General features: G+C 45.5%; 3 protein-coding genes, 1 long non-coding RNA gene and 1 other non-coding gene across 6 annotated transcripts; 2 read left to right on the forward strand and 3 right to left on the reverse strand.

Annotated features, from left to right (window-relative positions):
- Positions 1-24,954: 24,954 nt before the first annotated feature.
- On the forward strand, positions 24,955-200,447 carry Wwc2 (WW and C2 domain containing 2). The gene is made up of 23 exons (XM_085680296.2): positions 24,955-25,395; positions 99,057-99,166; positions 120,975-121,178; positions 122,299-122,375; positions 132,963-133,042; positions 137,335-137,464; positions 141,247-141,393; positions 142,553-142,626; positions 145,702-145,944; positions 150,616-150,705; positions 151,737-152,353; positions 156,161-156,290; positions 156,731-156,811; positions 156,889-156,975; positions 161,771-161,963; positions 164,241-164,405; positions 172,173-172,297; positions 174,519-174,711; positions 179,660-179,824; positions 180,914-181,006; positions 184,048-184,290; positions 193,048-193,175; positions 197,584-200,447. The coding sequence occupies exons 1-23, from the start codon at positions 25,265-25,267 to the stop codon at positions 197,648-197,650; spliced, it is 3,573 nt and encodes a 1,190-aa protein (XP_085536422.2). The 5' UTR covers positions 24,955-25,264; the 3' UTR covers positions 197,651-200,447.
- On the reverse strand, positions 29,245-29,373 carry LOC125414039 (small nucleolar RNA SNORA61). The gene has a single exon (XR_007236126.2). It is a non-coding gene; the product is annotated as a small nucleolar RNA SNORA61 (small nucleolar RNA).
- A 722-nt stretch (positions 200,448-201,169) lies between the features above and the next one.
- Cldn22 (claudin 22) lies at positions 201,170-202,147 on the reverse strand. Its single transcript, XM_085680297.2, has one exon. The coding sequence runs from the start codon at positions 201,999-202,001 to the stop codon at positions 201,339-201,341; it is 663 nt and encodes a 220-aa protein (XP_085536423.1). The 5' UTR covers positions 202,002-202,147; the 3' UTR covers positions 201,170-201,338.
- Positions 202,148-202,564: 417 nt separating this feature from the next.
- Positions 202,565-204,430, reverse strand: LOC148118319 (claudin-22-like). Its single transcript, XM_087901124.1, has one exon. It carries the CDS (start codon positions 204,259-204,261, stop codon positions 203,599-203,601), a length of 663 nt encoding a protein of 220 aa, XP_087757250.1. The 5' UTR covers positions 204,262-204,430; the 3' UTR covers positions 202,565-203,598.
- Positions 204,431-237,248: 32,818 nt separating this feature from the next.
- Positions 237,249-261,054, forward strand: LOC125414026 (uncharacterized). Of its 2 annotated transcripts, XR_014998513.2 has the most exons (6): positions 237,249-237,914; positions 238,243-238,366; positions 238,469-239,331; positions 259,275-259,438; positions 260,324-260,357; positions 260,651-261,054. It is a non-coding gene; the product is annotated as an uncharacterized LOC125414026 (long non-coding RNA). The 2 variants fall into 2 exon arrangements; XR_007236119.3 differs by having other exon boundaries at positions 238,243-239,331.
- Positions 261,055-288,358: the final 27,304 nt, after the last annotated feature.

Genomic DNA, 288,358 nt, shown 5'->3' on the forward strand with positions numbered 1-288,358 from the left:
TCCATGATGGTGCACACTTTGAGTCCCGGCACCCAGGAGGCAGATGTGGGTGGATCTCTGTGAGTTCAAAGTCAGACTAGTCTACAGGGAATTCAGGACTTTGAGGGCTACATAGAGAGACCCTGTCCAAAACTAAAAAAGAAAAAAAAAAGAAAAAGAAAAGGAGCAAGGCATGGTAGCACATGCCCTTAATCCCAGCACGTGGAAGGCAAAGGCAGGCAGAACTCTGTGAGTTCGAGGCCAGCCTGGTCTACAGAGAGAGTTCCAGAACAGCTAGGGCTGTTACAATCTGTCTCGGAAAAAAAAAAAATGAGGGGAGGGAGAGAAAAGAAGAAAAAAGAAAAGGAAGATAGCTAACCTATTCTCTATAAAGGAAAATTTGAGTGTCCATCAAAATCACAACTATCTGCACCCTTTGATTTAGCAATCCTATCGAAAACCCTAGACATTTCTTGGAAGATACTGTATCCCAGCTTTGTTTCTTGACTATTTTATTTTATTATATTTTTTACTTGCAAGTAAGGATGTTTTCTATGATTGCATCCTTGGAGGAAACGGTTCTGAAACGGTGTAGTTCCTCAGAATTCTCTGAGTGTTCATTGGCTGTGCTGGTGGCGTCTTTGGGGCTTCATGGAAAGCCACTGCTTGGAAATGCTTCACGCTCGAATCCCAGTTTAAAATGCATTGGGGGGAAAAAAACCACATTATTTAGAGTGCATGATAAATTACTCTTGGAAGTGGCAAATATTTTCCTATTATAAACAAAATAGCCACTGATTTATCTGTTTTTCGGTTTCAGAAAATGGCCTCGGTGAAGTAGACTACATTTCCAAAGCTTTTAAGCTATTTGTTCAAATTCAGAATAAATTCTTCCCCCCAACAGTTTTATTACTAATGATTATTTTCGCAAACACCCTTAAGAAGGCTGATTCAATCCACAGTGAGTTGAAATGATTTGAATGTTTATGATAAAAATAGTGAAAAGCAACATTTATTATCTTTAGAAAATTGAAAATGGAAGAGACGAGTCGATCTTTTTCCTTCTGTGTCAGTGCCTCGTAAAAAGTGTGTGAAAGAGACGCAAACAGCACAGTAAGTTGCAAAGGCGAAAAGAGATTTCTGGAGACTTCTAGAGCCTTCTGAGGTATTTACAAGTTAGTGGGGGGAAAATCACAAAGTTTAGAATTATCATGTTTAACAGCGTAACCCTTGTGATTTAAAGTTGTGGGTAGTGTCACTTATGTCACAAAAAAAGAAAAAAGAAAAAAAAGAAATGTCAGAAAGGAGACGAAGACGACAAACTGGAGAGCCAAGCGGGAATTGAGAAGGACGTGCGATGAGAGGGTTAGAGTGTGAGTCCCAAGAGCGAAAGTGTGTGGGGAAAAATAAACTTGATTGCAAATAGTAAAACAAAGAAAATGTGGAGACATATCTGTTCCCCGACTGTCACATTGCCCTCCTAGAAGTTAGTTCAGTAAGAGTTCTTTAAACAGAGCAGAACCTGCTGAATTCCAAGTAGGATGCTCCTGAGTGGTGTGGGGGGCAGATGTTAGTTACCCATACCGACCACCAGGTGGCAGCAGCAACGCATGGCCCCTCGGCTGTCCCAGATAAAACCCGGGCAAGCAGAAGTCAGCCTACAAATGGCTCTTAACTTAGGAAGGCTTCGTTCGGTTTTTCTCTCATGGGGCAAAGTACAGCTAAAGTAACCTTATTAGTAGAATTTTGTTCCCAATGCAGTCTCCACATACTCCCCCTCCAAATATACCTGCATCTTTAATTATTAATGTCAAGCCAAACACACAGGGATTCAGCCGATGAGATGGCTCAGTGGCAAAGGTGCTTGCCATCTAACCTGGTGACCTGAATTTTATCCCCAGACCTACATGATGCTACATGATGGAAGGAACCAATTCCAGAAAGCTTCCTGTCCTCCACAGGTGGTCTGTGGTACATGGACACACACACACACACACACACACACACACACACACACAGAGATATATTAAAAATTGTAATTAAAAAGCACATGAAATGGGGGAGATGCCAACAACTTTGATGGTGACTGTTCAGAAAAAAACTGTTGCTACACCATGATGCCTTTTAATTGCAGCCATGAATTGACCTATTTCCCCCAAATACAATTACTCGATGTTTTATTATTTGAGGCTTAGTCACATATGAATATTCCTCTGGGTATTACTAAAATAAAAATCTAGCAAATAAGATTAAAAGCTATATTTACTAGCCCCCAAAGGAGCCCTTTAGAAAAAAAAAAAAAAAACTTTCTCCCAGTCCAGACTGAAGGATGACACCAAAGTAGTTTGAAAGTTGAAGCAAGTAAAACAAATTAGAAAGCAAAATAAATCACCCCTAAGGCGTGTTGGCGGAGATTGACAAAAAGCATTGGGAAAACAAGACGCACAACCTAAGAAATATGTTGCGGTTTTTCTCTTTGTGTTGTGTTGGGGATCAAACAGCCTGGGTCATTTCTCCACCACTGAACCGCACCGGAGCCCTGTGCGTGTGGCTTTTGTCTCTGATTTAGCTTGGTGTTAGCTGCTGTGAGCCTTGTTCTGTGTGGTCACAATCACTTTCTGCTTTCCCCTTGCTCGATGTTCCAAGACTCCCTCTTTGCTCTCCATGGCCAGCCGAACCCCCATCAGCAGGGTTCCTTCTACGTCTTGAACATGCCGATCTCTGAGTGTGCAGCCCAAACCGATCTCTCCTTTGCCAGCCCAGACCTCTGTCTGCCGAACATTGGTGGTGGCAAATACATGAACCCCAGGGCTCCTAAATCTTTCAGAGTGAGATTCCATCCTACATTCATGAGGCTAGGGATGCCACACGAGAGTGCTAACGATTCAGACACTGGTTATTCCCCTCACCGTCCATGCATATGGTCGCAATAGATTAGTTCTTGTGCTTCTGACCATTTCACGGGCGGCCCTTGGCATGGACCATTGGAAAGAGTGAAGAGCGGGCCTGGCAGCCTCGAAGTTCTAAGCCAAGGAGCGTAAGGATTGAAGACACACAAGCCACTGTCGTCAACAGTCATTAAGTAAAAGTGATTGGAATGAGTGGAGGCAAAAGCAGGGTCTCTGCTCAAGCCATGGTGATACGTGCTTTTAATCCCAGCACTCGGGAGACAGAAGCAGGCAGACCTCTGTGAGCTTAAGACCATCCTGGTCTGTATAGGCATGTCCAGGTTATCCTGGGCTACAAAGGGAGACCTTGCCTCAAAAAAAAAAAAAAAACTATCTTAGGGTTTTATTGCTGCGATGAGACACCATGACCACAGCAACTCTTATGAAGGAATGCATTTAATTGGGGGCTGGCTTACAGTTCAGAGGTTTAGTCCATTATCACCAAGGCAAAAAATATGGCAGCCTGCAGGCAGACATGTTGCTGGGGAGGTAGCTGAGAGTTCTACATCTGGATTAGCAGGCAGCAGGAAGAAAGAGTGAGCCACTGGGCCTGGCTTGAGCTTCTGGAACTTCAAAGTCCACCCTCAAAGATATACTTCCTCCTATAAGACCATAGCTACTCCAACAAGGTCGCATATCTTAATCTTTTCAAATAATGCCACTCCCTATGAGCCTATGGAGGGCATTTTCATTCAAGCCACCACAAGAGCATTTGTGTAGAAACTCAGAATCTATTTTACTTACCATATGGATATAGTTTGGAGGGACATCTTGTCATTTGCAAAAACAAGGACAATAAATACAGTCATGGAAAAAATGATGGCTGTTTGCAGAGTCAGCCACCCCACTGGTTTCCGAAAGTCTTTCATGGAAGCAACATAAAGTACCTGGGTGATTACATAAAACCAGAGTGGTTTTGGTTGTTTTTAGTGAGTGTGTGTGTGTTTATGTAAATGTGTGTTTTGCCTGTATGCGTGTATGATGCTCTTGGAGCCTGTAAGAGGGCATCAGAACCCCTAAAGTTGGTTGTCAGCCATCATGTAGGTCCTGGGAACTGAACCCAAGTCCTCTGCTAGAGCAGCAAATGCTCCTAAAAGCTGAGCCATCTCTTCAGGCCCATTGTTTTACTGTTTTGTTTTGATTTGTTTTTTAACGGCCTGTGAAGCTGGAAAGGAAGGACATTTAACAGATCATAGGAAACCATAAATGCCAATGGAAGTAATTCCAGCCCTTGCTTGCTAAATTAGGCAAGGAACTAGACCAAAGTTCAGAGAACAAAATAATATAATTTGTGCTTTAGGGGACCATTTCTGAAGGGTGTAGATTTGACACCAAAGAGAAAACAGAACATAATTACAAGAATATTGGCCAAGAGGTGCTGAGTGTTAGATTCTTGTAGTAACTGGAAACGGGGGAAAGCTGGAAATCGAGAACTAAAAAACTGAGTTATATATAGTATTTAGGAACAAGAGCTGATGAGGGAGGAGGGGGGTATTATTCTTTTTTAAAGATATAAGTGGGGGAGGAAGGCCGGTCCCACAAGGGGTAGTGGCGGGTGACCTAAGGCCTTGGTGGGTGGGAGATCACGGAGGGTGAGAGACAGACAGATACATCACGCAGAGAGGAGAGTTTATTTAGTGGGCTATGGAGGGGAAAGGGAAAGGGGGAGAAGGGGAAAGAAGAGAGAGAGAGACTGAAAGGGGAGGGGGAGAGGGAGAGACCGTAGTTACCTCTTCAGAACAGAGACTAAAGGAAAAAGAGAGCATAGGCTGGATCTGGCTTCTATAGGCGGAAGGGGAGGTGTTGGGAGAGGGCGGGGCTTGTCTCTTAAAGGGACAGTGCATCCAGACCAGGCCAGCAGTTCATGACAGCAGGGGCTTGAATGATGATTGAATTTCATAACTTGGGTCACTAAGAAAATAATAGTCATTAAAAGAGTAGGGAAGACAGCACATATGAGAAACAACAACCAATTGGGCGCTGTGTTGACTGTAGACTCCCAGGGAAGACAGCACGTATGAGAAACAACAACCAATTGGGCGCTGTGTTGACTGTAGACTCCCAGCTCTGGTGTTGAACTCAGGCCCTCAGACATCAGCATTATAGGAAGCTATGGGGAGGTTTGAAAAAGCCTCATGCTGCTGCAAGGTCTACATGCAGACTTTAAGGTAACCAATACCAGAGCTACAGATCTGAGATTCTTTGGCGTAGAGATGTCAATGAAAAATAGAAGGGTACAGGGAAGGAGGGAGGGAGGGAGGGAGGGAGGGGGAGGGAGGGAGGGAGGGAGGGGGAGGGAGGGAGGGAGGGGGAGGGAGGGAGGGAGGGAGGGGGAGGGAGGGAGGGAGGGGGAGGGAGGGAGGGAGGGAGGGGGAGGGAGGGAGGGAGGGAGGGGGAGGGAGGGAGGGAAGGAGGGAGGGAGGGAGGGATGAAGGGAGAGAGGGAGGGTAGGAGGGCCAAGAGAAAGCTTAGGGGACCCATGGCCCTCCCACCCTGACTTCACCTAACCTCATCTGACCTCTGATATTCAACAGGGCAGGTCCTGGTTAGTATTTAGACAGGCCGAGCCTAGAATACATGGAATCTGGTCAGAAAGTTGCAAATGGGCCAGAGAGATATAGCCTGAGAAAAATCCAGAGAGGTAGGAGAATCAAGCGTCCAAGGACAAGGAACCTAAGGACAAAACTTGTGGTTGCCAAGGTATGATTATGTCTTAGATCCCTCTTCCTAGAAAGGTGCATAAACCTGGCTGGTCTTGTCCACTGGTAAGTAAGAGTCTTCTACAGACTGATGAAAGCCCAGGGTGCTCAACTTCACTACAAACAGGTGGGTGTGGCTGCAACCTTCCTCCCCTCGGCCACTGATCACCATGGGGAGCATTGATTGGCTGAATCCCGTTCAGTCTCACATCCCAAGCTAATTTCACATTCCTCCCTGCTGAATTCCTTCTCTATTTCCTCCCTTTCTCAAGACTCCAAGGTAGTCTTATCCCAAGCTTAGGAACCAGGAAAACAGCTTAACTATTGGGAGAAAAAATTATGTTCATTATAATTTTCATCACTTGACCAGAGAGGTCGAAGATGCCTGGAGGCGAGCAGGGCCAGTGGGATCCACTAAGCAGGGACCATGGGGACTCACAAAGACTGAAGGGGCAATCATGGAGCCTGCACGGGTCTGCCCTAGGTCCTCTGTGTATATGTATGGATATTAGCTTGGTGTTTGGGAGAGACTCCCAGCAGCGAGAGTGGGGGTGTCTCTGACTCTTTTGCCTGCTCCTGGGACCATTTTCCTCCTTCTGGGTTGCTTCACCCAGGCCTTGATGTGAGGGTGCGTACCTGGTCTTATTATCTTGTTGTACCGTGTTCCCTTGATGTCCCCGGAAGGCTAGCTCTTTGGGATGCAGCTGAGGAGGCATGTGGATCTGGGGCAACCAGGAGGTGGGGGGAGGGAGGCTGAGAGGTGTGGAGGGAAGAGAAGCCACATTCCGGAAGTATTGTATGGGAGAGGAATAAATAAAAAATTTAAAGAAAAAATGTTGAGAATTTCTCTGACATGAGATTTCTGAATTTAAAAAAAAATTAAAATAATTTTTTTTTTAAATGTCGCCGTGGATAAAAGTGCCTGCCCTGAAAGCTTGGTGATCTGGGTTCATCCCCCCAGAACCCAGGTAAGGTTGGAAGGAGAGAACTGACCCCACAGTCACCAGCGGGTCTCACCTCCACATGTGCGCAAGCGCATGGTGGCACGCCCGCCCCCACACACATCCTGCACACAGAGTAACAAATGGGATTTTAAAACATGCTTTCCTCCTTAAGTGGTTATAAATTTCATGTTGGGATAAGGAAATAAACAGAGATGTGGCAAAGAGAGACAAGGCTGTCAGTGAGTGGAAGATGAGGGGGAAGGAAGATGGAGGGAGCGAATCAATTCCAAATGGCGCCTTCCATCAGATGCACCCAGACACGTAATCCCAACACCTCCACAAATCCCAGGTAGGTGGTAAATGAAAAACTGCAAAGTAAGGTGACTGTCCCGCTAGTCTAGTGCAACCAGGAGCTAAACAAAGATCTCTGTGACCCTAGACTCCAGGATATTCCCTAAGCACCAACCCCAGGGGGCTCTGGCAGTGTGTCACATCATCGAAGCTAAGGAGTATGTTGGAATTGTGGGCAATTTAGCAGCATTTAAGCAAAAACCGTGTAACAAAGCTGGGACGTTTTTTTAGCAGGGCTTGCCCACGTTGCACAGTGTGACTTCACAGGAGCCTTGATTCTGGACTGCCATGGGAAAAGTGCACTGCGCATGAGTCAATAGAATTGCCACGAACCGCTGCATGAAACGGTTCAGCTCAAATTGAACTGTCGAATGTCATTGGCTGCAGTGTCTTACTGTGCATGGGAAGTGTTTTGTTTATAGGGCGAACATAAATGATCTGATTACAGACAACAACGTCGTTCCTCCCTACATCACTTCTTTGCATGTAACAAGCTAGGGTATTTGGGGATTGCATTGTGTTAATACAAGGTTCTATTTTAAAACTTGGTCTTGGAGTTGCTAATTTGAGTTTCATCTTAAAAATTATGAAATAAATTTTCTCTTGAGACTAGGACGAAATTTCCAGCAATTTCTAAATGGTTCTAAACATCCTCTTGGGGCTTTGTGCTATGAATTTATGCAAAGTGGCACACGCAGCATTGCCAACTATAGCATCAGACTGTAAGACAACCATGGGAAATACTGGTGGTTCTCTGCCCTGCAGAATCAAATGCTCAGCTGAAGCTTAGCTTTTGCTTTAAAGCTAAATTAACATCTCATTAGTGTACAGATTCCCCTCAATCATGAACAAATGGTAAAATTATACATATGCCAACAAATTCTTGAAAAATAAATTTTGCATGAGTTATTATCACTGTTTAATGTGTGTACCTACAGACCGAGGATTATATAAAAATTCCTCAGCTACAAAGGGGTAATCAATATCTCCTTTGAAAAAAATTGTTGGGCACATGTGCAGAGAAAGAAGTACAACCAGGAAAAGAATAGAAAGGGAGAATACACAAATATGCATTCCTATGTATTCCAAATGTATGTGTGTGCATTTGTCACCTTTGTGCCATTAATAGAAAAAGAGGAAAGGAAGGGACTTGGCAGGTTTTGAAATAATGTTCAGGCTCTCCAACTGGTCTCAGAGCGGGACTTTGAGAATCCGGATGTCAGCCCTTCCTGTGGCTGGTCAACTTCACACAGCTCTCAGCAGCATGCCCGCGGGTGGGAGGTGGTGGAGCTGCCCACCAACAGAGACTCACAGGCGAGGTGTGAAGCCCGAGTGGCAAGGTGTGAAGTCGGAGTGGCAAGGGGCTTCACCACTCAGGAACAATAGGGTCGAAGATGGGGTTTAACTGATAGGTAGGAGGTTGTCTCTTCCCTCTGTGGTGAGAGTGTCTAGCTTGCACCCTGGACTTTTCAAAGGAGGCCAAGAACTCTTCCTGCCAAGAAGGAAAATAATATTGTGCCTCCCATATCTCTTGTCGATTCTTTACTCCCCCCCCCCCCGAGTGACCAAAACAAAACACAGCGATGAATATTGTAGCCATCTTATTCCAACACTCAATCGGGTTGTCAAGAAACTGACAGTGATTGGAGACTCTCTCTGTGTGTACACAGATGCTCGTGGCCGTTCAGAAACACACACGTACATGGATTTGGAGGCCAGAGGACAATCTCAGGCACTGTTCCTCAGAACCTCACTGAATCCTCTCCACAGTCCTGGATAGCTAAGGTTGGTTTTTAACTGCACATTTGCAAACGTTCTTATGCATCGTCTTATATAAACTGGTAGGTTTTGCTATGGGCACCCATTCTACAGCTAAGTGCAAATTAGCCCTAGTGCTACAGCATGTGTGTCTGCCTTCTCTCGGTTAGCTAGAAACCCAAGAAGCACGGCTGATAGGTGGCTCTAGTGGACCAGTTTAATCACAAACATCCCAGTCCTAGGCTACTCTGGGCATTGAGCCCAAATCAGTTCTGCGCTGCTCAACCTCTTGTGTCTGTTTTATTGGATGCTTTATAAATTCCTATTATATTGCCCATGATACTTCAATAAATCAAACTACAAGAATGGGCCAGCATGGTGGCACTTATCTGTAATCTTGGCATATGGGAGGCTGAGGCAGGAGGATAGGGAGTTCAAGGTTATCTTTGGTTATTTGGTGATTTTGAGGCTGTCCTGGTCTGCATGAGATGCTGTCTCAAACAAAACAAAATGTATTTTTTTTTCATTATATGTGTGTGTATGTCATAAGACTATACATTATATTTCTATCTATCTATCTATCTATCTATTATCTATCTAAAGTATAAAATTATACAGTTTACAACCACAATAGTAGAAGAAATAACTTTTTATTAGTTACAATATAAGAGCCAAAATAGAGAGGAGAATTTTCTGGCCTTTATGGCAGGTCAACGACCATCTGTTTCCTCTGTATTTAGCTGTCTGAACAGTTGGACTTTATTTCCTCTGCATAATGCTTGACTTTTAAGACCAAAAAGTTCTGTCTAAGGATGGCACACAGATGTGTTGCATTGCAAATTTAAATAGGCATTTGTATGCGCCTCAGTTTTATATCTGAGATAGCTGTTGGAATTTGGTCTAGAATTATATTTTTGGATCACTTAACCCATGATTGTCCACAGCTTGATGAATATATTGCATAATATTGCACAAAAGAGGCGTTTAAGAACACTGGATTTTTAAAAGACAGCGTCAGCTCACACAAACTGTTAAAGCAAACAAAGTTATTAAGACTTCGTACTGTTAGAATTTTTTTCTGAGCCAGGCTGTGGCGGCGCACACCTTTAATCCCAGCTTTAGAGAGGCAGAGGCAGGCAGATCTTTATGAGTTCGAGATCAGCTTGGTCCTCAGAGTGAGTTATTCCAGGACAGACTTGAAAGATACACAGAGAAATTTCATCTCAAAAAAAAAAGAATTTGCTTTCTGGACGTGGGATGTGCTCCAGCATCAGAACCCTAACCGAGTATGGTCTTGAAGCTGACTCTCAGCACACTACAAATAAATAAATAAAAAAAATAAAAATAAATAAAAAACCATTGTCTATGCGTATTCTGAAACCCTAATAACTATTGTTTTACCAAAAAAAATGTTATTTCATGAGATCTGTATACAAGACAATAAAGGTTATTGTTGCAGACTAACTAAAATAAATAAAATAAATGCTGCTTCAAATAGCCTGTGAGCCCTGTATTTCTTGGCATTCATCTGTGGTGGTTGAAATGAGAACACCCCCCACACCCAGGCTCCTATGTCTGAATGCTCGGGTCCCAGTTAGTGAACTGTTTAGGAAGGACTAGGAGTTGTGGTCTTCCTGGAAGGGGTGGGCTTTGAGGTTTCAAAAGCCTAGTCTGCGTTTCTCTGCCTGCTTCTCGTGGATAAGATGTGAGCTGTCAGTTCCTGCCCCAGTGTCTGCCTGCCTGCCTGCCTGCTGCCTGCCTGCCTGCCTGCCTGCTGCCTGCCTGCCTGCCTGCCTGCCTGCCTGCTACCGTGTTGCCCGTCATGAGGGTCATGGACTCACCCTTTGGAACTGTCAAGCCCCCAATTAAATGCTTCCTTTTGTAAGATGCCTCAGTCAAGGTGTCTCCTTGCAGAAACAGAAAAGTAACTACAGACATTACCAGAGTTGTCCAAATTGAGCTAAATTGAATGCCTATCAAAGTGGAATCACAGGCCTTGAAGCTACAAAGGCCAACTTCATCACGGGAAAAGAATTACACTTCTCCTGAAAAAAAAAAAAGGATTATTTATCTTCATACACTTAGAGCTGCCTTTCAACAAAGAGAGCTCACTGCACCTTTCTTAGGCTGGTTTGATGTTTGCTCTTTTGAAGAAGCTGTCTTTGTGCTCCTGAGTTGTTTTCTTCCAATGAAGCCTGTATTCAGAATAATTTTGCATCTGTGGTTTATGGTGTGGAATGCTCACACATAAGCTGCACCCAGTCCCCCATAATGCTAAAAGCCTTCAAAACTGTTCGTCCCAGGGGCTGGCGAGATGGCTCAGTGGTTAAGAGCATTGCCTGCTCTTCCAAAGGTCCTGAGTTCAATTCCCAGCAACCACATGGTGGCTCACAACCATCTGTAATGAGGTCTGGTGCCCTCTTCTGGCCTGCAGGCATATATACATACATACAGACAGAATGTTGTATACATAATAATAAAATAAATAAATATTTAAAAAAGAAAACTGTTCGTCCCAGGAAGAAGGCCAGTGCTTTGCCTTCCGCTGACTTCCGGTCCAGGGAGCATTTTGTCATCACGCCACTGGGTCTGCTCCAGCCTCGTGGACTCCCCAGTCTTCTCTGTTCTCCTGACTTGTAGACTGTGTCTCAGTCTGGTCTTAACTGAAGTTGTCCCATGGCTAGATGGAGTTAGGGGCTCAGGGGGAAAAACACTCTATGGGGCAGACTTCCCTTCTTACCACCGTACATCAGGGAACCACACTAGTCACATGACCTATTGCTAATCATAGTAACCTTGATTGTGTAGTTTAGGTAGTATTTGCCACTGTGAAGTTACTCCATTTTAACCATGGCGTCACTCCCTCCAGGTCATACTCGAAGAGTGAAAGATTAAGACTCTTTCTCTCCTACTCATTCATTCATGCAGTCATTCAATCAACCAAAGTATCAATTTATTTGTATTTTGTATTTGTACTCATGTAGAATTTTATTTTGTGTTATAATCAAATACAATTGGGTTTTTTGTTTTCTTTTGTTTGCTCAGACAGGGTTTCATGCGGTAGTCTGAGACAGCCTTGAGCTCCATATGTCATCAAGGATGACCTTACAATCTTGCTTCTCCTGTCTCCTCCTCTTAAGTACTGGGACTATAGCATCACACCTGGGTTTATAATCCAGTTCCATGTTACTTATTCTGCTGGTCAAACTATTCCAATAGTGAGATGGGCTAGTGAGCAAAGTGCTTGATGTAAAGGTGTGAGGTGAATCGGGAGCCCTGGATCCCATGTAAAATCCAGGTATGGAAATATATACATCTTCAAACCCAGTACTGGCCGGTGGAAATAGCCGGGTCTCCAGAGCTCACTGGCTAGCCAGGGTAGCAGAAATGGCATGCTCCGGGTTCAGTGAGAGACCTGCCTCACTAAGTAAAGAAATAATACAGTAAAGAGTGATAGATAAGGACAGCCAATATAACTGCTGGCCTGCACACGTGTGCACACAGGTGCATATACCTGGACCCACATGTGCACACACACGCGCACACACACAATCATGAGCTTCATTATGGCATTTTCGCGCCTGTGCCCAACATGCTTCTAGCATATGTGATTCCATTACTGTGAAGCCCTGCAACAAACACTTGCTGCTGTCTTCCTCCCTACCGCTCGGCAGCAGTGGAGCTCGGACACAGACATCGGGGCCAGTGCCCTGGCTTGAGTCCTGGCTTTGTTACTTGCCAGCTGAATTGTTTGGCTCAACAAGTTCAACCACCTGTGCTTCAGCGTCTTTGCTTTTCGATGCAGGTTATACTCAGGAAGCCGAGGCAGGTGGATAGCTCCAGGTACAAGACTGGGTTATACAGTGAGTTCCAGAGCAGTCTGGACTGGAGAATGAGATGCTCTTGTCTCAAGAAAAGAAAAGAAAAGAAAAGAAAAGAAAAGAAAAGAAAAGAAAAAAGAAAAGAATTAAAAAGCAAAGAGACTGAACCTAGCATGGACTAAATGAGTTTACACAGGTAAAACGCGTACGGTAGTGCCCTGCTGGTAGGAAAGTGTAAATAATTAACGTTTTAGAAAGGCTCAGTAAAATTTATTTGACAAATTAGTCAATAGCCAACAGGAGTCTGGTGACTGAGTTTTAAAAGTGTTTGTAAACATTCAAAAATCATTGTACCACGTAAAGGAAAATCATCCCAGTATGGAAAAAAATTTATTCATTTAATATTTCTTCTCCGAGGGTCAGTGTGTGCCCCTGGGGGAAGCCTTTTAACCGCAGCTTCTCCACACTGCACCCCTGTCCTCCACGCGTAGGGGCCCCTTCTGCTTCCTCTTGCTGTTACTACTGTCTTCTGCTGCACCCATCTCCTTTATGCTCGAAACCTGAATTTTTTTTATGTCAAATCAGATCTTCCTTCGGGTGTGAAGTTTTTATTTCACTGTGAAGCCTTCCGTCATTTTAATATCCCCAGTGAGAAAGCAGGGCAGCAGGGTAGGTATGCAGCTTTGGCATCTTAGGAATATTTGAAATCTTTGAAGTGACACTTCCTTTAAAAATGGAAAAATATCTGAAATATTTCGGCTTGACAAAGACACCAGCGATGTGTTCTGAACCCATAATTTATACTTATCTCTTCGGGACAACACATTGGCGAGCTCTGTATGCAGCCTGTGCTAGTTCCTTTGAAATGTATGCCTATCGATCCACTATTAAATGAGGTCCTACATGGTCAGGAAAAACTAAAATATTACAGATCCGAAGAGAACATTTAGAAGATCCTCATCATCAAGGAAAGAATGTAGAATGTCTTGATTTTCATTGTTTCTATTGCTGTGATAAAACTCCATGATCAAAATCAACCTGGGGAGGGAAAGGTTTGTTCAGCTTACAGTTTATAGTCTATCTTGAATGGAAGTTGGGGCAGGACCTTAAGGCATAAACCTGGAGGCAGGAACAAAAGCAGAGACCCTGGTGGGTGCGGGGGGAGGGGGTGTGTGTGTGAGGGGGAAGCATGCTGCTTGCTGGCTTGCCCTCCATGGCTCATTCAGCCTGCTTATGCCACCCAGCAATGCCGGCTCACGGGTGCCACTGCCCACAGTGGTTTGGGCCTTCCCACATCAATTATCCAATAAGAAAAAGCCCCCACAGACCTCCTTACTGGGCAGTCTTACGGAGACATTTCCTCAAGTGAGGTTCCCTCTTTTAAGATGACTCTCTCTGCCTTGTGTTAAGCTGACAAAACAACCACCCAGCGCGTGGCTCTAATTCTAGAAAAGCTAAAGGTCGTGCCTAACCGTACGGATTCTGATTCTCTTTCCCCAGATTGTCCAATGCAATAACATAAGTCTCTGAGGAGGCATTTTAAACGGTGATTCCACCTGACTTCTCACCAGGCCAACGTGGACGAAGACCTGATTCCATATGAGGAAACTAAAGCCCAGGGGGAAGATGGTCTACCCAGCCCACGTGCATTGAGCACCTACCTTTCTAGAGCACTGGGGAAGCACAATAAGAATATAACAGAGAAACTGGGGTGATGCGCTGCTGTGCATTGCTGGAGGGATTATGATTGGTGCAGCTGTTCTGGCAGATAGTTAGGCAAGGCATGTCATAATACTAAATGTGCTTATCATTGATTCAGTAACTTAAGATGGAAAGGTATTTATTCTTTAAACACCTTTTTAACATTTGTGTGTGTGTGTGTGTGTGTGTGTGTGAGAGAGAGAGAGAGAGAGAGAGAGAGAGAGAGAGAGAAAGAGAGAGAGAGAGAGAGCATGCAAGTTCAGAGACCCATGCCTATGGAGGTCAGAGAACAACTCAACGGAATTGCTTCTCTCATTGTACCATCAAACTCAAGTCATCAAGCCTGCCACTAAGTGTCTGTACCTGGCAAGACATCTGTCCAGCCCACAAAAGATACTTCTCCAATGGTCACATGCATCAGAAGCACCCGGGGATGCTGTGAAGGGTGCTGACCTCGAGGCCCCATTCAGATCAACAGGACCAGACTCTCTGGGCATGGGAGTTGGCATTGTGTGTTTGTAGAAGTTTGCTGTGAAATTTCGATGTTCACTAAGGATTAGAAAATGCTGTCCTACTAGGAGAGCTGAACCTCCAGAGATCAGAAGGGCAAGAACATAGAGGGGCACCCTGGGGTGGCTATCAGAGACCAGGGGGCACAAAAAAAGTCCACTTGTGTGGAGAATGAGATAAACAGGGTAAAGATGGGTTTCCTGGAGAAAGGCTTTGGGTACAATATCAGAGCCCAAGAAGATGAACAAATGAAGGAACAGGATGCCCTGGTGTGGGAAGCTGGAGCTTGAGGAGTGAAGGGGACCCCTGTGCAGGTGTAAGGAAGGTTTTGATAAGGGAATTGGCCAGTCATGAGGTATGGAGGCTTGAGTAAGGAGGTCATCTGGGTGAATGAAGGGAAGAGACAGTCCTGGGATATGGTTCTACCCAGAGGCCCAGAGATGTTGATGCAATGTATCTTTGTGTTAGGGTGAGGAGGGTCGGGTTTCCCACTGTTGGAGATGGATGCTCCAAACATGGCGAGGAAGCAGAAGTGCCCTGGTGCTGACGATAGGGCTTAAAGTAAAGAACGGTGTGATTTAGACAGATAGGCTTGCAAACACGTCTAAACACAGCACCAATGAGACCACCTAGCTGCCCAGCTCTACTATCTAAATACTTTTTCCCCTCTCAGAGGAACCAGGGTCCTTAGAGAAACAGGCGGTGCCAGCTTTGGGATGGCGAACTTAAGAGGAGTGAGTTTGTCATTTTTCTAGTTGCTGTGACCCAGTGTCAGGAAGGTGGCAGGGGTGGGGCGTGCTCTGACTTACAGTTTGAGGGGAATTAGACCATCTTGGGAGATGACAAGCTAGCAGGAGTCTGAGGTGGAAGGTCGTGATGCATCACAGTCAGGAAGTAGAGAGGAAACGGAAAGTGCCACCCCACCCCTCACCCCTACCCTACCCCCACAAGCCCTACTTTTTCCAGTAAGGCTCTACTTGCTACATAGTCTAAAATCTTTTGAAATAGTTCCCTAAGTCTGTAGGGGATATTTCACATTCAAACTACGAGGAGCCTGAACCCCTTCTCACTATTTGGAGCAGGAAGGTTCTTACTCCCAAATGTGAGTGATACCTTCTGGTAGAAGCCCAGATAGATGGACATGGAAGGAGGGAACTTTCTTTGGCTTGCTTGTCTCCACTCTCACTGGCAAACTCATCTTTCATCTATCCTATTTCTGAAGCATTCCTTCTCTTATATTAGAACCTACTTCCAGATACTTTCCAGTGTGGTGGTGCACGCCTTTAATCTCAGCATCAGGAGGCAGAGGCAGGAGGATCTCTCTGAGTTTGAGGCCAGCCTGGTCTACATATAGAGTTCCAGACCAGCCAGGGCTGCACAGCATAGTGAGATCTGAGACCTTGGAAGGAGAGAGGGGAGAGAGAGAGAGAGACAGAGGAGACAGAGACAGAGAGAGAGATCTTAAGATTTTATTGTAGACTGAAGACCAACAAACCATACTTCAGGAATCCTCCAGGCTGAGACTGTGGCTGTTGAATCACCCAGGCTCGTGGACTGAACAGCAACAGGATTCCTGGCCTCTCTTCCGTGTGAGACAGGCACTGTGGGACTACCCAGACTGCACCCTGTCAACCAATCTAATTAATCTCCTTTTCAATGTGGGGCCCGCACATCTGTGTATGTATACATGTGTTATATGAGGCTGCTTGTTTGTTTCCCGACCGTCCAGCAGCTCAGACCCCAAATAACCACACAGAAACTGTATTATTTGCAGTGCTGCTTGGTCAATAGCTTAAGCGTATTTCTAGCTAACTCATATATCCTAAACTAACCCATCTCCATTACTGTGTATCGCCACGTGGCTGTGGCCCACTGGCAAGGTTCTGGCGTGTTTGTCTCTGGCAGTGACTCTATGGCTTCTCTCTCGACATCGCCTTCTTCCTCCCAGTATTCAGCTTAGTTCCTCCACGCCCCCTCCCCCTGCCAGCTCTACTCTGCCCTATTAGGTCAAGCCAGTTTCTTTATTAACCAGTGGTATTCACAGCATACAGAGGGGAATCCCACATCATTTGTGTGTGTGTGCACGCGTTTGTGTCTGTCTGTCTGTCTGACACGTTTGGATGTCTTGTGTGGACGCTTATAAGTGGAAGCAGGGGAAGGTGTCAGATATTCTTCTCTACTGCTCTCTTAGGTCTCTGCTTCCCTCGGTGCTGCTCAGTGTTGGGGTTAAAGACGTGCGACCACACCTAGCTTCTTTACACAATGGCTAGGAATCGAAGTTGCCAGCACTGCAGGATGCCTATGGGACTGTTCAGGCCATTTGTAAACTAAGGTTATTTAGTAATCAGATAAAGTTCATGTGTTTATTTATTTATTTTCGGTGATCCTAAGATTTAGGAGTCTTGAGAAAAAGGATCGCTGTGAGTTCAAAGTCAGACTAGGCAACACGGTGAGTTCCAGGATAGCCGGGGCTACAGAGTGAGACCCTGTAGCTCTGGCACGGGCTAATGGTTTGGAGAGACAGAGCTTTAAGGGGATCTTATTTGTCTACATACACCTATCAGCTAGCAAGAGAACTGCTGAATTCTTTTCAGAAGAAAAATCTTGAACGAAGCATTCGCCTCTACACTAAATGGACTCATGGCTGGCGCATTGTCACTCAGGAAAATATGCTTCCCAGTGTTGCGTTAGGTGTTGAGCAATCTTCACACTTGAAGACAATTCTGTAGCGTTTGTGTGGGTGGGGAGGGGTGCACCTTAAGGCGGGAGCCTGGACTCAAGAACTGTGGAGGAACACTGCTTGCTCTCTGGTTCCCTAGCTTCTTAGCTAGCATCTTTATAGAGCCCAGGCCCATCTGCAAAGGGGTGGTGCACCCACGGTGCGCTGGGCCCTCCTTTATTGGCACCAATTACCAAACAAGAAAATGCCCCAGTCATGGCCACAGACCAATCTGATCCAGGCACTTCCTCAGGGGAGGTTTTCCTCTCAGATGGTCCCAGCCTCAAACTGACAGCTAATGATGGATATTTTCCTTCCTATTTAATTTGACTATCTCTCAATCAAAATAAATTTGGGAGATTATACTATAGATAGGATTCTTTTAGTCCTGTTATTGTTGGTTTTTTTTTTCTATGTGGTGATGGTGTAGACAGTGGGTTTTTTGTTGTTGTTGTTTTGTTTTTTTTTTGTTTTTTTGTTTTTTGTTTTGTTTTGTTTTGTTTTTGCTCAGGCTGGCCTTGAACTTGTTCTGTACAGGAGGATAAATCTCCTACTCTCTCCCAAGAGTCTGGATCAAGGGTGTGTGTGATGTTTTTTGAGAACAGTATCTCTTCATCTTAGGTTGGCTTCAAATATCAGTTGTTTTTTTTTTTTTCTTTTACCTCCCACTACCTCCTTGCTGGGTTTACAGACCTAGGCCACACTCTTCCTAGAGATAGGTTCACACTATTAAATCAACATTACAAGACAAGAACTGAGGGAGAGGGAGGTGTGTGTGTGGGGGGGGGTCCTCTTTGCCGTTCCCAGTATCACATTTGTAAAGAGTTACTCAAAGGGTTTTGTGTAGCTGTACTTCAATTGTTTACTGCTGCATTGTATCCCCTTGACAGAAAGACAAACTTAAACAGAGTAGAGGTATTTATTATTACATTGATTTAGTTACCGTGTGTAGGGGTTGGGGAGTGAGGGGTGTCAGAAGATAGTGAGCTAGAATCTGGAACCTTCTCTCCTTTCACCAGGTGTAGTGAGGAGCTGCGGGCAGGCCTGCTTTTTGTCCTGCCCGGCTCCCGCACAGCTAGCTTAACCCTGGAAATAACAACACACAAATTGTACTCATTTAAACACTGCCTGGCCCATTATCTGTAGAGAGTTAGTTACTGGCTAGCTCTCACATCTTGATTAACCCATTTCTAATAATCTGTGTAGCACCACGAGTTCGTGGCTTACCAGGAGAGATTCAGCATGTCTGACCTGGCGGCTGGTTCCATGGCGTCTGCCTCATTGCCCTCTTCCCAGCATTCTGTTCTGTTTACTCCGCCTACCTAATTTTCTGTCCTATCAGAGGGCCAAGGCAGTCTCTTTATTAACCAATGAAAATAACATAACAGAAAGCCCACTTACATCAATTAGTTCTTAGGAATCTAACCTTAAGGCTTGGTAGCAAGCTTGACATGCTGAGTTAGCTCACTGGCTCCAAGATAAACATTTTAATGAAAAATTCAGAGGGAGGAGGAAGAACAGACATAGTTTTAAAAGACTGAGATGAGGACACACAATCAGAGAGGAGAGAGAGAGCGAGAGAGAGACAGAGAGAGAGAGAAAGAGAGAGAGAGAGAGAGAGAGAGAGAGAGAGCGCACCACAGTGCCCACAGGGAGGCCGGAGGACTTCTGGTGTGGACACCTGCCTTCCATCTTGTCTCTGGCTGGGCATGATAGCTCATGCCTTTAATCCCAGAATCTCTGTGATTTCAAGGCTAGCCTGGTCTACATAGAGAACTCCAGGATGGCAAGGGCTACAAGGAGAAACCCTGTCTCAAAAAGAAAGGACAGGACATGAGATAGTCTGTTTGTTGTTCATGGCTGCATAGGTTAGGATGGCTGACCTGTGAGCTCCAGGGCAGTCTCCTGCCTCTGCCCCCCACCTGCCAGGAAGACTGTGTGTGAGTACAGATAGGTGCTACAATGCCTAGCTTTGTGTAGGATCTGGAGATTCAAACTTACCCAGTGAGCCATCTCTGTAGCTTCTGCAATCGCCTTTTTTTTTTTTTTAAAGAGGTTGTTTTTCCATACAGCGCAAAGTTGGGATGGAAGAAAAGCTGCAAATTAAACGTGGCAAAAATGAAAAGAAAATGCTGTTATTATGTCCATCCTGGAGTGTGCCAGTGGGTCTTCTAACAGCCTTATGCAAGCTCAAAACAGCTGAGCATCTTTTCTTTGTAAGATGAGTCAGTTTTGGCTTTTGATAGGGGTGAGGGACCAAACCTAGCATCCTCTGGGTGCTAGGCCACTGAACCACAGTCTTCACCTGAGATGGGCATTCTTGGCAGTGTTCACTATCTTCTTGCTAATCACACACTCTGCTCACTGGGGTCTCCTAGGTAAAGCCCTATGTGGCTGGTGTCGTTTACGATTGAGTCTAAATGACTGTTTTGGCCTAAGGTGTTGGTACAATAATTAACTGAACAGACATGGTTATGGTAATGAGAGATTCCAGTTTGGCCCAGCACTGGGGACTTTTAAAGATCAGCATACTTAGCTTCTGAAAAACTTTTTAGATGGTAAAGCTTAGGAAATGTGGACTAGGTTACCTATTTATAATAACTAAACACACTATTTAACTAGTTTGGTTGCATAAGAGCCCCCCCCAAAAAAACCCAAAAACCAACAACTCTTAAGTTTGATTCAGAAAAAAACATAAAAAGGAAGAACGTGTCCTCTTTACTTAATTATTTCCATTTATATAATCCTTGATCTCCTTGAGTAAACAAGGAATATTAAAATATTGAAACCAGTTCATCTTGCCTTACACAGAATCAGTTCACGGGCAGAACAGTAAAGGCTGTGGACAAGGGTTCATTCGAAGTCAGCTTCTGCGCTGGCGACTAATTCTTACACACCTCACTGGAAGCGGAGGCCATAAAGACATAAACAAAATGGCATCATATTACCGAAGAGGTGCGGGCCAAGAATAGGATTATAGACAGGCTACTTAATTCCGTTCCACTTGCCTTACCTCCCCATCAAGACTCAATCCTGTGGCTTCAGCAATCTACAGACTTCCAGCAGGTATTCGGAAGTCCTGGCCTTTTCAGTGAGCTGCACCTCTTTGCCAAGTATCTCTAATTTCTACACTCAAATAAATCCTATATCAGATTCCCCCGTGGACTTCCTCATCTCCCCTCATACCCCCCCTCCCCCAGTTCTGAGTTTCTAACTGCCTAAAAACTTGGACACAGCCCAGATTCCTCCTTCTGGTCTATTCATCTCTCCCTTCTTAATCTAATCAGTTGCAAATTCCTGCCAGGTCTTTCCTTTTCAGCCCCCACAGCCTGACTTCTAATCCTTGCTCTTGTCTATCTCAAAGGCACACTATCACGGTGACCTCCTTAACTGGACGGCTCCAGCCCATCTTGGTTTCCTTCCCTACAGATGCAGTTTTGAACTTGACTTGTTCATTTCTTTCTACAAACATGTCCCTGTCCATTCTGGTATCACATCTGGGCCCTCACCCTTCTTTTGATCATTTATCTCCTGTCTAGTTCTTTGATGGGATTTCCCTGGCAGCTCCTCTCTTATAACAGCCTCCCTCCCTTTACGGGCTGTGCTCTTCTTTTGACATGGAACTAGTTTAGGGAAGCTGTGTGGGTCTTTACATTTTCTGTTCCCTCCCCCCAAACTGCATTATAATACCCCTGAAGTTACCTAGCAAGTGTCTTTTTGCTTCTTGAGTTTTCTCTGCTTAATATAACTGGGTCCCCTTTCCTTTTAGATAAGAACATACGGTGTGCTTACCTGATGCTTTAAAAATATTTTCTGTATATAGATAGCTAAACTTTCCTTTATTTTATTTTATATTTTGGTGTTTTGGAGACAGGGTTTCTCTGTAGCTTTGGAGCCTGTCCTGGAACTCACTCTGTAGATTAGGTGTGCCTCGAACTCACAGAGATCCTCCTGTCTCTGCCTCCCCAGTGCTAGGATTAAAGGCATAGGCCACCACCGCCCAGCCTACAGTTTCATTTAATCAAGCCTTATTAATAGCCCCCAGTGGACTTTTCTGGTTTTATTAGTGTCAAATCATTTTCAGTACACATCCTTGCACATCTTTGGGAACTTTAGACTCCGTAAGTATCACTCACTAGGATTGCTGGGTTCAAATTATGTCTGTTTCAAATTCAGATGTAATGGCAATTTTTGAAGTATTAAGATATTTATTTATGTGTTTTCTTATTTGTGTGTGTGTATATATGTGTGTTTACACACACATAAATATCTGTGTATGTACATACATACATACATGCACACACACACATATATATATATACATACATACATACATACACATTCCTGTGTGTGAAAATGGGCACGTGTGTGGAGGTCAGAGGACAACCTCGGGTGTAGGTCTCTGTCTGTCACCTTATTTGAGACAGTTTTTATGCTGTTTTTCCTTCTAGGTAGGCCAGGCTAACTGATCCTCCACTCTCCTCTTAGGAGTGCTGGGATTACAGATGTTCCACCCAGCTCAGCATTTGGCCTTTAAGAAGATTCCGAGTATTCAAACTCTTTTCACATTCGTGCGGAACTTTTACCGACGGAACCATCTCCCCAGCCCTCTTTTAAAGAGTGTGTCATCACATCGGATTTTATACCATGCTGGAGACTGAGCAGAGGGCTTGCTGGCTTAGCACTTTACCACCGGGGCTATATCCCTTTGTGTCTGTGGTTTTTTTATTTGTTTGTTTTTTGTTTTGTTTTGGAGATAGTCTGCTGTAGTCCAAGGTAGTCTTGACTTACTAGGTAGCCAAAGCTGGCCTTCAGCTCCTGGTCCTTCTGTCTCTGCCTCCTAGCTGCTGAAGTTACAGGTATACATTGCCCCTTTCTAGTTTGTGTATTGTACTGCATCTCAACAGACTATCAGCGCTGGTGGATATATAAAACCAGGAGAAAAAGCACGTTTGAGGGCCAGTGAATAGATTCCTTGGTGGTCAGTCGCGGTAATCTGGCATCCCCAATGCTTTCTGCCCACCTTTCCTGGTCCGAGGATCATCTGAAGCTCACAGCAAGTTGAAGTGTGCCGTCGCTAGAAGCGGAGGATCTGTACATTTCGCAGATATGAATGTAAATGAAGTTTCATTGCTTAACCCTTAGGGAGTCTCCAAAGGGATTACATGAACTCAGAACTTGATCCAAAAAAAAGGCCCACGAGCCGCAACCCTCCTTTCTGCCATTCGAGCTGTTTTTGCCCAACGCTTCCTGCACCAATCATCAGAAGTGAGCCTGTTTCTTCTTGCTTCGAAGTTTTGTCTATTTAGCGGTTCTTTTTGAAGTCTGATGATTAATGGGACAATAAATGCCACTGAACGCTGTGAGCCACTTGGCGTCCTCACTGACTCTTTAGAAACTGAGTAATATTTAGCCGAGAGCTTCCCTAACTTAGTTATACGGAGGACTCCTGCGTGGAATTCACCCCAGCAAGCAGACTCAACAACTGTCACCCCAATAGGAACTACTTTACCTTGGAGTTCTAAAGTGTTGACATGCTAGGCCAATAAATATTTCCAAATTCTTTAGGGGAAGGGAGAAACTCACTAAGCAAGACTCAAAGTAGGATGGCTGGTTTTAGTTGCTGATTACAGTTCGGCCGTGTGAACGGGCCAGTCAGTGTAGACCCTCACACACCACTAGGGTAAGAGGTTGATTTTAGCACCCTTGCTACCCACCAGGATGCGTCAGGCCTCTGAGGACTAGAACTGTGACTGGCCATCTCCGGATTAATGGGCTGAGGCAGAACACAGGTTAGGGAGTGGATACTTCCCTCAAAACACAAAGTCCAGCTTCCAGAGGCCTTGGCCTTAGGGGAAGACCTAGAAAGATGAAGTGAGCGGTTTCTCTTGGGGACCTCTGTTTCTTTCTGGTTGTCCTTCCCCCTAGTACTCCTGGCTTTCTTGTTTCTGGGGGATTTCAGATTTCTTCTGGTGCACAAACTGCTTCTTTCTGATTCCTAAGATTTCCCCCATCCCAAGTCTAGGCCCTTACTGTCTAGATCTATGCTCAACTTCTTCAGCAAATGCCGCGACACAGAAAATGTCCTGGCTGATGCAAGGTCTTGACAGAATGAGATGTTACATTAGCAGGTTATTACATTGTTGTTATATTAGCAGGTAGGGTTAAGGGAATTCACACTAAGATAGGAATGACTGAGCTCCGGGGCCTTTCTTCCTAAGGTGCTGCCTTAGGAAGATTTCAAAAGAATCTGCTCAGAGACCCGGCAGAATAATAACAAGGGTGGCAGGACACAGCAGGCTTTAAAGGTTTGGGGGCAGAAAGTCTCCCTCCCAGACTGAAGGACAAGGGACATTGCGAGCTCAGTGTCTTGACTTTGCCAGGGCTTTGTCTCCTTAGGAGTCTGATGTCCGGCTCCCACTCAGTGAGGAACAGCACTTAGTAGCTAAATAAATAAATGCTTGTGAGAGAATATCTACATCTCATACCAGATAGACCCTTAATGAAGGCAACTGTGGCCTCTGAACCCTGCCTAGGGATTCCTGCGGGGTGATCGTCAACACCTCCTGGGCCACATCTGGGATTGAGGGGGGGACTTCCCGGGACATACAGCTGGAAGAAGAGACTAGAATATTGGACGCGGCCATGTCCCTTGGACTTAGAGCCAGCTGAGAACGCCAGATGCAGAAGGCCCTGACCCTGCTGGTGCAGCGCCCCGACGCGGCGGGGAGGCGCGCGTGATTCGGATCCCCAGGGCCCGCGTGTGGCGAGTGGCTGCGACAGCGGCCGGGGTGGCCCTGTCGCTCCTTAGGATCAGGCCGGAGTTTCCCCGTGGGCCATTAAGGAGGACGTGTCGCGGCGCTCACGGATCAGGGACCCGCCTTTACTTTGCTCCCCGAGGCCCGCGAGGTCCCTGGTGAGGTCATCGAAGGCCAGACTCCCAGCAGAGGGCTCGGTGGGCGCCGCGGCCCCGGACACGCCCCGGACACACTCCCAGGGCTTTTTGCACACTTCCCCACCGCCGGGAACCGCCAAGGCACGGGTGGGGGAGTTTCTGTGCCCTCGCTGTTTGTTGGGATTTCTTCCCAGGACAGCATTCCCCACCCTTTCCTCTCGAAAGTCTTGCGGTTTCCCTAGAAGACGGAAGGAGGTCGAGAAGCTTGCAGACTTTTCTTTTGCCATCTTTCTCGTCCCGAAACTCGAAATCCCCAAAGGGTCTGGCCGAAAGGAGAGATAACTCGGGGTGGAGAGCAGGGAGAGAGCTGTGCATTCCTTCGCCCTCCCGCCTCCCACCTGGTCTCGCCGCTCCCCTCCCCTCCCCTCCCCCAAGCGCCCTGCAGCCCCGCGACCCGCCGCGGCCACCCCGGCAGCTGCAGGGTTAAGCTCAGGAATGTGGCGGCGAGGAATGTGCATGCAGATGAGGCGAGCGCGGGGCGGGCCGGAGGCGGGGCGTATGCTAATCGCACGCAAATGAGGAGGCCAGTCGCCGCCGGGCCGTTGCACCGCGGAGCTTCCCGGATCCGAGCCCAGACGGCGTCGGCCGGGGCAGCCTGGGCGCCGCGACCCTCGGCGGCCACAGGGGGACGGGGAGGAGGAGGAAGAGGCGGAGGCAGCGGCGGCAAGAAGGAGGAGGAGGAGGGCTCGCTCGCCTGTTCCGAAGCAGACATGGTGGACTGATCCCCGGCAGAGCTGAGAGCAGGGATTCCCGAGGCTTCCCCGCGCGTGGCCCGCTGCGCGTCCCGCGCCTCGCACGCCCTTCGCCGGTGCCCGCCTTCCCGCCGCGCCCAGCGCCCGGTCCCTATGGAGGCGCCGCTCGCCGGCGAGGCCGCCGACCATGCCTAGGAGGGCCGGGAGCGGGCAGCTGCCGCTACCCCGGGGCTGGGAGGAGGCCAGGGACTACGACGGCAAGGTCTTCTACATCGATCACAACACCAGGAGGACCAGCTGGATCGACCCCCGGGACAGGTGGGAAGCCGGGCCCCGGCCGGGCGCGGGGACCCGCCTCGGAAGTGCGGCGGCGGCTGTTGTCTGGGAGACCTGGCGGGCGCGGGGGGCGTGGGGCGTCGCCGGCCCTGCACCCCTGAGGTCCCTGGGGTAGGCGCGGGACCGCCGGCCTAAGCGTGGCTGTGTCTATCTGCCCGCCAGGCGCCCCTTCTTGGGCTCCATTGCCCACTGCCTTCCCCACGCCCCTCCGGGACTTGTAGACACTCCCTGCCCCCAAGGGAAGGGCTGGATTGGTGCTGTGGGCTGACACCCGAAGTCCAGTTAACCGGCTCAGGGTGGGGGATTCTTGAGTCTTCTTAAGACCTCCCGTGCGCTTTAAAGTTGATCAGATGGGGAGGCAGAGGGCACCTTTCGACCTCTGCAAGGCACTCTGGGCTCGGGGCCTCCCGCAGGCCTAAGTGCGCGCTGAGCAACTAGCATCTGGGCCACCTGTGGCATCTCTCCAGCCATCCTTGGCTCCTGAGCTTTGACCGCAAACTTTTGCGAGGGCGCACCCCCATCCATGCCCTAGGTCCGGAACATGAAGAGGGGCCCCACTCCTGGCTAGACCTTCGTAGCTTTGCCCCTCGGATTTTAAGAACATTGTTTGGGAGTTTTGCTTTTTACTGTTATTCCTCACCCCATAGCTTGGTCAGATTTCCTTGTTGAAGTGGAATGAACACTGACTGGGACAGAACCTTGGCTAAGGGGAGCCCAGACTTGAGCTTAGCTTGATTGTGCACAGGTCTCTCAATTTGCAAGCGTTTTGTTCCTACCTGGAGATCTGAAGCAGACAGACTTGAAGTTTTGTGGAACCTCCCAAAATGTTATGCCCCAACTTGTATTTTATTTTGAGGAGCGTTTCTTAGAATTAAAGGTGTTAGAAGGCCATTAGGAGGGCGCAGTATGGTGTCACACATCTGTATAAACTCAGCACGTGTGAGGTAGGAGGAGGAGGATCCTGAGTTCAAGATCAGTCTGAGTTATGGGAGACCCTGTCTCAGAGAAAGAAAATTACTAAGGAACACTATTACTTGTAAATTTGAAAACTCTATTCCTTTTTGATTTATTTTATATTTCCAGACCCTCATACTGTATGTAGCTCAGGCTGGCTGACTTGGAACTCATTATGTTACAGACTGCTTCCAAACTCACAGCAATCCCCCTGCCTCAGCCTCCTCGATGCCGGAATTACAGGCGCCGGCCACCATGCCAGGTTAGTTCCTCGTTGTAAATTTAATATAGCCTCAGGGATGCCCCTGTCATTTGAAGTTTTATCATTTCTGAAAAGTCTTACTGGCTTTTTATGCAGTGTGGTCCAAGGGCGGGGGTTGTAAAGCCTTTTCAGGTGCTTTTCTGTTAAACAGCCCTCCCGGCTTAGTTTGAACCGGAAATGCTTTTCTACTTGATGCTCCCAATCGCTCTTTTCCTAGGACCATTGTATTTAAAAGCTATTAAAGAGCCGTTATAAGAAAGTCCCGGACAGCATAAATTTATGGAACAATCCTTGTTAAATTATCCATGAAGATGTGGGTTTAGATTTCCCTCCTGCTGGGAAAGACACCTGTGCCCAGACCCCATCTCCCCATAGCCCCACGGGCCTTTGCTGGCCTGATGAAATCCGTCACTCCCCGCATAGAAGTTGCCGTAAACCTCAGACCCCAAGCCTGTTACTTCTGCTGTTGCACTTTGAAACTACTTAACAGATAGTAAACGTCGGTGCCGATGCTGTGCACACAGCAGCGGTTTGGGAGGCAGCTGTATAAATATTTGACTTTTACAGTTGTGCGTGCGGCCGCTCTCTCCGCTCTCGGATACTCGGAGTTTCAGGTTAACTGCAGCCGACGCTGCAGCACGTGCTTGTACTTTCTAGGCATTTTACACCCGCTGCTGCCTCAGCTCACAGATGTCTCGTTACTGCCCCTCGTCTTCTAAAGAGGATTCTAAGAATGTGCAGCGGCTGGGTGAAGAGAGTGGAAAGCGAAGTTTTATGGCTGGGCTTCTCCATATCACGGCTTCTTCCGCAGGCCAGACGCGCTTACGTTCAGCTGGAATGGATTGTCACTCTCTGGGAATGCTGTTTTTAGGAAAGGGGGACCCAAGTACTATGCTGGCCATGAACAGTTGTGACTAAGTTGACTTCTCTTTTCCCGTTTTTCTCGCAGCTGTTAGGCCTTTAATTACTTGGAGATACACATTTGAATTACTTGGAGTATTTCTAGATTTTGGTATGAGAACTTTACAAGATGTTCTGTGACATGAGCCGCGGTGACATGTTCTCTTTTCGTGTAACTAAACAGTAGGAAGCAGCGAGTCTTCCTACTTAGTGTTAGAACTGATTAGAGTAGATACTTGGAGTCATCACTGACCCTTGTTAATTTTGCTATACAGCAAACATGGAAAGAGAGATGTCACCCAGGCCAGTAGGGAATTCGTGGATTCTTCTGCATGATCAGATTACAAATCCTGAAAGGAAAAAGAAAAATGACTTGAGATACCATGGATTCTTGGTGGTTCGGGATCTTTCAAGTCACGTAATTAAAGTGGTTGCACTGATTTTTGTCATCAGTTATTGTTATTTTTATTCCGTTAATCGTGAGGATTTTGCTCTTGATAGTTCATCAGAATTCATTTAGTATTTCTGGTTGGATGGAGATTTGTGCTGAGTGAATGGGAGGAGGCTGGGGGATTTCACAGCAACTTAGATTCATTCAAGGAGTACTGGAGCTAAAACATGGGACCCTGTCTTGGGGTACTTTAAGGCTTTGGAGCTTGGTCACATGATACAGACATGCATCCCACATGATCTTGGGATGGACTAGACCTCTTACCACTCTGTCATGTACTAAGTTGATCTGAGGTTCTGCGTGGACTCTAAAATGGGAATATCACATCCTCATAGGGATGTTTTCTGGCTCATGATTAGAATCTAGCCAAATAGTATTAGTGTCTGTCCCATGAGTGTGTAGTACCCTTGGAAGCCAGAAGAGGGCACTGGGGTCTCCTGGGGTTGGAGCTGCAGATGCTTGAGAGCTGCTATGTGGGTGCTGGGCATTGAACCCTGCCTAGGCTCTCTCGAAGAGCAGCCAGTGCACCTAACTGTTAGCCATCTCTCCAGCCCTCTGCTAACACCTTAACTCAGGGAAACCCTGATAACAGTAGAGACCACATCACATTTACGAGGCTCTGTGGAGGTGATGTCATTTTATTCTCCACATCATCACATCTCTGAGGTAGGGTTTTCTTACCTCACAGTGATGAATGAGGAACCGGAATCAGAGAAACTACTGGTCAAGTGTGGAGTCAGGGTCTGGTACTAGACAATGTCACGCTCTAGAGCAGGGGTTCTCAACCTTCCTAATGCTGTGATCCTTTAATACAGGTTCTCCCAACCATAAAATGATTTTCATTGCTTTTCATAACTTTAAATTTTCTTTTCTCTTCTTCTTCTTCTTCTTCTTCTTCTTCTTCTTCTTCTTCTTCTTCTTCTTCTTCTTCTTCTTCTGTTTTACTTTTCAAAAGTCCTTATTGAACCAATTACACGTTAAATCCCAAAGCATTTTATGTCTTTTGGTTTTTCAAGACAGGGTCTCTCTTTGTAGCCTTTACTGTCTCAGTGTGCGCCATCACTGCTGGCTAAATCAGAAAGTTTTAGTAAAAGCTTCCTCTTGCTTCCGGGGAAGTCCTCTTGTTTGGAGATCACAAATGATGGCCCCTTCACTGATTACATGGCTCTAAAAACAATAAATCATTAGAGAAACCCAAGCACAGTGCTCCAACTGCCCAGAGGCTTATGTAATTCTCAGGCTAGCCCATTTTACAAGAGCCAAGGCATGTATGAATCTGACCCAGTGCTCTATAGCGGACTACGATGCCATGAGGCCAGCTTCGGTCTGCTCTTCCTCCTTTACGACCACCAAGACCAGAACCAAGATCCAATGGGAAAAGGAACCGGAGGGTAAACTTTACATTTTCTACTCTTACGAATTGTAATGTAAATACTTGTATTTTCAGATGGTCTTAGGTGAACCCCTGTGAAAGGGGTCAAGACCCACAGGTTAAGAACCACTGCTCTCAAGCTTGTACCCAGTTACTTGGCTTCCTGGAGGCTTTGCTTCCTAAGAATGTTGTTTTGTGGGTTCTCTCTCGTGGTCCCCTCTTATTTGCTCACCATGAACAGTCTTTGACCACACCAGTTGGTATTTATGGTCGACCATCGATCACGGCCAAATGGGCCGGTGTTTTAAAGCACTGCCTTCAACACAGGAGAAGCAATGGGAAGGACTCGTGGCCTCTTGAGTAGAGGGCCGAGTGAGCAGGCATTAGGAGTTTGCCTTCTCATCCTCGTGCTGGACACTAGCCAGAAATACAATAATTTTGTCCAGCGAAGCTTACAGGTTGCCACACAAAGCAATTTTAATGTTAAGACCGATGGACCCTACCCTGTAACTTTTGCCTAGGGTTAGATTTAGAGCGACTTGTAGTTTCGAAGTGAAGAGAGGCTTGCATGGTGGTGCGTGAATGGAGGAGGAAGGAGCGCTCTGAGCGTGTTGCTGACATCAGAGCAGCCTGTGTCTTTCCAGTCTCAGGTGGCACATGCTTAGGATCCCAGAACTCTTTGAATCTCCGTTCCTTTCGAATCAGAGCAAGTAAATGGACTGACCCACTGCTAACTTGTAAATTTCTCCAGTTTTAATTCCTCATTACTGCCTTGTGTGTCCTTTGTGTGTGGTAGATGTGAACTGGATGTTGCTCAGGTCAGTTAACTGAAGGCTAAGATCAATGAATGTAATTCGAGCCTCTCTCCTATTTTGGTTTCTTATCAGGCTTTCAAAAAAATTATACCCTGAGCTACCAACAACCAGAGACAATCAATTTTCCAGTTGGATTAGAAATAACGAGAGAAGTGAGCTGCTGCATTTCGAAGAATAATATAAAGATGTGAATTACTTACAAGAGCAGAAAACCCACCGTCAGCTCCAGTGCTCTTAATCGTGCTGGGTCTTGTCCCTTCCCAGCAGGCTCAGCGCCTGGATGCCAAGTGATGCTGAGAGTTAGCTGAGTGATTATGATGTTTGAAGTTGTGGCGGGGTTGTGAAAAGCTTTTGGTTTTTAATCACTTGAGGAAGTGTTAAACCAAACTATGATGTCTCCTACGATTGCCCACAGAAGTGTTTCTAGGTCTCAGCAGTTTGCTAATGTGCTTGCCAGAGTGAGCAGTAGTTGCTTGGCATATTTGAATGACTAAGGTTTCTTCTGTGACTTTAATGGTCTGCAGTTTACAGTTTAATTCTGCTGTAAGATTCAGGACAATAGTTGGTTTTTCAAAAAAGACTGGTATTTATAAACACGTTATTTGTTTTGAGCTGCAGATTGCTAAGCTGTCAGCTCCAGCCAGCCACGGTGACATGTGGTATTTAAAGTTAATGAGAGGAGGCCTGGTACACTGGAAAGGGTGGAAGCTGCCTGCAGGCCTTGCTCTGCCTTGTAAGTGCCGCTTTCTTCCTTTTCTTGGTAAAATCCTATAGAAAACGAGGCTTTCTGCATAGGGGTGTGACCACTTCATCTTGCTGATGTGGGAGTTGGTGATCCTGTGCATCAGTCACCTCATATGTTGGCTTGAAACCAACAGTTGTCCTGGGAGGGTGAAGTAGAGATTATTTTTATGGTATTCAGGTAGCTCAGCCAAGGTTTAGTTTGGTAAGTTACCAAATACTAGACACCTATCAGATATATTTTATTATTATTACCACTGCTATTAATGTGTTTATTTTGGAGACAGTCTCCAGTCTAGGTTGACATTCAGCTTTCTGTGTAGTTGAGGATGATCTTAAACCTCTGAGGGTCCTGCTTCCATTTCCAAGTCAGAAGAAGAAGATGATGATGATTGTGTGTATGTGTGTGTGTGTGTGTGTGTGGTGTGCATGTATGTATGTGTTTAGTTGTGAGTGAACTTGTACGTTTATCTGCATGCGTGTGAAGAACTAGAGTTGATGTTGAATATCTACCTCCCTTGCTTTTTGTTTTACATGTTGAGGTAGGGTCTCACTGAACCCAGAATTTAGCAACTTCAGGTAGCCTAGCTAGCAACTCAACCCTTGGGAATCCTGAAGAAGTAGGCTCTAATGCCAGTGAAGGAATGAACTTGCCAGGAAGAATGAGGGCAAGCAGGTCAAGAATGGGCATGTCTGTCTTCCCTGTCCTTTATATAGGCTGCCATCAAAAGGTGTGGGTCTAGATTTAAGGGGAACTTTCCACTTGAAAAGATTTGGGTTTAGGGTGGGACTTCTCATCTCAAATGATTCGATCAAGAAAAAAAAAATCCTTCACTGGTGTACCCGGCTGTGTTGGGTTTTAGTTAATTCCAGATGTAATCAAGTGGACAACCGAGAATAGCCACCATACCCTGTTTCTGCTTCCCCGAGTCCTCGGATTCTGGGTGGTCTCCATGTCTACCTGCTTTCATGTGGGCTCTGGAAATCCAGCCTCTGGTCCACACACATCTACACGACAAGTGCTTTTCACCCTCTGAACTATCTCCCAAGCCCCTTTTATTTTCAGAGAGACTTTGAATTGTAATCTGTAACACACCACACACATGCACACACACTTACACACATGTGTGCACACACACACTCATGCACACGCACACACAGTCTTAGATACCCCTGTCCTAGTGTGGAAGTTGGAGGACAATGTTTGTAAGTTGGTTCTCTTCTTTCATTGTAGGAATGTACAATGATTATCAGGCTTGATTCTGTAGCATCTCATTGGATTTTATTTCTGAGACAGAACTCCTGTTGCTCATGGCTGCTTAGACCTCTGGGTTTTGCTGCTTCTCCTTCCCTAGTGCTGATAGTGCAGGTCCACACCACATTTCCTGGCCTTAGAAAACTTGTAAAAAGAATTGTGCGTAGGAATATGGGGGGAAAATGTAGGGCGAATTCTAATTGGTCTTAATAATAAAAACCTGGAACCAGGTATGGGGTAAATGCTGAAAGATCAGAGAGACAAAGGAACAAGCTATAGCCAACTCTTATGTTGGTTACTTCTCAGCCATAAAGGGGCCAAGTCCAAAAGGTTGTACCTGATTCTCTTTCTATTCTAACTTACATTACCAAAACTATCTTTTAATGTCTCTCAACCTTATATACCACACACCTCTTTAGTGACTTTCTTTTCTGAATCTGGTAACAAGGAAAACTATAACTCTAACTCCATCAGAGACCCGAGAAGGAAATAATACTACCTGAGTAAGCAGGGAGTGCAAGGAAGCAACTTCCAGAAAGTGTGAGATATGACAGAAGCAACTGGCTGCCTGAACAGTCACCCAAGGTTCCTCTGCAATGTTGGAGCATCCGTCTTTGGCCCACAGGCCTAGCATGTCTGACAGTCTTTTCTGTGAATCTGGATGTTCTGAAGGACCGTCCTACCTTGTCTTGACAAAATTTGGCAGTCACTTTCTTTTGTGCCCTGCTTGTCCAATTTGGACAAGCATACTGTCAGCAGTTGAAGAAAGGGCACTTTTTGCCACAATGAAAGTAAATTCCCTATGGAATTTCTTCGATGCCCATCATCTTCTCTGAAGTGGATTGGTGCTGCCAGGAGCAGATATGTCTCATTGTCATAAAAAAATAAAAGAACCTATTTTATTAAAGCGTCTTAAATGCCATCTTCTATAGATCTCTGAAGTGTTTGAAGACAATCTAAAATATGTCTGTTTGACCTCAAAATCATACGAATATGACTACCAGTTTGATTGTAATGGCTAACTACTAACTTGCATTTCTTTATATTCTAATTAGTTGATGATAGTAACTTTCAAGGACTAGAAATGTGCATTGCATTGTTAGATGAGCTGTATAGGTACAATACTTTGAACAAGATTAGAAATGTATGTACAGTATGGTAACAAAATTAATCTCAAATTTGTATCAATATACAAAGATTCATATCAATGTGAAATATTTAAAACAGTTGCTTTTTAAAAGTAGATAGAATAATCTATACTTTATAATCCTACTATATCTATATTCTCCTTTTTTCTTTTCAAAACAAGAACTCTGAATTGAATCTCCTTTGCTCAACCTTTTTTCCTGACCATTACAACAACTTATAACCAACCACTCTAAACAATGACACATATTCATAACCCATTGAATGACCAAAAACCACTCACCCCACCTCTTGGTAATGTGAGGATTGTGTAGTTAAATTTATTTTCTGCTATCTGGGGTGATGACATCTTTGGGGGATCCTGAAAAGAAAAATTTGGGTTAATTGTCAAGTCGTGGGAGAGTTAGCTGTATCATTTGTTGTCCAGGTTCTGTGTAATGGGAAAGTGCAGGGCTTGTCTCAGGTCCTGGCTAGAGTAGTCTGTGAGGCAGGGGCATTTCAACTAGCCTCCTCAAGATTGTCCTGAGTAGTTTTTACTCCAAAGCCCATCTTTAGATGATATTTGTCAACTTTGTGGTGTTATCATAGTCCTGGTGGAATTGTAGTTGTGGGGACCCATCCTCCTTCTGGAGACAGCAAAGGTCACTGTTAGGCATAGTCTTGGTTCACTGCAGAAAACTTAAACATTCTAAATGTCATATGTAACAGATCTCAAGAGGTTAAAAAAAATACACGGTTGTGTAATGCAGAGTAACAAAAACTCAATTCTTAGATACATGATAGAGACTTAAACCTGAAGTCATGTACAGGAAGATAGATGAAGCCTTTTTCTAGAATTAGTTAGTACTCTATGTGACTATTAATATAACAAAAATTTAATATATATTATTACATATTATTAATATATTAATCTTATAAATTTTGAGATGATGCTTATACCTTAAGAAAAGCTGTTAAAAAATCAAAATAAAAACAAAAAATTATGAGATTAGTGGCAATAAAATAGTCCCTTAATTTTGGTTTTTCTCCTATCCCATATCAGGTGGCTCTTCTGACATCAAACGGAAATTTTGGATTTTACTTTAACAAATATGCTTAGATTTAGAGACAGAGAGAGCCACACTCCAACTCCAACAGCAACTTTAAGTTTTAATTGAATTGGGACTACAAAAGACCATTTGCATTATATGTCTGTAGAGAAAAGTAGAAATAAACATTTGGGAAGATTTATGCAGTTTTATCCTGTTGAGACATGATACACTTGTAGGTCAATTTACTTTTCCTTGGGGCATTTTTTTCTGGATAGTTTATCCTTTTTCTTCAGATGCCTTATTTGTCCAGATTCTTTAGCTGGATGCCTTTATTCTCCTGAATAAGACAAAAAGAAAACCCCCACCCCAACCTTAATTTTGGGGAGGTTCCCTTTGGGAAGTTATATCTGATCAAATGAGAAGCTTTTGAGACAGGGTTTCTCTGTAACTTTGGAGCCTGTCCTGGAACTAGCTCTTGTAGACCAAGCTGGCCTCGAATTCACGAAGATCTGCCTGCCTCTGCCTCCCAAGTGCTGGGATTAAAGACGTGCGCTACCAACGCCCAGCTAGAGAAGCATTTGATAATCGTATAAGTTAGTTCAGATTGAATGGTCACACTGGACTTGTTCAAATCTAACCGTTATCAGTTTCAATGGTTTCTCCTGAAATTTTTGTTTTATTTTGTATAGCTGTTCTATCATCCAGAACAGTGTGATTTCTTACAGTAGACATTGGGTTCTTTAATTGCTCTGGGAAAGAGTTTCCTACAGAATGTCAGGAAAAAACTGTACTGAATTTGGTGGTAGGGGGGGCTATGAGAGGCCCTTCAAGGTATTCCCCCTCACATGGCAAAGGGTCACCTTGACTATCCGTTGTTGATCTATATTCATTAGTCCAATGCCTGCTTTTGCCATATATAATCCAGAAGGGAGGGGTGTTCTGTTTGGATTATGCTTAGAAAAAGCGTTGTTTCTAAGAATGCACTGTTTACAGTCCTTATTTAGGTGACCTTGTTTACAGCAATTGAAACACTTGACCTTTTTTTTTTTAGATTTATTTATTTATTGTACAGTATACTGTCTGCATGTATGCCTGCAGGCCAGAAGAGGGCACCAGATTTTATTACAGATGGTTGTGAGTCACCATGTGGTTGCTGGGAATTGAACTCAGGACTTCTGGAAGAACAATCAGTGCTCTTAACCTCTGAGCCATCTCTCCAGCCCCAACACTTGACCTTTTGATTTTCCTTCAAACCCCTGGAAATCACCTCTCCTATCCAAGCATCAATCATGGTTATGAGAGTTGGTATTGAGTATCTCAGATCCAAGGGTGCTTATCTTGTCTTTAATAGCCTAATTACCTTTTTGCATTGTGCATTAGAATTTTCAAAAGTGAGAGATTCAGTTACTATTGTCTAACTTCTGGATTTGGTATCATTCTATTTACTGCTGAAGTCAATCTTTGTAAGAAATCAGTGAAGGTTTCCTTTGGTCCCTCTATAACTTTAGTAAATGACTCAATTTTCTTTCCTACTTTTTCAGTTCTGTCTCAAGCATTCAAAGCTGCTATACAGCATAAAGTCAGGGTGTGTTCATCATATAGAGATTGCATTTGCATATTAGCATACTCTCCCTCTCTAAGAAGTTGTTCTTGGGAGATTTTCATACTTCTAGCCCTACTTTATTGTTCAATGTCTTAGTCTTTCTCTCTCTCTCTCTCTCTCTCTCTCTCTCTCTCTCTCTCTCTCTCATCTTTCTGCCAGGTCTTCCATTGTAATTGAGGACCAGACTCCAAGACTCCTGTAACTAAGTCTATTCAGTTTGAAGGACAATTCTATTACAAGTTGACCATGAATTTAACATCTGCTTTGTAAAAGGTGAATGCATGCCTTATGAGACTATCACTTCCTTGAATCTCCTTAAATCTTAACATTTCCACAGGAGTCCATTCAGTTCTTGTGTAGCCTTGGGATATTTATAATATGGCAATTCCTATGAGGTTACTGGATAAATTAAAGTTGGTTGTTTGAAAACCTTAGACTGATTCACTCTAACCTTATACTGCAAGACTGAGATTGGTTCCACTTTAAATTCCTCTGTCTGGTTCTGAATATCTCTAGGATCTGTTTTAATAAGTTTCTCTAAGCCCTGTACCTTGACACTCTTATCAGCCAGCTTTTTAAACGATAAACCAAGAGTTATCAAGCCAACAATAAAGATTGTCAAAATAATAATTAATGTTATGTCAATCCCAGTTAAGTTGATTATCCCTCCATTTAATTAGTTCCAAATTTAAACTATGCATTGTGTAATCATACAGAGACCTAAGTCTCTTCATTACAATAGTGTTTCCCATTTTTTAACATGGGAAAAAGACTCTCTCTTTTAACTAATTTCTCCCTTTAAGAATTCCGAATTTTCTCACAAAATCTGCCGACAATGATGGTGAAATGTGAGGCTGTAGTGTGTCTGAGCAGTGAACACAGGCAATAAACAGCCTGGCTGAAACTCTAGCTATTAGCATGTAGCTGTGAGCTGAGTGTGTGGTAGTTACAATAACAGCAGAAGCCTGAGTGGGTGTCAGGGCGGCTGCTCTTGTGACTGCAGCTGCCTCATGTGGCGACAGTTTGAGGAGGCGTTTTTGGGGGATGCCCACAACCCTAGGGGAGAGGGAGCTGTCTGTCTGTGCAGAAGAAGCAGGTGTAGTGGGAGTGTGTGGCCGGAGCTGCCTGAAGTCAGAGCCAGCAGTATGGGCGGGTAAGTCTGGCTGTTGCATTTGGAACCCAGGTACCTCTGGAGTTTGGGGCCTGTGGAGTCTGCTGCAAAGAGGCTGTAAGAAAAAAAAAATCGCAAACTCTCAGAGGCTTAGGGAAAAAGAGAGAAAAACCTAGCTAGCAAGGTGGTGACTCCAGCAGGAGCTCCCCCCCCCCCCCCCCCCCCCCCCCCCCCCGTGTGAGACTTCAGCGTGAGCCAGTGACTGCAAAGCTGCAGGGCAAGTGGCTTTTTTGTGAATTCATGCCCTAAAGTTGGGCGCCAAGTGTAGTGCAAATTCTAAATGGTCTTAATAACAAAAACCTGGAACTAGATATCAGGGTAATCAATGTGAGCACCCGTGGTAAATGCTGAGCTACAGAGAGTCGAGCTGTGGATTCCTGGTTGAAATTCTGCCTAGCTAATAGACCATAAAATGTGGTTTTTGTTTGTTTGTTTTTGCATTTTATTGATGTTTCTATGTTCTTTAAGAAGGCTGTTTTATTAAGTGGCAGTGACCCTCAATAAAATTTAAAACACGGTAGGCAACTTTTACTGCAGATTTGAAGGGCACACAGTTTCATTTAGTGTAAAGCTTTAACCCTGTGGTTTCCTCTGCGCATGGATAAAAGTTTGTTTTTTTTTGAACTTGTGAGGAGAATGGTTGTGCGGACTCCGTTGTCCCCCTCCTGCCCCAGGTGAGGTTTTGGGTGGTCAATAATCCTGGCCCAATTGCATGTTTTCCTTTGTCCTGATTATCAGGGAATTTGAATTTGGTTGAATCAGATCTTATGGTTACTTTCCTTTTCGCTCCCCTCATTTCTGCTGAGTGGTGGAATTTCTGATATTTCTCTTAAGACAGTAAAAATGTGAACTGGAGTTTGACTTGGCAGAATGTTTAGTGCCCGGGTTTGCTATGGATACCCAGAGCCAGTGTGGGTGTCTGCCTCCGGCCTTGTCTGCGCTCTGATGGGATGCCTGTAGAATGCGCGTAGATGCATTCTTGATGGGTTTCCTCGTGTCTCGTATGTAACGAGCACACCTGCATGTCTGCATCACTAATGATTTCGTAAAATTCATTCGTGCCCATGAAGACAGAGACCTGTTTTGTGTGTGTTCTCCCCCCCCCCCCCCCCCCCCCCCCCCCCCCGCTGCGATGAGCTGTCCCCAGGGTACAGCGCTGCGGAGCTCTGCACCCGTAACAGTGAGACACAGCATTTCACAGCGCTGCGGAGCTCTGCACCCGTAACAGTGAGACACAAGCATTTCACAGCGCTGCGGAGCTCTGCACCCGTAACAGTGAGACATAAGCATTTCACAGCGCTGCGGAGCTCTGCACCATAACAGTGAGACACAAGCATTTCACAGCGCTGCGGAGCTCTGCACCCATAACAGTGAGACACAAGCATTTCACAGCGCTGCGGAGCTCTGCACCCATAACAGTGAGACACAAGCATTTCACAGCGCTGCGGAGCTCTGCACCCATAACAGTGAGACACAAGCATTTCACAGCGCTGCGGAGCTCTGCACCATAACAGTGAGACACAAGCATTTCACAGCGCTGCGGAGCTCTGCACCCATAACAGTGAGACACAAGCATTTCACAGCGCTGCGGAGCTCTGCACCCATAACAGTGAGACACAAGCATTTCACAGCGCTGCGGAGCTCTGCACCATAACAGTGAGACACAAGCATTTCACAGCGCTGCGGAGCTCTGCACCATAACAGTGAGACACAAGCATTTCACAGCGCTGCGGAGCTCTGCACCCATAACAGTGAGACACAAGCATTTCACAGCGCTGCGGAGCTCTGCACCCATAACAGTGAGACACAAGCATTTCACAGCGCTGCGGAGCTCTGCACCCATAACAGTGAGACACAAGCATTTCACAGCGCTGCGGAGCTCTGCACCATAACAGTGAGACACAAGCATTTCACAGCGCTGCGGAGCTCTGCACCCATAACAGTGAGACACAAGCATTTCACAGCGCTGCGGAGCTCTGCACCCATAACAGTGAGACACAAGCATTTCACAGCGCTGCGGAGCTCTGCACCATAACAGTGAGACACAAGCATTTCACAGCGCTGCGGAGCTCTGCACCATAACAGTGAGACACAAGCATTTCACAGCGCTGCGGAGCTCTGCACCCATAACAGTGAGACACAAGCATTTCACAGCGCTGCGGAGCTCTGCACCATAACAGTGAGACACAAGCATTTCACAGCGCTGCGGAGCTCTGCACCATAACAGTGAGACACAAGCATTTCAAGGCCTTTCCTAGAGTTTTTCAAGGTGCGACCATTTGTCCCTCGTTAGTAAGCTGGCCTGACCCCGCGGTCAGTCGCGCACATGAACTCATCAAACGTATTGAAAGCGCTATGCAGGTACATCGGTCATGAGGACACAGCACTGAACAAAATAAATAAGGTCCTATTTTCATAGATTTTTTATATTCTAGTTTGGGGAGGGCAGAGAAATTAATTTTCTTCATTCTTCACCTTTATTGTTCTTTAAAAAGAATATGATGATGGGATGCCCCGGGCGGCTCGCAGAGCAGCCGCTAGTCCGACAAGGATGGCTGTGGGTCCCTGCGAGATCTCCAGGGTGGCAGCGCCATGCGGCCGGGGGAGTCAGGCGGGCGGTCACGGCAGATAAAAGGCTCACAGGGCATAGTATTATTTAAAGAAGAGGGAGACATTTATTGCTTAAAGAAGAGGAAAACAGAGAGACATAAGAAAAACATAGAGAGAAACAAAGACACATGTACACAGAACAGGAGACAAACATAAGAGAGAGAAAGATGGCGATGGAGGGGGGAGGTCAGAAGTGGCTGGGGAGTGGGTGTGGCTAGCTCTTAAAGTGATCACAAAGGAATAACAACCTTGACCATGGTGAAGTGACAGCAGAGTCATTAGACGCTGCGTTGAGTTGGGAAGTCCTTCGTGTTTTGAGAATCTACATTTAATTAAGATCTTCCATCCACTTGGAGATCTTGGGAGACACTAAATCGTGAAGGCCTAAGAAAAGGCCAGGGAGCTCCAGGCCAGGGCTTGAGGGTATGAGAGCCTCTAGGTGAGTGTGGCTGTTTACCTCGGAACTCAGGAAATGAAACTGGACAGTTGATGTTGGGGTTTCCCTAGCCACAGTTTAAGTGTGCAATAGCCCTGTGTGCAGATCGAGAACGTTTCTTCTGGTGTAGGAGGCCCTACTACACTGCTGCCTTCTCTCAAACAGATGTAGCAGTTGATGTATTAGAGGAGCTGGAGGCCTGAGGCATGTTCTAGTGTCTTTGTGTTTTGAAACTGTTCTAGGCAAGATGGCTTAATTTTTTTCATTGTCGCCCATCTTATCCTCACTGACAGCTGCTGTGCTTTAGATGACAGTGATGTACTGAACTTTCCACATGCTATCCCATGCTGTGTGAGGGCAGCGCTCTGTCTTGTTCGTGTTGATTTTAGTGTCCTCCTGCAAACAAACTCGTCCTTTACTGGACACATGAAACCTTTGCTAGGCCCATTATCACCCTCTTCTGTGGTTTAAATGAGCTTTGAATTTGTCCTCTATAGATGCAGGGGATGTCTTAGGTCTTTGGGGGCTTATCTGCAGAAAGGATCAGAGTTCTCTTATGAGGGAACCAGCTTGTCCACACTCCTGCTGTGTGGCTTCCTGCACTGTGATACCACCCACCACAAGGTCTTCACCAGAGCTGAGTACAAGTTGCCTTGACCTTAAACCTCAAGACCTTTTTAAAATAAGGTTAGAGCCAGTTTTGAGTATTTTCATATTAATAAAAGTGAGTTAAGGCCCTGGCGGTGGTGATGCACGCCTTTAATTCCAGCACTTGGGAGGCAGAGGCAGGTAGATCTCTTTGAGTCTGAGGGCAACTTGGTCTACAAAATGAGTTCCAGGACAGCTAGGATACAGAGACGCCATGTCTGGAAAAAGATTTTTTTTTTTTTAAAGCAAGTTAATACACCCCCGGTTTAGGAACTCAACGTTTACAAGATTAAGTGCTTGTCCTGAGGACACAAAGCTTCGAAAGGGTGGCAGAACTAGGTTTGTGTGTTTGACTTCAGGGCCCTGCTTTAGCCACATGCTGTCTACGGAGTTACTCCTTGTATGGCCTTTGTCCTCCTGTCTGGGACTTGGGTGTCGTAGCTACTTTTGAGGACTTAATCTAAATTTCATCGTGCAACACGTCTCCCAGCGTAGCTGTCCATTATCTCGCAGGACTTTAATTGTTCCACTTGATTCTAGCTTCCGTAATGTGTGCCGTGTTTGCCTCCTCCAGCTAAACCACTGCCGTCTCTGAGTTTGTTCTGTAATCTTCCCAGGTGAGTGGATAGGTACCACTTAGTGAAATCCTGCACAGCGTCATCTATTTATACCCCTCAGGACCCATAGCAAGAGACCCTGCGCGGACTAGTTGCCCAAAAGCAGCTTAATTTGGGTCTGTCGCTTCTGCCTGTTCCAGTGTTTTAGCTTCTTGCAGAGGCTGAGATCTGACGAGCCCTAAATCCTCTTTATCCCTGTCACCTGCTTCTAAAGCCCCTTTGCCCTTGGATGGTGGCCTCCTCCTGCCTGGGCTCAGTAACCACTTTCCACCACCCACACCCTCCAAGCCGTGCCCTCCCTGCTGTGAGGGAGCCGACCTTTCTCTGATAAAGCCAAGGCTGCCTCCAGGTCCTTCCTTCCTGTGCAGCTCTTTTCATCAGTGGCAAACCTGATGTGATCCACTGTGTGAGCGAGCCTGGGTCCCACTCCAGATGGATGAATTACAGACCTTGATTGGAATTCCTCTCCACCCTGACCCTTGTAATTGGTCCTAAATCTTGGGTGGGGTGAGGTAGGTCATGCCAGTATATTGTTAATGTCAGCCATATTAGTGTATGCTTTAATTGTCTTAGATTTGGCTCCACAGTCAAGAGCCAGTATAGATTACAGATGGCAGAAGCTCAGGGTGTCCCCTGTTCTACTTATTTGCCTCACCTGGCAAGGACCCCCTTAGAAGGGTGACTGAAGAGAGAGCGCTCAGTTTGTGCACTTCTTCCTGCTACAAATCGTGTCTGTACTTCCTCGGTGTCTGTGGTAACTGAGCAGCATCCCACGTGTCTGCTTCTCTTGGGCGTCCAGCATTCCTCGCGCTTCTACCATCTCCTTCCTCAGAGAGTCAAGTTTGTGAACTCTTAATGAAACGCTTTGATTATGCATGCAAAAATCTTTTGTCCCTGTGTTGCTATGAACAACAGTTGGAAAAGTTAACCTTCCATCTCAAAGGAGTTGGAGACAAATATATGAATTTGAGCAGGTTCTTCAGATAGTCCTCATCCAGAGTAGTGTGTGTTCCCTATGACATCAACTACCACTTGACCATAATTATGGTGAAGTCAACGCAAACAGTCCGGGACACAGCGCTGGAACATTCCTAAAATACTATTCAAATGAGACGAGGCTTGCTGGCTTCTGTCAGGGTAGCGGAGCATTGAGTATTTTAGCCACTGGTCTGACTGGATTTGCTGTTGTGATCCAAAAGAAGCCTTTTTTGCCTGGAGAAGCCACAGCTTACCTGAAATTCCCTGACTTATTAAATAGTCTTTTTCTTTCTTTCCCGTACAATGCTACCTCCTCTCTGGTTTTCAGTTCTTCTACCGTCTGGTCCAAAGTTGACCACACTCCTTCCTGATGACCGCTCAGGATTGTTATTTGATTCTGTTGTATGGTTTTTTGGATTATATTTCTTTGTGCTTTTTGCACTAGCAGTGTTTACCGACTTTAGTGGTGGTAGCCAAGACCACAGATGGGCCCATTTGGATGAAAGTCCAGACTCTTGCCTTAAGCCCTGCCTCTGGATACGAATAGGTGTGCCTGTGCTGTTTCCCCAGAAGCACTGGGAAGTAGGCTGGACTGATGAAGCCAGGTTCACAGTAGTGAGGAGTGGCTTACTTCTCCCTCCAAGGATCCAGCTTTGTCCTCTCCCTGCAGCTCTCCTCTGCCCTAGCTCTGTTGAGAGCAAACCCTGAGGTGATAGTGTGATGTAATTCGTGAGGGATTCTGGAAGGGCCGGCAGAGTGTCCACCTTCAGGAGGAGCGTGCGCACATAATGTTGATCAATGGAGCTGTAGATTTTGCCCGTGTATTACAGTGATTTTAAAAAAGTCTTATTTTTAAGGTCAAATATTTAAATTACACTTTGTATATCTTAATAAGATGGTAGGCTCCTCCCCTCCCCCCTTTTTTGTTGTTGTTGGGTTTTTTGTTGTTGTTGTTGTTGTTGTTTTGTTTTGAGACGGGGATTTCTCTGTGTCGCCCCGGCGGTCCTGAAACTCACTTCGTAGGCCAGGCTGGCCTTGAACTCACAGAAATCTGCCTGCCTCTGCCTCCCTCCGGAGTGTTGGGCTTAAAGGTATGTACCACCACACCCGGCCAAGATGGTAGTTTTTAAACTCTAAGGATAATCTTAGTTGTCAGTTGTAAGAGGCTCTGGATTATGCTTAACTGAGAACTAAGCAATCCATCCGCTGGCTGTGCTGCCGGCTTTGAAGGGAAGATGCCTGCAGTGAAAAGGGAGACATCCGAGGTCATCTCTTCAGCTGTGGGAGAAACACCGTTTTCACAAGTAAAGAGAGGAAGTTTCGTGACCTTGTGATTAAACTAACCAGTAATTTGGAGATTAAAAAACAGGAAAACTGGTTTTCCTTTTCTGGTCTTAGGACAATGAGGAATCAGTTGGAAAACCAGTTATCTTGAGAAGTTTAGGGTCAGCTACCCAAAAGGGTGTTTATTTATGCATTTTATTGAAAAGCTCCTGTATTTGTGTTCATAAAATCATGGCATAAAGAATGACATGTGAATTGATAATGAAAAAGATATTTAATTCTGAGATATAGAGAGCTCCACCGTAGTTTCATCTGAGTTGAAACAAATGCATCCAGCCTTACCCTCTGACGTCTGTAAATACTCCTTTTGAACAAGGACTCTTTATTAGTGGCCCTTCTGGGAGGAAGCAGAAGCAGATTGTGGGAAGTTGAAGTTTATGCAATAGTTTTGGAGGCCACTTGAAATGATTCTATACATAAATTCATGAAACTTTGCCTTTACAAGAAAGAAAAAGTTCAAATATTTCAAGTTTGTAATCGAGTACAAAAATATTAAAATTATTTAACTTTACTGTGCCTTTATCCTTATATAACAGTTGCCTAAGCTCCTCTGGTACAAGACAGACCTGAATATATAAAATACATTGGCATTGTTTCTTATAGCATTGGAGATTGAGCCAGGGCCACATGCGGCAGGCAAGCATTTTGTCTTGAACTGCCCCACAGTTCCCAAAACACGATTTAAAAAATGACATTGCAAGAGAACGGGATGAAGTCCCCGATGTGTTAATCTCTTGTGATGATTGTGGCCCCAGTGTGGAGGTGCAAAGTTGCCTGTGGGTGCAGTACTGCCAATGGAGAGAATGTCTCTAGTTTCTGTTTTTTCTGTTTTGCTGGGTTAAAATAGCACCGCTTGGTTCCCTGATTGAGTTAAACATTAGTCCAGGTTAAAAAGTTGAATGTTCCTGCAGTTGAAGATCATCTAAACTGAAAATACCTTGCTTCTTTTTTCCCCCAGTGACTTGAAAATGCTATAAAGTTCAAATTTGAGTGTTCATAAGTGAGGTTTTATCGTAACAAAGCCTGTTCACTCACTACGGCTTGCCTGTTTTCCTACTCTGATGTCAGGGCTGACGAGGGACAGAGAAAGCTTGGCCCACAAAGGCTAAATGAGTCGTCTGGCTCTTTTAAAAGTTTATGGAAGCAGCCTAAAGAAGGAGGGCTCATGGTTTGCGGGGGGTCATCATGATGGGGAAGCAGGGTAGAGTTCATGGCTCTGTGTGTGTGTGTGTGTGTCCCCGTCCTCACATGTGTGAGTGTGTGTCCCCGTCCTCACATGTGTGTGTGTGTCCCCGTCCTCACATGTGTGTGTGTGTCCCTGTCCTCACATGTGTGTGTGTCCCCGTCCTCACATGTGTGTGTGTGTGTGTGTGTGTGTGTGTGGCCCCGTCCTCGCATGTGTGTGTGTGTGGCCCCGTCCTCACATGTGTGTGTGTGGCCCCGTCCTCACATGTGTGTGTGTGTCCCCGTCCTCACATGTGTGTGAGTGTGTGTCCCCGTCCTCACATGTGTGTGAGTGTGTGTCCCCGTCCTCACATGTGTGTGAGTGTGTGTCCCCGTCCTCACATGTGTGTGAGTGTGTGTCCCCGTCCTCACATGTGTGTGTGTGTGTCCCCATCCTCACATGTGTGAGTGTGTGGCCCCGTCCTCGCATGTGTGTGTGTGTGTCCCCGTCCTCACATGTGTGTGAGTGTGTGTCCCCGTCCTCACATGTGTGTGTGTGTCCCCGTCCTCACATGTGTGTGAGTGTGTGTCCCCGTCCTCACATGTGTGAGTGTGTGTCCCCGTCCTCACATGTGTGAGTGTGTGTCCCCGTCCTCACATGTGTGTGTGTGTGTCCCCGTCATCACATGTGTGTGTGTGTCCCCGTCCTCACATGTGTGTGAGTGTGTGTTCCCGTCCTCACATGTGTGTGTGTGTTCCCGTCCTCACATGTGTGTGTGTGTGTGTTCCCGTCCTCACATGTGTGTGAGTGTGTGTTCCCGTCCTCACATCCCTCCCAACTAGGAAGCAGAGAGAGAGCTAGAGGGAACCAGAGGCGGACTCTAACCCCCAAAGGCCACCTCAGTAGCTTGTACCACAGCGAAGTCTCAGCATCTCTGAGACCGGTGTTCAAACACAGTGGAGGGTATTTCAGAGCCGAGCTATTGCAGTGAAATCCTTTTGAGGAACTGCTTCTCCTAATCACCTGGCCCGCCTCCAAGAAGAGCATCCCATCGTGTGGCCTTGGAGGCTTTTTCTAGGCCCCTGTCTGTTCTGCCCTGTTGGTCAGTATGTCTGACTTCATGTATTAGCAGGTTCTCAGACGAGCATCGTCCCTGTCAATGGGAAAGCAGGTTTGTTTGGGCTAAGGGCAGTGTATGAATGTTTTCTGTGTCTACTGGCTAAGTTATAACTTAAGCAAAAATGTGGATGAATTTCTTTCTGTTTTTCTAGAGCTGTCACTTAAGGGGCGACTAGGAGTTGGTATACATTATGAGTGTAACCTATATCGTCCAACATTTTCAATAGCTTATAATTCATAGAAATGTAAACTATCTGTCTTATCCTTAGTATTTTTGTAAGCCATGCTTACTTTAAACTTTCACATACATTTTTTCATATAATTCTTTTAAATTAATATTTTTATTTTGTGTGTACGTGTGTGTGTTCCACAGGTTCACTCCAGTTGTCTTCTTCATTGGCTCTCCACCTTAGCTTTGGAGACAGAACTTTTCACTGAACCTGGAGTTCACTGATTTGGTTAGACTGGCGGGCCAGTGGGCCCCAGAGATTCTTCTGCCTCTGCAGTGCCGGGTCTACAGGCGTGTATTACGGCAACTAAATTTTTATGTGGGTGCTGGGAATTCGAACTCAGAACCTCATGCTTGTGTGGCTAGCCCTTGACTCGCTGAGCCACCTTCCCGCCTTCTCTCACTTCATTCTTACCACATCTGGAGGTGGATGTGTTCAGTGGCCCTAGGGTTAGACTCCTAATTTCATTTGCTGATGTACTCATTTAAAAAAAAAATCTGTTGCTCTATTCCTTCCACTGACTCTGCTGAGCTCTGAAGCTGTCTTCTTACCATGGTACTGTCTTCAGGGCACAGGGAAATGTGCCTTTTCTCACCCCCTCTGGAGTGGAAGATGCTCTATTATTCTGGTGAGGACTGGTTCTCCCAGCCACCCTCTTCCCTTTGAATGAGTTTAAATTTATTTCTTCTGCAAGGCTGACAGCTGTGCAGGTGACACAGTTCAGGTGAACAAGGGAGTACTGCTGTGACTTGGCCCTGGCCTTAGTGAGTCTCCCCAGGGTTCAGCACTGTGGCCTTGGTCCCCAGTGTGGCTGTGCTCTGGGGTAGTGGGGCTGTTCAAAGGTTCGAGTCCTGGGAGGTACTTAGGTCAGGGGATGCTGCCATCTGAAGGGAATAATGTAGTTCTTTTAGGACCTAGTAATTCTTGCCAGAGCGAGTGGCTACAGAGGCTGGCACTCACATCCATCTCTCGGTGGGTTTCTGTCTGGCCCTCCTCTCTCACAGGCTCCTGCCCTTGTGATTTTGTTCCCATGAGCTGCTCACCAGGATCCAGCTGGTGATAATGGCCTGGAACTTCCAGAACCCCAAAGTGTCTAAACCACTTTTTTCTATAAAGTCTTCCAGGCTCGGATATTTTATTAAAGTAATAAGAATTGCCCTAATAGATATAGTTAATGAAAAGAAATCTTCCAGTACTCCTGGAACCCCATTTCTCTTCCCAAAGGAGCCCCCTGTGTGGTGGCTTTCTTGTTGTGTTCTTCCAGAGGTAATTTCTTCATATACAGATTACATGTATCTATGTACGCGCATGCTTCTACAAGCAACTTAGCTGTAAAAGATTTTTTTTAACACAATTGTAACATTATTTTACACTGACTTTCTTTCTCCTGGTAGGTCTTAGAGATTATGTGATTCCCTCCGTATATAGGTTTGCCTATAGTGCCCTCGTTTTATGAGTACTGAGCTTTTGAAAGAATACTCTCTCATTTATGAACATGTCCTCTTTTTTGCACTTGTTTATTTGTTCTGCAGCCCTGGGGATTAACTCAGGCCTTTATACACGCTAGGCAAGTGCAAGGCGCATCCCCCTGACCTAAGGACCTCCCAGGACTCGAACCTTTGGACAGCCCCACCACCCCAGAGCACAGCCACACTGGGGACCACGGCCACAGTGTTGAACCCTAGGAGACTCTGAAGCCAGGGCCAAGACACAGCAGTACGCCCTTGTTCATCTGAACTGTGTCACCTGCACAGCTCTTACCCTTGCAGAAAGAACAGAGAAACTGAGACTGTCTCCAGCCCTCCAGTTTTTATTTCTTCCGTTCTAAAAAGCGTGTTGTTGACTCTGCTATGTGCCTCTGAACTGCAGCCGTTTCTAGGCTTGGAAAGGCTGTCGAAGATGCATACATTTTAAATTTTGATGCATTACTTGCTTGCAGTTGCTTTTCCTGGAGGTTGTATCAATTTATAGTCCTAGTAACCTGTGAATTACCTTGTTTCTCACACTTTCTCCCAGCACCGTGTTTGGAAGGATTTGATGGTTGTAACTGCTATGAGGAATGCCGCTAATAGCACAGTGAGATAGCATTTTCATATCGTGTTAAAAACGAGGGAGGTCGAGCTATCCCCCCACTTGTTAAAAAGCCATTGATTGAGAAACAGAGGAGGCAGAAACTTGAGGTCATGAAGCAGCTGGGTGGGTACCCAGGGTGGGTCACCGCCATCCACTGTTAGTGCAGGACCCAGACTCTGCCGAAGGGGGGCGGGGGTGGGACACCTCCAGTGTGAAGCTGGGGAGAAAGGCAGCTGGAGACAGGCTCAGGGTGAGGTGGTCTCCTTGAACTGTAGGATCCATCTGGTTAAAGAGGAGCTGGACTCTTCCGGTTCACCGTGCCCTGTCCGGGAAAGCTGGAAGAAATGGGAAAAGCTACCACCACCCGTGAGAGAGTTACGAAGGTCATTGAAAACTTGGTTCTAAAAGATGCGGGATGAAGCTCCAGGGAGCTGAATTCTGAGAAACTGAGCTCAGTGCAGAAAAGGTGACTTGAAAGTTGGTAGTTAGGATTGTTGAAGGAGACTTGGAATCCATGGGGAGGGTAAGGTAAGCTGGCAGTTCTGCCGTGGCGAGCTCGGTGAACAGATCACACTGATGGGCAGAACCCTCTGGGCACTGTGGAGAAGAGGAAGAGTTAAAGGTTCATACTGAGGCAGAGACCCCTGCGGAGCTGGCTGAGGCAGTGGCAGCCAAACTGGAAAAGATAACCGATGACTTGGAAGATAAACTCTGAAGAGGATAAATTCTGCTGGACCAGGCTCTGCTTCTTCTCCATCCGACCAGCATCCCTGAGGCCAGACTGCTGGGAACTGACTTTGGAACTGAGTTAATCTCATTCAGGAAGGATGCTGGACCAAGCTCTGCTTCTCCGTCTGACCAGGGTCCCTGAGTTGATCTTTAACTTTGCTTTCTCCTTTACCTCTCTGCCCTCCACCCTCTTGTCTTTCTGACCAGCCTCTCTCTGCCTCTTTTTAAAGAACCCACTGGGCTGGAGGCTGAGCACATTTGGGAACAAACTTAAGAGACTGCGGGCAGCTTGTCAAGTGTCTGTAAAGCATGTACACGACTTGTAATTTCTCTTTGTTGCTGTTGTATCAGCCGTCTGCAGGAGACTCCAAGTAATTGTATGACTCTTGGAAGCAGCAGTTTACTTCCTTTCTGCTTCGGGAAGGTAGCGTTTTAGCCTAGTGCCAAGTGCTTTCTGCGTAGTGGAGGAAAACTCAGGTGATGGCGCTGCCTTGCTGAGTTCCAGATAGAGCCCAGGCAGAGACTTTACCAAGGGAAACCTCTTTAAACTGTACCCACGTACCAGTCAAGCCTGAAGAGGAGTTTAGGAGGAGTTAACCTCCCTCAGAGTAGTAATAAAATAGTACTGTGAAAAAAAGTTTTCAGCTGTAGGTATCTTTAAATGACTTTAATTGTTTGATTGATTGATTGATTGATTGATTGGGGAGGAACGTGCAAAAAGTGCATTGTCTAAAAAGGTCTCTATAATTTTTCATGTTTCCAAATCTAAAAGTAAAAGTAGATTTTGGTATCATAGACACAGATTTTCGTTTGTCTTTACTTTTAAATAAATACTAAGTGTGTGCTTTGACTATTTCTGCATGCTTCTCCCTATGTAGAGATAGTTTGTGATTTAAGGAATCACTATGATAAATTTTACTAGATTTTACTAGATTATAATAGATTTCTTAAATGTGAATTTTGATCCAAAATATATATGACTACATTCTGTTGATTCTAGTGCTAATATTTTATGATACCCCCACCCTACCCCACCCCAGTACTGAGGACCAAATGTAGGGCCTTGTGCTTGCGAGACCTGTGCTTCACCAGCAGGCCAAGTCCTCAGGCACGTATGGTGTTGGTAATCCTGCCACGCCTCCCTGTGCTCTCCAGCTCGTGGTTGTGATTTTATAATTTGGATATTTCCATCCTTTGCTTGTTCTGGATTACTTCAGCTTCCTAGAGTTAGGTGTTTCTTGAAGAGGGTTGTTCCTTGCAGTGGGGTGTTCTTGCAGCGGGGTGTTGCAGTTGGTGTCCAGAGTGTGTTTGGTCTTGAACTTATTTAGGGTTGGGGGTTATTCTTGCCCTTTTTCTACATGGGCAGTTTTCCTGTTCTCATTTAAATGCGGTTCATCACTGGCTTTTCCTTTCTCCTTTGCCTTACTTAGGTTACTTAATTGGTTATTTGTGTTATCTTTTCTTAAAGTAGCTGCCTTTCCTCAGGTATTAATAGCTTAATTTTTTTTTTATCCCAGAGTCAATGCTTTTTACTTTTTACCTTTATTTATTCCTTCTTTCGGCTTTTATTTTTAATTTTAATTTTTTTGAGACAGGGTTTCTCTGTGTAGCACTGATGGTTCTGGAACTTGCTCTGTAGAACAGGCTGACCTAGAACTCACAGACATCCACTTACTTCTGCCTCCCAAGTGCTGGGATTAAAGCCGTGCACCACTACCACCCGGCCTTCTACATTGACTTTCAGTTTTTGAAAACTTAATTAATGGTAATTTGAGATTTTGTTTTTGTTGTTATGTTTTATTTATTTTAATTTTAATTAATAAGGATGATTTACTTGTTTAATATGAGAGAAGATAATTTTATTGTACTTGAAGAAAAGCTTTATTTGTTATTATTATTTCATGTGTATGCGTGTTTTGCCTGCTTGTATGTCTGTGCAACATGTGTGTGGCTGGTTCTGGCAGAGGCTAGAGACAGTTGTCGATTCCCTGGAACTGGATGTCTGTGAGCTGCCATCTAGGTACTGGGAATGGAGCTCAGGTTTTCTGGAAGGACAGCCAGTGCTCTTAACCAGTGAGCCATCTATCTCTTCAGCTCCTAAATGTACCTTTTAAAAGAGTTTTTTTTTTTTTAATTTTCAGTTGTGTATATCTGTAAACCAAAGAGCTCTAGTTGACTGGCACGTTGTTTAGTACTCAGTGTAAACCTGTATGTCAGGTTTCAGTGCTTCCTCTGTGCCCTCAGACAGCATCACGTCTGCTGAAATACCCGACGCTCATCTTAGCATGCCATTTTGGGAATTGTTTTAATTTCAAAATAGTGACCTGTGCTGTCTTTGTAGGTGTTTTATGTATCTTCAGTGTCCCAGGAGAATTCACTCTTATTCTCCTGGTCCTTCGGCTACGTTGGGGAAGGAGTATACCGCCCCCTGTTCCTAAGGGCGCAGCATGGGAGTGCACACTGCTGGTGAGATAGAAATGCCGGCCTTCCCAAGGCTGGTCTAGAGACCATACACCACATAAGCCCCTCCTGCAGAGACAAGGTCAGCACTGCCTGGCTCTTAGAATGGGGTTCCCTATAATTTTGGTAGTTCAGGGTCCAGGTTTACCTGATGCAAGCCAACCTCGGGTGTGGTTCCTCAGGAGCCTCATTCCTTGTCTTTTGAGATAGGGGTCTTCCTCTGGGACCCGGGGCTCCCAGGTTAAGCTGGGGTGGCTGCCGTGATCCCCAAGTTTCTGCCTGCCTGTCTTCCCAGAACCATGACTATAAGCACGGGGCACTGCTCCATTTTTTAAGTGGTTTGTAGGGATTGAACTCGGGCCCATAGGTGCTTTACCATCGAGCCATCTCTTCAGCCCCTTGGCTCATTTGGCATTAGGTCCAGGACTGCATGGATATGTATGTGTGTGTGGCATGTCTGCTGTTGATTGCTACATGACAGATAGCCTTACACTGTGGCTTCTGTCACAGCTTCTTTACAGTGTGGCCATATTCACTTCAGGTTGGAGGTTCTTCAGAACGCTCTGCCACATGTGTCTAGTCAGAGTGGCGTTCGCCGTGTCTGTGGGACCAGCACCCTCCTTCCGCGCTTTGAGGCTCTCCACTCTCCCCACCTGCAGCCCACCCCCTCCTGTGGCTCCATCCAGATGACCCTCTTCTCCACTTTCTCTTACCTCAACTTAGTTTCCCTCCCTGGGACGCACATCATCCGCCTCTGTCTTTCGTGATGCTTACTGACAATTCTGACAAGCTGGATTAGCATGTTCCTCAATTTGGGTTTGTCTGATGCCACCGTATGGTTTGATTTTTGGTCATGTGTCTCAGCACAGCACTACATAAAGTAAATTATGTCCTCATGCGCCACCTCTAGGGGCATGCCACATTCCTCTGTTCTTTCCTGGATGATGTGTTTTCTGATTGTTCCTGAAAGATGTTTCCTTGTTTTGCACTGTATAGTTATTATTTTTGAGTCTTATAACCAAAATCCAATGCCGGGGGCAGTCAGATAGTGCAGTAGTACACGCCTAAGTCCTATCCCCGGAACTCACGTGGAAGATAGGTGGTACACGGCTGCAGTCCTAGGAGAGCATCCATAAAGACCCCACCTCAACAACGTGGAAGGAGACCCGACTGCCAGTTGTTGTCCGTGACTTCTGCGTGTGTGTGCCACAGCATGCGTGTGCTCATACACACACCATCCACAGTACACATACACAATAATAAAATATAGAAAAACAGCTCAGTATCAGGGGTATTTGATAAATTGCATTTATCGAACGAATTAGTGAATAAATTAGTAAGTGTATTTTCAGTTCCATTCAGTCCTTTCAGTTACGTTCAGGATATTCTGTATTGGCATACAGTTGTCATCTTCAAACAGCATGTTGCAAAATAATCTCATGCAGTTCACAAAATTTGAACATCTTCAGCATCTTTGTCAGCCATACTATTGATTGACCTAATTGTCTAAGTGTATGAATGGAAGCGGAAGTGCAAGGAAAAAGATTGTAGAGTTTGGATTATAACTCGGACTCCACCTGGGCAAAGATGTGACGTGGTTTCTGCTTAGGTAACCTTCTATGACTAGAGGAATACATTCTGCATTGTCTTGTGACCCTAAACTTGGAAGATCACTTTTATGTTAGGGACCCCAGTTGATTGGAACTCATTCAGAGCAAGGACTTAGAGGGTTGGTGTGAGGCAGAGAAATCTGTAGCAGGAGGCGTGGCTGGTGAGCGTTTGATGCAGAGAAGACTGTTTAAAGGGAGGGTGAGGTGTCTTGTAACTAGATGATCACATATGTATTTCTTCTTGCTTTCGAGACAGGGTTTCTCTGAGTAACCCTGGTTGTCCCGGAACTCACTCTGTAGACCAGGCTGGCCTCAAACTTGGAGATCCGCCTGCCTCTGCCTCCTGCGTGCTGGGATTAAAGGCGTGCATCACCACCGTCTGGCGATGATTTTATATTTCACCATCTGACCCTTTAGGAGTCCCGGATAAAGCCATGTTGACAATTATGTTGAGATCGTGTGCATAGACTAGCATTAGCCTAGGTTGTTGGAAGTCTGTCATGTGAACAAAATGCTAGATTTCATTTGTGGGAGAAGCAGGACTGGAGGATACTGAGAAGGAGCATGCACTTCCTTATAGTCTTCCAGTTGTTGAAGATGGAGTGATCGGCCTGACAGGGTGAATTTACTTCCCATCCTTGTGGCTGCCGAGACCTTGCATAGCCCCCAAGGCTTGGTACTGAGCAGGGTGGGTGAGCTGACCTGCCCCGGTCCGTCAGACTTCATGTACTTAGTCTTTCCACGTGTTATGTAGAGGTCTACTTTCTGGCTGTGTATAGCCCTGGCCTTCTCCTAGCGAAGGTTAGCATTCACTTCTTTGATGGCTTTTATGAAAGGCCTATCTCTCAGTCATCTGATCTCTGTACCAGCGGCAGCATCTGTCCATTCTGTATTATGCATAAGCCCTCCCTCCTCATTCACTTAAGTGCAGAGCTGGCTTTTTTTTTAACCCTTTCAGCACCTTTGTGCTCTGTTCTCGTCTGGGACACTTGTAAATGCAGACATTACACCTTCTGCTGCTGTGTGGTTTGTTCACAGTCCCCCTCTTATCATTCTCTGTTGCTTTTATTTTAGTGTGTGTCGCTTCTCCTACGAAACAAAAGATGTTTTACTTTTCATGACGGTATGATCTTTTATATCAGAAGGGATACAAACTTTGGGTCCGTTCACTTGTTGCTGTAGGTACCATGGCTATTTCCTTGGCTTTTTCCAGGCACCAATGATCTATTTGATTCTTGGGTACTTTGCTTAGGTCTTTGCAGAACTCCAAGAGACAGCTATAACTGTTTCCATTTAATGAGGAGGTGTAAGAAGGTTAAATGATCTGTCTGAGGTGACCCAGTCAGTAGGTGTCGAAGCTGGCTTTAAGCCCAGGTCTCTCTTTGTGTGTGCGTTCATTCAGCTGATGTCTGGATGCTGGCAGCCGGCCAGACATTGTGCCACTTCCTGTCTGCTTCTCCAGATCATGAGACATTACCTTCACCTTTCCCCACAAATATGTACTCCAGTCATTGCAGGCAGTTTTCTGTTCTCACTGTTGCTGTGAGACACTGACTGAGCTACTCCCCTAGTGGAGTCGGGAGTCTAGTTGGACAAGAAAACACAGCCTAGTAGTTCTGCCCTAAGCTTCATGAGTATTGAAAGGTATCTCAATTAATAAGTACATATCTAAAGGTCTCTAAATAAAACATCTAATGACAATGTGTTAGGTGACCCTTGAATTACACTAGAGTCAGAGAAGCCCTCCTGGGGTTCAACAAGTACCATTTACAGGGTGTGGAGAGATGGCTCAGTTGTTAAAAGTATACTGTCCTAGTAAAAGACCCATGTTTCGTTTCCAGCACCCATATCAGGAGGCTCACAGCCACCTATAATTCCAACTTCAGGAGATCTGGCATCATCTTCTGGGGCACTGCACTCATGTGTAACACACACACACACACACACACACACACACACACACACCCCTTAAAAACAAACATTAGGTCCTAAGAATAAAAATGAACTGTTCACGTGGAAACCTGCGGATGGTAGGAGGGAGCTAAAAGTGGTTTGGACAGCCAGTTTTCAGGACCAGAGGGAATGAGCCCTGCAAAGTCTGAACAGGGAAAACTTCAGGTCCTGAAAGTTAAGAAAGGGGTGGAGGCAGGCAGGCAGCTGAGCTTGATCTTAGATTGAACACATGGGCAAATTAGCTCATTGTCTTCATGGTTTATCATTGCAGCAAGATATATGTTTCTTTGCTTTTGATTTTGTTTATTTTTAACTAGTTTCTAATTTCATTCTGTTGCTGTGATACAACATGAACCAAAAGCAACTTGGGGAAAGAAAGGGTTTATTTCAGCTTACAGCTTTAGGTCATCGTTCGTCATTGAGGTAAGCCAGGGCAGTTTCAGAGGTTCAGTCCATTATCATGTCAGGGAGCATAGTGACATGCAGGCAGATGTGATGCTGGTTACATCTTGGTTTATAGGCAACAGGAAGTCAACTGACACACTGGGTGGTATCCTGAGAATAGGAAACTTCAAAGCCCGCCCCCTCCGTGACACATTTCCTTCAACAAGGCCATACCCACTCCAACAAAGCCACACCTCCTAATAGTGCCACTCCCTATGAGATTATGGGAGCCAGTTACTTTCAAACTACCCCAGAGACCTTCCATATCACAGTTAGTGGTTGTACAACAACGTGCATCCACCCATTATACCTCAGAAGTGTGTCTGTGTTGGCTAATCTTGGTTATTGACTTAACATTCCTGGGAGCGAGGAACCTCATTTGAGGAACTGCCTCTCTTAGATTGGCCTGTGAGCATGTCTGTGGGCATTGCCTTAATTGGTGATTGATGTGGGAGGGCCCAACCCCCTGTGGGTGGGGACACCCCTGATCTTGGGTGGTCTGAGACAGGTAGCTGAATGTGAGCTTGGGAGCAAGGAGGAAGCAGCGTTCCTTCATGATTTCTGCATCAGTTCCTGCCTCTAGGTTTCTTCCTTGAGTTCACGCCCTGACCTCCCTCAGTGGTGGACTGTAACCCATAAGTCAGATAAACACTTCTAAGCTCCTTTCGTCAAGGTGTTTATCACAGCAGCAGAAACAGAACCAGGACAATAAACCTTGTGATGTTTCATTATACCCAAATAAGCCTGACTTTCCCGCAGATAGTTTCCTAAATCTAGAAGGATGGCTATGGAGACCACAAACCATAGCATGACGGTAATCAGCTTGACTCAAAATCTGCTCAGTTAAATGTTGACACATTAGGATCTGATGATATAAAGTCTGCATGTATTACATGTCAACTAGCGAAACCTTAATGTTGTCGTCTGGCAGGGTATGAGACCTGAGGAGCAATGAGGTAGTGTGGATGGGGATTATCCCGGAAGTTCAGGGGTCCCAATGGCACTGCCCCCTAGAACAGGCTAATCTACATCAGCCAAGACTGGAAGTCCTGTGTTTTCCTTGGACTTGACTAACAGCAGCTTGGGACTGAATCTGTAGAGAGAGGCCGAACACTGGAGAGCTGCCTTTGTCTCTCTGGGTTTGATGTCTTGTGTCATTCCAAGTTTTATGTCAACATTGCATCCTTGTGGCTAAGGCTGACTGCAGCCTCTAACTGAAGCGTGTCATCTTGTGTGGAGAGCAGTCTGGAGAAACAGGTTGGGAGAAATACAGGTTCTGCTTCTAGAATTGCTGTCTCAAGTGTTTAAAAGGTAAATGTTGCCTAGAAGTGGCGTTCCTTTCCTTTTAAAAATTCTTTTTCTTTTCTTTTTTCCTTCCTTCCTTCCTTCCTTCCTTCCTTCCTTCCTTCCTTTCTTTCTTGTTTTCTTGCTTTTTTGTTTGCTTGGGTTTTTTGTTTGTTTGGTTTTGGTTTCTAGAGACAGGGTTTCTTTGGAGCTTGTCCTGGAACTAGCTCTTGTATACCAGGATGACCTTGAACTCACAGAGATCTGCCTGCCCCTGCCTCCCAAGTTCTGGGATTAAAGGTTTACGCCACTACTGCCAGACCTAAAAGTTACTATGTGGCTTCTGATTCTGGGCCGAAATGCTGCGTTTCTGCTCCATAAGTAACAAAGCAGCTCCTGTACCTCAGAATCATGAGGAGGCCAGGATGGCTGCGACCACAGGCATCTGGTCAGTCCCTGGGATGATGCTTACAGTATGCTTTGGGGGGATTCGAGAGCATATTCTAGGCACAGAGGGAACAAATGGAACTATTCAAGTGTATGTCAGGCCTAACTAGACTAAGGACACGCAACTGGCTCCCTTCTTCGTCACCTACCACCCTGGACACAGTCGGTGCTGACTGGCATTTGGATGAGGGTCCTGTCTGTCGGCTTCCCCTCTTGAAAACTGCCTCTTCCTTTTCACTTTCTGTGCCACTCAAGGGCTCTCCTTCCACCTGGGCGGAGGAAGGGCATTGAATCAAAGCAGACAAGGGAAAGGGAGAACTGTAAGCGCTTCGGAAGCTGAAATCCCACAGAATAAGTTTAAATATGCACAGATGCTGTGTTTTGAAAACGCCAAAATGCTAATCAAAACAAAACAAGGAAAATGTGAAAATGTGAAGAAGCGTGATGGGGTCTTGGTGCTAGGGATGCAGTCAAGTGGTAGACTTCTTGTCTAGCACGTGCAAAGCCCTGGGCTTCATCCCCAGTACCGTGTAAAGCAGGCATGGGAGCATACTTGGGCTGTCTCACCACTCGAAAGATCAGCAGTTCAGAGTCATTCTCAGCTACATAGCAAGTGTGAGGCCAGAACGGGATACCAGGGAGATAGGTAGACAGACATGCAGACATACAGAGAGAGAGGGAAAGAGAGTCAGGAGCTAGGATGATAAGCATGTGAAGAACATCATATTGAGTGAGGTAATCCAGATCCAGGAAGACAAATATCATATGTACTCACTCATAAGTGGCTTTAGACATAAAACAAAGAAAACCAGCCTATAATTCACAATCCCAGAGAACCTAGACAACAAAGAGAACCCTAAGAGAGACATGCATGGGTCTAATCTACTTGGGAAATAGAAAAAGATACGATCCCCTGAGTACATTGGGAGCATGGGGACCATGGGAGGAGGTAGAAAGGGAAGGGAGGGGAACAGAGACCTTATATAGCTCAGTAAAAATAATTAAAAAGAATGTTACTTCTTAACTTGTTCCTCCTTGGCTGTCTGAAGGCAGGATGGGTCACCAGGAGATCTACTGGATCACCATCCAAACTCGGCTAGGATTCGTGCTGTGAACTGCATGGTGTGCTGGCGAGTACGGGCTGAACATGGGCCAGCCGTGTTGCCGCAGGTACCAAAGGGCATGAGCATCATTATGTTGGACTGAGCAACTTCTCTTGAATGGGTTATTTAGATTATCAATCTAATGAAAAACATCTTGCTAGTCTTTGTACATAATAATAAAGAATTCCTTCCAAAAATATCATTTTTTTTTTCTCAAAGTGATTTACTTCAACTCCGATAAAAATGTCAACACAGCTCTGAGGGTGAAGCCCGTGGAGGGTGCTTTCCAGGCTTCGGAGAGGCCTGGGTTTACCCCCAGCACTCCAAAAACTAAAGACAGTAGAGAAGATCGTGAAGGAAGGGCGAAGCTGGCAGGGTTGTACTCTCATTCCAGAAACTGCCGCAACCAGGCTTCTCCAGGAAAGCACCATGCTCATACAAGCAGAAAACGGACGTGTGCGTTAATGAATTTGGACCACACAACTGTGGAGTCTGCCGTGTGCAGATTGACAGTTAAACAGTCGGGACAATTGAACGGAGGCATCTGAAAACATGTTCACATCGTGCCCAGAAATTAAAGCAAGATGACTCCTAGCCCAAAAGACAAAATTATTTAAAAAAAAGTACTGAGAGAAAGTATTTATGGCCTCCTATTGTGAAAAGAGTTCTCAGATAAAGGCTACCAAATGCCTGGCTCACTTAAAACACAGATTTCGGCCAACGCATGTTCTTTCAGAGGGATTCTGTGGAGAGAAGGAGGCTGAACCCACTGTTTGTAGCCACTGGTTTTCTTTTGCAATTCCTGGTTGATTATTATTTGTTCTTCCAATTATTGGCCAGACTTTTATTGATTCTTAGAAGTTCTTATATAGTTGAGATAATTTCCTGTGGGTTTTTTGTTCTCCAGGTACCCACCTAGTTTCAGGCCCCCCTTTCTCTTCCCTCCCTCCTTCCCTCCCCCCAGTTTTCCTCCCTCCCTCCCTGCCCCCAATTTTCCTCCCTCCCTTCCTCCTCTCTGCCTTCCATCTTTATGGAGCTCCCTTTTAGTCTTTAGAATTATTTATTTGATGTGTGTGAGTGTTTTGCCTGCATTATGTCTGTGTACCGTGTGTGTGCCTGGTGCCCACAGAGGTTAGAAGAGGGGGTTGGATCCCCTAAAACTAAGGTTAGGAAAGGTTTTGATTCCCCCTGTGGGTGCCAGGAACTGAACTGGGGTCCTGGAGAGCAGCGAATGCTCTATAAAGTCCTGAGCCATCCCTCCAGCCCTGAGGTGATTTTGTTTTGTTTTGAAATCCTTCGCGGTTCTTAATACAGTTGGATTTCTCAAACCTCTAATTTGTGATTGTGCTTTCTTTTTCCTTGCTCAAGAATCCTATGTTTTGTATCTCTGCAAAGTTTTGAAGATTTATCTTTCACATTTGGGTCACTGGCTCTTGAGGTTTTGAGTGTTATCTTCGGGACACAGTGGCTTTTTTTCCCTGCTCTGTGGCTCTTGTTGCAGTACCGTGTACTGAAATGCCCAGCCTTATCACTAGGCGAAATGGTGCCATTCAGCACCAGTTCTTGCAAGTGTTCATGTTTGTGTGTGTTTTGTTGTTATAACTTCCATTAGTCTATTGAACTCAGTCTTTTACTAATGTCATGTTTTCTTCAGTATTTCAATATTATTAGAAAATCTTGACATTTGGTAGAGAAGGGTCTCAGATTATTTATGTGACGACAATAATACCATTTTAAGAACAATGACTCTTTGTTGTTCCTTGCTTTCCCTTAATCCTTTTATTCCTTTTTGTTACCATACAGTTCTAGCTCAGAGTTGGAGTACAGGGTTGAACTGAACCAGTAATAATGGTCGTCTTTGTTTGGTCCAAATCCCACAGGGAAGACTATCAGCCTACACAGGTATTTTGTAGACACCGTTATCAGGCCAGGGAAGTTTGCTTCTGGATGCTGGGATGATCTAGCTGTGACAGCTGTCACCCTTTTTACTGGCAGGGTTGATTAAGCTGATGCATCATTGGCACATGTGTACGTCCCAAGCCTTCCTTGGGAGAGGAAGGGCACCCCTGCCCCAGCTTCAAGCAAGCTGTCATGACTGCAATTCCCTTCTGTTTGCAGTGCACCATGGATATTTTTTAAATAAAATAAATGGTTGCTGAATCTTATATTGAGGTTTTTCTATTTCTCTTGATATACTCACATGGTATGTATATGTATGTGGAGGGAGGGAGGGAGACCCAAGTCATATCATATTCCCATGTTCCAATGTTAAGCTGGCCTTGCATTCTTTGGACAAAGTTGAGTTGGTCTTGAATCGCCAGTTTTTGTTGTATTTGCTAGGTTTCAGTTTACTAGTGACTTATTTTTCCACACTTAAAATGCCACTGAAGTGAGGTATATCCACATTTCAGGGACACACACACTTTAAAGTGGCTAATTACAGGGTGTCACAGGTTATTAAGATGAATTCTGTTTTCAGAGGTGATAAAACACATGTATGTCTTAATGCCAATCAGGAGTTTTATTGTTTTGCATTTTTAATGAACATTTGCTTCTTGTCAGGTTTTGTCATTTATTTATTTGTATGTGTCTGTGTGTCTTTGTGTATATGTGAATGTGGTGGTTTGAAAAAAATGGTTCTCAAAGGGAGTGGCTCTGATGGGAGTTGTAACCCTGTTGGAGGAAGTGTGTCACTGCAGAGGTCTCCTATGCTCAAGCTACACCCATGAGACAGTTCACTTCCTGTTGCCTTTGGATCAAAATGTAAGGACTCTCAGCTCCAGCACCATGTATGCCTACATGCTGATTTGCTTCCCATGTACAATAATGGACTCAACCCCTAATGAAATGTTTTCCTTTTAAGAGTTGCTGTGGTCATGGTGTCTCTTCACAGCAAAGGAAACCCTGACTAAGACAGTGTTCTGAATGCTGTGTGTGGAGATGAGGAATCAACCTTGGGATTCTTCAGGAGCTCCACCCCTCACCCCCACCAAGTGTCACTGGGACCAGGGGCACGCTAACTAGGCTATGCTGGATGGCCTGACTCCACCTTTTCAGTTCTGCCATTACAGGCGTGTACCACTATGCCTAGCCTTTTACATGTATGCTGGGATTGAACTCGGGTCCTCAGGCTTGCAAGGCAAATACTTTATCGGGTGAGTTAACTCCTCACCCCCTATTAACGAATCAATCCCACACCAGTTATGTTTTAAGGGGTTATTTATTTGGCGGGGGGTAAAACTTACATACACCATAAACCGTCAGGAAGGGAGCCTAGTCGCTGGAGCAGGAGCCGGGAGCAGCAGCTGAGACCGAGCACCGGAACCAAGAGCCGGAACCAAGAGGGCCTATTCCGGATATGTTTCTCTTTTTAAAAGAGAAATATACCACGCCCCAGTGGGCTGGTATTTTAGCAGCTATTGGCTGACGGAGCGGAAGTCGCTCCCCGCTGCACTGTGGGCTCGTATTTCAGCGACTATTGATTGAGGCAGCGGAAGTTACTCCCACAACAACCCCCTAACCTCCAACTCTTTGATCCTCCTGCCTCATCCTTCTGAATGTTTGGGTTAGAAGTGTATCCCACTGTGCTAGGCTCTGCCGTTTGTCTTCAATGAGACATTGTACATTTTAATCTTATGAGGCTCTCTCAGGAAAGATTTCTGGAATCAAATTCTGTAGTTATGGGTTTCGTCATCATTGTTGTTGGTTTTTTTGCCACTATAGAAAATAATACCAAGTATAAAACTTGTCTGAAAACTGTATTGTACTAATTATCGGGGGGTAAACCCTGCAACATGGTACTCGAGTTTGGGATAGTCTATTCCTTGACTGTCTAGGTAGGGTCGCTGTCATCTGGATTCCTGACTAAGAGTGGGCTTTCTGTGCCTGGACCAAGACCCACAAACCAAGACTTCTAAATGTAGCGTTGGAAATCTTCTTTTCAAGCAGTTATTGCAGGGTCTGTCTGTCTGTCTGTCTGTCTGTCTCGTTCTCTAAGAGCCTGAGTAGGAGAGGGGTTCTCGGCTGCAGACTGAGAGAGATGCGCAGGGCAGAGTTCCTTCTTACTTGAAGGAAGATACAGACTCCCGCAGAAGGCGTAAAGTATTGTGGTAGGCTGCTTCTGTGGCTGGAACAACATCCAGGAGGGCCTGTGAGCCCTGCTGTACCCAGTCCTGCTCAGCCAGGGACCCCTGTCGACGGCCTCCTTTAAGAACCTGCTTGTAAACAGAGTCCCATTGAGAGTTACAGCTTCCAGAATACACAGTGCAGGCCAAAACATCCTGCTGCCGCCTGGGCCAGCGGGGCCAGCAAAGCATAATAAAGTATAGGAGGTTCTTCAGGGTCTCTAGTTAGTTCAACTTACTGATCTAGTCTAGTTATTGATTTATTTCAAGCTTTAAATATTTATTGATTTGTGTGTGTGTCTGTGTGTCTGTGTGCATGTATGTACCACATTGCACATATGGAAGTCAGTTCTCTCCTACCTGAGTGTCCTGGGAATTGACAACTCAGTTTGTCAGGCTCGGTGGCAAGAACCTTGGCCGGCTGAGCCATCTCACCAGCTCAGAGTAAAGGTTTTTTTTTTCTTATACATAAAATTTGTCACTAAGAGTAAGGTTCACATTTGTATTGATCTTGTTTTAAGGTTCTTGGTTCTTCTACACGTGGCAGTATACTCTGGAGTACACCTTTCTGTGGACTGTGAGGTGTTTATCGTGGAGGGGTACAGTTTTGATATCGTTATGAATTATACATAATGTCCTTATGTTGGACCTTTCTAAAGAAATAGAGAACACGAAGCAGTCGTTCCTTTACCAGGTCTTATTTATCCTACTAAGTGCCAGGCATTGCCAGTAGACCGTAGACTGTACTCCATCAGAGGGAGCCCTGGCCTCCTAGACTGTGAACTACAGTGGAGGGGTGCCCGCTTAGCCCAGGCTGTGCTGTGAAGAGGACTACAGAAAAGACAGGATGGCGGAGGGTCTGCTAGGTGTGGTGGAAGGTGCTGATGCAGAGACATGGTCAGTAAGTGTGGGTCTGAATCAGAGGGACCCTGGACGGCTGAACCTCCTGCGGGATGTTCTTGGTAAGGAGCATAGAGTGGCCCTTACTGTTGGAAGTGCTCAATAAACATTTGATGTTACGCTTATGCAGTTGAATAAGCAGCACAGATTTAGTTACCATAAGTAAAATTATGTGCCCCACATACACTCTTTGTTGTTGGGCATCCGCTCCTCATGTTCTTGTCTTACTCTGCCTGTGAATGGGTTAATGTTGTCATTTTACCAAGTTTTCATGTGTGTGTGTGTGTGTGTGTGTGTGTGTGTGTTCAGGTCCTTTCAGATAAATAAACTTTTTCATACTCTGTCTTCCTGCTGTTCCAAAGATTTGTTCCAGTTTTGTCTTCCTTTCAGTAACACATGTGTGCATTTTGTGATACCAAAATGATGTTTAGGTGGTGACTTGGGAAGTAAGCCCTGCTGTTCTGTGGATGCAGCCCTTGCCCTGGACACACTCCCAGTCTGCCTCAGTACGAGGAGCCCTGGAATAGAGCCATGTGGCATGCGTTCTGGCTCAACATTCGGCAGCAGGCTGATGTTACCCAAGGGGACTAGGGTGTGGGCTGGGTGGTTTCACTGTTCAGTATCCTGTGAGGCGAACACAGAAATGTTCAATTTCCTTCCATAAATTATACGTGAAGTCAAAACCAAGAAAATGCCATTTTTTTCCCCAGAATGAGCAATATCAAGAGTAGCATAAGAAAGTCCAGTGTCCAGGCCAGAATGAGCAGTGAAATCCGTCCTGTCATCATCAGAGGAAAAGGATCAGCTGGGAAGTATAACAATAATCATTTCTTCAAGTCACACTTGTGTTTCAATTTGAAATTCTTTAACAGGCTGATTTTTGTTGTCAACTGTGTCTCATTGGATTAACATTTCATCAACCTGACAGCCTCCGATTTCCATTAAGAATTCATTAATAGTGAGTGGGTAACTTGGGCAAGGCATCTGGGATCAGAAGAGAGTCATCCTCGCCACATCTAGCAGAGTGCCCTGCGTGGATGGCAGAGATCTGCAGCCCGTGCCTCTGCTCTTCACTTGCCGTCTGTCGCGTCTGTCTGCCCGGCAGGATCCTGCCCAGCAGTTCTCTAAGAAGCCATTATTAATTGATTAGAGTTGCCTGGAGATGGAGCGTGTTTGGTAACCCCAGCCTGCTAAGCAGAGATGCACTTCATTTGGATAATTGGGAACTGTCTGTAGAGTAGTGAGTTCTAGCCTTCTTGGAGGTTTATGTATTTTTAATAATATACAAACATTTTTAGGCAAGTGTTATGCCACTTTCTTTCTAGATTATTAAATGAAATACATCTCAAGTTTTTACTAAAATCAAAAGTGATGTATATTTTGAGTTAAGTGACGATTTTACACCATTTGGTGTTCCTAGCTTGAACTATTTTTAACAGCAATTCCAGGCAACAAGGGAACAGGTATGCGATCAAGACTGGCCCTGGAGAAAGGAAGAAGAAAACTCTAGTGGGCTCTCTTCCGCACCTTCAGGCGTGGCAACAGTTAGCAGGCCACTGACATCCTCAGAGCTAACCCCAGTGCTTGCTCCTCTGTTTAAATGACCTCACATCCGAAAGGGGGCAAAGATGAATTCCTTTTAGACAGTAGGTGAGTTGGTTCACTAGTATCCCATTAGGCTGAATCAGTTTCCTCTGCTGTTCACACAGACACGGAAAGGAAGTGGCTGTAGCAGCAACGTGAGGTGGGAATTTGGGGAACCGTGGCTTTGAGTGGGATCTTTGGAGATCGCTTACGAGGAAACCTCACTGTTGTGTCTTGAGTTCTGTTTTGGAATTTCAGCTGCCAATTGGAAAGAAGTTACAAAACTGAGAGCATCTTGACGAAGATTGACACTAAGATGTACATGCTAGGGTCAAGAAACCTGCTTGACATTAATTTCAAATCTTGGAGCGTTCAGTCATTCATTTGAAGGATAAAATTAATAACTGAAAGCAATAATTAAGTCCATGACTGCCAGGATTAATTGGAGAGAGAAAATGTGTGATCCCAGATGTCATTACTTATTCCTGATATGTCTTACTAATAAGAGGTTCTGGTTTCTGTTGTTTCCATACTAATTGTTTGTAACAGGACAAGATCTGTTTAATGAAGCTCATTGTACATGGAGCGCTATTCATTGTAACAACCAAACAAACATGATTATCTTTAGCAATCAGAAACAAGGCTTGTCTCAATAACATCATTTTGAAGCCACTGTTTTTTCCCTTTCTTTTTCAATACTGGCTAGATTTGGTTTTGCTTAAGTGACAAGATCTACCAAGAGTAAAACCCAAGGACATATGACAACAAGAGATGCATGCCCCTCCAGTTTCCCAGTGGTTTAGGGCTCTGCAGATGAAGATAAGGGTTAGTTGGTTCAGACATGCAGTAGCATGATGTAGTGGTCCAGGGCAGGGTTTTAAGCTCGGCAGTCTGTATTACCACTGTGCAGCCCTGTGGCAAGGTGTCTGCCTTGTTCTCCCTCAGTTGTACATATTTGAAAAGCATTTAAAATCGTAACTGCCTCATAGTGAGAAACTGTAAATGGCTTGTAAAAATTCTTACCAATATTGATTTTCAAGTTATTTGTAAATAAATCAGACAGGCTTTTGTTTTGTTTTGTTTTTTTCTGGTAAAATATGTGTGTGTGTGTGTGTGTGTGTGTGTGTGTGTGTGTGTATGTGTATGCATGTGTGTGTGTGCAATCTGTACAAGTGTGAGTACAGGTTTTACAGTATATGTATGAAAGTTAAAGAACCACTTTGGGAGCCAGTTCTTGCCTTCCACAGTGTTGAAGCAGGGTCTGGCTTGTTTCTGCTGTGCTGTGTACTCCAGGCTACCTGGCTGGTGAGCTTCTGTACAGTTCTTATATCTTCATAAATACAGGCCAAAGCATCTGGCTTCTTCACATGGATTCCCGGATCAAACTCAGGTCTTTAGACTTGAGTGACAAGTGCTTTTACCCGCTCAGCCATTTTGCAGGTCCCAGAGTTTTTAAGAAAAATTGTTATTAAAAACAAAATCAGTAATATTAAAGAAATTTAAAAGTAATTATAATACCTAAAATAATATTTCTGTATACCTTCTGATTATAATTTATGCACATGCATATTTTATGTAATTAGAATCATAGCATATATAGCATTCGCTATGGGCAGCTGAATACGATTTGTCAGTCTTGGCCAGATGCTGGGTAGGCAGTGGGTTGGACATAATGGTCCCAGTCCCAGCCATGTGGGAGAAGGTTTTCCTACAAGAGAGTTGGATGTGTCCGTAAGCCCTTAGGCAACAGAAAACTTCACCATAGTGAAGGCTGGGATTTCTCATGGAGTAAAATGTATCTGTTGGGTAGGCAGAGGAACTGGCCAGTAGGGGTTCAGTATTGCAAAGGACTGTTCTTTTCAGGAAGTTGACCTAATTCGCTAGGAACTTGGTAAAACAAAACAAAAACAAACAAACAAAAACCCTTAACAAGCAAAACGAATAATGGAGTCAAGCTGGAAAGGAGAAGTGGAGAACTAATTAAAGGTGCACATCGACCTGTTTTCTTTTTTCTGGATCTAGAAGTCCCCACACTTGACTGCTGTTAGGAAATCCCCAAGACGGTTTGCTGGGGTCATCTTCAGTACTTCCAACCCGCTCAGTTGTTCAGGGACCATGGCACAGCTTTCCATTTGCCGCCGGCCCAAAGCTGATGCCAGTCCTGCTGGGCCTGGCATTGGTGGGGGTACACTGGACCCCGACACTTTCCCTACCCAGGCCGTCTTAACGTTACTGGAAAGCAAACAGGTGGGACACTGTGATCCTAGGGACACCGCTGGCTTCTCAGGAGTGGCTAAACTAGAGTGTTCCTGCCAGGCTGTTGAGATTCAGACAGGCCTCCGAGCTTCAAGGCTGTTACAGCTGACTTTGTTTATTTGTTTGTTTGTTTGTTTGTTGAGTTAATGGCTGATCTGTTGGTGTGATTCTTCCTTTGTCTTCACAGCAGGGTGATGCTTCTGGTAGCAGAGGGCCCTTCACACAGTTAGACCGGATAATTCATTACTCAGTGCTACTATAGACTTAAATGTATCTCGAATCTGGAGCCCGGCACCTGAGTGCAGAATTTTGCCCATCTCCCACGCTCTCTTGCCCCAGTCCTTTCTTAGCTTTTGCGCACTGTTAGCTGGAGAATGCTACTTCAGAGACTCCTGAATCCCGCAGTACAGCCCCACGGAGCGGAGGGCACTTCTGAGGGTTACAGTTGCTAAAAGCATTTTACTTCCTTCAAGTCTATGAAACTAATGAAATTGAACATGTTTGGGATCATGAGACATGGGGCAGAAGTTTCTGTCGTATTTCACTTAGGATTTCAGTTTAAATTTTGTCTTGAGAGATTTTTTCGCGCTAGAGGGTTTTGACACTATTTTGAGCTCAGTGTATTCAGATGTAAGACACCATGGAAGTGTCTCCAGGAGAATGGGAAAGCGATCATAAGACATACTTTTTCTTGTACGATACTCATGGCACATGACTACATATGTCATTCTCATTGTTCATCATGAACGGGAACAGCAGTTACAAAATACACAGTAGTTGCATCGGCACTACAGCAGGCTGTAAGCCATGCTAGGGCTCTGTGAAACTTTAGCTCCGCAGTAGACGATCTTACCGAAATCACCCTTAACTGTGATTTACCTCCCCAAGCACAAACATGGGTGTCCCGTGTGAGACTGCCTCTCTCCCACGCAGCTTGAGGGGCGCACCTTTCAACTGCATCTATAAATGCCTGTTTTAGTGCTATTACCAAATAGTGGGTTTTTGGAAGATAAACTATGTTTAAGAGTTACCCAAGGATTAATCTGGTAGTATTACCGCACTTTAATATTGCTCCCAATGAATCTTGAATTTTAATAAACAGAGTAAGAAACATGTTTAATGTCCTTAAATTAAGTCAGATCTTAGTTGTGACTGAATGCATTGTTTCCCATTTAATATTATAGAAGACACTGACTGCATAAAGAATTTTGAGGTCCATCTCTGATTCCCTTGGTTAAGCTGGCTGAGTGTTCACTGGACTCTGTATGTATGGTATGTTTCTGCATGTACCAAAGGTGGTTGTTTTTCCTTCCTTCCTTCCTTCCTTCCTTCCTTCCTTCCTTCCTTCCTTCCTTCCTTCCTTCCTTCCTTCCTTCCTTCCTTCCTTCCCTCCTTCCTTTTTTTCAGGGGTGGGGTGGGGTTCGAAATAGGGTTTCTCTGTAGTTTTGGAGCCTTTTCTGAAACTAACTCTTGTAGACCAGGCTGGTCTCGAACTCACAGCGATCTGCCTTCCTCTGCCTCCCAAGTGCTGGGATTAAAGGCATGCACCTGGCTTGTTTTTCTTTTTGAGATTAGTTCTTGGATGGTATGTAGCCCAGACCGCCCTGGTCATCCACCTCTGCCCTGCTGGAATAACAAGTGTGTGCTGATATGCCCAACTTGGTTTTGTTCCTTGCTTAAGTTGCTTCTGGCTTTCAGAAGATGGATACACTTGCTTCTTTAGAAACATCTTTGCTGTCTCCCTTAGCAATAAAGTGATTATCCATATTCACGCACAACTTCTGCTCCCAGTTTGTACCTCTGCACTGAGTGTGGCAGTGCGGTCCTAGCACTCAGGAGGCTGAGGCTGCAGGCTTAACCGTGTGAGGGCTAGCCTAGCCTACAGAGTGAGTGCCAAGGTAGCCTGAGCTACATGGTGAGACTATATCAGTTTTCTTTGTTGCTGTGCGAAAAGACCATAACTAAAATGACTTCTAGCTCCCCTGGAGTTGGAGTTACAGACGGTTGTGAGCTGCCTGGCCCATCTGAACTGAACTCTGGTCCTTCGGAAGAGCTGCAGGTTCCCTTAACTGTGAGCCAGTTCTCTAGCTCCTGGCCCTCGCCTTCTGCCGTGTGGGTTATGATTGCACTCAGGTCGTCAAACTTGGCAGCACACACTTTTACTCTCAGCGCCATCTCTGGCGTTGGAATCTGTGTGGTCAGAGTGAATTAGTAAGTACATAACCAGAAGAGTTGTTCAGTTCCCTTTAAATTAGACTACACCCCCAAATTAATCTGGATCTATGTAATTAAAATACTTTATTTGGGGATTTTTTTAAGAGTTCCTAATTTATTTGTCCTTTTTATGAATACGTTTGTTGTGTGTAGTGCATTGTGGTATGGACTGTAACAAACTCCTGCCGTGGAGCTCCAGGCTGGCCTTTCTCATACAGAAGGGGCACCTCATGCAAAGGCTTATTCAGGTTCACTGATTTGATACCCACTCAAAATACAATAGCAACTGCTGGCTGCATTGAATTGGGAAAATTGTATTTAGTTCTTTGCCATTCTTGAGAATTATGGCTCCTAGGGAATGTCTTGAAATGACGGAAGCTTTTGGATGGAATTAGGGAGGAAGGAAGAACTGGGCACAACCTCCAGATCCCCTGCAGGTTTTCAGTGTTCATGATGTGCTCTTTTTTATAATGACTGTGTCTTCCAGAAAGGTTCTTCTTCTTTCGGACTTTGGATCTATCCAACCATCATCTTATTCATTCATTCATTCATTCATTCATTCATTTATTGCTTTTCAAGACAGGGTTTCGCTGTAACTTTGGAACCTGTCCTGGAACTAGCTCTTGTAGACCATGCTGGCCTCAAACTCACAAGAGATCCACCTGCCTCTGCCTCCTGAGTGCTGGGATTAAAGGTGTGTGCCACCACTGCCTGGTTCCAATGATCATTTTTAAATAAATTGTATTATTTGGATTAGGACGGAGCTCAGTCTTTGTCTGTGGTGGTGCTATCTGTTCATCACTTGTCTTTCCCAGCCCACCTCTTCTACTTAGAGACTCAAGAAAAACAATAGCTATTTTGTCGATGGCAGTATGTCAGAAGCACAGCCCTGACGTGGGCAATGCACCCAGTATTGCTCTGGTTCCTTGGTCTCTCGTGCACACTGTAGTCACCAGGCTTCCAGGTACTGGTGTTGCTTTTACAACTTTCCCCAAACTTTCCTTTCTTTGACACCTCTTTCCTCACAACTGCTGTACCCCATTGCATTGTCATAAGCATCTGCATAGATGCCTGCATAACATGGTAATAAAAAGAATGAAAGGACAGAGGAAAGTAAATGACTAGAAGATGTCATATGTGTAATGTTATGTTAACGACACAGTAAACTGATACTCAGAAAGGGAAATATTAGGACTTAGTGGGACAGCCATTCTGTCCATCTACCCATCCATCTATCCACCCACCCACCCACCAATCCATTCATCCATCCACCGATCCATCCACCCGCCCATCCACCCTCCCACCCATCCATCTACCCGCCCACCCATCTACCCTCCCACCCATCCATCTACCTACCCATTTTCCCATTTATCCACCCATCCACCCATCCATCCACCCACCCGTCTTGTCTGTCTGTCTGTCTGTCTCATCTAACTACCATGGATCAAGAAATACTTGAGCAAGTGAGAACAGGCTTCGTGAGTCAGTGAATCCCTAACTGGACTTTGGGGTCATTAGGGAAGAGCTGTGGTGGGCATAGTCATGGTAGCTAGATATAGCATAAGTGAGATCTGAGAACCAGTAGAGGATCTTGGATATTGTAGGAAGGTGTCTGATCCTAATTTTTTTGTGTTATAAACACCTTTAAAATGTTCTTGATGAAGGTATGGGAGCATGAAAGAAAGATTACAAGGAAGGTTGGCTGGAGGGAAGCAGACCAGCTTGGACAGTAGTAGTGTGACCCACGGTGGTGACAGCGACTGTGTAGAATGCTGTTGTCCACATAGAACTGTCTGGAAGAGTTCCTACAATATGTTTTCCTGTCAGCAGTGTGTCCTTGAGAGTAACAAGATGGACTTTAAAAATGATGTGTACTGTCACCTCTTCCCTTGGTGCTTCTTGGGGTGCTGGGGACCTGTTTGCAGTCACTGGCATAAGCATGTCTTGTGAGGGTGAGCCAAAATAGCCTTTCCTTCAGCTAGCTGGCAGAGTTGGCGATATAAATCACCAGTGTTCAACCTACACTCTGGAGCCAAATTCCTTATATGTTTGCCACTCCTGTCTGGGTCCAGATTTAAAATGGTGTAGTAATGTTATTTATGAGCATACAGTTCTCCATGTCATCTGTTACTGAGAGTCTCTTCAAATCTTAAACTGACAAATACAGTTTTATTAATCCAGCCAGTGATCCAAGAAGTTATTTCAGCTTTTAAAGCTTCTTGTCTCAGTGGCCTTTCAGACAGGTGATTGAAAACGTGCATTTCTGTGGCTGAGCTTTGGAAGAAATACAACATTTTTCATACATTAGAAAATATTCAGGCATCCTAGTGGGAAGAAACTATGTGATATACGCAGTGTGGCAGAAACTTTGGCCATGCAAGCTGTTCAAGTAACCCTGCCAGATTTGAGACGAGCGTCTCCAGAATTGGAGAAGCCCTGACTATAGGAGCGCTATGTCGTCACCGGTCCAGACTCAAAGCCGCAAGAACTTAAGGAAGGCAAACTTTTCAGCATAAAACAGCGTCTCAGAGGCAGTGAGACAACTGAATAAGATTCTTTAAACAGGCACCTTGGACCTGAGTTCAGCCCTGAAAGCACCCGGATGGAGCTGTCAGCATCCAGTCCAGACTAAAAGGGAGGGCTGTGACTCCCCAGGGGTGGGATGTGGTGGGGAGGAGGTGCTCCTGCCCTCGCCTACAACAGGACGAAGCAAACCTGCCTTCGCTTGTCCTTAAAGGCGGAAACACTATTTCTCAATGCTTCCAATGTTTTAAGCTGTAATGTGCCATGTTGATACCTTGCTGGGTTTTTTCTTGCTTAATAAATTTATAGAGAGCTTTGAATGCTTTGTTGAAGATTCCCAAGGGTCACTGAAGAGTTTTAGTGTCTTCTCATTAATTATTAAGATCGCTCTGGATAGCCTGGCTTGCACATTCATCTGTGCAGTGCTCCCACGTAAGACAAGGCTTGCCGTTACTGCCACCACTGTCCTCTGGCAGTCCTTAGCCACTGCTCTGTGGTCTCTGTGTGGCTGCTCCTGGACCTTCAGTGCCGGGATCGCACCGACACCCATATGTCCTGTGCAGGTCTCTCTGAGTTGTGCTGCCGGCCGGACTCCAGCATCTGCTGACAGCTGTGCCTGACTCCTGCGCTTGCAGGATTTAGCGCCTTCCCCAGGTGTCCTCTCTGGCATGGCCTCTGTTTCCTCAGGTGTGGTTCCACGTGGCAAAGCTGACAACTGGTTTAGTTTGCAGGAGTTTAAGTTGTCAGGGTGCAAAGCGAGAACACAGTCTAACCTGTGCCCCCCCCCCCCGTGCCCCGACTTCCACTCCACACAGGCCTCTACTCTTCCTAAGCATCATGAACTGTAACCCCCCGCTCCCCGCCCCCCATACACAGACAATTACCATAGGTTGGTGCTAGATTTCTGGAGCCTGTGCATTGCATCTTCTCTGTAAATCCAGGGTCCGATCAAAAGTCGTCTCTTCAAATGTAATCATCTGTCTCTTGTGTCCCAAGAAACTGGGTTCGACTTTTTTTTTTTTTTTTGAATTGCTGTTCTAGAGTGCTCCAGTGGGTTGGGATGGGCTCAAAGGAGCGAGCTCTTTGTGCCAGTTTCCCAGTCCTAACTCTCAAGCACCATGGTGGTTGTGTGGGCACAGAAAGCGGGGCGAGCGCAGCGTGGCTGGAGGCTGTTTCCTCGGTGGTTCCTTCCAGGAGAACCTCGCAGAGGAGGTGCGCAGAGTGAGCAGGAGAGCAGCAGGCAGACCCGAGGGAAGGTCGGGAAATCAGTGCCCGCTGTGAGCAGAGGGTGCTGGTGACTGCTGGCTGGGCGCTCCTTCTCCTACAGCAGCTCTTGATTCCCTGGGCCTGCTCCTGTCTGAACCACAAGGCTTCCCACCCTTCTGTGCCCTGGAAGGGGGCGGGGAGCGGCCTGGAGCGACAGCTACAGGAACTAGCTGCGGTGTAGTCCTTGCGGTGTAGTCCTTGCGACAGTCAAAGCCAAACTAAGCATACCTTGTGACAGGGAAGACACAGGGCTGTCTCTGTGGTTTGGCTTGGGGCCAATCTAGCAAAGAAGCTGCAGGCTAAGTTAGTGTTTTGGGAGCACAGCTATGTCAGTTAGGGGATGTCTGCTTTTCCTTTAGTTTTTTATTTTGATTGTTTGACTTAACCCAAGGAGGAGCCATTGCTACATTACTTTGGAAGTACCCCTTGTCTTACGTTATTCAATGTGGATGGTACTCAAAGTTATTAAAATCAATTTAGATGTTATCCATTTTATGAAGAGATGGTCTTTTCTAGGTCATAATACAAAAGTGGTTTGTGATCTCACTTTTGGGTGCCTTATAATTTTATAGCTTAATTATAAATAGAATTGAATTATCAAATAAGTTGGCAGGTGGGAGTGGCTTACTTTAATGTTCCAGGATGTATTAATTTTAGATAAAATGAAATTAGTATTCCTATGGACAATTGAACGAAGTTTCTGAATTACTCTATTCAGTTGGGATTGACTCAATTTAACAAAACAGTACTTTTAGAGTTTTTGCAGCTAATGAGAAAATGGAACTGAAATTAAAATTCTCTCATAGTGTGGGCAAAATGATGTCTGTGAGCTGCAATTAAGAAGGTCCATGGCAGAGGCACGTAGTGCTCTAATTTTATTTTGTCAGATTGCATGGTTTTTAATCCTCCTCTCTCTTTATTTGGGAATATATGACTTTGTAAAGTCAGGTGTTCTGCAGTACATGATTTTATATTATTTTTTTAAAAAGTGATTAAAAAGTTCAAAAGACAGAAAATAAAGTCAGTGATTTCTCTCATTTTTTAAGTTTATTTTTTATATTTTTAATTTTTCAAGATATGGTTTCTTTGATAGCCTTGGTTATCCTAGAACTTGCTCTGTAGACCAGGCTGGCCTCGAACTTGCAGAGATTCACTTGCCTCTGCCTCCCAAGCGCTGGAATTAAAGGGGTACACCACCACCGCCAGGTTGTTGTTCTTGTTTGTTTTGTTTTGTTTTGAATCAAGAACAACTTGAGAATACTTTCAAACCAAGTCTACACTGGACGAGAAACCTTGTGATATACCTATCTTTGGAACCAGCAGAGACATAGCCCTTTTGGTGGGCGAGGGTCTCAGAATGGGTCATAGGCCAGCTTGACTCACTGTTTTGAAAAGACTCTTTATGGACATGGATTGGCTTCTGCAAGCATGAGCACATGTTTCCAAACGCAGAGGCTGATTTCCACTGTGTGTGTCAGTTCTGTGTGACAGCCTCCAGTTGATGTAACCGTGGCACGGTGGCCATAGGAGGGTTTTGTGGCCATAGAATTCTGTAGAAAAGGCATTTTGTGGCATTTAATAGAGAAAGACCCTGCCATCTGTTCCTAGTGCTGGAACTAATAATCAAGAGGTGCTTAGCTCCTGTAGTATTGTCCGGTCCTCACCTCTGACACACTTCGGACATTTCTGGGCCTGAACTCTGTACATTCCGTTTGTTTCAGTCTTATATTGACGGGGCAAATGCCTATGGGAGTTCAAACTATGGCTGGACAAAGTTGATTTGGGAGTAGGTCAGAGAGTGGGGGGGTGGGGTGGTGGAAAGGGGTGAAAGGGCCTCTTATGACTCGAGTGTTCCCCAACATTCACGTCAGACGCTGGAAGGGCCCCTTGATCAGGGTTTGGTATGTGGAGAATGGGAAGCTGAGCTGGTGAGCTTTCTTCTTTCCTCCTAAATTCCACCGTGATAACCCCAGAAGAGCTTATTTGACCTGCGTGGCTTTAAGCTATTTGAGCACTGAGGGTGAGATGCTAGGCCCGAGAAGCTGCCTGAGCCTTAAATACAGCTGCGGTGCTGATGCGGTCTCTAACGTAACTGAGGAATAGGTACGCTGGTTTTTACCAGTAACTGAAGTTTGCTGTTGGAAGCACACAGCAGGCCTTTTGAGGGCAGTTTGAGGCCTGGGTGTGGAAGGGGGTGTGGGGGAAGGAAATCTCAGCAGAATGCGTTTAGATATTTCCTGTTATATAAATGCCACATACTTCTCGTGCCTTCAGACTTCTCGCAAATGGGAACAGAGCCCACTGAGGCTTAAATTTAATTACTGTTACAAAGAACATAGAAACCTACAGGTAGTAAAGGGACCTTAAAAACTGGCCTGGAATGTAAGTTTTTATTTTTCCCTACATCTTTGTATTTGAATATAGTCTAATGGAGCATACCTGGGTCCAAAATAAGCCTTTGAGTTTTGAATTATGCTTTTATTGAGTTCACAACTTTTAGTAAAAGCCATGTTTGACACATTCTAGACGTTAATGTGCCTCGGTGATAGTGTCTCAAATACCTTGATCGTTGCAGCATTTTAATATGCCAGCTTTTTTATTATTATTAAATGTTGCACACGTAATAATAAGGAAGAGTCACCCTGTCACATAGCTCTTTTAGGATCTGCGTTGAATCTAGTAAGTAGATTCTGTGTTAGAATCTTTCTACTTCTAACTTCCCAGGATGCTAAACTCTGCCCCTCCTGCCCTGAAGAACAGTGACTCAGGAAGGTTTTCTTTTAGATTTCCCTCAGCTTCATTAAAGTAATAGAAGTTGGGAATACATTTGGTACATTTATTGTAAGTATTTTCTTTTCTTTCCCTTTTTTTTTTTCTTTAGGGGGAGAGTGGTGGTTTTGAGACAGGGTTTTTCTGTGCAGTCCTGGCTGTTGGAAATCACTATGTAGACCAGGCTGGTGTCGAACTCAGAGATCCACCTACTTCTGCCTCCCAAGCCCTGGGATTAAAGGCTTGCACCACTACTGCCCAGTGTAAATTTTTTCTTTAGATAAATGCCACACCTGGATTGCTGGGTGGGGTCAAGACTGAGCTGGCTGGTGGGCAGAATGTTTGGGTTTCAGAACTGACTGCCCCTTAATAACTCACTATGGACAGTGATTTCCGTTTCTGTGGCCTGTAGCGTTCTGTAAAATGGAAACTCATTATCTCTAGCTCATAGAGTTTTGCATATTGAGGAGATGAAGTAAATAATGAAGCTGGGGCAAGGTGGCATCTATTCAAGTGTGCTTTAGCTTGACCAGCGGAACTCTCAGTGTAGTCAAGGCCCAAGCTCACAACATTTGCTTACTGATTTCAAAATTAACTCTGAATATTCATCTGCTATTTCTGGTTTTGTTTTTCTGTATGCTCTGCAGGATACACATATCAATGCAGACAGATCTGGATCCCCAAGTGTTGTCTCAAGTACATAACGAAAAGTGATCAATAGCTTATAAAGAATACAGATTTAATACCTTGGGATCCAGGGTAGTCAAAACTGTGTCAGAAAAGCAATCCCTGGCCTTCTGTCCAGAGAGCTAGTGTTCTGCTAAGATAGAGCAATGATTTTCATGACATATCTCATGGAAGCCCAGAGTCCAGTTTTTCTTGTATCAGAACTTAATGTATTGTCATCACAGTTCCAAGGGGTTGGGTGATACCTTTGTGTGCTAATGTAACATCATCATATGTACGCTTGTTGGGGACACCAAAGAAGTGTGTCAGTACAGTGAACAGAGGACATCACCAAAGGGAGACAGGTCCTTGATGCAGCCAAGAAATATGGTTTTTTTTTCTTTCCTTGTATCCGTGTGTATATGGTCATATACATACATGTACACATGTGTCGGTGCATGTGTGTGCAGATGCCTGTGGAGGCTGGAGGTGGATGTCAGAAGTCTTCCTCTGTTCCTCTTCCACCTCATTCACTGAAGCAGGATCTCCCCCATTAAACCCCGAGGTAGCCATTAATCTAGTTTCCCTAGCCAGCTTGCTCTGGGTTGTAATCTCAAGTGGGCCACCTCGCTCACCTGACAGCCGTGGGTTCCGGAGATCCGAACTCCAGCTTTTGTTCTTGTGCAGGAAGCGCTTTAACCTCCAGACCTCCTGGTTCCTGTCTGTGAGAACTATGTTGGTTCCTGTCTGTGAGAACCATTTTGGTTCCTGTCTGTGAGAACTATGTTGGTTCCTGTCTGTGAGAACTATGTTGGTTCCTGTCTGTGAGAACCATGTTGGTTCCTGTCTGTGAGAACCATGTTGGTTCCTGTCTGTGAGAACCATGTTGGTTCCTGTCTGTGAGAACTATGTTGGTTCCTGTCTGTGAGAACTATGTTGGTTTCCAGAAGGCAAGTCTCAACCTTCTGAAGTTAGGCACACTTAGGAAATCATCCCACCTACTATGCACTGAGCATTGAGAGGAGTGCAATGTTGAATCATGGCGTGACTCAGACTGGGTTAGGCAGAAAGAACTTTTATGCACATAGATCAACTATGTGGCAGGAATAATAATAATAAGTAAAACAAAATACAAATGTAACAGAAGGTCAGATGAATGAGAGTTTTCTTTTTTCTTTTTTTCTATGAAGTGTGAATTTGATGGGTTTTCTGGGAACTATTGCGTTCCCACTCTGGCAGCTCACTTCTGTTCTTATCTCATCCCATAGACATTCCCTCTCAGGGTCAGAATGGTGCCAGTTTGGATGATAAATTATGCGATCTCCTAAGAGTTAGGAGGACTTGAAGAGTTAGTGTAGATGGAACAGTCTAGCTAAGGATAAGACTGTGGCTCCAGGAGCAGTAAAGGGATCACCGGAGACACAGGAAGGCGAGCTGAGGCCAGGCTGTTAGTGTCCTGAAGACCCGATACCTAACATTTTATCTAGTTGGCCATGAGCAGTGATATTTTTTTTAAAGTATTTTAAAAGATACATGCATTTCCTGCCAGATAATGCTAAAGGGTTCATTTGGGGCACAGAGGTTTAAAACAAAATTGTCGGAGCCTCCCGTCAACTAAGAGTCATTTAGACTTCTGTTTGAGTCAGTGAGAAAACACAACATGATTTACTACAACCTGAAGTGAACCCAAGAAATCATTAAGTCTTCAAGCATGAATTAACTCTGGGCATTTGAATCCAGTTCTATTGTTTCACAGATGAAAACACTGACAACCAGGCATTGTTAAATGGCAGAACCTCTGGAAGCTGCAGAGAGACGGGGTCGGACCTTGACTTCCCTGCAAAGCTGTATTTTGGGAGCTCTAGGATTCACTTTGGTTCTCCAAATCTTGGCTTTGCTGTGGTGAAGGCATCTGTTCTACTTAAAGGATGATGAAGCTTAGAAATTCTGAGAACAGCAGACATGAAGGGAGTCTGTTATGTGGTGTGGGAAAATTGTCTGTATTCTGTCAATCATATTTTAATAAAATGCTGATTGGCCAGGCAGGCAGTATAGGCGGGAAAGCCAGACAGGAAGTAGGGGTGGTGCAAAGAGACTGGGAGTATTCTGGGAAGCAGGAAGCTCCCTCCGCCATTCCTGCGCAGACCACCAAAGAGGCAACATGTGAGCTGTCACGCTGAGAAAGGTACTGAGCCGTGTGGCTAACATAAATAATGATAATGGATTAATATAAGTTACAAGGACTAATAAGAAGCCTGACCTAATGGGTCAATCAACTTTATAACTTAGAGAGATCTCTGTGTGATTGATTTTCTCTGGGACTTGCCGGCTGTGGGTTAACCGGGTGGGAACAGATACCCCAACAAGCCAGCCCTCATGTTACAGTTATGCAAGACTCCTCTTGTGTGCCCTTGAGTGCCCCAGTGCATGCTGGGGAGGAAGACGCCATTAAAGAGAAGAATGGGAAACAAAGGCAATAGATATTATTCTTCCACATGGGGAAGGATTTTACATTGTGGCATGTGTTAAACAGTTTCAAGATGAAGACTATCTTTAAGTATGAAATCATATTTTATGACATGAAAAAGAAAGTCTATTAAAAATGGAAATAATGACTGTAACAAAATGATTAAGCTTATAAATTAGCATGAGGAATTTATTTTACTCTGCTTATTGAAATATGTGTTACTATAAAAGTACTAAGGTTTGAGGAAGACCCCATACATATAATTTATATGTTTTTATACTTTTATGGATAATACTTTACCATTTTTAAAAAGGTGGCCATTGGAGAGACTTAGCATGGCCATGGAGCGCCCATGGGTGGGATGAAAACATTACACATACAACTTGTTTCCATGACACGTGTGTGTGCAAAGGAAGTAGGTAATATTGGGGATTCAGGACAGTATGATGAAGTGTCACGCAGAGTGTCAGCCTTCCCCGTCTTAAACCAGCCAATTATTGTCTTTATTGACTGTATTTAAAAGAAACAAAAAACAATGTTTAAGAGAATTTGTCCTGTCCCAGCAGCATTTTTAAAAGCCCAATCCCGTGTTACTTAATGTAACAGAGAGGGAGACATTCACCTAAGGTGACAAGTTCCTGTATATCAACACTTTCTTCTGGACACAAATTTGTGCTTCAAACCAGGGTAATTATTTAGAGAATAGTAGGTTTGTTGGGCCAATTGAACATAAAGCTGCTGCAGAAATAACGCCAAGAGGATTAGCGTTCCAAATGCTCATTAACCTAAAAGGACAGAAACGGTAGATGAACAGTTGCTTACCCTTGGTCGGATTCCTTCTAGAAAAGACCCAGATTCCTTCTAGAAAAGACCCATGATCTGTCGAATGGCTTAAAACAGCTTTAGGAGCTGAGGCCTGACAACTCAACAGGGGACCACCTCCCAGGCCAGGCCAGCCTCAGCCGACTCAGCAGAAGGAGTGCTCAGTCCACCCCCTGTGATGGGCAAGACTGGAGAGGAGGGCGGGCCGGTTTGGGGCTTTGTGGGTTGCTGTAGGCCTGACAGAAGGAGGGTGCTAGAGGGAGGCCTGAGGGCGGAGCCGGCACACCCTTGCTCTCCTATTGCCGCTTTCCGTTTACCCAGAACAGGCCTGGGAACTGCACAGAGAAGTGCTCTCCATGGACGGTCACAGAACAGCATTTCGAAGGACTGATTGGCTTAAATTACTGTGTTTTTGCTGCTTTCTAAAATAAGGAGACGTGGCTGAAAGTTTCCTGGGCCAGCCATTTCAAGTACAGTCACAAGGACACCAGTCACCCCCATTTCTCCTCTGCTGCCTTCAAGGTGCCGAGCACCCATGCTTGTTTTACAAACAGTTTGGGTTATGCTTTATCTTCCCAGGGGGCTGTAGCCTCCTTGAGGGTGGAGGGCATGGGTCTTTTAATCAGACACTGAATGGAAAAAGGCGTCTAAATAAAAGGCCAAACAGCTGAGGTGATGATACATGTCTGAGTATACATGATACATGTTCATGAGTTTGGGGTCAGATTGGGGACACATAGTGTCCTGCTGCAAAATAAAAACCTAAACAAATAAACAAACAAATAAAGCCTGGACAGGGAGATAGCATGGGGATAGGCGTACCTGAGGGCCTGTGCTCCAGTGTCCAACACTCTTGTAAAGGTGGGAATGGCCACATATACCTGGAACCCCAGAGAGAAAAGATCACTGAGGCTCCCCGGCCACCCAACCAGTAGAAAACCACAACTCCAGGTTCAGTGAGAGACCCTGTCTCGAGGGAGTATCGCAGAGACATAGAATAAGAGGGGGGTAGTAACTCGGGGATGGAGACCCGTGTTCTCTTTTGCGCCCGCCCACATGCATACAGCACACATACAAGGACAAAAACACAGAAGAGCAGCAAAACTATTCACCTACACTCGCTAGAACGGGCTGTATCCCCAAAGGCTGTTGTGTAGCTGACATCCTGATGTTTCATGTTTCTGTATTATTTTAGAGTACTGGAAACTGTATTTACATCTAGGAAATTTTTAACTTTCAAACTTTATATGAGATTTCTTTAGGGATGAGTTTGCAACCAATGAATAGAGACAGCAGGAAGTTTTATAGCTTTGAAGATGAAAGTTGGGAAATTATTTTAAAAGATTTTACAGCTTCCTGTTAGTTGTGTCTGTACGTGATAAATGAGCACATAGTAGGTTCCCACCGCAAGGCCCTGCCCTACTATTCGCCCCCCAGTCCTTCTCCACTGCGCACAGAACATACATAAGTTTCTCTTGGTGTTTATCTTTGTTTTACAGTAATATCTATAGATTGTCTTCCCAGTGTTAGGGGTTTTAAAAACATTTTACTTTTTCCTACTTGCATGTGTGTTGGGGGGGGTAGTGTATGAGTGTGTACAGAGGTCAGAGATGTGGGGGTGGGGTGTGCTTGAGTGTGTGTGGAGGTCAGAGGTGTGGGGGAGAGTGCATGGGTGTGCATGGAGGTCAGAGGTGTGTGTGTGGGGGGTGCATGGGTGTGCATGGAGGTCAGAGGTGTGTGTGGGGAGTGCATGGGTGTGCATAGAGGTCAGAGGTGTGTGTGGGGAGTGCATGGGTGTGCATAGAGGTCAGAGGTGTGGGGGGAGTGCATGGGTGTGCATGGAGGTCAGAGGTGTGTGTGGGGAGTGCATGGGTGTGCATGGAGGTCAGAGGTGTGTGGGGGGAGTGCATGGGTGTGCATAGAGGTCAGAGGTGTGTGTGGGGAGTGCATGGGTGTGCATAGAGGTCAGAGGTGTGGGGGGAGTGCATGGGTGTGCATGGAGGTCAGAGGTGTGTGTGGGGAGTGCATGGGTGTGCATGGAGGTCAGAGGTGTGTGGGGGGAGTGCATGGGTGTGCATGGAGGTCAGAGGTGTGTGTGGGGAGTGCATGGGTGTGCATGGAGGTCAGAGGTGTGTGGGGGGAGTGCATGGGTGTGCATGGAGGTCAGAGGTGTGTGTGGGGAGTGCATGGGTGTGCATAGAGGTCAGAGGTGTGTGTGGGGAGTGCATGGGTGTGCATAGAGGTCAGAGGTGTGGGGGGAGTGCATGGGTGTGCATGGAGGTCAGAGGTGTGTGTGGGGAGTGCATGGGTGTGCATGGAGGTCAGAGGTGTGTGGGGGGAGTGCATGGGTGTGCATGGAGGTCAGAGGTGTGTGGGGGGAGTGCATGGGTGTGCATGGAGGTCAGAGGTGGGGGGGTGCTTGAGTGTGTGTGGAGGTCAGAGGTGTGGGGGGAGTGCATGGGTGTGCATAGAGGTCAGAGGTGTGGGGGGAGTGCATGGGTGTGCATGGAGGTCAGAGGTGTGTGGGGGGAGTGCATGGGTGTGCATGGAGGTCAGAGGTGTGTGGGGGGAGTGCATGGGTGTGCATGGAGGTCAGAGGTGGGGGGGTGCTTGAGTGTGTGTGGAGGTCAGAGGTCTGATGCATTCTTGTAGAGAACATATTATCACACAGACAGAAACTTAAAAATGGCCCTATAGTATCGTCCGACACCCGTGTGCAAACCAGTTGAGTCTTGAAAAACTTTTATTGTCACATTTTATTTCCCTTAAGTTTTTTTTTCCTTCATCGTTGAATTAAAGGATATGGTTTATCCATATAAACACTTTTCATCCCAGAGGCAGAGCTAGGTGGACCTCTGCGTTTGAGGCCAGCTTGGTCCCTACAGAACAAAGTCCAGGACAGCCAAGGCTCTCTCTACACAGAGAGACCCTGGCTCGGGGAAAAGAAGAGTTCAGTTGAGATAAACACACCTCAGTTGACATTCGCTTTTTGAATAGAGCAAATTCTTCAATCTCCTATTTTATTTTGTTTTGATTTTGATTCTATTTAATCTTAAATGCACTTGCACCTATAGAATCGGCTAAATTACTAGAGATGGGACCCTGATCAGGAGGAGTTGGTGAAAGCGTGTGGGGGCAGAACACGTTTTCTTGTACAGCAGTCATAGTGGTTTTTTTTCTAACCCCTGCACTACTTAGCTGACGCTCAGTGAAGCTCTGGCCTGTGTGGCTCGCTAACTTTTAGAATAAAGAAACAGTGTTTATGTTAGCAGTGATGGAGACTTACATTTAGAGCTTCCCCGGCCTAGCCCTGTCACCTTGTCCCCTTTGCCAGCGTTCAGCCTCATGACTTTGGTTTGCCTCAAATTGAATCTGAGGCTAAGCTCAAAGGGCATGCATTTCTGTGTGTGACTAGGGCTGATCTCCGAAGTTATCAGACATTCCTCGCATTCCATATGTCTAATTTTTAGTGCTTGACGGATCTGGTGCTCTGCCAGAAGAAAACAGGCTAGAGAGGAGGAGACACCACCAAAGAAAGTCTCCACAGAAATAGAGAAACCCAGCCATGTGTATAAGGAGCAGAGCAGGCTCGTGGTATGGAATTGATTTGTAGCATGTTAATGCCATTCCTGAGTCTGCTTAGACGCATTGCTCAGTTTTCTGATATTTGATTCTTGAAATTCCAATCTAGGAACTTTAGAGAATCTGTGATTCTTTCCATCTGTATGTGTGTTGTACGCAGGGCCAGCACACGGCGCTTTAGTAACTTGCAAAAGCTAGCAAGTATTGTGGGAGCGACTTAGTGTGACCGATGGGAGCCATCAGCAGAGAGCGGTGTGGTCAGAGTCGGATGTGTTGGGCATGGGGAGGGTACCAGCCGCTGTTTGTCTTCCCAGGACTTCAGGAGTCACAGGATGTACGGGGAGGAAGATGGTGTCAGTCAGGCATGAAGGGGTCTGTGGCAGACAGCACACTCGTATTGGTCTGCTCTGCTAAGGAAGCAAGCAACTTGTAAACTCCAGCGACCCCTCACCCATCCAGCAAGTCCTTTGGCGATTCATATAGGAAGTAAACCATGAGTGTCAGGACTGGGATCAGACATGGTCGATCAGTCACGAAAATGTGTGTTCAAAACTTAAATCTGTCTTGGTCAAATATTTCATCCTCTATAAAGACATCAAATTAGATTTTCATGTTGATAACATACAGATTTTGTAAGTTTAATAGGAAATAATTTCAGACGCAGACATTGTAGGATCCCAGCCAGAAACTTTAGATGCCTGTTATCTCCTTTGGTGTCCATCAGGATTCAGGAAATGTAAATAAGGGGAATATCCCCGCATCTTAAGTGAAGCATCCTATATAAAATATACAGACATTCTGTGATGTATGCAGATGTATACATCTGTCTGGATGTGCTTTTTGTCCAGTGTGAGAGCGGCAGATGTACAGAAGTTATCATTTACCTTCTCAAAACTTTCTTTGGAAGATTCGGGCTTGATCTGATTGGCTAGGAATCTGGTTCGATGCCGTGGTGGCCTTCAGTACTGGAGTGCCTGTACATAGCTGAGCGGTCTCTACTTCAGGGCCCAGGAAGACCTCTGACCTATTAGACAAAGCTCGGGCTTTGCTCTCCGCTGCTCCCGCCCTGGAAGTGTATTCATAAGTCTGACAGGCATGTGCTGCTGTTGTGGCCAGACCAATAGGTTCATTTATGCCAGCAAGGTTGACGGAGTTGAGATTTGCAAAAACTTTAGCTTTACGTCGTGGACAGTGAATTGCAATTCACTATGAGATTCTTTTGTGTTGTCTCTGAATGTACCAATCGCTGTGAGAATATGTAAATAAAAAAGCCAGAGTGGAATTGAAAGCTCAGACGGAAGCCCAGGGGCATCAGGTCTTAACTCTTCTGGAGCTTCCTATGCCTTTAGGCTAGAGGCCCTGACTAACTAACTAGACCTCTGTGATGTAGTTGAGCACTCCTTTCAAAAAGAGAGGCTCTGGGGCTGTGGCAACCCAGAACCTCCCCAAGTCTAGCACCTTGTTCCAGTCACTGGCCCCCATACTTTGTGTGTGTGTGTGTGTGTGTGTGTGTGTGCGCGCATTGGACGACATGCTAGTCAGTATCTAACCTAGAGTCTATCCAAGGATACGTGATATGGTGTTGTTTGGGTACAACTGAAATCCCAACAACACCAGATTGTGCTGGAACTACCAAAGCGACTGCCGTCTCAACAGTGAAGGAGTTAGCTACCGATATGAGACGTAAACCCAGGCATATTATTGCTCTAAAAAGCATGACTTCTATTTTTCTAGCTCCTTGTAAAGACCAGAGAGATGGGTACTGGTTGTAGACGGTACTTTCTAGGAGAAGAACGGGGACCTGGGTATTCGCTCAACACTGCAGTGATCTGCAGAGATGTATTCTTTAGATTTCCTTCTCTTAGTTTGAGTTTTGTTTGTTTGTTTTTGGAGATAGTATTTCGCTCTGTTGCTCTGGTTGCTCTGGAACTCACTCAGTAGACCAGGCTGGCTTCTTGAACTCACAGAGATCCGCCTACTTCTGCTTCCCAAGTGCTGGGAGTAAGGGTCATGCGCTGCTCCTCCCAACATTTTTCATGACTCGATTTTAAAAGTTATTCTCAAAAGACCGCAGCTGCTGCGTGGAGAAGCGAGCGCAGAGAGCGGCTGCGCTGAGCTTGGGTGGCAGTCCCCGCGGCACACGCTAGTAGCTTTGATTAGAGAGGTGGTGACGGAGAGCTGAGTCTGTGTTCTGGGGGTCAGCCTGTAGGACTTGGTGAACTCAGTAAAGGGATGCTGGGCGAGGAAGCGCCTGGAAGCCTCCAGGGTGTGACTTCAGCATTCCTGCCATCTTCTAAGACTGGATCGTTTGGAGGGAGAGAGAAGGTTGAGGGGTGCACTTCAGGGGGAGAAATCAAGCACTGTACTTTATCCGAGTTACATTTGCTGTGCTCCCAGACAGCAGTCCCGTGGGGTGGGCAGGTAGAAACAGCTGGCTGGAAACCACGCACTCATTGTTTTTCCTGAAGGTATGTCTGTCGCTTGGCATACAAAGATGAAAAACCAGTAGGCCTTCTGTGGGCTGCACAAACCAAGAAATGCAAACACTATGAAAATATCAGAATAGGAAAGTGTTTTTCAAAGTTTCTAAAATGTCACTAATTAGTGTCATCCTAGAGATGGCAACAGCTTCCTCAGCAAGGTATTTGAATTAATTTTAAAAATACTGAATCTTCAAAGACAAGCGTTGTGAGAAAGGGGTGATAGCTGACGGAGGGAGAGCGGAAGCGGGTGCTGGTGTGGGGCCTCCTTTGTGGAGTGTGCTTTCGCTGCCCGTGTCTCCAGTTCACCAGGTTTGCTCGGCCTCTTCTGGGCTCCTGATTGGTAGACTTTTCAGTAGTTGGTGTCACTGGGCTCTGCTTTGTGGTTCCTGGAATCTTTCTGCTCTTTATATCGTATCTCATGCTTTTCAGCTGTTAATGAAGGTATCTCATTGGAACTAAAGTTTTTTGTTTCTTTCCTGATGTTAGGTATTTGTAAAACACTATGTCAATATTTTTTGGCCACCATATTAAATGCAGTGTTAGAATTATTAAATTATACCATGACTAGCAATGGGCCAGACCAGGAGACTTTCTTGTCAGCAGAGCAGTCAGGTAGACTTTATGTGTGGAAGGTGCCTGGGTTTGTGGACTCGGGCAGGTCGATTTCCTTACTTCTGAAGGTCACTCCTTTAATAACTATGGAGTCTTCATAAGAGAAAAGTCAGTGATTTATCTCTTAAATCTCGTTCTGTTTTCAAAGGAACGCAGGTTTGTAGCTCACTGTCCTCGGAAGTTTCAGCACATGGCTCGCGGGCTGTTAGCCTTAGGATGGTGGTAATGCAGAAATAGCTGGGTGAACAGTCTGGTACACATCAGGGCTCACTTCATGGCAGCCGGGGAGTAGAGAGAAGGTAAAATGCTTGGTTTGTTTAGGACTCTAACACACTGCGCCCTTGTTATGAGGATTGTGTTGTGTTCAACTGAATTCTCCACCTTCTCCACTCTCCCCATCACTGCCTCATGGGCATTACTTGAAGAATTTTCTGGCATTGTGATAACAAAATGCAACAAAACATAATTTGTTTCCCAAGTAAGCGCGTAGGTGCCACTGTGAACCACTGTCCACCAGGAGATGGTAACCACCGGAGGCCGCCGTTGAGTACAGGACAAACTGCCAGAAGGTAGAACCGAACTCTATGTCTAACATGGCAGAGGGAGCTTGCTTTCAGCTTCTCTAAGGGAGTAGCACACTCCTTGCAGAGAGCATCATTGCCAAAGGACTCAGAATTGTGTGGAGAGCTTGTTAAGGAGCGCGGACTTTCTGGGAGAGGAGCTGAATAGTTTGCATTGCTAAAAAGTCCAACACAGAGAGCACTTGAAAGAAAGAAAGAAAGAAAGAAAGAAAGAAAGAAAGAAAGAAAGAAAGAAAGAAAGAAAGAAAGAGGGAGGGACGAAGGAAGGATGGAAGGAAGGAAAAAAAGAAAGGGAAAGAAAATCAAATCAAATGTTTGTTCTTGGTCAAGTAAGTTTTATTTACCCTCCCAACCATCTGTAAATTTTGTTTGGGGAGGGGTCTTAAAATTGTATTTATCTGTTTAGTGTGTGTGTGTGTGTGTGTGTGTGTGTGTGTGTGCGCGCGCGCGCGCGCGCGCGCGCGTGTGCATGCATATGTGGAGGTCAGAGCACAGCTTGCAGTAGTCACTTCTATCCTTCTATGTAAACCCTGGGAACAGAACTCATATCCTAGGGCATGGTGTCAAGTGCCTTTATCATTTGTGCTATCTCACCAGCTCTGTAGTCTTCTAGTGGGCTAAGACCTTGTTCAGAGCATGGGTATAGCAAAACAAAGTTGCAATATAAAATAACTCTTTTCCCTATATTTCTTTTTTGTATCCCTTTTGGTAAGCCAAGGAGAAAATATGTTCAGCCCGCAAGCCTCTTTCTAATACTCAGTAGGCAGCAGCAAAGAGAACGATGCTGTAAGCTCAAGGCCCTGCAGAATTCTACCATATGGTTTTGTCTACCAGGGGTTTACCTTCTGTGGAACGTGCTATTAAAGGACCATAGAGGAAACACCAAGTAAAGGGCCAGATCCAGAGTCTTTCAAGGGCCCTCACACAGACTTTCTCCTTGTAGGTTCGCACACTTGCCTTTTTTCTTCTAGTCACCTTCATTTTCCACATATAACTTGGCTTATCTGAAATTAATTCTGGTGTAAGGAAGTGCTAGGGTTTAACTTTTATCACCACTAACTGGCTAATTAGCCTTCCCAGCATTTTAAAATAACCATCCCAGCTGGGCGGCAGTTGCACACACCTTTAATCCCAGCACTCTGGATGCAGAGACAGGCAGATGTCTATGAGTTCAAGGCCAGTCTGATCTACAGAGCAAGTTCTAGGACAGCCAGGGCTACATAGAGAAACCCTGTCTCGAAAAACTACTAAATAAGTAAGCATGTAGATAAATAAATAAAACATCCCTTCACTTATCAACAAAGTTAAGAGGTAAGTAGTATCTTCATAAAATACTTGTGATGTCAAGAGATTAATAGATGTAGAGAGCTGCTGTAGATCACAAAGTCCAACTGATGCAACTTTAAGAAGAAAATCAAGCATCCGAGGATCTGGCTGATGGCAGAAGTTACGAAATAATCCCACACTAGTTCAGAATTATGTATAATAAAGGATTATTTATTTAGGGGAGACTTACAGATCTCTGTCCTAGATCATAGTCCTCTGCACAAACGGGGAAAGAAGCAGAGTCTAGCAGCCAGAAGTGAGAGCTGGAAGCAAGAGAGCGAGCACAAACTTTACAGCTGCATTTATAGTATGAGAGACCACGCCCAAGAGGGTTGGTATCTTAAAGGCTATTGACTGAAGGAGACAAATGTGCTCCCACAGCACCTCCCCCTTTTGTTTAAATAAGAGAGTTCCAAACCCAATACAAAACTATATACACTAGAAACATATATCAAGTATAAGATTAGAATTACAATCAGCATAAACAATATTAAACAAGGAACATATGCTAAATGTTTTTAATAAACATTCTATCCTAAGAAGTCTAAGTCTTGTATTGGAAATGGCTTGGCCAGATCATAAGAGGATGGTAACTATGACTATCTAATCTTCAACCCCATCAAAGGCCTATGAAGAGAGATAATATTACTTGAGTAGGCAGGAAGTACAATTGAACAGCTTCCAAAATGTGAAGTAGATGACAGAGACAACTGACTCGCTGAGCAATCACCCAAAGTCTCATTTGCAATGTTGAAGCAACCAACTTTGGCTAAGGCCTAGTGTAACTGACAGACCATTTTCAGAGACAGGATATTTTTTTTAAAACCATCTTACCCTATCTTGGAAAGATTTGACAGTCTTTTTTCTTGTATCCTGCTTGTCTAGTCTGGACATCATGCACTTTATCAGTGGTCAAGGCATGGGCAGTTTCTTGGCCAAAGGCCAGTGTGCCAAGAAGACAAACTCGAAGTGGAGTGTCTTTGGTGCTCAACACTCTCTCGGGAATAGATCAGTGCTGCCAGGAGCAATTGTGTCTCACATCAACAGAATCCTAAGTCATTTAAATGCCATATTCTACAGATCTTTGAAGTGGTTGAAGGTTACCTATCTATGCAGAATACAATCTCTATGTATCTAAAGAACCTAATTAGTCTGACTAAAAGTATAACAAACATGAATGACTATTGACCTATAATACTTAATACCTATAATACTTATAATATTGACCTATAATACTTAATACCTATATAAATTAAGGATTAAGATTTCATGTCAGAATATTAAACAATCTTTAAACAACTATGCAGTAATTGAGGACAATGACATCAAAACGTAAACAATATATAAATATCTTAATCAGAGGTAGAAATATATAATGCAATATGACAGATATATCCTAAAATTGTGTCAGTATACAAAATGTCTTAAATAGAGGTGGAAACATGCATGCGTACATTATGACAAAATAACTTTGCATAGGTGTACAAATATTGTAAACACAATAACAAAAGAAACTATACCAATGTAAATTGTCCATAAATAATAGCTCACAAGTATTCACTCAATTACTCACTATTATTATTATTATTATTATTAGTGTGAATACATTCACACTAAATTACCTATTATGCCATTCAATCTTCCTTTTTTTTTTCTTTTGAGATCTTTAGGCCTACATAATTCCCACTCCAACCCTATGTAATAATCAATCCCTAAATGGTATCTCTAATCGTGAGGACAAACTTTGTTGGGAGAGGAGACATTGCTTTCTAGAATTGCTTCCTGCTGTCACCTCTGTAACATGAGGGCCGGTTTGTTGGGGTATCTGTCTCACCCGGTACCCCACAACTGGCAAGTCCCAAAGAAAATCACAGAGTCTACATTAGGTTATAAACTGATTGGCCCATTAGGTCAGGCTACTTATTAGCTCTTATAACTTAAGTTACCCCATTATCCTTATCTACATTAGCCACATGGGCTCAGTACCTTTCTCAGTGTGACAGCTTACATGTTGCCTCTTCGGTGGTCTGCGCAGGAATGGCGAGGGAACCTCCCTGCTTCCCAGAATTCTCCTATTCTCATTGCATCACCTTACTTCCTGTCTGGTTTTCCCCCCTATACTGCCTGCCTGGCCAATCAGCGTTTTATTAAAATATAATTGACAGAATACAGACAATTCTCCCGCATCATACCTCCCCACAGGTGGTACACCCACAGTTCAAGTCGGACCTTGCTGCAAAATCCCGCAGCTCCAAAATGCTGCAGAATCCAAACCCTGGTGAGCTTGGGACATAGCACCACAAGTGAAAAATTCCACACCGTGAAATCTTATTTCATGCACAAAAGTATTAAAATTATTGTATAAAATTACCTTTAGGCTATGTGTGTAAATCACATATGAAGCATAAGTGAATTTCATGTTTAGACTCAGGTCCCATATCCAGACTATCTCATGTACTTTCAATATTAAAAATAAAAAATAAAACACCCCCCACACCAGAAAAAGTTCTAGCCTGAAGTGTTTCAGATAAGGTATTCTCTGTGAGTAGTAATTAGATTACCCCAACCCTAGATCGTCTCCGAGTTAGTGGGATGTGGGTACACATAAATTCTCTTTCTATTCCAAGAGCGAGTAGCAGGTTAGATGAGCAAAGCCCATGCAACAGAACATCTGTGAGAATTATGTTTTTATTTTGTTCTTTAATGTATGTGTCAGTATGTGTGTGAGTGTTTTTTTCCATGTGTGTTTGTAGGTGCACATGTATGTGCTTACCCGTGTTGTTCAGAGGATGATCTCAGGTACCATCCCGAGTTCCTTTGAGATGAGTCTCTTGTTGGCCTGGAGCCTGGCAACTAGGCTGGGCTGACTGAGAAGCCTTGGGAACCTCCTTCCTTCAACTCCCCAGTGCCTGGATTCTAAATGCAAACCACCGACTATTCGCAGCAGCTGCCTTTTTTTTTCTTTGAAAGGTAGGTTCTTGGAATTGAACACAGGTCACCGTGCTCACCAGGCAAGCACTTCCCTACTCAGCTATCCCTCAGCCTAAGGAGTACAGTGTCTTACTACCGATACATCTTTAAAAGCATGTCTAACACCCGTTGGGGTTATGCAACTTAAATTTTTTGACATTTCGTAACTTGAAAAATGTGCATATTCTCTGTCCAACTACTAGGAATTTAATAGTAAATTCCAAAGTAAAAATTCAGGCAAGCTATAATTATTTGTGAGTATGTTCACTGAAACAAAGATTTTTCTAGAAGAAAATTGATATTAGAAACAGGCTGCAGCCACACAGTGGGTGCAGATAGCAATGGGCTGAGGGGAACTTGTACTGGACAACTTTTACCTAGAAACAATGTGGATAGTGGCCTCATTTTGATTTTCTAAAAGCATATGAATTAATGAACTGGGAAAGTACCAAGCTATTACAATAGCTGCCGCTCTGTGCTTTAATAATAGCATATGCTATTGGTTTATGGTATCGTCAGACTGAGAATATAAAGGAGGCATTCTTTTTTTTTTTTCTCTTTGTAAAAATGTGTACGAGTATTTTGCCTGCATGTGTGTCTTTGCATCTCGTGCATGCGTGGTGTCCTCAGAAGCTAGTAGACACTGTCTGATCCCTTGGAACTGGAATTACAGACAATTATGAGTCACCATGTGGGCTCTGGGAATTGAACCTGGGTCGTCTGGAAGAGCCATCTTCACCATGTAGCTGTAACATGAAGGCCTGCTTGTTGGGGTTTCTGTCCCGCCTGGGTACCCCACAGCCGACAAGCCCCAAAGAAAATCACACGGAATCTACATTAGGTTATAAACTGATTGGCCCATTAGCTCAGGTTTCTTGTTAACTCTTATAGCTTATATTAACCCATTATTCTCATCTATGTTAGCCATGTGGCTCAGTACCTTTTCCAGCTGTCAGCTCACATGTTGCTTCTTCGGTGGTCTGGGCAGGAGTGGTGGAGGGAGCTTCCTGCTTCCCAGAATTCTCCTGTTCTCATTGCATCACCTCTACTTCCTGTCTGGTTTTCCCGCCTATACTTCCTGCCTGGCCAATCAGCATTTATTTAAAATATGATTGACAGATTATAGACAATTCTCCCGCCATCTCTCCAGCCCCTGAAGGGTGCATTTGTACAGTTGAGGTTCACAACTATGCTGTATGTGTAGTTTATTTAGTATGATCTCAACTTTGTAAAACCTATGTATTTTTAATATTTGTCCACATGTATGTGATTATTTATTGAACAAACACAGCCTGAGGAAATTTCATCTTGTTAACTGAGATTATTACTCTATATTAAGAATAAAGGGATTTTTAAAAATCCTCCTAGCTCAGCCATTTTGATAAAAGGCATACAAGTCCGTCTCGGTCATTTCTCAGTCTCTCTAAAGGAGGCACAGCAGGACGTCTCCGGATGGACAGTGGTTTGTGCTGTCCCTACAGATCCCCTGCACAAGCGCTCAGGCTTCTCCACTCTTCCTCCCTGAGCTGTCCTTGCCTGGATCAGCTCCATCCTGTGGTGTTGAACTCCAGGTCGGGGGAGGAAGCCGTCTTGTGCACTCCTGTTTGTTTGGAGAATAACTTAAGAAGTCCCCTTTTCCTTGCCGACATTCCTGCCTTCTTGGCTGGCACGGCCACTTGCATTCTCAAACCATCTTTCAAAACCAAATAATCTGACAAGCAAATATTCTTGGCTCTTAGCAGAGAGAAGAGGTCAGGTTAAAGTGTTTGCTTGACCAGTCTGCTCTCTTCCTTCTGTGCGGTAAAGGTACTAAAGGAGAAGAGAAACACTTGCCAAAGTGCTGGAACCCCAAGATACACATTGTTACATCTTCGTTTTCTGTCTGCTTTTCATTCTGGTTCATAATGCAGCTATAATATATAAAATAAATCACAAATTTTGATGCGGTACTGGGAGACTTCCTCTCTTCTGTCCCGATTCAGGCAGTAGGTCAAGTGTCACCTTGACTCCAGCCTTCATATGGTTATTTGCTCAAACACTTACTATTAATGTAATCAGATGGACCATTTTTAAAAACAAGCAAAAAGGAGAGAGAGAGAGAGAGAGAGAGAGAGAGAGAGAGAGAGAGAGAGAAAGGGAGAGAGAGTGTGTGTGCATCTAAGAAGCTCATGTGGAGATATGGAGGACTGAGCTCAACCTTTGGGAGTCGGTTCTCTCTCCTTCCACCGTGGTCTTCTGGAACTGAACTAAGTCATGGACCTGCTAAGCTGCCTCACTGACCAACATTCTTTTATTTGTTATTTTTGTTTGTTTGTTTTTAATACTGCCAAATTGTTTCATAAGAGTCCTTGAATGAAGGTAACTGATTTCTTCCCCATGTTATCACCAGAGCTGAGTTTCCTCGTGCAGACAAAGCAAAAACCAAGCTAAACCTTGATAGCTTAATAGGCTTAAAATGCAGCCTCAGTAGTGTTGCCCTTGGCATTTCTTTTTATTATTAGGGATGTTGAACGTTTCCTGGTTTTTAATTATTTATTGTCTCCTGTGAAAGGACTTTTATTCACTAGGAGTCTTGGCTTTGTTGCATACTTGTTACTACCCTTTAAAACAGCTTCTGAGGCAGCATTTATGTAACGTGGATTAACAGTTATTATGTGAACAATACAATGACATTCAATGCAGCCGCAGCTCTGGGCAACCCCAGACCTGTGTTCAGTTTGAAAGATTCCCACTTCCCCATGGAGCCCATAAGGAGTCTGTCTGTTCCATGTTCTCCCGTCTTCTGTAACCAAGTAGTCCGCCTTCTGCTCTTAGGGATTTACGGACTGCACACTAACTGCATGCGATGGAATCACGCTTTCCTTTCGCTTAACCTAGTGGATTTTTTTTCTTTTTCCTTTTTCAGACATAGACTATTGTAAGCACTGAAGCTATTGTCAGGAGTAGTATGTCTGGTCCCCAAACAACAGCATAAATGATGTGCTGGTTCGAAAACCAATCGCTTGCAAGTGTTGGTTTTGCAGAGCCTGCTCATGAGGTAACTACAGAGCCAGGTGCCAAGGGCGACTGAACTCTCCAGGTTATCATTTCCAGACTGCGATCAGCGAGCGTTGCGACAATCTGAAGTAGGGGGCGGGGTTGGGGAGAGACTTCCTTAGGATGGGGGCCGAGTGTGTTCCTGGGCCACGGGAAAGAAGTTCCTCTTCTATCAGAGTGGTCTTCCATTGTCAGGAGAGCAGCATAGCAGTCGGCTTGATTTTGTGTGTTGGTGCCCGGGGATAGTCTTTAAACTTGGACGTCTATAATCTATGCTTAGTGGCTTTCCGTATAGATGGAGTACTCAGAAATTACGCTGTCCAGATGCAGAGAATAAAGCATGAAGTCTAATTTTGAAGGAACTCTGTAAAGAAGACTTTGCGTTAGCGTTTTCATGAATGAGAACTTCTGAGGAACTGGTTCCCTGAGCTCCCAGTCAAATTTCTACCTGCCAAATGCAATCTGCTCTTCCAACAGTGACAGGCCAGTGAGTGCTCACTAACCAGGTCAGAGGGACAATGCAGAACTGTTCGCAAATAGTAACAAGGCCATCACACCTTGTGATCATTGCACACAGCCCGAAGCTTTTGAATTTTTTCTGGTAGTGACTATGTGAGCCACACTCAGATTTCCGTGTGTCGATTTGGCAGCTTTCAGGTATACGGCCTTTCTCGTCATCTAACCTTGCCCTTCCGTCTCCTCACTCCCCTTTCTTCAGGCTGTATGCCATTTGACAGCCTTCATCAGATGGTGGGGAAACGAGAGTCCTCAAATCGAGTTGGGCAACACACACAGGTGCTTCTGGACAGGAGGTCAAGAGGCATTCCTTGGCTGGTGGAGGTAGACAAGGTCACTTTATTTGACATGAGAACTTTTGATATGGCATATAATTCCTTTATCAAAAGAAAAATGTTATTTTCCTGGGTAGCTTATGACATAGGTAGATTTTGAGTACAATTCTAACAGCATGATTTTTTTAAAACTCAAATTGAGGCATACTCCATGATTGCTCAGCAGACTGGGCAAATCGTTGCGTTTGAGCACACCGCTTTTCACAGCTTCAGGTTCAGTTAACTCTTCCAGCACATTTTGAAGTTTCCTCTTCACCAGGCCCTACCCTGTCTAGCTGTCTTAGTTAGTGTGCTGTCGCTGTAAAATTAGAAACACCAAGAGCAAAAAATAAATAAATAAATAAATAAATAAAGCTGGGGAGGAAAGGGTTTATTTCAGCTTCACGGAGGATCACTGTCCTCCATGAAGGGAAGCCAGGGCCGGAACCCGGAACAAGAGCTGATCCAGAGGCCGTGGGGGTGTGTCACTTAATGGCTTCCTTCTCATGGCTGGCTCAGTTTGCCGCCTTCCAGCTCCCAGGGTCCCCAGCCCAGACGTGGGCTGGGCCTTCCCATATTAATCATCAATTAATAAAATTTTCAAAAGACTTCCTACAAACCCTGTACATTTTCTCAACTGAGGCTACTTCTTCCCAAATGACTCCAGCTTGTGTCAAGTTGGCATAAAACTAACTAACCGTGATTTGAATCCTCTCCCCCCACCCCCAACTGTCCTTTATCATGGACTGGGACTCTTGCAGTGAATAACTTACCCTAGGTAGTATAGTGAGTATGTTTCAGGACAAGGCTTTGGACCTAGATCTCTTTGATGCCATATTTTAAGCTCTTAAACTTCTAAGTTAGAGGCTCTTGAGCCTTCTCGTGCAGTAGAAATACCTGGAGAGAAATACCTAGAAAGTTGCTAGGACCCAGAGTTTGTAGATCTACCCTGGAATCCAAGATGTGTGCTTCTGTTGATAGTGTGGATCTTGAGGGGATCTTGAGGGGCTCTGTTCAATAGCACAATGATATGGAACAGGCTTCAATGCCGCTTGGGAGCCAACGGGAGAATTCATGCCAGGTTGTGTCGATACCCACTTACAATAGCATAGAAACCATCCCTGTATAATCCCTTTCTGTCCTGATATGAGTCTTAGGTAGTTATGTTGCAGGAAGGGCATGTGGAGACAGGGTGATTGCCACCTTTAGAGGGAAATCAAGGAGAGAGAGATGCCCAGTTAGCAAAACTCACATCCTGGCTGTGTTAGAACTGCTTGCCCTCATTATGGATTTTGTGGGCTTCAGAGACCAGTGCTCTCAAAGCCATTTCCAGACTATGAAGGGTAACCGAAAGCGGTGTCAGGGTTTTGTGTCCTTGAGGGGCCAGTGGAAATTCTCATGCCATTTCCCCAGCGTTCTGAGGCATAGGCAAAGTTCTTCGCTATTCTGATAGATGAAGTGATTTGGAAAGTAATCTGTATGAGACATTTGCTTTGCCTCAGCACTGGCAGAAGGGACGCTGGGTGATTGCATATGGAAGAGCCAGGCCAGTGCTGTGAAGTCAGAGTCAATCAGAAGACATGCTGATGGCGGCTTCCCTTGTGACAGGGCATTCCCAGCCTGCTACAACAACCTGCCATGACTGCTTCAGCAGCCGAGGGACATCCCTGAACCTAAAGGAGGCATGGGAAGGGAAAGGTGAATCTGGAATTATGTCTAGACCGTATTCTGCTGAAAGAAGACTGCGTAGTCCCCCACCCACATCAGCTTTAAAGAGAGAGGTGGTAAAGTGGAGTTAGTCTTTTTTTACAAAAAAAACCCCAACTTTTTATTGATTTTTGCTGAGCTCTACAGTTTTCTCTGCTCCCCTCCCTGCCTCTCCTCTCCCTGCCTCTCCCCTCCCCGCCTCTCCCCTCCCCGCCTCTTCCCTCCCTGCCTCTCCCCTCCTCTTCAATCCTCTCCCAAGGTCCCCTTGCTCCCAATTTACTCAGGAGATCTTGTCTTTTTTTAATTCCTATGTAGAGTAGATCTATTATGTCTCTCTTAGGTTCCCCATTGTTGTCTAGGTTCTCTGGGATTGTGAATTGTAGGCTGGTTTTCTTTGCTTTGTATTTAAAAACCACCTATGAGTGAGTACATGTGATAATTGTCTTTTCTGTGTCTGGGTCACCTCACTCAAAATGATGTTTTCTAGCTCCATCCATTTGCCTGCAAAATTCAAGATGTTGTTATTTTTTTCTGCTGTGTAGTACTCCATTGTGTAAATGTACCACATTTTCCTTATCCATTCTTCGGTCAAGGGCCTTTTAGGTTGTTTCCAGGTTCTGGCTGTGACAAACAAAGCTGCTATGAACATAGTTGAGCACATGTCCTTGTGGTATGATTGAGCATCCTTTGGATATATACCCAAAAATGGTATTGCTGGGTCTTGAGGAAGGTTGTTTCCTAATTTTCTGAGAAATCGCCACACTGACATCCAAAGGGTCTGTACCAGTTTCCACTCCCACCAGCAATGCAGAAGTGTTCCCTTTACCCCACAATGCAGAGTTAATCTTAAAGAGAATATGTCTGAGAAAGTTCTCCTAAGAGAAAAAGCCTAAGGCAGCTTTGAAAGGTGAGACTATGTTGATCTGTGTACAAATACTGGATGTGTATGGTTCCATCAGATGCGTGTCCTTCCTCTCAGGGAGACCTTAGAGCAGGTGCCATAGTTAGACTTTTAAGTCAGCCAGACCACCCACAGCTGAAACCGGAATAGCCTAAGATATATGTATAAAGAGAGTTGTCACCACACACACACACTGTGGTATAAGTGCGTGTTTCCATGCTCGGATGTGTGTGAGGTGTGCTTGTGCTTAAGTGCACATGTGTGTAGAGGCCAGAGGTCTTTCTTGTTTTTCACTTAATTTACTGAGTGAGGTCTCTCGTTTAGTCTTGAGTTTGTCTCTTCTATTGGTCCAGCTAGCCAGCTCTCCTGGGGAGTCCCTCTCTCCTACTTGCTGGATCCAGGTGGACTTTAGTTCCACTCAGTTCTATGTGGGGGCTTGGGGTCTGAACCCCACAAGTGCTTTGTCAGCGGAGCCCCCCCCCCAGCCTCTTGATACGTATTTTTGTCTCAGAAGTGCTGATAAGAGTTCTAGATGATGGAGTTTGAATCCTGGGGCGGCTTTACTCCTACTGGGACATCTGTGTTGCTCCTCTGTCCCAGCTGGGTCCCAGCTCTCCTCACTGTCAGTCTGGGGTTCTGTGACTGAAGATGGCCTGCTTCATTTGTAGAGTTTTACCTTCTGGTTTTAGGAGTGAGCTCTTCTACATGTTTAGATATTCGCTTCTGTTGTTTTGTCCTTGAAAAGAAACAGGCAGCTCTGAGGTTCAGAGCACTTGCAGCTCTTCCAGAGAACCGGAGTTTGGTTCCCAGCACCCGTGCCGTTTGGTTCACAACTGTCTGTAACTCAGGGCATCTTTCCTCCACACTCCCTTGAGTGCTCATGCGCTTGTACACACACATACACAAATAAGATTTAAAAATAAATCTCACGTGCAATAATGGAAATTCTAGGAACAGTTGAGAACGAGAAGAAAACGTAACCTGGGTGCTTAATTCACAGTTAGACTTAACCTGCGCTTTGGCACGTCTGATTTGATGACACGTGACGGTGTGTTTCTTCTGGTTTCTTGTAGGTTAACGAAGCCCTTGTCCTTCGCTGACTGTGTCGGGGATGAGCTGCCGTGGGGATGGGAAGCAGGGTTTGACCCTCAGATTGGTGCCTACTACATCGACCACATCAACAGTAAGTGTTCTTTTTGGTGAAGTAGAGTATATCAGAAATCGAACCTCCAAAAACCTGCAGTCACTCATATGAAAAGATGGACATTTTATAAGGAAGTTGCCTTATTTTAAATTCTTGGGTTTTTAAAATTTAATTCACGTTTTTAAAATTTATTTTATATGCTGACCACAGTTCCATGTTAGTGACCGCCCCCCCATCTACCCTCCTCCCTCCACTCCTCCTCCATCTCTATTCAGAAAGGGGCAAGCCTCCCATGGGAGTCAACAAAGCTTAGCACAAGTTGAGGGAGAGCCAAGCTCCTCCCTCTGTATCAAGGCTGGGCGAGGTAATCCAGCATGGGAGCAGGATCCCAAAAGCCAGTTAAGCACCAGGACAGGTCCTCTCACTGGTAGGAGCCTTACAAACAGACAAGCTACATAACTGTCACACACATGCAGAGAGTCTAGAGGGATGGCTCAGCCATTAAAGGCTAGCTCACAACCAAAAATTCTTGGTTTCTTTTAATGACTAGTATTCAACTTGAGTGCCCACTTAAGTACTTGGGGCGTCTACGGCCATACCACCCTGAATGCGCCCGATCTCGTCTGATCTCGGAAGTTAAGTACTTGGGGCATATATAAAGGAGCTATTCTTCTGGAGACAGAGGGTGAGGATATCTGGACTGTCTGTGGGGCAGGCAGTGAGTTGATAATCTAGTATAGGTCAAGGGGGCTGTGGTCTCCAGCCACTGGGTGCCTCTCCCTGTGACACCACTCCTGACTGGAGTTCTGTATTCTTGTCCCAGAAAGAGTAGAGCAAAGTCCAAGCTGGTGTGGCCTGGTGGCTGGGCAGGGGTGGACATTGTCAGTGGTTCTGGAAGTCAGCAGAGCTGTTGGCGGCCATGCAGTCACAACTCCCAGAGAACACGGCCTGTGTGTGCCCTTCTTCCACTGTTCCCATCGTGTCACAGAGTCCCCTCTTGCTGATGCCATCTGAGAGGCCACAAGATGGCGGCAGCTAAGCACCACTGTGATCTGGACCTCTTTGATTTGTCACCATGGATCATTCCTTTCTCCTGACTCCTGGGTTGCGTGGGGTCTTTCCCCTAGAGGTCCTTTTCCGATACTGACCACACCCTTCTAGACTTGGTCTGTCCAGATGCCTCTGCTCCCAAGAGGCTTCCTGCTGCCCTCTCCACTCTTCTCTTCCCACAGATTAGGTGCCTTAGTCCCTGCTTTTCTCTAATACTTGGAACGCAGGACAATGTAAAAGTGTTGTCATCTTGCACTTGTATCTGTTTGCATTTCTTGATTCCTCACCAGCTCATGAGACTCTTGGAGGCAGTGACCGCATCGAATGTATTTATCCTTGGGCTCCTAATGGTAAACTCACAGAGGGAGAGCTGTGCTGTGGAACTCAGAGTAAAAGCTGGGTTTTCAAAGGCTTTTAGTGCATTTCAAGCATATGTTATGCTTTAAAAAGCAACATTCTGAATATATAAAACCTTAACTATCAAAACATTAATTTTTAAGCCCACCACTTTGCTTTATTTATTTAATTTATTTATTTATTAAGTGTGCCCTAGTGGCCTGATGCATTCACTATGCCCTGAAGGACCCGAGTTAGCAACAAGTAGTCTCCTTACCGAGAAGGAGCTGCCTGCTAACTCATTAATCTTTGAGACATTCCTGCAAAGTAGTTTATCGGGAGCAAATGGTATTATCTCTTCTTAGCAGCTGCCCCACACAGATGTTATGTCTTGACATTGTATAGTTTCAGCATTATTTCCTCTTTATTGAGATAAAAAAAAATGCAACAAAGAATGTTTGGTTGCTCATTAGTGTTGCAGCAAAACACCCTGAAACAGCAGTGCCGAAGGATTTGACCTTGACAGTGAAAGTAGCCTCAGGCCACGTTTCCTGTTTGCTTGCTACCTTCACGGTGTGTGTGTGTACGTGTGTGTGTGTGTGTGTGTGTGTGTGTGTGTGTGTGTGTGTGTGTGTACGTACAGGACAGGGCAGGCTGTTTGTGCCCACCTACAAGGTACTGTCACTATAACCAGCAGGAGTCGCTCTCAAAAGACTTATTTGCGTGTGTATGTGTGAGCCTGCACAAGTTTACCTGCAGCATGAATGTGCAGGAGCCAGGGGAGTCAAGAAGAGGGCATGGGATCCCCTGGAACTGGGGTTGCAGGAGGCTTGAGCTGCTGTGTGGGTGCTGGGACAATCACGGGTCCTCTGCAAGCGCAGAGTTAGCACCACTCCCTGGGCCGGCTCCCCCTCAGCCGCAGGACAGCAGCCTTTTGAAAGCTGAGCACTGCCATGGTTTTTCCTTTAGTGATGGGAGTGTTGACTCACAGCTGTACAGACACTGCACGGTGTCTCAGTGCACTCCGGCCTGCATGTAGCCCTTACTCCTTTATAACTCTCCCCCATCAAGACTCCGGCTATTTCTACTGTCAGCCCTTCCTCGCCGCTGCTGTGTTGTTCAGATTTCCATCTCCGTAGCTTAAATTTGCCTTTTGTAGAGCTCACTGTAAAAGATTTAGGAGGAGAGCCTTTTCTTTTTCTTTATTTCTTTATTCATTCATTCATTCATTCATTCATTCATTATGTATGCAATGTTCTGCCTGCGTGTGTCCCCGCAGGCAGAAGATGGGACCAGATCTTATTACAGGTATTTGTGAGCCATCATGTGATTGCTGGGAATTGAACTCAGGACTGAAAAGTCTCTGTACCCCAATAAGCTTTTCTGCCAATGAAATAGTCAAAATCAGACCAAATCAAACCGAACTAGGAAAAGCCCAGGTTTGATAGATACCATGTTCCCGGATGGCTTTCCAACCCACCCCACCCCACCCCCCAAAAAAGAGGAGATAGGAAAGGAAGACCGAAAAACCATGTGTTTGTTTTCTGGGGGGCAGTTTAAATACCCTGTGGGAGTGATCTTGAGCATCCTGGGGAGGGGGTCATCATTTGGCATGCTTTCTCAGAGACAGAGTCTGGATTGAGGCAGCGCCAGAGGAGGGGTATTGGTATGGAACCTCCATCCGAATATCCCAGTCTTTGCATTTATGGATGCAAGGGCCAGAATGACGCTGCCACCCAAACAAGAACCTTTGAAAGAACAGTCAGCCCTCCTGAGCGCTGAGCCATCTCTCCAACCCACCTTTTTTTATTTTTTTATTTTTATTTTATTTTATTTATTTTTTTAAGAAACAAAGAAAGGAAAAATAGAGTACTTGCTCTTTTAGAGGACCAGGTTCGATTCTGAGCAGCCACAAGGGAGGCTCACAACCTTGCAATTCCAGTTTCAGAAGACCCAACACCCTCTTCTGGCCCCCCATGACACATGTATGCACTCAGGCATGTATACACCAAGTCAAATAAAATAATCAAACAATGGCATGGTAGAGTATGCTTTATAAGTATATTCGACAAGGAACTTACAGTCAAAACCTGCGAACATTTTGCCAATAGTGAATGTTAATGAGAAGAACTAATTTCAAAACAGACAACACACCTAGACACTTCATGGACATAACAGTGGCCTCCTTCATTTCTTCTATGATGTCACTATATTATAATATATTTCTTTTAATTGCTTACTAGTATTCCGTTTAAGAATCTTATTTTGAAATCAAAATTGTTCCTGATGGGGCTGTCATGAAACAGGCTGTTGTGAGCATTGTTATAGAAAGCCTTTTTTTTAAACAAAAAATGTAAAACTTTTTATCTTAAGCTGTATGATCGAGTGCAAGGGCATGCCGGGATGTATGTAACTGAATCCCAACCCCGGCAGCCAGGCGAAGTGTTCTACCACTGAGCTACGTCGCAGTTGATCAACAGTTTTTAAGTGGACAGTACGCTAGTGTTAACTCTACACACTGCTGTACGAGCAGTAGATTTCTAGAAGACTCCTGGGAACCAATTGATGGCGTCTCCTCCGCCATCAGTTGCTCATGGCAGCCATCATTCTCAGTTGGTGCGGGAGAATTATCTGTATTCTGTCAATCATATTTTAATAAAACGCTGATTGGCCAGGCAGGCAGTATAGGCGGGAAAGCCAGACAGGAAGTAGGGGCCTTTCCTGTACAGACCACCGAAGAGGCAGCATGTAACTTGCCCAGCAGAGAAAGGTACGGAGCCATTATGGCTAACATAGATGAGAATAATGGGTTAATATAAGTTATAAGAGTTAACAAGAAGCCTGACCTAATGAGCCAATCAGTTTATAACCTTATGGAGTCTTGTGTGTGATTTTCTTTGTTGCTTGCCGGCTGTTGGGGTACTGGGAGGGACAGAAACCCCAACAAGCCAGCCCTCACAACATATGGCGCCCAACCAGGAGCAAGCACCGGAACCAAGAGCCGGAACCAAGAGGGCCTGATCCGGATATGCTTCTCTTTTTAAAAGAGAAATATACCACGCCCCAGTGGGCTGGTATTTCAGCAGCTATTGGCTGATGGAGCGGAAGTCGCTCCCCGCTGCACTGTGGGCTCGTATTTCAGCGACTATTGGTTGAGGCAGCGGAAGTTACTCCCACAACACTCAGTGATGTAAGCGCTCACTCCTTTAGAGGCCTCATCTATCTGTCGAAGTAAGAGTGTGTGATGAAATTTCCCATGCGTCATCTGGAGCACAGGGCAGGATGCCCTTATTCTGCAAGCTTGGTCATAGTCCAGGGTCGGTTTACATTGCATTTGTATTGCTCATGTGTCAGGGGATGGGCATTTAGGTTGCTTCCAGCTTTGAGTTACTGTGAATTATGTTGCAGGCAACATGGGTGTGAAAAAAATCTTTTGAGGTCCTATTTTGGATAAATACCCAGAAGCAGGATGGCTGGGTCACAGCTCTGGCTTTAACTGGGGAATTTCACCCCCTTTCCCCCTCCTGCTCCCAGCCGTGCACAAGGAGTCTTGTTCTCAGCGCTCTTGAACATCTGCCTCCTGGTGATGCGACTTTACTGGTGGTGGATCCTGAGGGGGCCTGAGAGATAGCGTCGCTTTCATTTGCCTTTGCTGGAATATCAGTGATGTCAAACATCCTTTCCTATGTTTATTGGTCACTCGAATATTTAATTTGAGGAAATGCCTAGTTGAGGCCATGCCTATTTTTTAACTGGGATCTTTTTAGTTGTAGGAATAATTATAGGCGTATTCGGTACATGAGTCCCTTATCAAATACATGCATTGCTAGTGTTTGTTTTCACGTCTTGGATGTACTTACTTTGAGAAGTAGAATTTTGATTTCCTTTTTAAATGTTAAAAATGTATCTGTTTATTTTCATTTTCTGAAGAAAGTCTTATCTGTAGCCAGACTGGCCTTGGATTCCTGCCCATCCTTCCGGGTGAGCTTCCGGAGTGCCGGCCATAGACTGGGGCATCTGCACTCACACTGTACGCCAGCTCCAAGGGTTAGGACACTGGTGGTCTCTGCAGACACCCACACTCACCCACACAGACACCCACCACACACAGTTTAATAATGGTAACTACAAACCTTCACCCTTAAAAGATTATTTATTTATTTATTTTTGATGAAACTCATTACACCACCATTTTTCTCCTTTATGGTTAGTGGTTTGTGTTCTGTCTGAAAAATCACCACAGGTGGTGAGGGCTCCCTTGACTGCTTCTAGGCTTGCAGGGTTTTGTTTGGTTGGTTGGTGATTTTTCTATTTGTTTGTTTGTTTGTTTGTTTTCTCCGAAATGGGATTTCTCCACGCAACAGCTCTGTCTGTCCTGGAACTCACTTGTAGACCAGGCTGGCCTTGAACTCCCAATTCTCCTTGCCTCTGCCCCTGAGTGCTGCGATTACAGGCGTGCACCACCACCGCCTGGCTCTAGATTTAAGTTTTTATGGTTCACTATTCACGTGTGATCCGTCTTTATTTTCCTCACTGAATTGATTTAGAGCCTAGGTCAGAAGTGGTCCCTCTCAGTGTGACTCTACTTATTCCATCCAGCTGTGTGTTTCTCTGTACTCCAAGTTCTGTTGAGTGTTTGATGAATCGTGACGTAAGAGGCCTCCAGCTCCTGCACTTTCCAGTTTATATTGGTGATTTTAGATCATATAGATAGGTGTATCTGCTTTCGAATCAGTTAGTTCTCCCAAAGGAGCCTGTTGGAAGCTTGGTACCATCTATAGGTAATTTGAAAAGTGATTATTATAATGATACCATGAACATGATTTAACTTGCCATTTATTTAAACTTTTCAAATTCTTGGGGTTTTTAGGATGGAAGTTTTTGTTTGTTGCTATCGCATTTCCAGTGAATTCATGTAGTTTTTATTTTCTAGATACAATTGCAGTAGTCAGAAAATCAGCTTTTTATTTATACATAATTTACATACAAAATGTGTACCTTTTTAGTCATGGGGGCGGTCTGTCTCTGTTCTTGGCAATCAGCCTTTGCACAATACAATGGGAACTGAACTTTGTCCCCAAAGATGAGTGTTATCTTTTTCTAAAACTCCTAAGAATGGCGCTTTAGATCCATTCACACCGCTGTGTATAGGGGTTTGGCTCTTTTCCTTGGCAGTATATGGCTGTGTGGATACATCTGTGAATGGGTGTCCAGAGTTGCTTTTTGTGAACAAACCAGTGAACTGCCCTTTGTGGACAGACAGCACCATGTGTAGTATGAAGACCCAAGATGTGTGAGGCTTTAATTTTGTCACTCTTAGTCTTGGAAAGCTCTCGCCGTTGTCTGTTCTTGTTCTGTGGTCATCCTAAACTTCAGCTACTTCGGGTGTGTGTGAAATTTTCCCTTGTGTGGTTGTGATATGCATCCTTCTGCTGGCCAAGGATGATGAATATCTCTAAATGTATTCATCACTGTTGCTGTGTGAATGTATGTGTATACTTTCCTGTGTATGAGGAGGATTCGTTCATATGTTTTGTCCATGTTTTTAGTCATTCAAGAATGAGTTGCTAGAACTCTGTGTTTTCTACATTAAAGTCTTAAGAACTTTTTTCTTCCATTCCATGGCTTCTCTTTTTGTTTTCCTTACAGCGGTTTTGAGGAACTGAAGATTTTTAAGGTCCAATTAATTTTTAAAGATGCATCCTGCCTTTTGAGTTCTAAGAAATCTTTTTTTCCTTTGTGAAATTGTTAAATGTTCTGCTTTTCATTGTAGATTTTTATGAAGCATTTATAGTTTAGAATGCTGCTCCACACCAAATTATTTTCTTAATTTTGTGTGAAGGAAAATTGAGGTCTTTTTCTCCTCTGTAGATATTCTGTCATTCCTGGACCATCCTTTCCTTTCTCTAGTGTGCATGTCTGGTTGCAGGCCTCTATGTGCACGTGTAGTGCATGCATCTTTGCATGCACGTTAGAGGCCAGGGGTTGGTGTCAGGTGTCTTTTTTGTTGCTGTTCATGTTATTTTTTAAAACAGGCTTGTGAAACCTGGAGCTCGCTGATTGACTGCCCTGAGGTGAGCCCCTGGGATCTGCCTTGCTCCCTAGCACTGGGACTTTAGAAGCACACGGTTCCCGACCTCTTGTGTTGGTGCTGAGGATCGAACTCATGCTTTCCCAGCAAGCTCTTTACCCGCTGGGCCGTTGTCCCAGTCCCTCCAGAACCAGTTCTTGTGTGGATATTCTTCACCTACCGGTCTCAGTCACTGCTCTTGTTCTGTGAAGAGACACCGAGACCAAGGCAACCTATAAAAAGAAGCCTTTAATTGGAGGCTTATTTGTTGCTTCAGGCCTACTTATAGTCCGTGACCATCATGACAGAGGTTGTGGCAGCAAGCAGGCGTGATGCTGGAGCAGTAACTGAGAGATTACACTTATCAAGCAAGTCAGGGGCAGAGGAGCCAGACAGAGTCTGGGGTGGGCTTTAGTTTCAAAAGTCCAGTGGTACACCTCCTCCAGTGGTACACCTCCTCCAAGGCCATACCTCCTAACCCTCTATAAATAGTCCATCCATGGAGAACTAAGCATTCATATATATGGAGGCATTCTTATTCAAACCACAGTGTATATCTGACTGTTTCTGAACTTTCCATTCTGTTCTGTTGATCTGTGCATTGTCTTTCTGCTCTTAGCATGCAATCTTAATCACAAGGCTGAGCGTGGGTCCCCAGGAAGAGCAGAAGCACTAAGTCTCGGCAGCCCATGAATTCAGTTCCGCTCAGATGAAGACTTGGCTCTGTTCTTCATGTAGTTCTTCTATCATTTAAATTCTTATATGGAAAAAAACTTACCTGTTTTTATACTTTTCTGTTTTGCTTTCTATTTATTTTGTTTGTTTTTGTTTTTCAATACAGGGTTTCTCTGACTGTCCTGGAACTAGCTCTTGTAGACTAGGCTGGCCTCACAGAGATTCACCTTCCTCTGCCTCCCGAGTGCTGGGATTAAAGGTGTGTGTTACCACTGCCTGACCGGCTTTTTATTCATTTTGTAGCATTTGTGGTTTTCCTTGTGGACTGTGCTTATGACACACTCTCTAAAGCCTTGGATTATCCCAAAATCTGTTCATCTCAGAATTGGCCTGTTTTAATGGTTTTTGCCCTTGAAGAGTAGGTAGTCTTCTTTTTTAAAAAAATTATTTATTATGTATATAATATTCTGTCTGTGTGTATGCCTGCAGGCCAGAAGAGGGCAGCAGACCTCATTACAGATGGTTGTGAGCCACCATGTGGTTGGTGGGAATTGAATTCAGGACCTTTGGAAGAACAGTCAATGCTCTTAACTGCTGAGCCATCTCTTCAGCCCTGGTAGTTTTCTTTTTTAAAAAAAATTATGTGCTTATTTATGGATGTGTGTGCCTGAGTTTGTTTGTACTCAGGCCTGCATTACCTATAGAGGCCAGAAGAGGGCATCAGATCCCTTGGAACAGGAGTTCGAAGGACTGGCCAGCAAACATGTGGGTGCTAGAACTGAACCTGGGTCCTCTGGAGGAGCAGCAAGTGTGGTTACTGCTGAGCCATCCTGCGGGCTCCTCTGTCGGCTCCCTTGGCTCTGTGTATGCTGTGTAACTTTATATAGTATCGTGGCCCCTTAGTATTGCTAGACTGTGCACTGGAAACCTCTGGAGACTGTTGTTTCATTAAGTGATGGATCTGACTGTGTGGCAAGTTCCCTCCTGTCTTCTGTGACGAGCCTCACTGCTGTTCGGGTCTGCCTTGCACACACATCACCCAGAAGTGACCAGAGCTGGTGGCTGTCCACTCTGCCAGTTCTCACGTTCCTCGCAGTGTTTCAGTGGATTTAGTGGTGAGCTCGTCCACTGCTCTAAGATACCCCTTCCTGAGGTCCGTCCTCTCGTCCTCGTATCTCTGCTCTGGGAACTGAAGCTTCAGCCTTGCTACGTTATTTGGCACTTCCCATGAGTGGGTGTATGTCAGGGCAAAGTGGGAAAAAAATGAACCGGAGGTGGCCTCGTGCTTAGCTTTAGTTATCAGCTTGACGCTCCTGGAAAGAGGAATTGCCTCCATCAGACTGGCCTGTGGCATGTCTGTGCGGGAAGATTCTTTATTGCTCACAGACGGTAGGGCCAGCCAACTGTGACCAGTTCTGTCCTTGGGAAGGTGGCCTGGCCTGCAGGGGAAAGGTTTCCGATGGGTGCTTAGGAGCCAGCCAGGAAGTAGGCTTCCTCCGTGTTCTCTGCTTCTGTTCTTGTCTCTGCGTCCCTGTCTGGGCTTCTCTCCATGATGGAGTGTGTGTGACCTTAAGTCAAATAAATCCCTTCCTTCCCCAGGTTGCATTAGTCCCTGTTTTGCCATAGCAAGAGGAACCAGGCTAGAATCAGTGGGTTTCTATTGCCCGAGGCTTTTCGCTGTGTATCTAGGATGCCTTCCCCTCCCCCAAACTCAAGAGCTTTGTCTGGCAACAGCCCCCTCCGCACACCCCTGACAAGAAGTGGGCTTCTGTTTTGGAGTTTTTCTCTCCAGTCCATTTATAATCTTGTGAGATCTAGGAAGTAGCAAGAACTATTAGAGGCATAAAACAACAAACGACAAAGCCAGAAGTTACTGTCAAACGGCTTTTATTGTCTTCCCGGTCCTTCCTCTTGCTTTCTAGAGTCTTTTTGGTTGGCTAGGGGATTCTGTGCTCTGGCTTTAGCTGTAATCTCTGGGAGTGATGGATGGTGTGTGCTTACTCCATGTTACTCTAAAACAGCCTCCCAGGGAACACATGTTTTGTTGCGATGTGAAGAAAAGTTCTGGCGTTAGTGTTGTATTATTTCGTTAGTTAACAGTTAGTTAGTTAGTTAACTAGTTAGTTAGTTAGTTAATTAACTGTTGTTAATGTTAGTATTATTTTCTCTCCATAGAGTCCGTTATTCTCAAGGCTTTCTGTGGCCCTCTGTCTGCACCCACCAAGCCCCCTAGACAGACAGGTGGTGTTTAGGGGAAGAAAGCATAGAGACAGATTGATAGTTTTCTTGATACTTACCATGGTCATGTAAAACCTCTTCTGGACACTTCTAGAGCCGTTAGGTCCTTTAAATCACCGCAGTGCTGGTAATATTTTCTTTTAGGCTTTATTGTGGTTAATTTCCTCTAAGCTCTTGGGCACCTGAGATAATTTGATTCTCTAACTGAGATAGTTAGAAAATTCCCTGATGTGCTAACCGCATTTGGTGGGGGGCGGGGGGGCGACGACCACCAGCCAACAGCTGGCCAGGCTGCCTTGGATGCTTAGAACTCCAAGACTGCCTTGAGGAAGTTGTGCCGTGACTACAGCGGCTTGCTGCTGAGGCACACTGTTGGCTCCAGATGCTGTTATTCTAGCCATGACTCTTGGGAACAGTGTGCGCTAGATTTTTTCTTTCTTTTTTTCCTATCACAAGCCTCAGTGAACTCCATGAAGCATTTTCCCCTGGCCAACCAGAGGCCAATTCCCAGGGTGATCCAGTAAAAGAAATATAATTAATGCAAATACTATCCTTCAGTTAGCATAAAGGACTGCTCTGGTTGGTGCAAACACAACCCTTCATTTGCATGAAGGTGTCATGCCTGATCTAAACATTCTTGTCCCATCCCACTGTGGCCATAGGAGGCTGCTGAGCTCCCTTTTCTAGCCTGCCTAGATACATGGCCTGCTTGGCCTTTTGTCAGCTTGACACAAGCTATCTGGGAAGTGGAGCCTCAATTAAGAAAATGTCTCTATCAGTTTACATGTAGGGAAGTCTGTGGGGCATTTGCTTTATTAATGATTGGTGTGGGAGGGCCTAGCTTACTGTGTTGGTGCCACTTCTTTGGCAGGTGGCAGGTGGTCCTGGGCTGAGCCACGGAGAGCAGGTCAATAAGGATCACTTGTCCGTGACTTCTGTTTTAGTTCCTGCCTCCAGGTTCATGCTTTGAGTTCTGTCCTGACTTCCCTAAGTGATGAAGTATGACTGGAGAATTTTAAGAAGTAATAATTTTTTTTTCAAAGAAACCCTCTTTTCTCTGGAAATGTGTTTGGTAATGGTGTGTTGTCACAGCAGTGGGAACCTAAGGCAAACACCCTCCTCTGCCCCCCGCCTTGTTGGCAATATTAGGCTCCTTATAAGAATTCTTGTGAGTGGACTTTTTAAGATGGCCATGTGTTTATTAGATCTTTGAGAACTTTGTACATATATACCATGTATTTTGATCATATTCATACCCCTCTCTCCCTAAATTTTCTCAGATCCCCCACAATTTCATGCTTCTTTTTTTAAAATCTTATCAAGTCCAATTCGTGCTGACTGTGTATTAAGGGATTTTCCTCTAGATCGTCGTTCGTCTACCAGGGGCCACACCTTTTTGGTTGTTTTTTTTTTAAGTTTCTTGAGACAATTTCTCTGTATAACAGTCCCGACTATCATGGAGCTCACTGTAGAGGAGGCTGGCCTTGAACTCTATCTCTGGGGTTAAAGGTGTGCTCCACCTGCTTCTGTGCACGCTCTTAAAGCAAACCGACTCTCCCACCCCTAACAGGCATCCACTTGTCAGTAACTCCTTAGCTAGCGCTGTGAACTCATAAGTGCCCCCACCCCTGTGCTGCAGTGTTGACTGACTTGGTCCTGTGCAGGTCTGGTTCAGACAACCACAGCTGCTGCCCCGTCGTGTCCAGAAGACACTGTTTTGCCCAGGCTCTCCCTGACCTCTGGCACCGACAGTCCTTTTGCTTCCCCTTCCATGATGGTGAAAACAGACACTAAAAAGAAATCCCACACTGGCTCAGAATTGAGTATAATAAAGGGTTATTTATTTAGGGGTAGACTCACAGATCACAGTCCTCTCCTCAAAGGGGGAGCAGCAACTGATCTCGCAGCCAGAAGAGAGGTCGGACTCATTGTTTACATGGGCATTTATCGTGTAAGAGGCAGGTAACTTAAGGCTACTGGCAGTAGGAATTCCTACAGCACCTCCCCCTTTTGTTTACGTAAGAAAGTTTCTAAGCCTAATACAAAATTATATACAATAAGAACAAATACCAGGTATAAAAATTAGAATTACAGCCAGCATTAACAATATCAAGCAAGAAACATGTGACAAATGTTTCAATAATTTATCCTATAAGGAGTTTAAGTTGTGTATTATAAATAATTTGGCCAAGTTATGGGAGGAAAGTAACTACAACTATCTAGTCTTCAACCCCATCGAAGACCCAAGAAGGGAAATAATATTACTTGAGTAAACAGAAAATGCAATCAAGCAACTTCCAAAATGTGCAACAAATGACAGAGACAACTGGCTACATTTTGGGCAGTCACCCAAAGTCTCATTTGCAATGTTGGACAACAAATTTTGGCTAAGGTCTAGAGTAACTGACGGACCATTTTCAGAGGTAGGAAAATTTTCAAAACCATCTTACCCTGTCTTTGCAAGATTTGACAGTCTTTTTTTTCTTGTATCCTGCTTGTCCTGTCTGGACATGGTGCATTTTGTCAGTGGTCCATGTATGGGCAGTTCCTTGCCCTAAGGCCATTTTTCCAAGAAGAAAACAAGCTCCAAGTGGAGTGTTTTCAGTGCTCAACATTCTCTCAGGAATAGAATGGTGCTGCCAGGAGCAATCCTGTCTCACATCAACAGAACCCTAATTTATTTAAATACCATATTCTACAGCTCTTTGAAGTCATTGAAGATTATCTATGTAAAATACAATCTCTATGTTTTAGATAAAGATCTAAAAATATCTCTATCTTTTAGATAAAGAACCTGATTAGTCTAACTATAAGTATGCGAAACATGGATGACTATTGACTTATATTTCTTAATACCTATATTACTTAAAGACTAAGACTTCATTTTAGAATATTAAACATCTCTTTATAATCTCCTTAGCTTGTTGCCATGTAATAGAAAACTCTTTCTTTAAGTCTTTGCTATTGACATGATGTTTCTTGTGAAATTCTAAGTACTTCAACACACTTCCAATCAGTAATCAATCAATTTCTGCATTACCTAGTGCTAGAGGACCTGGCAGACCCATATGGGATTGGATGTGTGTTGTGCATATGGGACAGAGCCTATTCCTGATTACATCTTTTTTATTTTTATTTTTATTATTTTTATTTTTCATATATTTTTATTTTCCCATTCAAAAATTTCCACTTCCTCCCCTCCTCTCATACCCTTCCCGCTCCCCCACTCACTCTCCTCCCTCCCCCTCCAGTCTTAAGAGATGGCAAGGTACCCTGCCCTGTGGGAAGTCCAAGGCCCTCCCCCCTACATCCAGGCCTAGGAAGGTGTGCATCCAAATAGACTAGGGTCCCAAAAAGCCAGTACATGCAGTAGAAACAAGTCCTGGTGCCCTTCTCAATGGCTTCTCGGTCAGCCACCATTGTCAGCCACATTCAGAGAGTCCGGTTTGAGAGAGTCCGGTTTGATCACATGCTTGTTCAGTCTGAGTCCAGCTGGATTTGGTGAGCTCCCATTAGATCAGGCACACTGCCTCAGTTAGTGGACCAACCTCTCGCAGTCCTGATTTCCTTGTTCATCTTCTCCCTCCTTCTGCTCTTCAACTGGACCTTGGGAGCTCAGTCCAATGCTCTGAAGTGGATCTCTGTCTCTATCTCCATCCATTGTCAGACGAAGGTTCTATGGTTTCTGATTATATCTTTAAGCTGTATGAATAATGAAGTCAATTCTGTATCATCTGGTATAAATTCAGCAGTTTCAATATGCAATACAACTCTTTCTGCATATTGTGAATCAGTAACTATATTAAAAAGGTTCTTTAAAACCCCTAGTATTATGAGAATAGCATATAATTCTGCTTTTTGGACAGAATTATAAGAGCTTTGTTCCACCGTACTTGAATCTTCTGATTTGTAACCTGCCTTTTCTGATTTATTTGTATCAGTATAGAATGTATGGGGTCCAATTATTGGTGTGTTCCGTACAATGCATGAAAGGATACAAGAAGTTCTCTTTATGAGGTTAATTCTATCACTTTTGGGATAATTGCTATTAATCTCTCCTAAAAAAATTAGCACAAGCTCTTTGCCAAGGTTCATTGTCTTCCCATAGTTTTTTTAATTTCATCAGTAGTAAAGGGCACTATAATCTCTGCTGGGTTTATACCTGCTAGTTGACAAAGTCTCAATTTTCCTTTTATAATTAATTCAGAGACTTTTTCCACAAAAGTTTTTATTTTACTTCGTTTATGTGGTAAAAAAAGATCCATTCTAAGATATCTTCCCTTTGCATTAAAATTCCTGTGAAAATTCTACAAGGCAATATGACTAGAATGCAATTAAGATTTAGGTTCACCCTATCCACATGTGTCTCCTATAATTTTTTTTTTAAACGACAGTCAGTTCCTTTTCCGCTTCTGCTATTAATTCTCTGGGACTATTTAAGTCTTTGTCACCATCTAAGCTTTTGTTTAAATGAACTATTTGATCAGGTGTTATCCCAATAGCTGATCATAGACTGGAAATGTCTCCTAACAATCTTTGAAAGTCATTAAAAACTAGTAGTCAGTCTCTCCTAATTTGTGCTTTTTTTGTGTTCTAATTTTCTGTAAACCTAGTTTATAACCTAGGTAATTGACACAGTCTCCTCTCTGTGTTTTTTTCAGGAGCAATTTATAATCCCCATTTTGGCAACACTTTATTTCTTCAAATATTCATTCTAAAATATCTGTGTTTGAATCAGATAGCAAAATGTCATCCATGTAATGGTAAATTATAGATTTAGGAAATTTTTTACGTATTGTTTCCAATGATGACTGGCACAGGGTGGGGCTATTGAGCATTCCCTGTGGAAGGATGATCCACTGGCATCTCCTAGTAGGTTGAGAATTATTAAAGTAGGCACTGTGAAGGCAAATATTTCTCTGTCCTTTTCTTGTAAAGGTATAGTGAAGAAACAATTTATTATTTATAATAAACAATTTATTATTTAAATTAAATAAGAGGGCATTAAATACATAGGCATTTATAGATAAGAGGCCATGCCCAATTGGGCGGAAAACTTAAAGGCAATAGGAATTCCTACAGCACCATGGTCCCTGAACCTCAAGGAGGGGAATGATATGGATGTCTCATTGATGGTTGAGCTCTTCCAGACTTGTATTCTCTGTACTTTGATCATCGTGAGTTCTGCATTAACTGCTATGCACTGTAGAATATATGAAGATAAAGCTCGAGTTAGAGAACAGTTCGATACTTTGTGCATTCAGCAGAGTAATAGTTGTAGTAGGTTAGGCCCCTGAGCTCCCCAGTCTTGGGTTCTTGGCCAGATCTACAACAGTACCAGGCACGGTCCCTCTAGTCAAGGCCTTGAATCCTACCAGAGAGTGTTTGGTTACTTTCATAACCCGAGTGGCCGTTTTGATTGCTTTTGCTCATTATTAATGTTACTGAACTGGCAACGTGAAGGCAAGGGGGTGGAAGCTGCAGAGGCAGCAGTGGCAGTGGCGGCAGAGTGGCGAGAGGGCAGGCAGCTCGTGAAGCAAACATTGGAGAGATGACAGAAGCTGTCACTGAAGACAGAAATCAGTATGTAGGCTCTGGGCGGTGGGAAAGCTCCAGGAATTGTAAAACTGAAGGTTCAAGGGCTCTTCATAGCAGAGCACCCAGAGATGTAATTGCTAGCCTTTGTGTGAGCTGAAGGTCCTAATACCCAAGACCCATTCAGCAAATGGACCTGCTGCTGGGCACCGAGATAGCTTCTAAGTACAGGGATGTTAGTGGTTCAAACCTAAAGCCCTGAGCCTACCACTCAGTACCTAGAGCCTTTAGTCTCTGCTTCTGAAGCCTGGGACACTTGGCCCCCAGCTCTCCAGGCACGGAAGCTGTCAGCTTCTGGTTCTGCTGGTACACCCTAGTATTAGTTACTTTTCTACTGCTGTGATAAAACACCACGGCAAAGTCACCTTATGGAAGAGTTTTTTTGGGCTTACAGCTCTAGGGGTTTGAGAGTCCACGAGGATAGAGAAGAGGCAGCAGGTACAGACACGTGACTAGACGGAAGCTGAGTGCTGAGGTGTCACATCTCAAGCTGCAAACAGAAAGAGACCTACCTGGGGAGTGTTGTGGCTTTGAAACCTCAGAGCCTGCCCTTAGTGACACACTTCCTCCTGCAAGGCCATACTTCCTAAACCTCTCCAAGCATCAGCAGCAGCTGGTGACCAAGTATTCAAATACCCGAAACTCATGGGGGACACTTCATTCCAAAAGAGCCCAGGTCCTGACTGCTCTGGGGTCCAGCAGTTGAAAATGCCCCTCACTCACTCGTGGCTCAGGTTCAGGTATAGCAGACAGACCCAATGGCTGACTGGGAGTGTGGAAGGAGATGCTAAGTTGAAAATATGATAACTTATACATTCCACATTTTTCTCCCACCAAGATGTAGATTTGACATAGATTCTTCCCCTTCTGAACTTTAAGGTTTTTCTTCAATTTTTTTTTATTTTTCTCTCCGCATTTCTTTGACATATATACCATTTGAAGATTCATAAACTGTCCTTCCCAAAGTTGTGACCTCCTCCCCTTTCCCCTTATTGTGTCCCGTTTTGCCTGTCATAATGGTTTTCTTTGCAATTACTGTCAAACGTCCCTCTTGTCTGTTTCCTCCTGATTGTCTTCTTTGGTTAGACTTTACCTGTGAGAAACTTCTAACCAGTGTTGGCTTCAAGGTCTTTTAAAAATTTTTTTTTTATCCTCTTGTATTATCATCTCACACACATTTGGGCCCTTATGAAAACTAAATAGAAAATAATTGAGAATCCTCTCGTCTGTCTTCATGATGCTTTTTCTCACTCTCGCCTTTGCTTTTTTCCTTCTCTGTTTTCCCAACTCAGCCGTGGCAGCCTTGTTATAGATTCTGTAAAAGTAATAGTGCAGAAAAATAGAAAATGGGGATAAAGGAAAGCCACATGTTCAAAAGACCTAAGGCTAACTAGGTCCGATTTTCTGACTCTCAGATGTGCATCTTTTCAGTCCTTTTCCTATTGAGGCAAAACATGTTCATACATGGGGTTTTAAAATATGCTTTGCTTTTAAGTACAATTATAGTGTTTTCTAAATGTCTTTTCTTTTTTTTTTTGTTTTTTTGTTTTTTGTTTTTCGAGACAAGATTTCTCTGCAACAGCCTTAGCTGTCCTGGCACTAAGTCTTGTAGATCAGGCTGGCCTTGAACTCCATAAAGATCCGCTTGCCTCTGCCTCAGGAGTACTGAGATTAAAGACATGCGCCACCACTTCCCAGCACATTTTCTAAATTTCTTTCTTTCATGTAATATGAAAATTTCACTACAAAAGATTTCGATGCTGTCATATCAAAAGGGTTGCCCTTTGGCAGTAGAACCTCACATTTCTGTCAAGTGGTCTGAAATATAGTTAAGATCCTTGCATGAGTTTGCATAGATTCTTCTGTGGCTCACTGTGGCTTAGGAGGTGTGAGGAGAAGGAAGGGTGGAGGTTGCCCTGAGAGCAGGGGTCAGGTGGAAGTCCCTCCTTTCTGAAGTGTCCCTGTGCCACCTGCAGAAAGCTCTAGCTCATCCTCAAGGGTTGGTTGTGTCAACGGGAAAAAGATAGCCTCTGGTGGAGTTTAGGTAGGGAATGGAAGGAGAAAGAAGAAGCTAGAGCCAAAGGCTTCAGCAAGCTGGAGATCACAGGGCTTGGTGAGATAATGAAGGAACTGTCTGGGCCATTGTCATTACTGGAGAAGAGCTCAGGGGCTAAGTAGATGGCTGGAATTTCTTGGTCTCTTATTTAATTATAGCTGGATTCCCTGGCATCAGACTTTCAATCAGAAGCCTGAATGCTCTAATTGCTATATTCCCAACCATCCTTCTTTTAAGACAGTTATTCTAGTCTAAATTTGTGGGGTTTTGTTGACTTTGTGCACTATGATTTCCTCCAACATCTTATTCTGTCTAATGCATTCAGTAGGTACTTAATAATTGTATGTGGAAGAAATGGGCAACAAGAAAATTGTGCAGATACTGTATAAAAAGGCCAGAGAAAAGTTGTTCATATTTATTTCATTCATTCTTCTGAGCACAGCAGGAAGAATAGAAATCTGCATTATAGGCAGAAACGCGATTCTCTGAAGTGCAATGTCGTCTTCCATGATAAGCTTTTTTGTTCCCTGTCTGTAAAGTCCCACGTCGATGAAACTGATGGGATGTGAATTCTCTTGAGATATGTAATGTTTAAAGTGTGTAATAGATTACTTCTTTAATATAGCAGACAGCATGCAAATTATATCGCGTTATGATATAGTGGTCTCCCAAGGCCAGAAGGTCTTAATAAAAAAGGAAAATACCACATTTGTAAAACACTCTTCTTGTGTGTTTACATTTAATAAATATTCTTTTCAAATCTACTCAGCAAATATAACAGATGGAGATGAGCCTAGCCCTGCTTTATGAAACCTTCAAAGATGCCTTTGGGAGTTCTCTTTGTGGTTCATGTTTGAATTGTGCAATATTTCGGAAATATAAATGTTTCCTGCTTCTGTTGTAACAAATCCCAGTCAGTCTTCTTGAGTGTTTCTTCAGCCTCATCCAAAATACAGTTATTATCTTCATCTAAGTGTTGTTTTAATTCATTAATTTGAGTGTTAATGCTGTGGCAGATTTTGCCTTTTAGATATTGACAAATATGTATCTAAGTGTGCCAGTTCCCAAACATGAGGACGCATATGACTGACTGGACCTGAGAGCTGCCTGCTTGCATTTCTAAGTAAAAACATCCAAGTCTTTGCATCTCTTCACTTAATTAGTTTAATGGTTACTTAACTCATCGTGACAAATTACTAATATTTGTTATTGTACAGTTTCTGTGGATCTTGAAGCAGGTAAGTCTTAGCTGTCCTGGTTACAGCTTTTATAAACTCGTAGCCATGGTGTCAGGCTGCACTTATCCCGGGCTCTGCTGGAGAAGACTGCTCGAAATTCAGGCTGTGGGTATTGGCAGTATTCCTTTCTGCTGCCCTTTCAGACTGAGCTGCTCACTGGGCACCCACGTCATGGCAGCTGACTCCCTTGTGGTGGAAGGGGTGGGGTGGAGAAAGAAAGAGAGCCCAGTGCTGTCCCCTCTCCAGCCTAATGGAAACATTAGGACCGTAAATTCCTATTTGTCACGTGATGCTTTCTGTACTCCGAGGCAGAGTACAATCCTATGTGTGCGAATACTGGAAATTAATCTAAACACCATTAGGATATTAGAGGCCGTGCTACAGCCAATGTATAAATATCCAGCTGACACGGTAGGCTCTGCTTTGGTGATCTCTGTGCATCTGCCGTTTTCCCAGACGGCTGCTCCACGTTGTTCTTGAAGATTCTGATGTGGAGGGTCTGCCCGTTCAGGGCATCTGTCGAGACAGTGGCTGTAGCATGTATTTACTCCCAATAATTACATGAGATGTTCTCCTTTTGTGTATTAAAATATTCATAGTTTTGAAATGAGTATTTCAGACATCGTGCCTTGGAGAAAGCTTGGCTTTTATAAACCAGCGACTATGAAGCCAGAACTGTAGGTGTGAGGCAGTGGTTACAGTGTCCTACCAAACTAGACACTTTTGTGAGTCATCCAGGGCCTTGCCAAGCCCCAAGAGGACCCAGCCTTCCCTGCACATGTGTGTGTGTCTGTGCACGTGCACCACATATGTATATGTCTGTGTACATGAATCGCGTGTGCATATGTCTGTGCACGTGCACCACGTGTGTATATGTCTGTGTGTGTATACCACGTGCGTGCCTGGTACCCAGATCAAAAGAGGGTGTCAGATCCACAGAACTGGAGTTACAGATGGTTGTGAGCTACCATGTGGGTGCTGGAAATTGAACCCAGGTCCTTTGCAAATGCAACAAGTGTTGTAAACCACTGGGCCATTTTTCTAGCCCCTCATCTCCGTAATGTGCTAGTCATTCATCTGAATTCTTAAAAGTATATGCAATCAACTTTAAATTTTGATTTGTTTAAGGTAGCTTTTTCTTTTGCACTACTGGGGGAGGAGGGATTGTGTGTGTGTGTGTGTGTGTGTGTGTGTGTGTGTGTGTGTGTGTGTGTTAGGCACTCTACCAGTGAGCTACATTCCAAACTCCTTAGACCCACTCTATGCAGGTGTACCATACAATGAGCTGCATCCATTTTAAGTTCATGAGTTTTGACGGATATATACCACATAACCTTTGTAATAACCAAGATATGGAGTGTTTCTGTCCCCTCAGAAAGGACATTTGGCCTCCACTGTAGCAAGAACTTCTCAGGTAGTCATTGATCCCTTTTCTGTCATTGGATTTGATTTGCCTTTGACCAGGATTTCGTATAAGTGGGTTATGCAATAACTGTTGCCTGGGATCTGATACAAACATACATATTGTCTGCATCTCTTTTTATTTCCAGTAGTGTTTATTGTACAGATAAACCACAATTTAAATACTGCAGTGAGTGTAGCCTTTGTGGACCGTGAATAAAGCCGCTAATGAGTATCTGTGGGCAGGTATTCCCGAGTAAGTAAATACTGCGCTCTGGCTGAAAGTGTGCTTTCTTTTGTGACTTCGCACAGGTGTCTCTTAGCCAACTGCACTAGCGTCCTTGCAGAGTCACAGACCCTACACTTTGCCTTGTAACCGTTTACCCCAAGTAAGACACTAGTGTGTGGCAAGTGCATTTATTATAAAATAAAATGGTTAGGTGAGCCATCCCAGGGCCCATGTTCTTCACTGGCAGAGGTTGTCATCGGTGTGGAGACTTTTCACAGTCCCTAAGGGACTTTTTCCTTAAAGCAGGAGCAAGGTGGCTTTGGTTTTTAATTGTTTTAAACTTGCTAATCTACCACAGAGTGATTGATATTTTTGATAAAATAAGAATGAATTCATAGAAAAAATAAAATGCCCATAAAGAAATATAAGCTCCAATATTTATAGATTCAACAGATGTATAATAACTGAATAAAATGGTTATTAAGACTTCAATGTTCTCTTGATTTTCATGGGTATAAAAATAAATTTGAGAGACAGTGATGGTCCATGGACCAGGCCAGGGGTAGCGCTGATGTACTGGGTGAGAGGGCAGGAGTTCAGTGTTAGGTCAGTGGAAGTCTGGTCCTTCAAAAGTCCATTTAGCTCACAGTATCCAAGGCCTTGGATGCTGATGATAATTTAGCTCTTGTTATTGGGCAGCCAGAGAATTCTCAAAAGGATGATTGATGGATGCCATCTGTGTGAAGGGCGTATAGTTAGGATGCATTTCTGTCAAGGAGTGCAGTTGGAGGACCAAGGGATGGTTTGGGGTTAATAGAAGAAAACAACCCCATATCCAAGTTTTAGACACTTTATAGAAGTGTCTGGTAGACACTTTAGAGAATATCGGAATTTAAACTAGCTAGTTCCTCGATGAACATAATTAAATCTCAACACAGACTCCACCTACTGTCTTCCAGAAACCACACAGATTGAAGATCCGAGAAAGCAGTGGCGGGGCGAGCAGGAGAGGATGCTCAAGGACTATCTCTCCGTGGCCCAGGATGCACTCAGGACGCAGAAGGAGCTGTACCACGTGAAGGAACAGAGGCTGGCGCTGGCCCTCGACGAGTACGTCCGCTTAAATGACGCCTACAAGGAAAAGTCAAGTTCTCGCACAAGCCGTGAGTACTGTGTGGCTGGTCCCACTCCAGAACTGAAGATGGGATTGTAGAGAAATGAAGGCCACTCACCCTTCTCTGGAGATGAATTCTGAGCCCCTTTCCCTCCTCGGCAAGAATCCTCCAGGCCATGAGAGATGACGGTTCCCAACAGATTGCTCAGGGAAATACCCATCCCCACTTGAGGTACAAATCTCCCCGTTTAGGCATCGGCTTTTGCCGGGTTGCCTTTTGTTTGTGTAAATTTCTCTGTCAGAACAAGGAAAGGAGGCCAGAGACATCTGATCCCCTAGAACCAGAGTCAGAGAGTTGCAAGCTACCCAACGTGGGTGCTCGGAACTGAACTTAGGTCCTCTGGAGGAGCAGCAGGCGCTCTTTGCAGCCCAAATTTGAGTCTTTCAAAGGTGACATTTGCCCCTAGAGAGGAACTGGGACTTACAGCTCAGTCCCCTCCCTCCCCTGTGTTCACCTGTCAGTCATCTGGACAGGCCTGAATTAAAGGGGCAGCTAGGCTGGGCTCAGAACTGTTATGTCATAGAGCTTCCCCTCTTCCCCCAAGAAGCTGCACTACAGATCTCTTGAAGGACCCAGGACAAGTTCCTTTCAGTATTTTTGTATTCCGAGGCTTTGTTTTGGTTTGTTTTTTTAATATGACAAAGGCTTGAAGAGCCAGGCCTGGTGGCTCATGCCTTTAATTCTTGTACTTGGAAGGCTGAGGCAGGAGAATCACTACAACTTTGAGGCTGGCCTGAGCTACATAGTAAGACCCTATTTCAAAAAAAGAAAATAGGCTTGAAAAAAGTGTGAGAACCTGTCTCCTACAGGGACCAGAAAAGGGCTCGTGCATCCTAAGTGTGTGCTGAACCACTCCCTGAGCAATGTCTGCAAGCCTCTTTTGACTTTGAGATAGGCTCTCACTACGTTGTGTAAGCTGTCCTTGAACTTGCCCTTTAGCCCGGGAACACTTGCTTTTCCCATCTTTCTGCTATAGCCTCCTATCTAAGGGATACAAGGCTAGCTTGGAATACCAGGTCTCGTCCATAAACCTTACTTTTAAAATCAGTAAATTTCAAGCTTTCAATTATTGCAATTAATAAATGATATTTTTTTCCTCTCTTAAAAGTTTTCTCAGGGTCTTCATCCAGCACTAAATATGATCCTGATATTTTAAAAGCTGAGATCTCCACCACGCGATTAAGGGTAAGATTGTTCTCATTGTGGTTCTTGATTGAACAAGTGCTTAGAAGCTCAGGCCATGGCGAAATCATGAGAAATCACCTCCCATCTTTGCCTGTGAAGGAAACATCTCCATTCTGCCCTGTTGGGTGGTCTTTCTCCTTTGTTTGAAGGATGGCTGGGATGACTTTTCTCTACCATCCAAATACTAACCAGGCCTGACCCTGCTTAGCTTCAGAAATCAAATGAGATCGGGTACCTTCAGGTCGTGTGGCCATAGCCTGGGGTTCTTTTGTTTCCATTGCTGGCTTTTCTTTTTAGCAGTTAGTATATGCAAGGGAAACCTGCATCCTGCTAATTTACTTTCCCTCGCTGTCTTCCGAGATGTTTTGCTCTTTCATCAGGTGCCCTGGCATTTAAAAAGGTGTCTGCAACTTCCACCAACTACCTTGTCAGTCTGTCATTCCTTCTCTGAAAGGATTATTTCCTGATCATTGCTCTAATTATTTTGATCAAACTGCTAAATATCGATCTTGTTTATCATTGATTGGGGGATCACATGGGCTATTCATGAGCAAGATGCATCATATGTAATAATTACATGGTCCTGCAGCAGATTATCAGCACAACACAGACGCCTCCATCGCTCCCTTGCACATTATCTCAGTGTGTTCTCAGCTAGAAGCGCTGCTCGCCTTGCTCACACTGAGTCTGATGCTTTCATTAACATTGTAAAAACCAGAATGCCTCCCATGTATGTGGTTCCGTGGCATTTGTTTTTCCAGCATTATTTCAGGATTCAGCCACATTCACTTTTAAAGCAAAATAGCTGCTTCTTTGGCAGACATGTTTCTCTGTTCTACCACTAACGTGTGTCTGTTTACTCCAGCTCCTGATCATTAATAACTTCCTTATGTATACATCGTACATACTTTTGGTGCATACATTATTTTTTGTTTGTTTGTTTTTCAAGACAAGGTTGTTTCTCTGTGTAACAACCCTGGCTATTCTGGAACTCACTATGTAGAACAGACTGGCCTCAGATTCACAGAGATCTGCCTGCCTCTCCCTCCTGAGTGCTGAGATTAAAGGTGTGCGCCACCTCTGCCTGGCTGCATGTACACTTCTTTTGATACAGTAGTGCAATTAGTATGTCAAGAATGAACACATCTTTTAGTAGGGCTCGCTTAGTTGGCCAAGTGCTTGCCAAGCAAGTGGCTCAAAACAAACAAACCCACCTACTGTTTTTCAGTGGGTATTGCCAGAGTTTTAACATTTCTGGCTTCCAGATATTTGCATTAAGACTCAAAGTCACTTAAAACCCATGACTTTTGCTTACATTCCATAACTTTGGAATTTTGAATTTTTATTATCATGTGCTCCAAATCATTTCCTGCCTCTCTGAGAGCTAGAGTACATTTTCAAGCACCTGAAGAGTTTTATCATTATCACTTATTTCAGCCAATTCTACTTATGATTTCAATGGTTTTACTTATTTATTTGGTTTCTAGTTCCTTGCCCATATTCTGCACAATTATATATATATATATATATACATATATATATATATATATATATATGTATATATATATATATATATCCAAAATAGCTGTAGAACTTTCATTTCCATGCCTTGATTAATCCAGGGCCTGGATCTCCTGTCTTCTGGGTCCTTGGGTCTATTCTGCTGTTCTTTTGGCTTTTGGTCAGTTCTTGATCCTTATAGATGCTTACTTCTTAAGAGCCATATACTACGTGTGCAGTCATACAAAGATAATTTTAAGCTTTGGACAATCTTTCATTTTCAGAGCACTCACTTTTTGAGAAGCACTTTGCTTCTTGTGGCCTTTCAGTTGGGAGCAGATGGTTTAAATCCAGCCAGAAGTGGAAATGACCGAAATCCGGTCTTCAATCCCTTTCTTAGTGTGGGTCTATGTCCAGTTTATCCTGTCTCTTAGGGCAACGCTCTCAGAGCTGCCCATGAGCTCATGGACACCCGTTTCCCCCCAAACCCATCAGCTTCATTGAGACCTGTTGACTGTGGTTTTCTGTACTGCCCCGTTCCCACAGTCGTTAGGTCCCAAAGAATCACACAGAGGTCTATATGAATGATAAACTGGTTGGCCCATTAGTTCAGGCTTCTTATCAACTCTAATATCTTATATTAACCCATTATTCTTATCTATGTTAGCCACATGGCTCAGTACCTTTTTCAGTGGAGCAATCACATCTTCCTTCTTTGGTGAATGAGACAGGACTGGGGAGGAATGGGCTTCCTCATTCCCAGAATTCTCCTGTTCTCATTGACCCGCCTCCACTTCCTGTCTGGTTGTCCTACCTATACTTCCTGCCTGGCTACTGGCCAATCAACATTTATTCAAAACATAATTGACAGACTATAGGCAATTGTCCTGCACCAGAGACTGAACTCCCAACCTCTCCCCTGAGCTGTGTGGGCTTGACTGCCCATCATTCTCTGTTTCCGGAACCTGACTGCGTATTCTTCCAGCTGTTCTGCTCATTGTACAGCCGGGTCCCCAGGAAAGAACTCCATGTGTGGGTCACTGCTGCGCTCCCATTACCGTGGGGCCTTTAGCATAGTTCTGTGGGCTTCGTGGCTCTCCAGGATCTTCAGGTGGCTGGTCTGGCTTGGTTTTCACTACAGTTTACTCGGTGATTCTCAGAAAAAGAGCATGAAGAAAGTTCACATGTGGTTTGGCGTATAGGCTGAGGATGTGGCCCAGCAGAAGAGCAAGGACCTTAAGTTCAGGATCCAGGACAAAACAGAAGCAACATCCCCAAAGCACAAACTCAGATTCCATTTAATTTATAAAATCATGTGTAGAAGTGATCTGTGTCACCTTGTAGTAAGTAGTCTTCAGGGTGCCGTGGACCTTCTAGTCTGTTAGTCTGTTTTTATTTCTCAAGACTGCTGTGCAGTGGGCTCATAGGCTTTGGGCTGTGTCTGTGTGCCATGTTACTGTGATTTATTTCTCGTTATTAGATAGCTTATTTTGAGGATGGGAATGAAGGTATTTTTGTTAAAGCTCTCTGCCCAAACTTGACTACTACTTAATTGTGACTTTTCAGAAAGTTACTACTGTCCTTTGAAATATTAACCGTTTTTTATAATCATTTTTGTGACACAAGTTATAGCCACAGCAGACCTCTGTAGTCTGTGCATTCAAGGAAGAAAACATTGAAACTTTGGGAGGGGGTTAAAAACAAAAACATACTACGGTCCCTCATATAAATAATCATTGAGAGGGTCCTGTCAATCAGGGATGTTAGGACACCCCCATGTGGTCACATCCCCAGATCTTTTTCCTAGTGAGTCTTTAACATAGCTTATGTTGTGCTGGGATTTATGGTCTTAATTAAGGGCATTATATATTATACCTGTTCTATTCCTTGTGACTACAAGGTAAGTCAGAGGAAGATGCCCGCCTTGGGAAGGTGTGTCTGTGAAGAAGAGGATGTGAGATATTCTCTCTTCCTGCCCTTATCTCTGTCGTTAGATAGATGGAGAGGTGAAAATGCTTTCAGAAGCAGTCAGGCCCCTGATTCTGCTGCTGTTGTAATTTTGGAGCCTGCTTTGAGCACTGTGACTGGTGTGGCTGGCTTCGCTAGCTCTTCGAATTCTAGCCAGGTGGCACTTGGGGAAGAAACAGTTGGCTGGGTAGCTCTTGGGGAAAGGACGGGTATTATTATAGAGTCTCTGGGGTCACACAGTCTCCTTTCATAGGTTGTTGTCTGAAGGTGGTGATTGATTAAGGAACTAACTCCACGACTCTGTCACCTACCTGCATTTTAAATCATGCTGACAGTTTTTAGGTATAAACAAACATTAGTTTCATATTTCATTGCTTTGATGGAGCAATATTACCAAGTTTCTGTGTGGCTTTTCCTGGGAAGATCTACAGGTGCCGATTCACCCCACATAGGACATTAAAGAAACTACCCTTACATAGAGGGGGAGAGGGGAGGAAGAGAGGGGAACAGAGAAAAATATATAGCTGCTCAATGAAAACAATTTTAAAAAGAAAAACCGAAAAAGAGAGAGAGATACCCTTACTTGGTCCATCCTGGTGATCTAGGAGGGTTAGTGGGGTCACACTGTAGGAACATGGGTGAGGGGTAGCTTACCGAAGTGTGATACCTCTTAGATGTATCACCAAAAAGCCCCGCCCAGCTTGACTGAGGACTCATGACAACTGTATCTCTGGAGTCTCCTGTTGAGATAATTAACACAGAATACCATGCTTACAGCAGTGTTCTAAATCATGTAATAGAAGTTCTATCAATGTGCTTGAAATAAAAATATGTCATGTGATATGAATCGCTACAAATGACGATTGACTTTTCACTACACGTGAAAGATCTTTGTATTTGTTTTTGTATGAACTCTAGCAGCCTGCCTGGGAAATCCTATTAGATCATCGCGTAAACACACACAGGCACACACGCACACACACACACACCGTTTGTCTTCTGAGTTTCAGATGTTGCTGACCTTACTTCTGAGATGTAATGACCAATGCTAATTTGTAACCCCAGCATTTACATTAGATGTTTTATTCTTAGAATGTTTAGACCAATTTATTTATTAATAGATGATATTTGGCTAAAGAATACAGTACAACTTTCCTAGTGGTTTTGAATGAAACTAAGACTTATATAGCCAAGAAAAAGAGGACCCCAATAGAGCAGTTGAGAGAAGACTGTCCAGTACAAGAGTTGTCCTCATGCCCTGCTAGGAACTTCAGGGTAATTTCACAGCACATTTGTGCCCTTCTTTTCCCCTCAAAAAATCAGTGTCAGGCCTTGAAAAGAAATAATAATCATTTCATAGATTTAATGATATTTTATTTCTGTTTTTCTCTAATGATTTTGACCTCTTTGCCTAATTTTAAGGGCTCTGTACCGCAGGCTAAGTAATATATGCAAATTAATTCCTTCCTCGACATTGTGTTGTTGAGCGATTTGAAGATTCTTCTTACTCATGTAAGTCACTAGCCTCTCCACCCTGACTCTCAAACACCCTCGTTTTACTGTGCTTAGAGCCTTTTACAAAATTAAATGCAATTCACTTCTTTAGGAACGGATATAGTGTCTTTCTGTATTAGACTCTCTCTCTCTCTCTCTCTCTCTCTCTCTCTCTCTCTCTCTCTCTCTATCAGACAGTATTGTTGGATGGGGGACACATACATTTGCAAATGATACGTTTAGATGGTTTTTATGAAACCTGAACAAACAACCAGGAGGAACAGGAAAAGGAAATTTAAAGCACACTTAAGGGAATTATCTTAGATTAGAAACAGTTTATTGGGATTAGAGAGGGAATGTGCTGGAAATACAGTGAATGTTTATTTAAATTCTCAGAGAATAAATAAAAACACACTAAAAGCTTTCTTTCTTTTCCCTTGTTTTCTTTCTTTTCCTTTTCTTTTCTTTTCTTTTTTGAAACAGAGTCTTACTGTGTAGCACTGGCTGACCTGAACCTCACTGTGTAGACCAGGCAGGCCTTGAGTTACTAGAGATCCACCTCCTTCTGCTCCTATCCTAGGACTAAAGGAGTACAGCACCACACCTAGATTAAAATACTTTGTATAGGGAAAATTAGGCTCCCTTTTTGGATAAGGGAGAGCAGTCTTATTATCTTTTATATTTCTCTCACATGTCCTAACATTTCTATTCCTTTTTTATTTTTAATTAAATATTATTTTTAATTAGCAAGCATTGGAGTTTGTTATGGCACTTTGAAACATAATTTTTTTCTGTTGCCCCTCCCTTTTTCCCTCCCTCCTTCCCTCTTTTCTCTCCCTCCCTCCTTTCCTCCCTCCCTACTTTATTTTCCTCTCACTTCCCTGAACCATTTGATCCATTAGTCTGGTTTCATATCATATATATTCTATTACCTTTTTCCTCTCATGGTTCCTTTCTAGTTTCATGACATATAGCCCCCCCCCACCTATGTATACATTAAAAGCTAGGTTCTATATAGGAGAGAGAACACACAGTATGTGTCTTTATGAACCCCAGGAAAAGAAGCCTGACCCCATTAACAGTGACTCATTCCACACACTTCCCAGACTCTAGCCTCCCCAGACATGTGTGTTGTGACCGTTTCACACAGATATCACTACGGTGGCTTAAGTAACAATGGCCCCCATAGGCTCATATTTGAATGCTTAGTTATCTGGGAGTGGGACTGTTTGAGAAGGAGGTGTGGCCTTACTGGAGTAGGTGTGGCCTTGTTGGGGGAAGTGCGTCATGGGGGTGGCCTTTGAGGTTTCAAAAGCCCATGCCAAGACACCCCCGCCCCCACCCCCCGTGTGTGTGTCTGCTGCCTATGGATCAAAATGTAGAACTTTCAGCAAGATCCAGCACCTCATCTTCCTTCATGCCTCTGTGCTCCCCATCATGATGATAATGTGCTGAGCCTCTGACACTATTAGCAAGCCCCCATCTGAATGTCTTCCTCTGGACAGTTGCTGTGGTCATGGAGTCTTCTCGCAGCAATAAAGCACCGACTGAGACTGTCTCTGTAACGTTCTGTCCGCTTTAGTTGGCGTCTTTGTTTCCGTAATGTCTCAAACGCCCCTCCAGGTAGTGGCAGCATCCTTCAGAACAACAGCCCTTTGTAGTGTTGGGGAACATACTGTATGTACCCTCCATCAACAGTGACTGCACATGCATGCATGTTTGTGCAGATGCATTTTCATTTCTCTGGATATTTGCTTGGAGTGGAATTGTTGGGTTATCTGATAACTTGCTGGTTAATTTTACATGTTTGTAGAGAAATTTTACATTATTCTCTATTATATTTATCTTCAGACAGTATATTTCATAGATGTTAATATATTTTTTTCTCATTGGTTTTATAAAAACTTTTATTGAAGCCCCAAAAACATTTCATTCATTCATCCTGTTTCTTGTGGCAAGAACCCATTAATTTGCCCTCACGAATGGTCCAGACAGCATCCGAGGCTCCATTGTCCTTGTTTTTAAGTTTAGAAGTGATGACTTTGGGCTTCTGACCATCTGGAGTTGATGAGCTGGGTAGTGCAGTCTTGGCACAGGCTAGGAGCAGTAGTCAAGAGAGATTTCCAGAAGGGGCGGGTTGACAGTTGCCCTTTCTTGTCTTATAGAGGAGCTCCTCGCAAGACAATGGAGAGACCACGAAAGGGGAAGGTACTCATTAGTAAAATACCATTTTGCTCATTATAGCTTTAATGCTGCCGGGTTCACCTCGGGGGCAGCCTGGGAAACCTGCCTGTCTCCTGATCTTTCAGAGGCTTACAAGTTTCGGGTTTACCTTCCTCCTGTCACCCTCTTCAGTCACCTGCTTTTGAAAGAGAGCGGTGCACCAGGACTGCGCAGCGGGAAGGAGCGCTGTGGCTGACCACAGCGTCCTCCCAGTTTTCAGAAATAACTTTGAAGTCAATTTAAAAATGTCAGTGGCTTTAGCTTAGCAGTAGACAATGTAGGGAATGTGCCAACGCCCTGGGCCTCTTGCTTCTCACTGCAGACTCCGGGTGGTGAGACTTGATTCCAGGAAACTGGTGCGTAAGATTAGATGGAATCTTAGGAGGAAGCCCCAACTCCGGGGATGTGGGCTGTCCACGTCTTCCATTCTGGGCCAGGGAATATCAATGATGCTAAGGTGGGAGAAAGGTCACAGGTGTTACTTAGGCCACTGAGCTGTAATTCTAACAGGAGCTTTAACACTTCTGGGCTCCAGCCTGGTCTCTGCTAGATTGCCCATCGTTTTCTCTGCAGGTCCCATACTCCTCACCTCTATGGTAAGAACTGGAACTGTGTCGATATCACACATCGTTGTGAGACTTGAAGATAGGTGTGATTAGCATCATGCCTGGCATAATAGAAGTGCCTGTTGTTACCTCTGTGGAGAGTGGGCTAGGTGTGCAGATCCCTGCTGCCTTAGCCCTCCGGCTGGGCTCCAAGCTCATGTTTTTATATTTGGGACCCTGCATCTGAGGGTGGCTTGGAGTGGAGCACAGAAGCAAACACGTGACCTTCCTATAGCTAGTGAAGAAAGATGGGTGAATTCTTACTGAGCTCTGTACTCACAAAACCAAAGAACAATTAGGAACAGTGTCCGGCTGGAAACCAGATCTATTCTCAATGTAGTGTCAATAGAATGGGAGTGAAATGTTTCATAAGTAAGAAATAAAATCCATTTTATTTTCAAATTGATATTTGGGAAATAAGAATCATCCAGGTAATGTACCAGATGCCCTTGTGCTTACAGCTAATGTTAGACTAAGTAGCTGATGTGAGCGTAGACAGCTCAGGCTGGTGTCGTGTGCCACCGCCATCCAGGACACAATGGAATCCAGAGGCCAGAGATTATTTCTTGAGTTTTAAAGTCTCGGTCTTTATTACGTGTGATAGGAATGTTTGACACGAACTCCAGCAGCGTTGAGTGTGCAGCGCTGAGTTGTTGGTGTAAGTGCCCTGGTGCATGGTGCAAGTGACAAATTATTACCCACTGAACAGCAGCTCCCCTGCCCGCCCCTCTAGCCCCTGGAAGCCATTCTCCCTCCCGTGAGTCTGACTACCCTGAGTACTTCATGTAAGGAGAACCGTGGGCTGGTTATTCTTCTCTGAGTGGCTTCTTTTATTTAACGTAAAGTCCTCACGGCCCATCCATGTTAACACACATTGCAGAATCTTTTGACTTTTGTGAGCCTGAGTACTGTTTCACTGTGAGTATCTAGCATATTTCCTCTGTTATTCGTTGATGGACACTTAGTATTTTCACCTCTGTGGTGAATTTGGGGAGTGCTAATACCCCTGAGATACGGAATATTTGAAGCATTTAAATTGATCTGCACTCTCTCCCAAATGACTCTAAGTACAATACTCCGTTTTCAGTGTGCAATACTGATTGGTTCAATTCCGCAGTTCTACCCAGTCTCAATAACAGTTCTTACCAACTCTCTTTTCAAAGAGTAAGAGCTTTCTTTTCGGTCCATCTCTCTGAGTTGCTATTGACTGTTTGATATACTTTTTTGTTGTTGTTTTAAGTAGAAGGGTTATTGTCTTTTTAACAAAAAGCATGAAAATGCTGTCAGATACACAGACACACAGAGAATGAGTTATTGATTACCCGTTGCTCGTTTGACGTGCTAATAGTGAATGCCTTTCCAGTGCACTGGGAATGCCCCATCACTCTTCCTTGCCACCTCCATCTCCCTCAGAGCCCCGCCCACCTCCATCTCCCTCAGGCAGCCCCGCCCACCTCCATCTCCCTCAGGCAGCCCCGCCCACCTCCATCTCCCTCAGGCTGCCCCGCCCACCTCCATCTCCCTCAGGCAGTCCCGCCCACCTCCATCTCCCTCAGGCAGCCCCGCCCACCTCCATCTCCCTCAGGCAGCCCCGCCCCAAGTCATTTCTTTCTTCTGGATCCTAATAGCATTGCTCTCACTTCTCTTTGTAGTTACAAATTGAGCCTTTTTTTTTTTTCCTTTTTCTTTTTCAAGACTGGGTTTCTCTGTCGCTTTTGGAGCCTGTCCTGGAACTAGCTCTTGTAGACCAGGCTGGCCTCGAACTCACAGAGATCCGCTTGCCTCTGCCTCCCGAGTGCTGGGATTAAAAGCGTGTGCCACCACCTCCCGGCACAAATTGAGTCTTGACATATAATTGCTTGTATTATTTCCCCTGATAAAATATGAATGGACACAAAGTGAAACGTCAGCTTGAGCTCTTGACAAAACACTGGGTGTCTTCTTTAACCCGGGTACTGTGTTACGCCCATGCGCGACTCCGCCGGCCTCTCTCACATCCACTGTGCGCGTCCACCTCCTACTTTGTTCCCCACTCTTTCAGCTTATTTTGTCTTTTCCCTGGGATTTTTGAATACACTATGACACACAAAATATGGTATAACAGAGGCTTAATACTTAAAGCTGTAGCCTAATACATGAGAATGAGTTTCCCTGCTCCTGTGAAGACCGACAGCAGATTGTCACTAAACTCCAGGCACGTGCTGCCTTTCTGAGCTGTCGTATTGTTCTGTCACTGTTAACAAGGAATATCATAGGAAAAATATTTCTGTCAGTGCGATAACAGTATTTATTAATCACGTGTTTTCTTAGCCCCGTGTGGACTTTGGGGATACCTGTGGTTTTCTGCAGCGTGCTGTCCCCAGGGACAGTGCCCTCATGCAGCTAGTTCTTGAAGAATTCTCTGAGATAAATAAAGCAGAGCAGCGACGGTAGGGAGGGTGGCCTGAGAAGTCAGGTGACACGCGGACTAACTTGGAGAGATGCGTGGGAGGAGTCAGCCTTTAGAGGCTTGGGCAGAGCCTGGGGAAAAGGGATAGCTAGCGTGCATGCGTGCGCGAGTGCGTGCGTGGTCCCTGAGGCATGTGTCAGTGGGCATATGTGAGAAACCAGGGCATGGCTGGCCATCCAGAGCCCAATTGTACACCACTGATAATTTATATATAACTCATAAACCTCCCTTAGAATTTATGTGATGGAGGAGTATTAAAATCTTTCTTAGCTTACTCACGTATGATCTTTTGAAATGATGTGTTATTATTATTTATAAACACTAATGGCCACTGATTTCTCACGAAAGGTTAAAAAGCTGAAGAGAGAACTCTCCCAGATGAAGCAAGAACTTCTCTACAAAGAGCAAGGCTTTGAGACACTGCAGCAGTGAGTATTAACATACTAACATCGACGTTACAGCAATTCAAAGCTCCCTAATGAAAAACAGATCCACCAATTCCATAAGAGATTTCTCAGAGACACATAGAAAGTAAAAGGCTTAAAGTTCTGTGCCAAAAGCAATCAACTTAAAAAAAAAACTTGAAAAAAATCCATATACTTTGAAAAGAGCTGAACTTAATCATTGAAGATGAGCCAAACAAACCAAAGTGAAAATGTTAACTTTGTGTCCTGGAGTCCTGGCCCACTGCGGCCTTCCCCCAGATTGTGGTCTGGGTCAGCCTTGACGGCTAGGCTGGAGGGCTGGGCCTGAGAGTCTGCGCTCCCCCTGGGGTTCTGTCCACTTTTCTCTCAGTCCCAGAGATCATGGATTCTAGCCTAAAGGAGTCAGAGCGAGGCCGGCCCCGCAAAGGAACCCACTCTTCGTCCTTTGCCGCATTCCCTCTGGTTTTTGCATTCCAGTTCTAAACGAAGGTGGGCCACTGGGGTAGCGTTAAGATGGGCCGGGTTAAATAGAAATGCAGATACGAAAAGGTGGCCAGTTCTGGAAGAACCCATGCCGTTCCCAGCCTAAGAAAGCCCCTGCTCTCTCCTGATTGGGCTCATGCTAACCAAACCGTGCCAGGCTCACCCGAGACACTGTCTCCCGCAGTCCCTGGTCTGCAGAAGAAGCCTGTGGTTTCCATAACAGTATGACCACAGAAAGCACCAAGGTTGTCCTTTAACTGCTTGGGCAGGGCCAGGTGCCGTCAGCGGCAGGACAGCGTTCCTAGGGATCCTCCCGACTGGTGTGATGCTTGAATAGGTTTCACTGTTTCCTCAGCAGTGTGTTAGCAATGCCAGGCTAACACGGGAGCCACCTCTCTGGGAAGTACCCAGCTCCGTTCCTAGTCTGCCTTCTGTTCTTAGAAAATCTGGTGTCTTTCAAGGCATTATTCCCATTAAGTAAGGCTTGTGACTGTCACTGGCCTAACATGAGCTGATTGTTCTTCATGTTGAATGGTGACTTGTGCTTGTGACACCCACCCACCCACAACTCTTGACCAAGTCAGGCACATGACTGTAATCTCAGGCCTTTGTTGTTATGATTCGGCCTTCTTGCCTTGTAGAATCGGGGCACTGACGCCCTTGTAGGTCCATTCACCTTAGTGCTCCCCAAACCTGCTGCTAGAATAACTGAGGAAGTCTGGAGACATCTGTGCCAGCCTCCAATGCCAGGTGTAGTTGGTGGTCGCTCGGTAAGTCTCCAGTTTAGGCTGGCTGCAGACTAGAATGACCTAGATGCACTACTTAGTAATCGTGTATCAACATAGAGTAGGGCTTTGCGGGCAAGAGAAGATCAAACAAAGAGTGCCACAAAATAGTTAGCCATATGGTAGACATTTTAAGATACATGAAATTATAAGTCAGGGTTAAAGGTTAGCCAAACTTGCTGGGTTATGTTGTGTTGGTGTGACAATACTCTATTGTTTCAAAGCAGTTTGCCTGCAGACCCTTTCCGTAGGCATCCGAGGCATCTGTAAGACCGTCCATAGCATTCCATGAGAAAACAATAGACATCTGTGTGGAAAGCCAGGCTTTGGGGCTTTCTCAGAATGAACCAAGAACAGAAAGATACAGTATCTAAGGACAGAGACCTCTCCTGTTGCTCTCAGGTATAGACAAAGCAAAGCCTTATCCTCCAGCTGCTGCCCCTGTAACACTAACACACTGACCAGAGACCAGACTTTAAAGCAAACCTCCGTGCTAATGCCATGGAAGAATTTGTTTGTTTATTTGTTGTATCTGCAACAGTTTTCTGTAGCATTTTACTTCTTCACCACAGACAGGGATCCTTTCGATGAATCTTGAATTATAATGGGATTTATCCTTGATTTCATTTTACTTGGCATAACAGTTTTATGTTGGATTAATAAATATCTTTTATGTTTCTTGGTTTATGCCCACAAATTTGACGGCGGCCTAACAGTAGTATGGCTTGTGTCTAGCAGGACCCCCAGGAACACCCTGTGCTGCCTCCCCAGATGGGAAATGATAGCAGCACTTAGCAAATCAAAAGCAGCTGTGGTCCCCATGAAACCCTAGCTCCGAAGCAAGTCTTCCAGAGGAGGCACGCCAGTGAAAATCTCTTTCCAATATAGAGTAAATGTTTTAAAGTTTTAAAAAAAATAGGGAAAAATTAAGATTCTTTTCATTCAAACACAGAGAAATAAAAGCATGAAACTTCACTTTAAAGGGAAAAGGTGGCTAAGCCTATGGATCTTTATAGCGAGAGCCACCAAAAAGGTTAATAAGCCATTAAGCTACTTCATATTTTTCTATTCAGGTCAAAAGAGGGAGAAAAGTGGGAAAGAGAACATGGAGAAGGAGTGAGAGAGAGCGGGGAACGCGAAGTGGAAACGAACCTTAAAGTGGGGAGGTTTGAGGGAGGGTTCCAAGTATGGTAAGGTAGCCGAGAAATTGCCATGAAAAACAAAAATTAAACCAGTAGTCTTGCTGGACTCTGGGTTTTTATTTTTAAATGGCAAAGCGTGTTTCTGAACTAAGGGCATGTTTTACCATTACATACGGAGGGTTTCACATGTGGGAGGAAATCAGTCTTGCTCTGGAAAGTCACTTTGACTCAGTTTCTGCTTCATGTAAGCTTTTTATGAAATCCCAGTTTGTTTCCGGTTTTCGTTTGTTTGCTTTTAATTTATTAAGTGCCTTGCTTGAAACTGCCAAAACAACATTTGGAAACAGCTTTGCTTTTTGTTAGTGAGCCTTTACCTGTATTAAATTCTTTTTAATTCTTTGAGGACATAATTCTTTGAGGAGCCAAAGATTGCATTGATAAATCTCTTCCCAAATAAGTGAAATTAAGCAATATTTGCATGTTATTTTCATGAAATATTCTAGCTTAGTGGTCATAAGAACCCTCTGCCAGGGTCTGAACTTTAGGGTAGTTGCCCTGCTAGGTGTTCTATGTGGTTTAAGAGTTAAATTTGCATAAGCTTTCCAGCCCCCCACCCCTCGTTCTTCATTTGGAAAAAATGACAATGGGATCACCAAGGCCCGTGTGTGTGTGTGTGTGTGTGTGTGTGTGTGTGTGTGTGTGTGTGTGTTTAATTCTGTGACTCTGTTGCCTGTACTTCATTATCAAATGACCTTATAATCAAGCTTATTTTGCTAGGCTTTTAAAAGCTTAATTACTTGTTCAGTAGCATAAAATAGTCACTAAAATGGTACTTGGGGAGATGCATTATCTACAGAGTGCACTTGTTTGAGTTACCTTTGTTTGGCAGCATGATTGAGACGGTGTGTGTTTCACTAGATGCGCCTCTCACATTGGAGGTGCATATTAATTATTAAATGGCTTCAACCAGATGAGCGCAGGGTCCGTTTCTTCTGATTCAGTGTCTGCCATTTCTCTGGAGGGCCCCTGATAAGTAAGTCCCAAAGCAGGTCTGAGAAACTGTGTAGAGCTGCAGGCTGGTGGGGCAGAGGCATTATCTGTAAGTAAAACCCCAGGTGTATCCAGAAGGAGCCCTGGAGGAACCTGAACTGACGAGAACAGGATGCTGATCATGAGCAGAAGACCCAACAACTTCTTAAACAGAAGTAAGAGATTTGGTTGAGCCCCTTCCAAAACAGTGAGTCTCCAGGCCCTCTAGCCTACAGTAATAATGATGTAGTGCTTACTTAATCCACACTGGCGGAGGGGCACATCTGCCATCTATTTTGTTCCTAAATTCGAACTCATTCAGCAAGGCAAGAAGTTTCATCTCAATTCATAGCTTTAGTAGATATTTTTTAGATGTTTGACAGAAACAAGAAGCCACACAATCCGAATATCGCCAGAGACTCACGAGTACAAATAAGACCTGTCAGGCGCTTACTAAAGACTCACCATGCTACGCTGCTCTGCCAGGTGTTGCTCGGGCCTCATGACTATGAACTTCAGTGGCCACTGCTGCGTCTGCTGCTGCAGTGTTCTGGTCCCTGCCAGTTTTCTTTCTTGGCTGACAGATAAGGCTGAGTGTGGTAAAGACTGGCTCAGCCAGCATCAGGAGCAGCCAAGAATAATTGTGTACCTGAAAGTGGGTAGGAGGGGTAAGATACGATACAGTGAATGGAGGAGTCACACGTGAGGGGAAGGAAGCCGCACTCGGTCTGTGCGGTGTCCTGTGTGAGCAATGGGGCAAGGTTGTCTGCCGAGGAAGGGACCAAACCCAGCGGTTCCTCTGCACTTACCATTTTATAAAAAGATTCTTTTCCTTCACCACCTCCTTGCTTAACAGAATTGATGAAAAGATGTCAGGAGGCCAGAGTGGGTATGAACTTAGTGAAGCCAAAGCCATCCTGACGGAACTGAAGTCTATCAGAAAAGCTATCAGCTCAGGAGAGAAAGAAAAGCAAGATCTGATGCAGGTATGTCGTGGGGCGTCTGTGTCTGTCCACTCGGGCCCGGGACACTCTCCCTACTCCTACTGATTGTGCCCACCCTGGACTGTTACAGGCTCTGAGAAACACATGGGTTGGTTTCCACCTTGTGGTGTCCCTTGTGAAGGCAGGCCTCAGATGTCCTTCTAGACTGAGTAGAGTCGGGGGAGATGGAGCCTGGAATCCATAGAGAGGGCTTAGTATCTTGGCACACCCCTAAACCCATGGAAGCTTCACGTGGGATCTAGACTATCAGGGTTCTACCTATGAGTGACCCTCACCTAGGGCACACGGGAGTGCCTCACCATCATCAGTAGGTAATGGATATGTCTCTTGGGCTGGGGGACGTTGGCCCAGCCAGGAACAGCCACCGTTACCTCCAGGAAAGCTGCTAGTTGATCCCTTTGTTTCCAGCCTACAGATCTTAGCTCCCCAGATCCATCCTCATACAGGGAAACACAGAATGGCAACTGGTAATGAGCAGTCTGAATATCTGCGCCTGTCAGAGTCCTGTCCCTGTCTTGAGGACATCTCCCTTCTGTCTCTTTCCCTCTACCTCATAATTTAAAAAAAGAAGAAGAAATTAGGGGTTCATCACCATCTAGCCAGGCTTCAATCTGTGTCTCCGTCCAGTGCTAGAGCCAGCAATGATACTTGTGTCCTTAACCAAACCTCTCTATTTAAATGTGACATTCACGTGTTGGTTTCCAGATGTTAGTTGAATATGAAAAGTTTTCTTATTGCCATGTGATTTTTCATTTTTGGAATTTCAAAGTAACTTGCAAGAAGTGATCTGATGGAAAAGACTCTAGTGATAAAACAAATCCTTGGAAGTGTGGCTTGGTGCCAGGTTCTCTTCCGAGTGCCACGCTCTCGGGTAGTTCCTGTACTCCTTACTGATACTGAAGTAGCATGCTCTCTTTTTAGATGAGTTATTGCCTAGGCAACCTAATAAGTTTCTCTAGATCACGGAGCCAGGGAGTAGTAAGGCAGAGGCTTGAGCCCAGCCAGCCTTAAACACACATGTAACACATGCAGAGCTTACTCATACACACGTAACATATGCAGAACTTACGCAATGTAACACATGAAGAACATTACACACATCATGTTACATATGCAGAACATTACACCCATCAAATAACACATGCAGAACTTAGACACATTTTACTGTTGTCCCACAATTGTCCTGCTGATTAAATTGGTGGCTTCTGAAGACACACAGTGGCTCTGTCACTGGACCCTGGAGCACATCTACCCTGACGCCTGCAGTTGATCAGGTTAGGATCCCTTCTGCATCTTCCTCAGATCAGAGTGAATTCTTGCAGCTACTGAAGTCCGTGGAGTAACTAACTAGTAGTTCCTGAGATCAACAATAGAACTAGAAGGGAAATCAGACATTGGCTATGACTTTCAAACAGTAACAGAAATTTTACATAAAAATTCAATAACACAGTTATGTTCACCCAAAGATAAGCACACAGCCACCCGAACCAATTCCACAGCAATGTTCTTTCTCCCTCATGCTGGTCAGATGCTCTGCGTTTATTTCCCAATATCTTCTATTTCATTGAAAAATATTAGTCATAAGCTACCAAACTGATCAACTGTGATGTCATCATCACAGCTAAGAAAAAAGATTACTAATTTTCTCCATTTACAGAGAGAAATAGAAAAGACGCCCACGTTCACTGAAATGTTCTTTGTTCCTTTCTATAATGCGCAACATGATATGCCGTGTAAGTTTTATTACATGCACATATGTGTGTGCATAGTGATTGTTCCTGGGAAAGGTGGAAATTAAATGTTGGATATCTGCTATTTTCCTCTCTCCCTCCCTCCCCTTCCTTGTCTTGCTCTCTCCAACATGATGTCCTCCTATAGCCCAGGTTGAGCTAGACCCTCCCGTCCTCCTTGCCATGGCTAAGAGTACAGATGTGCACGTCAGATTTCCAGGCCTCTTCCAGCTGTTCTCTTACATGGAAATTCTAAACATTGGGTTAAATATGGCCCTCAAGTTAACAATAATAGGGTTTTGTGGTTTGTTCTTTACTTAGTGTTACTACAGGGTTTTTATTTTTTAAAAAGAAAAGCAAATTGAATTAGATTTTTCTTTCTAGCCGACTGACTTGCACATACCTGCCCTTTAAAATTAACCCCGTGTGTTAGATCAGGGCAGTCGTGAAAGGCACATTCCCTTCTGGTTACTCACCTGAACTACCGGGCAGTGCCGTGCGTTCAGCACATAGATGATCTCAAGTGAGTTCAACCGGCTCTCACTACTCCGAGCAGTGCCACGCAATCGACACATGGATGAACTCAAATGAGGTCAGGTCTGTCTTCTAACAACTCTCAGTCTCTGTTTTCTAATCTATAGTATTGTCTAGTTGGGGTTTTTATTGCTGTGAGGAGACACTATGACCACAGCAATTCTTTTAAAAGAAAAATATTTAATTGGGACTATCTTACATTTTCAGAGGTTTAGTCCATTATCATCATGGTTCAACGTGGTGGCATGCAGGCAGACATGGTGCTGGAGCTGAGAGTTCTACATCTTGATAGGCAGACAACAGGAAGTGGTCTGAGGCACTGGGTAGTACCTTGCACATATGACACCTCTAGGCCCACCTCCACAGTAACACTTACTCCAACAAGGCCACACCTACTCCAACAAGGCCACACCTCCTAATGGTGCGGCTCCTTTTGGGGGCTATTTTCTTTCAAACCACCACAAGTATCAGTGCAAACTGAATATTAGGTCTTGCCTAGGTATAAAGTTGTAAACTGTAGCCTTTTCCAAATAGGAGGATTTCTTGCTATACATCTAAAGTGAACGAATACATTGTAAGTAGTCCATGGTTCCATCATTTGTTATGTTGAATGAGCAGTTCTGTAGAGTCTGTTCTTTGTCACTATAGCAAAATACCTAAAGCCAGCAGCTTTATACAGACGAGAGGCTTGTTCAGCGTAGTGTCAGAGGCTGAAAGCCCAAATTCGTGTGGCCCCATTTCTCAGTCTGTAGTAAAGTCCTCATGTGGCTGGTGTCACAATGACAGGGTCGCACCTTAAAGAGATGCATGGCAAGACAGGAAGCCAGAGCAACTTGAAGGGACCAGACCTGCACTTTTTATAACAGTGTGCTCTCTTGGGAATGACCCAGGCTCTCTTCGGAACTCAATTACTGTTGTATGACCCCGCCTCTTACAGGCTCCCCCACTTCTGAGCATCATTACATTGAAATCTTCTAAACAGACTTTTAGGGAATACATACAAACCATATTCACACTATAGCAGCTCCCTACTGAAATAGAGTTGGCTTAATAACTTGTTTAAAAATAAGAATTGCACATACTGTGTTCAAGGGTAAAGACTGGAGAGATGGCTGAGTGTTTGAATTCTTGCTGCTTTTGAGAGGACCTGAGTTCCATTCCTAGCACCATATCAAGTCATTCCCAGCCGCCTGTAGCTCCAGCTCCAGATTAGACAACCTCTTCTGGCCTCTATGGGCACCTGCACACATGTGGCTCTCACCCACAGAGACATACACAAAATACATGTATAACAAATCAATACGAAGCTAGATTCTAATACCCACAGGAGAAGGGAGGCCGCCTGCTGAACATGCTCTCACTTCCGGAATCACACACCTGTGCAAAATACACAGAGGAGTCACGACTTTCATCAGCAGAGCCCTTCCCTTCAGTGGTACTATGGAAGGGGCCTGCCCTCCTGCGTGGTAGTCTTAGGAGGTGCTGTGTGCTTCTTGACAGAGTCTTGCTAAGCTACAGGAGCGCTTTCATGTGGACCAGAACATGGGCAGTTCGGAGCCAGACCTGAGATCTAGTCCTGTGAACTCCCACCTCTCTCTGTCCCGACAGACCCTTGATGCTGGGTCACAGACAAGCATTTCTGGAGATGTAAGTAGCCAGAGGGCATCAGCTGCCCCACTGCTGTCCTCCTCCAGGGAGGGGGGTTTGAGGGAGACAGGGGAGGGGGTGGGGAGGGACGCTAACCGGGGCTGAATAGTGGGTATTCAGTGTCTGGCCCTCCAGATTCAGCCTCATCTTTTCTGTCAAGTGCACACAGTCGGAACATTCCCCAGCTGCATTTCGTTACAGATGCTACTAAGAAGGTAGATATAGCACCCAGTTTAACCCCCCCCCCACACACACACACACACACACTCGGTTTACAGACCTGTGAACCAGAGTCACTTCTTAGGAACATTAAGGGGAATGGAAACCAAAGAGGTGCTTTCAAAGCTGACGCGAAGGGGCTGGAGAATGGCTCTGTCTCTGGGAGTGTCTCTTGATCTGCCAGAGCCTCCCTGCACCCACATCAGGTAGCTCTCAGCCTATGACTCCAGCTCCAGGGGATCTGACAGCCACATGTGGCTTCTCCAGACACTCACTCTCACCATAGACTTTCTCTCTCTCACAGACACATCCATGTGCATGAGTTTTTGTTTTTGAAAAAGAAATTGTTTTTATAAATTTGAAGTTGAGTATTTGTGAATTATAGCTTATGTTTGAAAATATTTCCTATGATCTCTATATCATTATGTCCCCTCTTCCCCAAGAAAAGCCGCCCACGAGTGTTTAGTTTTGTTAGGTTCCCGCTTGTATTTATGCCCCTTGGATGCCTGTGCTCTGAAAAGGAAACAGATCGTGCTGACAGTAGGTCTCACCTGATGGAAATTAATTCCTGAGGTTACTTCATTTACATTGCATGTAGTTATGTGTTAAATAATGGAAATTTTGGCAAAGAAATCCGTTCCATTTCGTAAATTTCATTGACCCACACACCCTTCATAAACTCGCAGACACCAGACACAATTACCTGGTGTTTTTGTCTTGGATTTAATCTGTGCGGAAAGCAGTGCGAAACTCTTTGCAGAACAGATGAGCTGGGTTGAGGGCGCCTTTCCCCTGCTGAGTAAGTGCAGTTTAACTGGAGCTTCCCCATCTCACAGCCATTTTCTCCAGCTTTTCAATTACTCGGGCTTCCTAGAAACAAAAGCAGTTTACTTCATTCATTAGCAGAGTTAATTGACTTTCTTCCTTCTGTTTTTACTAGATTGGGGTGCGGAGCCGATCAAATTTAGCTGAGAAGGTCAGGCTGAGTCTCCAGTATGAAGAAGCCAAAAGAAGGTGAGGGCCAGCTGCTGACTCACTGTGGTCAGTGGGCTCCAAGGTTGGTCTCTTTTTCAGAATTAATCTTCGCTGCGGTGGTGACCGGTGTGGCCCGCTCCCCGGACATTGTCACCAAGCCTGCCTTGGTGCTTTAACCTGTGAAGACCGCTTCCTGTCTTCCGGCTCTCTCTCCACCCCCTGCAAAGCTCAAAACTAAAGAGGATTTCAGTTTCTTTTTATTTGTTGGTTTTTTGAGGCAGCATTTCTCCATGTAACTCTAGCTGTCCTGGAACTCACTCTGTAGGCCAGGCTGGCTTCAAACTCAGAGATCTGCTTGCCTCTGCCTCCCAAGTGCTGGATTAAAGGTGTGTGCCACTACACCCAGCTTGAATAAGGAGAATTTGTGAGAAGTATGGGGATGAAGCTCTTGGGTTCTCATGTTTTTAATTCCTTGACTCTGCTGGGGTTCAGCACAAGAGACCGCAAGGTCCTAAAGTAGCAGGTAGATATTCTTATTCTTATTCTTACCTTATCACACCTCATTCTGACGGGGAAGGTCATTCTGCTACCATTGATTTCATTATTTGTCTTTAAGAGTTTAAACATGCCATTGATTGTCACCATTCAGGAGACTTTAGGAGAAACTGTGTAGTCACCTTACAAGAATCTAAGGAATGTATTTTGTTCTTCCTCAGACCAGGAGGCCTTCCCAGAGTGTTGAGGCTCCTACCATAAAGAGGACCCTCATGACCCTCAGACATTCTGACGTGTCCATTGTTACTAGAGACGATCAAATTTTAAAGTAATTGACCATAGGTCTTAGAGGTTATCTGGCTGTAACAAAGTGAAATGTATATTACTGTATTATAGTATTTGCCTCTGTGTTAGCCAGTCTTTCAAGTAATACTTGGGTCTTCAGTTTACTCAACAGAAACCCAAGCTTCAGTCCACAAATGATTAACCACATGACCTTGAACAAGTTCCTTGGTCATTCTGAGTGGCATTTAAGTCAGCTAATTTTAATGTCTCTAACTTCCCCCAGTGGATTTTAAATGTCTTGAGGGTAGGAAAGGCTTTTTAATTATATTATCTCCTTTCCAGGAACAAAACTGGGAGCTTGCCTTCAGTAGGTTTGGAGGCCCAGGGCTGTGACAGCTCTTCCAGGGTGGTGTGGTCAAGGGTCCTCTCGCTGTGAGCAGGCCAACCCTGTAACAGCCGGAACTCCTTGGTTCTGCCATGGACAAAGCCCAAGATTTATGTCCTGTTTTCTGAGGCCTCATGGCCATAACTCAGAATTAAGAGCCCTGGGACTTGCAGCATGTCTTCTTAAGGACGCACCTTGCTGTCTTTGGGTCCCCGTGAGCTTTCTCTCCGTGGTGATCAACTGTGACAGTCAGTGACCTCTAGAGCTTGTGTGACACTTCCCTGCCTAGGTCCTGGAAGTCCCCTCCACATTCTCCCCTTCAGATCTGTGCGCCCATTCCAAAATACAGTCCAATGTCTGCCTAGTCATGTGCCCTCACGTCGTAAGTAGATACCTTTCTTCCCTGTTCCTCGCTGTTACTCCCAGCTCAATTGGCTGCCTTGGGCACATCAAAACTTAGACCATTGTTTCTTGGCCATTTGGCTGTACTGTGTGTTATCTGGAGCTGGTTTTAGGGTTTCGGTGATGCTGACTCTCAAGGGAATTTGCATGCGTTGAAAATGTGTTTTCCTTCTCCGTTCTTAACACGGGAAGACGTGAGTTATTCTTCCCTGAACCTGTTTTCTCCTCCAGCTTTTGTTTTATGTGCTCAATGAAGCTAATAATATCATGCTTATTTAGCGATTTGATGATTAATTTTCCAGTACGTGGAGACAGTTGTTTATGGCTTTGTGTTTAAAGCTGAAGAATAGCTGATGTTACATCTGTCGTGAGTGCAGGCAGAGGTGGAAAGAGAAGAACACTTTATATGTGCCAATCTAAGATAACTTCTGCTTAGATAACCACAGTAAGAAACTTAAGGCACAGGGGTACAGACCTGCTTCATTCATATCTTTGTTTTGAGTTTTTCTCATAATAGTTTCTTCCTTTCCTTTATAGTTTCTTCCTTCAAAATAGGGGAAATCATTCCTTTTTCTATCTGTTTCTCTCATGTGGTGTGTGCTGACACAGCAGCCAAAGCTGTCATCCACGGTCTATGTAGGGATATGGGTCTCAGTTGTGTTTGTCTGGATCTTGCCCTGTGGCCGATGAGCCATCAGCTTCAGTCTGTGGGAAGTCGTGATGGTCTTCGCGGTGCCACAAGGAAGGCCATTTCATCCCGGAGACTTGGCCTTGGTGCTGAATTGGGAAGTATGCAGATCTGACCATCTCTCACTGAACTCTAGACATAGGGAGGTCCTGGGTCAGCCAAGACTGTGATGCCAGGGACTTTACAGCCGTGCTTTCCCCTTCACTCTGTGGTTGCCATGCTTGCCGCCTTTCCTTGCTGGTTAAGGTCCACCATGCCTGCCCCTGTGCAGCCTAATAACCAGATAGGAACATAGGTCAGAAGCAGTAACACCTGCGATGGTCCAATATTACTCAGTAATTAATGCTTACCATGCGAAGGCCCCACTGAGGGGAGATTTCCCAGTGTGAGGTTTGAGAAAAGTGGGGTGGGAGGAACTGAGGCCCATCATCCTTGGTGATACGAAACCTTAATGAGTTAATTTTTGCCTTAATATGGGTTGACCGAGGCTCCTCTCCTTTCTCATTTCTTCCTTTTGTGATCTGCTACTACCTCAGTTTCTAACCAGCTTTGGAAGTACCATTTGACTGGGGATGGAAGCTTTACCCTGAGGACTCTAACCTACAACCTGGCATTTTGGGGCACCCTGACATGTTTGTTTGTTTCTTGAAGCCTCTAGCTAGCCCTCCCATTTCCCCACACACATCAGGAATGCCTGCCTGTGGTACTCTACTTTAGATGCTCCGTTCACGTGACCTGGAGCATGCTACCATTGCTTGCTCTCCGGGAAGACGTAGATAACAGTTGCACCAGGTCGTAACCTGGGCTGGTTTCCCTTTTCCTGGGAGTCCTAAACACTTGCGTCTTCTATGTCTTTTAGCATGGCTAACTTGAAAATTGAACTGTCGAAGTTGGAGAGTGAGGCCTGGCCCGGGGCCCTGGATGTCGAGAAGGAGAAGCTGATGCTGATTAAGGAGAAAGAAGAGCTTTTGAAAGAGCTGCAGTTCATCACCCCGCAGAAGCGCACGCAGGACGAGCTGGACCGCCTGGAAGCGGAGCGCCAGCGACTGGAGGAGGAACTGATGTCCGCACAGGGCTTGCCGAGCAGGGCTCTGGCCGAGAGGTGTGTGTGTGTGTGTGTTTCTGGGAACAGGGTGACTTGAACCTGTAGTTGTGTCTTATGGTAACGTTTCCCCAGGTTTGGAAATCTTAAGTATAACTTCTGCTGTTCATAGACTCAGAACCAGCACAAAACAATTTCATTTTTGCAGAGCAATAAAGCTCACCCTCCTGTGCCCTGGAGTATCAGTTCTTCTGTGTCTATTAGGAATGGGAAAGTGTTCGTGACAGATGTCGAATAACTAAGGAATGTTGACATAAAATCAGGAGCGCAGTACATCACTGAGCAAGCCTGATAACAATGGCTATAAACTGTTGCTCTCTGAGGAAGGCGCTCTAGACTTCAGAAAGCAGGGCAGCCTTCCTAGGCTCGTTTCCCATACTGACAAGAAGCCCTATGTTTATTGCTTTTAATTTCAAAAGGAAAGGAAGCGACAGCTTGCTCTCTTTAATCAGTCACAAGATGTTCCTTGCATGTGGCTTGTCAGTAGAGAACTGCTTCTGAAGCAGAGGCAACCATTCTGAGCAATATTCTGATTTGTCTGTGGGAAGGCGCGAGTTATTTATTCAAAAATACCCAGTGCCGCAAGCAGAGCGGCAGGACTGTTGAGCAGAGGACACGTGTGTCTCTCAGATGTGAGCACGCCGGCCAGAGCCCTGTGCCTGGACAGACCTAGACCTGTCTTGCTGGCTGCTGTAGCAGCACACTTGTTGGGCGGCAGTCTGTGGCCCTTCAGAACCAGTGCGCCTCCTAGACCAGCATAGGAGAAATGTCTGCCCCAGCGACCTGGAAATGAGTGCACACATCCACGCAGAACCCAGTTCCTTCTCCTTCCTCGGCCTTTCCCTCTTGCCTTCTAATCCCTGTTTCTCAATGACTGTCCAGAGTTTTAAACATTAAAATAGTTTAAACTATGGGAATGGTGGGGCCGTTCCTGATTAGGTCTTAGCATGTGCATGTTTTGAGTTTAGCCATTTGGGGAAGTCCTGTTGATGCTCCACGTGGCTGCAGCGCCCTCGTTTTAAGGAACATGAGCGGGTATCCCGAGGCAAATCACATTCAGCCGAGTTCTCGCTGTTGCCTTGTTTCCCCTTCTCATCCACCTTCCTCTGCTTTCTCTGCCTCGTGCTGAAAGAAGCGTTAGTTCTGGGTGTGAGGAAGGACCCAGGCAGCAAGAGTAAGGAGACGGGAAGGGTGAGTTACTCTGGTCTGCATTTGTATATTTTAAATTTCCAGCAAAGACCCACTAGTGAATGTAATGAGCGGGTAGCCTTCATGGCTCTTGTGTACAACAGCAGTGCATTTTACTTTGTACAGCACTCTCTAAATCCCATGGGTTGTTCCCTTCATGTCCCAGGGGTTGGTTCTCTTCCTGATACCCAAGCCATAATTCCCCTTTACAAATTGTGTAGTGTTAACAGAAAACATACACATGTCCTCTCAGAAGCTTGGACCACTTTCTAGAGTACGTAGAATTCCTAATACAAAATAAATGTTATGGAAATAGTTGTAACGCTGTATAGCTTAGGGAACAACGACAAGGAAAAGACCCATATGCGGTCAGTACAAACTCAGTTTCTTGGTACTCACACACCAAAGAAAGCTTCCTGCTGTCATGCTTTAAGCTTTCCTGTTTTCCATCCTATGTGGGTTCCTCATTATTTTAGGGGTGAACTCAAACTGTAGTCCCCAAAGACACTAAACTCACATGAACTCACAGGCATCCTTTGTATCCTTCTGACCCCCGTTTATGCTGCCCCTGCATAGCACCACAGTGAGCCTCACAGCAGCGGCAGACATCGCCCTCTAGCGGTAATAAAGTCTATCTGCACTCGCCAGAGCCGGTCCTTGATCAGGATAGAGAGAAACTGCTCTCCAGCCTTGTACCAATTTATACCTTGGCTCACAGCACTGGCGCTCTGTAAACTGTGGTTTCCTTAGCTGACAGATCCCTGCTGCTTCAGACAAATTCCAAGGGCTCACCCCGAAATCATCAATGCACCTGGACTACTTAAATTATTTATTTATTTGTTTGTTTGTTTGTTTGTTTATTTATTTATTTTGCTAAGGCATCTGAAGATTATTTGAAACAAATGGGCCAGGCACGTGAGTGTCATCTACTTTTATTTTTTAATGGAAAGGAGACTGCTTTACTCTATCGATGACATGAACACTTCCCAGGTGGAAAGTTGTGAGTTCGGGAGAGGCAGCGCCTCTCTCCCTTCCCTTCGAGAAAGAGCTGATGGCCTGACACATTGCCAAGGGCAACCTGAAGGGCAATGAAGAGAAACAGGACGGATACGGGGCGGGGAGGGGTACCCTTTACGAGCCCCATTCTCTCTGAGGAAACTAGACAGGCAGGACTGGGAAGGAGCTTAGAGAGCCAAGCTCAGGAAGAGGGCCATATTCATAATTCCCTGGGTGTGCGAGACCTTGTCACCTAGAGTCTGAGGAAGACTTCCAAGCTGCCCTCAACTGTCAGGTTTGATGAGTGCATTAAGGGCAGTAGTTGCCACCCCGCTCCAAGATCTCCCTGGCTTTTCACAGTTCCTTTATCACCCTTCTGGTGGCACCAGCAAGAAGTCTGTATAGAGGAGAGAAGAAGAGCCAGTGCCTGCCTTCTCGGACCTTAGCGTCACCTGGGGAGGGAACGTGTGAACAAGAACACTCAAGTGGAGGCTTTGGGGACGGCTCAGGCAGCAAAGTGTCTGCTTTGTATGCACAAGGGCCTGACTTTGCGTCCATAGATCTGAATTTAAAAACTAAAAAAGCTAAGCATGGCTACAAGTGTGTATTCCTAGTGAAGGGTAGATCCCAGGGACTAGCTGAATAGGCAGTCTAGCCAGTCCATAGGGCCAGGTTCAGTGAATCCAACAACTCTAAAGATAAGATAGGGGCTGGAGAGATCACTCAGCGGTTAAGACCACTTGCTGTTCTTGTAGGACATAGTTTCAGTTCCTAACACCCATATGGTGGCTCACAACTGGCTGTAACTCCAGTCCCAAGGGATCTGACACCTTCTTCTGACCTCCATAGGCAATGCATGCCTGTGGTGCACAGACACAGACAGACAGACAGACACACAGGCAAAACAGCCACACACATAAAATAAAAGGAAAAATAAGACATCAACCTCTGGTGTACATGCACGCGCGCGCACTCACACACACACACACACACACACACGAGAATACACATGAGCACAAAGGCTAAGCACCAGCAGTTGAGAGCCAGCCTGCAGGAGCTGGCCCAGCAGCCCCTGAGTGTCATTATGACCTTGAGAACAAAGGACACTATCCTCCGTGACTTGTCCCTTAGGACATGAGGAAATGCCTCTGTATTAATAAAAGTGAAATTTGATTTTAAAATGTTACTTGTTTCTGAAGTATTTCTCCTGTTGCCAGAGACACGTTTTGGCAGTGTTTGGGGCTGTCTCCAGACCTTTGTGCCTTCCAATTCAGTTCACCTCTGCATTAATATTTCTTCCTGATTGAGTTGATTTGTTTGGGAGATTTTTAAAAATAGGCTGCGCTTCTTAAAAATGGAAGTTATGAAAGTTATGAAAGAATTAACCATGCCGGGATTCCAGAAATTGACAAGAATTACTTTTTAATTGTAACATACAATGGAAATTGTGTTGTTGACACATCAAAGGGATAGGTACCTATAAATACAATGTGCCCATCTCCTCACCACCCAAAACATGCATAAAATTTCAAAGGGTTGGAAACTGGGGAGATTTCCTTTTCCTCTAAAGCCATGTGTCTTATTGTATATATCGCCACTTTGCAGGGCTGTGTACAAATGGGGCTGTTCTATGGCCTGTCAAGCCCTTTCCCAGGCCTTACTCTGTCTGATCCTTATAACCGCCTTATCGGGTAGACACAGAAGGATCGTAAGCATCATTCACAGCCGAGAAAGGTGAGCCCCGCTAGCCGGTGGCTTTGCCAAAGGATCCCGGGCTCCCAAACAGCAAATCCCAGACTGGGCACCGAGCTCTGCCTTCCCCGGATGACGTGTCAGGGCCCCGGTTGATGGGATTTGTGCAGGCACTAAGCTTTTCCTTGGATGTGTGACCTATTTTGAACTGAATTTGTTTCGAGATAAAATTCACCAGTACTCTAGCTGTATGACAGTCTGCTCCAGGTGAGGCAGGACAGAGCTAGGGAGGCGGCTCTCTTGGACTTCTTGGTGAGATTGTAACTTGGCAGGTTAGCCATAACCGCCTCTTGGATCCATCTCTCTCACTGTTAAACCTCCCGGGAAATTAGCGTTGGAGTCTTTGTAGTTGAGTGCGATTTTACAACAATGCCTGCTAATTCAGTACTTCCGGCCTTTTACACTTCGCTACCTAATGGTATCCAAATGTTTAGGTTTTTGCTGCGGTCAACGTTGTCATTGTTTTTCCCGTGTCTGGGGCCAAATCATTTACCAACTTGAGAAAAGTTTACACTGCCAGCATTTAAAAGTTTTCCTGGCTTTGGGACTGGATATTTCTCTCCAGCTTCATTTACCGTGGCTGTGGAGCTTCGCCCCTGCTGTGGGTGTCCTCTTTGTCAGTTCGTCCTGATGTCCCTCTTACACCTGATTCTGGGATACTGAGTTTTTCTGTTGTTTAGTTTGGGTTTCTAAGTTATCATTTGAAAATTAATTTCTTTGGTTTTTTTTTTCTAGATTGAAATTAGAAGAGAAACGAAAGGAGCTGCTTGGGAAGCTTGAGGAGACTACTAAGTTAACTACTTCCTTGTACTCGCAGCTCAAAAGGTGAGCGTGCGGGCCCTTGAAGGGAGCGTCTTTCCCAACACCCAGGCAGGCCCTGGTTCCTCTTTGGTTGGTTTTTGCTGCTTAAAAGTAAACAAATAAGTTATGACTGCTCCATCAATGTTTAAATCACCAAATTTAGAAACAGGTCCCCCACCCCCATAAACTCCATATTTAAGTTTGGAATTCATTTAGAAATCTCGTACAGAAGTGGGGCTCGCTTTTCTGTCAGCGAGAATATAGGAAAATAGTGTATTCCTGCCATTACCCCACCTTCATTCACCAAGGGAGACATAAGAAATTTACTGTGAAATCGCTGCCCATGACTTTCTTACACCGATTGGAATATTCACTCTTGCATGAGGGGGCTCGTGGGTTCGCTGCCCTGTCTTCCTAGCCACAGCAGTGACGCTGATACTTGCTGTCAGCCTTTTCCAGTCTTGTTGAGGTGTGAGGTTGCGAGGATAGCTCTGCAAGTTGACTCACAAGCATGCGTTTGATTTGATTTAAAATTTTAAGGTGTTTCACTGTGGTTGGGTTCAATGATCTCACCATGTCGCCCTAGCGGTCCTGGAACTCACTCGTAGACCAGACTGGACTTGAACTCACAGAGATCCACTTTACCTTCCTTTATCATTGTCAAATTACGGTTATTTACTTTCTCATTTATTTATTTATTTTGGAGACAGGGTCTCTCTGTGTAGCCCTGGCTGTTTAGAAACTGTCTATGTAGACCAGGCTGGCCTTGAACTCACAGAGACCTTCCTTCCTGCCTCTGCCTCTAAAGTACTGGGATTGAAGGTGTGCACCACCACCACTCCTGGCCAGATGCTGTGTATTGTTTAAAAAGACCAGAATTACTGATGTGTATGAGAGCAAGGTTGCTAATACTCATGAGTGAGTAGGGAAGTCATGGTTCAAACAGCGAGCTCCTCTGCCCAGGTTGTAGATCCAACGCCCAGGCTCGCCGTCCCCGTTCTCTTCCCGTCTGAAGGAGTGGAGTGCTGATTTTACAGTGTGCTGTTCTTCCCCAGCCTCTCCTCCAGCACACTGTCTGTGTCGTCCGGCAGCAGCCTGGGGTCCCTGACATCCAGCCGTGGCTCTCTGAACACCTCCAGCAGGGGGTCTCTCAACTCCCTCAGTTCCAGTGAGCTCTACTACAGCAGCCAGGGCGATCAGATGGACACCGACTACCAGTATAAACTGGACTTCCTTCTTCAAGAGAAGGGTGGCTACATTCCTTCTGGGCCCATCACCACCATCCACGAAAACGAGGTGGTCAAGTCTCCCAGCCAGGCTGGCCAGAGTGGACTGTGTGCCGTGGCCGCGGCAGCCCCCAGCCACACCCCCCCACTGACCGAGGCCTCCAAGTCGGTGACGTCCCTCTCCTCCAGGTCCTCTCTGTCGTCCTTGTCCCCTCCCGGCTCCCCTCTGGTCTCGGATAGCACATTTCCCGTGTCCCCTCACGACCCCTCCCTGCACCAGTTCTCCGTTGACTTCGAGGACTGTGGCCTGAGCAGCCACTTTGCTGACATTGGCCTTGGTGAAAATCAGGTCTTGCTGGATTCAGACTCAGGAGCGTCCCAGTCTATCTTAGAGGATAAAGACCTTGACGAATGTGCGGGGGAGCTGCTCTATGAAGGAGCGACAGGTAGGTGTAGAGCTTTGCTTTCCCACGTCCCCTGCTCCATTTCAGGCAGGACTGGGTCACTCATCCCATATAAAGAAAGGGTATGGCTCCCTTCTCATTCTCCAGGGTGTTCATTTAAAGAGCATTTATTCCATACCTAGACTTTTTTTTTTCTCTGTCAAATAAAAATTGCCATTCTAGAGGGGGTACATATTTATAGCTCAGTGGTAGACAGCTTGCCTAGGGTGTGCAAGACTCTGGGTTCAATACCCCAGTACCACAAAATAAAACCAGGGACTGAAGAGATGGTGAAATCTGTCGGGTGCTTCCTGAGCTAGTATGAAGGTCAGAAAAGCCACTATGAGCACACTCACACCTGTGATCCCAGGGCTCGGGAGGCAGAGGTGGGCGGAGTCCCGGGGCTTCCTGCCAGACAACAGAACCTGCTCTGCTGAGCTCCAGGCTCGGTGAGAGACTCTGCCCTCAAAAGTAAGGCGAAGAGTTGCTGAGGAAGACACTGGTGTCAGCCGCTGGCCCAGACACACATTCACACCTTATAAACTCCTGCGTACACAAACATATACCTGCACATACGCAAAACATATCGCCCTCCTGTTGAATAGACTCGACCATGGTGCCTGTTCTGTAGTCCGGGCCCTCTGTGGGCGGTAGATGCCTAGGATGTGTTTTATGAGCCGTACATACTTCCACCTGGACTCTGGTTCAGAAATAGCAAAGAAATAAGGACTTTCTTTTTAAAATTGTCCAAAGCAGATGAAAACAAAGTCAGTTAGCACGCCGGCTAATTAGCACAAAGATTTAGTGTTTAGCTTGCTTGGGGAGTTCTATATAAACAGTTTTTGGTTTGTGCCAAACTCCCCTTCTGCCCCGTTACTTGGTGGCAATAGTCCAGTGTCCAGAGCTGCTCTGCCATCTGCTGGCTGCTCTCCCAGCTGGAGGTCCAGGAAGATGGGCCGAGTGGCCCATGGAATGAGTACATGGTCATTAATGTTGCTCTCCTGCTCACTGGGGAAGCTTCCAGTGTGTGCCATGGGTTGTAAAGAGCAGAAGGTACCATTGCTGTGTAGTGCTGTCCTGTGTTCTGAGGATAGCCCATTCTATAGCTAGCATGACGCTAGGTGCAAAGCAAACTCTCAGCTTGCGCCGGGAAGTCCTGTTCAGTCAGCATGTGTCAGCGTGTCCCACCGTGCAGAAAGGACAGCCCGTGCAGAACCCTGTCCTTGCTGTTTTAAGGAGTGGTTTCTATTGGTATGCACATGTGTAGGAATTCTAAGTATTAATCAACTGGCCAATTGAGGTGCAAGTTGATTTAGGGGCTTCTGATACCGAAAGTTCTGTGTTCTTGTTTGTGGCTGAGGCAGAACTGGAGTGGATGAGACCTTCCTACAGTTTGTATGCCCTCTTTCAGGGATGTACCAATGAATTATAGGTCATTCTGTTAAAATAGTGCCCTACACACACACAAATGGCACATGGGAGATGTGTCCATAATGGTTCCCGCACCGGAGAGCCGCTGTGGGACCTCACAGTGCCCGTGGGAAGCAGTACAGTGGAGCGGCCGTGCCTGCATCCTTCCCTCCTGCCTCTTTGGTTGTTTTAGCTGAGCATCCATCCTCTCTGTTATTCAGACCCGTTCCTCGTCTGTACGGTCACCCTCATAGAATGCGAGACCATGCCTGGCATCCAAGCCTGCCTGGCACACGTGCAGTTTGTGGTAACTGTTGCCCTGTATGGTGGCACTGGTGTGCCCCTCTCTCCACACTACGCTGCGGGTTGGGGGTGGGAGAAGGCCGCATACATTGTGGTTGCATCGTTCGTATGTGCTTTTGTGCCCTTCAGGGCATGACACTTTTTGAGCATCTATAATTGACTCTGCCTTTTATGTATTTGGAATATTCTCTAGCGAGTATTTCTCAACATCCCATCAAATGGTGAGCCCGGTACATAAAGGCAGATGCTCAAAAGGCAGGAGGGTCCCAAAACCTTCAGCACTAGGGCCATCACGATGCTCCTGAGCCACCACCCCCCACCACGCACACACACCCTCCAGGTACACAGGCATAGTGGCTCAACGGCTGCCCAGTTCCTAATACTTTTCTAGCACCTTTGTTGATGACTTTGTGGCTGGAGAGAGGTGCCTGAAGGAAATTCCCACGAAACCATTTTTTAACCTTTTAAGTGTTACACTGCGCTGCTGTTAAACGCGCCCTAGACCTGGCTGTGGCCCAGTGGCAGAGGGCTTGCCTAAGACCTCTGAAGCCTTGGGTTCTGTCTCCAGTACCTCAAGACAGTCACTTGGAAAAAATGCACACAAGGGCTTTGTTTGCAGTTAGCTTTCAGTTTCCTGTCTGAAGACAGCAGAAGGCATCTTAACCGGCCAGACTAACTGCTCAGGCCACACCCACGACTTCCGACCTCTTAAAGGGAGGGGGCGCTCTTGGAAGGGCACCGTTCCTGTTCACAGGTGAAGCCAACTCCGTTCTATAGACAGTTTGCTCTGCCCGGCGTCAGTCCCTGCCAGATGACAGAGACCAAGGTGGAATAACCATGAAGTCTTCCCACAGTCTCTGTCATTGTCAAAGTCAGCTTTCAGACTGCTGCGGTTATTCCTGGGGGTAATCAATAAATCATGTCATCACCTTCACCCCTCGCGAAGCGGGGGATGGGCAAAGAGAAGGCCCTTCATCATCAAGGAAACAGCATTCCCACTGCCAGAAATGAAAGAGAAAATGCAGCAATCAATCCTGTAATCTGACGCCTTAAAACTTAAACATCTTAACTGGATGTAGAGTCACGGCTCAGAGGGGGGCCCAAATGCATACCAATACTGCTCCTCGGGCTCACTCGCGGGAGGATGAAAGAGACTCGGGCTCGCAGCTTACCGCAGTACAGAGGGCTGCTTTAAGTGACTGCACCTCGCTCCCTGCAGGATGCTGGGGAGGAAGATGAGTTAGAGATAAAAGTACCCTGGCAGCTGCTGCTAAAGATTCAGTAACACGCAAAAAAGTTTTTCCGTTTCTGTTGTTGCTGTTGTTTTAGTGGTATTAGCTGGTGAGAATTCATATAAATCAAAGATGTTTTCTCTTTCATTTCTGTTAGGAGAGTAGTAGAGGGAACCGGGGAGCAAACTGCACTCAAGTAGAAAGAGCGGCCGTGTTTGATGGGGGCACATTGTCGCTTAGCCAGAGCTTGTAGGGGCTCATGAATGCTTGAGACAAGAAGCCAGGGATAATGGGAAATTGTGTATCCCTCACCTAAAATATTTTACAGCAAGAAGCTGTGAGATGGGCCAGTGGATTGCATCCGAGGCTGACAGCCTGAATTCCATCTCACGCGATGGAAGGAGAGAGCTGTCTCCTGCAAGCTGTTCTCTGACCTGCACACATTCATCACACACACACCATAAACATGTGTATTTTTTATTTTTAATGGGGAGGCACGGTAGAACACTTGATGCTCTTGCAGAGAACTGGAGTTCAGTTCCCAGGTGGCTCACAACTCCAGACCTGGGGATCCAACGCCATCTTCTGGATTCCATGAGTACTGCATGCACATGGTGCCTTTACAGGAATGTAGGCAAAACATTCTTAATTTTTTTCTTTTTTTTTTTTGGCAGAAGCAGAAACAATTTTCCCAAGTAACCAAATCCCAGACCGTGTGAATCCCAGCATCCGGTCTCACCCCATCTAGTAACATGGGGAACAGCATTCTCCACTTTAAGAAGAAAATTGGACTTTGGGCTTCTGTGGTGCATTTTATGCTTTTCCCCATAAGAAACTAATGGTGTTGTCGCTTTCTCCACCTTAGATGTGGAAAAGTCATTGCCCAAGAGAGGAGGACTCCATCTGCGGGGAGACAAAACTGCGCGTGTATCAGCCGCTGCCTCTGACGAGTCCGTGGCTGGAGACAGTGGCGTCTACGAAGCCTCCATGAAACAGTAAGGCCCTTGCATGCCTGCCAGCCAGGCTTGTGCATGCTGTAAGGTGTGGTCCCTACAAGAAACATCCTGCCAGCTGTGGAAATGACAAGCAGATTGCTGTACTCAGAGGCGGCTGACCTGAGGTTTCAGACACTGCTTTTTCTGGGAATCTTGGTGATTGGCCAGTGCTTGTTTGACACATGGAATGCCTGTTTAGACACATGTCTGGAAGTCCCGAGATAGTGGGATAGCCTCGCGGGACTCAGGAAAGCCAGGCATCGCGAAATTCGTTTCCCTAAGCTCAAAGACAAATTTTTGATGGAGTTGAGGAAGCCCAAGTCAGTAGCTTCCACGGGAATCAGTTCCACGGAAGTGGGATGGGAGGGCCGCCAATGTCACCCTTAAAAATGAGAGAAGGCAAAATCCACTTTACTGACAGTCCGCCTGCTCCCGCCTAGGCCTGGTGAAGTGGAGGACATGCCCTATAGCGAAGAGGACGTCACCATTGTGGAGACTGCCCAGGTGCAGATAGGACTCAGGTAAGCCCGACAGGGTGGGGGAGGGGCCTGGCCAGTGGCTGTGGTTACCCTGCTTAACTCTTCGTCTCTTTTGACAGATACGACACAAAAAGTTCAAGTTTCATGGTGTTTATAGCACAGCTCCGAAATCTCCACGCCTTCCTTATACCTCATTCTTCAAAAGTGTAAGTTAAGTCAGAAAAACAACAGCAACAGCTAAAACAAACTGAGGAGCTTAAAACTTTCTCCCAACAATAATTCTGAGTATGAGCAAACAGTTCATCAAAATGAAGATATGGCGGGAGGGTGGGCAACTCGAGGGGTGGCCTAGTGGGTAAGCGTTCTTGCTGCTCTTCCAGGGGACTCACATTGGACAGCACCCAACCACCCATAGCTAGAGTTCTAGGACACCAGTGGCCTCTGCAGATACCAGCACGTGGATATACACAGATACACGTAGTTAAAAACAAACCAAAAAACGAAGGCTATGGGGAGAAATAGCCAGGCTGATTGCGTCTGAAGCAACCGTTGGTAAAGATGAGGAGGGAAATGTGGGCAAAGGGAACTAGGATTAGCTCTTATCCTGATGGCTAAGGTTAAGGTTAGGAATCAAAACTTTATATACAGTTTCTTTTTTTGACAGAGGCTGTGTTGGGGCCTGATTGCCGGAAATATGATTTCAATTTTTATTATGGCATAGTCATGGCTACTGTCAGTTTGGAGAGATTTTTTCTGATGTCACCCATGGCTGTGTAGTGACTACATCAAGCCTCGCCACAGAAATGGTCTATGTTGTATGAAGGAGCGTGTTTTCACCATCTGTGGTCACTTCCAGTGACCAGTGATTGCTCAGCCGCAGTCCCATTACTGTATTAGACCAAGAACTCCAACAAAGTGTTGATGTAATTCTCCACCACCCGTTGCCTCGGGGCTGTTTCCCAAGAGAGCTGTTTTCTCAGCTCCACACTGCCAGTCTCCTCTAGAGCCGGGGTCCCAGTGACTCTAAGAAGGGCACATAGAAGTGTGACAGAGTACCAAATCTGCATGTCTACCTCCTTTCTGAACACGGCAGGACAGAGACAGAGGTAAAACAGCAGCTGAGTGATTCCCAGGACTCCATAGCCTGCCAGGCGGCTGTTTGTTTAATGATAGTGTCTTCCTCAGAGGCCAGGACTTTAACGGGGTGTGTGTAAGAGTCCTAGGTGTTTGCTAACAGGTTATTGTTAAGTTCCGTTCCCTACAGATTGGGGGGAGAGTGCAGAGGCAGAGCTAGATGGAGATTGTTCGGTGCTAACAGAAAAGTGGTTGAGCATCCATGGACAGTCACTAAGGATCCTAGGATCCAGGAGGAGAGCGGGCTCGGAGGAGTTTCTGAAGTAGAGCATGGGGACCCGCTTCATCACGGTCAGCAGAGAGAGCAGGCGTGAGGTAGCCCCCGGCTGCATCAACACAGAGCAACATTTCGGGAAGACAGGCTCATTTCCAGTCTCTGTGATAACGGAGATTGCTGTCAGTGGCTCTTTAATAAGCCAAGTCAGAGTTAGCAGAACTGTGGGGGACGGAACAGTGAGAACCAACTACTGCGTGTCCTTTTTTTTTAAAAAAAAAAAATTATTTTTAGTTTATGTGTATGAGTGTTTGCCTACATATACGTCTGTGTGCCATGTGTGCTCCTGGTGTCCAAGGAGGCCAGAAGATAGCATCAGATCCCCTGGAACTGGAGTTGCAGCTGGTTGTGAGCCACTGTGTGAATAATGGAAACCAAACCCAGGTCCTCTGCAAGGGTAGTAAATGCTCTTCACTGTGGAGCCATGTCTTCTGCCCGTGTCCTTTCTTTCTCTTTATTTTATTTAAAACATCACTTTATATGTATGGACCTTTGCCTGCACAAATATCTGTGTACTGTGCACGTCTGTGCTGCCCATAGAGGCCAGAAGAGGGCATCAGATCCTCCAGAACTGATGTAAGCAGCCATGTGGGTGTGGGACCCTAACCTGAATCCTCTGGTAGAGCAGCGAATACTTGAACCACTGAGCCATCTCTCCAGCCACCACGCTTTTTTCTTACATACAAGTGTTCTATCTTGCCGGGCAGTGGTGGCACATGCCTTTAATTCCAGCACTCGGGAGGCAGAGGCAGGTGGATCTCTGTGAGTTTGAGGCCAGCCTGGTCTACAAGAGCTACTTCCAGGGCAGGCTCCAAAGCCACAGAGAAACCTTGTATCAAAAAACAAACAAACAAACAAAAAAAGTGTTCTATCTTGTCTACACCAGCCATCTTCCTAGGCCCTTCATAAGAGATGGTGGCCCCAGGGTAACGCAGGAGACAACTGGTGGTGTATCATAGACTTCTGCTCCCCAGTCACTTCGCTTGTCTACTTAGTCTGAACTTCCTGAGATGTAGCAGCGTTTCCTTAAAGTCATGTGTAAGCCTGGATAAGGACACTGCCAAAAGTATCAACCATATACGATGTTCTGAAATGTTCTTTAGTTCCAAGTCTTTGAGGACTTTGTTGTTCTTTCTTTAGCGTTAATTTTCTTTCTTTTTTCTTTCTTTCTTTTTCTTCCTTCCTTTCTTTCCTTTTGTTTCTTTTAATTTAAACTTCATTATTTAAAAAGTTACAAATAAAAACCATCACCGATCAAAATTTGCCAGACCCAGAGACCATATAACTCAATGAACTTCTATGCAGTTAGAGAAGTCATAGAGAACAGGAGCCGTGGAGCCTTCACATGGGATTTTACACTTTCCGTATCAAATATATTTTTGTTCTGAGCCACCAACAAAAATGAAAATCTATACCAGAGTTAGAACTTACACATCCTCTCCTGTGAGTCATGTTCCTTGCCCACATTCAGTCCTTCCTCTCCCCTTACTACTGAGCCTTTCTCATGTGCTTTTCTACCTGGTATCCTACACCCACAGGTACATTCGTTTGTGTATATACATGTATTACAGGTTAGATTCCACATGACTGAGAGTGTGTGGGGTTTTCTTTCTTTTCTTTTCTTTCTTTTTCTGAGATTGTGGGACCTTGCTTTAATACTGTAGGTTCTAAGTCCACCCATTTTCCTGAGATTTTTGTAATTTCATTTTTAGAGCTGAATAGTTAGTCCTAGTTTTGCATCAACACAAGAATGGATAATAAAAATGTGTGTGTGTGTGTACATGTGTGTGCGCACGGCACACACTATTCATCTCTAAAGGAAAACAGTTTTAAGTTTTTGAGACAAGATCTCATAAACTCCGAGCTAGCCTCAAATGTCTGATCCTCCTGTCTCCACCTCCCAGGTGTTGGAATCAAGGCTATGGGCTACCATGCCTGGCTCCAAAACTTCTTTTTGCCACTAACTATGACAAATTAATCCTCGTGTTCAGGTAGTTAGTTGGTGACAGCTTGCCTAGCTCTGGCTGGAGAGGTCTCTCTTGTAGCAGAGTGGGCAGCACAGTGTCCTTATCTGCAGTTCCTCTGCTGTTGCTCCTTCTCCTCCTCCTCCTCCATCTCCTCTTCCTCCTCTTCTTTCCCCTTCTCTTTCTCCTCTCCCTTCTCCTCCTTCCCCTGTTCCTGTCTCTCTCCCTCCTCCTGTTCCTCTTCTTCCCTTTCCTCTTCCTCCACCTTTTCCTCCTCCTCTTTCTTCTTAATATTTATTCGTTTTGATTTTATATGTTCAGGTATTTTGCCTGCACATATGTCTGAGTACCACATGCATACCTGGTACACACAGAGGCCAGAAGAGGGCTTTGAATTCCTGGAACTGGAGTCACAGATGGTTGTGAGCTACCGTGTGGGTGGTAGGAACTGAACCCAGGTCCTCTGGAAAAGCAGTCCCTGCCCTTAGTCACTGAGGCATCTCTTCAGCCCCTGCCTCCACTTCTGGACCTCATCAGCTCAGCCCTGTGCTGTGGAAGCATCTTGAGATGAGCCAGACACTTAGATGGTGGGTATAGTATAGCTGAGACCTGAAGGCTGAAGGGTCAGGCACCACCACTTCCTTCCATTTCCCTCAGGAACATGAAGGCAGAAGGAAAAGAGATTCATTTCTCCTGAGCCTGCAGCCCTCGGGGGGAGCCGAACCTTTCATCAGCTGCCACTGGGGTCTAGTGCTGAATCTTTGTCATCAATGTTGACATAAAATTAAAAATAATGTGAACTAAAAGTTTTGGGTCTGAATTTACAGGTTTCTCTAACTAGAAAGGGGCATGTTTTAGACAAGAATGGGAATGGGAAGCGGAGAGATTTAGTGGATTTCTCTTTCTGAATTAGGAGGAAACTACCTCAGGCTGCTTCCCGATCCGTGAGTCTTCATAGGTTGTCAGATTGTCAGAGAACTCCGGAGGAGCAGGGGCGCGGGTGTCGCTGTGCTTCACTCGCGCCTTTGCTTTGGCACAGCATGAGGTCCTTCTGCGCCTTTGTCGCGGCTGCGCCTCCCCTCCGGAGATGCTAGACAATGGTATTTTGGAGCTGTGGCTTCATCTGTTTCCCATCCTGTTAACAATATGCTCCTTAGCCTTCCTTTGTCTCTGGTAGGGTAATATATTCCGTTCCCCTGCTTGTTCATCAACAATCTCTTGTTTGATGATCAGGATGAGGGTTCTTGGAGAGAAAACCACCAGTGCCCGCGTTAGCGCGTTCCCACCTCCCCACCTCAGAAACAGCTGACTTATAAGCTGATGTGTGTGGGGGGGGGGGGCGGGGTGTCAGCCCTGCGACTCTTCCCCCTCGCTCCCCACCATGCCTTTGCTGTAGTCTCATGGTGATGACAGGCTGGATCTTTGGTGTTTCGAGGTCCAGCGGGCACGGGTGGGTAAGAACAGAATGTCTGCAGCTGCGCATAGGCGCACTATGACCGGACACTTTGATCTGATAACGCTCCCCGTGTTTCCTCATTTTCTCTCTTTGGTGGCTAATTACAGATGACAGCTGCTGACCCACTGTAACTGAAGTGCCCAGGAGATGCATTCTGTTTTTGTTCTTCGCAGGTATTTTAGGGTTGCCGTGCTTCCCTCCTCGGCGGATGTGAGCTGCCTATTTCGAACAAAAGTCCATCCACCCACGGAATCCGTGCTGTACAATGATGTGTTCAGGGTGGCCATTTCTCAGGCAGCCCTGCAGCAGAAGACCCTGAGAGTGGATCTTTGCTCTGTCAGTAAACACCGCAGGGAAGAATGCCTGGTAGGCGCCTTCCCAACCGCTCTCAGAGAACACTGTGACCCCTGCAAAGCTGTTTTATTATGGCTCTGCCAACAGCAGCTATTACACTTTTTTTTTAACATTTATTTATTTATCTGACTACAACTGTGTTTATGTGCCAAGGCACGCACATGAAGGTGAAAAGGTAACTCGGGATCTTAGTCCTGTCACCATGGAGGTTAAAACACAAGTCGCCCGACTTGGTGGCAAGCACCTTTACCTGCTCAACCGTCTCACCAGCTCTGGCTTTCTTTTTTTCTAAAATGTTTTTCTCTCATTCCAGATTTTTAAAATCTGCTTATAAGTCATAAGGTTCTGTAAAGCTTGACTTTCCAGTCCTGTTCTTTGAGCGTGGGAGAACTTTGCCTCTGCCACGGCTATCTCTGTGCACGGGGCTTGCCGCTCCCGATGCTAACCGCGTATATGGAGTGCTTCCTATATTAAGCTCCTTGAAGGTTTAAAACCTGGAACATTATCATGAAAGTCTGATGGTAGAAAATTTGATTCCTGGAGCTGGAGAGATGGCTCAGAGGTTAAGAGGATTGACTGCTCTTCCAGAGGTCCCAAGTTCAATTCCCAGCAACCACATGGTGGCTCACAACCATCTATGATGAGGTCTGATACCTTCTGACATGCAGGCAAAACACGTAGACAGCACACTGTATAAATAATAAAGGTTTTTAAAAAAGAAAAGAAAATTGATTCCCTCCATTTTGGGGTGAACAGCTACCAAAGTGGGGTGTGCCCCTAGCAAACGATGGAGCTGGGGATCCAAAAACTGACTCAAACTGAATTAAACAAAACCCTGAGTGTATGGTTCCTCTGCTCAGCCTATTTACCTCTCCATCGTATTAGGTCATCCAGACAGGATTATTACTGGTTGAAACATGTGATTAAATGTGATCAGAACTGTGATTAACAGTGACAGAAGGGTTTCATACTCAACTGTGTGTTTAGCGTGCTGTCCTGCCTGCACAGTTAGGCTTCCGTCTCCCCCTAGATGACCTGTCAGGTGCAGGCAACCAGACAGGGGCCGACATGGCCAAAACAGCCGCCTCTTTCTGGTCCAGTAGGAGACAAACACATGTTTAATGATGACCACAGGAAAAGGATGATAGTTTCCCTTTTTTTACCATATTTTGAAGAAAAGAGAGAAATACTGTCTGATAATAAAATTAGGATGGCACTAAGATTGTCCTGTTGGCCTCAGACAGGCGTCAGTACAGTGGCCACCATGTTTGCTTGCTATGTGTCAAAGGCTCCAGTAAAATTACTAAATATGTAATGTGTTCCTTGGTACCTCTCAGAAGCCGAGATTAGATTCTCACTGTGGCTAGGTGAGGCTCTGAAGTTGCTTTTATCGTTTTTTTTTGTTTGTTTGTTTGTTTGTTTGTTTTTTGGGTTTTTTTTTTTTTGGCAGTCTGGTAACTGACAGATTTAAAAAAGAAAAAAGCCCTTGCTGCAGTCTCACTCAAGAGCAAGGCCGTCTCAGTTTCTCAGTAAGGAGGGTGTTGTCATAATCAAGCCCCTCTTCTGGCACATTAAAGAAGCACTTTGGTTTCTGCTTAGTCATTTATTCATTTATTTTTTAAATTCCATTTAAATACAATTCCACGTTAGAAAGAGTTATGTGCTTACTCATGGAGGAAATTAGTTGGAAAAGTTTAGCATTACAGAATAATCCCAGGATTGCTAGTTTGATTGGGCATTATTTCTTAACTGAGTCATAGCTAAAGATATCAATATGCCCAGATTTTTAAAAAGCCACCGGTCCTGCACAGGGCAGATGGCCGGCCCCATGGGCCGAGAGCCTGATGATCCGGGTCCAGGTCACAGCACATGCGTAAAAGCAGGACTCAGCCCCACACTGGTGCGTAGAGGCAGGTGGATCCTAGGACCATGACTCCAGGCTCAGCAAATAAATAAACAATAGTGGAGAAGAAATTGAGGAAACTATCACAAAGTCATCCCGTGTCCACTGCACATATGTATATACGCACACAAAGTGCACACATACACACTTAAGCACTCACAGGCACACATACACAGGTGCGTGTGTGCGTGTACACGTGCACACACACATACACGTACATGCACCCAGACATACACAAATACACAGCCCGTGCTTTATGTCACCAGTCATGTGTCGAATCTGCTCTAAGGCAAGCTCGCCCAGTCATCCTTTGTCTTACCAGAGAGAACAAAGACTAATTGACATGTTTCATTTCTCTCCCATTTTTCTCTTCCATTTTTCTGTAGGCTGGAACTCAGATCAGCCTGGCAGATCTGCCATTTTCCAATGAGATTTTCATGCTGTGGTATAATTTACTTCCTTCCAAGCAAATGCCTTGCGGAAAGAATGAAGAAGAAAAGGAGGCGCCTGTAGTTCAAACAGAGGAGCCGGGGCTGGGTCCTATAGACTTGGTGAGTCACCCCGGAAGACTGCTGCTGAGAGGCAGCAGTGCGGTGTGGGCCGCAGGCTGTGGAGGGCAGCGGGCCTGCTGTCACTCCTGAGTTGTTCTTCCTCCTTTCTCCGCCCCTCTTTGCTCCCAGCAGCCTAAGAAGAATCCCTTCCAGGGTAGATTCAAATGGGACCTGCATCATACCTCCACAAATAAAGGGATTATTTGAGGCTTTGTGTTTTGGTTTTGCAGGACAAGGTTTCACTCTGTAACATCCTTGACTATCCTGGAAATTGCTCTGTAGACTAGGCTGGCCTCAAACTCACAGTGATCCACCTGCCTCTGCCTCCCGAGTGCTGGGATTAAAGATGGGCCCCACCACCCCCAGCTAGAGGCTTGAGTAGAGTAGTATTGCCATGGTCCCAGGAGAAACCCCTTTACCTGTGGTGTCTCTGTCACTTCTACCTGCTCTGTAAGTTTGCTCAATTCAGGCATTTCATATAACTGAGGGAACGAAAGGTTTGCTCTCTTGCGACCCACTGCTTGCACTCAGCAGAATAGTATTGAGGCCTGCCTGTTGGGGGCAGTGGTAGCGTTTCCTTCCTTCCTCCAGACAGCACTCTGGTGCAGACGGCTCAGTTTGCTCCACCAATGTGCACTGAGTGCTTTCTACATTTGGGTTCCTGTGAATGATGCTGCCATGAAAACTGGTACCCCGGTATTCGTGTGGACATGTGTAGACTGCACTTGCCAGGGCTCATAGTAATTATCCTCAACATTTTGGAGGATTGCACACTGTTTTCTTAATATGTAGAGTATTTGCCTTTTTACTATTGAATTATGAAATGTGTATGTGTGCAGAAAGTGTGTGTGTGTGTGTGTGTGTGTGAGAGAGAGAGAGAGAGAGAACGCGCGTGTATGTGTGTCAGGGTCTCAGCCCGGGCTGGCCTACAGTATGTTGTATAGAACAGGCTGACCTCTAACTCTGCTCTCCTTCTGCCTCAACTTTTTTGGGTGCTGGTTTATAGGTGTGTGCCACCACATTCAAATTTCTGTCTTGGTACAAATCCCTTTTCAGGTAATTTTTAGCAGAGATTTTTTTTTCTCATTTTGCAAGGTGGCTTTTCGTTCTCTTGTTAGCAGTACGGAGGTTTATTATACTTTGATGAAAATGCACCTTGTCTTTTTCCCATCCCCGTCTTCTCTGTCATAGCTACGACTGGCATAGTGGCATAGACATTTATCCAGTGTCATCCTTATAGAGTCTTTCATATAGACATCTGATCCATTTGGGTTACTTACACAGCCTGTGAGGAGGGGGGGTCGTGTTTCATTCATTTGTGTGCGAATGTATGACTGTGTCTCCCAGAACTTCCCACTGTTGGGATTCCATGCAAACTCAGGTCTCTTGTTTTCAGGGCAGCATTTGCCCGACAGAGCCCTTCCCAGCCCTCTTGCCACTCACTGCAGTATTGTGTTATATGTTGTGGCCAGGGCACATAGGCAAGAAATCCAGGTGACAGAAAGGAAGTGGTAACCTGTAGTCCTGACAGGGCAGAGACAATAGATCCTAGGGTTCCCTGGCCAGCCAGCCTCACCTGCCTGGCGAGCCATGGGCCAGGGAGAGACCTTGTCTCAAAACACAGCAAAACCCAACAAAGTCTCATGAAGAATGACAGCCAGGGTTGTCCTTAGCTCCATGAGCACTTGCACCCAAGGAGTGACAAAAGCAGACATCTTTATCTTATTCCTGATTTTGTGTGTTTGTGCCCACATCACGCATGCATGAGTGCACGGTGCCTGTGGAGGCCAGAAGAGGGCGTTCGATCCCCTGGAGTTGTGAGCAGCTTGATAGGGATTCTGGGGACTCAGGCCCACGGTCTGGAAGAGCAGCAAGTGCTCTCAGCCTCGGAGCATGGCTCCAGCTCCGACTCCTAATTTTACAGGGACGTTTTCACCATGGGATGACGAAGGGTTTTCAGACTTCCCCTTTATCAGACTGAGAAAGACTTTTTTTTCTCGGATACGTGAATGTTTTTATCATTAAAGACTTGTTGAATTTGCCAAATACTTTTTTTTTTTAAATCTGCTTGGATTTTCATATAGTTCTCCATCTTTCATTCAATTGCTATTGTTTAATTTTAGGTGTTAAATTAATCTTGCATTCCTGGGGTAAATCTTACTTGATTTAAAAACAAAACAAAACAAACAAACAAAAACCCTAGTATGTGTTGTCTTTTGTTTGTTTGTTTCTTTGAAATAAGCTTGCTAATACTTTGATGATGATTGCTTTCTTGTGTCTGTATTTATTGTTTTCCTATAATGTCTTTGTGGTTTTCTGTGTGTGTGTGTGTGTGTGTGTGTGTGTGTGTGTGTGTGCGCGCGCGCGCGCTATGTGTGCATGTGTATGGAGGCCAGAGGACAACCTCAGGTGTCAGTCATCTTAGGCATGATCCATCCTGGTTTGTTTTTGTTTTTAAACAATTCTCTCATTGGAACTGGGGCTCACCAACTTGGCGTGGCTGGCTGAGCAGCTAGCCGGGAGATCCAGCTGTCTTTGCTTCCCCAGTGCTGGGGTTACAAGTGGGCATGGACTTTGAATGGTGTTGAGGGTCAAACAAAGGTCCTCATGTTTGTACCACAAGCACTTTACCAACTGAGCCATCTCCTCTGCCCTGAGAAAACGGGCACTGAAGCAGTTCCTTCTCGTTTCCATTTGGGAGGAATTTGGGAGAATATTGCTACCAATTCCTTAAAAGTCTGATGGGTCCAGTAGCCACGTGGGCCTTAACTGTGGGAAGTCTGGTTCAAAATTCAAGGTCTTATTTGTTCTGACTCTCAGAGTGTTGGTCTTGAATTTGTTTTGGCATCTGTGTCTTTTTAGGAACAGTCTCATTTCAACAAGATCATCTTAATCTGTTCATATATGACAGCTCATATTTTCTCATAGTCGAGTTCATATCTGAAAGGTTATAGAGAGGCTGAGCTGTTAAAAGGTAGGCCCATAACCGAAACGCCAAGAGACCCTACCTCGTTCATGCCAAAACTCAGTATTGCAAACCTCCCCGCTGCTTTTCCTGATCAGGCTAGCTACAGGTTTGCTAATGTTTCGGGCATTTCTGAAGAACCAACTTCCGTTTTACTTGCCGTGAGTTTCCTCCTTGGTCTGCTATTCCCTTTCTTCTGCTTGCTCTAGGATATGTTCTTAAGGTGGAAAGTTAGGCTCTTGGGTTGATGCCTTCGTCTTGTTAAGGTAAATGCTTACAGCCCTAAGGACCCTGACAGCTCCACTTGAGCAGCCCGGGATCTCTCTCCACTCATCTCAATGTTTTCTCAACTGCCTTGTGATCGCCTTAGGCTTCTGCTTGCTTGGGAAGGTTAATTTCTGCATATTCCTTAATCTCTCATGTTCCCTTCTGTTGCTGGTCTTTAATTTTACCCCAGTGTGACCAAAAAGCCACACTTAGCATGACTCAAGTCCTTTTGAATTTACTGAAGCCACTTCTATGGCCTCGTATGTACTAGAGAATGTCTTGTGTACACTTGAGAAAGATTCTTGTTGCCAATGTTCTACGGACGTTTGTTAGTCCTGCCTAGTTTATAGTGCCGTTACATGAATTTTACTTCACTTTTTACCCTCTTCTAATCTCTATCTCTGATGTTTATTTTACGAGAAAGGGCTGTGAAGAGATTTGTAACGAAGCGCAAAATCTTACCCAAGCAGTCTGAATTTATGGCAAAGCAATGACACCTGTGTAACTCTGACTCACATCGAATCTCAGTGTGTTTCTGTCGCCTCAGAATCTTCACTTGTCCCCCGTCTTGCTGTTCCCACAGTCTCCCAAAGGAAACTTCCCCCATTCCTTGTGTCTGTCCTACCTGACTTTGAGTTTGTTGTGATTGAGGTCTGCTCCTGTGTCTGGCATCTTTTGAAATTCGCTTGTTACTCTATGTAGTTAGAGTAACTCATTCACCCTCATTGCTGGGCAATGCTTTACTGTATCTCAACTGATCTGTTCTATTGCTGCTGAGCATCTGAGTTGTTAGAATTTGGGCTTATTGTGATGTTGCTATTAATTTGTGTGCATATAGTTGACGAAACTCCCGTCTTTCACTGTTCTCGTGTGTGCTCAGCACTAGCTTAGGTCTTTCATTGTCACTTCCTTGAGTATAAAATGCATACCGCTGAAAGGGGGGTACCGTTTGCAAAGCGTATAGTCTAGTTTTTAACTCATTTTCTTTTGTATTTTGTTGTACTTTGATCTGAGTTTGTATGTCTGGAAATGAGTATTGGAAAATAAATTTCTCACACGTGTCTGTTACTTTCTGTGACTTACCTTTTCATTTTCATAATGTCATCTTTGGGTGAATGGAAACACTCAGTTCTAATGAAACTCTGACAGTTTTTCCCTTTAGGCTCTATCCTTTCCTTTTTAAGAACTACTTGCCTGCAGGGTGTGAGGATTTTTGTTTGTTTGTTTTTGTGGTTTTGTTCTGGGATTTCAAGACAGTATTTCTCTGTGTAGCTTTGAAGTCTGTCCTGAAACTCGCTTTGTAGACCAGGTTGACTTCGAACTCACTAAGATCCACCTGTCTCTGCCTCCCGAGTGCTGGGATCAAAGGTATGCACCACTGCCACCCACTAGGATTTTTTTTTTCTTTCGGATTTAGTGTGTATTCCTTCTGAAAATAATCTCTGCATAGAATGTGAGGTGACCTGTCAGGGCTCCTCCCAGCCTCCTGGTAGCCGACTCATCTGGCATCATGGGAGCTTGGGTCATAGTCATTGAAGGGTTTTCTTCCTGTGTGTCTCTATGTACCGTCTCGACCTTGCCATCCATCCCTGGAATGTGTTCTTGCTTCACCTGGTTTCCTGACGCTGCTCTCAGCTCTATTTGCTGTTTAATTGATTGGTTTTAATTTGCATAATTTATGTTTGGTTCTTTATGCCGGTTCTCTCTCAGCATCTCCGGTTCCTCCATGCTGTTCACGTCTCTGGCCGTGTCACACACGTGGGTGACTTCCTTGTCTGGATTTCTTTTCTTTACTGAGCTGCTGATTTGAACCCTCTATATGAACACTGTTTCTTTTCAGAAGGACCCTGGGATCCTTTTCTGGCTAACTCATCCTGTGTTTTGGGTGCTGGGGTGTCTTGGTGGAGTGCTGTCATACTGGAGGCTGGCTTGTGCTGAGACATATTATACTGTACCCTTCTATTTCACACATCCGATGGTAGGCACCACGACCTCCTCTCTTTTATTTTTCCCTCCTTTCCCCACTGCTCTTCATAAAAACTCCTGGTGAGTTGCTATTGCTCAGACACTGCTGTGGGTGGTGGGAGGAGCTGACCGAGGTAGCGGGTGGGATGGGGTGCCAGTCCCCCATCACCTGCAGCGGAGGACACTTGAGCACCTCACTATGTCCCCCATAGGGCCTTAGGCTGCTGGCTGGGGGAAATGTAGTTTATAGTCTTTGTAGGCCAAGAGTATCCACATTTAAGTAGTGAGGTGAGAGGCAGTGGGGGGAGGGAGAAGCAGAAAGTAAAAGTGAGAGGAAAGTGTGTGGCTGGAGGGTTAAAACCCAGCAGAAAATGCTGTGTATTGCGTTTGAAAAAAGGAAGGACAAGCTTTTCCATGGTTGTACCAACTACACAACTAAAGTACAAAAACATAAACACAATAAAAATTAAAAATAGTTAAGATTTAAAGCAACCTTCCTAAATCTGCAACCCTTTAACACAGTTCTTCATGTTATGGTGACCCCCCGTCATAAAATTATTTTCATTGCTGCTTTGTAACTATAATTTTTCTACTGTTATGAATTGTAATGTAAACATCTGTTCTCTGATGGTCTTAGGAGACACCGTGAAAGAGTTGACCCCCAAGGGGTCGGGACCCACAGGTTGAGAACTGCTGCTTTAAAGGACTGCTTTTTTTCTTTCTTTCTTTAAAAGAAAGAAAAAAAAAATGAGGTTTCTCTGTAACAGTCCTGGCTGTCCTGGAAGGAGTACTATCTTTAAAATGAAAATAAGAAGGCAGTAAGATGAACTAGAAAGTACTGAGCCCTTTGTACGTGTGTTTCCCCTTTGTTTGTTTGTTTTTCTAACCAGACTCTACAGGCTATGGCAAGGTGAGCTGCTAGTCCCGGCAGTTCAGCTAAATTAAGCCACTGTGTCTTGCGGAGGAGTTTTGTGGCCAGACTGTTTTCTGCCAGGCTTCCTCAGTCTGATTTCCTCGGAGTGATCATTACAGCCCTGTGTCTGCTGTTTGGGTGCTCCGTGGGTGTGCAAACCCCATAGAGCCCACCCACCTGTGTTTACCTTTGTTCAGCCCATCGGGATGCTGCCTCAAGTTCTGCCACCAGCTTCCTGTGGCCCTGGTCTGAGGGTCCCTGGATAGCTTGTCTTTGTCCTGGCAGTGGCCATTTTTTCAGAGGGAGGAGAGCATCAAGGCTCTCTCAACTTCAGACTCCTTTATCAAACTGGGTCTCCACAGCCTGTGCTGACCGCAGGGTTCTGTTCTGTGGCGCAGACCCGTGGCCCTCAGACTTCCATAAAGCACCGCGCCCGGCTTTTCCTCACAGCACTCTCAGCTCAGCCTCTGGTGTCAGGTTCCAAGGGTGCAGACTGCTCCCCGGTTTTCTGTCCCCTCAACTCTCAGGGTGATCAGTGCCCAAAGTCCTTGAACACAGTTCCCGTGGCGGGACTGAGCGCAGACTGGGGCTCTAGTCACCTCAGCAGAGCTCCTTGCCGGCCCCGTTGGTGGCTGATGTCTTGACTTCCCTCCCATCCTTTCTCATGATCTCACAGACGTGGCCCCTGGCCCAGGCTACAGTGTAAGGATTCCCCCGTCCACTGCTGGCCAGGGGTCTCTCTTCTGTAACTGGCAGCGGCTTCATTCCAGGGCACCGATGGGCTTCTCTTTGTATTCATCCTAGAAGAATAGTCCGTGATTCCATCAGTTTTCCTTTATGCGAGTTGTAAAAGTTTAATTGCTGTCTCTGAAAAAGTTGTGTCTGGATCACTTGCTGGTCTGCCTCTGTTGTCGGTTGTTTCTTTTGGCTTCTCGCCACCAGCAGTTCGAATCGCTGGCTGTTTAGAATGGGGGATTGTAAAGCTCCAGCTGAAGTACTCTTCTGGAGATGTGCTGAGGCTCCTCCGAAGGCGGATGACATCATGGGAAAGTCGCCTGCCTCACCTGGGGATTATGAATCCCAAGTTTTCTCCCCCCAGAACCCTGTGAGGCATGAAATAGCTGCTTACTGTCCAGGCGGCGAGCGGCTGGTTGGGCTCTATTTCTCTGTCTTGCTCTGTACAGATGCAGCTTAGGAAAGGCAGAAGCCTGAGTAGACACATCTGGGTGACGTCCGGCCCAGCCATACTGCGTGGACTGACTTAGTAGCTCTGCACTCCTTGGCAGTCTTTTTACGCAGTGGCCCGTGGGGTCCAGAGTCCAGGCAGCCCATCTCTAGCCCGTGGGCCTCACGTCTAGGTTGACAAATGCCTTTAGACTGGCAGTGATGGTCACCTCTCTTGTATCTTTGCTTTCTCCGGGATCTCAGTCCCCCAGCCCCGACGGCCCCTGTCAAGTCTTCTCGCTTTCGAACATCAGGGAGTTTGGGTTTGTTTTTTATTTCATTGTGTTTGGCTTTCATGCTTGTTCTCAGCAGGAGAACTGGGTCTGGTACAAGCTGTGTCTTCACAGCTGGAAGTGTAAGCCTGCATCCAAGGAGTTTCTGCATCGCAGTTGGAGAGTCTGGTGTTAACTGCCGTACGGTTTCTGTTCTGCAGGATGCCGTGTCAGCCTTGCTTGCAAGAACTTCAGCTGAGCTGTTGGCTGTGGAACAAGAACTGGCCCAGGAGGAGGAGGAGGGAGAGCCGAGGCCTGGAGACCAGCGGGCTCCAGGGGGAGACTGGTAAACGGCCACTGCCTTTCGCGCTCGCTCGGACTGGGGCGTTCTCAGTTTCTCAGAAGCTTCAGGGTATTTACAGGCTCCTAGCTTAGTTTGGAACAGTGTGACACCAGGGAGCGCTGGCTGTAGACTCCCTCCCTGGTCGTTAGAGGAAGAAACACAAGGTAGTGGCAGAAGCAGCAAAGTGACCGTGCTTTTTATTCTTGCTCCCAGTAATGATGCATACTGTTTTCCTATGCTTTGTGTTTTATCCACGCTATCCATTTAGAAAGCTATGATACCTTATTATAGAGCCGTGGCTCTTAACCTGTGGGTCAGGATGCCTTCGGAGGCCGAGCGACCCTTTCACAGGGGCCGCATATCAGATGCCCTGCATATCTGATATTTACGTTATGGTTCATGATAGTATAAAAATTACGGTTAAGAAGTAGCAATGAAATAATGTTATGGTTGGGGTCAGCACAACATGAGAAATTGTATTAAAGGGTCACAACATTCGGAAGGTTGAGACCCACTGTTACAGTCATAGATAGGTAAAACGTGGCCTTTTCCTTTCTCTTTTGAGTAGCAGTGTCATTCAGACTTCATAGGCAAAGTTGCTGTTTAGAAAAGAGTGTCCAAGTGGCCATTTCAGTATTGTCCCCTCCCCTAATCCTTTCAGTCTCCTCCTCGGTGTCAGTGGCCCATCCTTTAAGGATGCCCCTGTCCTGCATCATCTGTCTCTGCATGGGAAGGCTGTCTTCCCAGGTTTTCACTATCTTCTCCAAAACTAAATGTTAGTGAATGCTTCTGTTCTGTGTATCTTCCATGTATAAACGCATTGGGATCAGTTTCTATGGACAGTCGTTGTACTGTTACGTGTGATTGGACTGCTGTCAGTGTGTATGTGTACATACCTGCATGTGTGTATGTGTTCATGCAGAGATGAAATGTGCTAGAAATGCGTGGTGACGAAGGTCACAAATGTTGCTGTCAAGGACACTTGGAAGGAAGGGCTCCAGCAGCGATGTACAAAGGCGTAGAGACACTCTGTGGGTGCCGTCTGCACCCGGCCAGGGATGTAAAGGGTTATCACAGCGTCTTAAGCATGGAGCTTTTCGCAGGCTTTAAAGCACGATTCGCCTTGCATTTCAAGGACTGTACTTAGCAGGCTGGGAAGGGGGCTGGGGACTCTGAGTTCACTGTAGTCATCGCTTGCTCTCCCTCGTGCTCATTTCATGGCTAGACATTTAATAACTAGTCTGTGTCAATCTGCCAATATGTCACCGATTGCAATTAAGGCTTGACATTTAGAAGTCAGTGAAAAGGCTTCTTTCTATTCTTAGGACATGAAACTCAGCACAGCCTGCCACGTTGCATACCCTTCAAAATACTCGTATACACTCTGTATAAACTGTGGTCGTGTTCCTCTAAAATATTTTCTGAAATTTTTATTTATTTCTACTTTATGCATATGGGTCTGCGTATACATGTGCACCACATGCATGCAGTACCCTCAGAGGCCAGAAGAGGGAGTGTGCTTCTCTGGATTTGAAGTTACAGAGGGTTGTAAGTCACTACCTGGGTGCTGGAAACCAAACCTGGATCCTCTGGAAGAGCAGCTAATGCTTTTAACTGCTGAGCTGTCTCTCCAGCCCTATGGTCACATTCTTGTCACCACCCAAATCACCCCCACAGCTCTAGTTAATGAGCATGTAAGGCAGTGAATTGTCCTCCGTCACCTGATGGCTCAGTCACAAACCCTTTCACAGGTCTGTGCCTGCCTCGTGATGAACATGTAGGAGTAGGTGATCCTCGTGTCTTAGCTACAAATAGCCAACTGTTACGTGATTAATTCTATAACCAACCGAGTAATGCCAAGTTAGTGAATGTCGTGTTTTTACATGCTAGAATTAAAATTTGTATGTGGTCCTTGAATATTTCTGTTGAAAATCTGGAGTCCTGGTCAAATTTCATAACTTTTAATTTAACATTAACATTGAAATTAACATTTTTGTGCCGTGTTCTGGTGATTTTACTCTGGATTCCTGGGACATACAATGAGAACTTATTTTCCTTGATCTACTTAGTTAAGAACTTTGAGCTGTCACAGCACATCTTGAATGACTTGTATGAATCTGTTACTTCTCAGGTGACGGGATAACATGCCCAGGCCCACTGCATGGAATATACCTGCCAGTTCGGAAATGACTTTTCATTTTTCTTTTGTTTTGTCTCACCATAGCTTAGCGATGCTCAGAGAGGCCTCTGATGAAACTGTGGCTGCAAAGGAGGCTGAAGTTCACTTGGCAAAGGACAGTTGCAGGGGAGGCCCAAGGGCCTGCACTAATGGGCCTGAGAAGAGTGAAGCCCAGTGTAGGAAAGAAAGCGAGCCTGCTGCAGACCCTGCTCAGCCACCAACTGGAATTCCCACCCTGGTAAATGTTCTGCTACACCCTTCTAAAACAAAACCCTGTGGACGCCACGTACTCAAGGGTGCTTGTCTTCTCTTTCGAGTACATCCTAAACCAGGATTTGGGCCCCAAAGCTGACTCTGAAAGGCTTTTATGAAAATATCACCGAGAGCGTTGAAAACACTTTACAATTTTCACATGGACTCAGAATATTAATTTTTCCTTTGTATTTGGCAGAAACAATGCTCACTACTTTATATCTCTATAAACGTTCTGTGAGTGCTTGTTAAAAGTATTGTCTGAGGCTAGAGATGCAGTTGAATTGGTCCAGTGCATACAGCCCTGGATGTGATCCCCAACACAGCTGTACCCCTGGAACTCAGCAGAGGTATAGGCAGAAGGATCATCAGCTGTATAGTGAGTTCAAGGCCAACTGAGATACACAAGGCTCCATCTTAACACAAGCAATGACAAAAACAAAACAAGTATTTTCTGGCTCAGGCATGGTGATTCCTGTGATCCCAGCCCTCATGAGTGTCAGGCCAGCCTAGGCTCCACGGCAAAACTCTGTCTCAAACAAGAATTTTTCCATTTTAGAGACATCAGAGAGCAGGGACTACTTAATGATATCAAGTTTTGAAATCTTATTTTAGTGTTAAACATGAAGTAAGAATTTGAAGTTCATCTTGGCTGGCTGGAGTGCCAGCTGAAACCTTCTCTGAACAAGAATGCTGACTTGGGTAGGCACAGGTGTGATGAGTCTTTCTCCGGCCTGCCAGCCAGCTCCCAAATAACGACATGGAGATTTCTTATTAATTATGAAAGCTCAGCCTACAGCTTAGACTTGTTCCTAGCTAGTTCTTATAACTTAAATTAACCCATATTTTTATTACTCTACATTCTACCACATGACTTTTACCTCTGTCCCATTCTGTGTGTCTGACTCATTTCTAAATGGCTGATTTCTCCCTCTTTCTTCTTCCCAGAGTTCTCTGTTTTCAGAAGTATCCCCTAACATCTTCCTGCCTAGTTATCGGCTGTTTAGCTTTTCAATTGCACCAACAACAGCAATACACTTTTTCTTTTACACCATATAACATAGGTGTAAAAGTGTAGCATTTTCCCATTTTCTTTTTTTGTTTTGTTTTGTTTGTTTGTTTGGTTTGTTTTTTGGGGGGTTGTTTGTTTGTTTGTTTGAGAAAAGGTTTCTCTGTAGCTTTGGAGTTTGTCCTGGAACTAGCTCTTGTAGACCAGACTGGCCTCGAACCCACAGAGATCTGCCTACCTCTGCCTCCCGAGTGTTGGAATTAAAGGCATGCACTGCCACTCAGTTATTTTTATTTAAATAAAAAGGAAAGGTTTTAACTCTAACATAATAAAACTATATATATTAAGAACATTTATCAGTTAAATTGCTTTCACAGTGTCCAGTTTATTTGTATTTGGCATATTTGGAGAAAATAATATATTTTCTATCTTATCTTGCTGAATTTAAAGTTTTGTACCAAACCATTTTTATCATAACTTGTATTACCATTGTAAAACTATCTTTTTAGACCTCAAAACATTTTCATAGATAAACAATTTAAGCTTTTATTTTTATTCTCTCAACCTTATACCCTTTATATCTCTTTTGTGAATTTGGTAACAAGGAAAACTGTAACTATAACTACCTCATCTTCAACTTTGTCAGAGACCCAAGAAGGGCGTAATATTACCTGAGTAATCAGGAAGCAAAAACTTTCAAAACTATGGAAATGACAGAAACAGCCGGCTGCCTGGACCGTCATCCAGGATTCCTCTGCAACATTGTGGCATCCATCTCCAGCCTACAGGCCGAGCACAGCTGACAGAATTCTCTATAAAGCAGGAATTTTGTCCTGACAGAATTCGGCAGTCACTTTCTTTTGTGTCTTGCTTGTTCAGTAGTCAAGACAAGGACAGTTTCTGCCCAAATGGCTAGCTTTGCCACATTGAAAGCAAACTCTATATGATGGCTCTTTGATCCTCGTCATCCTTTTTTGAAGTAAATTGATGCTGCCATAAGCAGACCTGTCTCACTGTCATGAAAAGCCATATGTTATGAAAACGTTTAAAATGCCATATTCTGTAGGTCTTTGAAGTGTTTGAAGACCATCTATCTATCTAAAATATATTTCTGTATGACCTTGAAAACATACCTAATATGGCCACAAATTTGACTGTTATAGATGACTAACCTGGATTTCTTAATTATCATAAATGATTTATAATAATAGCTTTTAAGGAATAGAAGTTTACATTACATTTTTAAAGAGCTACATAGGTAAAATACCTTAAATAAGAGTAGAAATCATATATATATAGTATAGCAAAATAACCTTAAATTTGTATCAATATATAAAATTCATGCCAATGTAAAATACTTGAGACCAGTGTTTATTCAAAAGTAGACTCAACAATTCACTTTTTATCCCATCGTTCTGTAGCTCCTCCATTTCCCTTCAAAAAGAGATCCCTGAACATCCATAATCCACTGAATGATTAAAAACCACCCATCCCACCTCTTGGGGATATGGGAGTTGTAGTCTCTAGAGTGCTTCCTGTTGTCTGGGGTGAGGGGAAGGCAGCATCTCTAGGGAACCCTGAGAAAATTGAGATGCTAGTCAAGTCCTAGGAGACATAGCTGTATCATTTGCTGTCCAGGCTCTGTGGAATAGGAAAAGTGCAGAGACTTTCCTGAAGTCCTGGCTGGAGTAGTCTGTGAGGCTGGACCGTCTCAGCTAGCAGGTTTGGAATTGTTCTGGATGCCAAATTTTGAGGAAACTGCAACAGAGGCATTTTGAGGTTGGAACACCTGGACTACTTGTTTTTGTTGTTGTCTGGTCCTTTTTTTTTTTCTGAAAACAAACTTTTAAAGGCAACATATCTCTGCATCAGCACAAGTATGGCATCATGGGTGGTGGGCACAGTCAGCTAAAGATGATTGTTTGATGTTTGAGCAGGTAAAACGTGTCTGTTTGAAAGGACGGCATGTAATGATCAGTCACGAGGACTCTGTAGCCAACGAGATTTATCATGGTTCACCAGCTGCTCCCATAGTAGGGGGGTCAGCATATACAACACCTGTCCTGTCGTCTTTCCTGGTTTCTTTCTTCATGTTGGTAGCCAAGACTTTCAGGTCTCCCCCTTTATTACTTTACTTTTTCTTTAAAGACTTTATTATTTTTAAACTATTTATAAATGTCTATACCCATTTTCTTTATTTTTTTAAATCACCTAAACCTATTAAACATACTGTACCTGACTTTTTTTGCCTCTGCAGCCTTCTCAAGCCAAATCTTAAACTGCTCCCACCACCTGACTCTGCTTAGCTTACGGCATGCTGGCAGCTGGCTCCACCCCCTTTATTCTGTGAGAGCCTGGCCTCATGCCAGCGGTACCCGCCCGCAATTACATTTACCTGCCCCAACACTGGAATGTTGTGTCCGCCTGAGGCAGGCATTTGTACCAGGTGTCAACTGCTCAAATGCTCAGCTATACAGCAGGGCCTTTTAAAAATAGCCACACCTCTGTACACTGAGCCTGCCTGAGAGTTCCAGGGAACTTTTTCTTTTCTTTTCCTTTCTCTTTCTTTCTTTCTTTCTTTCTTTCTTTCTTTCTTTATTTATTTATGGATCCGTGATTATGAAACAGGCAACTTGATCCTTGTTTATATATCAGATATATCAAATGCCATCATTACCAGGGCATCCCTCAACAAGATGCAGAGCCCGTGTGTCAGCAGAGGGCATGGAGAAATATCTCTCTGGAGCCTGTTTCAGGGGACAGCGTATGCTTTATTCGCATGGGCGACCTCTTAGTGGAGCCTGTGACTGTGCTTGGTTAGCACGTTACCTCAAATAGCCAGAGTCTCTATGCAGAAGTCGCATGTTAAAGACATGGAGAGTGCAGACCTGTCACATGTTAGCTACAGGCTACCAAAGCGCAGTGTGCCAGGTAGGCTGACTGGTGGGTTATGCCTGCATTTTCTGCTACAATCAAGACGTCCAGAATGGGAATGTATCCTGTCCAAGACTCAAGAGTGAAGACTCACTAAAAATAAAAGACAGAAAACTGCTTGTTCATGGAGTTGCTGTTGGGAGACACTTCTGCTTTCTCTTCAGTTGTGGTTTTGCTGGATTTCCGAAGACCCACGGGAACCACCATGACAGTCGTTGTTCATTTAGTGTGACTGCAAACTCCACATGTCTGCAATTTTATGTTACTGTTTTGTTTTCATCTATTTTTTATTTTACTGTTTTATGTCTGTGGATGCAGTGCCTGCATCTCTCTGTGCACTGTGTACGTGCAGTGCCCACAGAGACCGGAAGAGGAAGTAGGGCAGGAACTGGAGTTGCAGACAGTTGTGAGCCGCCGTGTGGATGCTGGAGAGTGAACCTTGAACCGTGCAAGAGTGGCCACCGCTCTTAACTCTGGAGCCATCTCTCCAGCCACTATATTGAATTCTTAACCATTTTTTTATCGTTATACCTTGTTCTGACAACGAGAACCAGTGTTTAAAGATGATACATCTCTCCTACTTTCGAAGTAGGAGTCCTCACATTTCCATTAGGAAAGTCTTCCTCTCCTTTCTGAAGCACGGTGCTGGAGGGCCAGCCTTGCTCACAGGCCTGGAAGAGTCTCTGCTTGAGCTATTTGCTCAACTCCCCAGAACAGTGGTTCTCAGCCTATGGGCCATGACCCCCGCCACAGGGGTCGCATATCAGAGAGCCTGCAGGTGTCACAGACTTACAGTACGATTCCTAACAGTAGCAAAATTGTAGTTATGGAGTAGCAATGAAATAATTTTATGGTTGGGGGTCCCCACCACATGAGGAACTGTATGAAAGGGTGGCAACACCAGGAAGGCTGAGAACCGCTGCCCTAGCAGAGCAGCACATGTAGGATGCGCACCTGCCCGCTCCCGCTGAATCACCAGCTTTCATTGCAGGTCGATAAGGAGACGAATACCGAGGAAGCAGTGAATAGCAATATGGCAGTCCGCCCCAAAGACCGCAGCGGCCTGAGCTCCCGACAGCATCCCTTCGTGAGAAGCAGCGTGATAGTGCGCTCACAAACCTTCTCCCCAGGCGAGAGGAGCCAGTACATCTGCAGGGTAAGGGGCAGCGCTGCCTGGAGATGCTAATGGCTACAAACGGCAGGTGTAGAATGGTCCCCGCCCACACACACACACACACACACACACACACACACACACCATACACACAATGTCTTGCTGGCTCTAATGTAATTTACTTGGCAAAGAAGTAAAGTGTAAGGATTTAGATGCTAAGAATTGTTGATCTTCTATGTTTAGAAACATAAAATGACTTAAGAAATGTATTTTGTATGTTTCATATGCATTTCTAACTATGTTAATCATGCTGAAGAGAAAATGTGAGTTGGATTCTACAACAAAGATTCTAAGACCTTGCGTCCCTGAATCAGACTCAGAGTCCACGGGTGAAAATTGTGAGATTGATGTCGGTTTCCACAAAGTCTACTTGATGAATTATTGTGAACTATAGTAAATGGCTTTAATATTACATACAGCTAGGCAGATAGTTTTAAAATTTTGAACTTATCCAGGCAATAAAGTCTTTATTGAGCGCCTTCCTAGAAACAAAGACTCCGCCCCCTTCTCATTTGAGAGAACAGCTTTGGGTTCTTGTCAATGACTCAGCATAAATAACTAAGCAGCTGCAGAAGCCCTGGGTTGCTGTTGATGGAATCAATGCCGTGGGAAACAGAAGAGCAGTGGGGGTTGGAGTAGACACAGGGCTCTGGGTGGCCTTTCTTGAAAAGGTGACCTTCAGCAGAGCCTGAGCCAGGGGGAGCTCTTAGCACTTAGCTACAAGTACAGAACTCGCTGCCTCGGCAAACCTTTACATCCAGACTTTGATACACTGCTACCAAGAGGCAGCTCTTGGGGATATTTAGGAAAATTAAGTTCAGAAAACCTAAGAATAGGGAAGAAATTATTTATGAAAGATTTTTCTAAAAATATAGCTCCATGGCTCTGTGGTTGACCAGTTCCCTAGGGTGGCCCTGGGTTTGATCCCCAGCACAGGAGTGAGGGAAAAGAAGACGTCTTTCACATCGTCTCTCTCTCCCTTCTTTGCTCTGTAACCGCTTCCCTTCTGACTACCGCTAGCTGTTGGTTATTTTGTAATTATCTTCTTTCCTTTTTATCTCTGGTTCCCAGTTAAATCGGAGTGACAGTGACAGCTCAACCTTGGCCAAAAAATCTTTGTTTGTGAGAAACTCCACGGAACGGCGCAGTTTGCGGGTTAAAAGGGTGAGTATTCCGTGGGTCAGACTTGAAGACCATAACTTCCAGAAGGGTTGGGTGTCCGCACTACCGGCTCTCAGGCTGGTGACGGAAGCCCTGGATCTTCTTCAGCTGCAGCTGGGAGTCACTTACTGAGCCGGGGAGGATGTGTTTGTCCCTGGTTTGGAACCTGTGCTGATTAAGGCTAGAGACTGGTTTGCAGTGTCTTAGGAGAAGGTGGTCATTAAGCCCCCAGTGCCGGTGGGGACTTCAGCATCTCCACCATGTCCAGCTCTTGAATGATTGTGGAAGAATGTAAAACCTGGCACCTTCCCTGATGGAGCAGATATTCCACAAGGAGTAGCTTTGTGAGGGGTTTGGGGAGACAAGGGGTGTTGTGGGATATTTTGTTCGCATTCTGACAATTAAGTTTGCTTTGAGTCAGAGGGCGGAGCTAGCCACTAGCTGACCAAAGTTAACCATAGAGGTTTTGGAGGACTGAGGACAGATAGGAGACAGGAAGTAGTAAGGCAGGGCTGAGAGAGGAACTCAGCCCTTTCGGATGGAGGAGCAGAAGACATTTTATAACTTGCAAAAACAATTATTTTTAGGGATTGGAAGTTAATATAGCTAGGACAATTCTCACTTCTTTCTACATCACCTGCCTTCCGAAGCAGCTCTTGCTTTTAGGGGATAGCAGTGTGGGGGCATTTTAACCAGAAGGGTTGAGGGCCTGAGTAGAGCCGGGTTACTCATAAACTTAAGAACCCCTCGATCTAGACAAAGGCACATTCTGAAATGTTGCTTATGTTGGGGTGTAGCTGCAGGGTGGCGTTCTGATTTAGGGATCCCAGCAGGGAAGCTGTAGAGGTCTTGAGGGTACAGAGCACCGCAAAGATTTGCCGGTATGGCTGTCACGGTGTGAGGACCCTCGGCAGTGCTGTGCTGAGCCCTCACACTGCCTCTGAGGAGCCAGCTGTGTTGAGAATGGTATAGGGAATGGACACACAGTGTAAACCATTGTAGCCTGTGAGTCCGTGCTGCTCACATCTGTGAGAGCTCACTGCTGAGCACCGATCCACTGTACACTAGTCCTCGTGGAGGCTTCATGCTCTTTTGCTGACGTGTGTGTGTGTGTGTGTGTGTGTGTGTGTGTGTGTGTGTGTGTGTAGCAGGCATATGCATACCACAGTGTATATTGAAAGTCAGGACAACTTTTGGGAGTTGGCTCCTGTCTTCCACCTCGCTGAGGCAAGGTCCCTCTTGTTCCTACTGCTTCATTGTGTACCCTAGCCTAGCTGGCCTGTGAGCGACTGAGCAATTCTGTTAGTGTCTTGTATGAATGAGACGCATGCTACCACATACAGCGTTTGCCTGGGTCATCTGTCCTATGTGCTAGCGTGTTTACCCATGAGCCATCTCCCCAGTTGTGGGTCTGACTCTGAAAGAAAGTCATGTGGTCAAGACACTTGCACATCTCGCTATTTCTTTCCTTGCTGTGCGTGTGTGGAAAAGGCAGGGACTGGGTACAGGAAACCTAGTAACAATGTTACGGAAGCCAGGATATTTAGCCATGAGATCTATGTTGGACAAAACAGAGAGGAACTAGAAGACAAAGCTATCCCAAGCTGGGCCAGGTGGTGCAGGCCTGTTATGTGACACTGTCCCTAGGAGGTGTGAATGCATGTCTACTCGTCCCTCACAGGGAACCGACAGACCCAGTGTGAATACCAACACAGCCCAACCCTTTAATCTTGAAGGGACCCGCTACAGAACAAGGCCCTTTATAATCTCAGACCCTTGGGAGGCCAACTAGAAAGATCACAGTTCAAAGACAGTATACAAAGTCAGTCTGGGACCAACCTGGGACTTAGTAAAACTGCCTTGAAATAGAAAGGGGGCTGGGGTGTAGCTTACTGGTAGGATACCTAGACTTACAAGGTCCCAAGTTCAATTCCCAAGATAATTAAAGAAAAAACAAGCATTCTAGTTTTGGTGAGGCCTCAGTCCAAGAGGCACCAAAAGGTCCCCTCCATCTCCAGACCAGAGCGCTGTGCCATGTTGTCCTCGTTCTAAATCTCAGCTCCCATCCCCACCGTTGTGAATCCAGACAGAAATTCTCCTGTGGCCCTGCTTCCATTATCCTTTCAGCCTAGTTTAAGTTCTCTTCCTTGAGTGGGTCTGACTCCTCCCCGAGTCCTCCCTCTCTCAGCTGGCTTCTGGAGGTAGGTAGGTAAGACACAAACTCTCAGTTCACCTCTGCCTGCAGCCTCATCAGAGCCAGAGACGCCATCCTTTCCCTAATGCCGCCAGCAGGCATTTACTCCTATCTACTCGGAATGATTTCTTGATAAATGGATAGATCGGCCCTAGGGAAGACAGTAATGAGAGCAGACCGCACAGTGGGGAAGTCAGGGAAGGAGCTGGAATGTAAATATCTGGACTGTAGGGCAGAGGCGATCTCCACTACGTTCTGACCAACACTCACAGCCTTGGTAACAAAGGAGCGAGCCGCAGGGGTTGTGTGTCCTGAACTAGAGAGTATATAACTATCTTGTGATGCATTTTCTTTTCATTCACCATGAACTGTGCTATCCACTTAAAATCATTTTAATTATGATCGTTTGTTTGGAGGGGTACCACCTAATGTGTGTGGGGGACAAGAGACAACTTTGAGGAGCTGTTTTCTCTGCCCACCATGTGGATCCCAGGGATAGAACCCAGGTCATCAGACTACCTAGCACCCACTTTTGAGATCTCTGTACTTTACAATGGTTCAGCTTTATTGCATGCTCAGCTACTAAAGTGGCAGGCTGGCCTCATAGCAGCCCCAGCTGCTCTCACTGGGACCCAGGCTGATGGAGTTCCCACCTCTGACTCACTGCTGTGTCCCCAGTGGAGGCAGAAACGTACAGATCTCACGGCAGTTTTGACAAGCGTCTACCCGGTGGGATACCTCTCCCAACGTCCTGTCTTTGACCAAAGCAAACCACATAGCCAGTTCTGCGTCCTGTCATGTGAGAAAGAGCAGAGGTAGGAACGGGCATCTGTTGTGTCTCCCTCCACAGGCCGTCTGCCAGCCCTCCCTCAGGAGGACTGCTCAGGAGTGCCCCGTGCGCACATCTCTGGACCTGGAGCTGGACCTGCAGGCCTCGCTGACCCGCCAGAGCCGCCTCAACGACGAGCTGCAGGCCCTACGGGACCTGAGGCAGAAGCTGGAGGAGCTGAAAGCTCAGGGAGAGACCGACCTTCCCCCAGGCGTGCTGGAGGACGAGAGATTCCAGAAGCTTCTGAAGCAAGCAGAGAAGCAGGTATGGAGTTCCGGGTCACCCCAGCAGGGGCTGGTGCAGAAGTATCCTAGGGGCGGGTACCTCGGAGGAGGGTCCCAACATGGACATCTTCCCATCCTTTTCCTAGGACCTGGGGCATGGCCACCCCACTAATGTAGTGTCCTTCCTGCCCAAATATTGCTGTGGTCGTGGTTGTCCACCCGACCCCAAGGCAGCTCTGTAGTTTCCTGACAGAAAGGGAGCAGGGCGGCATTTTGGCGTTTCAGCAAATGGTGCCCAGTGTTTGCATTTCAGCGCCATTTGCCACAGGAGCTATAAATATGCTGCTAATTTTAATGCTTCTAAATTTTCCCTTTCCTTCCTGGAAAAAAAGATTGCATTTCATTTTAATAGTACGCATCCTTTTGCCTTCACCCCAAAAACATGTCTAGAAAATAAGATAAGATGACGGAATAAAGAAATGGGGGCATCTCAGTAGGTAGCCCTGACCGCCCTGGAACTTGCTGTGTAGACCAGGCTGGCCTCAAATAGATTCACCTGCCTCTGTTGAGAGACTGATGGGATTAAAGGTATGCAGCACACACATGCTGTATTGTGGTTATTGTGGAGATTTGTTTTGGTTTTTGTTTTGAGACAGCTCCTCACTGATTTCAGGCTGATCTTTAAGAATGCCCTTAATTCCAGGACTCTGAAAGTAGAGACAGGCAGATCTCTGTGAGTTCTAATCTACGTAATGAATTCCAGGATTGCCAGGGTCACATAATGAGACCCTGTCTCAAAAATACAAACAAAATAAAAAGAGAGAACATGCGATCCCCCTGCCTCAACCTCCCAAGCACTGGCACTATAGGCATGCACCATCCCTCCTAGCAAAAATCAAATATTTTAAAGGGATTTTTTTTCTAATGTGCCGCCTAAATATTACTGAGTTTGCCTGAGTATAATACTGATTTATTCTCAGGCTTAGGATTTATATTTTATCTGTATTCATTGCTACAGATAATCTTTAAATATGACTTTCCATACAGCTGGAATGTTACAAGTGCCTGATCATTATTCTTTTAATGTGGCCCTTTGGGTGGCGTCTGAAGAGCAGCAGGGGGTGTCCACTAGAAAAGGACCCTCCCTAACAAGTTTGTTTTTGGACTGATACGCCGGGTCCCACCTGGTGGCAGTGTTGAGAAGCAGCTGAGCCACAAGGACACTAAACTCCTCAGCTGAAGACTTCCTAGCTGAAGGAGCTGTTGGAAGGTGGAGGTCAGTTGGGAGAGGGGAGTCCCGTGGGTGCCTTTGAAAAGCCTTGCTTCCAGGTGGGCCTATGCTACCCTGCACATTCCCCACAGTCGTTTCCTTCCCCCGTGCATGGGTTCAGACACAACAGAACTGTGGCAGGGTTTGGAGAAGAGATGGGTAGGGGACTTGTGGCAGAACTTTACCAGAATTTTCCAGACTCTTTGGGTGTGTGTACGCCAGGGGCTGGGATAGAGCTTCCATCAAAACCTTCTTCCCTTTCAGATGTTCTCTTAGGTGTTGCTACAGCAACAAGAAGTGGCTAAGATGCTGGTGAGGAAAGAATGGTCCAGGCAGATTTGAGATTTAAAAGATTCTTTGAATGTGTTAAGCATTATATGCCCACAATTTAGGCAAATATCTAAGGAAATTCAAGAATTAAGAAAAGAGGTTGAAAATCTTTTATATGTTAAAGAAATGACAGCAGAAATTTAAAGTCTATTCATAAAGAAAACATCAAGTCAATATATAAATTCCACCAAATTTTTAAAGAACAAATTGTCTCAATTTCACACACTCAGAGAGTGTATGCCACACTTAAATCTGTGTGGCTAAATCCCTGATTCTAAAAGAGAAGCTGTTATCAAAAAGGAGAACCACAGGCAGATTTCACTGTGGCTGTAAATGCAGAAGCCCTCACTGAAATACCAATAAACACAATCTAGTGACATATTTTACAAATACTTTCCTTTACCATATTGAACTATGGGAGGATACTTTAATATTAAAAGTTTGTTAGTACACTCACTTAACAGACGCCAGGGGAAACTGTCAGTCAGCTTGATTGGTGTAAGCAAATACAGTGGACATGGATATTTAAAAATCTAGTGAGCAGGAAGAAGACAGGATATTCCTTAACCTTGTGAGAAATGACAGAAACCAGATGTGACCCTAAACAAGACAAACAGGAAGTCATTTCTTTAAAATCATCTGTGTGAGGTGGCGCACACCTTTAATCCCAGCACTTCAGAGCAGAAGCAGATGGATCTCTGGGACGTGGAGGCCAGCCTGGGCTACAGAGTAAGACTGTCTCAGCAAACAAACAAAACTATAGAATAGCAATAACCAAAGTAAAGTGAGACAGACTGTCTTAATATTCAGTTGCTTTGAAGATACACCATGACTAACTCAACTCATAAAAGAAAATACTTAGTTGGGGACTTGCTTACAGTTTCAGAAGCTTATGCCATTGTTGCCAGTGTCAAGGAGCATGGTGGCACACAGGCCTTGTGCTGGCATAGTAGCCGAGAACTACATCCTGATCCATAGGCAGAGCGTCTGGGCCTGATATGAACTTTTGAGACCTCACAGCCCACCCCCAGTGACACACTTCCTCCAACAAGGCCACACCTCCTAATCCTTCCAATCCTTTCCAACAGTTCCGGTCCCTGATGACTAAACATGCAAATCTATGGGCCTACGGGTCATCCTCATTGAAACCACCAAGGATACTCAGCACTCTTCCACACTGTGTTAGAGGTACTAGTCAGCGCTATAGGGAAGCAAATGCCGGAAAAGAAAGGAAGCCGTCGTTCTGGACAGACAGCACAGATGCCTGCAGTAGGAAAAATCTGAGCCAGAAAAAAAAAGGAGCAATTGATAAGTTATTGCAGATAGTAAGAGAGTCCAAGTCCAGCAAGATGAGTACCAAAGAGTGGCACCGTTTCTTCTGCTTCTCTCTACTTGAGTTCCTTTGCACGGCCACAGCCGACTGACTGAACACCTTAATGGAGGGCGGTCACATTCAGACTGTCGTTTCAGAGGGTTCTGGCTGTGGTTCCATGGTCGCTGCACTTAAGCAGCTCATCCTGGTTATGGGAGCGTGGAGGGAGGGGCTCTTCTCATGTCAGGCAGGAAGCAGAGAGCTGGGGTCAGGACAAGGTGTGCTCTTTAAGGCACTGTCTTAGGGCCTACTCCCTCCACGTAGGCTGCACCACCCCAAATTTCTAGTACTTTCCGAAACAGCACCACCAGCCAGGGGCAAAGCCTCCAGCACGAGCCCTGGGGAGGTTTCGTATTTAACCTGTAGAATGTTTTATGTACCAGCTAGAAGCAATCAGAAAGCTCCAGCACTGACATTTATACCATTACCAAGGAGAGTATCTAGTAGTAAGTTTATAGGCAGTGTAGGGAAAATGGCCAACTTTATGGTGATAAGAACAAAGTCACCTTCCAAAATACACCACAGTCACTTCAGACAGGTGAAGGCTCAAGGTGCCGTCCTGTAAAGGGCCACTCACTACATTCAGCTTTGGGTCCATCGTGCGGGCTGAGTCTCCATTATACAGAACTGCTATTCTACCACAGAAGCAACCACAAACCGTGAGTAAGGGTGCTCCCTGCCCTTCCGGAGGGCCTGGGTTCAGTTCCCAGGACCATGTAGGCAACTCCCAACTGCCTGTAATTAATCCGGGGCAGGGGCACACCTGATGCCTATGACCTTCATGGGCCTGGTCACTTGCGTGCATGTGCCCACCAATAGACATACATGCACATAAGTTAAAATTAAAATAAAATCATTAAAAGAATTAGAAATACATGGCTACGGCAGTATTGTAACAAGGCTTCACTTAGAAAAACAAATGGCAGACCATAGTTTATTGATCACTATAGCTACATGAGCGATTACCTTCCTAAAATCTACCAAACTTCCAGGCAAAATGCCTATTTTCTTTTTCATGGTTATTGAAGAAAATTCTGAAGAAGAAAACCAAGGGAGGAAATACGCCCTATGGAAGTCAGGATTTATTAAAAGAGTCAAGAGTAGCTCAACAGTGTAATGTAAATACCCATGTTTCCCAACAGTCTTAGGAGGAGACCTCTGTGAAAGGGCTGGTTGACCTGACCTCCCCGCCATCCTCTGTGTGTGTGTGTGTGTGTGTGTGTGTGTGTGTGTGTGTGTGTGTGTGTGTGTGTGTGTGTGTAGGGCGCTGCTGTGTGGGCAGGAGACTTGTCGGTCAGAGGACAGAGGGCAGGGATGCTCTGGGGATGTGAGTGGCAGCACACTTCATCAGGAGAGATTATCTTCACAGAAAAGGACGGCATACATCTCCGCTTGGCCTGTGTGCTGGCAAGAACGGCCCAGGGGCTCATGTATTTGTATGCTTAGACATCAGGGCGTAGCACTGTTTTAGAAGGATTAGAAAGATTAAGAGGTGTGTCCTTATAGGAGGAAGTATGTCACTGGGAAGGCTTTGGAGTTTCAAAAACCCAGGCCCAGTCTCTCTCTCTGCCCATGGGTCGGGATGTCGCTCCTGGTGTCCTCTGCAGCGCCATGTCTGTCTGCCATGCGCCATGCTCAGGGAACCATGCTCAGGGAGCCTCTGAAACCATAAGCTTGCCCCTAGTTATATGTGTTCTTCTCTAAGAGTTGTGCTGGTCATGGCACCTCTTCACAGCAAGAGAGCAGCGACCAAGACGGCGTGTAGAAGTCAACTCCAGATAGACCGTGAGCTCGAGCGTAGGAAAGGGAAGTCGAAGACATACACTAACAGTAAGAAGTAGGGCTGCTGCTTTCGTGTTTGGTTGTGTGTGTCCCATACACCTGTGGGTTTCTCAGAGGTGCTATGGGGCGGGGCAATGATAGTGATTATGTATGTCAGGTGCTCAGAGTGCGAGGCTCCTCCCAAGCCCTTTGGGTCAGGCAATTATCCCATAACAGTTTGAGGGGCTTTGGCAAATATAACCAATCTCTGGCTGATTACAAAGCAGAATGAAGGCACCTCTTGAAAGTTAGGGTCTCAGTGTGCTTCCTTACACGGCGTGTGTCACTGTGGCTCTTCAGAGGTCCCCGAATGAATACTGGGGACTCGAAGGCACTGGGGGAGCTCTTCTACTCTACACTGCCACACCTATGAGACCCTGGGGTTTGTCCAGTGGTTGGAAAGTGGAGGAAACATAAATCTCAGTAACCAATGAATGGAGAACCTTGAACAGTTCTTCCCGTGAAAAACAAGTCACGTGACACAAATGTTCCCTCCTGCTGCCACCAGTCTAGGTATGGACTTTCTTGTGTCCTCGGGCAGACTCACCTCTTTTTCCTTATGATAGTGCCCTATGAGCCCACCCTTCCTTGGCGACAGTTTCTGTGGGCTTTTTAAAGCTTGCTGGCCTTTCAGTCCACTCTCAGTTTTGCCTGACCCTGCCCACTCTGAGACGCAGGTATTGTCCCTCACTTACCAGTGCCAAGGTGAACGAACACAGCAGAATGATGAGAACTGATAGGTGGGGCTGTTGGTGGCCCTTGGGGGTGGGCATGACTGTGGCGGGCATGCCCATAGACCACCCTGTGCTTGGCGACTTGGGGACATACTCCAGGAGTAGCAGTCGTAAGGGTTCCTAGCATCACACACACACACACACACACACACAGCCCTCTCACTTCACTGGGAAGTGCACATAGGCACAGCAGCCTGTACATACATACACGCCCGCATGTGTGCACGCGCACACAGAGACACACACACACATAGCCCTTTCATTGCCATTTCCCTGTGATGCTGAGGATCTGTGATTTCCATCATAAAGTGCCTAACGGTGACCCTGCCGATCGCCATAGAAAATATGAATGCACCTCCTAGAGAAACAGCAGCCCCAGCAGCCGACCCTGGACCTGCCTCCCCTTGGGCTCTCAGGATCGTCCCCCATAAGCCTCCATGTTGGCGGCGGAAAGCCTCTTTTATAGCTTACAATAAAAGCCAAATGTCCATGCCCGCAGATTGTGCTTCCCCTTAGGAAGCTGAGTGAGGTGCCGAGGACTGTAAACTTAAACTCTGTGTTCCTTGTTCCATCAGGCCTGACGTGGCTGTGAGTGAATCGCTGGGCCTTGCTGCAGGCCAGGTCTTTTCATGTAAACGAAAGGCGAGTCACCTCCTTCTAGAGTCTAACGCACAGAAAGTGCCAGGGTGCGAGAGAATTTTGTTGTTGTTTATTTGTTTTAATTTCAAGTGATACATATGCTAATACTTTAGAAAGTTAGGCTACACTGAAATTTTTGCCGAATATATTAATATTCTGTTATGTCTTGTTCTTGAAAGTGCTCATTGTGTGGGGGAAGCAGAAAGTCCCATAATGGCTGTTGAGGAAAGGCAAGGCAGGCCCAGGCCTTGAGGAGACTCCCTGAGGAGGGGATGTGGCTGGTGAGCCGACTGAAGTGCAGCGTGACCAGGGCAGTCACCACTACACTCTGAGCTGTCACTTGGTGTGACCCTGGCAGCTCCCCCAGGCACTGCCCGATCTACTCCACTTCCGCAGGCCCTGGGGAGACTGGGAAGGAAGTTACCCTGGAAGAACACCAACATTTGCCCATGGAATTCCTCCTCTTAAAACGGATTTCAGGGGGAAGAAAAAATAGCCAAACCTGTCCCACATACTGAGCCTCCCTTGTCCTCAGTCACATACATGGTCTCAGTTGCCTTTAGGAAGCTAGACATGTTAAAGAGAAAACTGCAGAGATGAAGGGCTGGTAGCTCCGGGTGTGTTAGTGACCGCTCTGCTCTGTTGCTGGCTACTGCCGTCATCTCTCCTGGTACCAAAGTCATAAGTGCAGCCATACACTCATGCGGACTCAAAGTTAAAAGAGAAAGTGAGCGGCAGGCTGAGTTGTGGCTCTGGGAGTTTAATGCTTCAAGCCTGACCGCCTGCCTTTGGCTCCCCAGCACACGGGTGAAAAGCCAGGAGGAGACGCGTGTGTGCGTTGTGCTGGGGTGGAGCATTATGGGAACTCCTGCTCAGTTTTGTTACCAACTAAAAACACCCCTAATTTATTTTTCTCTTTCCAGGTTTTCCCCTTGTTTGTCTTTTTGCTGGTGTTGGGGATTATTGCTGGTTGGGTTTGTTTGTTTGTTTGTGTTATTGATGGGGTGAACTTGAGCTTTCGGCGTAGCTCAGGCTGGCCTTAAACTGATGACAATTCTCTTGCTTCAACCTTCGGAGTACTTGAATTATAGGCATGAGCTACCTCATCTGGCTTCTCATTCTTATTTACTTACACATTAATTCACTCGTCAGTTTGTTCTTGAAACACAGTCTATATACTCGAGGCTATTCTGGAGCCCTCTGTGTAGCTCAGGCTATCCCAAATTTGCAATCTTCCTAGTTAGCTTTCCAAGCCACTGTGCCTTGCTCCTTAAAATGTTTTTTAATGTTAAGTTGAAAAAAAAATGTTAACCCAATAAAACATTAACATTGTTTTTAATTGTTATAATTAATACACTCTCTACTCTTTTGTTTTTCTCATTCATTGAACTGTATCTGTTTTGTTCACAACCCTACCCTCCCTTCTAATAGACTGTAGCCTATGATGGGAATGACTCACACTGAGACAGGAGACTTACTGGTGCTGACTCAGACGCTGAGTGATTTCCGTGGGTTAGCTCATTTAAACTCTTAACCCTTTGGGGTACTTACCCCCAAAGAAACTACGGCCTAAGGACTAGACAAGCCTCTACCTCAGACTCAGAGCTAGGAAGTGCTCAAAAGGGAATTTGAAATCAGACAGTCAGCCCCAGAGTCTGCCATCTTCATCTGCTAACATAGAATATCCCTACCAAAGGCGACCATACGTATTTGCTTATTGGGTGACCAAATGAAGGAAATGGGGAAGCAGCCATTAGTGAACAATATTATTGGTCTATTTGTATTAAAATATATAAGTGTGAGAGAGTGTCTAATACAACATTAGCAGTAACACAAAATGAATTGTAGTGAAGCCTTAGGGGGCAGTGAGAACTTGGTGTTAGAAGGGGATAAGGAGTGTGAGAACGGATGGTGGTCCTTCTGTCCCTTAGTCTGCAGCAGGTCACACGGTGTGCCCCTGTGTGCGGGACTTGAAGCCCTGTACTTACATGTGCCATTGCTTAATAGGTCAGGTGCATTTAGGAAGTTCTTTAGCTGGCCGACACAGGGGAACGGGACTTGGGAGGAAAGAGATTGTGAGTGTACTTACCAAAATATTACCTAGTCAACGCTAGAAGTTTTCAGTTTTAGGTTTTTGTTGTTTGACGGTTTCATTTTTGTTGTTGTTTGTTTTGTTTTTTGTTTTTGAGAGTCCTCGGGTTTGCCAGATGTAAAATTTTTAAGCGTGGTTATTGCATCACCTAGATTAGGCAGGGCCTCCCCCTCTTGGGATGAGCCGAGCATGTGGCTGTTGTCCTCTACTGCCCAACAAAAAGCCACCCTTGGCTGCGCTTCTTGGCTTCCCAGCTGAGCCTTGCAACATGTCCCCAGGTTTCTTTCTTTTTTTAAAAAAATATTTATTTATTTATTATGTATACAGTATTCTGTCTGTGTGTATGCCTGCAGGCCAGAAGAGGGCACCAGACCCCATTACAGATGGTTGTGAGCCACCATGTGGTTGCTGGGGATTGAACTCAAGACCTTTGGAAGAGCAGGCAATGCTCTTAACACCTGAGCCATCTCTCCAGCCCCGGTCCCCAGGTTTCTAATCAAGACTCTTATCTGTTGCCGCATTGTTATTTCCTCTGCCAGGCTGAGCAGACGAAAGAAGAGCAGAAGCAAGACCTGAACGCAGAGAAACTGATGAGGCAGGCGTCCAAGGATGTGTGCCGGCTTCGAGAGCAGAGCCGGAAGGTGCCTCGGCAGGTGCAGTCCTTCAGGTAAGTGGCTTCAGGGCACCAGCTCCTCCTGTGGCATTCCCCTCCTGGGCCGTGATTGCGCAAGAATTCACTGCAGGACTAAGTGACCCTTGCCACTGTATCTGTCCCTGGTATGAATATAGTTGTACATGCGCTCCATGCTGAGGTGACACCCACTGATCCTGTCTCCCCAGCAGCCTCTGATTGTCATGAATTCATCTCATTGAGAAAGCTTCATCCAGGATACAGGATATAGAAAAATACACAAAAGCCATGGATCTTTGGGGGGATTTTGTTCACTCATTTTCTGGCCATTCCTTGGGTATCATTTTCTCTCTCTTCTTCCTTCTCTTTCTCTCTCCCTTCTTCCCTCCCTCTCTCTCTCCTCCCTCCCTCTCTCTCCCCCCACCCCGTCCCCTTAGGTACCATTCTCTCTCTCTCTCTCTCTCTCTCTCTCTCTCTCTCTCTCTCTCACACACACACACACACACACACACACACACACACACACACACCTTGCACTGTGCTGACTCCCACAGTACAGCAAGGGTACACATGCTTCCTGCTCCTACCGGGGATTCCAGTCTGAGAGGACAGAGGTCCACAGCCCCTGCAGGGCCATGCAGAGCGGTTTCATGCAATGTGGATGAATCTGGATGATGGGGAGAACTGCAGTCTGTGTAGACCAGATATGCAGGCTCTAGCAGATCAGCTCAAGGAGGGCACCGTTGGAGTTCACTGTGGAAGGATTCCACCAGGTCTTCAGGCTCTGGCTGTGGTGGCTGTGAGGAACGACACAGACAGAGCTGTCCCAGGCGAGCTTGTCAGACTCCACAGGGCCTGAACACCACACATAAGGATTTCAGTTGTGGCTTTTAGTACTGAGGAAACCAGGTCTCTGAGTACAAAAGTCACAGTGGGGATCCTGCTGGGGCAGGCCTTGGAGGCACGGAGGAGAGACTGAGGCAGAGAGCAGGGGAGAAGAGAGTGTTGTCAGTGAGGACATCCTCCCATCCTGCTTTTGCATAGCCTGGGTGAACCATGCTGTCGGCCAGCCAGGTAATTCCACCCAGTGGACACTCAGAAATCAAGCTCTATAGGGGTTAAGGGTCACACGAGGAGCATTACCACCCTCCTGGTAGAAACAGACGACAGATCCCAGAAAGTGGGGGACATGACCAGGAGAGGACACCTGCTGGACACTGCAAAAGTGAAAGGAATGCTCAAGAGCTGGACGGAGCCCAGAGTGTGGTCCTGGGGCTGAAGGACCGGGAAGGACAGACTGTTGGACACTGAGACCGAAGAGAAAAGAGAATTAGAATGTCCCCAGATCATGTGACATGGGGGCCTCAGAGACCATGCCCGTTGGTCAAGTGTAGGAGGATCACAGGAAAAGCTTTGTCTACTTGTTTTGTGTTCATCTTAGTTTTGACTTAGGTATCATATAGAGAAATCCTTACAGAGCTTCTAAGCTTGGGCCAGCAAGATGGTTCAGTGGGCAAAGGTGCTTGCGGCCAAGCCTGAGTTCAGTGCCTGCCTAGAAGCCACACGGTGGAAGGAGAGAGCCAGTTCCCATGAGTGTCCTCTGACCATATGTGTACTGTGACATGCTCACCTCACAGACTCTCCCTCCCCTTCTCTCTCTCCTTCCCTCCTCTCTTTCTCTCTCTTCCCCTCTCTCCCTCGTATGTGTGCACACGTGTGCACATACACAAATAAATGTAAAAGACAGAGAAAGAAAACCAGCTGTCTTTTTAGGTCATGGAGAGGAGCTGGGAGAGAGGCTGTTTGGGAGCAGGGAAGGAGGGACTCATGGCGGACAGGGGAGCTTTGAAGGGCAGGAGCTGGCATCAGGCACATGAGACTTCAGAACGGGGGCATGTTGACAGGTTTCCTTCCCACCCAGTCCCAAAGAAACACACAGAGGCCTGCATTAATTATAAACTGGTTGGCCTATTAGCTCAGACTTTTTTATTAACTAACTCCTATATTAACCCATAATTCTTGTCTGTTAGCCACATGGCTTAGTACTTTATCAGTGAGACCCTCTCATCTGATGACTGCAGACTGGGATAGAGCCCTTCCGGTCACCCCGCCTATACTTCCTGCCTGGGTACTAGCCAATCAGCATTTTATTAAACCAATACAAGTGACAAATCTTTACAGGGTCCAAGACCATTGTCCCACAGTAGGGGCAGGAGGCTGAGGTGCTGAAGGTCCTATATGTACAGGTAAAGGACTGAGCTTTCCCGCCCACTGTGCCAGACAGCCACCGTGGCTGTTTGCCGGAAGTGCTACTGCTTGGTTTTGTAGCTACGGAGCGGTGGCAGGAGCCCTTCCTGCCCAGCATGCTGCCGCCTTCCACAGAAAGCAGCGCTGCCAGCCATGGACAATCTTTAACATCTTCCCATTGTTAAAGTCCAAAGTAAAGAATGCATAAGCAGGGGGCTGGAGAGATGGCTCAGAGGATAAGAGCACTGGCTGCTCTTCCAGAGGTCCTGAGTTCAATTCCCAGCAACCACATGGTGGCTCAGAACCATCTGTAATGAGATCTGTCACCCTCTCTGGAGTGCAGGCATACATGAAGGCAGAATGTTGTCTACATAATAAATAAATAAATCTCTTTTTTTTAAAAAAAAAAAGTGCATAAACATTCCTGATTCCCATCAGAAACCCCCCTGTCCTGGTATGATGGCACATGCCCAACAGGTCAAAGGCAGAGGCAGGCAGATCTCTATGAGTTCAGGGCAGCCAGGGCAGCTGGGGCTACACAGCTCTCTTGTGGGGGAGGGGGATCAACCCGTTGATACCACAAATGAACATGTTAGACCAAGGAAGACACACCGTGTGGGGACTGTGACATCTGTGATAGCTGAGTGTGCTGCCTGCTGCCTAGGGCAATGAGAGATGAAGGATCAGCAGCAGGTGGGTACAGGGTGTCGCTCAGGCCAGTCAGCAAGGAAAGCAGGCGCTGTACCTGACTGTGGAGTTAAATCCTCACAGGGTTCAGAAGGGTCCCGTGGCCTCCCAGGAATCATGGCGACAGTCTCTGGCCTTTTTAACATCTTTACCTGTCTTTTAGGGAATTAGCCAATCTTAAAGGAAGCTGTATCATAAGATAACTCTGTCCAGTGTCCGCTTTTCACTCGTTTCTTTCTCCATTGGTACCGGTTCTTGTGTGTTGGGAGCGGCACCTTAGTCCTTCCTCCCAGCTGCCAAGCACGGCTATGTGTGTGAAAAGATAAGCTGCCATCACTGTTGGTCACCGTACGGTCCTGAAATCTTACTTTCCCTATCGTTCTCCTAACATGAATACCATCCTGTCAGTCTCCCCTTGGCACGCAGGGTGATTTCCTCCTAAGGTCGTCAAGTGGGGGCTGGGAAGATGGCTCCGTGAATGACACTTGCTCTTTGGCATGGAGGCCTGAGATAGGTCCCCCTGCCACCCGCCTACGAAAGTGAGATGGCCCGTAACTGCTGCTGCAGGCGCTGAGACAGGAGGAGTCCTGGAGCTTGCTGGCTAGCCAATCTCACTGAATCAGCAAGCTCCAAGTTCAGTAAGAGAGCCTGTCTCAAACACAGAGGTGAAGGGCTGACAAGGTGGCTCAGCCGGTAAGCATACCTGTCTCCAAGGCAGGCTACACGAGTTTGATCCCTAGGACCGACATAATAGAAGGAGGTAACCAACTCCAGCTTCTACACTTGTGCTGTGGTGTGTGTGTGTGTGCACACGCACGCTCGCGCACACACACACACACGCACACACCACGTAAATAAAAGTAATGAACAAATTAAAATTATAATAATGTGGAGAGCAATTGAGGAAAACATGAACAGTGCCTCGTGTGTCTCTTCCAGTGTCCCTGCCTTCCTTCACATGAGTTTGTTCTGACTTCCTGGCATCGCAAATTCTGTATGGACTCTGGGAATTTCAGTTCAGCATTTTGACCCTTTCGAAGCTTCTCCTACCTTAGAAATATCCGAACACAGCCCCACACCCCTGGTGGATTACAGATGCTCTTCAGCTGGGAACCCTCGGGGAACACAGTGGCTTAGTGTGTAGGGGACTTAGAGCCAGAGGGACTGAATGTGCCACCCACCTTTAAAGCAATGAAGATGCAGCCTTGGACGATGGCTCGGTGGGAAGAGGCACTTGTCACCACGCTTGGTGGTCTGAGTTCAACCCCCAGGGCCCACGGAGAAGGAGGGGACCGACTCCCACAAGTTGTAGGAGTTTCCTCTGACCTCACACCAACATCATGGTATTGCAACCTCTTACACAAACACCAAATAAAAATAGCTATAAACAATGATCAAAAATGAAGCCTCTCGTGATTTTAAGTGCAGTTTCTGGGATTGTGGAGACAGCCTTGGGGCTCTCAGAATTCCCAGGATGATGCTGAGTGGTTCTCTCCCTCTCTCCCTCTAGGGAGAAGATAGCCTACTTCACACGAGCGAAGATAAGCATTCCGTCCCTGCCGGCCGACGACGTGTGACCCCGTGGCTTGACGTTACTTCCCACCTGCTCTCTTTCCCAGGGAGGGTCGGAGACTGAACGTTTGCTGTTGATCGTTTTTATTTTTTGTTGGGGGGCGGGGCTTTTGATGCCTGTAACCTAACTGTCAACTCTTGAAGAACTTCAGTTTCCCACAGTTTCATCAGGTTAATCTGTAAACTCCTTTGAATGTAACTCTTACGTGCTTTGCGAAGGAAAAAGAATTCACAGGACTGAAACGGGGTGATCTGATCCCCACGTGTGGCGCAGTGTGTGTGCGCGACCCCTGGGTTTCACTGTGCAAAGTGGAACAGAGGCTGCAGGTGCCCAGCGTCTGCCTGCTGAGCCCACTGCGGGAGGCAGCCCCGCAGGAACCCGGGAAGCTGCAGCAAACCAGAGTCCTGAGCTAGAAAGCCACACTTCCCCACTGAAGGTGCTCGCAAGCAAGCATCGCCCTGAGTCCACCCGAAACAGGCGTGTCCCTTCCGTCAGCTGGGTCTGGCCCTCCTAAACCTGTCTGGAGAAAACAAAACATGTGAAATGCTGAATCCAAGAACATGAAAAGTCAAGGTATAGGCCTACTGTAGAGAGCTGTGGTTGGAACGAAAGGGAAGGGGGCACCAGTTCCCAAAAACACACTGAGGAAACGCAACTAATGCTTATGTAGCCTCTGCTTTTAACGCTATCTGAGCCTGCAGGGCTGTCTTTCTGGCCCTACGGATAAAGGCAATGCCACAGAGAAGCGGGAGGTGACCCTGGGCTCTGGTGACAGTGTAGGCAGCGCGGAGGGGACACACCCACAGGTGAGGCCCAAGATGGCAGCGCATGGGGTGCTGCGGGGACATTAGGTGAAATCGGAGGACAGGGCGCATCTTAATGAGATCAAGCTGGCCGGAGAGAACAGTTAGCCCACAGGTTTCCGGGCTTACCAGGAACTCTTTTGCGCTGTCATCCGTAGGGGATTCTCAGTGATTCATAGCAGTCGGACGTGAAAACACAGGGTATGCTTGAGGGTGCTGAGAGCGTGGACTGGGTCACTTAAACATACATATTTGGGAAACAAACTTGAGATAGAAATTGGTCAAAGTGTCCTATTCTCCAGGTAGGTTTTAACTTACCAGAATAGGGCACTTCTTTTTAAAAAGAAGAACAAAAGAAAAGAAAAAAAGAAAGGGAGAGGAAAGAAAAAGACTCAGCATAAAAGTGTTGAAATACATAGTTTTTAGGTAATTTAAACCATACTTACGTAGTCTGTCATACTGGAAGAAGCCGTGTTTTGGTGAGCCATCTTATATAGCAAGCTAAATTATTTTTATTTTTTTAATGCAAAATAATTTTATAGGAATTTTAAAAAGAAAGTTAGGCAAGAAAACTCTGTTTTAAAAAGAGTTATGTTCTGCTGGAATCCCCATTAGTAAGAAAATTTTTATTTTCCTGAATCTATGCAGATTTTAGAAAGTTCATTCTATCAGAATCAAAATGTATCCTCGGCCAGAACTTGAGTTGTCAGTTACCGCACTGAAAACTCCAGCCGTGTCTCCCCTAAGTGTCCCACAGCTTACTCCCAGCTTCTTAGAGGATGTAACTGGACGTGACAGCCCTTGGAGCAAAAAACAGCCTGGTGGCAGACTGAGCCCCGTTTGCCCTGCAGGTGACTGGAGGAAGCTGGAGTGCCCCCCTCCCCGCCCCGTCCAGGTCAACTGTGACCAGCAGAGGTTTATTTAATGCAGTGCTAAATAAAGGTCAGCTGTCTTCAGCAACAGGGTTTGGCCCACGGACATGTCCGTAGAATTTTGTGTAGTTGTACCGTACGATTTTATTTTCATTTATTTATTTACGGTCTTATTTATGTTGTTTAATATATAGTTCGGTTCTGGCCATCTTAAATGTTGGGCTTACAAGAGGCTATATTGGAGTATTACAGCTTTATGATCTTCATCAGTTTTATTGCTAACTTTTTGTAATACACGAAGTCTCAGATGAGTACTAAAGAATAAAGTGTGTCTCAGGCTGGTAGCTCACAGTTGTGACTGGGGGGCTTTGGTTGGATTTTACAAAACATGCTCATTTCTAATATGACAGAGAAGCTCATTCCAGTAGAACCCTTTCCCCACATTCAAGTCAGCAATAGTGTTGTGGATTACACGCAGCTTGACATAGGCTGCCACATTTGTATTAACCCACAATTCAAAATCATCTTACTAACTCAATCACAAAACCATATGGACAAATAAAAATTTTAATGTTATTAAAAATATTTTTAAAGGTAGAATTTATTCTGGACAGGATAAAAAGAATTTAATATTTAGCTCTCAAGTTTGGATTATCAGTATATTATTACAGCTCTATATATCAGACTTTTAAGTGTTACCGATACAAAAAGAGTATTACTTGCCAAATGAACAAAGTTTAGCTGAGTCTCTGTAGGATACAAATTAAATACTTTTTAAAAGTATTTTTTGCGATGAATTTATATTATATTAACTATGAGAAGCTCAGGACTGAACGAAATGTTTAATCAGGTTGAATCCTGCATATGCTTCTGTCCTCATCTGTGCTATGTGTAAAAGTGTTCAAATTCATCACACGGACTGTCTTCCCCTGCTGCACTTTCCATGTGTTTATGGAAACACATCCAGTACTTTTTTAAAAAAACAAGGATACATATTTCCTAATACTGTATTTTAGTGTTGCTTATTGTTCAGCTAATTTCCCTGATGGCACAAATACAAGAATCTACTTGAACCATGTACCAAGCAAATATAAAATGTTCCATGAAGAATTCCTCAGGCCAAAAATTTGTCATGAGCAGTTCTTGATTAGACTGTAGATCTCAAGGATAAATGAGATGGGATATTCTCACTCCTCCAGGGAAACAAGGGCTGATACGTCTGTGGGCCCCGGCTACACTATCAGAGCTGGCTGTGTTCTTCCAAAGGAGGCCGCCGTCCCAGGAGGCACTGTGCCCACCCACACACGCCAGTCCCGACCTCTGCCACAGAGCCAAAGCAGGCAGGACATTCCACCCCACCACACAGGGACAGGAGGTGCACTTTGGTGTGGCAAATTCTACCTGAGTTCCCAGAATCCATGAGAACTGCTCTGTTCAGAGACAGGCATGGATGTTTCTGATGTGGAAAGAACTCTCTAGAGAGAGGTCTCTGAAAAGGAGGCGTTCCATTGAGTCCTTTAAGGACCAAGCAAGTGTTTTGTTTTTGTTGTTGCTTTTACTGTCCTCGGTTGTCATGTATTTTAAATAGGTATCCACTGAGATCTTAGTTTCATACGTTACTTTAGATACCCGAAAGTACATGGTCAACATCACATCTGTTTCCCACATGACTCCTCTCAACGTGAAGGATCCTTTCAGAGCCACAAAAGCGCTCATAATGATGTTTAGTTTACTCATTCCTTGTGTGTGTGCAATCAGAGCCTATTTTAAAGGTTGACAAAGTTCTCAAGCTCACTAATGACTAATGAAAGGTCCTGATTCATCTGGCTCCAAAGAGAAAATACGCAATTGTAGAAAGAAATTGTATTTGATAAAGTTAATAGTCACAGAAAGGAAGTACGCATTTCAGAAACTCAAAATCACACTGAGTAGGGGTGATTTTAGCAGGAGATCCTACCAAGTCCGGCTGGAGCGAGCGCCTGCTGAAGAGCAGAAAGGCCACACTGATCCCTCTGGCTTAGATTTCTGGGCTGGCGTGTTTCAGCTCCAGCTGCTGACAGTGGTCTTGCAATCCTGCCACTGCATAGCGACCCGAGGCGGGGGCAGCCGGGCTCCAGCAGGCTGCACAGTGGAGCAGGCACCCTCCGAGCACCAGGCAGAAGCCAGCAAACCACCCGAGGAAAAGGGCCTCCCCAAACTCCCACCTGGGCATAATCTCAGGCAGGGTCTCATCCCAGAACTCCTGAACCGTCACGTGGGCCACCCAGGAGACAGGAACCAGGACCATCACGCCTGAAGTCCAGAGCAGGAGCCCTCCCAGGATGAGCAGTCGCCTCTTCAGACCCTTCTGGCTCTCTCCGAGCCTCCAGCAGTCCAGGCCGCAGCCAGAGCCCAGCAGTCCCAGCAGCCCCAGCCCATTCGACAGAGACATCAGGATCCTGGAGATCTGGAGTTCAGCTGGCAAGGCCAGGAAGGAGTCAAAGTCCTTGCATTCCCTCCCCACTTCCTCCTGGATGACACAGGTTTTCCAGAGCCCCATGGTCCAGTTTTCCATCTCATTCAGTTCCAGGTTGAGGTTCTTCCAGTGGGGCAAGTAGTTTGTAAGGCAGGCTAAAACCCATCCCAGCAGGGCTAGCACAAGTGCAGCCGACTGCGTGGCTTTCCGGAAAACCAAGCCCATCAGAACGTCCCGCGAGCCTGAGCCAGCCCGACTCCTGCCCCGCGCTTGCTGTAAAAAAGTGTGACACTTGGCTCTTGCAGAGCTTAGACATAGTTTTGCATTGTGTGTATAGGAGGACGCTTGCCAGGTCTACTATTGTTCGAGTCCATGCTGAAAAGATTTCAGAAGAGGAAAGGGAAACGCTGCTATGAACCAGTAATACTAAGGTGTGGCCTGGGGCCGTGTTTGTGTCCTGTGGGCTGAAGTTTGTGCAGAGCACTTTGTCAGGGAGCCTCTGAGGTCAAGTTGTGCTAATCCTTTCATTGTGAAGGTTTACCTGACTTTCACATTCCCAGCGCTCCTAACAAGTCGGAGAATTAAGTCTAAATGTAAAAAACGCTTAATTGAAGGTTCGGGTTCAACTCCTCCTGCTTTGAACTGTGCTAATTACACCTGTCAGATTTTCATCTGTTAGGGTTTCTGTGCATGTGTTATGATAATACTGGGTGTTACCGTCTTTGCAAAAAAAAAAAAAAAAAAAAGAGGTTCAGAGAGAAGTATTTCTTAACCAAATAAATCAATCTTATCAGGAATCCCTCTAGACTTTAAATCAGGCCTGTTTTGAAAATTCTTTGGCTACACACAGTGCAGAACACAGGAAACAACGCTGCACCGAATGCCGGCTTCCACTCATCTGCCCGCCTTTGTGTTAAGTCACATGCACGAGCCATAAATAGCTGGCGGCCTTCGAGAATTTGGAGGGATTTTCTTCTTTTTGTTTTTTTGCTTCTTCTTTGCTGAAATTAACTTTTTAGGCTGTAGGGAAGAGAAGCAACAGGGCCTTTGGGTCAAAGTCAACATGGCTGCTCCCCATTTCACCCTATCTCCCCATGTCTGTCATCTGAAACGGAACACACAAGTTTTCATTCTGACAAATGAACTGAGAGAATCTAGATAGCAAGAAAAAAATCCTGCTGGAAATGTTTTTTTTTTTTTTCCTTTTTAAACTCGGAGCTTTTGAATAAAGAGATGAGGACTGAAATTGGCTACCACGTAAAAATAGTAAAAGCCCAGTGTTCTGGAGGTCCAACGAAACATCCGGGAACTCCAGCTTCCTAAAGTCCTCAGAGTTCAGCAGGCTCCTGGGAACATCTAAGCAAGAGTAGAATCACCGTGGAGGTGGCATTTGGCGACTGACTTAGCCCATGGCTCTGCTAATAAACAGGACTGCGGAATGTTAGTCCTTTCTTTAGGAAGGAAAAAGAAATTGTGTTTTCCATGTGCAAACAGCAACACAGCTTACCCACAAACGAATACATCCTAGCACTGGACGTCTGACTGTATCGGGCACACACTGGAAAGCACACACTGCTTTAAATAACCAAATCAATGACATTTTTCCTCCACACATAGCTACACAATGTTTGTCATCATGATCTCCTTATAGATAAACTTCCTTTCATTCTTCAGACTCGAGAGGCAAACCTCTAGTATAGTCCAAAAAAGAAAAGTTAGTGAATTTATTTTAAAAAAAAAAAGTGAGCAGAACAACTAAGTTACATAACAGAGACATTTTTGTCATCGGTGACAAAGGACATGGCTAGGCCCCGCTGGTGGCTCACACTTGAGGCTGTGCAGTTCCGTTTTCCAGGTATGAACCGTGGTCTTGCAATCCTGCCACTGCATAGTGACCTGAGGCGGGGGCAGCCGGGCTCCAGCAGGCTGCACAGTGAAGCAGGCACCCTCCGAGCACCAGGCAGAAGCCAGCAAACCACCCGAGGAAAAGGGCCTCCCCAAACTCCCACCTGGGCATAATCTCAGGCAGGGTCTCATCCCAGAACTCCTGAACCGTCACGTGGGCCACCCAGGAGACAGGAACCAGGACCATCACGCCTGAAGTCCAGAGCAGGAGCCCTCCCAGGATGAGCAGTCGCCTCTTCAGACCCTTCTGGCTCTCTCCGAGCCTCCAGCAGTCCAGGCCGCAGCCAGAGCCCAGCAGTCCCAGCAGCCCCAGCCCATTCGACAGAGACATCAGGATCCTGGAGATCTGGAGTTCAGCTGGCAAGGCCAGGAAGGAGTCAAAGTCCTTGCATTCCCTCCCTACTTCCTCCTGGATGACACAGGCTTTCCAGAGCCCCATGGTCCAGTTTTCCATCTCGTTCAGTTCCAGGTTGAGGTTCTTCCAGTGGGGCAGATACGTTGTAATAATGGCTAGGACCCATCCTAGTAGTGCGAGCAGAAGCCCTACAGATTGCACGGCCGTTCTGAAGATGAAAGCCATTGGGGCAGATGGTGCAGCTCGGCCACTCTATAGAATCTGCTACCCTTGGTGGTTGGCAGTGGTGTGATGCTCTTGATCCTCTGCCACCCGGAATGTAAGCTTTGGTCGTTCACTCTCTGGGTGCTCTGAAATGCGTTTCTGTTCCTCTTGAATCTAGTGTTTCATGTAAAGGGTAAAGGAATCTGTTAAAAACTATGAGTTAGGCTTTCTGATAAGGATTTGATCTGCTACTTTCCAATTTGCTTGGTAAAATTCTATCCCCAACGCTTGACGGGTATAAGTCTGAAAATGAACAAAGAGGCCTCTGTGACCCCTCACCCTAACGTACAACGGAAATCTTTGTGCTTCAGTATGGATTAATTAGATTTTAAGTGGTGATAAAGGGTCAGCTCTTTCTGCAACAGGACCTCATTGTAGCGGCTGCAGCTGAGATTTCAGGGATGCAGCAAAACAAGGCCTTGTAAAGAAAGGTAGACTGTTTTCCTATAATCTATTCTCCTCAGCGTTCCTTAACCTACACAGGCCCGTGTTCCTGAGTGTCCCGGCGATTCCCTCAGGACTTGGCAGGAAGATTTCCTCGGATTCCTTTGAAAGTCAGAGCCTGGTTCACCACATTAATTAAAATGAAAAGGACCTGGGTTGATGCCCAGAGAAACTCAGAGAGGAAAGGGGCATTATGGGAAACTCCAGCTCTTCTTTACTCTTTGGTCCATCCTCGTCCGTCCGTTAGGCGCTGGGTAAAGTCTGTTGTCTCCCGGCGCTCTTTATCGCCCAGAGCTGAGCAGCGTCCCTTCCTCTTTCAATTGCAAAGGCAGAGGAGCAGAAGTCTGCTATGAGAATGATAGCCAAGACGGGGCAGACCTTTGAGGCTTTATCTCGTTGTTTTGGTTCAGGCCACACCTTGCAAGCATACCTCAGGCAAGCATGACCCCTCAAAGAACACTGGGTCCCAGGCCAGCACAAAAGGCCGCATGCCCCAGATTCCCGGCGCTGTTGCACGTCTGGCAGGGCCCCTCTCTCAGAGCCGCCGCCTGAATGAGTGTAACTCAGAGAAGGAAGACCACTGTGCTTCGTGGAGCAGAAAGCAAGGCCAGTTCAGAACCAGAGAAAGCCATTCATGACACAGACACAGGCTCCGAAACCCCGGAGCCTTACAGTTTGAGGGAATGCTGTTCTATTTTTTTTTTCTTTTTTTGCATTCAGCTAATTTTTTAAGGCCACCAGACTGAAGGTGTAGCTCAATGGCAGAGTCCTTTATTAAAAGCAGAGGGCACTGGGTTTCATTTCCAGCACTTCAAAATTAGGTTTGCCAACACAGGACTTTTTTTTTTCTTTTTTCACTGCTAAGCTCAGTCCCAGGGCAAAACATACACTAGGCAAGCACACTACCATTAAGTTAGCCCAACCACTAGTTACCTTCTCTGTGCAGATTTTCAGAAAACCTTAGACTAGGTCGGCGTCCTCAGTATGATGAAGCAAGCCCTGAGTTTGGACACAGAGACACATGATCCAGAAAGGGCTGGCACTGGGCCTCGGGCCTGTCAAGCGATGGATGAGATGGAGCTCAAACTTCCTTTGCGGAAACTGGCAGGTTGGTGGTGGTCCTAGCAGCAACCACTGATGGGGAGAATATCACATGGAAACATCCTTTCTAAAAGCGTAGTGAGAACAGGCCGTTTTGTGAGATAGTGAATTCTCTGTCCCAGATGGGTTTTACACCAAGGATGCCCTGCCTCAGGAAGGCTCCGCTAGGAGGTCAGCTGGACCTGTATGGTCTCTCTGCACCTTCCACACTCACTTCTTACAGCTTTGAAAGCAGTGTTTGATGAGTGTGATCTGGCCTAGAATTAAGTCCCTAAAAGGCAACCAAGAAGAGCCGCGCCGTCCCACCATGGCCCAGTGGGATCCTCATTTGAGTGGGAAAAGATCCTTGGCAAACAACTAAATCAGGGGCCAGAGAAAATGAAGAGTTTTGAAGCAGGTCACGTGGCTCAGTGGGGAAAGGCCCCTGCTCCCAGGTCCCACATGGTGGAAGGAGAGAACCAACTCCCGGAAGTCATCCTCTGTTCACCACAAGTACACAGTGGTGTGTACACACATGCACACACATTTAATATATATGCAGTGGTGGGTCCACTCCACACACATGCACACACATGCAAATAAACAAATACATTTTTATTGTTTCACATTTATTTTATCTTATTTTTATGCATATGGGTGTTTTGCCTACGTGTGTGTCTGTGCACCACATATGTGAGGCCAGAAGAAGGTGTTGGATCCCTTGGAGCTGGAGTTGCAGATGGTTGTGAGCCACCATGAGGGTATTGGGAGATCAAACCTGGGTCCTGGGTCCTCTAGAAGAACAGTCACTGAACCTTCTCTCCAGGTCCTAAAAAAATAAATGAAATAAAATAAAAATTAAGAGCTGGGGCCTTAAAGGCAGATACCTGAACCACAAGGCAGAAAAGTTTGCTCCAGAAAGTAACCAGCTAGTAGATGGAAACCCCAGATACAGATCTAGGAGGCCCCCACCTCTAGAGTATGTATGGAGGGGACACGCAGGCAGGGGACAGATGTTTTTACCCACCCACTATTCTGTGTGTGTTCATTCTGTCTCAGGGGAGAGACAGACAGAGACAGAGAATGACAGAGACAGAGATAGAGAGACAGACCCAGAGACAGAGAGACAGACCCAGAGACAGAGAGACAGACAGAGACAGAGACAGAGAACGACAAACCCAGAGACACAGGAGACACAAAGGTCATGAAGTCACCTTGCACTTAAAGAGAACCTGAGCCCCCATCCCAGTAGACCAGGGCCTGTCACAGGTTTAGCACTGAGAATCACAGATCAGGACAAAGCATTTGGTCCAGGGCATAGATAAACACACTGTAGCAAACCATCCCAACACATTCGTATTTCAGACAATCGTCTCTGTGTATTTTGTGAGTCTGACATTTGCGTGACACTTGAAGACACAAAGGTGCTGAAAGAGGCTGGGCATGGTGGCACACACCTTTGATCCCATGGCTTGCTAGACAGATCCAGGCTGAGTTCAGTGAGTCCCAGGACAGCCTGGTCTATGCAGTGAATTCCAGATCAGTCAAGGCTACATAACATCTCAGAAAAAAAGAAAGTTGAAAGATTGTGATGCTCATGCCTGACATAGGTCGGTATGTTAAAATATAAGAAAATGCTAGGGACAAGTCTGAAAGAGTGAGGGAGCATTTGGTGGAGCAGCCGGCAATCCCAGCACTGCTAAGGCAGAAGGAGAAGGAGCCAGTTTGGGTCCACATAGTAAGTGCCTGGCCAAAAAAAAAAAAAAAAAAGAGGAAAAATTATTTTGACTTAGGACTTAGTTCTAATCTCTTGGCCCATTACTCTGGGGCCTGCAGTGAAGCAGCGCCTTGTAGTGAGAGCAGCTGGAACTCAGAAGAGCAAGGCTGCCCTGGAAACGAGAGGCTGCAGTGGGCAGCAGAGTGTTTAACACCAAGTGCCAGGATTTCAATACGAAGATAATAAAGATAATTAAGAACCTGGGAAGGCTATAAGCAAGCATGTGGTGTGATCACATCTGCATTTTATAAATCAATTGATGGATCCCAGAGCCCCTCTTTGTATCACCTGAGATCCAAAAGCCACACCCAAACTGTCTACAGACAAACAGTGGCCAGACTGATGCTCAAAGAGCCTGGGGGGGTGGGGCGGCTCTGTGCTCTCATTCCTACAGCCGGCAGCAGAGGTCCTTCTGCGGGAACAGGGGCACTGGGAGAGCAAGACTACAGAGCCATGCGGCTGCAGCACAAGACAGCATCGGGGAGCTGTAGATCCTCAGGTCAAAGGGAAGATGGAACCTGCTGTTGCCAGAATAATCTTTTAAAAAAGAAATCTCTCCATGGTGGGTGAAATGCCTCAGCGAGTAAAGGCACTTGCCATGAAGCCTGGCAACCTGAGTTCGAGCCTCAGAACCCATATGGGAGAAGGAGAGATTGACTCTGCAAGCTGTTCTCTGGCCGCTACACACATGCTGTGGTATGTTCACACACATATACATACATGTAGAGACAGACAAGCAGACAGATGATAGATAAGTAGGTAAATAAACAGATGATAGATAGATAGATAGATAGATAGATAGATAGATAGATAGATAGATAGATAGACAGACAGATGATTGTAACATGAGGGGTTGTTTGTTTGTTGAGGGTTTTTGTCCTGCCCTGTTTCCCGAGCTGTTTAGTCCCAGAGTAAAATCACACAAGAGATCTCTATAAGTTATAATGCTGATTGGCCCATTAGGTCAGGCTTCTTACTGGCTAACTCTTACATCTTAATTAACCCATTATTTTGATCTATTTTAGCCATGTGGCTCAGTACCTTTTTCAGTGGGGCAGCTTACATCCTGCTGCTTTGGTGGTCTGGGCAGGAGTGGGAGGAATCAACTTCCTCCTCCCCAGAATTCTCCTGCTCTCCTTGCATCATTTCCACTTCCTGTCTGGTTTTTCCGCCTACACCTCCTGTCTGGCCAATCAGCGTTTATTTAAAACATGATTGACAGAATACAGACAATTCTCCCGCACCAGATGATAAGTAGGTAAATTAAACAGATTATAGATAGGTAGACAGATGATAGATAGGTAGGTAAAAATAGATTATAGATAGATAGATAGATAGATAGATAGATAGATAGATAGATAGATAGATAGACAGATAGATAATTGATAAGATGAGAGATATACATACATACATACATACATACATAGGTAGGGAGATGATATGCAGGTAGGTAGATAAATAGATTATAGGTAAGTAGGTAGATAAACAGGCAGATGGACAGATATAAAAATGAAAAACAATTAAAATAATCCCTCCAGCTCTAGAGACCAAGCCTACCATTCCATGGTGTGTGCTCCAGTACTAGCCCAGGATACAGGTCACATGTGAGTCACAAGATAAAGCCTCTGTCACAGTTGGAGACCTAGCAATAAGGATGTCCACAGAGGAGCCAGCTATGGGAAAGGCCATTTTCCGCCTCTGTGGCCAGCACCTTGGGTGTGCACACTCACCGCAGGGTCTGCCCTTTCTCCCAGTCACTTTGACATGTCAGAAAAGACAAAGGAATTCTTCCTGCCAAACACAACCCCATTTGATCAAAGAAAACCTGTAATTCCAGAGCCTGAAGCAGAACACCTGATCCCAGACATTCCAGGCCAGCCTAGTTCAGACAGCAATACCCTGTCAACAAAAAGGAAAAGGAAAAGAAAAGCTATAGTTTATTCTGTTTTTTTAATATATTTGAATCCTAGTAAACAGCCATTCTCGGCTCATTCAAAGGGTCTAGGCTCCTCGGTACCCTCTACCCTACAGTACCCACGCCTTGTGTTTTATCAAAATGTCTATGCAGTGGATGGATTTGATGGCTCCCATGGATGCTGTGCCCGATGACATACTGATGATGACACCAGTTGTCCCTGCACATCTGACAAAACCAGCTGCAGTAGGGTAGGAAACACTGCTGAGGCCTCTTGGGTTGCATACAAGAACATCCTGTTTCAGGATTGGTGGGCATGGACATTCTTGAAGTCTAGGAAAGAGACTAGAAAGTGCAGGAACACTGGAGTGTTCCTGGGTGTCTTTGAAAGGTTTTGCAAAGGATACGTAGGAGTGAAAAACTAAATTGTCTACAGCCTGCAAAGTGAAAAAATAAATGTGGGGAAAAAGATAATCTACTGGGCTGAACTCCCTTCTGTCAATCACCGCTATGGGTAGCAGTTTTGTGCACCAGACATTGCCCAGAGACCTCTAGTACCAGTTGTCTAGAGCACAGAAGGGCCAAGACACTTAAAGATGGTGCCAGAGGTGTGTCGTGACCTTTGAAGTCCAAGCATGAATTCTTGGAACCCAAAGGTGACGTGGGATGTCCCTCACGTCTCTGTTAGAATGTCATCCCTCTCAAGGAGGCCACCCAAGGAGCTTATTCCAAGTGCACTTTGGGTTCTGCTCTATAGTTGGGGGTTGAGAAGCCTGGGTGGTGGGTTCTGCCACAACGTGCAGTACAAGCATCCTCACTGTGGTCCATCTCAGGTGGCCGATTGGGAGCTAGGGACAGGGGTGTAGCAGCCTTTATGAGAATGCTTTGTCACACGGAGACCATGGTGTGTCACGGAGACCAGACACACACCACGATAAAATGAAGCAAAATAAGAAGTGTTAAGGAGTTGTGTGTGTGTGTGTGTGTGTGTGTGTGTGTGTGTGTGTGTGTGTAGCAAGGGTTGTCCTCGGGCATCATGCTCACAACCACCAACCTCCTTTAAGACAGATCCTCTCATTAGCTGGAGACCACCAACTAGGCTAGACAGGTTGGCCGACTGAGTCAGAGGCATCCTCCTGTCCCTACACCCCCAGCACTGAAGTGACCAGGGCACATCATCACTCCTAGCATTTTCACATGGATTCCAGGGATTGAACTCAGGTACTTTGTGCTTATGAAGCAAGAACTTTATTGACTAAACTCGACTCCCCAGTCCAAGAAGTGATTTTTTAAAAATATTTATTTATTTATTATGTATATAATATTCTGTCTGCGTGTATGCCTGCAGGCCAGAAGAGGGCACCAGACTCCACTACAGATGGTTGTGAGCTACCATGTGGTTGCTGGGAATTAAACTCAGGACTTTTGGAAGAGCAGGCAATGCTCTTAACCTCTGAGCCATCTCTCCAGCCCAAGAAGTGATGTTTTGAGAATAAAAAATATCTTTGTTTTTAATGTAACTTATACAAGTATGCATAATTCAGTATTTAATGATGGTTGCATCCAACAACCATCTCCCATATCCCCAAGACCTTCAGGAGCTGCTCAAGATGAAACACATCCAAAACATCACTACAACGGACCCATGTGTTCCAAATTGGTGTCAGCAGGAAACTGGGGATAAATTCTTCAAGTTAGAAAACTGCTCTACTGAATCTCAATCAAGCACACCAAGCTTGACCTTGGGAGTTCCATGGCCCTTAGGCTCGCCCCTAGGAATCTAACATCCAGCATACCCAATGATGCTAGCCTCAGCAGCAAGCCAAGGGCAGAACTGGCTCATGGGTCTCAGGACAAGGGCAAGTTTGGCTAGTGGGACTCTGTCAGCTTCCAGCCTGTAACACATCCTACTTGATTTGTACTGTTTCTCTCTAGGGTTATCTGAAACTGATGAGGCTCCTGATGGTCTGTCCCAGGTCTCCAAAGTGTGCCAGCTTGCCTCTACGGCTGAGGATGTCAGTGGTTAGGAGGAAAAACCCCACATATATGGTGGGGGACAACTCTGTATTCTGTCAATTACATTTTAAATAAACACTGATTAGCCATAGTCAGGCAGGAAGTATAGGTGGGACAACCCAACAGGAAGTAGAGGTGTGGCAATGAGAACAGGAGAAATCTGGGAAGAAGGAAGCTCACTCCCCAGTCCTGCCCCAGGATGTGACCTGCCCCGCTGAAAAAAGGACTGAGCCATGTGATTAACATAGATAAGAGTAATCTGTTAATATAAATTACAAGAGCTAATACGAAGCCTGAGCTAATGGGCCAATCAGTTTATATCCTAATATAGACCTCTCTGTGTGATTTCTTTGGGGCTTGCCAGCTGTGGAAACTGGGTAGGACAGAAACCCCGATAAGCAGCCCCTCCTGTTACACATATACTACCTTTAAAGTCATCTTTATCCTACTTGCTTTGATTAGTTCAATTTTATAGCTAGTCTGTGTATTAGTTCAGTGCCCTTGAGACAGATAGATGATGATGATGATGAAGATAGATAGATAGATAATAAAAAGATAGTAGATAGATAAACAGATGACAGGTAGATCGATAGATAGATGACAGATATACAGATGACAGATAGATGATAGATAAATTGATAGTTGGATAGATAACAGAGATAGATAGATAGATAGATAGATAGATAGATAGATAGATAGATAGATAGATAGATGTAGTATATATACATAATACATGATGAAATATTTTTTTGGCTCAAAAGAATAAAATTCCAGAGCTGAATAGATAGTCCAGTGAGCCAGAGAAACTGCTGTTCAAACCTGAGAACCTGAGTTCAAATCTCCAGTATCCACATAAAAGGCAAGCCACAGCTGCTTGAACTTGTAAGTACACATTGGAGGTTGCTTTATCCCATGATTGTCACCTCCATTTGACAGATAATGAATTGGAGATTTAAAGAGGGCAACCCACTGGTTAGGGAACAGCATAAGAAAGAGACAAGTTCGGGCCTGTTCGTGTCTAGCCTTAATCTTTTACATCATTGGTCACTGTCACAATAGCTTCTCCGTTTTGTCTTAAAGCTTGTTTGCTGCCTATCGGTGCTTATTTTCTATGGTGACTTCTTGGGCCAGAGTCTGAACCCCAAGTGTGTCCTCCAGCATCGGACACTGACTTTGTGAGAAGCATCTCCTGACTTTGTAGAAGTAAAGTTAGTAATTGCAATGGAAAGGGGGCTTAGGAGGATTATGGGAATTGTCCTAACTTGGAACACAGTCTCCACCCACTCCACAAATAAAAGTGAAAAGACCTCCTGATTGGGATTAACTGGGTTCTTTACCTTGTAAATCCTTTCTAAATATTAACCTACACTCTCAGTTCTCTGGCTAAGCTCATTTCCAGTTAACAGATGGAGAAGTCACCACAAACCAGGGTGGAGAAACAGCCGTTGGCACCTACTGTCATTGAGGTGGGTGTCTAGCGACTCACGGGATCCCAGAGACAGCAGTGAGCTATGGCCTCAGGACTTGGATGGCTGGCTCTTTTCACTCTTTGACAAGGTGTGGGCTCAGCAGGAATCCACGGCCCCACTGAAGCCCTGAACCACACAGTATCTGTCCTCTTCTCCAGGTTGGAGGCCAAATTTCACACCAATATCAGCCAAGCACATGTTGCATACTGGAAAACATGCTGGGAGTACTGGTGGAGGGCTTGGGACATGGAAACACACGGTTTGGACAGCACAAACAAGAACCAAAGGCAAGGCCATGGTGGCACCCAACCTGGAGCCATTGCAGAGAGCCTACATGTCTTCCATGTCTATTCTGATTTACCATCAGCCTTGAGATCTTAGAGTAGTAGAGATTCTTCAGCCAGAATTGAACACTAAGGGCTTCTGAGAACTAAAGGTAGATTCTGAATTTGCATCATTTCCCACGCCAAGTGCGCACTGGATCCCTAAATGCACCTGACTCACACATGTCCCAGGAGTACCCGTTCCATAGTCAGTGATGAAAATGCAACGCCTAGCTTTGCGTGGCCCCCACTCAATTCCGACTTTTCCCTTTAGCCAGAGAGACCTGCCGTAGGAAACCTCCAGTGTCACCAACCAGCCAGCCAACACGTGTTTCTGTGTACATATGAGGTGCACTGCATGCTCAGGAGAAGAGTGCGTGTGTGCGTGGGCATACACGGGAACATGCATGCATGTGAGGGCCAGAGCGCAATCACTCTCCTATCACCTTGAGAGACCAGGTCTCTCACTGAACCTAACTCATCCACTCAGGCCAACAGGCCGGGAGTTGCAGGGATCTGCCTGCCTCTGCATCCTCTCCACCACCACCCCAGATTTTTACATTGGTTCTTGGGTTCTGAACTCGGACCCTCACGCTTGCATGGCAAACACTTCATTGACTGAGCCACCTCCCCAGCTCCTTAAACAAGTGTTACCTGAGTTGCCACAGGCAAGGCGCTGGATATATGGAGGTAAACAGATCTTTTACCCCACTGCTGTGTGTCACATGGAAATAGGATCAGTTTGGGGAAAAATACATATTTGATGGCTAAAGGAGGTCATCCATGCGAAAGAATTTAAATGAACCCCCCACTACTGTCCTACTTGACTGTAACCCCCAGGATGACACAGCCTAGAGTCACCTGGGAACCTCTCTACTGAAAGAGTCCCCAGATCAGATGGGGACTGTGTCTAGTGGGGGATTGTCTTGATTGTTGATTGATGTTATAGGGCCCAACCCACTGTGGGTGGCGCCATTCCTTGGGCTGGTGGTCCTAGAATGTATAGGAAAACTAGCTAAGCAGGAGCCTGCAAGGAAGACAGCAAGCAGCATCCCTCCGTAGCTTTTGTGTGGTTGCCTTTTGTTTTTATGTATATGTGCTTGTGTGAGTTTAAGTGCCCTGCATGAGTACAGGATCCCAAGGAGCAGAAAAGGACATTCGATCCTCTAGAATTGGAGTTTCAGATAGAGAGGAGCCATCATGTGGTGCTGGGACTTGAACCTGGGTCCTCTGAAAGAACAAATAGTGCTCTTAACCAGTCAGCCATCTTTCCAGCCTCACCCTCCATGATTTCTGCTTCCAGTTTCTGCTTGGTCTTGCCCTGATTTTTCTCAATGGCGGACTGTAACCTGTAACTGTAAGGCAAATAAACCCATTTCTCATCTAAGTTGCTTTTGGTCAAAATGTTTCTATCACAGCAATGGAAAGGAAGCTAGACCAGTACCCACGTTGGGTTCCTCAGACCCAGCACCCTAGCCTGTCAAGCCTTGATAGGCGTCCTTGGAGGCAGAGGAGGAGAAACGCTGTTTCAATTGCTCCTTGACTCACCAAGCCTCAAACATCCTGGGACATCCAGGAGGAATTCAGATTACATGCCCTTCAGACCTCTCTTGAGACTTCAGGTGGAAATCCCCCCGAAGCAGCACACGGCTCCGGTGCCAGCCAGGGGCTCTGGCGGATCCGCAGTTCTGCTCAAAGCAACGCAGAGCAATGGAGCCACGTGCAGCTGGGTTAGGGGTGGGAGGGGAGCACGGGTCTCCCGGCCGTCCAGGTTCACTTGCGGCTGCACGAACACCTGTGTCCGCAGACACAGCGCTCTTTGTTCTCGCCGTGGGTGGCTGGCTCTGTTTCCTGAAGACAGGTCACTACGGAAGGTTGAAGTCGCTCTTCCATTTCACGGCGAAAGAAAATCAGGCACTGCGGGGTGTTTTCTGTGGTGGCCTTCTCCTTCAAAAAACGCACTGCGTGGGACACACCTGCTTCCCATTTGTTCAGAAACAGCGTTCCAAAGCAACAGACTCTGCCAGCTATGGGGTGGGGTTGGGGGTCATTAGGGCTCAAACCCACCAGCCACAGAGCCCAGAAGAGTCCATCCAGGTTATGTTAGCTACTTTTCTCACCGCTGAGACCAAACACCCCAAAAAGATCAAGTTGGAAGAAGGAAGGTTTACTCACTCTGGCTTGCAGTTTGAAAGGATGTGGCCCATTTTGACCAAGGCAGGGTAGTGCTGAGGCAGGGGATCAGTGAGTGAGTGAGGCATCCTGGTTTTGTCTCAGTGGACTAGGTAGTGAAGAGCTCAGGCAGGAACCTAACCAAGATATGACTTACGAGCCCTGCATCTATGGCCCTATGTCTGCCCGCTAGACCCCTTGTGCAAAGGGAATCCCAACTTCACAAAACAGCATCCCCCCAGCTGGGGACCCAGTATTAAAAATCCATGAAATTGTGGTGAAAGACATCTCACATTCAAAACATTACCTCTAAAAATTCACCTTAATATTTGCATTTAAATGGTATTCTTCGGAAGGATTACAAAGATTTCCACAAAGCCCTCCAAGCAGAACAGACGCTTTATCTATCACAAGCCGATGTAAGGATAACGTGAGAAGATGGGCTCGAGAATCAGAAAGACCCGGGTTCGAAGCTTATCTCTGCCACTTACAAGTATGCAACCTTGGACGGCTTAACATCCTGTCTCCTCATCTACGGTAGATAGTAGAACATCAGGATTCCCAAGGTGATTGAGGACACAGGTGGCAATGTGTGGAATCCCACGACACACAGTGGCCTCTCAACACACAACGGCCTCTGGACAAATGAGCTGCTCTTTTTCCGCCATAGCTTGTCTTCCCACCTACAGAGAACAGGAAGCTTCAATGTTTCTGTGGGTGAGTTCTTTCTTACTGTGCATGACCTGGACCAGATGCCCTTGTCCAAAGTTTTTACAGCTTGACTCTTCTAAAATTGGGATGTTGTACCATGGAAATGGCTTGGCAGGCAAGCTCGACTGGACAGCCTGCCTGTGAACATTGTTTCTTCCCAGACATAGCTGAATGACTCTGTCTCCCACACGCCTTTCTCACTCTGTACCATCACATGTTGCTGACCTGCTGGCCTGTAAGGAAGAGGAACGCGGGCTCTGGTCGCTGAGCATGGTTCCTGCAGCCGCGGGCCTGCCAGCTCTGTTGCAGCTGTGACTCAGAGGCAGGATGCAGAAGCAATGCTTCTTGGCAGGTTTACCCAGCTCCTGTTGTGGGAGGAGAAGGGCTGAGGCTCTTTCCAGCACACAGATTTCTGTCAGCATATGCAGGAAGGAAAACTTCTCTTTTAAGAGGAGACAAATTCATGAAAGATACTACTAACATGAAATATTTTATACCTGTGTCCTGACTGTTTTCATCCACCCTGCCATCCATCCATCTACCTACCTATCCATCCATCCACCTACCTATCCATCCATCTACCTATCTATCCATCCATCTACCTATCTATCCATCCATCTACCTATCTATCCATCCATCCTACCTACCTATCCATCCATCTACCTACCTATCCATCCATCTACCTACCTATCCATCCATCCTACCTACCTATCCATCCATCTACCTACCTATCCATCCATCTACCTACCTATCTATTCATCTACCTACCTATCCATCCATCTACCTGTCCATCCATCTACCTACCTATCCATCCATCTACCTACCTATCGATCCATCTACCTATCTATCCATCCATCTACCTACCTATCCATCCATCTACCTACCTATCGATCCATCTACCTACCTATTGATCCATCTACCTACCTATCCATCTACCTATCTATCCATCCATATACCTGTCCATCCATCTACCTACCTATCCATCCATCTACCTACCTATCGATCCATCTACCTATCTATCCATCCATCTACCTACCTATCCATCCATCTACCTACCTATCGATCCATCTACCTACCTATCGATCCATCTACCTACCTATCCATCTACCTATCTATCCATCCATCTACCTACCTATCCATCCATCTACCTACCTATCCATCCATCTACCTACCTATCGATCCATCTACCTATCTATCCATCCATCTACCTACCTATCCATCCATCTACCTACCTATCGATCCATCTACCTACCTATCCATCCATCTACCTACCTATCTATCCATCTACCTACCTATCCATCCATATACCTATCCATCCATCTACCTATCTATCCATCTATCCTACCTACCTATCCATCCATCCTACCTTCCTATTAATTCATCTACCCATCCATCCATTCAACTATTCACCAATCCATTCATCCATCTACCAACTCATTTATCTACCCATCTGCCATCCATCCATTCACCCATTAATCTGTTCATCCATCCATCTATCTACTCATTCATACATGGGTCCATCAACCCCTTCCTACATTCAGGTACTGGTGCTGAGTATTAATACAAAATCAACATCCTTAATCCAAAACTCTGGAATCTGAAACATTCCAAAATCTTGAGCTTCTTGGGTGCTGACCTGACACTGTGTGGTAGTTTGAATGAGAAAGCCCCCCAAAGACTATCTTTTTAAATATTTGGTGCCCACTTGGAAGAACTATTTGGGAAGGACTGGGAGACATGGCCTTGTTAGGGTAGGTACAGTCTTTTTGGAGGAGCTGTGTCACAGAGGGTGGGCTTTGAGGTTTCAAAAGGCCATGCCCCATCTCTTTCTCCCTGTCTGCAACTTGCAGATGTGAACTCTCAGCTACTTCTGCAGCACCATGCCTACTTGCTTGCCTCCATCCCTCTGCCATGATGATCATGGACTAATCCTCTGAAACTGCAAATAAACAATGAAATGCTTTCATAAGTGGATTTGATGATGGTGTCTCTTCACAGCAAAAAGAAACTAGCTAAGATGCACCACCAGTGGAAAATTCCATCTGACCTCATATGATGTCCTACTCAGAACATAACTGCAATGAAAATGTACAAAATTACATAGCATTATATAAGATATATTTAACAAATTACTTTCCTATTTAAACCCGTGTCCCGTTTCCGTGATATCTCTTTACATATAAGCAAATATTCCAGGATTGAAAAATTCTAAACCAGATGTTTTTGTTTCCTCCTATTTTGGAGTAAGGAACACTCAGTCTGAAGTTTTCATTCCAGGTACATAAGTCAAGGGGGGATTGAAGATCTGGGAAGGGGGTCTTCACTGGCAAGTGGCTCATAGACCTCTCAAATAAAGTACTTGCCAAAGATACCACAGTGGGAGTGCTCAGCTTTCGTAAGCATGCCAGGCAGGGGTTCTCTTTGCAGCGATTCTCCCTGCATGGTTTCTCAGAGAACCTCCCCCACCCCAAAACCAAAATGCTAGACCATTTTCTCTAAGCATTGAGTTGGCAGGCTATGCCCAGCCCCCTTCCAGAAAGATGTGATCAGGAGTTTAATGTTCACAAGTGCAGATTAATATAGATTGTTCTCGGAATCTACCCTCGGGGACAAACTCAGGGAGGCTGCAGTCATTGAGCACCAACTGTATGAGTCAAGAATGACTTATGTGAAAGAAAGGCCACTGTTTGGGGGAAGGTGGTGTGGTGTGGGAAGGCCTTCTGTCTATGTGTTGCTTTTATTGGTTAACAAATAAAGAAGCTGTTTTGATCAGTGGCTTAGCAGAATAGAGCTAGGTGGGGAAAACTAAACTGAATGCTGGGAGAAAGAAGGCAGAGTCGTGAGATGCCATGGAGCTGCCAGAGGAGAAAGACGCAAGGCCAGAACCTTGCTGGCAGGTCATGAGCCTCATGGTAAAATACAAAATAATAGAAATGGGTTAATTTAAGGGATAAGAGTGAGCTAGAAATATGCATAAGCTAATAGGTCAAGCAGTGGTGTGATTAATACAGTTTCTGTGTGGTTATTTCAGTTCTGGGCAGCCGGGAGCAAACAAGCGGCCTCCCTACAATAGCAGTGAGCCTGCTCAGGCAGCTTTTTATTCTTCTCTGAATGTGGCCTGCTCCGATCATTCATGCTAGGATCCTTACGCAGACCTGCTTCGGACATCTGGTACTGGGCCATCCTGATGGATTTCAAACCCCAGCCCTGGCAGAAATGTCAGCTAAAACAAATTCCCATCAGGCCCACAGTTAAAAGGCCAAATAAATAAAGCACACGTTCACCCCGTGACATGCTAAGGAAATAAACACAGTCGGACCCTGCTGTTGGCTTGGTAGAATGTTTTTACTTTCTTAAGAAAAGTCACACGAGGCTGGCAAGATGGCCCAGCTGGTGAGGTCACTTGCCACCAAAGCTGGGGGCCTAAGTTTGCTTCTCAGGACCCACATGGTGAACAGAGAGAACCATCTCCTATAAATTGTCCTCTGACCTCCACAAGCACACTGTGGCACATGTGCACCCAAACACACACAGGGATGTATATAAATACACACAAACACACACACATAAATCTGATATATCTTTTTAGAAAGACAGTGATTGACAACAGAGGAATCCTGTGGCCTTGACCAGAGGTGGTAGCCAGACATCATTAACTCTTTCTTTCTTTCTTTCTTTCTTTCTTTCTTTCTTTCTTTCTTCCTTCCTTCCTTCCTTCCTTCCTTCCTTTTTTCTTTCTTTCTTTCTTTCTTTCTTCCTTCCTTCCTCCCTCCCTCCCTCTCTCTCTCTCTTTCTCTCTCTTTATTTTATTTATTTATTTGGGGAGGGGTGTTTCAAGACAGGGTCTCACTATGTAGCTCCAACTTTCCTGGAACTCATTATGTAGACCAGGCTGGCTTTGAACTCACAGAGATCTGCCTCCCGAGTGCAGGGATCAAAGGTGTGCCTCACAACACCCAGCTAACATTGACATTTTCTGATCATTGACTCGTGATGTCTGCTTTACACAACATGTCTGCCTTGTGCATGTTACTGCTTCCTACTTCACTAAGTAAGCATGCCACAGGAAGTGGCTCCCAGGGCCACAGCTCCCCATGCGTGCACATCTCGGCCTATTGTCCCATCAATACACAGTGTGTTGCTAGGGTGAAACAAATGACACTTCTGCCCAGAAAGCTACTTCAGATGCTTTACATACGCCAGTTGAAAAAATAAGAATTTAAATACAAAATAACTTCTCCTTTGTGTATGTGTGGTGTCGAGTATCAAATCCAGGGCCTCGCACATGCCAGGAGGGCACTTTGCCATTCTGCCCCAGCCCTGAGATAACTTAAATGTCTTCTTCTAATGGGGCATGAAATCCTCGCATCCATCAGGAGATGGCTTTAGTAACTCAAGGCATGACCACGTATGTAAAATAATCCCAGGGAGGGGAGGACCCCTTCTGATGGAATGTTCACCATTGCAGGCTAACATGTAGAAGAATCAAACCAAGGTTTGGAAAATCCCGCTTTCTGCTTTGCTCAACCCTTTCCTATCCTGCTCTCAAGGTGGTCCAGAGTTCAGAGCCTTCACGTTGGTGCTTTTTTGTCCAGTGAGCAGGTGCCCAGCTTCTCCCAACCTGAAGCAATGCGGGACAGGGCTCTGCCTTATTCATTATTTCCTTTAAAGTATATGAGTGTTGTGTCCACACTCATTATCTGTGCACCACATGCGTGTCTCGTGCCCACGGAGGTCAGAAGAAGGCACTGGGTCCCCTGGAACTATAGGCCAGCATGAGTCATCATGTTGATGCTGGGAATCGAACCCAAGGCCTGAGAAAGGACAGTCACTGCTCTCAAACGTTAAGGCGTTTCTCCTGTTCCGGGGTCGTGCCTCTTGATCCTCACGCAGTCCAAAGTTAGGATAATTCCTTCACCAGTCTTGAAGGTGAGAGAAAAGAAAGGTGCAAACTTTTAATAAGTCTAGGCCCTCTGCATGGTAGTTGGTAACCTGAAGAGATTCTGACAAGTTTTGAAGCGATGCCACACAGAGCAGATCTCACCTGAATTAGAAATTGTCTGACTGTCCAGACTATCTGCTGAGGTTGACCTCTGCCAGGAGCAGCTAAGGACTTCCGCCCAACCCCAGAGTCTTCCCAGTGTCAGCACCAACTCTGCAGGATGCACGCCTTAGCACAGTAAAAGCTTGCCCCTCCTGTGTGGCCAAAGGCCAAGTGTCTGTCAAAGTATTCGGATACCTGTAGGCACAAGATTCTCAAGCCCTCGCTTTCTGGCTGGAGCCAACAAATACAATTAAATCAGTTTTGTCAAAGTCAAGATGAAGCCTTTTCCTTTATTAGGAAGGCACAAAAGCAGGTGGTTGATGGCTCCTTGGAGCACAGGCAAATTGTTCTGGGTTTTCAAAACGAAGCATAAATGTCTGCTTCCCTTCACATCATTAGGAAGGGCACCTGAGTCAAATTGCAACATACATAATTCTATGATTTAGCCACACTCACTTTTCATCTATACATGTGAGCAAATTCTCATTTTTTCACATGGATCGTAGCACTAGCTATTATCGGGCTTTTAAATTTATTCTTACTTTTACATTTTTATTCTTTATTTTCCTTCTGTTATTTGCTTTTCCCTCCTTCTTAAAATTTTTTATCTATATGTGTGTGTGCGTAAATGTGGTATGTGTGTTTGTGTTCACGTATGTACAAGTGCCTGTGCACATGTATGTATATGGAAGCCAGAGTATCTTTCTCAATGCCCCTCCACTTCTTGGGACAGGGGACAGGGTCTCTCAGTGAACCTGGAGTCCACTAGTTCGACAGATTGTTTAGCCACTAAATCCCCAGGGTTGTCTGGTCAACGCCTCCCCAGAGCTGGGATTATGGGCAAATGTCACCGCAGTAGGTTTCTTTCTTGGGTGCTGGAGATGTGAACTCTGAACCTTATATTAGCATGCCTTGTATTTTACCAACCAAGCCATCTCCCTAGCATCTTGCTATGCAGCCCAGGCTGGCCTGGAGTTCTAGATCCTCCAACCCCAGCCTCCCTCCAAATGCTAGAATGATAAGTAGAATCCACCACACCCAGTTTAGCTTCTCCTTCTGCAAAACTAATAGAGCATCATAATTTTAATTTCTTTTTTTATTCTTCAAAATTTTTTAAATGACCATCCCCTTTGACATGTGGGAACCACAGACAAATAAAAACAACAAAAATTTGTCTTATCACAGAGAGCACCATTGTGGACACACATGGGTGCATGATTTTCCTGTAGGAAAATTGAATACGAACTCACTGTTCCTTGTTCTGTTGCCCTTATATGTCTGTGTTTACATGAGCATCTTATGGCTGTGTCAGACATCAGTTGCTTGCCTGTATTTGATAATGCTCATCAAAAGATGTCTGACCTGCCTTTAGGAAAGTATGCTTACTTGGAAGAAGGACGTTTGCAGATGTAAGAGGAGAAATCTTAGACTACTGGCATGTTCCTTAAACCCAGTATCATTAAGAGAAAACAAGGAAGGGCTGGAGAGAGAGCTCAGTGGTTAAGAACACTTGCTCTTGCAGAGGACCAGGGTTTAATTCCCTACATGACAATTCACGACCATCCATGACATCAATCCCAGGGAATCCAACACTCACTTCTGATCTCCATGGGTACCAGGCACACGTGTGGCATGCAGACATACATGCAAGTAAGATGTTCATTCACATACATAATTTTTTTTAAAAGAGGCAGGGTAGAGAAGTGGGAAGGCCGGGTTCTCTCAGTCCGCTTGATGATGAGAACCCCACAGCCTACATGACTTACAATAGCCAGAAATCTATCTGGCTGAAGGTTTTAGAGGTGAGAGGTCAGGATTGAAGGCACACTGGGCAAGGGCCGTCTTGCTACATCATCTCATGGCAAAAGGGAAAGGAAAGGACAAGAGAGAGCCAGAGATCCCACCCCAGCCCCAAGCTCTTTAATCGTCTTCCCTGGTTCATTTGTGAGGGAGGACAGAGTACCAAGGCTCGTCCTTTCCCGAAGGTTCACATCAAGGGGCTGGAGAGGCAGCTCAGCAGCTAAGGGTGCCCACTGCTCTTGCAGAGGACCCAAGTTCAGTTCCTACCACCGATGACTGGCAGCTCACAGCCGCCTGCAGCTTCAGCTCTGGGTGATCTGAGGATTCTGGCCTCTGAGGGCACCTGCACACTCACCCACACACACATCTGTAATCAAATTTATAACAAAATAATAATATATTTTTTTAAATCTACCTGGCAACACTTGTATTAAGGAGTGTTCTCAACATATATTTTGGGGACAACACATTTGAGATATAGTACACACATATGTGTGTGTGTGTGTGTGTGTGTGTGTGTGTGTATACTATATGTGTACACACACACACACACACAAAGCCCAAGAAATGCCACAGATTGCTAGAAGCCACCAGAAGCAAGGAGAGGGATATAAATCAGTGTGGGAACTGCCAACACCTTAACTTGGAGCCTTAGAATTAGGGAGGAGGAAATGCTTGTGCTTTGAGCCTCAGCATTTGTGTGACATGCATTGAGAGACACACAAATCTTGTGTTCTACCCCCACGCACTCATCTTCACCCTCCTCATCCGCCCTCTGACCCCAATGGACCCCATTCATAGGTTCCATGCCCCTTTATGAGTATTGTTAGTTCAGAGGTCAGCATGGAGGGAGGAGGGGATAGGAGGAGCATTTTTCCCCCTGGACTCTGATCTGTGATGCCCTTGGGTCGTCTCTCCCCACAAGAGACTCTGTCTTTTGACAGTTGGTCACTCCTCAAGTCTTTGCAAAACCTTCTCTTCTTAGGAATGTGGTGTGCCCCACCCCCGGAGTTATTTGTGGTTTTTTTTTTTAACTCTTTTGCTCTTTGGGCACTTTACTCCTTTGATTTTTTTGGGGGGTGTCCACTACCTGCTTCCAAATAAATCACACATGGAAGCTTATTCTTAGTTATGAATGCCCAGCCTTAGCTTGGCTTGTTTCTTCCCAGCTTTTCTTAAATTATCCTGTCTACCTTTTGTCTCTGGACTTTTTCTTATTCTTCTGTATACCTTGCTTTCACTCTTACTCTGTGGCTGGCCGGTGGCTGGGTGGCTGGCCCTGACGTCATCTTCCTCTTGTTCTCTTGTTGCTCCTTCTATTTATCCTCTCTGCCCGCCAGCCCCACCTATCCTTGCTCCTGCCTCGCTATTGGCCATTTAGCTCTTTATTAGACCATCAAATGTTTTAGACAGGCAAAGTAACCCAGCTTCACAGAGTTAAACAAACGCAGTGTAAACAAAATCAACACATCTTTACATCATCAAACAAATGTTCCACAGAGTAAACAAAAGAAACACACCTTAAAATAATATCCCCCAATACCGCCCCCTCCCACATCCCTTTGGTCCAGGGGCAGAAAGCAGCGTGGCTGATGTTTGGCCTAAGTTTTTGCTTTGTCTTTGTATTTCCAGCTGACTGACACCATATCTTAAATCACTTTTTCCACCACCATGTTAAGCCAGTTCATGTGTTTGGCGTGTCACCAACATTAATTCACAATGTACAAGTTAATTTAACCACCCTTTTGCTATTGTGCGAGCAAGTGACTCCAGCTTTTCACTCATGAGGGCCTTTGTCATCGAATCACCTGACACGGTCATGGCTCTTTAAAGTAAATTTCTAGGAATGCACTTATTTGCACAAACAACCTACCATCCTGATAATTTGTTGAATGTTAATAGTTGACAGTAGATGGTAATTCTTTAAAAGCTTGTAGTAATTTTGGTCAGAGCTCCTGGCACATTGCCACGAGGCTCTCTGCAGTGCTGTATTCACTTACACAAACCCAGGAGCAGAGGATAAGACTTCATGGGGTCCAAGGTCCAGGGGTCCCGCAAATCCGTTCATTGTGAGAGAGGAGACATGAAATCGTCTTCCTGAGTGTCAAGTCGAGCTTTCTGGAGTAGAGAAACAGCTTAAAGGGGAGAGAGAGACAGAGCGACCCTTCTCCAAGGTTATCAGTAGCACGTCTGAAACTCCTTGTAATGATGGCTTAGGTCAACGACGGGGTGATTCCAATTAAGGAATTTTAGTAGCAAGGAGAAGGCAGCTGCCGGGTTGAATAAGTGAACAGCTATCGTTGTCTGAGATTAAAGCAACAAGCCTTCAAATGGATCATGCATTGTTCAAAAGAACCGATTAAGAACATGCCGGAAATAGACATCACGGTATATGGAGGGTTGTTCTAACTGTAGAGTTTGTGATTTCGTCCATGGCATTGACCTAAATCGTGAGTGAATTATGGTGTTTTCTGGGTCTTGGCCACAACCTCTCTCAATGAGCCCACCTCATCCTGATGAAATCATCAGTTCAGGTTCGCCATTGCCGTCTATCTGGATGGACTGAGGAAGCATACCAAGTGGGTAACCGTCCGATGCTAAGGTTTAATCTCATTAGAAGGTCTTTATGATGAATACAGAGAAACTGGACCACAGCAAAGTAACTCCACAACCTAGTCTACAATCTCAGAGTGGGTCTCTACTACCTAAAAAGCACTTGTGTCGAACATTAAAATGCACCTGCTGGAAACAATAGCCCCAGCAGTTCTGAGCCTCCAATGCTGGGTACATGAAGAGCTGGACAGAGATGCAGATGGTCTGCTCTGAGCTATTGTGCACCCTGAAAAGGCATCTTAAAATTCCCAAGGAGGGGGTTTGTTCATTCATAAAATCCAAATGAATAAGAAAATTGGCGTGCATTCAAGATCTGAAAAGGAAAGGAAAGAAACCGTCCCAGTGACTAGTTCCAGCCTCAGAAAGAGTCCACCTTAAGCCTGGAGATATAGACCAGTGGGTGGACCATGTTTGGTAGCCAGGTACAGTAGTGCACATCTGTAATCCCAGTATTTAGAAGACGGAGGCAAGAAGATTAAAGTTCAAAGTCATCCTCAATACATAAAAATTTGAAGCCTGTGTGGGCTATAAGAGATTCTGACTCAAAGAAAGAAAGGAAGGAAGGGAGGGAAGGAGGGAGGGAGGAAGGACTAGAATTAATATCAAGAAGAACATCTTCCATCATGTATTTTTCATCTAGCTACCCAATTCCACCCAGGATGCTGTTTAGAGACACAGGCTCAGTGATCTATACATGTGCAAATGTCACCATGAACCCCTTTATTCTGATACTCGCTGAAAGAATTACTTTTGTAAAAAGAAAGAAAGGCTAGGGAGCTGGCTTGGTAGATAAATCATACGTCTGAAGATCTGAATTTGGATCCCAAGACACCACATAAAACCCGGACAAGTTTGTACTCATCTGTAATCCCAGCATTCCCGCAGTGAGATATGATGCCAACACCGGGGGCTCCTTGGAAGTTCAAGGGCCAGTGGGGCACACACATTGTCTTGTCTCAAAAAAGTGGAAGGTGGGGCTGGAGAGATGGTTCAGTGGTTAAAAGCACTGGCTGCTCTTCCAGAGGTCCTGAGTTCAATTCCCAGCAACCACATGGTGATTCTACAACCATCTGTAATGAGATCTGGTGCCCTCCTCTGGCATGTGGGCATACATGGAGGTAGATGTTGTATACATAATAATAAATGTATAATTTTTTTAAAAAAAGTGGAAGGTGGGTAGCCGTGGTGGTACTTGCCTTTAATCCCAGCACTTGGGAGGCAGAGACGGGTGGATCTCTTTTAATTTGAGGCCAGCCTGGTCTACTAATCAAGTTCTGGGACAGGCTCCAAAGCTATACAAAGAAACCTTGTCTTGAAAAACCAAAAAGGAAAAAAAGAAAGAAAGAAAGAAAGAAAGAAAGAAAGAAAGAAAGAAAGAAAGAAAGAGAAGGGAAGGACCACTTTCCAAAGTTATCCTGTAACCCCCAGACAAACACAATGTCATGGATATGCCTACACTCACATGTATCACCAGATAAGCATTATAGAAACACTCAAAAAAAAGTTTATTTTTATTTAAGAAAAGAAATACAGACTGTTTTAGTTAGGTTACTATTGCTGTGATGAAACACCATGACCTAAGAAAGTTGGGGTGATGTAGGAGAGTCATCTGTCTATGTGTTACTTTCATTGGTTAATAGAGACTGCCTTGGCCTTTGATAGGACAACAGCTTAGATAGGTGGAGTAGACAGAGCAGAATGCTGGGAGGAAGAAGCAGAGGCAGAGAGCTGCCCTCCATGAAGCTGCCATGTCAGACATGCTGAATCCTTCCCAGTAAGCCTCACTCACCTCATGGTGAGTTACAGATTATTAGAAATGGGTTGAATAAATACGTAAGAGTTAGCCAATAAGAGGCTAGATATAATGGGCCAGGCAGTGTTTAAAAGAATACAGTTTCTGTGTAATTATTTCTGGTGTAAACTAGCCGGGAGCCGGGCGGCGGGAAGTGGCCAGCCACTCCTACTACAGGAAGGAAAGGCTTTACTCGGCTTACACTTCCGCATTGCTGTTCATCACTGAAGGAAGTCAGGACAGGAACTCAAACAGGGCAGGAACCTGCGGACAGGAGCTAATCCAGAGGCCATGGAGGGGTGCTGCTGACTGGTTTGCTCCCCATGGCTTCCTCAGCTTTCCTGTAGAACCCAGGACCACCAGCCCAGGGATGAAACCATCCACAGTGGACTGGGTTCTTCCCCATCAATCACTAATTAAGAAAATGCCCTACAATCAGATCGTATGGAGGCATTTTCTCCGCTGAGGGTCCCTCCTTTCAAATGGCTTTAGCCTGCATCAGGTGGACATAAACCCAGCCAGGACACAGATTTAGGGATCAACTCTAAGGGTCGAATTCCTGACCTGTACACTTCATTGCACCCTACCTTGAAAATGATACTTGAATCTTCCGTGCCTTCATTTTCTAACCTGGGGGATGCGGCTACTACTTAGCCCCTACATTGAGATGCTGTTGGGGGCCTGAGGAGGTAAAATATGCAAAGAGCTTCAGAAAATCATGGCACACAGTGAAAACTAAGTACATGTCCCTGCTTGCATATATATATATATATATATATATATATATATATATATATATATATTCCTTTAGTTCCTCTGATGGCCTACCACAAGGATGTGGCTCTGGCACACAAGACAATCAGTACCAGCCCTGGTGTCCCGATGAGCAGGTATTCATATAGATAGTCTGGGGTGATAAAACGAACCTAAGTGAAAAGCAATCTTTCATAAGAAGAAGAAAGAGGCAAGAAGGGCGAAGGCAAAAAAAATAAAAAATAAAAAAATAAAATAATAAAAAAATTAAAAAATAAAAAAAAAGAAGAAGGGAGAAGGCCCCAGGGAGCAAATAACATTTGCAGGTGGCTCCGCCTGGCTGGAGTAGTCCCCCGGAGACTTCCTGGGGCCAGAGAGCATAAAGTCAAACCCAGGATGGATCTTTTCTGCCAGACTGATGAAGCTGAATTGCATCCTAAAAGCCACAGAAATACCCTGAAGGAGATTCAAATAGCCTAGCCTCAGAAGAGTTAACAGCCCAGAACCCCCGGCCACCCTCATCCTTACGGCATCTGAAAGAAACCCCACTCTGCTTTTGTGAACTTGAAAATATTTGTGAGAAGGCTTGTGAGGGACTCGAATTGTGAACCATTTTTTTTTTCCCCAGAAGCAGTCCTTATAATTCTGTGAAGGAAACTGGCTAGATGTTAAGGGCTGGCTCCTGCAAAGTACCCGCCCCCAGCCCCACCCCCCAAACCCTGCATGGACGCTCAGTTCTTTTTCATTTTGTGCAATCATTTTCTGACGGGGGCTCTGCCGATTGTATTTCTTCATCTGCAGCCCCTGATGTGAATGGGTCTTTTGTAGCATTTGGAGCAAGCCACTTGGCGGGGCTGTCAGGCCGATGCAAGGGTAATCAGCAGATTTATTTGAGGACACGTGTTTATGGTCCTAAATGGCTGTTCTAAACGGGGTCATTATCTGGCCCTCTTTTTGCTATTGCCATAAATGTCCCCCTAAAACATGGAGATTAGCAATAAGTCCATCATGTTTCCTGGACCAGACTTGGAGGCAGAATTTATGCTGCCTCCAATAATGTCTCTGAATGTTTAACAGACTCCTCACCGGATGCTCCCAGAAATGTTTCCTGGTCGGACACAGGCAGACAGGAGTGGGAGATCAGATTTGCTAAATTATCAGAGGTCACCAGAGGGTGAAACCTGTCCTAGATCCATAGTGTGCAACAAGAGAGAATAAATCATAAGTAAACACACTGAGTGGGGCTGGGGGTGGGGCGGTCGGAGAACATCAGCTTTCTTCTGGATCTGTGAGTCCTGCCCACGAGTGTAGCCCTCCAATCTCAAAGGGAGGCTGTACGGATTAGCCAGGCTGGAACCGTCTCAAGATGAATGTCTCCAAAGACTACGTGTGGCCACACCTCCTGCCGAATGGAAACTCTTGGTTTCCATGGCTCTGCGTTCCCGTCTGCAAATAGACTTTGGGACATAGAGGCTTTGAAACTTCTTACGAAATTCCTGTGCCAAACCCCAAAATACTTTGCCATGTGTTCTTGTTTGGCTTGTGTGACTCCGAAGCTTGCACAACAGCAACGGGAACAGACTCTTAAGAAACTGACCCTCTTAAGTATTTAAAAACTGAGCCTCGGATGTGGAGGTATAAGCTTGTGTATACATAAATACAGCAAATATCACACAGGTGTGGCAAAACCCCATATTTGCATACATGCAAGAGGAAGGGGAACGTGCTATTTTTAAAGACGGAGCAATTACAGAATTCTTTCATGTGAGGGAAAATGTATTATTCAAAATAGCAGCAGACTGGCTTAATGTGGAGGGGCCGGAGAAACGGCTCAGCAGTAAAGAGCACCAGCTGCTCTTCCAGAGGAGACTCAGTTCCCAGCATCCACATGGCAGCTCACAAACATCTGGAACTCTGGTTCCAGGGGGTCTGATGACCGCTTTGGGGCTCCATAGGCACGAGAGATGCAATTAATGCTCAGGCATATGTCCAGACAAAACACCCAGGCACATAAAAATATATAATTTTTTTTTTTAAAAAAAGAAGACATATGTGGACTTTTGGGTGGGAAAGATTCTATTTCTCTGTCTAGACATGGGTAAAGATCTCAAGAAAGGTTGTCTGGACATTAAAGGAAGAGGTAGCCTACAGAGGGTTGGAGTTTAGGAGCCTTCAGACAGCCAACATTAGGTTACAACTGTGCCTCCCTCTCTCTCTCTCTCTCTCTCTCTCTCTGTGTGTGTGTGTGTGTGTGTGTGTGTGTGTGTGTGTATAGAAAGAGAAAAATATCTCTATTTTACAATTTTTAGTTTCTTCTCTTTCCTGGGCTACGAAACTGACAACTATTGCCCATTATCATTTGAGCTGTCTTCTCCCCAGAATTTGATTTGGATGTCGAGTCTCCGGTCCCCAGTATGTATTTATAAACTGGGCCTTTAAGGAGACTTTTAAGGTGAAATGAGGTTACAAGGACGGCTCCCTTAACCAACAAGATCAGCGACCTAGGAGCAGGAAGAGACCACAGACCTCCCTCTCCGCATGCGCGAAGGCTCCTCCGCAAAGGCGGCAAGTGCTTTTACCTCTGAGAAGCTTTTCCAGCTCCAAACCCTACTTCTTAAACATGCACACACTACAGAAACCTAACGAAAGAAATTAAAGCCTCCTTTCTTTCTCTCTCACACACAGATGCCATAGCAGATGTGCATAGCGCTGGGATTTAGTTTTCTACAGGCCTGCCACGTGGACATCGTTCCTTGTCAGTGACTATGGAACATCATTTTAAATGGTTGCATAATATTATATTTTAGAAACTCCCCTCCCACAGTTTATTAAGTCAGTCTCTCATTTATAGACGTTTCAACTGGTCCCAGAGGCCAGAATATCCCTTCTCTCTGTACATTCATAGCAAGGGATTATTCACAGAAGTTTCTGCTTACTTTGCTGTTATACTAGCTACTTGTAAGGAGGTCAAACAATAGCCACACCAGCATGATGGAACTGGGCTTGTTCAGGGTTTAATTTGAGCGTATCATTGCACAACGCCATTTGCATAGTTGCCTGAAGTGATACCTGAGTTTCACGCCTCCGGAATATTGCTCAAAAGTTGAACTTGGTCTTTTGTAACCTCCTTTGTCCAAACTTCCCTGATCTCACTGTTCTGTGATGCAGGGCCCTTGGGCTTCTTTCCATCCCGGCGTAGCTGCCAGCTCCTGAGTCCCCTAAACTGTGCCCTCCACTGTGCGTGTGAGTCCAGGGCGGGCAGCTGTGCCAGGATTTGTGTCCATTAATGCACTGCCTGCTCTTGACTCTGTCTGCATAGTAAGCACCCTTTGGAGGCTTTGGGTGGGTGAGGAAGGGAATAAATAAGGGCAAAGGTGAGTGATGGGTCAGTCTAGAAGAACCCGAGAAGCTGGACTTCATTAGCCTCATCTGGGCTACAAGCCTATCAGTGATAGTGCTTACAAATTCATCTGAGAAATTAAAGGCCACCCATTCACTCATTCAAATTCAACTTATATTAATTGAGTGCCTACTCTGTGAAGTCCAGTACCCGGGGATGCAATGAGTGTCCATAATCATATCATGACCATAAGTTATTGTCTGTTTCAGTTGGTATATTAGCAGACCTGAAAACTTAGCCATTTTCCAGTCAATTTTATCAGAAGAAAAACATTCAACAGTTAGGGTCTGTGTAGTGGCTTCTTCACTTGGAAGACCAGATGGAAATGGGGGGGGGGATTGAGAGAGTAGAGTTTTCCTCAGATAAGGGTGAGAGAGTGTGGTAGTTTGAATGTAATTGGCCCTCATAAGCTCATAGGGAGTGGCACTATTAGGAGGTGTGGTCTTGTTGGAGGATGTGTCACTGTGGGGGCCAGCTTTGAGGTGTCCTGTGATCAAGGTATACTCAGTGTAGACAGATTCCTCCTGCTGCCTACAGGTCTGGATGTAGAACTCTCAGCTCCTTCTCCAGCAACATGTCTGCCTGTGTGCCACTAAGTCCCACCATGATGATAACGGACTAAACCTCTGAAACTGTGAGCCACACAAATTAAATGTTTCCTTTATTAGAGTTGCCATGTCATGGTGTTTCTTCACTGCAAAAGAAATCCTAACCGAGACAGAAGTTGGTACCAGGAGTGGGATAGTGCTGTGATAGGCCTGCCTATGCTTTTGTTTGGAGAAATTTGGACTTTGGGAGTTTGGGTTAGGAAAACAGTAGGAAGCTTTAACTGATGTTTAATGGGCTATACTTGTAGGTGCGTGGAAGACAGTGGTGAGGGTTGTTTGAATTGTGGGGGCATGGCTCAAAAAGATTTCAGAGGAGAAGAATGTTAGTATGTGGCATAGAGATTAGAACATTTTTTGATATATGAGTTCCAGTTAAAATCAGGTTACTCCCTGTCGGCGTGGGACAACGTGGTGGTGGGGGCATCAGGAGTTGACGGGCTCGTGGTCAGTGGGAGGTACAGGTGGAGAAGCATTCAGTTACCCGCCACCCTGGAGACCTTGCAATTCGGTTCCTGGAGGAAACAGAGCAGGCAAAGTGCTAGGAGAAAAAATAGATTATTACCACCAGTCCTGTGAAGGGGTTAGCCATGGGAAGAGATTGCCAGAAAGAAGTGAACGGAGATGTGCCCTCGTGTTAGGAGAGGCTGCCCCATTTGGCAGAGGCTGTTAGTCCATTCCCAACCACCCTGACTCGAAATGATCACACAGAAACTATACTATTTGCAATACTGTTTGGCCAATAGCTTAAGCATATGTTTAGCTAGCTCTTATATCCTAAACTAACCCATCTCCATTAATCTGTGTATTGCCATGTGGCTGTTCAGCTTCAAGCATCGGCGTCAGGGGTCTATCTCCTGCAGTGCTATGTGGCTTCTCCCTGACTCCACCCACTCTCTCTATATATATATCTCTTCTAGCCTGGCTATATTCTGTTAAGCCATTGGCCAAAAGCAGTTTCTTTATTAACCAATGGCAATAAAGCCTAACCACAGCATGTATTAACTCCCACACCACCCTGGTTGTATTGGTGAAGTTCTTAGGATAATCTGTGGACACTTGGTCTTAGTTTCCACCAGGTCAGATTAGTTGGTACAGTAACATCATTTTTTCTCCAGAAACATGCAGGTGTCTGTAAACAGCTGGAACAGATTTACACCTTGGTGTCATAGCAAAGGCTATGGCTTTGGGTCTAAAGGCATGAGCATTTTTCCTATGTCTAGAGAGCCTGATCTTAGCCTGATGAAATGCACTTAGAAGACAACCAAAGGAAAGGTAAAACCTTGAGCTTGTGGCAGAACAGTACATAGTCAGTGCTGTCAGTTTATCAGAACTCCATTTATCAATTTGTCAATGCTAAAACTCTGAACCTCCACAATCCCAGGGTAACAATCACATAGAAGTCCAAAACATCTTTATACCCCTTACTTCATTTATTTATACCTTTACAACTTGCATTTATACATCTTAAATCATTTTCTGTGATTCTTTAGTGGAAAGTTACATCTAAAACCTGTTCATCCTTCACTATGAAGCCTGCAAACAAGGCAAACGTGTCTGCATTTTTAACAAGAAACTTAACTAGTGACCTAACCAGTGAACTATAAAGGTGGTCGGAGCCTTGGAGAAAGACCTGTTAAACTGACGGAGACATTACTAGCCTAGTCGTCAAACACCACCAATCTGAGAAGGATACAGCAGTATCTGAGCAAGCAGAAGTGCAGACCAAGCAGTTCCCGAATGTATTAAGAATGACAGGAACTGGGGCTGGAGAAATGGCTCAGAGGTTAAGAGCACTGCCTGCTCTTCCAAAGGTCCTGAGTTCAATTCCCAGCAACCATATGGTGGCTCACAACCATCCCTAATGAGGTCTGGTGCCCTCTTCTGGCCTTCAGGCATACATGCAGACAGAATATTGTATACTAAATAAATAAATAAATAAATAAATAAATAAATAAATAAATAAATAGAATGACAGGAACTTACCGGCTACCTAGACAGCTACCCCAGGCTCCTCCATGGTCACTGGGGACAGAATTCCCAGGGGCAGCATCAATCTTCCACTGCCAGGCACAGAAGATCTGACAAACTTTCCTGTGGAGTAGGAACTTGGGAGGGACCAGCCAACTTTGTCGAGGAAAAGTGGAACAATTGATCCTCACGTGTCCTATTTGTGCGTATATAGTCTGGGCAGGGTCTGGGCGGGGTCTGGGCGGGGTCTGGGCAGGGTCTGGGCAGGGTCTGAGCAGCAGTTGAAGCGAAAGCAGATTTTTTTCGCCCAGTGGCTGACTATGTCATATTAAAAGCAAGCTCCAGGTGGAAGTTCTTCTGTGCCCAACATCTTTGGAAGAGATAGAGGTATGGCAGGAGCCTGCATGCCTCTTTATTATAAAAAGCTTTCTTATTGAACATTTTATATTTGTAGAAGCAAAACCAAGTTTCAACAGTGTAAACAATTCAGTCTCTCTAAAATCAATACTCGTATGTGGCAAAATCTAACTGCCAGCAAGATACACCCCGTACATGAACACATGGAGGTGCAGCTTTAATGCCTCATTAAGCCCATGTTGTTTTAAATGCTGTCTTTCATAAACCTTGCTTTCAGGACAGGACAGGAATTATACAAGATCCATCCTAAACCAAGATATCTTGGAGACCTGTTGTTGTCTCCGTGGTCGACCCACTCCGTGTGGTTGGTTACCTTCCATCAAGATGGTGATGAGGTCACATGGCCTCCTTCTTCTCTAACCCTTGTCAGATGGCATCTGCCCACATGGCTGTGCTTAGTTTAGCTAAGCTGGAGGCAAATACTCATTTCCTAGAATAGCTACAGTTTAAGGCTGCAAGTGTTAAGCTAACCTTTTGTTACAGATATTAACCATACTCAATTCCCTTAGCTGTTTTTTTTAATAAAGTAGAACAGCATAAAACAACTTTAATAGCATTAATGCCCAAACGACACACAAATCTCTGTTATTACATCAGATTCAGGGGCCAGAAATCCCAGCGGCAAATTCTGAGCCCAGGTGGCTAGTTGCAACAGTAACAGCTGAGCTATCACCGAGACAAGAGACACACAGGACATAGGAAACTCACACGTCCAAGGCCAGTCAGAAACAAACAGACACTGGCCACATGCATTTATACCTTTAACTGAGCCTGACACAATTTTGTGCGACTCCGTGTCCACAAGAAGATTTACAGACACAGATCCATCCATCCATAAAAATAGACAAAACTTTCTGAGGAAACAGACTTTGTTACAAATGGATTTTAAGCCATGCCAGATAAACTTCCAAATCCTAAGAGTTTACAGTATAGTTTTAAGCTATAGAGCAGAGTGCAAAGAAATCATAGGTGAAATTACCTGGCCCAAGAGGGAAAGAAACATGGAACATGCAACAAACCAACTTAGGAGTTTATTAGAGGGGGTGTGCACAGGCCTGGGTAGTCAGTGTGCAGAGAGAGAGGAAGATGGCTCCTCCGTCTAGCACACCCAAGCCTGAAACAAACTCAACCCTCTCTCCACGCGGATAGCTTGTGGAGGCCGGGCTGGGTGACACACATCCACACAGACGCCATCAGACTAGGGCGGGCAGGGGAATCCGACCACGGCTCTGTTTGTCCTCAGTGCCCGCAACAAATGATTGGAATTCAGAGAAAAATACAACTGCGGGCGAGTAACTGTTCCTTGACAAACCCCGTTGTTTGCGTACTGACTTTTATTTTTAGGCTTTGACATCGGTCCACTGTTAACCCCTCTGGGCGTACGTACAGTAGCAAGGAAGCTGCACAGCCAGCGAGCTGACGACAGTCAGGAGCTCCAGAGAGGGTTTCAAGATGATCTTGACTGTCGCTTTCTCTCAGTTCAAACCCAGGGTCAATGCCCATATTTTTGTTGTTGTTGCTGTTCTCTGTCGGGATAGGTGAGACCAGATTTCAGACGGGGAGCCCAGGACAGCTAAGAACAGATATTTGCCCTGCAGGACAGAAACATGAGAATGCAGTGTCCCCTTATAAATTGCTAGTTCCTTCTCAAGGATCCAGTGTGGTCCTTCCTGCAGCCTGCGGTAAGACTTGAAGTGGGCACCCTGATACCAGGGGAAGACTAGAGGTTTTTAAAGCTTGAGATGGGAAGGGAGGGTTTGGGATAGCAGATGTAGCAGAGAGAGGATAGTTACAAGACCGAGGGGTAATACCATTTGCACCCTAAATTTTTATTGGCTAAGAGATGTGACTTAAAAATTGTTTTAAGTTCTGCAGTTAACACTGGAAACAAGACAGAGGCCCTGACTTGGTGTCTAAGTTCAAGTGGGTGACGCTGAGAAACGAACAGACAAGGATGCTAGCAGCACAGAGAGAGATCAAAGACTCTACAGCTCTTGATCAGGTGAGGGATGCAGGGTGGCCCTCCAGGGGCAGGACTTCCGGGCTGAAGTCTGATGGCTCTACCCAAGGCTGCCAACCGTTGTCAGAGAAAATGGGGTACAACGAACCCCTAAGCCAATACTACTCACAGCCCAACCTGGCAACTCCATTCTCCAATGCTTGGAGGTGGAGTTCAACCTCTAAAACAAACTTTCTGGGCACAGCCCAGCGGGGAGTGGAAGCCCCTGCAATGCTGCGGTCACAGGTACAACCTAATGCCTGTCTCCAGCAGTTCCTGATGAGTATACACAGATCGGAAACCCTAAATTTGGGGTGTTTCTGTTGATAATTTTAGGGATGTCTGTTACTGGACATATTTGAGTACTCCGTGAATGGGTTTCTGTTATTTCTAGATGGTGTTTTTGAACAGTTAAAAACTGCCCCTATGATCTAGAGTAGCCGCTGTGTCGGATGGAGAAACACATCCCTTCACCAAGGCCTTCCTTAACAAATCCTGAATTCCAGACTCTCTGGTTCCGCCCAATTCAAGACTCAGCTCCCTTCTGAGACCCACCCCCAAGGCTCGACAGTGCTCTGAGGAATGGTCCCCAGCAGGCTCCTCTGTCTTCATTTCAGCTGGTGGTCGCCTACCGTGGGTCTGGACAGTTCATCAACATCAACGCTCTACTGTCTGTGTCATTGAGAAGGAGTGGAGAGTTACGGTATTGAAGCCAGGCTAACAACAATGTCCGCTTGAGAACTTCTGATTCTCCTGAGTGTGGCACATGATCTTGACCCTGCCCCCTCAGTTCACATCCGTCTCGTCTGAGTAACTGCTGGATGACCAACAGTTCTGTCTTGGTTTGGGTCTCTATTGCTGTGAAGAGACACCATGACCATGGCTACTCTTAAAAAGGGAAATATTTACGTGGGCTGGCTTACACTTAGCGGTGTAGTCCCACTATCATTACAGTAGGAAACATGGTGGCGTGCAGGCAGACACGGTACTAGAGATGGAGCTAAGGGTCCTACATCTTGATCCGCAGGCAGTAGGGAGAGACTGTGTCCCACACTGGGCGTAGCTTGAGCATAGGAGACCTCAAAACCCACCCCACACACAGAGGCACACTTCCTCCAAGGCCACACTTCCCAAAGCCATTCCCTAGCCAAACCACCACACCAACTTGGGTTCTCAGAACCTCTCCTGTGGAGCAGGTAGAGACTGAAAGTTCCACACGTGGTTCCCATGCCAACTGCCATGATAAACAAAGGGCCGAGCCCTCACTTCTGTCAGGAGCCAGCTTTCTCCTGCCCAAGGACACCAGACTAGCGGTGAGACCTTCTTCTTCTTGCCTTGTAAACTCTCCTTCTTCTTTGGGACTGTCCCCCAGAGCATTCATTCTTCCTGTGTTAAAAAGGAATTATGTAGGATTTTTGGGATCCAGTCTATTTGGATACTCACCTTCCTAGACCTGGAGGGAGAGGGGAGGAACTTGAACTTCCCACAGGGCAGGAAACCCTGACTGCTCTTAGGGATGGAGAGGGAGGAGGAGAGGGAGTGGGGGGAGTGGGAGGGTGTTGGGAGGAGGGGCGGAAATGGAAACTTTTACAATTTGATAAACTTTGGGAAAAAAAAAAGGAATTATGTACTGTTTCCAAGACCCTCGGGAGCAGAGCATTCATTTGGAGTGCCAGAAATAACTGCTTCTCAGAAGCCCGGAAGCAGAGAAACAAGAAGACAAGCAATGGAAGTAGCTATCTTTAAATGACAACTGAGTACCGAGGTAAAGGATTCTGAAGCTTACAGTGTAAGCAAAGGCGAAAACCATCCAGAGATTCAGGAACAAATGTGTGTATTAAAAGTTATTCTATTTTTATTTTAAAAGGTAACTCTCAATAACTCATGATGCTTCACTCCTGAACCTGCCCCGTCTCTATCAATAAGCCTGAAGAACAGCTAAAGATATTGTGGTTGAAATGTGAAATGCTCCCCCCATGAGCTCACGCATCGGAGCCTGGGTTTACATCTCGTGATGATGCTAATGTGGACTGTTTGGAAACTTTAGGACCCTTGCAGGAAGGAATAGGTCCCCGAGTGTGTGGTTTTGAAGTCTTTTAGGGATAGACAGCCTCTTCTACCCACTGTGATATTCTTCCTCTATGTCTATTCTATGTCATATGTGTCATAGAATATGTCTATTCTATGACACAATAGAGCCAAAGAACCACAGACAGGAAGGCACCCTCTGAAACTATGAGAGAGACAGAGTCTTTTTTCCTAAGTTTGTTTCTGTTGGGTGTTTATCACAGCGAAGGAAACATGAATGCAAAGGGAAGCAGAATTCAGGACTCAACTTCCCACATCCGTTATCTGTACAGCTCCACTCGACTGAACAGTGGTAACTTCTCACTGGACCCAGAACCTCTGAAGAACAGAAGGTTAACGATTACGTAATTCAATGAAACAGCCCAAATGTGTTGGGGATAAAGTCTTTTCAAATATATGGGATATTGTTAGGAAATGCTCTCTTGTTTGTAAACTGAAGCAATTGCTCAACTTTGAATTCTCTCAACGGAGCCTGTGAAAGAAAGGCAGCCAGTGGTTTGGAGAAAACCCAGTAAAATCCAGTTCAGGGCGTGAAAAACAACCCATCAATCCACGTGGAAACCTCGTTGGCGTGGTAAGCAGAACGGTGTCAAGAGGCTGCCGGGGCTCAGCAGGCCGCGACGAGCTGCTCTGGAGAAGCAGGTATAACATTCTGAAGGGAACAGGGTTACATTGGGTGGTTACAGAATGACCAAAATGCATGTGGATGCTTTTTAACTGATATTGACAATTCAGAAATGATGTACCTTTTTTGTTAACTTGTGTTTCCCCATAATCAAAGAAGAGCTGAAAGCACCCTTCTGACTGGCTAGAGATGAATATGTAGGAAGGAGTGCTGAGTGAAGCTCAGGAGGGGGCTGGGATTTTTCTCATTTTTATTTTTAAAAGGTGGTACCCTCTAGTGAATGATTCTAGAAGAAAAGGAAAAGCTATTTTTGACTAAGAGATCTACCTTTAAAAAAAGGATTTATTTTATACGTGTGGATGTTTTGTCTGCACGTATGTGTGTGCACTACATGAATGTCTGGTGCTCTCGTAGGTCAGAAGAGGGTGTCAGATCCTCTGGAACTGGAGACAGATGGTTGTGAGCCACTAGGTGCATGCTGGTAACTAAACAAGACTCCTCGTCTGCTGGGTTCTTCAGCAGATAAGGCTGAGGCAGAGCTGGTCCTGCCGGTCTCTCCCTGGGGCTGAACAGGATGGTGATGGTGAGTGTGGATGATCCAGACCACCCCCCTGGCCATGGGGAGAAACACACACTGAGCCAGGAGTCTGTCGAAGCAGGATCTCATTTTATTGCATCAAGGCAGGGACTTATATAAAGCTGAGGTAGTGGGCTGGAATCTTGGGGTGTGGTGAGGTGGAGTGAGGAATAAGGTGGGTGGGCAGAAGTGGGCCTAGGTCAGGCTGTGCTGAGTCAATCCTCACCAAACTCACTCAAGTTAGGCTCAGGAAGTTACACTGGGCCTCACCAAACTCAAGTTAGGCTCAGGAAGTTACACTGGGCCTCACCAAACTCAAGTTAGGCTCAGGAAGTTACACTGGGCCTCACCAAACTCAAGTTAGGCTCAGGGAGTTACACTAGGCCTCACCAAACTCAAGTTAGGCTCAGGGAGTTACACTAGGCCTCACCAAACTCAAGTTAGGCTCAGGGAGTTACACTGGGCCTCACCAAACTCAAGTTAGGCTCAGGAAGTTACACTGGGCCTCACCAAACTCAAGTTAGGCTCAGGAAGTTACACTGGGCCTCATGAGGCCCAACACTCCACAAGAACAAGTGCTCTTAACCACTGAGCCGTCTCTGCAACCTCCAACACTCTACTTGTAAGGGGCTACATACACTTTGATTTGGAGAACTAAAATATAAAATCGTTCAGGTAAATGGGTTGGTTCAGAAGGCAGAAACTCGTCAGAAGCCAGCGTTCTCAACTCCACCTCCACCCTCAGCGAAGCCTGTAAGAAAGATATTCCTGGCTCCACGCAGAGGTGTGAGGAGGCGGAAGGCATGCCGCTGGTGAAGGCTGCGGGGGATCTTTTAAAGTGTGAGACACAAGAACAGAGTGTTTCAAAAATGAGAGAGATACAATAAAAGCAGCATTGGATGACAAGTGTTGGGAGTGAGCCCTGTGAGGAGCTGAAACTAAAGAATCCTCGGGAACCAGGGGGAAATAAAGCCAGAGAGGAAGAACGGGAGAGGTAGCGGGTGTGGAAGGCTTTGTGGTTCTCCAGCTCCTAATGACGCTGACATATGATCAGAGAAATAAAACACGATCCATTCAAAAGCTCAAGGACATGTAGGGGTGATGGCGACATGTGGGGGTGATGGCTCAGGGGATATGGTGTTCCCCACAGGAGCCTGGACCAGGGTTCAGATCCCCAGAACCCACAGAAAAGCTAGGAAGCTATGACAGCTCACCACAACCCAGCACCGGGAAGGTGAAATCGGGACCGCAGGGTGAGCCGGCCAGTACTGCTTGAACTGGCGAGTGCCGGGTTGAACAAGAGTGCCTTGGGAAAATAAGGAGGAAAGTGACGAAGGCAGACACTCAGCATCAACCTCTGACCTCCGCAAGCCCATGCACACATACGTGCCAACACACACAGACCTCCAGAAGCACAAGCACACGTGTGCCCACACACACACACACTGGAACCTGCATACATATACACTCATCTTACAAACACATCATAGAAGATCCAGAAAACATGAGACTCTAAAGGAAGGGAAGTTTCTGGCTTTTTCTTCTCCACGAACATTTTCAGTATGAGGATCAGAAGGATAACTTAATAAAATGCTTCTGACCACGGTGGAAGGAAAGCCTCCACCAACGTGAGTCTAAACTGGAACCTGGGCACTGGGGTTAGTACTCTGTTCCCTCCCATGGAGCTTTGTTTCAACACTGGCTCTTTTTTTTCCTTCGTAAATGGACCCATTCCATGCTCGATCTTCTCAGAGCAAAATCTCAAGGTCTCTCTGCATATATTTAACTGGCCACTGAGACACAGCAGTTCAAGGGTTAACAGGCCTGACATTTCACAAGTGAAGCCTCCATGATAAAACAGACTTTTCTAACTCTGCCTGGTAAGATCTCCCCAGAAACATCTGTCTTTCCTTTGACGTATTTAATGTCATTCAATAGGTTGCATTAAGAGAAAGAGGGTGGCTTTTATCTAGCACACTGCTGCATACACAATGAATGTTGGGAGCTTGGGTTAACTTGTTTCGTTTTGTAGAAGTCCGTGCCTCTCTGGGATATTGCTGATCCAGCACCCCAGTAGGATCCAGTACCGACTGATTGACCACAGTCTCTGTTCTTGACATGGAAAGTACCCACACGGAAGACGAGGAATTAGTGTCAGAAATAAGCAGATATAAAGATTTACAGGCAACATGGGCTAGGAAAACAAAGGCGAGTTCAGGAGCTTACAGAACTCTCGGGTCACAGTTTCCTTTAAACTGTACGAAAGGATGAATAAGGAGATCCTGGAAACAGGTTAGTAGCTGTCAGCTGAGATAAAACTCAGGATCCTGTGCAACTTGCACTTGTGGCCCTGGACCCCCATGGCTGATAGGAACAGCCCAAAAGACTAAGACGGGATTAGGGAGGGGCTTTCTGCTTCCATTTCCTCTGCTTCTCAATTCTGTGATCTCACTGACTGCTGAGTATCTTCCTGGTGTGTGGAAAGGATAAGGCCTGCCCTCCGTGGTTGTACGTTATTAATCCACACTGAATTTGCCGCATAGGAAAGGGGAACCTACCTGGCAGCATCCAGGAGAAGCACATTCAGAAGACTAGGGAACTGGAGGACGGCGCACAACAGAAAGTAATGCCTGTATTAGTCTGGCTTTCATCCCTATGCCAAAACACACGAGCTGGGTGACTTTATAAAACACAGATTAAAGGCCAGGTATGGTGCCGAATGCTTTCAACCCCACACTTAGGAGGCAGGTGGATCCCCTTTGAGATTGAGGATAGCCTGGTCTATATAGTGAGAAGCCATTACATAGCAGCAACAACAAAATCTGAAATATAAAAAGAAAATGTGTAATGCCCCCATACACACAGTCTCTGGATTACAGCAGGAACCCTTGCCATGACTTGAAGTCTTCAACGCAGGAACAGTAGTTTTTAATGCTTTTTTGTTTGTTTTTGTTTTAGTTTTGTCTTTTGAGACAGGGTTTCTGTAGCCTAGTGGTAGCCTAGTTGTCCTGGGACTTGCTCTGTAGACCAGACTGGCCTCAAACTTGCAGAGAGCTGCCTGGGATTAAAGGTGTATGCCACCACCACCTGGCAGGAACACTAGTGTTTAAATTGGGATCTTCAGGAAGCAGTTTCTACAGGCTGACCTTCAGTTAGTAAGGGTTACTTATCACAAATAATAGCCACCATTTACTCTGGCAAATGCAGACAACTTGAGTTCTTTCTCTTCCTCATGCCTTTTCTTTTTCTGGCCTTACTGCGAAGGCAAGACCTTGGGTGCAAATGGGAAAATCACACATTCTACTTTGTTCCTGATCCTTGGGGGAAAACCATCCAGTATTTCAGCATTAAGCAAGGTGTTACATCCAGGTTTTATAGATCCCTTTTATCAGGCTGACACTGGTGACTTCTCTTCTGTTTGGATAACGGGGGTCGGGGTTGTTTGTTGTTTCAGTTTGTCTTGTTTTAGCCTGCTCTGGTTCATATTTTATTTCACATGCGTGAATGAGTTCTGATTTTTCCCCCAATATATTTTATCTATTTGAAATGGTCATGTCATAGTTTTCTTATAGTCTTTGAATAGGATAAATTACACAAATTGTTGAATGTCAAATTAGCTTTGTACTGTTGGAATAAAATTTATGTGTCATGATATTTTATTCTTTACATTGCTTGATTTGATTAGCTAATGGTTTGATAAGAACTTTGGCAACTATATTCATGAGGAATAGTGACCCTAATTTTTTTTTCCATTTCATCATGTTTTGTCATTTACAAATATTAGGGTTTTGCTGCCTTCATATAATGAATTGAAAGTGGTTTATTTTTAATATTTATTTATTATGTATACAATATTCTTTCTGCATGTATGCCTGCAGGCCAGAAGAGGGCACCAGACCTCATTACAGATGGCTGTGAGCCACCATGCGGTTGCTGGGAATTGAACTCAGGACCTTTGGAAGAGCAGGCAATGCTCTTAACCGCTGAGCCATCTCTCCAGTCCTCGAGAGTGGTTTCTTTCTCTCTTTTTTGAGAAAAAAAATTTTTTTAACAATTTGATAGACTCTTTAGAGAAGTAGCTTGAGCTTTGGGTTTCTTTGTGAGGTTTTTAATAAAGTTTAATAAATTCAAGGTCTTTTAGATTTTCTGTCTCATTCTGTGCCAGGTCGTCTAAGTTATTTAGGTTTGTCCAATTTCATCTACACTATTGGTTGCATTGGTCTAAAGATTTTCCTGATACTCCCTCACTGTGCTTTCAATGTCTGTAGGGCCTGTAGTAGCAACCCTTCTGCCCTTCCTAGTACTGATAATTTTCACCTGGGTTATAACACGTGACTACTTCATTCCTTCTGATGGTTGACGACAATTGCATTGAATTAATAGGCTGCAACTTAGTCATCCATCATCAGTTTGCAGTCGTTCGAGTCGTTAGAGCTTTTGGGGGCTTATGAATAATGAGATTGAGAACATTTCTATAAAATTCCTAAATTGACTGCCCCAGCTATTAAATAGGGCTGCCGTTTTCACACCAACAGGCCTCACCAACTGATTTCCTTTATCTCATTGCTGTGCACACAGTGAGAGTTTCTCTTAGTTCCTGTCCCCGAAGGCAAGCGGAGTATACAGCCTGAGCTGGATTGAGTATGCAGTAGACACTTAAGGAACCCTAGACTTCTGGGGTACTCAGGTAGCACGGGGGGTACAGGAAGAGTCGCAGCAAGGGCAGACTTTTACTAACTGGTTGCAAAGTGTTGCTTAAGAACTCTTGTGCAACATGGTAAAGGTGAGAAGCAACTCAGAGACCTGACTCCCGCAAATTGTCCTCCGACATAGTGTGTGCTCACATGCGTACAGGCATGTGCACACACCCAAAATAAATAAAAATGCAATGGTTGTTTTTTAATTAAAAAGAAGCAGAAGGGCCTGGGGATATAGCTCAGCAACATAGTGCTTACCTAACATTCATGACGCCCCAGGTTCGATCCTTGGCACTGAGAAAAATAAAAGAACATGTTGAAGCCGAAAGAAATGGGTGTCAGGTGGGGGGGGGGGGGGGAGGCGGGATTCTTGTGCAAAGCCAGGCACAGTGTGGTGCACACCTTTGATCCCAGCACTGGGGAGGCCGAGGCAGGTGGATCTCTGAGTTCCAGGCCAGCCTGGTTTACAGAGCTAGTTCTAGGATAGCCAGGGCTACACAGAGAAACCCTGAGTCAACCTCTTCCCCCCAAAGAATTCTTGGTGCAACATGCAACCTGTCTGTTCATGTTATGGAACTCACATGTTGTTAAACAGAAAAACTTGCCTTTTATTTTGGCTTTATTCATATTCAGAGTTACTTAGCCCCCAGAGATCTAGAATAGCTTTGTCACAGGCTGGGGAAAGATTTCATCTGTTGGAGTCCATTTCTCCCAAGGACAGAATGTCAATAATTACTTTTTTCCTCCCATTTTTGTCATTTACCCACTTAAGCGCCTTAGCCAGAACCCCTTGCTCTAAAGGCTACAAGGAAGCCTCATGTTAAAGGGGAAACTTAGCAACCATCTTCCACTTCCTCTTAAAGGGATTGGGGGTGAAACTACTAAGATCTTTACATCCCATCATAGAACAGGTCTTGCATTGACTTAATGAGCATGGGAAGGCGGGAGCAAAAGGAGGTTAACTACATGTGAATTTATAGATGTTCTGGTGTCCAGAGTCCGTGTAAATAATGTATTACCGCACTGCAAATATTAACTCTGCTCGAGTTGAGGTCTTTACGTACAAATTAGCAGGGACTCCAGAGGGTGGGGGAGCGGCCCTGTGCTTTGCTTAATGATCTTTTTAACCCCAGGTGCTCAGGATCCCGTAGGGCACTCAGGTCTTCTACGCTGAACTCTTTGTAAAATAAAATGGGAAGTGAGTCTTCTCTCTACAAAACAAACAAACAAAAATAATAATAGTTCAAAAAAAATAAGCAGGCAATAAATTCTTTCAGAATAATTACAGTGATCAGCCTGCAAAATCCAGGCTATTAAACAGCCAGGACGTAATTTTTTTTAAGTAATAAAAGCAGAACCTTTGACCACAGAGGAGGTTCAGCTTGTCCAGGGACTCATCAATTCACAGTTTCCAATATGATTGCCAAACCTACTGAGCAGCTCTCTACAAAACCTACCGTGGATATCCGCCTGTGTGCAACCTCTATGCTTCTACCCCATCCTTGCCCTTCTTACCCCGCTTGGGCTCCCTGTCTGCACTCTCTTACTGGAGATGTTTTCTATGCTTTGTTCTTCTTTCTTTTCCTCCTTCAAATGCCATTTTTTTAATTTATTTTTTGTCCTTTTTTTATTTTTTTAGTTTGAAAAACTTTTATTAACATTAGGTGTTGCGATTTTTTTCAATTTTTTTAAAAATAAATTTATTTACTTATTTTACATCCTGGCTGCAGCTTTCCCTCCCTCCTCTCCTCTCAGTTCCTCCCCCCCCCTCCAAAATCCACTCCTCCTCTGTTTCCGTTTAGGAAAGGGCAGGTCTACCATGAGTGTCAACAAATCGTGGCATATTTCTGTGTAGGATAGAATGAGAAAAACAAACATGCTATGTACTCACTCAAAGGGGATATTAGCTGTAAAATAAAGGATAACTATGCTGCAATCCACAGCCCCAGAGAGAGTAAGTAATAAGGAGAGCTCGTGGGGGATGCCCAGATCTCCCTGGGAAGGGTAAACAGAGATTTCATGAGTGGACTGAAGGCAGGTGGGGGTGGGCACAGGAGTGACCAGGCTGGAGTACGGGAGAGAGGGATAGAGAGATCTGAAAGAGACTACTGCAAAGGGGTGTATTTCGGGGTCAGGTAAAAACCTGACTCAGAGGCTGGAGAGATGGCTCAGTGATTAAGAGCACTGACTGCTCTTCCAGAGGTCCTCAGTTCAATTCCCAGCAACCACATGGTGGCTCACAGCCATCTGTAATGAGACATGCCCCCCCCACTTCTGGCATGTGGGCACACATGGAAGGAATGTTGTACACATAATAAATAAATAAATAAATAAATCGTTTTTTTTAAAAAAAGCACCTGGCTCAAGGGAATCTCCCAGGAATCTGCAAGAAAAAACCCTTCCCCTTCGACTCCTAACAATAGCAGATATGTAGCCTGAACTGGCCATCTCCTGTGACCAGATCGGTGCCTAGCCCAATTGTCCTCAGAGAGGTGTCACCCAGCAACTGGTAGAAACAGATGCAGATCCACGGCTAAACATTGGGTGGAGTTCGGGGAGTCTTGCAGAAGAGGAGGAAAAAAGGTAGGGGACAGAAGGGTTAAGGATATCACAAGAAAACTCACAAACCTGAGGTCATAGGGGCTCGCAGAGACCCAACAACCAGGGAGCCTGCGTGGGACTGACCTAGGCTCTCTGAGTATATAGGTGTGTAACTTGGTCCTCTTATGGACTCCTAACAGCGGAACAGGGGCTCCCTCCTACTCTTTTGCTGGTTCAAGGCAACTCCTCATACTGGGAGGTGCTTAGTCTTACTCCAACTTGATATGCCATGTTTTGTTGACACTCAAACACTATTCTATGAGAATCAGCTATTGGCCTGTCTTTCCTCGCCATCTTGACACCCCCACCTTTGAAATCAGCACCCTTTCCACTCCCTCTCTGCCACCTAGTGACTTCCATCAGTGTTACCCACTCACCTCCACCCACACCAGTCAGTCAGCTGCTTCCTCCCTTCCTTACTAGTTTGCACCCCAGTCTGCCAGGCTGGAGCCCTCTGTGACCTTTGTGGTCAATTCTATGGGCTATGGTGAGGACTCTGGTACTGTCTGGGTGGTTTTTTGCAGTTTGAACCTCGGTTGCTTATTTCCTAGATGAGAGCATTTGGAAGACCAAATGAGCTAGGTTACAAGCTGTCCAGTATGTACCAGGCATTTGGTAAATAAGATTGAATATCAATGTACCTGGTGCATAGAAGGCCCCCAGGAGGCCTTACTTCTTAGAGAAGGTTCTTAATTCTCTATTCCGCTTCCCATGATGCTTCCTCTCATCTGGAATTGGAATTCTCCATTCCCATTCCACACTCACTCCATCTGGTGCTTTATAGATTTGTCTCAGGGACTAAGTAATAGAATAGTACTAAAGGAAGCTAGTACTGAAGTTAGGCAGACTTGGGCACACAGTGTGGATGAGTATATGAAGGGACCAAGCCTAGTTCTGTAGCAAGCCTTCTTTTGGACCACCAGCCAGCTCCCAAATACAGACACACCTTAACCCTAACCCTAACCCTAGACCTAACCCTAACCCTAACCCTAACCCTAACCCTAACCCTAGACCTCTCATTAGTTCTGAATGCTTGGCCTTAGCTTACACTCATTCCTGGCTAGCTTTTTGTCTTTAACTTAAATTAACCTATTTCTCTTCATCTACATTTTGCCTTGAAGCTTTTTACCTTTCTTTCTGTACGTCCTACTCTGTCTGCTGGTTGGCAGCTGCCTGGCTGGCCCCGGAGTCTCCTCTCTCCTTCTGAAGACTAAATTTCTCCTCCTACTTACTCTCTCTGCCCACCAGCCCCACCTATCCTTCCTCCTGCCTAGCTGTTGGCCGTTTGGCTTTTTAGTGGAACAATCAGGTGCCTTAGGCAGGCAAGGTAAAACAGACGCAACACATCTTTACATAACTAAACAAAAACGCAGCATAAACAAATGTAGCACACCTTTACCTGGTTAACAAAGGCAGCAAAAACAAATGTAACAATCTTTACCTGGTTAACAAAGGCAGCAAAAACAAATGTAACAACTTTACACAGTTAATATTCCACAACACAGTTATCTTAGGTGCTCTAACACACACACACACACTTTCTTAAAATTGAAATCTTCTTTAAAATATTGTAAATACATTTTGTGAGTTTATAAAAAATGTTCTACTTTTTTAATGACAAAAAATAATACCAATTTACAATAAAAGTTTTCAGTAAACTTTTCACAAAAAAATAAATAAAAAATAATAATAATACCATTATTAATTGGTATATAATTTACTAAGGCATATATTAGCCACTGGCCAACGGACCCACCCTTCTCTCCCTCCCTCTTTCTCTCCTCTCTCTCTCTCTCTTTCTCTCTCTTTCTCTCCTCTTTTCTCCCTCCCTCTCCCTCCCTTCTTTCTTCCTTTCCCTTTTCTCACTTGGAAACCTAGCTGTTTTCTAAGTCTCCCCTAAGGGCAGAGGCAGTCATCCTATGAGGAATGTCTCTCTTGTCAAAGGTTTCAACTTCTACTTGCAGATGCTGGAGCACCACCACTCTGTGTTGCCATGTAAGAAACCCTGGGCATGCTCAGGGGTGTTTGTCTATGCCCTGCCAGCTCACACAGGACCAATGCTGGGGCTGCCGCTGTCCCACCAGGGATTGTGCCTCCTCTTACTGGTGCTCAGGATACAATTGCTTCTCACAAGTGATATCACCTGAGTTCTCATGGTTCCAAACGGAGCAATAAACTCTGCCAAAGGGAGGCATGTTTTGTATTATGGCTTCAGCCCGAGTATTTCATCACAAGTATTACAATACGGACTTGGGATTTTTTTACTTCGAATCTTTTTTCTGTCTGTGAAAACATACATGAAGAGACTGGGTAGGACACAGGCTGGAGTAAAAGCCCCCACCACACTTCCCGACACCCAGAATCTTTGAACCCAGCTTCTTCTTTCTCTGGGGACGGCACAGCTCTGCCCAGTTGCCATGCCTGGCCTCTCCAGTCTCCACTCAAGCATGGAGACTTCCTGGCAAGTTCCTCCGCCCCTAACAAACACATCTCTGCTGGTCCCGGCCTGCTCATGTATTGTGAACAACAGAAAACTAGCTCAGGTGGGGGCTCCAGTAAATGCTCCTACAGATAAGTCATTTGGAAATGTATTACAATGTATTTCAGACCTGGCAGCGGTGTGGCCATGATTCCTGAAGGCATACACATGCACTGGTTAAGGATTTAAAATAAGTCAGATGGTCAGTTAAAAGACAATTGATTGAAAGTATTCCGTGCTGTACAAGTTTTCCCCCGCCCTCCCGCAGAGGTCTCACGCTGTACCTCAAGTAGCCGTAGAACTCAATCCCTTTGCTCCCCGAGTGCTGGGATTACGGGTTTAAGCCACCACACTTGGCGTTCCTTCATGCTTTTAACAAATCTGAGAAGAAAGCCTCAAGAACCTTCATTGGGAGAGAAGGATCCGTGGACCATGATCTAGAAACCCCCATTCGACAGTACTCGGTTTGCCAGGTACTTCATGAGCAGAACGGGAGACAAAAAACAAAGGGCATAGCCTGCTCCCCAGGGTAACCGCTGACAAATATCACCATGGAAAGTCAACAGGAAGTCATTCTGCCCTGTCAAAAGTTCCTTGGAATCTTCTGCTCTCGTTCCGCCACCACACAGAAGTAGCTTGACTGAAGCTGGAAGGAATCCCGTAGGGAGAGCAGGAAAGCTCGCAGCTAAGAGCGCTTGACCCATGAGCCTCGCGGCCTGACTCCGACACCCCACCCCACCTCAAAGTCATCTGAGAGGAGAGAACTGACTCAGACTGAAAAGACCCCCGCCTGCCTGCCTCGGGGAATTCCCATTGTAGCTATAGTCCAAACCAGGTCAAGCTGTTCCCAGGCGAGCATAATCGCCCTGAAGTCAGATGGGCCCCTACTGAGAAGAAAAACAGGATATCTGTCACCCTGAGACCAGGTGGGTCCCTGATGATGAGAAAACAGGATATCTGTAGTCAGATACCTGGAGGTCAGCCTTCGGCCGGCCTATAGGAAGACATAAAGGGAGCAGGAAGCCCAGAGTGGGCTGCCTTAACTTATTCCACTTATTCCCAGGTATTCAAGATGAATAGACAACCCGTCCCTGACCTGACCCCACCGTTTTATCTGAAATAACCACTGAGAATGCATCCGCTTCTGTAAGCTCGCTTCTTGCTATATAATCAGCCCCGAATTTAGCCCGGCACAGCGCAGTCACCCGAAGGCTGTAGCGTCCGCCAGGCGCCTGTGTGAATAAAAATACTTCTTGCTTTTGCATTCAGTGCGGACTAGTCTTGGTTCTTGGGCGTCGTGGTCCCCGAGGGGAAAACACCCAAATCGGGGATTTTTCAAGGCAACTTGTCCCCCGGCCTCCAAATGCATTCCGTGGCACAAATGCACACCTGCACACCCCCAGGGATAATAAATAATGTGGGGATGTTGTTGCTGCTGTTCTAAAGAACCCCATATGATATGTCAGGAAAACAGGCTCTGGGCACCCAATGCCACATGAAATGCCTACCATTTTAAAGGCAAATATGCACGTTCATGAGGTTCAAAGTGGTGTTCTTTGAGTCGGCCAATCACTCAGCTAATCATCAATGGTTTCGTTGTTGTTGCTATCTTGTTTGGTTTGACTTTTTGAGACAGGATATCACTCTGTGGTCCTCACTGGATTAGAACTCACTCACTGTGTGGACCAGGCTGGCATCTTGCGGCTCTGCACCCCTGAGTACTAGGATTCTAAGGGTGCCCAATTATGCCCATTTTTCTTGTTTTGCTTGGTGTGACAAGGTCTTACTATGTCACTAGTAACACTATACTCCAGGTTGGTCTTGAACCTAAACAGCTCTGCCTCTGCCCTTCCAAGCTCATCCTATAGCCAACACATGAGCTATCCTTAAATATTTACAATTTAGTGCTAGGTACTGGAGGACCAGAGTCAGCACAGGACACAGCAAGACCGAGTTCTCAACACAAAGGAGACGTATCTGTTCCAGGGGGACAAAGGGCATGGATAATGGACAAAGACAGGAGATGGGGGGGGGGATGAGGGAGAAGGGGGAAGGAACAAGGGAGAGGGGCAAGGGCTGCCTCTGGAAAGAGAGGAGCAGCTGTGGCCGACAGGCAAACAGCAGTTTATAAAGGGAAAGGGGGACACTCTGTGTTAGGATGAGTTGGTTTGTTTTGATTGGGCATGTTAATTAGCTGAGCCAGAGGGGGCTTTTGATTGCTGAACTTCAATACTTTGAGAGTACCTTTTCAATACCTTGGTGATCAGCCTCAGGAGGAGGAAGTGGCCAAATAAGGGCGTAGACCTTGGTAGCTAGCTTTAAGACCGTAATCTAAAGGTTTAACAAGGATGAGGGGATGGGGGAGGGCAAGACTGCCAGAGCCACGTTTATCAAGCTGGGGCCTGCGAGATCACCTTCAGACACTGTGATAAACACTAAGGATTCAGCCATGAGTAAAAACAACCCCTGTAAGTTGGGAAGAGGGGTGTAAATGGAAACTTTTATAATTTAATAAAATTACTTTAAAAAAAAAAAAAAAACAACCCCTGTACTTATTTTAGGGGCTGGGACGAATGGGTGGGAAAAGGCAAACTCTTAAGTTATATTATTGAAGTCATTTTTTTTTATTTTATTTTATTTCATTTTGTTTTGTTTTGCTTTCCATACTTGCTTCAACTCCCTTCTAACACAGTCCCTGGCCAGGTGAACTCCATTAGCACATGCAGAGTTCAATGATCTAGGGCCAGGGTGTAGATGAATAACAAATGCTTGCCTGTGTTAGGAATTTTTCCTAAAGCGAGCTCCCTGCCAACGCAAAAATTCCAACCAAGCCAAATCACAACAAGCCAAATTAAGAAATATCCAGGTTTAATGGGATCCCTGTGCTCTCGGGTGGCCCCATGGGTGGGGGTGGGGGTGGGGAACCACGTGTTTCTGCTCTGGGAGCTCACTTAAATACGTTGGGGGGGGGGCAGGGCCTGGCATGCTGGGATTTGGAGTCCAGACCAATATAACTCCCAGGCCTGGGGGCTGGGATGTATGCAAGGGGCTGGGGGCTATGCTTCCAATTTAACAGCCTGTAATACCTGAGGCCCTGGATTCAATACTCAGTATTGCCTTACCACACAAATGGTGCTAACCAATTGGCTAAAGGATAAGTGTAATGGTCTGTCTGTAGGGCCTGGGTCTGCCCCCTGCTCCTTGGGTGCATCTTGAGGACAGTTTCTGGTCAGCCAGCTAAACATTCTGTTTGTTCCTGTGCTCCCTCTGCCCCGCCACAGCAGTACCACCTCACTCCGCAAGGCCAGATGTAAGCCGCGCTGTGTGCCCAGCGTCTCTGGTACTAATCCCTACGCTTGCCCAGTGTAGAGCGAATGATGCCCGTGATCCAGGCAGAAATTCTGACTTAACGAGAGTATGCCGTCTCCTTTTCCTACAAGTACTCAAGCGAACCTGCTGGTTTCTTTGCACACACCTGGATGACATTCAGAATAAGCTCAGAGGATAAACTCCTTCTGACTTCCAGGGTAAGAGGAGAGAGACAGCCCTCGGCAGTGGGCACCCATGTCCCACCTGCATGGTGTCACGCTCGCCTTGGCACATCTTCCTGCAAGAACTGGCCTGTTGCACACCCTCATGTACTAATGTGCCCAGATAAGTATGGCCTTTCACTGCTCTGTGGCTGCCTTTGACACTTCTGGAAAAGTGGCCTCCAGCAAAGTCATTAAAACCAGCCTGGCGACTTCCTCTTGGGTCCTTCGCCACTCCCCAAAAGAGGCTCTGCCAAAATTTATTGATCCAAATCCTGCTCTCCAAAATTTATTGATCCACATCCTGTGCACCTGGGAAGGGAGAAGAAAATACAGCTTGCAATTTGTGATCTAACACCCCTGGCTAATTAAATAGGAGATCAATCACCATTCACACTGGCGGGGAGCAAACGGGGCGGTCGGAGAGCCCCCAGCTCAGTTGGGGTTGGGTTTTTGTAGTAGCCAAGGTGGGGGTGAGGGATTTCCAAGGTTTAGGATCCCTGATTGACTGACCTTTGTCTAGGGGTGTCCTAGTGAAAAGCGGTGGGTGTGTGCTGGCAGGTGATCCTATCTACAGTGGTTGGAATGTTAGGAATTTCCTTTGGATGGTCTGTTCCTGGGTGATGCCTGGGTAATCTCAGTTTGTCTTTCTCAGAACCAGGGTAAACTACTGAGACTCAGGCCTCTGTTGAGCTTGTCACGCCTGGGTCCTACATTCTCCACATTTTCAGGAGTAACAAGAACTTCAAAGACCTTGAAAAGGATCCTGAAAAGGGACGTGCCACACTACCCCTGACCTCGTTGCTCGCTCAGAGTCACTCCGCCTCTTCCACCTCCACTTCATCTGCTTCGCACCACAGCCTCCCTGACTCTGGGTGCCCGATTCTGGGGCCTGCCCTTGTTCCTCTCTCCTCAGCTTATTCACGAAGTTTTCCCTTCCTTAAAAGTCTAACTGTGCTGCCAGCAGCCTGAGTCCCTAGCGGAAGCCCAAGGGAACCTCCCAGCGGCCCCCACAACTGCTCACTGACCTGAACAGGCCCCAGCGCCTGAGATGGGAGGACAAGTAATTAACCCCAACACTGAACGAATCCGTCTCTCCAAAGGCAACAGAGGCAAAGAGCCAAGAGGATGTAGCTGTAGCCATTGTTGGTTGTTTGGATCTGACGGGAAGTAGTTTGCCCTTTCGTCAACAGCGATAATGCTTTCTGAGTGCGTAGCGGTCTCACGGCTTTGGATGAAGCACCACCTCAGGCTTTTCACAAGGTAGAGGATATAAAATCTCTAGCCTCGGTGAGCGAGACATGACAGCTCATTAGCAAATGTTTATGGAGTTCTTTAGCCTCAGCATTTTGCTAGAAGCTCGTAGCTCACAACTCAGGAGCCCAGCATTGCTATGGAGAGAGCGCATCTACAGCCTGCCCCCCCTCACTCCCCCTCCTCCCGACACACACCCTGCCCCCAGACACTCCCTGTTCCCTTAGCATAATTAGAAATTTCCAACCAGGAACAGTAACCGCCCTCCGAGGAGGGTTTGGAAATGTTGGAGTGCGTTTGCTGTTTGCTCTTGGCTGTTACCAAACTAGCATTTATTAGGTGGCGCACTGGAATGCTAATGCCTGACAGAGTGCCAGTCGGCCCTTCGCTGCCCAAAATGTTCTTTCTCACTCAGAATGCCAATAAAATTCAGTTGATAGCTGACAGGAGAAAAGCTATAAAAATCCTCAGAGCCTCCAGGATTCCTCCCTCCGAGACCCTCCTCTCCTGCGGGGGGAATCCTTTTTTGGAGGGTGGGTGAAGCGTGGAGAAAACCAGAGCCGTGTTAATGCAAATAATCCGGAAGTCCCAGAATCCCCGGCATTAAGGTTTAAGTGTTAGTGGTCTGTTTTGCTAAATACAAAAGGATCAGACCGTTCACGGGTCTCGTTAAATTAACCATCTGTGGAAGGATTTAAGCAATTACAATAGCAATATTGTAAGTTTAGCATGTTATTTGGCACATGTTTTCAACTCAGTGATCGCAACATCCCAATTATTCTTTAGGATTAAGGTGTGCACCCTTAATCCCAGCACTCTGGAGGCAGAGGCAGGTGGACATTCGAGGCCAGCCTGCTCTATATAGAGAGTTTCAGGACAACCAGGGCCATACAGAGAAACCCTGTCTAGAAAAACAAAATAAAACAGAAGGAGAAGAGGAAGAAAAAAAAAAAAAGAAGGGAGGGAGGGAAGAACGAAAGGAAGGAAGGAAGGAAGACCATGAAGAATCAAAAGGACTTGGGTGGGCCTGCATAGATACCAACATGCAGTATCTATGCCTGCATGTTGCATCCCCAAATGGACTGAATCACACCCCAGTTCCTATAGCCACGTAGGCTGCCATCCAGAAGCCAATGAAGACAGCCTGAAAATGAGGCAGGGGGGGCAGGGAGATGGACAAAGCTGTGACTGGCCAAGGGTTAGGAGCAGGAGAAAATAGAACACCGCCCGGCAGTGAGCGAGTGTGGATGAGTTGGTGTTCCTTTGCAAGGCAGAGCAGGGCGTTTGGAGAAATGAATCAAGACTGAGCCGGTTTGGAGCAATGCTTTCCCAGACCTGAACAGCGACCTCGGGAAGTCTCAGCTGGCTCTGAGGAAGGCTGAAGAGAACTTGAGGGCTCCCTGAGGGGATGTGAGCCAAGTTTTTATTCACTCACCAAGAAGATTAAGCCAGTTTCAAGAAGAAAAGAAGTCAATGTTGATGCAGAACAGTTTGGGAGCTTCCATGTCAGTTTCTGGGCAGGAGGAAGCTGGCAGATTGCAATCTGAGCACACTGTGGTCTGCAGTGGAAGAACGAGGAGCTGAGAAGGCCCATGAAATGAGATCTTGGAGATGCCCAAGTGAGCTGGTGATATAGAGGGGAGATGTCTCATTGCAGGTCCTACCTGCGGTACGACCCTAGACGAGGGCCTTGATCTCTCTGTGCGTCAACCTCCGCATCTTTCCTTTTTTTTTTAACCTCCTCAATTTTAAATGTAGATATTTACCATGTGCACCTAAAAAGGTAAGAAATGATGAATAGAAATCCCAAAGCTAATATGTCAATGGTCAGCAGATAATAGAAATTATTAGTTGTTGCCCCCTCCCCAGGACACTCCATAATAGCTTCTTCTAATCTAAATTAAAGTTTAATTACTTTGTGTTCTTCTCAAACATGTGGCCCTTATGTATGTCTTCCCAAAGCAGTGGCTCAGTGGCATCGCCATGAGATGCTTTGTCACATGATGGCAGAGTTTTGCAGTGACAAGAGACAGAAAACTCGTTCAAGCTGCTTTGAGCAAAAGGTGGAAAGTTTTCCCCCCATTCAAACTGAACAAAATACAAAAGTGGATATGACTGGCTTTAGCAATATGGCTGTACTGTGGTTTTATTTTTTTTTAAAGATTTTTTATTTATTTACTAAGTATATGGTGTTCCACCTGCATGTATACCTTCATGCCAGAAGAGGGCACCAGACTCCATTATAGATGGTTGTGAACCACCATGTGGTTGCTGGGAATTGAACTCAGGACCTCTGCAAGAGCAGCCAGTGGCTCTTAACCTCTGAGCCATCTCTCCAGCCCTGTACTGTGGTTTTAAACAATCCCATCAGAGCTGGCTTCTACACCTTCCATCCTCTGGCCTCTTCTTAAAGAAATAACCCCATTCTTGGCAGCCAGCAACCAGACCCTCAGACTCAAGTCCTGAACAAGGCCCAGGACATATTCTGAGCACAGTGAGCCATCTTCCCAAACAATCACTGTGTGTGGCTAAGGAGATCCAGTACTCTAATTGGCCTGGGTCTCTTGTCACACCCCTGACCTGGAAGAAGAGCACTCACTGAAGTACAAGCAAGAAATGTGAAGTGAATGGAGGCTAGAAGACGTAAAGCTCCACTCCAGATTCTTCACACACACTGCAGGACCTGTCTGGATTCCTCCAGGCTAGCCAGACTGGGGTCAGGTATCTCCCATAATGTTAGCCACGATTCTTGGTTTGGAATTTCTCAACATGTAGCTGTGACACATCTGGATCATGTGAGGTACCAGCTGAACCTCTAGATTCTTGGGCCATACCCAGAATTGACTTTACTGGCACTGAGCCTCAAGGATGGACCTAAGGAAACAGGTGTTCAGAAGAAGGAGAAGCGGATCAGGCAACAGGAAGGTGAGGTTAATGGGAGATGAGGAGGAAGAGAAGAAAGTGGTAGAGGCTAAAAGAAAGGAAGAGAGGAAGAAGAGGAGAAAGGAGATGGGGCAGAGGAGATGGTGGAGGAGGAGGAGAAGGAGGAAGCAGAGAAGGAGAAGGTGGAGGAGAAGGTAGAGGAGGAGATGGAGGAGGAGGGAGAAGAGGAGGTAGAGAAAGACAAGATGGAGGAGGAGCCAAGGGAGGAGGAGATGGAGGACAAGATGGAGGAGATAGAGAAGAGGAGAAGAAGAGGAGAAGAAAATGGAGGTGGTGGTAGAGGAGGAGATGACGGAGAGGAGGCAGAGAAGAAAAACTCAGCAGAGAAGTTGGAAGAAGAGAAAGAGGAGGATACCTAATGTACAGAAAGTTTAATAACTGAAGCCAGAATCCTAGGTAGGAATTCAGAATCCAGGGCCTGTGGTGGGCAGGTCCAACGGCTCTGACGTGTCTCTTAGGATTAAGTCTCCTGTATAGAAGTCTACAAGTGAGTTTTCATTTCATTATTTTGGCGAGTTGTCCTTTGCTTGAGATGCCATACAGAACTCCTCACTTTCAGGTGGTAAAGCCTGTGGAAGAACAAACTCCCTGTCTCCGAGCTAATGTCTTGTTCTGCTCAGACTCCCACAACCCCACTCTTGTAGACGTCTCCTTTTTGGTAGAGTGTTGAAATGTAACATTACGCTAAATCATTTTTTTTTTTGCAAAAAAAAATGACTTGAATAAAATCTTCCTTATATTGAAGACTGAGTAAATTCATTGTCTTTTCTATCTAAGCTTTCTACCGCACCAACACGGTCTGGAACCACGAGTCTCGGCGGAGGGTGTCCAGGTTGAATGAAATCCACAGAGCACGAGGTTTAGGTGAAACAGCAGCTCGATTATTGTTCTGCTGGGGCTAGTTTTTATACTATGGCACCAAATGGGGAGGGGGCTGCGAAGGGACTGTCACCTGACCCAAGGAGGGACTCTCACCTGACCACAGTAGGGGTCAAGGACTGATCATGTGCATTCAACCTTCACCTGTCCCCAGTAGGGACTGTCACCTGACCCCAGCAGGGATCAAGGAATAATCACGTGCACTCAAACTTCCTCATCCAACTCCAGGAGCAGAGGGAAGTTATGATTCTCTGCAGATAAGCACCTCAAATGGGGGCAGGGAAATATAACTTGGGGTAGCAATTCCCACAGCTTTCTTTATTTTATTTACTGAGCTTGTCCTGCAGTGTTCTGTCCAGAGCATAAGTCACCTCTTCGTCCAGTGTATCCGCACTGTATATGCTACCCTCTCCTTAGTCACTTTCCGGCTGTCATTCAGCAGACTGTTTCAGTGTTCCAGGGATAACTTTCAGGTATGCTCCAATCCGTGTCCCCATGAGTCGTTTTCCTTCATCTCATCACATAAGCATTTTATCATCCCTGGCCACCATAAGAAGGGTGAACAATCAGGCATTGCGAGAGCCACATGTAGCTTCACTGTTGTATCTTTACTGCAATATGTCATGTAGTTTTGCCACACTATACAGTATATATCATTGTGGCTAATCTCTCATTGAGACTAGTCTACACATTTGACTTTATCACCAGATATGTATTATAGAAAACTATGCATTTATGGCTTGGTATTGCTGTGATTTCACATACCTCTCCCTTTAGATAGAGGTTGGTCCCAATACATCAGCATAAACCATATCAAACCAGGGTCAACTTTAAACCCTGATGTAGAAAAACGAGCCCCATTGGGTGTGACTCCTCCAACCAACAATGAGGTCTTATTGAGGGGTTGCTGCTCTAACCAGTCACTGAGGCAGCATTCCGGATATTCTGTTTTCAATGTTCAGCACTGTTTTGTTTTGTTTTTTTAATGTCCTTTTTACAGCCCTCCTTTCTGCAAGGCTGCAGTAGCATTTCAGAGCAAACATCACTGCCAGGCACGGGGCCTGCCATTTCTACTTTCCAAGGGACCCTTTACATACACAGTCCCAGACGACAGCAGCCTTCTTTGTAGCAGCCACGGGAGAGACTCAGAGCTTCAGTGAGGAAGTAAGTACCCTTGTTCCCTTGCTCTTTCCTGCACTGCGGCTTCTGAATAGCGTTCTTCCCTTTCATGTGTTTTCAGGTCATCGCTTCTGCTCAGGGGTATTACCTTCTATTTACCTATATTAAATCTCATCACGTCTGCTTGCCTTCCTCACTGGATCTGCCAAATCAGACCACTACTTAACCCATATCCATCCTCTTTCTCTCTCTCTTCTTCTCTCCCTCCCTTTCACTTTTTCTTCTCTCTCTCCCAAAGAGATTAAAATATTCTCTTCTGGCATTTTGACTATTTAAGCCAAATGATATTCAAAGAACAGCAGGTACCAAAAGGTCACTTTGAACTTTGTGTGCTTTTTATTGGGAGCAAAAGGTAAGACCTCTCCTATCAAATCCCTCCCATGCTGGGGTGATGACCCATCCTCACCCGCAAAGATGAGAAGTCAAAAGCAAAAGAATTCCGCGACCTTGGCTAGGCAAGCCCATCTTTCCAGACTCCACACACGGTGTAGTTGCTGCCTTAACTAATTATTCTTTATCAATACAGTACAGAAATTATGGCTTGGGCCACAATCCACAAAGAAATTGTCCCAAAAACAGCAATCTCAAAGGCTGAAATTATAAGCAAGCTGGGCATGGTGGCACATTCCTCTAATACCAGTTCTCCAGAGGCAGGTGGGTCTCTGTAAGTCCAAGGTTAGCCTGGTCTATGTGGTGAGATCAAGTTCTGCCATAATTGCGTAACAAAGAAAACTTGTCTCAAAAAAAAATGCAAAAGAACAAAAGTTTTCAAGTCCAAGATCCTGAATGCTCAAAAAAATCCCAAAGCTAAAGTTCTAGAGGGAAAAAAAAAGAAATAAAGCAGTTTTTGCTTTGTTTTATATTTTACAGTGCTAAAGATTGAACTCAACTTTATATATACTAGGTAAGCCTTCTACCACTGGGCGACAAGGGCTCTTTGTTTTGTTTTTAATAATTTTTAAATTTTATCTTATAATATAATTACACCATTTCCCCCTTGCCTTTCTTCCCTTCAACCCTTCCCATGTAACACCCCCATTTTCCTTCAAATTCATGGCCTTCGTTTCTTTAACTGTTGTTATATATTCCTAAACGTATGAATGCCACCTGCTCAGTCCATAGAACGGTATGTGTGCATGTATGTCTTCAGGGCTGGCCATTTGGTATTGGCTAATCTAGTGGTGTGCTCTTCCCCAGGTGCATGGTTGCTGGCTCAGTGGCTGAAAGTGCTAAGCCAGGCTGGTGACCCGAATCCCATCCTTGGGACACACAGGTGGAGGGAACGGACTCTGCAAAGTGGGCTCCTGGCCGCCACCCCTCTTCGTCATGAACTGTACATGCCCATGCACATAAACAAGCATAATATTTTTAATTAAAAATTTAAATCACATTTTTAAATTTAAATGTTAATATTAAAATTAATTTTTAAAAAGTATCTTTTACAGGGGCTGGAGAGATGGTTCAGAGGTCAAGAGCCACTGGCTGCTCTTCCAGAGGTCATGTGTTCAATTCCCAGCAACCACATGGTGGCTCACAACCATCTGTAATGAGGTCTGGTGCCTTCTTTTAGCAAGGAGGTGTTTACTCAGGAGGAACATTGTATGTGTAATAAATAAATAAATCTTTAAAAAATTAAAATATCTTTTATAATTTTATCTAAGTTTTGAGGTATTTAGATTAAAATCCAGGGCCTTGCTCTGGCTCTCCATACTGTCTACCACTAAGCTACATACCTAGCCCTGCATTTTATTTTATTTTAAAGATTTTATTAGTTGCTATTTTTAACTATGTATAGGTATGTGCGCCTGCATGTGTGTATGTGTATGACTACAGGTTCCCTCGGAGGCCCCTGGACATGAGAGCCCCTGGAGCTGGAGTGATAGATGGTTGTGAGCCTTGTGACATGCGTGCTGAGAGCGAAACTCGTCCTCTAGAAGAGCAGCAAGTGCTCTTAACTGATGCGGGAGAATTGTCTGTATTCTGTCAATCATATTTTAATAAAATGCTGATTGGCCAGGCAGGCAGTATAGGTGGAAAAGCCAGACAGGAAGTAGGGGTGGAGCAATGAGAACAGGAGAATTCTGGGAAGCAGGGAAATTCCTCTGCCATTCCTGTGCAGACCACCGAAGAGGCAACATGTAAGCTGTCACACTGAGAAAGGTACTGAACCCATGTGGCTAACATAGATCAGAATAATGGGTTAAGATAAGTCATAAGAACTAATAAGTAGCCAGAGCTAAGGGCCAATCAGTTTATAATGTTATGGAGTCCTGTGTGTGATTTTCTCTTGGGGAATTGCCAGTTGTGGGGTACCGGGTGGGACAGAAACCCCAACAAGCCAGCCCTCGTGTTACACTTAACCACTGGGCCATTACTCCAGTCCAGAGCTCTGCATTTTAAAAAGGAATTTGTTTCAGAAACAAAAAATATAATAGAACACTTCCTGGACTGTTTTCTGTAATAAAATCAGCAACAATAATAGCACATATCTTAGCAACCACGAACACTGAGATACACTAACAGTTGGGTGAGTATACAGCTCTGAGCAGGTGAACCATATTCACAGAGGAGCTGTGTCAAGAGGCTGGACACACACACACTATGCTGGGTATGGTGCGTGTGTGTCACGAGGCTGGATACACACACGTACTGCTATGTTGGGTATGGTGTGTGTGTCAAGAGGCTGGATATACGCACACCACTGTGTTGGGTATGGTGTGTGTGTCAAGAGGCTGGATACACAGACACTACTATGTTGGGTATTGTGTGTGTGTCACAAGGTTAGACACACACACACCACTATGCTGGGTATTGTGTGTGTGTGCACACACACCACTATGCTGGGTATTGTGTGCACCCAACTGTGTGCCTGTAGTCACTTGAGATACGGTAACAGCCTAACATTTTGAATACATCATCAAAAAACACCATTAGAATCACAATTTACCAGAGAGTTGAGACCTTGAGAAATTCTGTCTTCCACAAATGTAGAAAAAGGACATCGTTTTGGATTTTTTTAGGATATTTCAACATTTTTCGTTAATTATTTCTGCATAATGCTTTCGCACAAAGTCAACACGCTGTGATAATTCACTTGCCTGAAGTCAAATTTGTAAAAAGGATAACAAGAATTACAATTCTCTCCCAGCCTTCACACCTCAAAGTAACTTTACCAGCCTTGGAAATAACGCAAGAGTAAGATATATAGTATGGAAAAACACTTTTTAATCAGCTAACAAAATCATAGAAATGTAAAAAATGGGGGAGGGAAGCCAGAGAGGGCCAAAGAAATGCAATCTTTTGAAAAAAATAAAACCAAGAATGATTTTTTTAAAATACCAAAGTGTACTTTTAGTGGTAGACTATGGATTACATAGAGGGAATCCATTGAGAGCTGGCCAAACTCATAATCTCAAAGATATTTTAGTCTTAATATTAATAAAGATATTTAAAGTCAAGATAGCTGCTCTTTTGTTTTAGGGGATTGGTGTCTGTAGAGAATACATTGGCATTCGTTTCCACTCATGAAATTCTTCTATGATCTGATATTCTGGGTCTCCCATCTTGTCTTTGGTCACTGTGTATACAAACTTCTTCGGGATGCACACATGTGAAACCATCGATTTGATGCAACCCACACAGCTGTGGAAGAGCACCGCCGCTGTCTGTCCCTCGGCCACCACAAGTCTCAACATCTGCCAGTGTTCTCACTGCCTTCTAAACAGTTCGTTCAAGTTGAATGCATTAACAGCTCCTAGGATTTTACCAACTAGGGACATAGACAAATGACATTTTTGAACTAAACGTTTTTATTATTGTTGAATTGTGTAGCTAATTCTTCTCTGGAATTTGGCTTTCTTCTCTTTATACAGCCCCTACACACAGAGAGAGGCAGAGAGAGAAACAGAGACAGAAAGAGAGACAGAGACCAGGCAGTGGTGGCTTACGCCTTTAATCCCAGCACTTGGAAGGCAGAGATGGGCGGGCGAATCTCTGTGAGTTCAAGGTCAGCCTGGTGTACACGGTGAGTTCCAGGACAGCCAGGACTATATTGAGAGACCCCGACTTTAAAAAAAAAAAAAATGCTGGGTAGTCATGGTACACACCTTTAATCCCAGCACTTAGGAGGTGGATCTCTGAGTGTGAGTCCAACCTGGTCTACAGAGTGAGGCTACACAGAGAAAACCTGTCTTGAATAGCCAAAAAGAAAGAGAGAGAGAGAAGAGGGGAGATGGAGTGGGGAATGAAGGAAGGGAAGAAGGAAAAGACAGAGATGGCAGACACACAGAGACATGTACACACATGAATAGAAACAGATAGAGAGACAGAGAGACATGCATATACACAGAGAAACACGGACAGGGACAGACGGAACAGACCAACAAATGCACGAAATAGCTGGGGTTTTCAGAATTTGGGCTTTTACAGTTTCAACATTTGGGATTTTAATCTTTTATGATTCTGGTTTGATTTGGAGGACTCTAGATTTTTTTTACAGAATTTGATCTTTCAGGATTTTAACATTTAAGATTATGCTATATTGTATCATAACTTTCATGATTACAATCGGCAGTAATGAGCAGTGAACTATTTCTTTGGGTCTTTATTTCTTTACAAGAGTCCCCAAGTCATACATAAAAATACTGTCTTAAAAAAAAATCAGGGTTGTGTATGGTGCCAGTCACCTTTAATCCCAGCACTCCAGAGGCAGAGGCAGGTAGATTTCTGTGTGTTGGAGGCCAGCCTGCTGTAGAATATTATTTTAAGATGTGTTACATTTGTTTATGCTGTGGAACATTTGTTTTAATGATGCGTAGACGTGTTCCATTCTTTTATGTTGCATTAGTTTAACTCTGTGAAGCTGGGATTCTTTACCTGTCTAAAACACCTGATTGGTCTAACAAAGAGCTGAGTGGCCAATAGTGAGGCAGAAAAAAGGATGGGGGCTGGGGGGACGTCCAGGCAGAGAGAATAAATAGAAGGAGAAATCTGGGAGGAGAGGAAGAGAAGCAAGAAAAGAAGGAGAAGAGGACATCAGAGGCCAGTCACCCAGCCACACAGCAAGCCATGGAGCAAGAAGGAAAGAAAGGTATACAGAACAGCAGCAGATAAAAGCCCAGAGGCAAAAGATAGATGGGATAATTTAAGGAAAGCTGCTCAGAAATAAGCCAAGTGAAGGCATACATAAGAAATAATGAGGGGGCTGGAGAGATGGCTCAGTGGTTAAGAGCATTGCCTGCTCTTCCGAAGGTCCTGAGTTCAATTCCCAGCAACCACATGGTGGCTCACAACCATCTGAAATGAGGTCTGGTACCCTCTTCTGGCCTGCAGGCCTATACACATACAGAATATTGTATACATAATAAATAAATAAATATTTTTTTTAAAAAAAAAGAAGGGCTGGAGAGATGGCTCAGAGGTTAAGACTGTTCTTTCAGAGGTCCTGAGTTCAATTCCCAGTAACCACATGGTGGCTCACAACCATCTGTAATGAGATCTGGTGCCCTCTTCTGGTGTGCGGGCATACATGGAGGCTGAATACCGTGTACATAATAAATAAATAAATAAATCTTTAAAAAAAAAAAAGAAAAGAAATAATGAGGCTCTGTGTGTATTATTTATTTGAGAACTGGGTGGCGGGCCATCCAAAGGGCAAAAGAGTAAAAAAAAAAAAACCACCACCAGCCTTCTCTACATAGTGAGTTCGAGAACAGCCAGGGCTGTGTATAGAGAGCCTGTCTCAAACAAACAGATCAGAAGGCACACACCTTTAAATTAACCCCGGCACTCTGGAGCCAGAGGCGAGCAGATGTCTGTGACTTAGGGGCCAACCTGGTCTACGCGGTGAGCTCCACCAGTCGTGAGGAGAAGCAGTGATGGTTGCAGATCCAGCTTTATTAAGAAGGGATTGGTCTCACGTTTTGCCCTTTGACCTCCACACCTGCACCTTGGCATAAGCACATGTGCATGCTCATACAATAAGCATTTTTAAGATTTGCTAAAGAAATAAGCCATACAGACTAAAACCATCTCCCTTATTCTGAGAAGTAGACAGTTAACAAATCTTCGAGGACAGAGAGTAAAACCCCGGTAGGAAGACCTAATGACAAAGACTATGGACAGACAAGTTACTAAAGAAAAATCTGTGCAGTTAAGTGACCCACGTGTGTGCTGTTCTTCCTCAAGTGTGGTCTCAGACCTAGAAGCAGACCCTGTACCACTCACCCAGCACCCTCTAAGAGTCAAGCCTCACTCTTGTTAGGCACGTCGGACCTATCCGACCCCAGCCCGTCACCAGCCCTTGCCATCCCTGCCACCTATTCAAAGTCTCCAGAGTCAATGCCTGCTCTGGGATCCTGGTTCCTTCCTTTCAGTCCTGTACGATCTTAGGCTGAATGCTGAACTCTGCAGATTACCACAGCCATTATGTTGGCAGACACCAAATGAGCTAAGACAGAAAGTAATTGACATAGCACCCGAGACAGAGAAAGCCCAGAAGTGAGTTCTGAGGGTCTGCGGGGCTAGACCCGGAAGAAGAGTCCAGTCTTCGCTGGCGAGTGGGAGGGGAGCAACGTCTTTGAAACTGGCTCCGAGTCTTGAATCTACGGCATCTGTCTCTCCAAGTAACAGAATGTTCTTCTTGTCATCTCTCCTCAGAAATGACTCCATATATGCGTCCTGGGGAGAAAAGCAAGCTAGTTGCTCCTCATTGTCTCTGCCAACATGCCGAGTCTGCTGTGTCCCAAGGCACTGTGGGCATGCCTACCAGCTGACTTTTAATACGCTATCTCTCGAAGGTTCGCTGAGTTCAGATTAACCACCCCCCTCCAGTCCTGGCCTGGGAAGAGTGCCATGGAAAAAAGACTGACAAAGGCCCTCTTGACTTCCCAAATAATGAATGAAAAGAGAGAGACAGAGAAATCTTATTAGCATTGCTCCCGCAATCTTGTTGAAAACCACACAGCTTCCTTGGGCATCCACCCAGTAAAATACTACAGCCCCCAGATAGCATTTCACTGAGGCTGAGGCCTGTCTTGGAAATGGTTCCAGACAGCAAACTACTGTTCTCTAAAGGTCCAAGGGAGAGATCCAAGGTTCGTCTTCAAAATAAATGCTGGTATGGAATTTCAGGGTCTCTTGGATCCTTAGCTTGGGAGCAGGGCCATGAATAACTAATACGCTGGGCATCTTTATTACACTTGTTTCTGTATAGAATATCTTGGGAAGAAGGAAGTAATACAGCGAGAATTTGAATGAAGAAGAATTCCAATGCTACCCTGGTTCATGAAACCAAGACCTGTTCCAATATGACAAGAAAAATGTTGCTCTCGGCCATAAATATAGAATTCCTAAAACCATTGGGTAGTTCCAGATTCTTGTTCTCAAATACAGAGATTCTTTTTAATTCTAACTGCAGATTTGTGTGTAGGAATATTATAACTCACCTAGCATCCATATGTGCATATGTTAATAGACTTGTAAGACATGAAAGAGATGTCATGGATAATAGATATAGCAGGGATTCATAGACATGCAGATTTCTAACTTCCTGTTGTAGAGGGGTGTACATGCATGTGTGCATGCACACACATGTGTATGTGTGTGTGTGTGTGTGTGTACATGTGTGTGTGTCCAGGCATGCATGTGTGTGTGAGAGAGAGAAAGAAAAAAAGAGAGAGAGAGAGGCGGTCCTAGGTTATAAAAGGCAGGTAACTAAGCAAACTAGAGGAAATAGATTCCTCCACAGTCTCTGCTTCAAGCTCCTGCCTTGGCTTGGCTTCCTTTGTTAATGGGCTACGTCTTAGGGTTTTATTGCTGTGAAGAGACCACAACAACTCTTATAAAGGGAAACATGTCACTGGGGCTGGCTTATAGCTCAGAGGTTTAGTTTATTATCATCATGGCAAGAAATATGGCGGCACACAGGCAGACATGGTGCTGGAGAGGCAGCTAAGAGGTCGACGTTTTTCTCAGTAGGCTGAGGGATGGGGGGCACAGAAGAACAATGGGCCTGGCTTGAGTAGTTAACACCTCAAATCCCACCCCCAGCGACATACTTCCTCCAACAAGGCCACACCTCCTAGTTATGCCTCTCCCTATGAGCCCGTAGGGGCCATTTTCATTCAAACCACCACAGGCTGTCACTCTTAAGATGAAATAAACCCTCTGCTCCCTGTCGGTTGTCATCAACGGTTTATCGCATCAATAAAAACCAAACTAGGACAGAGGGATTCTGACCTTCTCCGTCCATCTGCTCTTCTTTGATTTGTTCTTCTTTTTTTTTTTAATATTTATTTATTTATTTATTATGTATACAATAATCTGTCTGTGTGTATGCCTGAAGGCCAGAAGGGGGCACCAGACCTCATTTCAGATGGCTGTGGTTGCTGGGAATTGAACTCAGGACCTTTGGAAGAGTAGGCAATGCTCTTAACCGCTGAGCCATCTCTCCAGCCCCTGATTTGTTCTTCTAACTACGTTCCATAGCTGAACAAAACGCCTGTCCGCCCTGTCACTAGGAGCTGTGTCACTGAGACTAACGAGCCAAAACGGCTGGAGAAACCCTCAGGTTTAGCCTGTCCTATGGGAGTCCTTGAGGAACTGTTTCCCAGAAGTAGACGTCAGGGGCAGAATGAGTGAGGTGTGAAAGGTGACAGCCACAGGAAGGACAGGAAGATTCTGGAGGTGAGAAAAACGAGATCCTGAGATCTGATAGTGTGTTGGTCATGAAGATAAAACCATCAGTTAAGATAAGAAAATAACATATTAAGATAATGTGTAAACTTAGCACCCGGAGAGTGGAGCCAGCCAGTAACTTAGGAACCATTGGTGAAATAAACAAACACAAGAGGAACAGGAAATACAGGCCCAGAGGGAGTCCTGAGAAGCAACAGAGAAACCTTGTCTGAAGGTATAAACAGTTACAAAATAAAGTTTAGCTACTAAACGGGAGTTTTAATTCTTTTCTGCATTTCCTTTACCACACGTGTGTGTGTGTCTGTCTGTGTGTATGCGTGTGAGTGTGTGTGTGTATATGTGTGTCTGTGGTGTATGTGTGTGTGTAAGTTTGTATCCAACATAAATGCATGGAGTAAAGGACCAGTTGTAGGAGCTAGTTCTCTCCTACCACGTGAGTCCCAGGGACTGATCTCGGGTCATCAGGCCTGGCAGCAGGCACCTTTATCAGCCAAACCACCTCGCTGGGTTTTGAAAGAAAAGTCTGTAAAAAGAGAGCACGTGAAGCAACAGACTCTGGGCATTATGGGAAATGATACATACAATCTAACAAACGATCCAAAGGATCTGTCCTTCCCCCGTTTCTCCTTGTCCCCAATAAAGACACAGGGAGTGGAACCGGAGAGGTAGCTCGGGGGTTAAGCATTGTTCTTGTAGAGAACTTGGGTTCAGTATAGAGTTGTTCACAAACATCTGTAACTCCAGTTCTGGGGCTCCAACACCTCTGCACTCTGAGGGCTCCAGGGCTCACATGTGTGCACCCCACACATATGCGTAGTTTAAAATAAAATAAATCTTTAAAAAAAAAAGACGCGGGACCAAATATAAGGGTTGAAATATAAGTGTGTCTGCTCGGAGATCTTGACTTGATGAGGAGCCGCTGAGGCAGGGCCTTCAAGCCCCAGCTGTCTCCCGGCGGGGGGGGGGGGGGGGGGGGGGGGGGTGTGGCACTTGGCCTCTCCCAGCGGTGAGCGCGGGACCCGGAATGAGGTCACGCTGACCGACTCTGACAGCAAAGATGATGAAGTGCTGGCTGCGCAGTATACCAGAAGCATGGGCTAAAACTGGCCAAGGCGGCAGAAGCTGTGCCAGCAAAGAAAGACAGGCTGAGGCCTTCTAGTTTATGGCCGTTCATGGGGCTTTCTAGATCTTGCATCATCCCCTCACCACACAAGAACACCAATGGGCCTGGTCATGACTATCTGGGGCCTCCTGCTGGGGTCCTCACCCCTCACCAAGGTCAACTGAGTGAGGCGTGAACACCTGACCAATGTACCCACATACCCACAGTTTGTTCCATTCATCCATGTTCCCCTCCCTTGGGCAGTCACACAGGCTGACTGGCCTTGGTCCTGCCCTTCAGGGCCCTGTTACAGCCATTCAGCCTCCTCTTTGTGAAAGAGGTTGGCTTTCCTCCAGCCCCAGCCAAGAACTCTCTGTTCTTAATCCTCCATTGGTTAATTATTTAAACATTGTGTGTGTACCCAAGTGTGCTAGTGCATGTCGCTTCCTTTATTGAAAAAGTTCATGGAGCCTACCAGGGCAGCCGTGCTGAAAAAGCCAGAAGGTACTGAGACACCCCCAAGCTGAATGAGGGATGGGGTCAGGGGGGCCGATTTAAGTCTACATCTTGAGAGACTGATGACACATTTTATATATATAATATATAGTGCATAGTATTACAGATTTAGTGGGAACTTACTCTGGGCCAGGTATACTCTAAGCAATGGAATCAGTGGCTTCCAACCCTTCTTATCTCACACTTCTGAGGTGGGTTTCACAGGCTCCCCATGGACAGGTACAGAACTGGTGGGGTTGGAGGGCTGGTTTCTAGTCAGGGAACAGGGAAGTATAACCACCCAGGCCTTCCTAGTTACCAGGCAGTGGGCCACCCAACCCCCAGAGGCAGTACACACTAAGTGTACAGCGAATCAGAAATGCCTACGTATTTGTTTTTCTCTTTGTGACAGAATTCCTGACATTAAAAACCTCAGAAGAATACAAGGCTTATTTTAATTCCTCATTTCATTGGCTTCAGATCAAGTTCAGTAGGACGCTTTACGCTGAGTTTGAGGAGCGGCGAGCATCATGGGGGCGGGAGGAGACATGGGAGAAGCTACTGAGAGAGAGGGAGAGAGAGAGAGAAAGAGCACCCTCTCCCCAGACAAAACACCTTCGACCTTGTTTGACATATTGAATGACCGTTTCATAGGCATGCGCTGTACCATTGGAAATGGCAGTGTTTGTTCTCCTTTAACTCCATCCAGTTCTCCCACCTATTGGGTGTTGCTGCCCCACACAAAGCAAGCCCCCCATCCTTAATTCATGCCCTCTGGGATCACCTCCACAGCCGTACTCCGAAGTGCGCTTGCCTAATCGCCCAGGTACTTCCCAAGTCAGTCAAAGGATCAAAACCATCACAGCCCAGGTCAACACGGGGCGGCGGGGGGGGGGGGGGGGGGGTGTGGTGGTGGTGGTGTCTGGGCTTTAAAAACTGTTTCTAAGATGGAACACATGAGTGGGGAAACTTGAACTGAAAACTATGCGTCCCAAAACTGAGGAAGCTGGGAATGCAGGGATAAGCTGACCAAGATCCAAGAGGAAAGGAGCACTATCAAGGAGGAACTGACCACAGAAGGTTGGCAAAAACAAAAGCTGCTGGAGCCCACTGATCTTTAAAAGATGTGTTTGAGACTAGGAAAGGGGCTGTGTTTCCCTGGTAAGCTTTGCTAGCATCAAGCTGTACCCATAGTCCCATTTCTCACTCCACACCTCCGGCATCTCAACTTCTCCATTTCTGGAGTTCTCACTGTGAGACATTTGGCTCCCTTCACCCTTGACACAGGAATTTAAGCACCAATCTCCCTATATCCGGTCTTCCATCGCCGCCGCCCCCCACCTGCTGTCTGGGCTCTGCCGTCTTTCTCTGGCTCCTGCAGACGCTGCTCCCTCAGTCCCCTTGGGCTCCAGCAGCCTACCCTATCCCATCTTCCTACCCCGCATGTGGAGAGCACCTCAGTGTCCCCTGCAGCCCCCCACTTACAACTGCCCATACCCTGCTGTCCTCCGGCTTCAATTCAGATATTGAGAGCAAATCTGCTCATGTGAAACAATCCGCTCCAAGACCACAAATCTTGGAATACAAGTTGCTAACTTGCTCTTCTAAAAATGTGGACAAATTTTTAAGTAACCTAAAAAAAAAATTACATTCGAGGGCCTGCTTAAGCATGGGTGTTACTCACCTTTTCAACTCACCTGTTCTTTTGCTTCCTTCCCTATTAGCTAGGCCAAGGTGAGAAAGGACAATTGAGCCATCTTGTCGACCTGCCTCACCTCTCTCCTACTCCTGTCCCAAAATGACTTAAGGCAGAAGGATCTTGGTGGAACGAGTCAGTGAACTGTATGATGCAAGCATTTTAACCCATCCTCACCATTTAAAGATTTGTTTTTGCATATGTGGACGCATGTGTGTGTATGACCATATACCACATATGTGAAGGTTTCTGAGGAGGAGAGAAGAGGGTGTTGGGTCCCCCTGGAGCTGGAGTTGTATGCAGTTGTGAGGGGCTCAACTTCTGTGGCAAAAACTGAATTTAGGTCTATAGATTTTTCTGTTCTGCATGCTAGCTCCCAAATAACCATGTAGAGACTTCTTACGAATTATGAAAGCTTGGCTGATAGCTTAGGCTTGTTGCTAACTAGCTCTTACCCATCGAACTAGCTCACATTTTTACCGATCTCCATTCTACCATGTGGTTTTTATCTCTATTCCATCTTTTGTGCAGACTCCTTCCACTCTCTCTGGCTTCTTCCCCTATCTCCACCCTTCTTCTTCCCACTGTCTTCTCTGCCCTGAAAATCCTGCCTATCTATTGACCATTCAACTTCTTATTAAACCAGTCCAAGTGACAAATCTCCACAGTATACAAAAAGATTATTCTACAGCACAGGTCCTCTGGAAGAGCAATAAGTATCCTTAACTGCTGAGCCATCTCTTTAGTCCCTAATTCCTACATTTTAGATACTAACACTGAAATATAAGGAGAGTCTTGTTTGAGCAAAAGGATCTGGCGCTTCCAGAGGACCTGGGTTTGATTTCTGAACCCACATGACCGCTCACAAACATCTGTGGTTCCAGTCCTGGAGATCTGCTGCCCTCTGCTGGCATATAAAAGGACAGAAAATACACAGAGGCAAAAATGCCAATGCATATGAAATGAAATTAAAAATAATTTAAATTGAAAAATTAATATCATTTTAAAAAGTGTAGCCAAAAACTGAGCCCCGGTCAATGGAACAGCAAAGTCTGTGGGAAATCTGACAAAATTTCCCCAATCCCTCTGACTGAGATGCTCCAACAAGGCTGAAGCATAGACCAGACCCTTCACAAAGTCCTGTGACAAGTTTTGAAAGATGTAGGATCCTGAAGGGATGATTCTGAATCCCAAGCGGACATCAAGTGACATTCCGGATCCTTTCGTCCCTTCGAGGAGAAATTCCTTGAACGTGAGAGTTCACCCGATCCACTGCAGTTTATAAATTCCCCACGGGTGTGGGTCATTGCTGAACCCCAGAACTGATGGGGGTGAAGGAGTGTGTGAGCATGAGGAAATTAATACGGTGCTTGCAGAAGAAAGACTGTTTCAGGGAGACAGACCTAATGAGTGTAAACCCTACCATGGTCACTGACTGAGCCACTCTCCCTGCAGATCTCAGCCCCTGGTGCATTTATGTCCTTGTCACCTTCATCACGGGAAATAGTCACTGCACTGACCGCTCATGACTTTCCCCTTCATTACGCAGTCGTGGAGAGCCTGGTGTCACTAAAGGTCACAGGCTCAAATCGGTCTGAGTCCAGAAAGAGACGGAGTCATTACCCTTTAAGGTTCCTTGGCAGGGTTGGGCCAGCAAATTAGTCGTTTCAGCTTAAGATCTGCCGCCCTGATGCCTACCCTAGTTGGCATGGTACCTTACTTCTAGGTCACCAGCCTCAGAGGGAAAAACCTGGCCTGCCAGGACCTCATGACCATGAATTTCTGTTACCTTTGAAACAAATCAAAACAACTAAATCATTCCGATGACGAGAGCGGTAAGAATCCCCCTGCCACAATAACGGAGTGGGCGGGGATTCTGCTCTGGGCTTGGAAGGTCAGCCGCCCTGGGCCCTGGGCTCTCACATGCGCCCTGACTCATTAGCTCCAACATTTCTGATCATTATTCACCCTTGACTCCATCATGTTTTGGCCATTGAAGGGGAGTATCAGACTACGTAAAGCGCCAGCGTTTGCTGTTTCTACCCGCCTGGAAGGAGCAGTGGATCAAGCTACTGACAGCCGTTCTTTCTCCTGGGAGCTTGGCCTTGGCTATGGGCAAAAAGTCCCAAGATTGGGGTAGAGAAATAAAAGAGAGCCTAAGGCCATGGTCATGAGCTTCTGCGTTCCACTTTTGTGACTGCCTTCCCCATCCCCTGAGTCCTAACTTACAAAAATAAGGACCAATAGTAAGAAAAATGAGGGCAGAGTTTGAAACATGACCTCCAAATTATGACTTTTAAATTGAGACAGGGTCTCACCATAGATCCCTGGCTGGCCTGGAACTCACTGTGTAGACCAGGATGGACTCCGAGGTACAGAGAGCCGCCAGCCTGTGCCTTCTGAATGTGGAGATTAGAGGCAAGGGCCATTGCTCATGCCCTCCCCTTTTGTTTAAACAAATTAGAATTTGTTACTAAGCCAACCAACTTGTTTACGTAGAGCAGATCAAAGGCAAATCAGATTCTCAATCAAACATGCCCAAAGCCTGGCATGATGGTGTACCCGCCTTTATTCCCAGCACTTGGACAGCAGAGGCAGGTGGATCTCTGTAAGTTCAAGACTAGTCTGGTCTACATAGACAGTATGTAACACCAGTCTCCACCCAGGGGAAGTTTCAGCACCCCCGACCATCTTTTCATGTCTGTGGGAATCCTAGCAGGGCCGGCTTGGCTTCTTCTCATATTCTTTTGGAGTTGTTTACGATTTTGTCTCCCGTTTTCAGCAAATCCATTGGGGAACGGGATGATTTTGCTTTTGTTGCGTGAGCAGGAATCTCCAGACTCTTGAGTCTTGTGAGAAGACACAGGGAGAAACTGAGTCAGCATACAGACCAGGACGATAGAGAAAACCAAAAAGGCTCAAATTCTTTGATGCTGCCCCCTCTGAGAGACGGTATCCGTGGCCTCCTCTTGAAATTCAGCTCTGCTACCATTTAGCGAAGAGTATTCGGGGGGGGGGGGGGGGGGGGACACAACACTGCTGATTCGTAAACACAGCAACACTGCCAGAACTTAAAAAATGGGAGATGGGCCAGTGACATGGTTCGCTGGGTAAAAGGGCTTGCCACCACGCCAGAGGACCTGAGTTCAATCACAAGACACCATGATGCAATGACAGAACCAGCTCCCAAAAGTTGTCCTTTGCCCTCCATGTGCATGTCACTGCCACATCACACACACATACATACACACACACACACACACACACACGTGTGTGCACACACGCACACGCACACACACGCACATGCACAATGTTTTCTTTAAAAAAAAATTTAAAACAACAAAAGTCTAACAACTTTTATTTGAGAATCTTCCTTGGGCCCTAGCTCCTACACTGTGAAGAAACTCAGATCGTAAAAAGCCACAGGGACAAGAACCAAGGGCCCTTCCCCCCAGCCCCAGCTTGGACGCTTTGCCTACAGCTAGCAGGGTGAGTGGTTCACCTTGGAAGCCGGTCTTCTTGCCCCACTGCAGCTGCCCCAGCCGGTGCCTCAGGAGCAGCCGTGAGACTCCTGCATGCCAAACTCCTGTTCACACTTCATGCTAACGTGGACGCCGGGGCACACCTGCAATCCCGGCAGTGAGGAAGCCGATGCTGGAGGAGAAAGACCTCAAAGACCACCTAACGGACAATGAACTTCAGATTATCCATAAAGTGTGAGACTGCGTCTGTCTCACACAAAAACAGACAAGCAAGCAACCGCAACAAAACCCTCACTTTTCTTCTAAGATCTTCTGCTCAGAGGTATTTTGTTACAGCAACTAATCAAAATCTTCCCCTCTGGATCCTTTGATCTTGGGGACCTACTCGAAAGTCGGGAAACTTGGCCAAGGTTGCCCCAACTTAGTAAAAGAAAATGGAAAGATAGAACTCTGGTCACCTTGTCTCCTGGGCCCAAGCCTGATTTTATGACCAAGGTCTTTGAAATTCTTTTTTTACTGCTACTGCAATGCTTTGTGGGAAATGTAGTTCCAAATGGCACCAACCTCTAGATTTGACTATGGGTGGTGGGTTTCAGCGGCGCTGCGGGGATGGACACCAAACTAATGCGTCAGAGTAGACAAGAGGCAAGCTGGGAGTGTCAGCTTTTGTTGAGAAGGGAAGAAAGACAGACCAAGAGTAGCCAAAGGAGGAGGTGGGGCTAGGGATGGAGATCCTAGATTAGTTCAGTCTTTTAAGACATGAAGTTGCTAAGCAAATTTTGGTTTTCAAGAGAGCAGTGGAGAGGAGATGGCTGATCCCTGGGGAGGTGTCGGGGTGGACTGGTACTCAGAATCCGGGGATGCTGGTGAGCAATGGTGGTACCGAGGCCTGAGGACTACACAGGAGGAAGGAAAGAAGAAAGGAAGGAGAGGGAGGGAGTAAATGTAAAACTCCGCCATTAACTTTTTCAGGAAGGACAGAAAACTGGAAGGGGCATAGCAGGGCACTTGAATGAAGCTGGCTCTGCCCTTTCTTCATTCTTCTGGTCTTTTACACTCCAATAAAGAGAACATTTTGCAAATAAAAGCGTCTTTTCTAAACACACTTTAATTCTTTATTTATATTGTGTGGGGGGGGGGAGCGGAGTATGAACTGTCCATACTAGAAGTGGACTTGAGAGGGAGCTGACTCTTTTCTCCTTCCCACCCGCTCACCTGGTACCTGTGTGACTACATTGCCCCAAATCGGTTCCGACAGGAATTGGAAGCAAATCTTACTGGCAATCCCGGCTCCTTTAGCGCCACCTAGTGGCCTCAAGAGGAAATGACAAGCGCCCACCACCGACCGGGCAAACGGAGCTCAAAGCATGTAAAACAACCCTTTGTGTTCAGAAGGTGCTTTTCCTGCCAAATCAAATCTCCGTGTGTTACAAATCCTGGAAGAGAAATCCCGAGGAACAAAGCCCGGTTTTTTGCTTTTTTTTTTTTTTTAAGCGAGTGTGGAAACCAGACCCTACTTCCTTCCTCCAGGATTAGGGTTTATTGAGGCTGATGGAGTAGGTCATCTTGTTTCAGGATGAACGACTGGCATCGCTACCTGGGCCATGAGAGAGGGGAAATATTTAAGCTCTCTGGTGAGTTTATCAAAGGTTTTTCTGTTCAGGTTACTAAACTGTTACAAAGGGCTCTCTGTGGCTATCTGCTGTCGTCCGTGCCCCCTACACACACACACACACACACACACACACACACACACACCACTCTTGTTTAAACTTTGTTAATAACATTGAACCTGACTTTCCTTTGCCGGCATAGCTAAGAGCAAATGAGCTTGGGAGCCTTGATAGTGAACACTTTGCTATATTCCTTCCGGATACCTCTATTCTGTTGCCTTGGAGCACCTGCGTGAGCCTCATGGTGCAGAGACCTCATCCACCCCAAAGGTTCTCCCTTTCACCCCCAGGAAAGCTTCGCCCACAACCCTCAACATCCTTCGAGACAAGTGCCGGAAGAATAAGGAGGTTGCTGGACAGCTCTTTCCCAAGAACTGAAATATTATCTCCTGAAGAAAAGGAAGAAAAGCTCCTAAACACACAGGGAAGCCACAAGACTCAAAAGGTCCTGCCCAGAGGGTTATAAACAGCAGACAATCTCTGGGTGTGGGAGGACGCCGGGTGGCGCTGCCTGCCAGCCATCAGCTGTGCTGGGGTGAGAATTTTAGGGACGCAGCAGCTTGGGTCACTCTAGCTCCCAATAACAACCCCAATAAACTCACTGGCTCACCACACTAGACTCAGATGGAGTCATTGGTATGCGGTCTGTGCCCGATCTGGACTGAGAAGATGTTAGTCCCATCTCTCCATGAGAAGGAACAGCAGCAGGACACTCACAAGACACCCCCAGAAGATCTGGAGAAACCGCGATGGGCCGCATGCTCGTATACAGGGACCTTGTGGCCATCAGTATCAGTCATGCTGGTGGCTGGGTTGGGAGACAGAGAAACCTTTCCAATAGCCCTGTGCCATTACTTTGGGTGTGGCTCATTGAGGTGTTTCTTTATCTATCCCCCGTCTAGAGAACAACTTTCTGCCCCAAACCGTGGAAGGATTTCCATGGTGCTTGACTGGTTTCTTATCTCGGTCCAGTCATCCTAACCCCTTCACTCACTGCACGGGCGCTCAGCTCCTCACGTTGATCTCGTCTCCCCTCATCTTCCTCAACACCCTCTCCTCCCCAGCATACCCTGCTCTTTCTCCTCTTCTGCCTCCCTGCTTTCCTCACCTCCTCTCCCCTCCCCTTCACCAGCTCCTCAACACCCAGTCCCTCCAAACTGATCACCTGAAGTGGGTGGGTTGGAGGGGTGGAGCCTTGCTAAGGGGGAAGAACGGGCTTGTGATGAAGGTGTGCCCCCTCCGTCCTTGCAAGGAAGGTGCCGCCATTTTACCAGGAGAAAATGGAAGCCGGGCTACGCTACGCGTCCACCTTTGCGTACAAATTCACACAGCTAATTGGCTACCGCGTCAGGTCCCGTGACGTCGGGACGACTTGAAAGTCCAGGCAGTTCCCATCTGCTGCCTTCCACAGAGGGCCCTTCCCTTACCTAACAGGGCCAGCTGTAAGCCACGTGGAACTCAGCCGCCTCTGAAGAGCTTTCGGGGCCACGAGGAAGACGCTGGATGAAGAAAGCTAATAACTACAAAGGTTTCCAGAGACAGCGGCCTGGCCAAGTTCAGGGCGGGAAAGGGTGTGACTTTTGGTCATTGTACAAACCCCAGGGGCTGGAACTGCCTGGAATCCAAAGGCGACACACGGGGCTGGGACAGCCGGAGCTGTTCCGTGGGACTTTCCCTGGGATTACTAAAATACGAGCTCGATGATAGAAATGTAAGCAATACTAAGTTTCTTGCTGGATTTTTAAAGGCTTTTTCCCAATTTCCACCTTTCAGGGGGGAAATCCTTCATGGGAATCACGGTTCCTGTTACTTAGTGTTTTTCATCCCCACTGAGGGACCACGGGATGGCAAGGGGGAAATAAATCCAGCACCAGCAAGGCACATCTAGAAATCTCATCATGCCGCTCGGCCTCCGAGACTCTTATAAATATTAATTTAACTTGCTGCATAATTGGTAATAAAATTCTCTTTGTATTAAGGAAGTGGTAAAAGTTAATAGGCTGTAAGCCGGCATAATTCCTGGGTGGATTTACCGCGAGTGCGTAGCCCTCTAATTGTGTTGTGGAGGCTGAGTTATTGCACCACATTTCCCCGCTGGAATGACATTGATTAATGGCTAAAGTGGCATTGCCAGTGGCCATACAAGCCTGGCACAAAGCAGGTACTTAATAAGCATCATTGTAAGAGGACTAAAACTTAGCTTGTTGTGAACCTTGATACCTGGTTTAGCCACACCCTCATTCCGTCTGAGATGGGTAGGGACCAACGTTGACTGTCAGCATCAGGCCCATTTATTTCTCTCTTCCTTGAAATCATCTTGTTTCTGTCTTTCTGGCAGTTCTCTCGCTCTTGGGCTACTGTGAACATTCGACAGTTCTTTCTTGCTATGGTTTGGATGTGAAATAGCCTTCACGGGATATCCACACTTGATCTCTACCTGTGCTAATTTGGCTGGGAGCTCACTGGGATTGTATTTCTGAGAGTTAGACCTGTTTCCCCAGGCTCTCCTCTCTCTGCTTTCTGTCTGGCTCGATGTGTAATGCTCCACCACCCCATCCCCACCACAGTGGACTGAAACCTCCGAATCCATGAGCCAATTGGTCCTTCCTCTTTTTATGCCAGGCAACCTGTCACAGAGGCAAGAAAGCTAACAGACACATGACTCTTCTTATTTGTTAACTAAATCCCACTGGACATAAATTGATGGAAACCAGCATTTGTGTCTCTTCATTCTATCTCCTCAATAGCCAGAGCAGGACTGATATATAAGAGTTTCTGATGAAAATGAAATGTTCATTCTATCCCGTGGTAGTTTTAATAAGAATGGTCCCACAGGCTCTTACATTTGGATGCTTGGTCCCCAGTTGGTGGAGCTATTTGGGAAGGATTAGGAGAGGCAGCCTTGTTGGAGAAGGTTTCAAAAGCCTATATATATCATTCCAGTTGACTCTCTCTCTCTCTCTCTCTCTCTCTCCCTCTCTTTCTCTCTCTCTCCTTCCACAATAGTTTTGGACTCTCTTCTGCCTTCTTGTTGTTGCCTCACTATGTAAGCTCTCAGCTATTGTTCTATCACCATACTTGCTTGCTACCGTGGCCTCCTCCATGACAGCCTTGGACTCTACTACCCTCTGGAACCATCAAGCCCAAATTAAACATTTTCTTTTTTTCTTTTTTTTTCAAATGGCTAAGGAATACATTTATTTATTTATTTACTTATTTATTATGTATACAATATTCTGTCTGTGTGTATGCCTGAAGGTCAGAAGAGGGCACCAGACCCCATTACAGATGGTTGTGAGCCACCATGTGGTTGCCGGGAATTGAACTCAGGACTTTTGGAAGAGCAGGCAATGCTCTTAACCACTGAGCCATCTCTCCAGCCCAAACATTTTCTTTTTTAAGTTGATTTATCTGTGGTGTCTCTTTGCAGCGATAGAAAAGTAACTATGATACACTCTAAAGCATATTCTTAGCAACCCATCTTTGTGGGCCTCATACATACGTGCTTGTAGCTGTTTGGACACATCCCTCACCTGGGACGAAACCTTTCCAGCGCCTGGTTGCCTAGAGAGGACTTCAGTCTCTTAAATATTGCTGACTTCTAAGGGGAGGATTTAATGCACGTGATTCTGTTACCCTCCCCCCCGTTTCTTCATTTGTACAACTTGAAAACATGAACACGTCAGCTGCATAGTCCCGTGTTCATGAGAAGACAGTGCTATGCTAACATGTGTTGTGACATTGGAAAAGCAAGGGAAGGGTGTTCATCCAAAGCCCTGGTTACGCTCTGTCGGTGCCCATGAGCCTCAGGAAGGTAGATTCTGGGAGGAACATGTCATTCTTCATGAAGATCCAGGGAAGGCATCTATGGACAGCTTGCTGGCATTGAATTTGGAGGTCTAATCATGAAGCTGCATGACCACCTGCCAAAAAGCAATTCTTTCTATGCCAGTATTATTCCAGCCACTTTGCACTCCAATGATAAATCTTCATCTGGTCATTTAGAACCATGTCAGAATGGCATTTCGTTCATAAACCCCGAGGTGACATTTAGAAGGGAAAAAAAAAACATTATGTAATTTAGTGCAAATGTCCATATATTGAAATGAACGGAGTCCATGAAGTGAAATGACGCTTCCTCGCTCCCTCATGTAGACATTTTTCATGTTAGATATTATCATACAGATAGATATAATTGTCAGGCTCGGAATGAAAAAGCGTGGCTGTAACAAGTCATTTGGGTTTTTATTCTTGTCTCCGTGTATTCTCATCAACCCCCGCTGCTCGGGACATCTAGTCACCCTGCAGACGCAGGTGGGCCTGTAATAGGGAGGGCTTTTATTACTTTCTGGTCCTTCTCAATGCAACCAGTGACTGTCGTGGCTTGTCAGCCTACTGGTGATAAAACCTTTGCAATGAAGCCTCTTCACCAAAGATAAAGAAAACTTGATTCAGAGCCTAATCCCTTTGCTGCTTATAGGCTGCTTTTCCCTTTTAAGACAAGCTGGGAACGCAATTTTGAAAGCCAATGATAGACTCTGCCCTCTTGCACTGCGGCCTTTTCCCTCGTAGGTGACACTACTGCCTCTGGATTGGCAACTCAAAGCCCTTCTACCTTCCACGGTGTAGAGATGACGGCGACAGCTTCGGGGCAGTGGTGGGGACGGAGACTGGAAAATCTGCAGCCTTCTGACAAGCGAACTTTGACGTCTATGGAGTTGACTTCCCAAGCCAGAGAGAAACCATGGAGACGCAATCTGTTTCCCATGGCAAACATCTGGACTCAGAATGGGCTGTGGCAAAGCAGAGCATTGGCCTGAGGGAGTTCTCAGTCCTTCTGTCTGCGCACGTTCCATGAGGCCAGCACAGGTGGGTACTGCTGGGAGTTCGTGTTTCAGCACCACTCTGGCATTCAAAAGACGACGGGAGGTTTCCTGTCTTGTTCCTGAAGTCGGTACGACCTTGGCACCAACATCTGACGAATGTCTTGCCGTGTGCCCATCCACACCAGGCTCAAATTTTAAACAAAGTCCTAGCTAAAGTACGTTGTTCAAGGGCGGAAATGGTGCAAATGGGTTCTTAGCCCACTCCCGCTGCAATAACAAAATACCGTAGACTAGGCAATTTGTAAATCATAGACATTCATTCATTCCTCGCCCTTCTGGAGTCTGGGAAGACCAAGGTGCTGGCAGATTCCAGGCCTGGTGACACGTCATTCCTCAGAGACACTTTTTGTAGTGACCTCCCACGGAGACGGAGGCTTTGGAAAGTAGTTCTCTGTGTTTCTTTTCTTCCTGGCATTAATATTATTGCATTGAAGCTTAGATGCCAACTCGAGGACCGAAGGAAATATTCAGGTCATAGTTGTCCCAAGACTGAATCCCACATGTGACTTCCTTCATAGTGTATCCCATCCTGTAGTTCTTGGGAGTGTAGGGTAAGATGATCATTCTCTCTAGAAGAGAAGCCTGGAGCACTCTGAGGACAGAGAGCTACTAGGGACAGCAATCCAGCACCAGGGAAGACTTGCTGAGCCGGAAGCCGAGCAGCCTTTAGCCTCAGCCCTGCAAGAGCGGCATCCTGACTAGACTCTGGCGTATTTCTCCACCTCCTCCCTGCACCCACACAAGCCGAACCGAAGCACTCGCCTGCATCAAAGAGCACAACAGCTTCCGGATGAAGTGTTGTTACTGCAACCCGGTTGCTCTTTCTAAACTTGTTTCTGTGTGGAGTGAATTTTATTTAGTATCTCCAAACAGGAGGGTTGATGGTGAATGTTCTGGGTGATAATGGATCTTATCTTAATAAAAGTTTTTATTGATGTGGCAAACACCATGACTAACAGCAACTATGGTGGGGCTGGGAGTGGGCATTATTTCATCTTATCATACTTAGGTCACAGGCCATCACTGAGGGCTGTCAAGGCAGGAAGCTGGAGGCAGGAGCCAATGCATCAGTCAGTGAGGAGGGCTGCTTACTGACTTGCTCCCCATGGCTTGCTCAGTCTGCTTTCTTAAACCACCCAGGGATATACCCACCTGCCCAGGATACCGCTACCCCCAGTGGTCTAGAGAAAATGACCTATGGATTTGCCTACAGTCCAATCTTATGGCAGTATTTTCTCAGTTAAGATTCACTACTCCCATATATGTCTAGGCTTGTATCAAGCTGGCAAAAACCAACCAGGACAGGCCTCAAAGTAGCGCATACCTTTAATCCCAGTACTTGGGAGACAGAGGAAGGCAGATATCTGTCAGTTTGCGGAGGCCAGCCTGGTCTACATAGTGAGTTCCAAGACAGCCAGAGCTACATAGCAAAACCCTGTCTCAAAACAAAAACAAAAATAAAAAAAACAAACAAAACCAGCACAGATCTTGACAACAATGCTGAAGTACGTTTTTGAAAATTATAAGTTCTAAGTATATATCTAAGAATGTAATTCAATTAACAGAACGCTTACCTAACTTACACAGAGCCCTGGATTTGAGCCCAGAACTGCATAAAACTGAATGTGGCAGTGTATACCTATAATATACAATATATAATATAATATCTCAGCACTCGGGAGGTAGAAGTAAGAGGAAATTCGAGACCATCCTTGGCTAGAACAAGCTAAATTAAGTTTTATATGTATGGATATTTTGCCTGCATGTATGTAGGACATTTTGCCTGCATGTATGTATGTGCACCATATGCATGCCTGGTGCCCACAGAAGCCAAAGAGGGTATCAGAACCCTTGGATCTAGAGTCGTAGATGATTGTGAACAACCACATGGGTGCTGGTAATCAAACCCAGGTATTCTGGGAGAGCAGCTAGTGTTCTTAACTATGGTGCCATCTCCCTACTTCTAACTACTAAATATATATGTCTTAGTTGAATTTCCATTGCTGCAATGAAACACCATAACCAAGGCAACATGTAAAAGAAAGCATTTACTATGGAGCTTACAATTGCAGAGAATTAAAGTTCATCCGTGACCATCACAATGGACAGCATGGCCTGGATATGGTGTCGTCTTTTAAAACTTCACCTCAAGTGACACACCTCCCAATCCTTCCTAAACAGTTCCACTGCCTGGGGATCAAGCATTTAAATAATAAGCATTTAAATAAATGGCCTATGGGCTGGGGGCTGGGCACCATTCCCATTTAAACCACCACAATAAACATATGTGTGTGTGTGTGTGTGTGTGTGTGTGTGTGTATGTATATGTGTGTGTTACAGTATACATACATAATATGTACCATTTATAGTCACAGGTAAAAGACAGTATTAGGGGCCGCTCTGGAAAGACGGCTCAGCAGTTAAGAGCACTGACTATTCTTCCGAAGGACTGGGGTTCAATTCCTAGCACCCACATGGCAGCTCACAACTGCCTATAACTCCAGTTCTAAGGGGTCTGACATTCTCACATAGACACGCAGGAAAACACCAATGCACATAGAAAATAAAGATGAATCCTTAAGATAGTATTAGTGTCTTAGTTAGGGTTTTATTGCTAAAAAAAATAGGTTTTTATTGAAGAAACACCATGACCATGACAACTCTTATAAAGAAAAACATTTAATTAGGTCTGGCTTACAGTTCAGAAGTTTAGTCCATTGTCGACATGGTAGGAAGCTTGGCAGCATGCAGGCAGACATGGCGCTGGGCACAAAGCTGAGAGTTTTACATCTTGATCTGCAAGCATCAAGAAGAGACTACCACAGTGGGCATGGCTTGAGCATCTGTGACCTCAAAACCTGCCCACAGTGATGCACTTCCTCCAATAAGGCCACACCTCCTATGAGGCTATGGTGGTCATTTTTATTCAAAGCATCATAATTAGTTATTAAACTTTAGGAGTAAATAAATCCAGTAGTTAGGTAGCAATAGTAGTTATACGTCTTACTAAACTATACTAATAGTTAAGTATGAAACGAACAGACAAATTCATATAATTTATTCATTCACTAAACAAAGATTGAAGGCTTAGTGTGTTCTAGATGCAGGGACCTACCGAACTCTCTTTGAGAGCCATCCCTTTCGGGTGACAGATTGTGGTGAAGACTGACACCAAATTGTGCCAAAAGAAACTAGAGAATATAGTGGTCACCAAGAGGTCCAAGGGCTGGAATTGTGGTCCCTAATTTAAGCTTCTTCTTAGAAGTCTTTGGAGATGGATAATCATTTAGATGAGAGAGATAATTCTCAATGGGTTTTCACAGCGGGACCTAAATCTAGCCATGATAGGTTCTTCTCAGTGATATGCAAGCTGGGGGGGAGGGGTGTCAAGTAGAGATTAGTCACAAAGCCACAGCCAAGGAACACCAGGCGCCCTCTGAAGCTGGAAGTACAGCTCCTGCCTGAACTGGCCATTCTGCGCCTTGTACAACAGGACCTGGCTTCAAAGTACCTGGAAACAGGGCTGGAGAGATGGCTCAGCGGTTAAGAGCATTGCCTGCTCTTCCAAAGGTCCTGAGTTCAATTCCCAGCAACCACATGGTGGCTCACAACCATCTGTAATGAGGTCTGGTGCCCTCTTCTGGTCTGCAGACATACACACAGAATATTGTATACATAATAAATAAATAAATATAAAAAAAAAAAAAGTACCTGGAAACAGAGGCTTCCCGGTGGTTTCCTGTGCATCGCTCCCCGAACCTGCCTGGGTACACTCACCCTTAGGAAACTGTTTCATCTCATTATTAAAGGCAGCTAGTCTGGGTATGGTGGTGCATGCCTGTAATCCTAGCACTCCAGAGGTGTTTGCAGAAAGATCAAGAGTCCGAGACCAGCTTGGGCTACACAGTGAATCTGAGCTACGTATCCTGCCAGTGCAAGCACACACACACACACACACACACACACACACACACAGCCTAAGACCTTTGAGTTTCCATCTGCCATGCCTTTTCCCTAGAGGACAGAATTAGGAGGCATGCATTTATTGATTTTGTTCCTAGATAAAGCCCACAGAGGTGGTCCCCTTGACCATCCCAGAGACCATGCATCCAACAAGTTACAACCTTCTGATTCTTCTAGATCAGTAGTTTTTAAACACAACACACACACACTACACACCACACACATACACACATACACACACTACCCACTTCGGAGAGCCTACACTGAAACTCAGAATTTAGGGCCACATCCAGACTTCCCAGTCAGACTGTGTGGACAGCAGCCACAGATGTGCAGTTTGAGAGGTTTTTACGTGTGTTTTTTTTTACACACACCCCCCCCCCCGCACATTTAAAAAGCATAGCGTCAGCACCATCTGTGACATTTTCTCCACTCTGACGCATTTGACCTAGATTACACGCGTGGATCTGTTACTCCCTGGTGAGTGGGGCTCAGATTATTTATCTAGGAAATGAGGAAGAATCTTATCTGCTGCTAGGTATTTGTCTAACAGTCTTTGAAATCCCGAGATCAGAGAGTCCAGATAAAACCTTCGCTATTTATGGGCTCTTCAGTGCTGCAGTGGAGTGTGTCAAGGCAGGAAGGGCCGGGAGTCCCATCTAACATCTCCCCACACAGGACAGGTTAAAGTGCTAAATTCCAAGAGCGACAGGGGAAATCTGCAATCGGCCTTCAGGCCTAATAGATCCCAGGATTGTTTAAGTTGTTCAAATTTCCAAAGGCCTCACAGCAATCTCTGAAGCGGTTGGTCACAATCCACTACCCCGACCACTCAGGGAACTCCAGTGTGAGCAAGCCAGTATTCTGACGTGACCTGATCAAGTGGGATGTTTCGCTTCACTTGGCACCGCTGGGAGCTGCGCCTTCATTAGTTCATTTTTGAAACAAGAACAATGAGACTCAGAAATGTTAGCTAACTAGATCACATGTTTGGTGAGTGATATTGTTATGCCCAAATCCACAAAGTCCCCCAAAAGCCAACAAGGAGACCGAGTCCCATATGTAAGAGCAAAGAGCCTTTATTTTATGCAAGTTTGCAAACTCGGTCTCTCTGCACGTCCAACATATTGGAAGAAACAGAGAGCCCTGAAATCAGTTATAGTTGGATTTTTATAGTAGTAAACGTAGGGGTGTGGGGTTTCTGAGGTTCAGGACCCCTGATTGGCTGACATTTGTCTAGGGGTGTCCTGGTGAGTGTGTGCTGGCAGATGATCCTATCTACAGCGGTTGGAACGTTAGGCGTTTCCTTTGAATGGTCTGTTTTTGGGTGGTGCTCAGGTAATCTTAGTTCATGGCCCTTCCTGCAACCAGGTATTGCTTCAGGGTAAACTACTGAGACTCAGGCCTGTATTAAATGTATCGACGGCTGAGTCCTACTCTAGCAGGTGATAAAGGTTGGAAGTAAAGAACTTTCTTTGGGTGATCTGTTCATATTTAGCTTATGATGGTTGGCTCCTACAGTATGACGTGGCTGCTCATCGGTAGATTCCTGCTCTCTTCCTCCCTCTTTCTTTCCTCTCTCTCTCTCTCTCTCTCTCTCTCTCTCTCTCTCTCTCTCTCTCTGCTCTTCTCCCCTTCCCTTCCATAACCCACTAAATAAATATCCAACCTCACTCTGCATGGTGTGCCTATCCATGTCTCTGTCTCTCTGCGTGGCTCCCTGCCCAGGAACCTGCCTTTGGAGACCTGCAGCATGGTCTCGTGGCATGCCCATCTGTCTGTCTCTCCTCGTGGCCTGCTACAGCCACTCGAGGAACTATGCCGTCCCTGCCCTGAGACTGGCTGCTCTCAGGACCCGCTACCCACTGCCGCCACTCAGTGACCTTAAGCGTTTCTGCCGCTGCAGCCACTTGGGGATCCATTACAGTGAGGAGAAGAGGTTTGTTCCCTCATCTGCTCCCCACTATCTCCTTCCCCAACATGATGTCATGTCTCACTGCAGGCCATAAAGCAATAGAGCCAATTGACCACAAGCTGGAGTTGCTGGGTCAAAGTAAATCTTTCCTCATTACAAGTCGACTGTCCTGAGCATTCTGTCACAGCAATGTAAAGCTGACATAACAGAGACACAGTAAGGGTTCTAAAAACGTGGTGGCACACACCTTTAAGTTCCAGCACTTGGGAGGCAGAGGCTGTTAGATCTCTGTGAGTTCGAGGCCAGCCTGGCCTACAGAGCAAGTTCCAGGACAGTCAAGGTTACACAGAGAAAGCCTGTCTCCAGAAGCAAAAATAACAGCCAAACTTTGACATCGGACCAAAGGTACGGTGCGAACAGTAACAGGGTCAACACAGTCACAAATGTCACAGCCCAGTCTCGTCTTGCTAATCTTCTGTGCCTCTCTCCTGTCACACCCCTTAGTTTTCACCAGCACACAGCACTGACTCCAATTAAAACAGTTTACGATGAACAGCAGCCCTCTTTATGGAAAAGCCGCGAAATCCTGGGTACTGTGCTAAGAAATGAATGGAATTTTTCATGTCAGCACCCCACCAGAACCTTCCATTATGTAGTCACCGCTTATTATTCCGTTTCACAGATGAACAAGCAAGTCTTAAGTAAATTGCCCGGGGACAAACAATTATAGTAATAGAGTTCTCCTCTCCTCCTTCCCCTTTGTGTCCTTTAATAGCCAATCCACTCTTCTCTGGGAGCCTCTGATCTTTATACACCCCCACCCGCCCTTACCCTGACCATTCTCAAACACACCCTGTCCATCCCGCTCTGCTCTGAAACCCTAAAGCACCTGAAGGAGCATCTGTATGATATTTATGCATATTTTATATACATTTGAACATTTGGTGGCCTTGTGTCCCCTCCATATAGTGAGTTTCTTGAAAGTAGGCCTGGTGC

The sequence above is a fragment of the Myodes glareolus genome, chromosome 23, assembly GCF_982192425.1.
Source record: "Myodes glareolus chromosome 23, mMyoGla1.1, whole genome shotgun sequence".
NCBI lineage: Eukaryota > Metazoa > Chordata > Mammalia > Rodentia > Cricetidae > Myodes > Myodes glareolus.

What these genes read in the sequence shown, in the direction of transcription:
- Wwc2 (XM_085680296.2), top strand. Translation starts at nt 25,265, where the DNA reads ATGCCTAGGAGGGCCGGGAGCGGGCAGCTGCCGCTACCCCGGGGCTGG. An exon ending in TCTCCACCACGCGATTAAGG is followed by an intron (nt 122,376 to 132,962) that starts GTAAGATTGTTC and finishes TTCTCACGAAAG; the next exon opens with GTTAAAAAGCTGAAGAGAGA. An exon ending in AAAAGCAAGATCTGATGCAG is followed by an intron (nt 137,465 to 141,246) that starts GTATGTCGTGGG and finishes GCTTCTTGACAG; the next exon opens with AGTCTTGCTAAGCTACAGGA.
- Cldn22 (XM_085680297.2), bottom strand. Translation starts at nt 202,001, where the DNA reads ATGGGCTTGGTTTTCCGGAAAGCCACGCAGTCGGCTGCACTTGTGCTA.
- LOC148118319 (XM_087901124.1), bottom strand. Translation starts at nt 204,261, where the DNA reads ATGGCTTTCATCTTCAGAACGGCCGTGCAATCTGTAGGGCTTCTGCTC.